At 43.1% G+C, this 288,358-nt stretch overlaps 1 protein-coding gene across 2 annotated transcripts; it reads left to right on the forward strand.

The window, feature by feature from the left end:
* The first annotated feature begins 15,113 nt into the window (after positions 1-15,113).
* hsd17b4 (hydroxysteroid (17-beta) dehydrogenase 4) lies at positions 15,114-235,181 on the forward strand. Of its 2 annotated transcripts, none has more exons than XM_068029896.1 (24): positions 15,114-15,219; positions 18,656-18,709; positions 20,775-20,882; positions 35,885-35,944; positions 48,076-48,097; positions 51,444-51,490; positions 54,848-54,932; positions 55,059-55,246; positions 65,383-65,474; positions 65,583-65,607; positions 81,761-81,889; positions 111,421-111,545; positions 113,344-113,577; positions 129,906-129,957; positions 134,753-134,824; positions 137,587-137,690; positions 140,459-140,524; positions 144,785-144,854; positions 157,335-157,441; positions 158,134-158,220; positions 176,077-176,166; positions 196,678-196,816; positions 225,732-225,859; positions 234,418-235,181. In XM_068029896.1, exons 1-24 carry the CDS (start codon positions 15,150-15,152, stop codon positions 234,505-234,507), a joined length of 2,244 nt encoding a protein of 747 aa, XP_067885997.1. In that variant the 5' UTR covers positions 15,114-15,149; the 3' UTR covers positions 234,508-235,181. The 2 variants fall into 2 exon arrangements, with proteins under 2 accessions (XP_067885997.1, XP_067885998.1); XM_068029897.1 differs by having other exon boundaries at positions 111,421-111,530.
* Positions 235,182-288,358: the final 53,177 nt, after the last annotated feature.

Consider the following 288,358-nt stretch of genomic DNA (forward strand, 5'->3'; position numbering starts at 1 on the left):
CTGCTTCTCTTTCCACAGATGCTGCCAGACCTGCTGAGTGAATCCAGCATTTCTTGTTTTTGCTTAATTAATTAATGTTTGTTCAAAACGAAACCCTTTATCTGCATCTGAATTAGCTTTGGGGCAAACATATTGAAATGGAAAAAAACCAGCCCAGTCGATGCTGACAACTCCTATCTGCAGGAATGGCGCGAACAAAGACTTTTGCAGACAGTAGAATCTGAAGTCTTGGCCAAAAAAATAGGTGTGAAATGACACCTATTTATCAAAATGGACCACATTCAGACATCATCATGTAACAATGGTTCCCATATCCTGGAACATTGTAAGAATCACTCTAGGGGGAGAGAGCCCTAAGTCACCTATTACGGTCAACTGAGGAGGGGTCAGAGTGCTTCCGTCTTTTCCCTCCTTGTTTGACCACAACAGGTTTAATTGTTTCTGAAAGTGGATTCAATTCAGTAAGTGTTTGATTACTTACTTGCTATGATCATAACAATAACCAATCGGACAGGTTTTCTTGAGTTAACAAAGAAAGAGATTAACTTATTGGACCTAAACCAAACCAATAAAAATAATAAACAACGCACCAACTTTCACTCACACACACACTGGAGGTTTACATACACACAAATAGGTTACAGAGTGGGGACGGGTAAAACCTTTGGTCGAGTTAGAGTCCATAGAAGAAAGGGATATACAGTCTGTGGCATTTGATGATTCAACTGGCTTATAGCTGAATTCGGTGGTCCTGAGGCTTTCAGTTTGAAGAGGTAGATGACTGGTTCGTTTGGGTCCTGGAAGTGGTGCAGATGATTTTCTCCAATGGGGTTTCTGATTGTAGCCAAAGTTTGCAAAGGTGGTCAGTCGACAAGCAGAATTTGAAAGCTTTCAAGCTGAAAAGAAAAGAGAGAGGGGGAGAGACCCCCCCCCCCCCCCCCCCCACAACTTGGGTCTGCATGTGGCAGAGTCCAGTTGCTTCTTTTCTGCTGCAGAGAAAACAGCAGCTTAAAACTGCAGATGGGGAGGAGCTTGTCACGTGACAGTCACTCAGTGATTCAAAGCCTAGCAACTAGCAGTATTTCTGTCTTGCAATCTCATGCATTGAGTATGTTTAAAGCAGAGATTGACAGATTTCTCAATACAAATGACATAAGGGGATATGAGGATAGTGTGGGAAAAAGGCATTGAAGTGGCTGATCAGCCATGATCATATTGAATGGCGGGCAGGCTTGATAGGCTGAATGGCCTACTCCTGCTCCTATGTTCCTATGACACCTGGGAATGTACTGGGATCTCCTCCTCAGGCCAGAAAGGGTGGAAGTGAGGTCCGAAAGCCTAAGTGTTTCCATTACCACAAGGTGAGACACCTTCATGCAGAAGGTAAACCCATGGAATTTATTGGGGTACACAAGGCCAATGCAAAGAAAGGGGCCCTGACCTAGATACAACAGACCAAGTTGCAGCTCTGACTGCAGCTGTAACGTCAAGTATAAAAACTGCTGTGAGTGCAGGGAAGGTGTACAAGATACCTGAGAGCTACAGGGAATTCTTGTCAAAAGGAAAAGTAACTCCTTATTCCTCAAGTGAGGCAGGTAAACCTGTAGTTATACTTATGGATACAGGAGCCACCCAAACTCTTTTGCTGGGGAAAGGAATGACTTTTCCACCAGAGAGCGCATTGAATGCCAAGGTCTTAGTGAACAGTATTGGCAGGGAGTATATACCCGTACCTTTGTATTGGGTGCACCTGGAGTGTGACCTAATGTCTGGAATGGTAATCGTAGGAGTTATCCATAGTTTGCCTATAGACTGAGTTGACCTACTCCTGGGGAATGATTTGGCCAGAGTGAAGGTAGTAGCTTCTCCAGTAGTGACAGAAAGATCAAGTGAAGTCAAGGAGACAGAGCAGTTTCAGGAAAAAGTTCCAGGATTTTTTCCTTCATGTGCAGTGACCTGAGCAATGGCTAAACAAGTTCCATCATTGGAGCTCAAATTGGCACCACAGACAGATATTTGGCTATCTGAAACGTTTTTGGGGGATTTGGATAATCCGAAGGAAATGTTCAGTAAGTCTTCTCTGATCGAGGCTCAGCAAGCCGATCCAGAGTTAAGTAAAGTGGCACTATCGGCTCAAACTGAATCTGAAGCAGAGGGAGCTCCAGAATACTACTATATCAAAATTGGGACTCTGATGAGAAAGTGAAGACCTCCTCACAGACCTGCAGACGTGGTTCACCAGATAGTGGTATTGCCAAGTATCGCCAGGAAATATTAAGGATAGCCCATGAAATTTCTATGGCAGGACATGTAGGGATCTGGAAGGCCCAAGCACATATAAGTCAACATTTTTACTGGCCAGGTCTTCACAAGGGTGTGGGCAGTTTTGTAAAATGTGTCATACGTGCCAGATTGTGGGAAAGCCGCAAACTGCAATAAAATCGGCACCTCTAATTCTCATACCAGTTTTTGGGGAACCATTTAGTAGGGTGTTGGTAGACTGTGTGAGACCTTTACCAAAAACAAAAGTGGGACATCAATATGTACTCACTCTTATGGATATGGCTACTCAGTTCCCAGAGGCCATTCCCTTGAGAACAATTTCTGCCAAGGTAGTGGTAGAGAAGTTAACCCAGTTCTTCACTTGATAAGGATTACCGTGTCACGGTCCTGTGTTTTTTTCTCTCTCCTGGGGAATATTGCGGTATGCCTTTAAGACTGTAAAAGATCAATGCGCCATTAAGAACTCTCATGAGGGTCAGTGAGCCAGAGTGCATTCTGGTTGCCAAGCAACAGCCACAGAGAGAGGGAACACGAGATTAAATGTTGCAGATTTGACTTTTAAAATTAGCTGAGCAGCAGTCAGCAGACAGAGCTTTGTGACAATTTAAACTGAAGAAAAAAAAAGCTGTGTTATTTCTCTCTCAAAATTCTACATAGCTTCAAGCCGAATTAATTCTATAATAAATAAGAAAAAGCTTTTTTCTTTCACAACAAATTATTGATATCTGCTATGTTCATTGCTGGGAAAAAAGAAGAGTTTAATACTACAACAACCGAACTGTTCAACCCCTATCTTTGGAAGGACCTTCTGTTTTCATCGGACCTTGGAAGACTGCAAGTGAACTTTGACTGTGTTGAATTGGAAGGTCATTCTTCAGAAATGTAATTAGCAAAGACTTTTTTTTCTATTTTTCGGTCAGCTAATTTAAAACCGAGTATATGTATGTGAATGCGGGAGATAGATTTTTAAATAAGAAGTTATAAGGCCTTTAGATATTGGTTTATCTTAGTAGTGTTTAAGATTTTAGTTTTTTTCAATAAATAGTTAATTTGTTGATTTCTAAAGATACCTGGCTAGGCTCGCTTCATTTGGGGGTTACTAGATTGTTCAATTTGGCTGCTCTTTTTCCAATTAGCAAAGCTTAAAGAAATATGCTGTAAATTGTGGAGCGATGGGACTGAATTAACAGTGTATTGCTACCACCGTGATCAGAATCATATATTTTTATTGGGGGCTTTGTCCTGAGCAGTTGTAACAACCGATGGAGATCCGGTCGGATCGAAGTTCCAATTTTCTGACTAAAATTTTTCAGGAAGTTATGAGTAATCTGGGGGTAACACAGTTCAAGTCCTCAGCATACCACCCACAGACAGAAGGGGCTTCAGAATGGTGCCATTAAACCCTCAAAACGATGATCAGGGCATACTGTCATGAATATCCCCATAATTGGGACAAAGGGCTGGAATTTCTTTAGTTTGCCACCCGGGATTCACCTAATAAGGCTACTGGTTTTAGTCCTTTTGAATTAGTTTATGGACATAAGAGTTGCTCTAAAACTAATCAAAGAAAATTTTTTAGGACAGAGGGATGAACCTTCCGTGTTATTTATGTATCCATGTTCCAGGACCGGATCACAAGAGCCTGCAAAATGGTTCAGGAACTCCTTAAAGCTTCACAAACAACCATGAAGAAGTGGGCACACAAGTATGCCAAGACCCAAACATTTCAACCAGGGGATGATGTGTTAGTATTCCTGCCTTTATAGGGTGAACCACTGAAAGTACAGTTCAGTGGTCCATAAAGAGTAGTAAAAGGATTGGTAAGGTAAATTATTTGATTGACACCCCAGATCGCCAGAAAAAAATCGGCTGTGTCACATCAGTATGTTGAAACACTACCACTGGGAGGAAGATAAACAAGCACAGGTATATCAGGTAGCAAGGACAATGAAGGACAAAAGGGATAGTGAGGATGAGGCAGAAGGAGGCCTGGTTTTTGCAGTTTTCCACAAAGTGGGTTATGATCAGTATATATCACTGTCTCTCTGTAGCCATGGTGGACATATACTTCAAAATACTTAAGAGCTAGTAGTAAGCCCAGGGTTTCTTTTTCCACTGTAGAGTATCTCTTTTGGTGTTGATTTAGCCTTTTAGAAAAGTATCCCACTGGCCTTTCTATGCCCGATTCATCTTAGAGTCATAGTCATAGAGTTATACAGCACAGAAACATACCCTTTGGCCCATTGTGTCTGTGCTGGCCATCAAGCACCTAACTATTCTAATCCCATTTTTCAGCACTTGGCCCATAGTCTTGTATGGCGTTTCAAGTGCTCATCTAAATACTTCTTAAATGTTGTGAGGGTTCCTGCCTCTACCACCCCTTCAGGCAGTGCGTTCCAGATTCCAACCATCCTCTGGGTGAAAAACATTTTTCTGCAAATCCCCTCTAAACCTCCTGCCCCTTACCTTAAATCTATGCCCCCTGGTTATTGACACCTCTGCTAAGGGAGAAGTTTCTTCCTATCTAAACTATCAATGCCCCTCATAATTTTGTATACCTCAGTCAGCACCCCCCCCCCCATCAGCATTCTCTGCTCTAAAGAAAACACCCTAACCTTTTCAGTCTCTCTTCATAGCTGAAATGCTTCAGCCCAGGCAACATCCTGGCGAATCTCCTCTGCACCCTCTCCAGTGCAATCACATCCTTCCTATAGTGTGGTGCCCAGAACTATACACAGTACTCTAGCTGTGGCCTAACTAGCGCTTTATACAGCTCCATCATAACATAAAAGCAAAATACTGCAGATGCTGGAAATCTGAAATAAAAACAAGAAATGCTGGAACCACTCAGCAGGTCTGGCAGCATCTGTGGAAAGAGAAGCAGAGTTAACATTTCGGGTCAGTGACCCTTCTTCGAAACTTTCCGAAGAAGGGTCACTGACCCGAAACGTTAACTCTACTTCTCTTTCCACAGATGCTGCCAGACCTGCTGAGTGGTTCCAGCATTTCTTGTTTTTATTCCATCATAACATCCCTGCTCTTATATTCTATGCATCTGCTAATAAAGGCAGGTATCCCATATGCCTTCCTAACCACCTTATCTATCTGTGCTGCTGCCTTCAGTGATCTATGGATAAGTACACCAAGGTCCCTCTGACCTTCTGTACTTCCTAGGGTCCTACCATCCATTGTATATTCCCTTGCCTTGTTAGTCCTCCCAAAATGCATCACCTCACACTTCTCAGGATTAAATTCCATTTGCCACTGCTCCACCCATCTTGCCAGCCCATCTTTATCGCCCTGTAATCTAAAGCTTTCCTCCTCACTATTTACGACACTTCATCTTGTAACAGGTGTGCGTACGTGTGCATGTGTGTGTGCGCATGTGCGTGAGTGCAGTTATTTAGAAGGGAATATATTTATACTTACATATTTCAACCTGTGTGTTAATAAGCTTTCCATCTTTATTGAATAAGTCTTGATTTCTAATAAATTAATAATTTTGTTGTTTATTAAAGAAACCTGGTTGGCAGATTTTTATTCTGAAATTAATATAAAGTATACAATTGGCCGTATCGGTAACTGAGTAAAACATTTAAATATATGTTTGACCGGTGGAGTAGTGGGACTAGAGGGAGACAGTGCACTCCTCCAACCTCGGGCATAACACTGTACAGCAAGTTGATAATGTTATCAGGGGTCGTGATATGAAGAGAAGGTTGCAAGCAGGGAATACAATAAACATTGAGGTTCTGCATGGCCTCTTCAACTGATTGCATGGCAGCCTGGAGAATGGAGCAACTGCAATAGCATCTGCGATCCTTCCTCTACTTTATAGGAGACCCAGGCAAATCAGTTCACTCAATGTGGTGGCACTGAATTAAAAAGCGCAGGTCCTGGGAAACAGTCCGGAAAGATCAATGTTGACTGGATTCAGATTGTACAGTGCAACATCTTGGAGAGAAAGAAAGATATTCAATTGACTGTTTGATGTTTAAGAGTCTATTTGGATCCATGAGATCCTTTTTCCTGCTAATCACTGGTAATGATTCCAAGCACCAATGTGCAGAATATGTGGTGTGCTCTCAATACAACACCACCCTTATAATCTGAATCAAAGAATCCCAAGTATGTAGTCAATGTTACAAAAATGATAGTTGTTACATAGAGCATTGAAAATCTTGTAATTAAAGCTGCATTTAGTCATTGTAAAATCAATAAATATTTTGTAAAATTATTACAAAATCACCATAGAAACTTTTGCTTAAAATATTGTACAAGAAAATGATATATTTCTAGATTTCAAGAACACAAAATTAATCCTGCTAATTTAAAAAAATACACATTCATCCCCTCAGATTAAAGGTTAAGGATGAAATACAATTTGCTGTAACAACCAAAGTCATTTTGAATTCTTATTCTGTTGTTACCTAATGTGGATTTTTTTTCATGTTTCTGTCTTGTTTTTACTTCAAACTCTCTTGTTTTCCATTGCTGTTGGTGGTTTCTGAGTTTCAGACAGATTCAGGGGCTGTGAAATGGCATTACTTTTATATTTTAGCCAAATGGTCTCTGAAGTCTGCAAATTTCACTTCTTACAAACAATAACTAAAACCGTTGGATCTCTTGTGATATTGCTGACAGTTAGTTGCAGGGTGCGCTATGTATTGTCAGTTCATGTGCTCTTTGTGTTGCGGTGATGTATCCGTTGCCTCTCCTTTTTATCCTGTTCCCTTATTTGTTTCTCCATGTTGTTCACCTCTTCTCCTATCCTGCAATTTTCCCCTCTTCCCTTCCCTTCCCTTCCCACTCCTTCTTGAGCCCCCTTTACACCCTTGCTCTTTCCCTCCCCATACATACTCCTCTTTTCCCATTTTGTTCCACTTCTCCCATTGTTACTTACTTTCCTACTTTCACCTTTTCCATATCACTAAACTGCCTTCCCAATCTCTCTGTTTTCACCTTCACCATCTCACTCGCCTTTCCAATTCCTCCTTTTCCTCTTCTCTTCCCTGTTGTGTTTATTCTCCATTTCAAGTTCTTGCCAAAATGCTCGAGACCAATTTGGCTCTGATTTGTACCAGAGGATGCTTATTTCCCAGGTGCAAAGCAGAGTAAAAAGGGCTAAATATTTTGCAAGATGCGGCAAGGTCTCTGCCCCTTTTGTGTTGCTAGCAGATTTCCTGGGGATAAATTATAGCATGAGCATTGAAATGCTATGCAAGTGAAGTATGAAGGCTATAATGGCACATATTGCTCATTTGCCTTTTTAATGCCAGACGATCATCCCATTGTAATTGCATCCAGGAGAATTAGCTCTTAGACATGTGCCCAAACATTGATGCAGCAGCCTCGGGGTGACAGGGAGCCCCACTGGCATTGAAATAGGTTGCAAGTAAAAAGATAAGTAAATTACTTGCAGACAACATAGTTCTGGAAGGAAAGATAAATAAAAAAATAAATAAAACTTTCTGTAACTTCTCTGCAAATCTACTCCTCTATATCTTTCCCACTGGTTGGTGACCTATAAAATACATCCAGTAGTGCAATGGCACCTCAATTGTTTCTGAACTCTAATCAAATAAATTGACCCCTGAAGGACATCCTCTCTTTCCAACACTATTTCTTCCCTTGGATAATTTATAAGCATGACCTCTGGTCCTCCCAACTTATCTAAATAAATTGAAATAAATTGTCAGCAAACACACAGTTTAATTCCTTCATTATTTTATAAACATTAATCAAATCGCCCCTGAAGTCGATGCCTCTCTAAAGTATGTCGACCCTGGTATTTACACCTATCTAGATAGCTAACATGTGTTATGGTCCTCCGCTGTTTTTTTAAAAACGATATGTTTTTACATTAGTTCAATACAGAACAAGGACAGAAAAATAAATAATGTAGGCAGAATTGGTTCAAACTATGTTCTCACAAACCTGGGCACTACTGCAAATCTCCCACTGCCAGCTGTTTAACCATGAGAACTTAATCATCCAAACAGATTGCATGGGCTGAATTTTGCCAGTCTGGCACAGTTAACAGTGGTGGCATTGGAAGCGGGTGCCGTTGCTGCATGTCACATGTGCAGCTGCTCAACCGCAATCATGCACCGGCCAGCCAATTACCATAACCGAGATGTGAGGCCCATCCTATTGCAGGATGGGGGCAGGCTACAAGGCGTTGATGGTGGCGTCAGCTGACGAAAACATAGGTGCTGTTGCCATCTTTGAAGCGCTGCCAGCCTTGCTTGTACTGCTGCCTTTCACTGATGCAGTGACTCTAGAGTGCTTCTGAAGCACCCCACTGCTACTGTTACTGCTGGATATCCCAACCCTGCTGCTGCAATGGGCTCTTAAGCAGAGCCACAATGGATTCTTTGTGTTGTCTTTTAAACAGATGACCATGGTTTCCAGGCCCACATGAATATTGCAGAAAGGGATCTAGCAGCAAGAGATAAGATCTTATCTGCAGACATCCAGGTGACGATTTAAACTAAAGGTTTTGCCTTTCAAAGAATTGGCTTTAATCTACTTAGGGTGATTCGTATCTTTTGGGATAAAGAGCTTGAGCAGGGTGATATTAATTACAAGAGTTCTGTCTTTAATCTAAAAATCACCGACCCTTGTTTCTGAGATTGGAATCGATCAAATTTTCTTTAAAAGGAACAAATGAAAAGCAGTCTAAATGGTTCCTAAGTATCAACGAATAAAGTTTCTTTTTGGAGATTGACAAAAACATTTGAATTTGGGGTAATTTTGAAATGATAAAATGCCAGGCAAAATATAAAAACTTATTGAACTGTAAAGTTTCTCCAGAGCCAACCAATGGGCTAGTAATAATCCCCACTCGAAAGGTTCTTTTCTTCTTTGGCCTCCTTATCTCGAGAGACAATGGATACGCGCCTGGAGGTGGTCAGTGGTTTGTGAAGCAGCGCCTGGAGTGGCTATAAAGGCCAATTCTAGAGTGACAGGCTCTTACACAGGTGCTGCAGAGAAATTTGTTTGTCGGGGCTGTTGCACAGTTGGCTCTCCCCTTCCGCCTCTGTCTTTTTTCCTGCCAACTACTAAGTCCCTTCGACTCGCCAAATTTTAGCCCCGTCTTTATGGCTGCCCGCCAGCTCCGGCGAACGCTGGCAACTGACTCCCATGACTTGTGATCAATGTCACAGGATTTCATGTCGCATTTGCAGACGTCTTTAAAGCGGAGACATGGACGGCCGGTGGGTTTGATACCAGTGGCGAGCTCGCTGTACAATGTGTCTTTGGGGATCCTGCCATCTTCCATGCGGCTCACATGGCCAAGCCATCTCAAGTGCCGCTGACTCAGTAGTGTGTACAAGCTGGGGATGTTGGCCGCCTCGAGGACTTCTGTGTTGGAGATACGGTCCTGCCACCTGATGCCAAGTATTCTCCGGAGGCAGCGAAGATGGAATGAATTGAGACGTCGCTCTTGGCTGACATACGTTGTCCAGGCCTCGCTGCCATAGAGCAAGGTACTGAGGACACAGGCCTGATGCACTCGGACTTTTTTGTTCCATATCAGTGCGCCATTTTCCCACACTCTCTTGGCCAGTCTGGACATAGCAGTGGAAGCTTTTCCCATGCGCTTGTTGATTTCTGCATCTAGAGACAGGTTACTGGTGATAGTTGAGCCTAGGTAGGTGAACTCTTGAACCAGTTCCAGAGCGTGGTCGCCAATATTGATGGATGGAGCATTTCTGACATCCTGCCCCATGATGTTCGTTTTCTTGAGGCTGATGGTTAGGCCAAATTCATTGCAGGCAGCCGCAAACCTGTCGATGAGACTCTGCAGGCACTCTTCTGTGTGAGATGTTAAAGCAGCATCGTCAGCAATGAGGACTTTCCGTACTTTGGACTTCGCTCTTAGATGGGCAAGGTTGAACAACCTGCCCCCTGATCTTGTGTGGAGGAAAATTCCTTCTTCAGAGGACTTGAACGCATGTGAAAGCAGCAAGGAGAAGAAAATCCCAAAAAGTGTGGGTGCGAGAACACAGCCCTGTTTCACACCACTCAGGATTGGAAAGGGCTCTGATGAGGAGCCACCATGTTGAATTGTGCCTTTCATATTGTCATGGAATGAGGTGATGATACTTAGTAGCTTTGGTGGGCATCCGATCTTTTCTAGTAGTCTGAAGAGACCACGTCTGCTGACGAAGTCAAAGGCTTTGGTGAGATCAATGAAAGCAATGTAGAGGGGCATCTGTTGTTCATGGCATTTCTCCTGTATCTGACGAAGGGAGAACAGCATGTCAACGGTCGATCTCTCTGCACGAAAGCCACACTGTGCCTCAGGGTAGACGCGCTCGGCCAGCTTCTGGAGCCTGTTCAGAGCGACTCGAGCAAAGACTTTCCCCACTATGCTGAGCAGGGAGATTCCACGGTAGTTGTTGCAGTCACCGCGGTCACCTTTGTTTTTATAGAGGGTGATGATATTGGCATCGCGCATGTCCTGGGGTACTGCTCCCTCGTCCCAGCACAGGCATAGCAGTTCATGTAGTGCTGAGAGTATAGCAGTCATGGCACTCTTGATTATTTCAGGGGTAATGCTGTCCTTCCCAGGGGCTTTTCCGCTGGCTAGAGAATCAATGGCATCACTGAGTTCCGATTTGGTTGGCTGTATGTCCAGCTCATCTATGACTGGTAGAGGCTGGGCTGCAGCCTATATCATGATATTCATCATAAAGTTACACTGGTAATTTGAAATTTAACAGGGTTAGAGATGCAGCAGTGGTGTAAACCTAAAACCCTGTAATTGTATGAAAGGTTGATGCGCAAATTGCCTCTGTGCTGCCACCTTTATATGGTTGGTGATCTGAAGGCCATGATCTCCATGCGCGATTAACTAAATTGGAAAGCCTCCTCCAATAAAATTGGTGTCAATTCAGATCAAATACATTCTAACTAGCTGTTTACCAATTCAAATCGCAGTCCTGCTGCATTACCTCCCACCTTGAAGCTTTCCCGCTGTTGACAAAATCTGGAACCGATGTCACAATGCTGGGTTTCCAGGCGAATGTGTCCAGCCCGATTTTATGGCTTCCCCACACCTCCAATCACGCTGCTGTTGGCCACATAAAATTCAACCCTATGGCACTCACTGACACACCTCCCTATCTCTTGCAGGAGAAGGTGGTGCACAACCAGAGGAAATAGGAACTAACCGGCAGGGGGCAGGCACACCTGCGTGTTCTAACCCCCATGGAGGAAACAGTGCTGGCCATTGTGGGAATCGATGGGGCTGATTTCACTGAAGATGATAGTATGTTAAGGCTTCTTCTCACATCCTACTTCTTCCTTACCCTTTACTCTCTTCTGACTTACAAGCTAAAGATTATGTAAGCATGCACCTGTGGCTTTCTACTCTCACCTCATCACAGCCTTACCATTCCCTTTGTAATTTCAGATAGACATGAACTGCAAATTGCCCAGGTGTGGTGGAAGAGCAGGAAGATTGTGAAGATGAAGATACTCTGTCACTTGATTTCACACCTGCAGTTACCACTGCAGATATTGACACTGCGTGTAATTTAAAGGATAGCATTAGGGTGGGATCGGCATGTGGTGAGACTCCAGCCACAAACGCAAAGCAGCAATGGTAGGGGAAAAGGAGAACACAGGTGCCAGTTCGCCGAAGGGTGATGTCACACACTAGTTCTGCTGCATAGGAATTTGATAGGCCAGGGTACAGAAGAGGCTGATGAGTGTGCACGAAGAAATGCTTAGCACAATTGGAAGCCTGCCAGAAAGATTTTGTTCAATGTCAAGGAACATGGAGAAGTTTGTCACCAACTTTGCACAGGGCTTTGCACAGAGCTTGGAGTCCATCCTTTTAAGCATGGTACAGGTAGTCACCTCTATCAACATACTTGTGGAACCAGCCATGATGGCCAATGTCTTGCGCTTCTCGATGTAGTCCTCCAAGGCCATCTGCAGTCTCCTTCACTGTAAGTCTTCAGCCCATGCTGAAGCCATTAGGATAGCACCTCAAAGGAGCACTAGGATAAGCAAAGGCACACAGAAGACAGGGACTAAAGGGATGCACAAAGTTCATTAGTTCATTTTTGTATGCAAAATGGCAAGACTTAATTTATAAATTTGCATTGGAATGTATATTTTGTGTTGGCTTTTATTTTTCCATTGTGGTCAAGTGGACAATGTGATAGTGACAGAGGCTCGATAAGGAGTGTTGCCTGTTGGTGAATGGGGAATTGAGGCTGAAGTTATGAGTATTGCTGTTGAATTAGCTGCTTATATGCAGCCCAGGCAGAAAGGGGCTGTCTTGGTACAGTCTCCCTTTCTCTTCCTCCACTTCTGCCTCCTCCTTGTTGTGCTCTTGCTCCTCAGCTTCTTGCCTGATAGGTGGTGGGAATGGCTGTTCCTTCATGGAGCCCTAGCAAAATTGAAATCAATGGGGATCGGGGGAAAACTCTCCGCTGGTTTGGTCATACCCAGCACAAAGCTTGTGGTTGTTGGAGGCCAATCATCTCAGCCTCAGGCTTTGGGTACTAACTCATTTGCATTTAGAATTGCTGTTTTAGTTTATTCATGGTCAGAGGAACTCTATTCTGATAACAGAGAAAAGGCTTCACGAGCCCTACCCACAAACCCGCCTTGTAAGAGGCCAAAATTCTTTCGGCCATTTTAGCCTGGTAGCTATTTTCTCAAAAGAGATAAAATATGACTCAACCTCCTCCTCATTACATTTTGGCACTAATCGTGAGTATCTCAATACATCAAAGTTTTTCTCTGCATTGGGAATAAGGTTGGTAGCATGCTCACCTTTATCTACCTCACAGAGGCTGAGCGCCAACTCTCAGACACTTCTTCACACCTCCCCCTGGACCATGACCCCACCACTGAACATCAAACTACTGTCCACAGGACTGTCACTGACATTATCTCCTTCAGCGATCTTCCCTCTACAGCTTCCAACCTCATAGTCCTGTATAGCCTGCTACTACCTCCTTCCTAAAATCCACAAACAGGACTGTCCCGGCAGACCCATTGTTTCAGCCTGTACCTGCTCCACTGAACTTATTTTTTCCAATCTTGACTCTATCTTTTCTCCCCTGGCCCTGTCTCTTCCCACCTACATCCGTGACTCTTCTGATTCCCTACGTCATTTTGACAATTTCCAGTTTCCTGACCCTAACTTCACTATTGATGTCCAATTTCTCTACACCTCCATCCCCCACCAGGACGGTTTGAGGGCTCTCCGCTTCTTCCATGAACAGAGGCCCAACCAGTCCCCATCCACCGCCATCCTCCTCTGCCTGGCTGAACTCGTTCACACATTGAACAACTTCTCCTTCAACCTCACTCACTTCCTTCAAGTAAAAGGTGTTGCTATGGGTACCCGCACGGGTCCTAGTTATGCCTGACTTTTTGTGGGATATGTCTAACATTCCTTGTTCCAGTCCTGCACAGGTCCCCTACCCCAACTCTTTTTCTGGTACATTGATGTCTGTATCGTTTCCTGCTCCCGTCCTGAACTGGAAAACGTTATCAACTTTTCTTCTGATTTCCACCCTTCTCTCACCTTTACATGGTCCATCTCTGACACTTCCCTTCCCTTCCTCGACTTCTCTGTCTCAATCTCTGGTGATAGGCTGTCTACTAATATTCATTATAAGCCCACCAACACCCACAGCTCCCTTGACCACACTTCTTCACACCCTGCCTCCTGTAAGGACTCCATTCCTTTCTCCCAGTTTCTCCATTTCCGACACATATGCTCCGACGATGTAAGCTTCCACAACCGAGCTTCTGATATGTCTTCCTTTTTCCTCAACTGAGGATTCCTCCCACTGTGGTTGACAGGGCCCTCAACCGTGTCTGGCTCATTTCCTGCACCTCTGCTCTCACCCCTCCCCCTTTCTCCCAGAACTGCGACAGGGTTCCCCTTGTCCTCACTTTCCACCCCACCAGCCTCTACATCCAAAGGATCTTCCTCCGCCATGTCCAGCATGATGTCACTACCAAAGGCATTTTCCCCTCCTGTCAGCATTCCGAAGGGATCATTCCCTCCGCGACACCCTGTTCCACTCCTCCATTACTCCCAACACCTCGTCCCCTTCCCACGGCACCTGGCACTTTCCCATGCAATCGCAGGAGGTGTAATACCTGCCCCTCTACCTTCTCTCTCCTCATTATCCAAGGCCCCAAACACTCCTTTCAGATGAAGCACCAATTTGCTTGTACTTCTTTCAATTTAGTATACTGTATTCGCTGCTCACAATGCGGTCTCCTATGCATTGGGGAGACCAAAATCAGAGTGGGTGACCGCTTTGTGGAACACCTTCACTCAGTCCGACGTTCCTCCCACCCCCACTCTCATGCCCCCATCTCTGTCCTGGGCTTGCTGCAGTGTTCCAGTGAACATCAATGCAAGCTCAAGGAACAGCATCCCATTTACCGATTCGGCACTCTACAGCTTTCTTTTATTTTACCCTGTGTGACATCTTGTCTTTTCCTTCAATCCACCCGCCCCCCCCCACCCCCCGTTCCCTGCCTCTGCACTTGTTTGAAACATTTCTAACTTTTCCCAGTTCTGATGAAACGTTAACTCTGCTTCTCTCTCCACAGATGTTGCCAGACCTGCTGAGTATTTCCAGCACAAAAGCAAAATACTGCAGATGCTGGAAATCTGAAATAAAAACAAAGAGATGCTGGAAATACTCAGCAGGTCTGGCAGCATCCGTGGAGAGAGAAGCAGAGTTAATGTTTCAGGTCAGTGACCCGAATTTCCAGCAGTTTCTGTTTCCATCGGGGACTACATTTCCCAGGGTGCAGTGAGGGCAGGGTCGCGCCTGCGCAGCCGTGTGCTTCTGGTCGACGGTGGAGACATGTTGGGTTCGGGACAGGTTCCTCTGCGCTTTGATGGGAAGGTGGCCCTAGTGACGGGGGCCGGAGGAGGTGGGTGATTGGTCCTGTGTTCCCCTTCGGTTAGGGTCTGTTGATCAGCAGTTCTGCGTTGAGACCGATGGCAGGCGTACGGGCTGAAATGAAAAGCCCCGAAGCAGCTGGCCCGGGGTTAAAAGTGGGCTGTTTTCGTGAGGAAGTGCTTTGCAAACTTGTCCGTATTACTCCGTTTATTATTATAAACCCTTTTGAAAGATAACATTACAGAAATGTTTGTAGTCGTGCGGAACTGTTTCACGTCTGCCATCTAATGTCACTCATTGTAGTTTAAAATGTGACCTTTTACTCTGAAATATAATGTTGACTCACTGAAAGTCAGAAATTAAATTTGGACTTTGATGTTTATTTTGAATACATCCAGAGTGCAAAAGCAGATGCATCAGAATGATCCTCTGGTGTTTTACTTAAATTACACACTGTATTTATAAATAATTCAGTAAGTTGGGATAACACGATTGTGCTCCAAGTAGACAGAATCACAGTGCAGAAGGAGGCCATTTGGTCCATCATGTCTGTTCTCTTTGGGCCTCCTTATCTCGAGAGACAATGGATATGCGCCTGGAGGTGGTCAGTGGTTTGTGAAGCAGCGCCTGGAGTGGCTATAAAGGCCAATTCTGGAGTGACAGGCTCTTCCACAGGTGCTGCAGAGAAATTTGTTTGTCGGGGCTGTTGCACTGTTGGCTCTCCCCTTGCGCCTCTGTCTTTTTTCCTGCTAACTACTAAGTCTCTTCGACTCGCCACAATTTAGCCCTGTCTTTATGGCTGCCCGCCAGCTCTGGCGAATGCTGGCAACTGACTCCCACGACTTGTGATCAATGTCACACGATTTCATGTCGCGTTTGCAGACGTCTTTATAGCGGAGACATGGACGGCCGGTGGGTCTGATACCAGTGGCGAGCTCGCTGTACAATGTGTCTTTGGGGATCCTGCCATCTTCCATGCGGCTCACATGGCCAAGCCATCTCAAGCGCCGCTGACTCAGTAGTGTGTATAAGCTGGGGGTGTTGGCCGCTTCAAGGACTTCTGTGTTGGAGATACGGTCCTGCCACCTGATGCCAAGTATTCTCTACTGGCTCTCTAAAAGAGTAACTCCCTCAGTTCCATTCCCCTGCCTTCTCCCTGTAACCTTGCACATTCTTCATTTTCATCTAACTTTCCTTTTTGAATGCTTCAATTGAACCTGCCTCCATCATGTTCCCAGACACCGCGTTCCAGACTTTAATCACTTGTGAACTGAATGGAGATGTTCCACAAAGCCATAATCTAATCTGTGTTTGGCCTCCCCATTGTACAGCAGACTGCATCGTAAGTAGCGAATGCAGTAGACTAAAATGAAAGAACTACACTTAAATTGCCGTTTAACTTGGAAAGAGTGTTTGGGGCCTTGGACGGTGAGGAATAAGGAGGCAAAAGGACAGGTGCTGCATCCCCTGTGCTTGCAAGCATGACCCCGAGCCTGTCATTTTAATTCTCCACCTTGCTCTCCTGCTGATCTCTCTGTCCTTGGCCTACTGCAGTGTTCCACTCAACCTCGAGGAACAGCACCTCATCTTTTGATTAGGCATTTTACGGCCTTCCGGACTCAACATTGAGTTTAACAATTTCAGGCTGTAATTTCTGCCCCCATTTTCTTACCTTTTCTTTGCATGTTTCAGTTTTTCTCTTGTCTTTGCTTTTGGACGGCAGTACACCTGCTGTCGGCTCATCTTTTGTCTTTGTTTTCTTGCTCCATCATCACTCCCTTTGGCCCTGCATGACTAACTCTTGTCATTCAATCTCTCCTGTCTTCCCTTTTGTTCTTTTTCCCACTCGGTCCCATTTTACCTGCTTAAAATCTATTACATTTCTAACTTTTCCCAGTTCTGATGAAAGATCATTGACCTGAAATGTTAACTCTGTTCCTCTCTCCACAGATGCTGCCAGAGCTGCTGAGTATTTCCAGCATTTTCTGTCTTTATTTTGGATTTCGAGCAGTATTTTGCTCTTGTATTTGGGAAATTTTGTTGGCTGCTTTCAACAAATTCCCTGTTAATACTTAGTTAACTTGAGAATTTCCAAAATGTAGGACTGTTTATTAGATTTACACACAGTGGGTATGTATAATTTTTCCCAAACTAGTATATCTTTACTGAACTGTTTCCTGAACATGTGACTGGCCCATAGTGATTTTGTGTGCATCGCATATGATCTTTGACTTTAACAGTGAATCAAAGGTACAGCTAGATTTCGGACCAGCAATGAGGTGAATGACAATTTAATCTGTTTTGGGTATTGTTGCCTGAGACTGGGATTTTAGCCAGGGGAGCGCTCTGCTCATTTTTGAATAGTATCGAGAGATCTTTAACAGTTACCTGAAACTACTGGAACAGGCACACTTTAATCAGAATTTTATGTTGGGCGGGAGGCCCCGCCCAGTGGCCAAGAAGTCGATGGCAAGCCTCCCTCCGCCAGGTCTGGAGAGCTATGCGAGAACTTTCTACCCTCAGGACCTTAATTGGCCTTGGGCAAGACTTGTGCCCCTCTGAGGTGGGAAGTCTCACCTCCAAGAACTGCCAGCCAATCAAGTGGGCTGGCAGCTCTCATTGTCACCGGGAGCGGTGGCCACTGCTGGAACTGCATCCAGCTTCAGCAGCAAGAGAGACGCCTGTCCCAGAAATATGGTAAGTGTCTGGGCCTCGCCAGGGACAATCAGTCAGGCCCTGGCGAGGCAGAGGGGGGGTCGATTGTGTGTGGGGGATAGTGTATGCTGTGAGGGCAGTTAGGCCATTGGGGGGGATCTCTGGGGGCACAGGGTGCTCAATTAGGAATGCCCCCCCCACTAGCCTGCAAGGAGGCCACCAGGTTTTACTTGGCGGCCTCCTCGGGGACCTCAGCTACCCGCCCTCCGCTGATAAAATAACAGCGGTGGCAGGAGGAGGCCCTTAAGTGGCATTTAATTGGCTACTTAAGGGGGCTTGATTGGCCTCGGGTGGGCGGGCCGTTTTTCACCACTGCAGCCCCTTGTAAAATTGCAGCATGGCTGGGAAGGCATTGGGAACGGCAACCCCCACCCCCCACCACCAGCCCACTCCTGTGGGGGTGTAAAATTATGGCCATAAGTTTTAGCATTTTATTTGAAGAATAATACCTGCAATACATTTCTTTGAATTGCCTCATTTACACACCATTGTGCTTGTGTAACTGCTTATTAGTCAGTTCCTTTTACATTTTTAAAATATATTACATACGTTATTAAAATGCAAGAATATAGCCAAAATTCAAAAAAATCCTGCATCCAAATAAATTCATGTAAACAATGCTGTTAGTATTGCATCATATTTATGTTAAATTTTATACAAGTGTATAAAGAAGGAAAATAATGCATCTTTTTAAATTATAATGCTCTGCATTTCTTGCTATTACTTTTTTCAAAGTACTTTTTTTTTTACAGGTTTGGGAAGAGCATATGCCTTGGTATTTGCAGAAAGAGGAGCCTCTGTGGTTGGTAAGTGCTGTTTGATTGTCAAACCTGTGTTAAGCCACAATGTATTTTTTCTTGAGCATTGTTTTGTATTTCCCCCTCATTTTCATCCCATGTCTTTTGACAATCTGACTTGCTATGCTGTGTTTCTATGGGTACTAGCAGCCACTGGCATCTCATCCAACTGACAATTTTTCATGTGTAATCCTCGATAGTCAGTGACGGTTGACTATTTGGCCATCTAGGTAATCAAAACTAAACCTAATCCTACTTTTCATCAGTCATTGGATAACGATCAGGAATGGGAAACGTGGCTGACTTTCTCCCCGTGGCCCAGGGCACTAAAGCCAACTGTAGGACTCAAACAGCTTGCCTGGCTGAGACCTTTTAACTCAGCACAGGTTAAGAATTGAATCTCAGACCTCTTAGTCTCTGCCTTTAGTCATACAACTGAGGCTGTACAAATCAGATTTCTATTTAACTGCGGTTTTGCAGTAAGTAGAATGCTGGTGAATTGGTGGATTACTTTACATTGAGTTTAGGGCATTCCACAAAGGGCTGTATTTTCTTCCATTCACTAATTTTAGTACAAAATTATAAAATGAGCAACTTTAGTATTACGTTAAATAGAATATTAGCAGATCATGCAGTAATGTAACTTTTATTACAAATAAGCAATGTGGTATTCTTGCAATACTGACTATCTAACAGAAGGGTCATACACAGTCATAGCTGGTATGTTTGCAAATACTCTAAGTTTTGTACTATTTCCAACTTTTAACTATTTTGAGGTGCTGTTGTGAAATACAAGTGCTTTAATCAGATATTATATTATGTTTTAACTCAAGGAGGGATGTTGGAATTCAAAAGTGAGGAAGTGATGCTTAGTTGTGCAGAGCCTGAGTCAAACTGCATTTGGATACAAACTGAGGAAGAGTAAATTGATCTTGGAGGAGGCACAATGCAGATTCACCAGAATGATATCGGAGCTTAAAGGGTTAAATTATAAAAGCAGGTTGCATAAACTTGATCTGCATTCCCTTGATTTTAGAAGATTGAGAGGTGATCAAATCAAGTTGTTTAAAATGAAGGAATTCAATAGCGTAGATACAGAGAAACTATCTCCTCTGAAGGGGGAATCCTGTACAAGGGAGAATGAAACACAAAGTTAGCATACTGTAACAGCAAGTAATTAGGAAGGCAAATTAAATATTGGCCTTTATTGCAAGGGGAAGGAGTATAATAGGACATCTTGCTATAACTGTACAGGGAGTTGGTAAAACCACATCTAGAGTACTGTGTACAGTTTTGGTCTCCTTATTTAAGGAGTGATATACTTGCATTAGAGGTAGTTCAGAGAAGGTTCATTTGGTTGATTCCTGGGATGAAGGGGTTGTCTAATGAGGAAAGGTTGGGCCTGTACTCATTGGAGTTTAGAAGAATGAGCAGTGATCTTATTGAAGTATATAAGATTTTGAGGGGGCTTGACGTGGTAGATGCTGAGAGGATGATTCCCCTCACGGGGGAATCTAGAACTGGAGGAATTGTTTCAGAATAAGGGGTCTCCCATTTAAGATGGAGATGAGGAACAATTTCTTCTGAGGGTCTATAGGGGAGTCGGGGGTTATGGGGAACAGGCGGAAAGTGGAGTTGAGGCCAAGATCAGATCAGCCATTGAATGGCAGAGCAGACTCGAGGGGCTGTATGGCCTACTCCTACTATTTCTTATGTTTTTATGTAATCTTAAATGTCTATTTAGAATTGAAATCAGAAAGCACTTTTTTCATGCAAAGCATAATGGAAATCTGGAATTCAATCCTTCAAGAGGCTGTGGGTGTTAGGCCAATTGAAATTTTCAATGCTGAAATGGATAGCTTTTTCGTGGTTGACGGTATCATGGGAAATGGAACAAAGGTGGGTAAATGGACTTGAGGTAGAGATCAGGCCTAATCTAATTGAATTGAGAGCAGAGTTGAAGGGCTGAAATAGCTACTTCTGCTTCTATGTCCCTATCCCAGCATTTCATGTGTTACAGACATAAAATATTACTATTTGACTACAACATTACATCTCTAATTTCTTGCTACAGTGAATGACCTTGGAGGTAACATCAAAGGAGAAGGCAAAAGCTCATCTGCTGCAGATAGAGTGGTGGAAGAGATAAGGGCAAAAGGAGGCAAAGCTGTGCCTAACTACGGTATTGTACTTAACTTCATACTCAGCTCGATTTCCTCTATGCCTTTTACTCTAGAAATATTACCTAGTTTATTTCCAGGCTTGTCTGTTCTCCCTTTCTGTTATCCTTTTCTGACTGTTTTAAAATATCCCAACAGCATTTTTATAGTTGAGCATTTTCTGTCTCAAAGAAGTGGTTTATCACCAAACAACAAATTGTCGAGCTTGTAAATATAGTGCAGTGATCACAGCATTTATGAAACTAGACTTGAAACCTTGGTTGAAAGATAATCTCATGCTGTTTTTAACAATACATTATTGTGGGCTGCACGGTCACAGTTGCAATTTTATAGTAATTAATCTATTCCATATCTTTCTGTGCTTTTAAAAAATGTTCCTTTTTGTTGCAGCTTGCTATTGGTGAAAAGTAAATCACAATTTAGCAGTCAAGTAAATTCAGGCAATCTTGCATGCAGAAATAGTGAAGCAGTCATATACAGTCCAAATGGTATCTATTTGTATAAGACAATGAAGGACAGTTTTTGCCTTTTTTAAAAGAAGAAAAAAAGTTCAGTTTTAGAAAAACTTAAAAAAAAAATTATTTCTACCCATAATCCCTCTGTCAAGTGCTGTAAAAACCCAGATTATGACATTGCTTATGATGGGGGAACTGTGCTCGCTAAATGCAGGTTACAAGCTTCCCATATACTAGCTTGCAAAGAAAATATTCCTATATAACTGGAGTTTTGCCCAGTACTTTTGGTTACAGTTTGTAAATTCTTCCAGGTCATTTTACTCATTCCCTTTGCTGTTCCTTAGCTTCTATCTTGAAGTACCTAATGATCTATTAGGAGCCCTCAATAATGAGATTAATTTATGAAGCAATGCTGTAATACTAAGCTTCGTAGTTGTAAAGCTGCATTTTCCTGGGCAGGTGCAGTCCATGTCGAATTAGTATGGTCGCACTGGAAATGCCCATTGCTGGGACGACACCTGATCTTTCCGTCAGGGCTAATTACCATTGAGTAGATGTTCACTGGCTACATGTCAGTACATACTGTTTGAGCAGGGAAGAGGAAGTATGATTACTGCCTGGGCCTTCAAAACTTGCAGCAACATTGATGGGTAAAATGGAAGCCCCGTGCAAGTGTCAGACTTTTATCAAAGGTCCTCAAAGGTAGTGATCTCAGGATTACTACCAGTGCCACGTGCTAGTCAGAGTAGAAATAGCAGGATATATCGGATGAATACGTGGCTGAAGAGATGGTGTGAGGGGGAGGGTTTTAGATTCCTGGGACATTGGGACTGGTTCTGGGGCAGGTGGGACGGGTTACACCTGGGCAGGACCGGCACTGATGCCCCAGGGGGAGTATTTGCGAGAGTGGTTGGGGAAGGTTTAAACTAAAATGGCAGGGGGGATGGGAACCTTTGTGAGGAGTCAGAGGAGGGGGGATCAAAGTCGAGAACAAAAGACAGTAAGGGGAATAAGAAAAGTGATAGGCAGAGAAATCAAGGGCCAGAATCAAACAGGGCCACAGTGAAAAATAGTGGGAAGGGGCCAAGTAATGTTAAAAAGACAAGTCTTTTAAGACTTTGTGCCTGAATGCACGGAGCATTCACAATAACGTGGATGAATTAATTGCACAAATTGATGTAAATGGGTATGATAGAGTTGGGATGATGGAGATATGGCTGCAAGGTGACCAGGGATGGGAAATGAACATCGAGGGGTATTTAGGAAGGACAGACAAAAAGCAAAAGGCGGTGGAGTTGCATTGCTGGTTAAAGAAGAAATTAACGCAATAGTGAGGAAAGATATTAGCTCTGACGAGGGGGAATCTGTATGGAGAGAGCTGAGAAACACTAAGGGGCAAAAAACATTAGTGGGGGTTGTATATAGACCCTCAAACTGTAGTGGTGATGTTGGGAATGGCATTAAACAGGAAATTAGAGACACATGCGATAAAGGAGCATCTGTAATTATGGATGACTTTAATCTGCATATAGATTGGGCAAATCAAATTAGTCACAATACAGAAGAGGAGGAATTCTTAGAGTGTATACAAGATGGTTTTCTAGACCAATACGTTGAGGAACCAACTAGAGAACAGGCCATCCTAGACTGGGTATTGTGTAATGAGAGAAATAATTGACAATCTAGTTGTGTGAGACCCCTTGGGGATGAGCAACCATAATGTAATAGAATTCTTTTTCAAGATGGAGAGTGACATAGTTGATTCTGAGACTAGGGTCCTGAATCTTAGTAAAGGAAACTACGAAGGTATGAGGTGCGATTTGGCAATGATGGATTGGAAAATGTTACTTAAAGGGATGATGGTGGTTAGGCAATGGCACACATTGAAAGTGCGAATGGATGAACTGCAACAATCGTTTATTCCTGTCTGGTGCAAAAGTAAAACGGGAAAGGTAGCCAAACCATGGCTTACAAGGGAAATTAGAGATCGCATTAGATCCAAGGAAGAGGCATATAAATTCGCCAGAAAAAACAGCAAACCTGAGGATTGGGAGCAGTTTAGAATTCAGCAAAGGAGGACCAAGGGATTGATTAAGAAGGGGAAAAGAGAGTACGAGAGCAAGCTTGCAGGAACATAAAAACTGACTGTGTAAAAATTTCTGTAGGTATATGAAGAGAAAAAGATTAGTGAAGACAAATGTAGGTCCCTTGCAGTCAGAAACAGGGAATTTATTATGGGGAACAAAGAAATGGCTGACCAACTAAATGCGTACATTGGTTCTGTCTTCACAAAGGAGGACACAAATATCATACCAGAAATGATGGGGAACACGGGGTTTAGTGAGAGAGAAGAACTGAAAGAAATCAGTATTAGTAGAGAAATGGTGTTGGGGAAATTGATGGGATTGAAGGCTGATGAATCCCCAGGGCCTGATGGTATGCATCCCTGAGTACTTAAGGAAGTGGCCCTAGAAATAGTGGATGCATTGGTGGTCATCTTCCAAGATTCTATAGACTCTGGAACAGTTCCTACAGATTGGAGGGTAGCTAATGTAACCCCACTATTTAAAAAGGGAGGTAGAGAGATAGCAGGGAATTATAGACCAGTCAGCCTGATGTCTGCAGCAGAGTGCTTGGAGAACAGTGGGAGAATCGGGCAGAGTCAGCATGGCTTTACATAAGTGAAATCATGCTTGACAAGTCTACTAGAATTCTTCAAGGATGTAACTAGTAGAGTTGATGAGGGAGAGCCAGTAGATGTGGTTTATTTGGACTTTCAGAAGGCTTTTGACAAAGTCCCACATAAGAGATTAGCGTGTAAAATTAAAGTGCATGGTATTGCGATGGATAGAAAATTGGTTGGCAGACAGGAAACAAAGAGTAGGGATAAATGTTTCTTTTTCCGAATGGCAGGTAGTGACTAGTGGGGTACCGCAGGGATCGCTGCTAGGACTCCAGCTATTCACAATATATATTAATGATTTAGATGGGGGAACTAAATGTAATATCTTCAAATTTGCAGATGACACAAAACTGGGTGGGAGGGTGAGTTGTGAGGAGGATGCAGAGGGACTTCAGGGTGATTTGGACAAGTTGAGTAAGTGGGCAAATACATGGCAGATGCAGTATAATGTGGATAAATGTGAGGTTATCCACTTTGGTAGCAAAAACAGGAAGGCAGATTGTTATCTGAATGGCTATAAACTCTGAGAGGGGGATATGCTGCGAAACCTGGGTGTTCTCACAACACCAGTTGATGAAGGTAAGCATGCAGGTCCAACAGGCGGTAAAAAGGCAAATGGTATGTTGGCCTTCATAGCGAGAGGATTCGAGTACAGGAGCAGGGATGTCTTGCTGCAGTTATACAGGGCCTTGGTGAGGCCACACCTGGAATATTGTGTGCAGTTTTGGTCTCCTTATCTGAGGAAGTATATTCTTGCTATAGAGGGAGCGTAGCAAAGGTTCACCAGACTGATTCCTGGGATGGCGGGACTGCCGTATGAGGAGAGATTGAGTCGGTTAGGATTATATTCACTGGAGTTTGGAAGAGTGAGGGGGGGATCTCATAGAAACCTATAAAATTCTAACGGGACTTGACAGGGTAGATGCAGGAAGGATGTTCCCGATGGTGGGGGAGTCCAGAACCAGGGGTCATAGTCTAAGGATATGGGGTAAACCATTCAGAACTGAGATGAGGAGAAATTTCTTCACCCAGAGTGGTGAGCCTGTGGAATTTGCTACTACAGAAAGCAGTTGAGGCCAAAACATTGTATGTTTTCAAGAAGGAGTTAGATATAGCTCTTGGGTTTAAAGGGATCAAAGGATATGGGGCGAAAGCGGAACAGATTACTGAGTTGGATGATCAGCCATGATCATATTGAATGGCCGAGCAGACTTGAAGGGCCGAATTGCCTACTCCTGCTCCTATTTTCTATGTTTCTATCAAAGAACAGTACAGCACAGGAACAGGCCATTCGGCGCTCCAAGCCTGCGCCGATCTTGATGCCTGCCTAAACTAAAACCTTCTGCACTTCCGGGGACCATATCCCTCTATTCCCATCCTATTCATGTATTTGTCAAGATGCCTCTTAAACGTCTCTATGGTACCTGCTTCCACCACCTCCCCCGGCAGCAAGTTCCAGGCACTCACCACCCACTGTGTAAAGACCTTGCCTCGCACGTCCCCTCTAAACTTTGCCCCTTTCACCTTAAACCTATGTCCCCTAGTAACTGATTCTTCCACCCTGGGAAAAAGCTTCTGACTATCCACTCTGCCCATGCCGCTTATAACTTTGTAAACCTCTGTCATGTCGCCCCTCCACCTCCGTCGTTCCAGTGAAAACAATCAGAGTTTATCCAACCTCTCCTCATAGCTAATGCCCTCCAGACCAGGCAGCATCCTGGTAAACCTCCTCTGTACCCTCTCCAAAGCATCCACGTCCTTCTGGTAGTGTGGCGACCAGAATTGCACGTAATATTCTAAGTGTGGCCTAACTAAGGTTCTGTACAGCTGCAGCATGACTTGCCAATTTCTATACTCTATGCCCCGACCGATGAAGGCAAGCATGCCGTATGCCTTTTTGACTATCTTTTCCACCTGCGTTGCCACTTTCAGTGACCTGTGGACCTGTACACCCAGATCTCTCTGCCTGTCAATACTCCTAAGGGTTCTGCCATTTACTGTATACTTCCCACCTGCATTAGACCTTCCAAAATGCATTACCTCACATTTGTCCGAATTAAACTCCATCTGCCATTTCTCCGCCCAAATCTCCAACCGATCTATATCCTGCTGTATTCTCTGACAATCCTCATCACTGTCCGCAACTCCACCAACCTTTGTGTCGTCCGCAAACTTACTAATCAGACCAGCTATATTTTCCTCCAAATCATTTATATATACTACAAACAGCAAAGGTCCCAGCACTGATCCCTGCGGAACGCCACTAGTCACATTCCTCCATTCAGAAAAGCACCCTTCCACTGCTACCCTCTGTCTTCTATGACCGAGCCAGTTCTGTATCCATCTTGCCAGCTCCCCTCTGATCCCATGTGACTTCACCTTTTGTATCAGTCTGCCATGTGGGACCTTGTCAAAGGCTTTACTGAAGTCCATATAGATAACATCCACTGCCCTTCCTTCATCAATCATCTTTGTCACTTACTCAAAAAACTCAATCAAATTAGTGAGACACTCCCTCCCCTTCACAAAACCATGCTGCCTCTCGCTAATAAGTCCATTTGTTTCCAAATGGGAGTAAATCCTGTCCCGAAGAATCCTCTCTAATAATTTCCCTACCACTGACGTAAGGCTCACCGGCCTATAATTTCCTGGATTATCCTTGCTACCCTTCTTAACCAAAGGAACAACATTGGCTATTCTCCAGTCCTCTGGGACCTCACCTGTAGCCCCAGCAATTTCTTCCCTTGTCTCCCTCAGTATTCTGGGGTCGATCCCATCAGGCCCTGGGGACTTATCTACCTTAATGCTTTGCAAGACACCCAACACCACCTCCTTTTTGATAATGAGATGACTGAGACTATCTACACTCCCTTCTCTAGGCTCATCATCCACCAATTCCTTCTCCTTGGTGAATACTGATGCAAAGTACTCATTTAGTATCTCGCCCATTTCCTCTGGCTCCACACGTAGATTCCCTTCTCTGTCCTTGAGTGGGCCAACCCTTTCCCTGGTTACCCTCTTGCTCTTGATATATGTATAAAAAGCCTTGAGATTTTCCTTAATCCTGTTTGCCAATGACTTCTCATAACCCTTTTTAGCCCTCCTGACTCCTTGCTTAAGTTCCTTCCTACTGTCTTTATATTCCTCAAGGGATTCGTCTGTTCCTAGCCTTCCAGCCCTTACGAATGCTTCCTTTTTCTTTTTGACGAGGCTCACAATATCCCACGTTATCCAAGGTTCCCGAAACTTGCCAAACTTATCCTTCTTCCTCACAGGAACATGCTGGTCCTGGATTCTAATCAACTGACGTTTGGAGGACTCCCACATGTCAGATGTTGATTTACCCTCAAACAGCCGTCCCCAATCTAAATTCTTCAGTACCTGCCTAATATTGTTATAATTAACCTTCCCCCAATTTAGCACCTTCACTCGAGGACTATTCTTATCCTTATCCACAAGTACCTTAAAACTTATGGAGTTATGGTCACTGTTCCCGAAATGCTCCCCTACTGAAACTTCGACCACTTGGCCGGTCTCATTCCCCAATACCAGGTCCATTACGGCCCCATCCCTAGTTGGACTATCTACATATTGTTTCAAGAAGCTCTCCTGGATGCTCCTTACAAATTCTGCCCCATCCAAGCCCCTAGCACTAAGTGAGTCCCAGTCAATATAGGGGAAGTTAAAATCACCACTACAACCCTGTTACCTTTACATCTTTCCAAAATCTGTCTACATATCTGCTCCCCTACCTCACGCTGGCTGTTGGGAGGTCTGTAGTAAACCTCCAACATCGTGACTGCACCCTTCCTATTCCTGCGCTCCACCCATATTGCGTCGCTGCATGACCCCTCCGAGGTGTCCTCCCGCAGTACAGCTGTGATATTCTCCTTAACCAGTAATGCAATTCCCCACCCCTTTTGCATCCCCCTCTATCCCGCCTGAAGCTTCTAAATCCTGGAACATTTAGCTGCCAATCTTGTCCTTCCCTCAACCAAGTCTCTGGAATAGCAACAACATCATAGTTCCAAGTACCAGTCCAAACTCTAAATTCATCTGCCTTACCTGTTCTACTTCTTGCATTGAAACAAATGCACTTCAGACCACCAGTCCCGCTGTTCTCTGCAACATCTCCCTGCCTGCTCTTCCTCTTAGTCTTACTGGCCTTATTTACTCGTTCTCCTTCATTTATTTCACTTGCTGTCCTACTGCTGTGGTTCCCACCCCCCTGCCACACTAGTTTAAAGCCTCCCGAGTGACGCTAGCAAACCTCGCAGCCAGGATATTTGTGCCCCTCCAGTTTAGATGCAACCCGTCCTTCTTGTACAGGTCCCACATGTCCCGGAAGAGATCCCAATGATCCAGATATCTGAAACGCTCCCTCCCACACCAGCTGTTCAGCCACGTGTTTAGCTGCACTATCTTCCTATTTCTAGCCTCACTGGTACGTGGCACAGGGAGTAATCCCGAGATTACAACCCTAGAGGTTCTGTCTTTTAACTTTCTACCTAACTCCCTAAACTCCCCCTGCAGGACCTCATCACTCTTCCTGCCTATGTCGTTGGTACCGATGTGTACCACAACCTCTGGCTGTTCACCCTCCCCCTTCAGAATGCCCCCTGTCCGTTCAAAGACATCCTTGACCCTGGCACCAGGGAGGCAACATACCATCCTGGAGTCTCTTTCACATCCACAGAAGCGCCTATCTGTGTCCCTGACTATAGAGTCCCCTATAACTATTGCTCTTCGCTTTGTCCCTCCTGAACAACAGTGCCAGCCGTGGTGCCACTACTCTGGCTGCTGCTGTTTTCCCCTGATAGGCCATTCCCCCCAACAGTATCCAAAACGATATACTTGTTAGAGAGGGGGATAGCCACGGGGGATTCCTGCACTGACTGCATGCCCCTTCTAGCGATCACCCATCTATCTGCCTGCACCTTGGGTGTAACCACGTCTCTAAAACTGCTGTCTATGACACTTTCTGCCACTTGCATGCTCCTAAGTGCATCCAGTTGCCGCTCCAACCGATTCATGCGGTCTGTGAGGAGCTGCAACTGGGTACACTTCCTGCAGATGTCGTCCTCTGGAACGCTGGAAGCGTCACGGACTTCCCACATCTCACAGGTGAAGCACTTCACCCCTCTAACTGTCATTTCTAGCACTAATTAATTAATTAATATAAAATAAATAAAAACTTATTAAATCCTTACTAAATTGTTATAATTAACTTTATGGTCCCTGGTGCTAGATTTCTACTATAAATATTAAATGCTAACTAAATACAGTAATCTCCTCCCTTTGGTTTAGTTGCTCTACTTATTAATTAGTTAATTAGTGTTTTAATCAATTTTTATCAGTTTTATTTTCAAATTCGGTACAGATTCCCTACCAGCCAATCAGGTCACAGCTTTCCTGTGACGTCACTTTTTCATTTTTTTTCCCCCACCCGAGGGAACTCCGCCCTCCGAGTCTGCTCCGAGAATCCCCGAGGTAAGTTTTTTATACTTACCGGTCTGGAACTCTGTCCTCCGAGTCTGCTCCGAGAATCCCCGAGGTAAGTTTTTTATACTTACCAGTCCGGAACTCCGCCCTCCGAGTCTGCTCCGAGAATCCCCGAGGTAAGTTTCATAACACAAAAGCAAAATACTACAGATGCTGGAAATCTGAAATAAAAACAGTAAATGCTGGAAATACACAGCAGGTCAGGCAGCATCTGTGGAGAGAGAAACAGTATTAACATATCAGGTTGATTTTTAAAATTTTTTTGAAGTTTGTCACCTGTGAATGTGTTTGTCCTGGCAAGCTTGGCTGGCAAGTGGACATATGCGATCTACCTGGGAGGGAGTTGGTAAGAGGGTGGAACTGTGGTGTCATCAAGTAGGAGGAAGAGCAGAGAGGACATGAGTATGAAGAATGATGTTGTGGGAAATAGGAGAGGGGTGCTGACATGAGACATTTTTTTTAAATTCCAGATATGATGGAATAGTTGTGTGGTCAGGTGGAGGAGTAATTTTTGCTCTGTGGTAGGGAAAGAGTTGTTAGCGACTTCAAGGGCCAGGTGATTTACATTAGCAGTTGTCAAGGAGGCTTGTGCTTGTTTTCCCTTCTGTGCCTCCAAGTAAGCTGTATCATAGAGAGAGAGTCATGGAGAGATGCAGCACTGAAACAGGCCCTTCGGCCCACTGAGTCTGTGCCGACCAACAACCACCCACTTATACTAATCCTACATTAATCCCATATTCCCTACCGCATCCCCACCATTCTCCTACCACCTACCTACACTACGGGCAATTTACAATGGGCAATTTACAATGATCAATTTACCTATCGACCTGCAAGTCTTTGGCTGTGGGAGGAAACAGGAGCACCCGGCGGAAACCCACACGGTCGTAGGGAGAACTTGCAAACTCCGCACAGGCAGTACCCTGAACCAAACCCGGGTCGCTGGAGCTGTGAGGCTGCAGTGCTAACCACTGCGCCACCCCTGTATCGTAAAAAGAGAATGACATGGCTCTAAATGGTGCGTACACCCAGTGATGTTATGGAAAATTTCTGTGCTGTGACATCTGAAATTCATTTGTATGTGAATTAGCACAGCTATTCCCCTTTGAATTGCAACCATTATACAGGACATTTGGGAGCAATATTATACAGTAGGGGAAGGATTGGTGTTCCATTTTCCTTTCTATAGCATGTTTGTCAGGCACTATTCAAGTGCTAAACTCATCCGACGACCAAGCAACACTTCCTCTCCCTTCCCAACCCAGCAGCCTTGTGAATCTTCCACCCCTGCTGCATATCAGACTTGATGCGTCTCTTTTCTGAGCAGCCTAATGGAGATTGGACCACCCCATTCTCAATTAGCAGCTTTCCGGCAAGTTGCTGCTTTGCCCTCCTCCACTCCTGCACGTACATAGCAACATCTTGGGTCGTGCATCGGGGTCAACTCGAGTGCAGAAGGGCACTTTTAAAGTGATAATGCCCCTAACTACTACTCCTTTGAACAAACTACTCAACCGCTTTACTCTCCCTTTTCCCTTGTTCAACTTTTTCCCCATCCTTGTTGATTTGTGACGATTTATAAATTTGTGGCTCTTCCTGTTAGGGAAAGGCCAATTTACTATGGTCAGTAAAAACAGCTGAAACAACTGGCTCAGCAGTAATTGACTGTGTAATGGCCACAGCTTAAAATGGTCTGTTCTTTTGCTGCAGCATCAGCTTCCTTCCTCTTTCTGGGTGCTCTGCTGCTTTTGGTCCTAGATTGCTCAGTGTGCCTCACTCCTTGCAATAAAAATAAATTCTTTGGGCCTTGCTTGTTGTCGACTTTGGAGAAGGAGAAAATATATGGGCGAGTGAGGGTCTGCTTCCCACTTACTGCTTCTCAATTAATTTACTTTTAAAACCAGCTCCTGTCTGCCCTGTTGCCTTCAGAGACTGTGGAATTACGGGGATGGGAAGAAGGAGGCATTGGTTTTTATTTTTAATGTGGGGCAGATTGAATGATAAACTCTTTTTAACTAATGAAGTTGGTAGCTAACAGTTTTTGGTATGTATATATGAAGTGTTACTCAAATTGTGACACAGGTTAAGGATAATGTATACAGGAAATGTATGACCTACATAGATTATTTTTAATGTAAATAGATATATGCATGTATTTGTGAAGAAAGGGGAAAAGTATTTATTCTTGTTCTAACATACGAACAAGGCGCAGGAGTCGGCCACTCGGCCCTTTTGAGCTTGCTTTGTCATTCAGTAAGTTCATGGCTGAACTGATTACTCCACTTTTCCACCTACCCCTGATAACCTTCCACCCCCTTGTTTATCAAGAATATATCTACCTCTGCTTTAAAAATATTTGAAGACTCTGCTTTCACTGCCTTTTGAGGAAGAGAATTCCAAAGACTCACGATCCTCTAAGAGAAAAAATTTCTTCTCTTCTCTGTCTTAAATGGGCAGCCCCTTATTTTTAAACAGTGACTCCTAGTTCTAGGTTCTCCTACAAGGGGAAACATCCTTTCCACATCCATCCTGTCAAGACCCCTCAGGATCTTATGTTTCAATCAAGTCGCCTCTTACTCTTCTAAATTCCAGCGGATGCAAACCTAGCCTGTCCAATCTTTCCTCATAAGATAGCCCGCCCATTCCAGGTTTTAGTCCAGTAAACCTTCTCTGTACTGCCTCCAGTGCATTTACATCCTTCCTTAAATAAGGAGACGAGTACTATGCATAGTACTCCAGTTGTGGTCTCAGCAATGTCCTGTATAGCTGAAGCATAACCTCTCTACTTTTGTATTCAATTCCCCTTGCGATAAACGATAACATTCTATTAGCTTTCCTAATTACGTGCTGTACCTGCATTCTAACCTTTTGTGATTCATGCACTAGGACACCCAGATCCCTCTGCATCTCAGAGCTCTGCAATCTCTCACCATTTAGATAATATGCTTTTTTATTCTTCCTGCCAAAGTGGACAATTTCCCACTTTCCCACATTATACTCCATTTGCCAGGTCTTTGCACACTCACTTAACCTATCTATATCTTTTTGTAGCCCCCTTATGTCCTCTTCACAAGTTACTTTCCTACCTATCTTTGTGTCATTAGCAAATTTAGCAACCATACCTTCGGTCCCTTCATCTAAGTCATTTATGTGAATTGTAAAAAGTTGAGGCCCCAGTACAGATCCCTGTGGCACACCATTCGTTACATCTTGCCAACCAGAAAATGACCCATTTATGCCTACTCTGTTTCCGGTTAACTAGTCAAACTTCTATCCATGCCAATATGTTACCCCCTACACCATGAGCTCTTATTTTCTGCAATAATCTTTTTCTGTGGCACCTTATTAAATGCCGCCTGGAAAATCTTTTTAATCCCAAGAAAGTAAATGCAAAGCTATGTATTATAAAAATTGAGTGAAATTTTGCACTTGCTTACAAAATTACAGATTACATGTATTCAGTCTGTTATGACCATTTGGCATTACAAAAAAAGGGTGACCTGGAGCAGCACAGGTCTAATGTTTCAAATTGAATTTCTTTGCAAATTTTTGTGTGTAGTATTTTGGGAGAAGATTGTGTTTCTAACTATATTATTGAAATACATTTTTGAGGTAGCTGAGTTGTGCTTTTGGGTGCCTGCAAAGATGATGAGAATGCTCGTCCATTGTCTTCAGCACTGAAAAGATGTGATTGGGCTGCCAATCCTTTGTGGCTGAAGCAGCATCACATGAGTACTTGATAAGGTCCTTCATGTGTACACCAGGAAGACAAGGGAGCTGCTGCAGCTGTCCTAAAACAGTATCAGTTTGAAAAGTTAAAGTAGAATACCAACAGTACAGCTGCTCTACTTCATGTGGAAATATTTAGCTTATTTGTTAAACTAGTCAATATTGACATACTATAGTCCAAGTCTGAAACAATTCTGGCTGTAACAAAATTAAGGTGGCAACTTTCATTTGAATGCAGAAATCTGTGCAACTCTCTTCATTATCCTTTTTCTGATTCTGCTTTATTCATCTGCTGTTCTCTGCAGATATATTTATTTCCCTTGATCCAACCATGACTTGCAGCTTATGTTGCAATTAAAAAAACTGTTAGATTTATATAATGGTATTTATATTAGTTGGTCTTCAGAGTAGAGACCAAGGGCAGGATTTTTATGCTGCCCTTGGAGGCAGGGTGCAAACAAAATGCCCCCTGCCTTTTTGTCTGGCTGGGAAGGCTAATTAATTTCGTTGAAGGCAGAGGGGTCCACTGCCATGGGGCGATGGCGCCAGGTAAAGCCTGGTGGCTAAATAGCAGGGTTGGGTGGGTCCCTCCTTTGGGGGCAACCCATTGCCCCCGGAGGGCCCTTCTTGGCAGTAATGGCCACCCTGCCGAGAAGATCCCCCCCCCTCACTAACACCCAGTGTCACTGGGGCCTGCCTGAATGGGCGCAGTGACCCTGAACCCATTTAGCTCTACTGGGGTCTTCTCCTCTGCAGTGCATCCTGCAGTACCAGCAGTGGCCACCGCTCCCGGTAGCGCTGCCGGCTTTCCGATTGCCTGGCAGCTTTAGAGGCGGGAGCTGATCCCTGAAAGGGACAGTGTTCATACGACAGGCAGTTAATTGCCTGCCCATCGTGAAATAGCAAAGGGGGTCCAATGGAGGACCGAGGCGGGGTCTCCTGCCAGAATAAAATACAGCCCCAAATGTAGTCATCAGGTGAAGCAGAGTTAGAGCCCAGGGAATAATCAGACTAGGGCATGCAGACATAATTCAGCCCACCATTGTAAAGTCATATATTCCTTCATTTTGTATTTCCACTATAAATTCTTATGTTCATTTTGATAACTGAGACTGCAAACATGCCACATCATAAATATATTCTCCTGCTAGTGGTGGCGCTGTAGTGATCCAAATGGGGTGGTGAAACGGTATAAAGTATTAAGTTTATGTAGACAGTTTCCGTTATAAATTTGGACTTATGAATTTATAATGGTAAAGCTGACAGGAAGTGCAGACAGAATACACAAGAGTGGTAGGTTTGGTGAATAGTGAGGATTGTAAAATACTTTAGCAAGGCACAGAGGTTTGTGGACGATGCATTTTATTGTAGGTAAGTGTGAAGTAATATGTTCTGGGAGAAAAAGCAGGGAATTGAAGCATTTATTTAACGGAAGGATGCTGAAGAGTATGCATGAATGACCTAGAGGCTCAAAAACAATTTCCTAAAATTGTGAATTCAAGCAGATAATTCTAATAGAATTTTTGGCTTTTGAATAAGAGCATAAGATACAAGAGGAAAGAAATAATAATGAATTTGTGCAAACGTTAGGGTATTGGTTAGAGTACTGTGTGTAGTTTTGGATGCTGCATTATAGCAAGGAAATAAAAGCCATAGTAAATGTCCAGCATATATTTACCATGATGCCATGGATATAATTATGAGGAGAGATTTGGGATGCTGGGACTATTTTCACTGGATTTGAGAAGACTGAGGACATATGAGGTTTTATAAAATTATGAAAACTTTTGATAGATGTAAGGGTAAAGAATGTTTCCTCTGGTTGAACTGTCAGTAACAAGGGGTAATTGATTTAAAATTATTACTATGAGTGAGGAGAGATCTTTGGAGAAATTGCTCCAGAGTGGTGTTGGGAGTATGGGATGCTTTGCTACAGCAAGTGGTTAGACAGAGACCATTGCTTCTTGTATGGAAAAGTTGATAAATATTTGAAGCAGAGGCAGATGCGGTGAAATGGGGTGGGAGCAAGCAGGTGGTGGGCATAGTTTAGGGTTGCTTGAGAAAAGAACCAACCAGATATGCTGACTGCTCAATGGTCTCCTCCTGAGTTGTAAACTTCTGTGGTAATGGATAAACCTGTCTTATAGTTTTTCACTGAGCTTCGCTCACCCCCAGATGTCAGTGCAGGACTGTAACTTCTGCTCCCTTCTGAGCTTTTGAGCATTAATAATTCAGCATAAACATTGTGTGCAAAGGTTTCTGTTCCTATTGTTTCTTGTACATTTAAAGGCATGTAGAGATGTAGAAAGTGCACTGAATGGGACCTGTAGGAAGTCCCTGGAATTGGTTTAAAAAAAAATGATTTTGTGCAGTTCAGTGTCGGGGAGTTCATCATTAAAAGATACATTTCTGCTGGTTTGATTAAATATTTTGATCAGTTAAACTCCAAATAAGAAAACTGTTAGCACATTTAATCAAAGATTGGTCAAATGAAGTTATTTGAATATTGAAATCATTTCAGCTCCAGTTTGTTTGAGTTAAGGATGCAATAGGAATTCTTTGAGTGTTATGAGTATCTCACATTGAGCAGTTTTTGATACTTAAAAATATATGTGGTTTTGCTGTGATTTTCCAGATTCTGTTGAAGAAGGGGAAAAGATTGTTCAGACTGCTTTGGATGCCTATGGAAGGATAGGTAAGTGGTGATATATTTAACACATACTAAAACATAATAGGGGACCTGTACAAATGGGCAGGCCTCACCTCAAAGTCTTGTGCCAATGTCCTTGGAGGGAGTTTACAGAGCGTTGTGGGGGCGTGTTTAAATTAATTTGGCATGGGGAGATGCACCAGGATGAAGCATTACAGAGGCGATAAAAGATGCACAGAGGAATGGGAGAGACACATAGCATTCAAGTAAAGTGTAGTTCAAAAATGGGAGGGATCAGACAGTGGGGAAATGTGAGGCAGACTGAGGTGGGGGGGGAATTAGAGTGCAAGCACACAGTGTGGTAATAAGGTGGTGAGCTGCAGATACAAAAGTACCATGTGGTATATTGTCAATAACGGAGACCGGACTGAAATAAGGGGAGGAATGGGCACTTAATAATCCTGACTACAATGTATTCGGGAAAGGTATAGAACTTTAGAGTATTGATAATAGGGGACTTTAGTTATCCTAATTCAGACTCAGAAAATAACTGTACAAAGGGCAAAGGAGGAGAGGAATTCCTGAAATGTGTGCAGGAGCACTTTCTTGATCAGTATGTTTCCAGCCCAATGAGTAAGGAAACCGTGCTGGATCTAGTTCTGGGGAATGAAGTGGGGGGAATGGAATATGTTTTAATGGGAGACCATTTGGAAAATAGTGATAATAGCATTACGTTTCGAGTAGTTATGGAAAAGGATAAGGAAAAAAGTGAAAATATTCAACTGGAGGAGGGATAACTTTGATGAGTTGAAGGGGGATCTGGCTGAGGTGCATTGTAATCAAAGATTGGCAGATAAAATAGTAATGGAAGGTTTTCAAAGAGGAGGATGGTACAGACTAGACAGATTGCTATGATGGGGAAAGGAAGGGTATCCAAAGCTAGAGCTTACTAGATGGTTAAAGATTTAGAGATTAATATGAGACAGAAACAAAAAGCTTATGTTAAATGTTAGGTTCATAATTCAGTAGAGAGCTCAGAAGATTATAGATGTTTGGGGGTACTGAGAAAGGAAATAAGAGTGACAAAGTGAATGTATGAGAATTGATTAGCGGGTGACAAGAGGGAATCCAAAAGTCTTTTATAAACAAATAGTAAAAGGGTAGTCAAAAGAAGGGTAGGGTTGATTAGGGACCAAAAGGACCATCGTTTAGGAACATGTGGAAGAAATATAATAGGCCGTTTGACCCAGCTCTACCATTTAATAAGATTGTGACTGATCATCTACCTCAACTCCACTTTCCTACCCTATCCCCCATATTCCTTAATTTCCTTAGTATCCAAACATCGATGACTGAGCATTCACAGTTCTCTGGTCTAGAGAATTCCAAAGATTCATAACCCTCTGAGTGAATAAGTTTCTCCTCATCTCAGTCCTAAATGGCCAACCTCTTATTCTGAGACACTGACCCCTAGTTCCAGACTTCCCAGCCAGGGGAATTATCCTCTCAGCATCAACTATGTCAGGCCCCTTAAGAATTTTCTGTGTTTCAATGAGATCACCTCATTCTTCTAAACTCTAGGGAATATAGGCCTGGTCTACTGAATTTCTCATAGGACAATCCCCTTCATCCCAGGAATCAGTCTCGTGAATCTTTGTACTCCCTTCCTTGGTCACAACAAGGCCGTATATAATTGCAATGAGACTTCATTACTATTGTACTCCAATCCCTTTGTAATAAAACCTAACGTGCCATTTGCTTTCCTAGTTGCTTGTTGTACCAGCATGTTAACTTTCTGTAACGTGCATACAAGGGCACACAGTTCCCTGGGAATACCAGAATTTCCCAGTCTTTCCCTTTTTAAAAACAAAATTGCTTTTCTGTTTCTGCTATCAAAGCAGATAACTTCACCTTTCTCCACATTATATTGCATCTGTTGAGTTCTTCTCCACTCTCAGAAACTGTCTATATCCCTTTGCAGCCTCCTTGTGTCTTCCTCACTGACAAAAGCTACGATTGAGGTGCTAAATAAATATTTTGCATTTGGCTTCACTGAAGAAGAGGGTACTGTCAATTCTCAGTAAAGGAGGAGGTAGTAGAGTAATTGGTTAGGCTAAAAATAGGTAAAGAGGAGGCAGTATTCAAAGTAGAAAATTCACTTGGTTCAGATGGATTGCATCTTCGGTTGCTGCAAGGGTGGAGCCTCTGGCACAATCTTTGAATTCTCCTTGCAGGTGGGAGTGGTGATAGAAGATGGAGAATTACAAATTTTACACTCTATTCAAGAAAGCAGAGAAGGCTAAATAAGCAATTACAGGCCAATCAGCCTAACATCAATGGTGGGGAAACTTTTAAAAATTAGTCTGGGACAAAATTAATTGGCACTTGGAAAAATATGTGTTAATATTTGAACGCCACCATGGATTTAGAGTCATAGTTTTACAGCACAGAAACAGGCCCTTCGGCCCAACATGCTTGCGCCGCCATCAAGCACCTGTCTTAACTAATCCTATTTCCCTGCGCTTGGCTCGTAGCCTTGTATGTTATGGCATTTCAATACTCATTTAAATACTTCTTGAAAGTCGTGAGTGTTTCTGCCTCTACCATCCCTTCAGGCAGTGTGTTCCAGATTCCAACCACCCTCTGGGTGAAAACATTCTTCCTCAGCTCCCCTCTAAACCTCCTGCCCCTTACCTTAAATCTATGCCCCCTAGTTATTGACCCCTTCGCTAAGGGAAAAAGTTTCTTCCTATCTATCCTATCAATGCCCCTCATAATTTTGTATACCTCAATCAGGTCCCCCCTCAGCCTTCTCTGCTCCAAGGAAAATAACCCAGTCTGTCTTCATAACTGAAATGCTCCAGCCCAGGCAACATCCTGGTGAACCTCCTCTGCATCCTCTTCAGTGCAATCACATCCTTCCTATAGTGTGGTGCCCAGAACTGTACACAGTACTCTAGCTGTGGTCTAACCAGCGTTTTATACAACTCCATCATAACCTCCCTGCTCTTATATTCTATGTCTCTGCTAATAAAGGCAGTATCCCGTATGCCTTCCTAACCGCCTTATCTACCTGTGCTGCTGCCTTCAGTGATCTATGGACAAGCACCCCAAGGTCCCTCTGACCCTCTGTACTCCCTAGGGTCTGACCATCCATTGTATATTCCATTGCCTTGTTAGACCTCTCAAAGTGCATCACCTTACACTTCTCAGGATTAAACTCCATTTGCCACTGTTCCGCCCATCTTACCAGCCCATCTATATCGTCTTGTAGTCTAAGGCTTTTCTCCTCACTATTTACTACACCACCGATTTTCGTGTCATCTGTGAACTTACTGATCATGCCTCCTATTTTCACGTCTAAATTATTAATGTACACTACAAACAGTAAGGGTCCCAGCGGTATCCTACTGGTCATAGGCCTCCATTCACAAAAACAACGCTCTACCATCACCCTCTGCCTGCTTCCACTGAACCAATTTTGAATCCAATTTGCCAAATTACCCTGGATCCTATGGGCTTTTACTTTCTGAATCAATCTCCCATGCGGGACCTTATCAAAAGCCTTACTGAAGTCCATGTAGACTACATCAACTGCTTTACCCTCATCTACACCTCTAGTCACCTCCTCGAAAAATTCAATCAAATTTGTTAGACACGATCTCCCCCTGTGCTGGGGTGGCGCAGTGGTTAGCACTGCAGCCTCACAGCTCCAGCGACCCGGGTTCAATTCTGGGTACTGCCTGTGTGGAGTTTGTAAGTTCTCCCTGTGTCTGCGTGGGTTTCCTCCGGTCCTCCGGTTTCCTCCCACATGCCAAAGACTTGCAGGTTGATAGGTAAATTGGCCATTATAAATTGCCCCTAGTATAGGTAGGTGGTAGGGAAATATAGGGACAGGTGCAGATGTGGTAGGAATATGGAATTAGTGTAGGATTAGTATAAATGGGTGGTTGATGGTCAGCACAGACTCGGTGGGCCGAAGGACCTGTTTCAGTGCTGTATCTCTAAATAAATAAATAAATAAGCCGTGCTGACTATCCCTAATTTAATCCCTGCCTCTCCAAGTGGAGATTAATCCTGTCCCTCAGAATTTTTTCCAATAATTTTCCTACCACTGATGTTAGACTCACCGGCCTGTAATTACCTGGTTTATCCCTGCTACCCTTCTTGAATAATGGTACCACATTTGCTGTCCTCCAATCCTCTGGTACCTCTCCTGTGGCCCGAGAGGATCTGAAAATTTGTGAAAGGCAAATAGTGTTTGACTAATTTGAGTGAATTTTTCGACGTAATGGTGAGGTTTGGTGAAGGTTTTGTGGTTGATATGTATATGGACTTTCAAAAGGTGTTTGATGAAGTATCACCTATTGGACTTGTTAGCAAAATTGAAGTCCATGGGAATAAAGGAACTGTGGCAGTGTGGTAGGAAATTGACTGAGACAGAAAACAGAGTCATACTGAAGTTATTTTTCAGAATGGAGGGAAGTGTGCAGCAATATCCCCCATGGTTCGGTGTTGGGACCACTGCTGCTTTTGATATATAAAGATCTTGACTTGGGTATGCAGGCATATTTCAAAGTTTGCAGCTGAGACAAAACACTGAAGGGGTTAGTCACAGTCTTTACGAAGAAGTATGCAGAAAAATGACAGATGAAATTTAATGTAGAGAAGTGCGAAGTGATTCATTTTGGTAGTAAGAATACAGAGTGACAATATAAACTACGTGGTACAATTTTAAAGGGGATGCAGGACCAGAGAGAGCTAGGGGTGTATGTGCACAAGTATTTGAAGGTGGCAGAACAAGTTGAAAAGCCTGTTTTAAATCGGTGTCAATGGGATTCCTGGCTTTATGAATAGAGTATAAAAGCAAAGAAGTTATGCTAAACCTTTATATAATACTGGTTAGGTCCCAGGTGGAGTATTGTGGCTAATTCTGGACTCACATTCTAGGAAGGGTATCAAGGGTACAGAGAAGATTTACCAGAATGGTACTGGGGATAAAAGATGCGAGTTACTTAGAGTGACTTCGAGAAACTGGATTGATCATCTTAGAACAGAGAATATCAAGGAGAGATTTGATAGAGGTATTCAAAATCATGAAGGGTTTTGATAGAGTAAATAAGGAAAAAGGAAAAATTTGCTGTCTTGTGGGGAAAGAGTAGGAGAGTGAGACTATTGGGATGGCTCTTTCAAAGAGCTGGCATAGGGAGAATGGGCCCAATTGTCACCACCTGTACTGTACGATTCTATGAAAGGAACAGTTTTATTGACCATTTGAATTTATTGGTCACAAATGTCTTCTCAGGACAGAAGTATTTTAGAAAACCTTTTTGTTCAAATTTGCTGTCTTTAAGTACAGTGATGAAAACCACACCTGCCAAGAATGAGGCATATTAATTTTGTCATATGGAACATTAATTTTCAAACTCTTACTAGACTGAAGTATGGCTGTACCTGCATTTTAAAAGGACAATGGCTGGAAGCATATGCATTTTAAGAGACGTTCCTGGAGAAGGCAATGGAACTGCTCCCTGATTCAATTAACACAAATGGATTTTGATCACCAGACATTGAATGTGTAAAAAGCCAGCGTTTCATTCTCTTTCCCTCCCCCTACCCTCCCACTGAGGGTGTCTGCTAAGATGGACAATCCACAAACTGCAGGAGCGGTTGTCCCAAATAAAGGGTTAGTCACATGTCTAACCTGCTGGCCAACTTGGGGTTTTAAATTGTGCTCACAGAACAGTTTGAGTCAGATTGCAATTTGAAGACAAAAGAGAAGGAAGGCCTCTCTCTCTCTCTCTCTCTCTCCCTCTCACGCAAAGACAGGGACCTATGGAAGGAACTAAGAAGACAGAAAAGTATCAAAACAAGTTTGAAAGAGTGCACTGGGCCCCAATGAGACGGCAAGATTTAACTGCAACTAAAGACTTTACATTGAACTCAAAAGATAGTAAATGAACTCCAGCTATTTCTTCAGGCCTTTTCCCTCAATTCTTTCTCCTTTTCTGTCTCCATATGCATGTGTGTTTATCGCGTATGTATGCTAGCATGGTTGCGTTGCGTATTTTCAGTAGTTTTAACCAAATTAGAGTTTTAAGATTAATAAACTTACACCTTTCTTGTTTAAATCTACGAAAGCCTGTCTGGTTGATTTCTTTGCCGTTATAATTGGAGAGCAGTGAACAAGGATCCACTGAGGGGAAGCTAGAAACATGGTGTTTTAAAAAAAAAAATTAAACCCTGTTGCAGTCAAACCAGAAAATGGCTGAGAGGGAACCCCTAGACCACTTTCTCACCTGGTCGTAGCAATACTTAAATAAGGAATACCTTTTTAATTTGTGATTAAAATTATTAGATTATATTGCATTCAGATAGGTGTGCTGTATTGCACTGTACCACATTTTGACAGCTGTGGATGTAATTTTTATGAACATTCAAATTTTCTTGGGTGAAAAATAACTTCTGTTGTGTAAAGAATGTTTTTGAATATATTTTTGTATAAAGTTGGTATTTTTTTTAAGTGCTAAGACAAGATTTTTTAAATTCATTCATGGGATGTGAGCGTTGCTGGCAAGGCCATCATTTATTGGCCATCCATAATTATCCTTGAGAAGTTGGTGGCGAGCTGCCTTAAACTGCTGCAGTTCTTGTAATGTCGACACACCCACAGTGCTGTTCGGGAGGGAGTTCCAGGATTTTGACCCAGCGACAATGAAGGAATGGCAATATATTTCCAAGTTGATCGCAACGTTGGTGGCAATAGTCCTTTATACTGAAAGATTGTTTTTTTCGGGAAAGTATCAATCTTGATGAATGTGCTGCTGGCTATTGAGGCCAATCCTAGAGATGAAAGCATTGCTACACACTTCATTGATCAATCATTCAGAAGTTCAAAGGCTTCTACTTTTCATGTTTCTGCTATTGTCTCAGGATAATACTCTGTTCATACTGCCTGATATTATTGTGAATCGCAGTTTACCCGCTCTTGATCAGCCGTGGAATTTTTTTTTCAGCTGTTGTCATTCATTTTGCATAACCTGTGGTTGTGCTTGGGCAAGTTCTTTTTCATTTATCATCCTGTTTCTGTATGCCTGTTGTTACGACCGAGGCGGGAGGAGTGCACTGTTAATTCAATCCCACTTCTCCACAGGTCCCAACATGTTTTTAAATTTTTCCCACTTACTGAAACAGTCAATCATGAACACTATTTTCCCTGAAATAGAACACTCTAACCAGGTTTCTTTACTGAACAACAAAATTAATAGTTTACTGTAAAACAAGTCTTAAATAGTAATGAAGTAAAACAATATCACACAGATCAAATTTAAAAAAAATCCAACATTAAATTTTAAAAGTCCCCTTTCTACCGTAACCAAATTTTAAAGTCCCTTTTTACCTTGGTCCCTTCACACTCATTCACACGCACGCGCGCACACATATATTGGTTAACTGAAAAAAGATTAAAATGGATTTTTAGATCAGAGCTCTGTTACAGACGAAAAGCTTTTGGGTTAACTACTTGCTTGTTTTTGAAGGGAACAGTAGATGAGATATGTTGTTCCAAACTGGCATATAGTCTAACCTCTGAGCACATGGAGACAGGTGACTGAAATCTTTAGAACAGTTCTTTTCAGGCGGCATTGAGAATTTTTAGCAGGCTTTCTTGAAATACAGGAAACAAGACGAATCGACACAGTGGACATCGTAGGGTCTTTTCTTGGGAGTTTCTAGAAAGCGAGCTTTATCTCCTTCCAGAAGGTAAAACACTGACTGACAACCAAAGAGCTTGTCAGTTTTTCTGCCCTTCCAGGTGCTCTCTGTTGCTACTGGGCTTGTCCAATCAAAGGAGCGTTTGTTACTTTACTGTTCCTGTTACCAGGGTTTCCGCTCCATCTCCAACCCGAGCCATGTGACAACCAGCAACACTGTTGCCAATCCGGCTCCCTCCGTGCCCTCTTGATGGCTTCCTTTTTTTTAAAAAAACTGGTCCACTATTTATTCAACTTGAGCATAAATTCCTTTAAAAAAAATATTTTTTAACGAAAAACAGAATCGCTTTCATAACACTGTTCCAATTCCTTGTACAATAGGCTTTTTGATATCCTGATATATTGCATATAAACAAATGAGACTTGATTTGCCTCTATTTTTATAAGTATGGCCTTCATCTGATTGTCTTGGTGTGCTTGAGAATTTCACAACTGGTAATTTTGTTCTGAGCATGATGGACTCTGATGTTAGAGGTGGAACTTGTTGAACCGCTAGGTGGTCACATGTCTGGGCTAGCATGTATTTAAAAGTGTGGTAATGATACCTGGCTCTCTGCTGTCTGTGGGCTTGATAATGCTGGTCTCAGACCTGCTTTTTCAGGCCTCTGATCTCTTTTCTGATAGAATAATTCAGAATTTATTATTGTCATTTGATAACACATAGATAAATGAACCACTTGAAAGTTTAGTTGCGTTTTTACTTAATGGCAAGGGACAAGGAATTGAAGAAGCAAATTGATTTGGGTATTCAAGTACACATCACTTAAAGCTAATGTACAGGTACAAAAAGTAATCAAGAAGGTTAATGGGATTTTGGTCTTTTTTTCAAGGGGTTTGGAAAACAAAGGGGTGCAAGTAATTAGTTCCTATGTACAGAGCCCTGGTCAGACCCCAACTGGAGTTCTATCAGTTTTGGGCACCACTTGTCTGGATGGATATATTGGCCTTGGAGAGTATGGGACAGATTCACCAGAACACATTAAATTATTTGGGCAGGTTGCATAAACTTAGTTTGTATTCCTGAGTTTAGAAGGTTGAACAATAATTGAGGCGTTTAAATTGATAAAACAATTTGATAGAGTTGACACACAGAAACTATTTCCTGGTGAGGAAAATCCAGAACTGGGGGCATAATCTTAAAAGGCCATTTAAGAGTGAAAATCACGAAACAAAGGTGAGTGGAAATACAGAATTATGTGCTCAAAAGGTTGTGGATGCTGTTTGTTGAAATTTTCAAGACTGAGATTGACAGAATTTTATTAGATATATGGATCAAAGTTAAATGTTGAGGTACAGATCAGACGTGATCTAATTGAATCGCAGAACAGACAGAAGAGGTTGAATGAGCTGATCCTGTTATGTATTTCAGTATTGTCAGTGGTAGTGGTTGATTTGTAGCTCTTTCCTGAGGCTTTCTTGTGCCTGATCTCATGCATACACATATCACCTAACTCTACCTTTCCATCACTTCTCTTGACCCCATGATTTCCTCCATACTGTCAGCCTGCCTTTTTGACATCAAGTCATAGATGAGCCACAGTTTCTTCCAACTTGAAGGGCAAAGTCATCGTTTTTGGTTCCTACCAAAAGGTCGTGTCCCTTTCCGCTCATTCCATCTCCCTTCCTTGCCCCCTTTTGCAGATTGTGAAACTTTGGTGTCTTTTTGACCCTGAGCTAAGATGTAAACCCCACATTATTTTTTATTTGTAAAGGGGATGTGGGCATTGCTGGCAAGGCCAGCATTTATTGTCTTGGAGTAGGTGGTGGTGAGCTGCCTGCCACCTTGAACTGTTGCAGTCCATGTGGTGTAGGTACACCCACATTGCTATTGGTGAGGGAGTTCCAGGATTTTAACCGAGAAACAATGAAGGAAAAGCAATCTATTTCCAAGTTAGGATGGTGTGTGACTTGGAGGGTAACTTGCAGGTGCTGGTGGTCCTGTGTATCTGCTGCCCTTGTTCTTCTAGGTGGTAGAGGTCGAGGTGTGGAAGGTGCTTTCGAAGGGGTCTTGGTGAGTTGCTGCAGTTCATCTTGGTGATAGCAGTGTCTAGCATCTACATGTGCTGGTGGTGGAGGGAGTGAATGCTTAAGGTAGTGGATTCAGGTACCAATCAAGCGGGCTGCTTTTTCCTGGATGGTGTCGAGCTTGTTAAGTGTTGTTGGAGCTGCACTCATTCAGCTAAATGGGGAGTTTTCAATCACACTCCTGACTTGTGCCTTGTAGTTGGACAGGCTTTGGGGTATTGAAGTGCGTTATTTGCTGCAGAATTCCCAGCCTTTGACCTGCTTTTGTAGACACAGTATTTATATGGTTGGTCCTGTTAAGTTTCTGGTCAGTGGTGAGCCCTAGGATGTTGATGGTGGTGGAATTCAGCAATGCCATTGAATGCCAAGGGGAGATGGTTAGATTCTCTCCTGTTGGAGATGGTCATTGCTTGGCACTTGTGTGGTGCAAATGGTTGTCCAGGTCTTGCATGCGAGCACAGATTACTTCAGTATCTGAGGCGTTGTGAATGAAACTAAGCACTTCAGTCAAAGCGGACATCCCCACCTCTGACCTTTACTAGATGCAGGAAGGATGTTCCCGATGGTGGGGGAGTCCAGGACCAGGGGTCACAGTCTAGGAAAGAGGTAAGCCATTTAGGACTGAGATGAGGCGAGATTTCTTCACCCAGAGAGTGATGAACCTGTGGAATTCTCTACCACGGAAAGCAGTTGAGGTCAAATCATTAAATATATTCAAGAAAGAGTTGCATATAGTTCTTGGGGCTAATTGGATCAAGGGATACTGGGAGAAAGTGGGAACAGGCTACTGAGTTTAGATGATCAGCCATGATTGTATTGAAAGGCAGAGCAGGCTTCAAGGGCCGAATGGCCTACTCCTATTTTTCTATGTTTCTATGTTGGAGGGAAGGTCATGGATGAAGCAGCTGAACATGGTTGGGCCTTGGACACTGCTCTAAGGAGCTTTTGCATCGATGTCCTGGGGCTGAGATGATTGGCCTCCAACAACTGCACCCATCTTCCTTTGTGCTAGGTATTACTCTAGCCAGTGGGGAGTTTTCCTCGATTCTCATTTTGCTAGGGCTCCTTGATGTCGCACTAAGTCAAATACTGCCTTGATGTCAAGGGCAGTCACGCTCTCCTCACCTCTGGAAATCAGCCCTTCTATTCACATTTCGATCAAGGTTGTAATGAAGTCTGGAGCCGAGTGGCACTGTTGGAACTCAAACTGAGCATCGGGGAGCAGATTATTGCTGTGTAAGTGCTGCTCGATAGCACTATCAATGATGCCTTCCATCACTTTTCTGTTGATTGAGAGTATATTGGGCAGTAATTGGCCAGATTTGGTTTATCCTGCCTTTTGTGGACAGGACATACCTGGGCAGTTTTGCACATTGTCATCAAGACTGCCTGTTTCTAATTGCGCATTTATTGTCTTTGCCCTACCTCAGCCAATCCATCATTGAAACTCTTATCCAAGCTTTTATCACCTCTAGTCTTGTTTCGGCCAATGCACTAATTTCTGACCACCTGTACACTACTATCCACAATCTTCAACGTGCCCAAAATGAAAATGCCTTTAACCTGTTTTACATTAAGTGCTGCTCACCTGTCACCCGCTTTGTATTAAATTTAATCCTTCTCAAATCCTCCATGACCTTGTTCCATGCTATCTGTGCAATCATCTTCTGCCTTATAACTTTCCTCTTCACACTGCCTCTTTTTCTTCCCTAAATTTCAGCAGTAGATAATTAATATGTAAACATTAACTGGATTTCTTTTCTCTGCATTCTGTATTTTGGCATTATCTGGAAGAAGTAAATCAAATGGCATTTCACTTGCAGTAAACAGATCCTACTGGTACACAGTGAAAAACTGTGAGCAACTGCCTGTTTGGAGTGTGGCATCTCCTTGAAGTTGAGTGAAAGCTTTGTCAAAATGTTAACATCAAACCCAGGCTTTTGAGAGATGCTTGTGACCTTCATGTAAAAGCAATAGTGAACTGCTAAAACCCACAAAAGTTTAATCATGTTAATGTGAGATATGTAGTTTTTCATATGTCTTGAGTTTAAAACCTTATTTTGGACATTAGAAATTCCAGTTGCTGAGGGAAAATGGTGGAAAAAAGGATCTAGAATTTTTTTGTTGATTTTTGGACGCTCTAAAAGGTAGCCAAGCAGTCCAATCAAATTGCACAATTTTCCAAATCTGCATGTCGTGGGATATTATTGAGACAAGGATTTAGGGCTGTGTCCTTGTTACTTCATTTTGAAATAATTTTATAAAAAATTCAGAAGTATTAATATAAAGTTCAGGTATTGATTATTATTTACTTTTACAAATAGCCTCCCACGTTATTGTGGTCAACCGTTTTAAACCAGACTGTTTTCTTTCTTTCAGATATTGTTGTTAACAATGCTGGGTGAGTACAATATTTATTCAATCTCCTTTAAAAGATATTTAATACCTTTTAAATATTTAATACCTCATTCTTTAAGAGACTATAGGGGTTATTTTGGGGAAAGGATGAAAACAGGCATTAAGTGGCCGTTGTGCTAATAAGACACGCCTTTTTGAAAGTCTGCTTTTAGCAGACAATTTTGGTTCTAATTGCTGATTGCCATATTTTGAACTGATCTGGAGGTGCTAATGCAGACACTGACAGGTTTGGCACTTGAGTGCTGATTGGACATGTCTTTTGTGAAGCATATATGGGGTGTACACACCCACTTCCATTGAAGGTATGGAGTGCGCTGCCTGACACATACTGGCACGTTTCAGAATAACTCAAAAGATTGGTTGAGAATGCGTACGAGTTCTTAGTTGTGGCACTGGAGGTCCTAATGAAGCAGGTACAGCTGATGAGAGATATCCTGTACATACCGACCTATACCCCTTTCTTGCAGCAGCTGGCGCACTCTACCTGACCTCATGTCCTCTTCCCATTCCTTCTGCTGACCAAGAGGGACCGCTAGCAAAATGAAGGCCAAGCACTCCATTTCTCCTGGTGACTCCTATAGAGTAGCACAGTCTTTACTCTTTTTAGGTGAAGTTCTCAGAGAACTTAGAACTATACAACTATAGAACCATAGAAAAATTATGGCACTGAAGGAGGCCGTTCAGCCCATTGTGTCTGTGCCGGCCGAAAAAACTAGTCGTCCAATCTAATCCCACCTTCCAGCACCTAGTCCATAGCCTTGAAGGTTACAGCACTTCAGGTGCATGTCCAGGTACCTTTTAAAAGAGTTGAGGGTTTCTGCCTCCACCACCATTCCTGGCAGTGAACTTCAGATACCGACCACCCTCTGGGTGAAAAAGTTTTTCCTCATGTTCCCTCTAATCCTTCTACCAATCACCTTAAATCTGTGCCCTCTGGTAATTGACCTCTCTGCTAGGGGCAACAGGCCCTTCCTGTCTACTCTGTCAAGGCCCTCATAATTTTGTACACCTCTGTTAAGTCACCCTCAGCCTCTTCTGTTCTAAAGGAAACAACCTTAGCCGATCCAATCTTTCCTCATAGCTACAACTTTCAAGCCCTGGCAACATTCTTGTAAATCTCCCCTGTACTCTCTCCAGAGTAATTATGTTCTTCCTGTAATGTGGTGACCAGAACTGTATGCAGTACTCCAGCTGTGGCTGGAATATTGATATCATTCTGGAATCTATGGCTATCCTCCTCACTATCAGCTACTAGCGGCCAATTTTTGTGTCATCAGCAAATTTCCCGATCATGCCTCCCACATTTAAGTCCAAATCATTAATATATACCACAAACAGCAAGGGACCCAACACTGAGCCCTGTGGAACACCATTGGAAACCACTTTCCATTCGCAAAAACATCTGTCGGCTCCATCCCTTTGTTTCCTGTCACTGAGCCAATTTTGGATCCAACCTGCCACATTCCCCTTTATCCCATGGACTTTAATTTATGTAACCAGTCTGCCATGCGGGACCTTGTCAAATGCCTTACTAAAATCCAAGTAGACCATATCCACTGCACTACCCTCATCAATCCTCCTTGTTAATTTCTCAAAAAATTCAAACATGTTAGTAAGACATGACCTTCCCTTAATAAATCCATGCTGACTATCCCTGATTAATCCATGCCTTTCTAAGTGACTGTTTATCCTTTCTCTCAGAATTAATTCTAATAATTTACCCACCACCAAGGTCAGACTGACTGGCCTATAATTATTTGGCCTATCCCTTGCGCCCTTTTTAAACAATGGAACAACACTCTCAGACCTCCAATCCTCTGGCACCTCACCCGTTTCCAGTGAGGATTTGAAGGTGATCCTCAGCGCATCCGCTACTTCCTCCCTGGTTTCCTTTAACAAAGTGGGATGCAATCCATTTGGCCCTGGCGATTTATCCACTTTCAAGGATGTCAGACCCTCTAGTACTTCCTCTCTCATTATGCTTATCGTATCTAATATTACACACTTCTCTTTTACTACAGTGTGTGCATGATCCCTCTCCTTTGTGAAGACGGAGACAAAAAACTCATTCAGAACCCTGCACATCTTCTGCATCCATGCATAAGTTCCCTTGTACATCTCTGATAGGCCCTACCCTTTCCTTAGTTATCCTCTTGCTCTTAATGTACTGATAAACATCTTTGGGTTTTCCTTGACTTTACCTGCCAATAATTTTTCATTTCCTCTCTTTGCTTTTCTAATTTCCTTTTTTACTTCACCCCTGCACTTGCTATACTTGTCTAGACTTTGTAAAGTATTTTTGTGATCGTCGTAAGCTTTCTTTTTCTGCTTTAACTTACCCTGTAATCTTCTAGATAACGAGGGGGCTCTAGATTTGACCATACCACCCTTTATCTTTGCGGGGACATGCCTGCACTGCCTGTGGAATCTCGCTTTTGAATGCCTCCCACTGATTTGCCACTGATTTTCCTTCAAGTAGCTGTATCCAGTTCACCTCTCAGTTTTGTAAAATTTGCCTTTTCCCAATTTAAAACTTCTACTCCTATTTTGTCTGTCCTTTTCCATGATTATGCTGGAACTAACTGTATTATGGTCACTAGCTCCAAAATGTTCACCCACTGCTACTTCACCCCACCTTCATGACCGAAGACTAAATCTAAAATTGTGCCCCCTCTCATTGGGCTTGTTACGTGCTGACTACAAAAGTTATCTTGAATGCAGTTCAAGATTTTATGCCCTCTGTGCCCTTCGCACTGTTTAAATAATGTAATAAATGTTGCTGGAATGTTGATAATGTCTTGTCAAGTGTTCGAGAGGTGTCTCGATGTGTTTCAGACGTCCTCTTCAACTCCAACAGTAAGTGAATAATAGAAGGTGATATACCTTTCAGTAGCATTTGAAAACTAGTCATTGCAATCAGTTGTTGTTGGGGAGGGAGCATTAGGTTAAGAGCTAGCCACCAAAATGTTGTGCAGTCTCCTTTAATGAGCATTAGCAGGCAGTTTAAGTGGCACTCAGCTGCTCAGTAATCCACTGTACGGTTGTTCTGAGCGCAAGCTTCAACTTCTTTACCAAGATTGCGTCTTGCGCTAAATGCTGGTGCATCCTGGTTACCTCGGAGACTCTTTAGTGCCTGAAGCATCTGGGGTGGGGGGGGGGGGGTGTGGTAAATCGCCCCTACTTCGTTTTCTTCAGCATCTTTAATATGTCAGTAAATTGTATCAAGTTAATATTTTTGCAGATAGTTGGTGACTGCTTTGCAATATTTGCCATCATTCACATATGAGCGTGTATCATAGCTTTTAGTACAATTATCTTGATCTTTTCAGGATTTTAAGAGATCGATCCTTTGCAAGAACAAGTGATTTGGATTGGGGTGAGCACCTGCAGAGCTGAGAGCTGCATTTTGAGTTAAATGTTTAATTACATATGCTCTGTATCAGCACAATTATTCAGTTAGATTGATTGAGAATGTAGCTTGTTACATAGCCTTGCTATTATTATGTGGATCATTTGATATTGTGGGTTCTCTATATGAATGATTCACCTCTCACTACATGTTAAATAGATCATACTTTATTAGAGATTTATATGAAATTGAAATAATTATTGTAATTTAAGCATATGTGATGTGTATTGTTATACTAATGTCAGACCCACCTCCTGCTCCCTCGATCCTATTCCTGCTGACAACCCAACGTCCCCTCCTGGTCCCTACGTCAGTTGATATTGTAAACTGTTGCCTTTTCAGGTGTTGTCGCTCTCTCCTTTTAAATCTACCGTCGTCACCCTACTCCTCAAAAAAAAAAACCCTTGACTGCCCTTTTTTCCAACCTTTGTTTCCTCTCCACAGTCCTTGAACATGTCGTCGCCTCCCACATCCGTTCCCATCTTTGCTGGAACTCCATGTTTGAATCACTCTAATCGGGTTTCCGCCCCGCCGCAGTATCGAAACAGCTCTTATCAAAGTCACAAATGGCATCACGTGACTGACAAAAGTAAACATTCCCTCTTCATACTGCTCGACCTGTCTGCAGCCTTCGACATGGTTGACCACGCCGTCCTCCTCCAATGCCTCTCCAATGTCGTCCAGCTGGGTGAGACTGCTCTCGCCTAGTTCCATTCCTACCTAATTGTAACCAGAGAATCTCTCGATGGTGTTTCTTCCTGTTCCTGCACTGTTACTTTTGGTGTTCCCTAATGATCTATCCTTGCTTCCCTCCTATTTCTCCTTGGTGACATCATCCGAAAGCATAGCATTAGTCTTCACAGGTATGCTAACACCCAGCTCTGCCTACCACTGCCTTGCTCGACGACTCCACTGTTGCCAAGTTATCAGACTGCTTATCCGACATCCAGTACTGGATGTATAGAAGTTTCGTCTATTAAATATTGGGAAGACTGAAGCCATTGTTTTCAATCCCTGCTCCAAAATCTGTTCTCTAGTATCCCTCTCCCTAGCAGATTAAACCAGTCTGTTCGCGCCCTTGGTGTTACCATTTGATCCTGCGATGAGCTTCCGACCTCATTTTCATGCCATCACTAATTCCACCTCCATAACTTGCCCAACTTCACCCCATCTCAGCTCATCTGCTGCTGAAATCTTCATTCATGCCTTTGTTACCTCTAGACTTGACTATTCCAATGCACTCCTGGCTTGCCTCCGACATTCTACCTTCCCTAAACTTGAGGTCATCCAAAACTCTGCTGCCTGTGTTTTAACTTGCACGAAGTCCTGTTCCCTTATCACCCCTGTGCTCGCTGACCTACATTGGCTCCCAGTTGAGTACGTCTTGATTTTAAAATTCTCATCCTTGTTTTCAAATCCCTCCATGGCTTCGCCCCTCCTTAGCTCTGTAATCTCTCCAGCCACAACCCTCCGAGATATCTGTGCTGCTCTAATACTGGCCTCTTGTGCATCCTCAATTTTAATCACTGCACTATTGATGGCTGCATCTTCAGTTCCCTTGGCCCTACGCTCTGAAATACCCTCCCTACATCCCTTTCCGCCTCTCCATCGCGCTTTCCTCCTATAAGGCACTCCTTAAAACCTACCTCTTTGACCTCTTTTATAGTGCTACTGTGCAGTGCCTTGTGACATTAAAAGTGCTGTTTTTATGACTGAGGCAGGAGGAGTGCACTGTTGAGTCAGTCCCACTTCTCCACAAGTCACAACATATCAAATTTTCTCACTTACCGAAACAGCCAATTAGCTACTCTATTTGTCCCCAGAATAAATCTCACCAACCAGTTTTGTTTAATAAACAGTTATCTGTTTTTTATAAACCAAGTTTTAACCAATAATGAAGTAAATATATATGAAAATTGAAATATGAAAGCCCCGTATTATTATCCTAGCCCTCATGCACAAGCACATCCAAAAACTGGTTAACTGGGGGGGGGGGGGGGAGGGATTTTTGTTTACAGCTGTAACAAAGAAATAGAAGGAATCAAAACAACTTATACAGAATATGGAAGTCCTTGGTTTTGGTGAAGTGTCCCAAAGTCAAATAGTTGGCTACCACTAGGAATTTTTTCCAGGCAAGGTTGATGAATAGTGTGTTTGGGTAGATGTTCAAAGACATTCAACTGCAGAAGGCTTCATATGGGTCTTCCATCAGGTGTGCAGCAACAAAGGTGTCAGTCCTCACACATTCGATGCAAAGTCCTTTTTTTGAAAGATGTAGGGTTTCTGCAAGCATTCAGGATATGTTCAAAAATACAGGAGGCAACAGTACAACTTCACAGAAGCACTTGCTTTTCAAGAGCAGTGATTCTTCAAAGAGAGGTAACAGTTTTTTTCTGAACTCCTGGCAGGCTCATATCAAATTACAACTGCCTGCTTTTAGTCCAAAAACCAGCATCTTTTAACAGTTCAAAGTGAAACCAAACTTTTTTCCAGGCAAGTCTCATGCTAATCATAAATTCTCTCGTCACAACAAAAATAGCTCTTAAGTCAAACCCCCTGTGGCGTTTACTTGAAATCACAGGTTTTCCAGTACTTGTTTACTGGTCAATCTTTTTATAAACAAAAAAACCCAAAGATCAGTCTCTTCAGTTTAAAAATATAGATTCTAAGTTTTAACAAAAATATGTGGAAATTTTGTAACGCTATATAAATAAGTTGTTGATTATATAGAATTGTTTAGAAATAAAAGCTCTTATTTATTGGCTTAGAATTTTGGCTTTAATTTTTAATTTTGTTCAAGGCGTACTTTAAAAAGGCGCAAATAAAGTTCATTCAGCATATGTTAATTCATCTATCCATAAAGGCCCTAGAGCCCCTCCCTGCCTTTTTGTTGCTTCGACTTTTTTTTTTACATAGTTTACGAATCTTAACATCCAGTACTCTATTTTAGAGTCCAGTCCAATTGTCCAACCACTCTCTGCATTAAGAACTTTGCGTTATTAATTCCAAAATTAACTTTTACTGATTTGAACCTATGTTCCCTTGACCTACTCCCACAATTGAATGTAAAGTAATATTCTTGATTTACCTTCTCTGTTCCCATAACTATCTTGCAAACATTTATCTCTCAGCTGCCAAGCTACCAAGAATTCCAGTCTTAGACTCCTGATACAAAGGATCAACTTCATAACTCTTCTCTGACCAGAGCCTCATACAATTTGATTGTGATGCCTTTGACTTGAGCGCCACTACTTTGGTGACATGTTTTCTTTATTGAATGTTCTTTTTTACTGAGTTGGCCATTTAAAAAGTATTTTTCTTAAGATTTAATTCAGAGAGTTCATTTGAGGGGTTCGTTCAAAGTCACAAGAGCAGCATGGAACCACATGAGGAATCAAAAGTATGGCAGGTAAAAAAAATCTTGGTCCTTAGACTTGTTGGTTGCTCTTATATTTTGATGAACTACACATTGTTCATTCCTTACCATAAAACTTCACAATTTGAAGCAATAAAATAAATTAATTTATTTTTTCAGAATTATTATGACTGCATCATCTTCTGGAATATATGGTAATTTTGGGCAAGCAAATTACAGTGCTGCAAAACTTGGACTACTGGGTCTTTCGAATACACTAGCGATTGAGGGTCAAAAGTATAATATCCAATGCAACACTATTGCACCAACAGCTGGTTCCAGAATGACCCAAACTATTCTGCCTCAAGGTAAGTAACATAAGTATATAGTAATGCCCTCATAGTTTATCATTTGTAAGGACTGTTTCATTAATACTATCCTTAGAATATTATTCTAGTGGCTTGTTAAGTATTCTGTTTTCACTCATCACTTTTACAGTAATGTTTCCTTTTGTTGGGAAATATTGTGATTGTATTTTTCTAATAAGCCAGTTTTTTGAATTTAATGAGCACTTTTGACCATTGATTACATACCTCTGGTGATGTGTGGCAGTTCGAATTTATTAATGATTTTGGAATCAACATTCAGAATGCAATTTCTAAGAAAATAAGTATGTTCCCGCTCCTAGTAGTTTGCATTGCTATCATGTGTTCCCAGGTTGGTTCGGCGGAGGTTTGATGCTGAGTAAAATTCCCTTTACTCTGCTGTAACAGTGTGCCTCAATCCTAGTTTCAGAAAGAGCATCCTAACAGATATTTTCATTTCCCATGTCAAACACTTCTACATCTTCGCTGAGTGAAGTTTTCAAATTCTGTGCAACTTTGCACGGTTCCTACTAAGGAAAGGCAAATTTTACGAAACTGAGAGGTGACCTGGCAAAAGCGGACTGGATGCAGCTACTTGAAGACCACAGAGAGAGAGGATCACGGCGGGAACGGCAGGGAAAAATCGAAGAGTGATGTCACAATCAACAGAGAGAGCATGGAAATGAGGAGCCGCCAGGGTGAGTATACAGGTAAGCTTTTAATTTTAATTTAATTTAATTTAAATCAAACCTAGCATCACACATCATGGGCAAGCAGGTGAGTGATTAGTTTGGGAAGAAGCTACCTGTTTGGTGAGTATCTGATAAGTGATTAAGGACTATTCTAATCCTAACGTTTAAAATAGTAAAGGAACTAGTTCTGCATAGTTAGTATGAGGAACTTGATACCTTTGAACTTCTGCTTCTTAATTTGGTAATAATCTCTGGAGTAACGTGCAAATTGGCATAGGGCAAATAAGATTAGAGAAATTAATGCATGGCTCAAAGTCTGGTGTGGTAGAAGTGGGTTCCGGTTCGTGGGGCACTGGCACCAATACTGGGGAAAGTGGTGGCTGTACTTTTGGGACGGTCTGCACCTGAACCGTGCTGGGGCCGGTGTTCTAGCAAGCCGCATAACTAGGGAAGTAGGGAGGGTTTTAAGCTGAATGGTGGGAGCAAGGGATCAAATTTGGGAAGATATGGTAAATCAAGGAATAGAGACAGGGCATGAGAGAAAGGTATTAATATGGGAAATGATAAAACAGGCTGTGACAGGAAGGGACAAATCTAAGAGTAAATCAACAGATAAGGCTAGAGGTTACAAAAATAATGAAATGACACTACTTAACTTAAAGGCTTTGTATCTCAAATGCACGTGGAATTTGAAATAAAACAGATGAGCTGAGAGTGCAAATGGAAATAAATAAGTACGATCTGATAGACATTACAGAAACATGGCTGCAGGACGACAGAGATTGGGACCTGAATATTGAAGGGTACATGGCATTTAGGAAGGATAGGAAGATAGGAAAAGGAGGAGGAGTAGCTCTGTTAATTAATCATGGTATTAGCGCAATAGAGAGGGATGACCTAAGTTCCAGAGACCAGGATGGAGAAGCAGTTTGGGTAGAGATAAGAAATAAAAGTAAGAAGTCACTTGTGGGAGTGGTGTACAGGCTGCCTAACATTAACCACACTTTAGGACGTGATATAAAGGAAGAAATAATGGCAGCTTGTCAGAAAGGTACAGCGATAATTATAGGGGATTTTAACCTACATATAGACTGGAAAAATTAGATGGGCAAGGGTAGCCTAGATGAGGAGTACATGGAATGTTTTCGGAATAATTTCTTGGAATAATACATTCTGGAGCCAACCAGAGAGCTGGCTATGCTAGACCCGGTATTGTGCAATGAGATAGGATTAATTAATGGCCTCATAGTTAAGGTGTCCCGAGGTAGCAGCAATCAGTTTGAGGGAGAGAAGAGTGGGTCCAAGATCATTATTTTAAACTTAAATAAGGGCAATTATGAGGGCATGAAAGCAGAGCTAGCTAAGGTGAACTGGCAAATCAGGTTAAGGGATAGGTCAATAGAGGTGCAGTGGGATATTTCAGAATACACAAAATAGATACATTTCAACGAGAAAGAAAAATTTCAAGGGTGGGACCCGCCATCCGTGGTTAACTAAAACAGTTAAAGATAGTATCAAACTTAATGAAAAAGCCGATAATTGTGCAAAGTTGGGAGGCAGGTCAGAAGATTGGACCGAATGAAAAAAACAGCAAAGTATGACTAAAAGATTGATAAGGAAGGTAAAATTAGAGTAGGAGAGAAAGCTAGCTAGAAATCAAGACAGATAGTAAGAGTTTCTATAAGATATTTAAATATTTAAGCAAGAAAAGTGCTAACAAAGTGAGTGTTGGTCCGATAGAAAGAATTAATAATGGATAATAAGGAGATGGCAGATGAATTGAACAAATATTTTGCGTCGGTCTTCACTATTGAGGATACAAGTAACATCCCAGTATTAGCTGTAAGTCAGGAAATGGAAGGGAGGGTGGAACCCAAGAAAGTTACAATCACCAGGGAAATGGTACTGAACAAATCGCTGGAGCTGCAGGCTGACAAGTCCCCGGGTCCTGATGGACTTCATCCTAGGGTGTTAAAAGAAGATGTGGCTAGTGAGATAGTCGATGCGTTAGTCTTAATTTTCCTAAATTCCTTAGATTCGGGGAAGGTTCTGTTAGATTGGAAAGTACCGAATGTAACTCCTTTATTCAAAAAGGGAGAAAGCAGGAAACTACAGACCAGTGAGCTTAACATCTGTCTTAGGGAAAATGTTAGCTATTATTAAAGACGTTATAACAGGGCATTTAGAAAAATTCAAGGTAATCAGATAGAGTCAACATGGTTTTGTGAAAGGGAAATCATGTTTAACCAATTTATTGGAGTCCTTTGAGGGAGTTACATGTGCTGTGGATAAAGGGGAACTGATGGATGTACTGTACTTAAATTTCCAGAAGGCATTTGATAAAATGCCATATCAAAGGTTATTGCAGAAAATAAAGGCTCATGGTGTAGGGGATAACATATTGGCTTGGATAGAAGATTGGTCAGTTAACAGGAAACAGAGAGTAGGCATAAATGGGTAATTTTCTGGTTGGCGAGGTGCAACGAGTGGCATGCCCCAGGGATCTGTGCTGGGTCCTCAACTTTTTACAATTTATATAAATCACTTAGATGAAGGGACTGAAGGTATGGTTGTTACATTTGCTAATGGCACAAAGATAGGTAGGAAAGTAACTTGTGAAGAGGACATAAGGGGGCTACAAAGGCATAGAGGTAGGTTAAGTGAGTGAGCAAAGACCTGCAAATGGAGTATAATGTGGGAAAGTGTGAAATTGACCACTTTGGCAGTAAGAATAAAAAAGCATATTATCTAAATGGTGAGAGATTGCAGAGCTCTGAGATGCAGAGGGATCTGGGTGTCCTAGTGCATGAATCGCAAACGTTTAGTATGCAGGTACAGCACGTAATTAGGAAAGCAAATAGAATATTCTTGTTTATTGTGAGGGGAATTGAATACCAAAGTAGGGACGTTATGCTTCAGCTATACAGGGCATTGGTGAGACCACACCTGGAGTACTGTGTACAGTACTCGTCTCCTTATTTAAGGAAGGATGTAAATGCGTTGGAGGCAGTACAGAGAAGGTTTACTAGACTAATACCTGGAATGGGCGGGCTGTCTTACGAGGAAAGATTGGACAGGCTAGGCTTGTATCCACTGGAATTTAGAAGAGTAAGAGGTGACTTGCTGAAACATACAAGATCCTGAGGGGTCTTGACAGGGTGGATGTGGAAAGGATGTTTCCCCTTGTCGGAGAATCTAGCACTCTGAGGCACTTTTAAAAAAAAATAATGTGTCGCCCATTTCAGACAGATGAGGAGAAAAATTTTCTGAGGGTCGAGAGTGAAAGCAGAGTCTTTGATCATAAGATCATAAGAACTAGGAGCAGGAGTAGGGCGTCCGGCCCCTCGAGCCTGCTCCGCCATTCAATAAGATCATGGCTGATCTTTTCGTGGACTCAGATCCACTTACCTACGCTCCCACCGTATCCCTTAATTCCTTTATTGTTCAAAAAGATATCTACCTTAGCTTTAAAGACGTTTACTGAAGAAGCGTCAACTACTTCACTGGGCAAGGAATTCCATAGATTAACAACCCTCTGGGTGAAGAAGTTCCTTCTTAATTCAGTCCTATATCTGCTCCCTCTAATCTTGAGGCTATGCCCTCTTGTCCTAGCTTCACCTGCCAGTGGAAACATCCTCTCTACTTGTATCTTATCTATTCCCTTCATGATTTTATATGTTTCTATAAGATCCCCCCTCATTCTTCTGAACGCCAATGAATATAATCCCAATCTACTCAGTCTCTCCTCATAAGCCAACCCCCTCAACTCCGGAATCAACTTAGTGAACCTCCTCTGCACCCTCTCCAGTGCCAGTATATCCTTTCTCAAGAAAGGAGACCAAAACTGCACACAGTACTCCAGGTGTAGCCTCACCAGTACCTTATACAGCTGCAACATAACCTCTCTGCTTTTAAACTCAATCCCTTTAGCAATGAAGGACAAAATTCCATTTGCCTTCCTAATTACTTGCTGTACCTGCAGACCAACCTTCTGCGATTCATGCACAAGGACACCCAGGTCCCTCTGCATAGCAGCATGCTGCAACTTTTTACCATTCAAGTAATAATCCTTTTTACTGTTAATCCTACCGAAATGAATGACTTCACATTTATTAACATAGTATTCCATCTGCCAGACCTTTGCCCACTCACTCAATGTATCTATGTTCCTCTGCAAAGTTTCACAGTCATCTGCACACTTTGCTGTGCCACTCATCTTAGTGTCATCTGCAAACTTTGACACCCTACACGTGGTCCCCAACTCCAAATCATCTATATAAATTGTAAATTTTTAAAGTGGAGGTAGATAGATTCTTGATAAGCAAGGGGGTGAAAGGTTATCGGAAGTAGATGGAATTGTGGAGTAATCAGTTCAGCCATAAACTTATTGAATGGCGGAGCAGGCTCGAAGGGCCGAGTGACCTACTCCTCCTAATTCGTATGTTGAAGGAAAATCAGTGGCAAACCAGCGGGAAACCTTGAAATGCAAGATACTACAGGCATAATTTCGGCATGTCCCCGCAAAGATTAAAGGGGGTACGTGCCAATTCTAGAGCCTCCTGGTTATCTAGAAGCTTATAGGGTAAGTTTAAAGCAGAAAAAGAAAGCTTCTGATGATCACAAAAATCTTAATACTTTAGAAAGCCTAGAAGTGGATAGAAAGTGCAGGGGTGAAATAAAAAAGGAAATTAGAAAAGCAAAGAGAGGACATGAAAAATTATTAGCAGGTAAATTCAAGGAAAATCTGAAGATGTTTTATCAGTACATTAAGAGCAAGAGGATAACTAAGGAAAGGGTAGGGCCTATCAGGTGTACAAGGCAACCTATGCGTGGATGCAGAAGATGTGTCAGGGTTCTTGAGTGTTTTGTCTGTCTTCACAAAGGAGGGTTGTTGATGCAGACATTGTAGTAAAAGAAGAGTGTGAAATATTAGATACGATAAATATAATTAGAGGGGAAGTACTAGAGGGTCTGACATCCTTGAAAGTGGATAAATCGCCACGGCTGGATGGATTGCATCCCACTTTGTTAAAGGAAACCAGGGAGAAAATAGCGGGGGTGCTGAGGATCATCTTCAAATTCTCACTAGATGCAGGCAAGGTATCAGAGGATTGGAGGTCTGTGAACGTTGTACCATTGTTTAGAAAGGATGCAAGGGATAGGCCAAATCATTATAGGCCAGTCAATCTGACCTTGGCGGTGGGTAAATGGTTAGAATCAATTCTGAGGGCCAGGATAAACTGCCACTTCGAAAGGCATGGATTAATCAGGGATAGTCAGCATGGATTTGTTCGGGGAAGGTTGTGTCTTGCAAACTTAATTAAGTTTTTTGAGGAAGTAACAAGGAGGATTGATGAGGGTAGTGCAGTGGATATGGTCTACATGGATTTTAGTAAGGCATTTGACGAGGTCCCGCATGGCAGATTGGTTAGATAAATGAAAGCCCATGGGATAAAGGGGAATGTGGCAGGTTGGATCCAAAATTGGCTCAGTGACAGGAAACAAAGGGATGGAGTCGACGGATGCTTTTGTGAATGGAAAGCGGTTTCCAGTGGTGTTCCACAGGGCTCAGTGTTGGGTCCCTTGCTGTTTGTTGTATATATTATTGATTTGGACTTAAATGTGGGAGGCATGATCGGGAAGTTTGCTGATGACACAAAAATTGTCCATGTGGTTAATAGTGAAGAGGATAGCCGTAAACTCCAGAATGATTTCAATACTTCAGCCACAGCTGCATACAGTTCTGGTCACCACATTACAGGACGGATATAATTGCTCTGGAAAGAGTACAGAGGAGGTTTACAAGAATGTTGCGAGGGCTTGAAAGTTGCAGCTATGAGGAATGATTGGATTAGCTAGGTATTAGATAGGTATATGGATAAAGGAGAATGATGGGGTATAGATTAAATTGTCCTTGACAGAGGACAAAGGATCGGCACAACATCGTGGGCCGAAGGGCCTGTTCTGTGCTGTATTTTTCTATGTTCTATGTTCTATGTTCTAGGGTTGTTTCCTTCAGAACAGAAGAGGCTGAGGGTGACTTAATTGAGGTGTACAAAATTATGAGGGGCCTAGATAGAGTAGACAGGAAGAACCTGTTTCCCCCAGCAGAGAGGTCAATTACCAGGGGGCACAGATTTAAGGTGATTGGTAGAAGGATTAGAGGGGACATGAGGAAAAACCTTTTCACCCAGATGGTGGCGGGTGTCTGGAATTCACTGCCAGGAACAGTGGTGAACGGGCTGAATGGCCTCCTGTGCTGTAATTTTTCTATGGTTCTAAGGACTTGGTTGAAAATGCCGAAACTCATTTTGTGTATAACCCTTATGGCCGGAGAAAGAGCAGGACACAAAAAGAATGGAATTTTATCAGTCTGGTCTGGATTTTAGCCCCTGTCTCAGAGGCAAAATATACTCTAATTACTGTCTACTTGGGGAAAAAAAAAATCAGTGAGTTGACCTTGTTGCATTTAACCTAATTGGCTTTCAATTGACAAGGCAACAAAATAATTCATATTGCAATCATTCATATTAAATTCACATTGACATCAAACAATTCAATCCAGTTATCTTAAATTGACAGTCCAGGTAATGTCAGCCTTATCTCAGTGATAGCACTTGCCTTTGAATCAGAAGGTTGTGGGTTCAAGTCCCACTCCAGAGTCTTGAGCGCAAAATACAAGCTGACACTCCAGTGCAGTACTGTCGAAAGTGCTGTCTTTCAGATGAGATGTTAAACAGAGGTTTCGTTTGCCCTGTTGGATGTACATAAAAGATCAGTAGAGTTCTCACCAGTGTATCGGCCAGTCTTTATTCTTCAACTCACAGCACTAAAAAAACAAATAATCTGGCCATTGTGACATTGTGAGAGTTTGTTGTGTGCAAATTGGCTGTGGTGTTTTGCATGTTATAGCAGTGACTACATTGCAAAAATACTTTATTGGCTGTAAAAAGCTTTGGGACATCCTGGGGTTGTGAATGGTGCTATGTAAATGCAAGTCTTCTTTGCACTGTCTTCTATAGAAAGTTCAGTTCAGAAAGTAAATCCTTTTATTACCTCTTCTGATTCTGTTAAAATCTTCAAGTAAACCATTGTCAGCATGCTTTCATACTCCACACCTTTATGTGTTGTTTATCTTTGCTGTTGAAGAATTAAAAAAGGCCCCATGTCTTCCATTTGGTGGCAATTAAATGCAAAGTGCTAAGTACGATTGAAACAAAATGTAATAATGTTCCGTTTTGAGGAGTGAAGTGGTCTGCACTGGGATCTGGGTGGGATATAACCCACATCTCCATGTCCTTTCAAATTAGGTTGCCTGGAGCACAAAATTACAAGTTCAATTCACATTACCACATGAGTAGGTTGAGCATGACCTGCAGGTCTGAAATGATTGGGGCAAGAGCAAGGATACCAGCCACAATTACCTTGCAAAGTGCATTTTAGAAACGTGACATGGTGCATGCAGTATGTTAGTTCTTTGTATTGTCTTTTATCCTGTGATCCGTGCTACTGTATATTGATTAGATGAGAGTGTCCTCTACCTTTCAGATGTAGGGGATTTGTGCAAAATGAACTTTGATAGCCTCATAATTCAATTTTTAGCTGTTGAGAATCCCTCGGATAAAATTGACTATAACTTGCCATCCTTCACACTAAAGAGACCGCATCACTCAAGGAGTTATGCAGATGTATGGTATGGAAGTGGTAGACGTGTTTTCTGACATTGAGAAAAGCATCCTTAAAAAGAATAAGGATGCTTTACTCTGCATCAAGCTTGCAACCTGGGAATGCTTGACATTTTCAATGATAACCTAAAGTATTAGAGTTCTATTATAAAAGCAAAATACTGCAGATGCTAGAAATCTGAAATAAAAACAAAGTGCTAGAAATACTCAGCAGGGCAGACAGCATCTGTGGAGAGAGAAGCAGAGTTAACGTTTCAGGTCTGTGACCTTTCATCAGAACTCTTTCATCAGAGTTCTTCTGTTCCTTAACACTGAGATTCCACACCAAGATAAACACACAATTTCATTCCAAAAAAGAAATGATGTTTAAATTTTTTTTCATGTATTCATGTTTACGTACATGAACATACATATGTATCTACAGATATCGCTATCTCGATTGATCTAAATCTTTTGCTGGTTCTGCTGTTTATGTGCACCACTCTGTATCACCACATCTAATATCCATATATCCATTTGTAGTTCCATTTAAATACCTAAATTACTAAGAATTTAAACAAAATGCAATTAGAACTTAAATAGGAGCAGGAGTCAGCCATTTTGTCCTTCGAGCCATTCAGTGCCATCATGACTGATCTACCTCAACTCCACCTTCGTGCAGTATTGCCAATCCTTGATTCCCTGACCTCCATCTTGAATATACTCAACGACTGGGCACCCATAGCACTCTGGTAGAGAATTTCAAAGATTCGCATTCTTTGGGTGAAGAAATTCCTTTTCATCTCGGTGCTGAATGGCTAATCCCTTATCATGAGAGACTGATTCCTAGTTCCACATTCCTGAGCCAGGGAAAACATCCTCTCAGCATCAACCCTGCCCAGCCACTTAAGAATTGTATGTTTCAATGAGATCACCTCTCATTCTGCTACATTTGAAGAAATATAAGCCTAGTCTACCAATCTATCCTCCTAGGAAAATACTGTCATTCCAAGAATCTGTCCAATGAACCATTGTTGCACTCCCTCCAAGGCAAGTATATCCTTCCTTAGACGAGGAGACCAAAACTGTACACTGTAATGTCCTGTTTAGAGAGGGTATGAAGTAGTATGGGCTTAGGTATAGGTTGGATACAAACCCATATTTCTCCACTCCCTTTGGATGACTATCCATCCAAAAATATTCAGGTAATTGAGCCCATACCAGGGCGCGAGAGGGGCAATTCAGGGGAGGTAGTAGTTTGGTGTTGGACCCAGTCGTGTCTAATAGTGTTGCTGAGCTACCCTTACAACCTGGGAATTCTTTCCAGTGTGCCAATAACAATTATGCCACAGGTGTAAATTCCATATTAGGTGATTAGAAGGCCCTGTGACTGCTGGTTTTCAAAAAAAAAAGTAAGGATTGATTTCCTTTCAAATACTGCCCTTGGTTCCTTAACAGAAATATAAGGTGCCATTCTGATTTCTACCACCTCACCTGAGGCAGGTGCCTCAAATGTGCTTCTGGGTCCTAATATTTACATGGTAAGGTTCCTATCATTTAGATTTGGTCAACTGCAGGGAACAGTAGTGGCGAAAAGCCACAGCCCCCCTTGTGCTTCTGACCAGTGGAGTGGGGCTCTGAGAATCTTGGGACCATTGAATGAAAATTCTTTATATTGGAGACATTTCAAAATGATTGGTATTAATCTTGTATCCTGAGGTTTAACAATTTATTCAGTTGCATGTGTAAGTCAATTTGATATGTAATCTCTTCTTCAATCTAGAATTATTGGATATTTTGAAACCTGAGTTTGTGGCTCCCTTGGTGATTTGGTTGTGTCATGAAAGTTGCCAAGAGAATGGCAGCTTGTTTGAGGTAGGACATTCATCTCAATTTACATATTTTAGTTTTTCTGTGTTTTTTTTACCCTGGAATGTGTAGGGGAATTGCTGAATTTTGTATTTGTTTCTTCCTTTCATTCAGGTCGGGGCTGGCTGGATTGGCAAGTGTAAGTGCTGCCTTATTCTAAATGGTTTTGTAATATTCCTCCTGCTGTAACTAGGTGGTATGCAGTTCATTCATTTATGTAAAGTGCAAAACTAGTTTCTTATGGGAATTAAGAGTGAAAGATGATTTACAAACTAAGATCAAAAAGAATCAAAAGGGCCTGGGGTACTGTGCTCTTCAGGTTTTGACTTTTTTCATGATTTCAATTTAAACTATTGCATTTCTAATAGTTATAGCAGCAGATTTAAATTTTTTTCAAATGTGTTCGTTTTTAGTGTGTTTTAATTAAGACAGATCGTCCTTATGTCGCACTTTTCTCTTTATAAGTTGTTGGTGCACATTAGATGTTTGCTTTCTGTTAAAGATTTATTCTCTATTATTAATTGTGACTGATAAGTGTTAAATTTGACTTGGTGATTAGCAACATTATTCCCTGTTTCTGGAGTCCTTTACATGTTTTGTGTGAAGCTTTTTAACAAAGATCATCAGAAATAGGAGCAGGTGTAGGCTATTTGGCCCCTCTAGCCTGCTCCACCATTCAATAAGATCATGGTTGATTTGATTGTGGCCTTAACTCCACTTTCCTGCCTGCCACCCATAGCCCTCGACTCCCTTGTAGATCAAAAATCTAACTTGGCCTTGAATATATTCAATGACCCAGCTTCCACTGCTCTCTGGTGAAGAGATTTCCAAAGATTAATACCCTTTGAGGAAAAAAGTTCCTCCTCATCCCCATCTTAAAAGGGAGACCCCCTTATTTTGAAACGGTGTCCCCAGTTCTAGATTCCCCCAACGAGGGGAAACATCCTCTCTGCATCTACCCTTTTAAGCCCCCTCAGAATCTTATACGTTTCAATAAAATCACTTCTCATTCTTCTAAACTCCAATGAGGTATAGCCCAACCTGCTCAACGTTTCCTCATAAGATAACCCCTTCATCCCAGAAGTCAGCCTAGTGAACCTTCTTTGACCACCTTCCAATGCAAGTATATCCTTCCTTAAATAATGAGACCAAAATGGTACACAATATTCTTGGTGTTGTCTTGCCAATGTCCTGTACAGTTGCAGCAATGCATCCCTACTTTTTACTGCATCCCTCTTACAATAAATGCCAACATTCCATTTGCTTTCCTAATTACTTCCTGTACCTGCATGCTAACTTTTTGTGATTCATGTACAAGGACACCCAGATCCGTCTGTACTGCAGCATTCTGCAGTTTCTCTCCAAGTAAATAATCTGCTTTTCTATTCTTCCTGCCAAAGAGGACGACCTGGTATTTTCCCACATTTTACTCCACCTGCCAAATTTTTGCCCAATCACTTAACCTATCCCACTGTGTCCTCCTCACAACTTGCTTTCCTACCTATTTTTGTATTGTCTGCAAATTTGGCTGGAATACAATCGGTCCCTTCATCCAAATCATTAATATAGATGGTAAGTAGTTGAGGCCCCAGCACTGATCCCTGTGGCACTCCACTAGTTACAGTTTGCCAACCTGAAAATGCCCTATTTATCCCGACTCTCTGTTTCCTGTTTATTAGCCAATCCTCTAGCCATGCTAGTATATTACCCCCAACACCATGAGCTCTTGTCTTTTTTTAGTAACTTTTTATATGGCACCTTATCGAATGCCTTTTGGAAATGCAAATTCACTACATCTACTGGTTCTTCTTTATCCACTCTGCTTGTTAAATCTTCAAGAACTCTAATAAATTCATCAAACACGATGTCCCTTTCATAAAACTATGTTGACTCTGCGTGATTGCATTATGATTTTCTAAATGTACTGCCTAGCTTTATTCCAGTGGCAAATGTTAGGCTAACTGTCCTGTAGTTTCCTGCTTTCTGTCGCCTCCCTTTTTGAATGGAGGTGTTACATTTGCAGTTTATTATTATTCCCTAGATTCTGGAATTTTAGATTACAACCAATGCATCCACTGTCTCTGCAGCCACTTCTTTTAAGACTCTAGGATACAGGCTATCAGGTTAAGGGGACTTGTCAGTCTTTAGTCATAGAGTCGTAGAATTATTTATGGCACAGAAGGGAGGCCTTTTGGCCCATCGAATCCAGTCAGTCCTGCGCCCCTGCTCAATCCCCATAGCCCTGCAACTTTATTTCCTTCAAGTGACCATCCAATTTGCTTTTGAAATCATTGTCTCTGCTTCCACCACCCTTGTGGGCAGTGAGTTCCAAGTAAAAAAAAAAAGTACAAAAAAAGTAATTCCCCACTGTTACGGCCAGGTGAGGAAGGGGTCACAGGCTCCCCTCTTGCCCTTATTCTTATTTGACAGCAACAGGGTTTATTCCTTTTGTTTATACACTGGTTGTACTGAGTGTTTTACGTTTTATCTTTTACTGTGATTGCGAATTGGGTAGGTTTTCCTGAATTTAAACAAGGAAGAGGTGAGTTTATTATACTTGATCTAAAGCCATTCTTAAAAAAAAAACGAAAACAAAAGCTACATATTCATGCACACATTCGCACACACAAATAGATTGCAGAGTGAAAAGTAGATTTTGTGGTTGGATTAGAGTCCAGACTAAATGGAAATAAAAACACATTCTGTGAGATTGGATGATTTGGTGGTCTTCCAGTTAAAGTTGTATTCTTGAAGTCTTTGGCTGGTCAAAATGCACTTTGTGGCTGTCCCGCTTGGCTCAGGGCTTCCTTGAAGGCAGGCTTAGAGTCATAGTCATTTACGGCATAGAAGGAGGCATTCAGCCCATCAAGTCCATGCCAGCTTGCCATGGAGCAATCCAGTCAGTCCAACCTCTTTGCTCAATCCCTGTAGCCCTGCAAGTTTACTTCCCTCAAGTGCCCATACAATTTCCTTTTGAAATCATTATCTCTGTTTCCACTACCTTCGTGGGCAGCGAGCTCGACCATTCGCTGCATAAAAAAAGCTCTTCCTCACGTTCCCCCTGCATCTCTTGCCCAAAACCTTCAATCTGTATCAAATCTCCCCTTCTCTTTTTCTCCATGGCAAACAATCCCAGCTTTTCCAACCTAACCTTGTAATTAAAAGCCCCCATCTTTGGAACCATTCTGGTAAATCTCCTCTGCACCCTCTCAAGGATAGTCACATCCTTCCTGAAGTGTGATGACCAGAACTGGATGCAGTGCTCTAATTGGGGCCTAACCAGAGCTTTATAAAGGTTCAGCATAACTTGCCTGCTTTTGAACTCCATGCCTCTATTTATGAAGCCCAAGATCCCATATGCTTTGCGAACCACTCTCAATACATTCTGCCACCTTCAAAGATCGATGCACATGCACCCCCAGGTTCCTCTGTTCCTGCACGCTTTTTAGAATTGCACCAATAAGTCTGTATTGCCTCACCTTATCCCTTTTGCCAAAATGCATCACCTCACACTTGTCTGTATTTATTTCCATATGCCACCTGTTTTGTAGGTGGCTCTCTTCCCCGGTCTCTCTCTCTAGCAGTCTTTAGGCTTGGAGGGTCCACAGTCGCAGATGGTTTTCAGACTTGTTGTGTTATCTGGAGAGGGGAGGGGGGTGGCACACAGGTTTTCTGCTGCTGCACAGTCTGAGTTACTGGTTTGACTCTCTTTGTTCAAGGAAACTGCCAGCATGTTGGGCATACGCTGCCCTCTGCAATCCACGCAATCAACTAACATTTACTGCACTCTCTGGGAGAAAGGTCATGCCTTTTCCCAGCAGAAGGGATTTGGTGGCCCCTGTATCCCTAAGTATTATTATGGGCTTGCTTGACTCATTTGAGGGGTATGGGGTCACTTTTCCTTGGGATACAAAATCCTGGTAACTTTCAGGGATTTTGTTAAAGTTTCCCGTACTCTCAGCGTAGGTTTACAGGGTCTTACTGCTGCAGTTAAAGCCACAGCCTGGTCTGTTGTGCTTTCCATCAGGGCCCATTCTACTGCAGTGGTCTGGTGTGCTGTGATTAATCCTACAAGTTTTCCCTGTGATTTCCAGCAGTCAGCTCAAAGGTGACCTGCCTTGTTAAAGTGAAAACGCACAAGTCTTTGATTGTCGCTCCTGCTCTCAGCACTCTTGTTTTTGGTCTGAAGAGGGCCCTCTATGTCCAGCTTTCCCTTCATGCCCAGGGCTGTTCAAGCTCCTGTCACCCTTCCGCCCTTTCAGGTTTGTGGGGTGACTAGGGAAGGGTTTTCCTTTGGGTAAGGGCTTGTGTACAAAGGTAAATTCAGCAGCCAGAATTGAGGCCTGCCTCGCTCTTTGAGTCTTTTGTTCCTATATGTGGTTTTTAATAGAAAGGGAAAGTGAGTTTTTAAACAGTTAGGTTTTCTATTGTGGGCTGTATCTTAAGTTCCCGTATCGCTAGTTGAAAGTAAGGTGCTGCTTAACTCTTTGAAACTTGAGGTCAGGCTGTTTCTGGAGGGTTTGGAATTACTGGTGATATGCTTCTGGTACTAGCTCATCTGTCCCGAGGATAGCATTTTTAGCCATCTCATAATCTGCTGAACTTTCATCTGGCATCGGTGAATAAACCTCCACGGGCTTTTCCTGTTGAATTGCTTTGTAACAATAGCGTCCAGCTCTCGGCCGGCCATTTCAGCTGTTTTGCAAGCTTTCCAAAAGTGACGGAAAATGCTTCCACGTCCGCGTCATTGAACTTTGGAATCAACTGGGAGAACTTTAAGAGCTCAGCACACGGTCCTGAGCTAGGGGTAGCTTCCTCACTAACTCTGCCTTCACTGGGTGTACTGGGTCTTCCCCTAGTTAATTCAAGCTGCCTTAACTCCCTTTCCTCCTCCTGCTTCTGGACAGCTCTCTTTCTTTTTCCCTTTCTTGATACTCTCTCCTCTTTCTGTCTCTGGAAAGTTCTCTCTTTCTTGAATTCTAATTCTAGTCTCCTCTGTTCTAATTGTATTTTGGCTAACACTACCCTGTCTGTTTCTGACTCTAACCCTAATCCTGTTTCTGAATCTTCAGGTTCAAGTGAAAAATGGTTGGCCCCGAGTCTTAGAAAGTAGTCCCTAACTGCCCAGCTACATTCCTCAACTTTTCAATAGATGGGGCCTTTAACCTGTCCGAAGTTACTTCACTCTGGCTTAGGAAGGTACTGGCCTTGAATGTGGATATGTTAGTACTTTAGCAGTGAAAACCACAAGAAAACCTGCATTGAAGTTTTTACATTTTTTACTAGGGATCAATTTGGTTTCCCACTTCTAATTTCTTGCTTGTCGTTGGGTTACGATCTTGGATGAGCCCCCAAATTTCTGTTAAGGCCGGGGAGGAGGGGTCACAGGCTCCCCTCTTGCCCTTCTTACTTGACCACAACAGGGTTTGTTCCTTTTTTATACAGTGGTTGTGCTTACCACCTCAGTGAGTGCTTTACCTTTAGCCTTTGCTGTCATCATGAAAGAACCAATCAAACAGGTTTTCCTGAGTTTAAACAAGAAAGAGGTGAGTTTATTATACTTAACAATCTAAACCTGATCCAAAAAAAAATATACATTCGCAGACACATCCACACGAGAATCACACGCGCACACACACAAATAGATTACAAAGTGAAAGTAGATTTTGTGGTTGGATTTGAGTCTAGAATAAATGGAAATTAAATACACAGTCTGTGGGATTGGATGATTTGGTGGCCTTCCGGATGAAGTTGTATTCTTGAAGTCTTTGGCTGGTCAAAGTGCACTTTGTGGCTGGCCCTTTTGGCTCAGGGCTTCCTTGGAGGCAGACTTGTAGGTGGCTCTCTTCTCCTGCTCCCTATCAGTAGCAATCTGGTGGCTTGGCGGGTCCATAGTCTCAGATGGTTTTCAAACTTGTGGTGTTATCTGGAGAGAGAGAGAGAGAGAGGCACACAGCCTTTCTGCTGCTGCACAATTATTGGCTTGACTCTGTTTGTTCAAGGATACTCCCAGCTTTCACAGAGATGGATACATGGTCATATAACGGCCTCAGTGTATTCTCTGGAACCTTCTAATGAGATTTAGTGTTTGGAATTGGCTCCCCAGGCTCCAGGATGCCAATATTTACCCTTGGAGGGGTTGCTCTGTCAGTCAAGTTGTTAGGATTGCCTTGAATTCCATGCTAATGAAGCAATGTTAGGTAATTCAATCACTTAGAGCAAGCCATTATTCTGGGTCCGTGCTCCTCAGACCTCTGTCTCCGGTTGGATGCCTTGGACTGTGAAAAGGTGTTTCAGATGCAAATTGCGGTGGCCATCTTGGCAGCCAGTTTTTAAAAAGTTAACCAAGATTTTTCCCATTATAAGCATCATGTAAGTTGCCAGCTGATGAATTAATAGTCCTTATTTGGCATATCGTTTTTCTTGACGATCACATCCCCCCTTCATCTCTTGCCCAAGACTTTCAATCTGTGTCCCCTGGTACTTGTACCATCTACCACGGGAGCAGTTTTGCTTGTGTTATGACCGACCGCTCCATTCTAAGCCCCCAATCAAAATATATGATTCTGATTGTGGTGGGAGAAACGCAATGTTAATTTAATCCCGTCCCTCCACTGATTGCCTAACGTATCATTTTAAACTTTCCAAATTAAAGAAAGACCCAGCCAAATTATACCATCTATTAACCCCCAAATGAGCCTAACCAAACCAGGTGTCTTTGGATCAACAAATTAACTGTTTAATTGGAAAAACTTTAATTCTTAAACACTATGAAGATATAAACAACATTTAAAATAGAAAAAATTAGAATGCTTGCAGATTTACAGTCCGATGTTGCTTGAAGTCCTCACAGCCGTCTGATGGGGAAAATTCGCCAGTCTCATCCTCTAAGGGACCAATGCTTACTTTAGCTACTCTCTTCCTTTTTATAGATTTGTAGAAGCTTTTACTGTCTGTTTTTATATTTCTTGCTAGTTTATTCTCATACTCTAATTTCTCCCTCCGTTTTTTTAGTGATCCTCTGCTGGATTCTGAAATATTCCCAATCTTCTGGCCTACTTTGCAATACAATGCTTTGCAGCATTGCATGCCTTTTCTTTCAATTTGATACCATCCTTAACTTCCTTGGTTAGCCACGGATGGTGCATCCTTCTCATAGTCTTTCTTTCTCAATGGAGTATATCTTTGAGAGTTATGAAATGTTTCCTGAAATGTCTGCCACTGCTTCTTTACCGTCTTACCTTTTAACGTATTTTCCTGGTCCACTTTAGCCAACTCTGTCTTCATACCCTTGTAAATGTCTTTATTTAAGTTTAAGACACTAACTTCAGACCTAGATTTCTCAACCTCAAACTGAATGTGAAATTCCATCATGTTATGATCACTCTTGCCTAGAGGATCCTTCACTGGGGTCATTTATTAATCCTTTTTCATCACACATTACCAAGTCTGAAATTGACGACCCCCGGGTTGGTTCCAGCACATACAGTTCCAAGGCACTGCCTCTAATACACTCTATGAATTCATCCTCCAGGCTATCTTTGCCAATTTGGTTAGTCCAATCTATATGAAGATTAAAATTGCCCACGAATATTGTAGTTCCTTTCGTACAAGCCTCTATTATTTTCTGATTTATACTCTGTACTGCTGTGTAGCTACTGTTAGGGGGCCGAAAGACGACTCCCACAAATTACGTCTTTGCTGTTTCTTATCTCCACCCAAACAGATGCTGCATGTTGGTCTTCCGAGCCAAGATCCTTTCTCACTACTGCACTGATCTCGTTCTTCATTAATATAGCTGCCACACCTCCTTTTCCTTTCTCCCTATCCTTCCAAAATGTCAAATAGCCTTGTATTTTTATTTCCTAGCCTTGGTCACCTTTCAACCATGTTTTTTTTTTTAATGGTTATATCATATACCCATTTATTGCTGTTTGTGCTATCCTTCATCAATCTTGTTACGAATGCTGCGTGCATTCAGATAAACAGCCTTTAATTCTGCTTTTTTTGTACCACTTTCTCCCACTCTGATCTTAATAAAGCAAGATCTTCAAAATATAGTGTGCAAAATATGGATATACAATAGAATTGTAAACAAACCGCTAAAGTTTTTTTATTTTTAAATTTTGGTCTAATTTCTTAAAATTCCAATTCTGTAACTAACATCCTGGTTGAATGGTACATTGCTTTATTGTTGTTAATGGTCTTGTATATATTACAAAGATATTACAGGACAGAAACAGGCCATTCGACCCAACTGGTCTATGCACTTTTTATTCTCCAAATGAGCCTCTTCCCACCCTAAGTCATCTAACCCTATTATATATGTGCTGTTTTCCTTTGCTATTGCTTGCAAACAGAAGTGTAATTGAAATTTGTGTCTCTTTCCATGGAAATGTATTTGTTTGACTCCTACTCTTAATCTTTTTCTACCTGTGTCTTCCACTTTTTCTGTATTCCTTCTTTGTCTGTCTCTCTGTTTCTAAGACCTGTTCTCTTGTTTATACTCCTGCCTGAATTATATCTCAAAAATGGGGATGGTAGTATAGTGGTTATGTTACTGGACAAGTAATCCAGAGGCCTAGACTAATGCGGAGGCATGGGCCTGAATTTTATGAGCGCGTCCCAAATCGTGGCAGTGCCCTTTGAAGTTGCTCCACCCACACGGATTGTCCGTCGCTGAGCCCCTGCTGTATTATGTGCGGGGGCTCATTTAAAGGGAGGGGGCTGATGACTTAGAGGGGGTGTCCACTCCGTGTCCGGCAATGGCATCCGGCACCACCGCGCAAGTGCCGTTGCCATTTTTAAAGGGTTTCAAACACTGACAAATGATTAAAATTTTTAAAGAGACCTTCACCTTTCATTTAAATAAAAACAGCGAATTAAACATCAAAGCCACTTTTTCACTCCCCAATGAGCAAACTATATATTTATTCCCTCTGCCAACCCCAAAATACCATTTTTGCAGGTCCTGACCTTTCACCCCCAAACTTTATAATCTTTGCCCTTCAGCCCCTTCCCACCATCGCCTCAGCCAATTCAAACAGTTTTCACTGCTTCCCTCCTGTCCCTGCCCGGAGAATTTCACTCCTACCCGCTTCCCACCAGTGTCACGCTTCGGATGTCTGTGCGCAGATCCGAAGGCGTGGGAGTTCTTGCCAGCGGCCGGAATATCAGTGTGGGACGACTGTCGGGGCCAGGTAAGTTTATTTAAATTTATTTACATTCATTTCCATATTGAGATTTCCATATTGTTATGGCTCCACTGCCAAGCAGTGGGGTGGGGGGGCCACACCAGGCCTTGCTGCCGCTGGTAAAATGTAGCGGGGCCTTCCCAGCGTTGGGGATCGTGACGGGCCTCTTCTGAAAGAATTTTCCAGACCCTGCCACCCCCCACCATGACCCCCGACGTCTGAGGGCTGGTAAAATTGAGCCCATGAGGTTGAGCAAGCCAGGTCTTTGGTGTTTGTTTGTGCTTGAGAAGGAAGGGAGATTGGGTCCAGCAGAGCAAATATCTAAATAATACTTAATAATTTCACACCAACATATTCCAATTATTCAGAGTTCAGCACTAATAGAGACATTTGGAGTTTTCATTTTTTCTTCTCATTTTGCGCTGATTTTATTAAGAAAGGTTGTGAATCATGACCTAGCTGCATGGGAGAATTGAAAATAATTCTAAAAACCAGATATAAATATTCAGTGATGGAGTTTAAATTTAAGTGGACACAGGTTTAAAAATGTTGAAGTTAGGAGTAAGAATGAATATGTTCCAGCCAAAGGGTGGTGGAATAAATTGCTAGTATAAATAGCATATCAGCATGCCAGAAGACCGTACAAATAAAAAAAACCTAATGAGTTGAATTTATATAGTGCTTTTCATGACAGAGTTGAGGCCTCTGGGTTACTAGTCCAGTAACATAACCTGGATTGCAGGAGATCGTAACTAGGTGGGGTTGATCGTTGGATGGGCTTGTTTGGCCTTAATTTTTTTTTTGTTCCGACGCTTACTCTTGTGCCTAAATATATAAGTAAATGGCCATTTAGTTTCTGCTGTTAAACTCTGTTGAGCTTAATTTTTTTATTCGTTTGTGTGATGTGGGCATCACTGGCTAGGCCAGCATTTATTGCCCATCCCTAATTGCCCTTGATTGGCTTGCTAGGCCATTTCAGAGGGCATTTGAGAGTCAACCACATGGCAGTGGGTCTGGAGTCACATGTCAGCCAGACCAGATCAGGACAGCAGATTTCCTTCCCTCAAGGACATTAGTGAATCAGATGTGTTTTTACAACAATCGACAATGATTTCATGGTTACCATTAGACTAGCTTTAGATTCCAGATTCATCAATTGAATTCACATTTCACCATCTGCCGTGGTGGGACTTGAATCCATGTCCCCAGAGTATTCACCTGGTCTCTGGATTACTAGTTCAGTGACTGTACCACTACGTCACCGCCTCCCTGCAATTTAAACTGCAGGGCTTTTGTTAGACATCTATACAAAATATTTTCATGACACCGAGCAACTGAACAGCTGTTGCCATGTAAAAGATTGCAAAAAAATAAAGTTCAAAATTGCAGCTCCTTTTTAAATTATGATGGGAAATCTTGCTCCTGCATTTCAGCATATGAGGCAAGTTTCGAATGCAGCATTTTTATTGTGTTAATTGCAGTTTTGAAGGAGATAACAGGCTCATGCTTCTTTGCAGCATTTTCTTCAAGCTGTGAAGCTTCCCTTTGTTTCTCCATTTATTACATCTGTGCTATAGTGTTATCCTTTCCCTCCTTCTCAAAAAAGTCTTTGGCATTTTCTCCAATGTAATTATGTTTTCTTCTAAGATTGACAACCCTGCTGAGGTGGGACTAACTTCCCATGGTGCTTTCCTTAGTTTAAATTCATTGCAGTCACCATCCGTTGTTCAATTTTTATTTGTTTGCACATCTAAACCTTCACAGTTCTAAATGCTGTCACTAGGAAAGGAGAATACAGAAAAGTAACAGCTTGAATATAGCTCTCTTAGCACTGATCTCTGAATAATTGCAATCTTCTGTTTTTTTTTCTGAAATTATTGAACATTAAGACATCAGCATCTGTGCAAAAATTTTCAAAGTCTGTGAAGTTTTCTTTTCTTGAGGGTAGTGATATTAATCTCGTGAGGATATGTTACTCTACAATTAAGGGCATATTCTCGTCCTATTTTTCTTTAAGTGCTCCACTGGGCCATGTGCCTGTACAGTTGCTGATGTAGCTGGGCATCTGGCTACCAATAATGTACTTCATTGGCCTGTAGGAGGTGGGTAGCATCTGTTCAATTGAGATATATATCTATATGTAATGTGTGTGTATATTTTTTATATCTATAATATATAGATTACTATATATACTCATATGCATACCTGCACAGGTGGTTTGTGCGTGTGTATGTAGGCAAATTTGCAATTGGCTTGAATTTACCTCTTGGTAAAGGCCTGCTACCCGACCTGAACCTGACGGGGCCTGACGTGGTGTCGGGGCCGGGCCGGGTCCAGGTCAGACACACACAGGAAGTCTTTCATTTTGCTCTGCTGGAGTGGAGAGTGTAAAAGTTGAAGAACTTACCTGAGCTGGAGTCCGGGACATCAGGGAGGGAAACTCTGAGTCTGCACAGTGAGCGAGTGAGCATCTCCATGACGTCATCACGCTTGTGCTGCAGCTTCTTTAATCCAAAAGTGGTACAGTGAGTGAGTGCACTATGGAATCAAGGTAGGTAACCATTCCAGTGGTCGGGTTCGGGTTCGGGTCGGGTTTTTACTTCCTGACCTGAACAGGCCTTTACCTCTTGGTACTGTAGGTCAAGAATTTTGCCATATGAGCACCTTACAGCATCAATTTTAAATGCTAGATGGCAGTTGTCATTTGATTTATCTAGAATTGTAGGTGAGGCATGAGAATAAATGCAACTGTATTTTAAGACTATTTAAATCAGCATTAAAAGCCAGAGTGTTCTAATATGTGATATATTTTCTGATAAAGTGCCTTGACAGGGTGAACATTTTAAAAGGATGTGAAAGAAGAGTAAACTTATTCTCGATTGTAAATTTCTGTTTAGTGCTCACACCTTCCAGCAAGTGATTAATGACCTTGCAAATAGTAATTTACTAAGACCAGGATAGCATCTGCTTCACCAAGGATTTTTAGTTGGAGAGCATAGTTTGGAATTGGAAGCTGAAGGCAGAAAATGTGTGCATTAAATTTTTGTAGAGTGCAAGATATGTCATTATTTGTTATAAAAGAAACAACATAATCTAAGACTGTTAATCCAGCTATTTTTTTGATAAACCCATATCTATTTGCAGAGTAGGGTTGATGTATTATCATTTCTCCCCCCATGTGGTATGTTTGCAGTACATAGGAATGTTTTGTCTAGTATTGGGACAATCCAAATCTACAGGAAGGGATAAGACATTTTTGAAAAAAATTGCACCCCAACAAGTGTAAAGACCATTAAAGATTGGCTACAGTTTGTATCACTTAAACAGTAGTTATTTGAGGTCCAGACCCTGTCTGAGCAATTTGTTAGTTTTTAACTTGCAGTAGCTGCTTAAAAAAGAGAGTTTATGTGCGTCATTTTTCCTTGATACCAGGAACTTTATTTTTTAAAATAAGGATCTTAAAATAAAATATTTTATTGCTTTTTTTATTATGGCATTATTGGAGTCTATATATTTATTTTAAGAAGTATATCATTTTGCAAAGAAATCTTGCCAGAAAATGAAGTTGGGAATTTGTTAAATAAAAGAGATGCAATATCCGTAGCTTTCAAGATCTTGCATTCAGAATTGAAAAAGTTAATATATCTGACAGCATTATATTGTCACTGAATAAGGATAGTCTTTCTTGTCTCCTCAACACACTTTACATACTGCAATATTGCACTGTACAATTTTTAAAAATCCATTTTTCAATTTTCTTGGCCATAGCTGTTCAGAGATTAGAAAAGTATACATTTTAGGGTTCAAAATGGCTTGATCACAAGATTTGGGCAGTTAAACATCGGATAAGTAGTGACACTGAATTCAAGTTAACAAACACAAACCACTTTCTGTAGAGTTTACTGCAGTATTTGCCTTTTTTATTCAAATAGTGACTGGCCTCAGGTACTGATGTGTTCGCTTGGAGGGGTGGGAAGGAAGTGACTAAAGTCCAGAAATCCTGAAAAGAAGTGTATTACATGGTAATGTTTAGTAACTGTAGATATTTAACTATTCATCAGGATAATCCTAATTTGGATTTTTCCTTTGAAGTGATACCAACTTTCTTTTGAGGTTTATGTAGAACGCTATCCTTTTTTGTTCATTCAGTGTGCTGTTCATAAAAGAATGTTGAATAGACAAGCCTAATCTGGTTCTGAATGCCTTTCAGTCTCAAATATCCATAGAACCCATATGTCTGTACTGTTTCAGAGCAACTTCGGTCCACCTGAGCTTCGATCATTGTCAGGACTGTAAAACCTATAACTACTGCCTAACACAGGCAGTCTGCCAACCATGTCATTTTATCACAAGCAGCTTGTAAACCAGCAGGCTTCTTGCAAGCTTTTTGCATACTCCTTGCCCATAAGCAGTCCAACATTTTGCCAGCCATAAGAAAGTTGTCTATCAGTAATATGTAGGCATTTTGATAACCAGTTTTCTTGGATATTATGCTTAATGCTCATTTATCTTTAAAAGATACACCAAAAAATGTTCACTCTCAAAAATAAGTCAATGATAGGTGTGAGTTTTCTTGGTGAACCACAGTTTGTGATACATTGACAATTATGACACGAGCCACAAAAATGGGTGAAAAAATGCTAGATTATCAGTGGAGTAATGTTTGTGGTTGACCAGATGCATTAATGGATTTGGCTGCCTAATATATAACATAGACTTGAGGGCCTAAATGGCACACTCCTTTTCCTGTGTTCCAGTATTCCTATGGCAGTCTTTAAGGTTTGAAATTTTATTTGTTCTGAATTTTGATGTTCACTATCAGCCCTCTTTGTCCTAGTTCCTATTTCACCTGTGATTTCATACCACTGTTATATCTATTGTTGAAAATTCCATCTTCATTATTTGTAGTAGATTCTAGCTGTATTTATGGTTATATTAATCCCATGAGTTTTGAAATTCTGCTTTCATGCTTTTTGGTCAATGGTTTTTAAGGTGTACAGATGTTACCTTCATATGACTCTGGAGGCATTAAATGTGTTTTTTAACAATAAAGAAAGGAAAGTAACCCTTAGCATTTCTCTGTCTTTGTGTAAAAGTGTGCTTTTTTAATTATTTGTGGTTTCTTCTTGAACTGCTGCAATCCACATCAACAGTGCTCTTAGGGAGTTCCAGGATTTTGACCCAGTGACAGTGAAGAAATGGCGATATAGTTCCAAGTCAGGATGGTGTGTAGCTCGGAGGGGAACTTGCAGGTGGTGGTGTTCCCATGCATCTGCTGCCCTCGTCCTTCTATGTGGTAGAGGTCATGGGTTTGGAAGGTGCTGTCGAAGAAGCCTTGGTGAGTTGCTGCAGTGCATCTTGTAGATGGTACACACTGCTGCCACTGTGCATTGGTGGAGGGAGTGAATGTTTAAGGTGGTAAATGGAGTGCCAGTCAAGCTTGCTGCTTTTTCCTGGGTGGTGTCAAGCTTCTTGAGTGTTGTTGGAGCAGCACTCATCCAGGCAAGTGGAGAGTATTCCATCACAGTCCTGACTTGTGCCTTGTAGTGAGCGGGCAGGCATTGCGGAGACAGGAGGTGAGTTACTTGCCGCAGAATTCCCAGCCTCTGACCTGCTCTTGTAGTCACAGTAGTTATGTGGCTGTTCAGTTTCTGGTCAACGGTAACCCCCAGGATGTTGATAGTGGGGGATTCAGCGATGGTAATGCCACTGAATGTCAAGGGGATATGGTTAGATTTTCTCTTGTTGGAGATGGTCATTGCCTGGTACTTGTGTGGCATGACTGTTACTTGCCACTTATTGGGCCAAGCCTGGATGTTGTCCAGGTCTTGCTGCATCTGGACACTGACTACTTCAGTATCTGAGGAGTTGCTAATGGTGCTGAACATTGCACCATCATCAGCAAACATTGCCACTTCTGACCTTATGATGGAGGGAAGGTCGTTGATGAAGCATCTGAAGGTTGTTGAGCCTAGGATACTACCCTGAGGAACTCCTGCAGTGATGTCCTGGGACTGAGATGAGTGTCTTGGAGACTGAGAGACTCTCCACTGATTATAACAAGCAGAGTTGTGAGGTGTATGGAAGCTTTAGACAGGGTGCTCAGTCTTCATGTCCCAGTTTCCATTGGTCTGGAAAATTATGCAATTTTCAGCTGTGATGAGCTCCGAAAGAAGTGTACATGTCAGAAAAAAAAAATTCAGTCAGCAAGAAAGCAAAAACTTGCATTTAGATCATGTCTCTAGGACATCCCAAAGCATTTTGTATTCAGTGAATTATTTCTGAAGTCTAGTCACTGTTTTGGAAGCAAATGTGATATGCAATTTTTATTCGGCATTATCCATAAACAGCAAATGAGATGACTGATCACATTGCTGCTGCTGGTGAGGTAAAATGTTGGCAAAGATACCCAGACTTCCTGCTGCTCTGAATACTGTCCTGGGTTCCTTTGGGTCCACCTGAACAGGCAGATGGGACCTTGATTTTACGTCGACTCTGATAATGCAATACTCTTTCAATACTACATTGAAATGTCAGCATAGATTATGTGCTGAAGTCTTGGAGTGGGGCTTGAAGCTGCAGTCTGTTGATTCTGAGGCAAGAGTGCTACCAATTGAGCCGTTGACCCTATAATTAAAGGGAGGGGGAGTGGAAGCAGTGATTCTTTTTTTAAGGAATAATTTATGTCGACTTACCATGAACCAAATCCCTTTAATTTTCAAGATTGATGTTTTCTAAGAAATGTATTTATTTCTTCACAAAACTCCATTAAAGTACATTGATATGAGGTGTTCAATATAAAACATGAAGCATATTTGAATCCTCAAATCAGCAGTACACTTGAAGGTTCAGCTTATTTCGAATTTCAATTTAATCATTTTATATTTGGATGCTTTTTTAAGTAGCACAAATGCTTGTTCAAATACAGGTACTGAGAAATGTCTAAAAATGGAAACTTCAGTAAATTTTCAAAAAGCTGATCAGAAGTTCAAATAAATTTTTTTGCTTCTGTATATACGTTAGTCTTGGAAACAATTTTCATGATACTTGTTTTGAATCAGTAATTGTGTAACTGTCCTTTATTTTCTCTGTCATTAGTGCGTTGGGAGCGAACATTGGGTGCTATTGTAAGGCAAAAGGATCAACAAATGACACCTGAGGCAGTGCGTGACAACTGGGAGCGAATTTGTGACTTTGAGAATGCTACTAAACCCAAAAGCAACAGAGGTAATTTTTGTTGGAGATTCTGCCAAGGTTAGGAGTTTGTGAATTATGAAAGTGTCCAGAATCTGCCTAGGGCACAGTTCTAAAATGAGCCACTGTCAATGATCTGGCTAACATAAGCAGTAATGTTCCTCGATGCTGTTAAAAGTGAAAGGACTAGTCCTTAACATTGTGTTTTAACCAATTGTCAATTTTAAAGGATGGTCACAAAGTTGTCATAAACAGTGTGCCAGTAATGTTGTGGGCAGCGAGACTGTCCGGAACAAACACATCTACAGTAGATGTATCTGTCTTGGATCTCATTGGCTCAGTGTCTCTGAGCTGGAGTGCAAGTTAGAGACACACTGACACATGAGAGGGCGAGAAGTATCTGGACAGTTTGCTTCAGACCTCAGTCACACCTCATAGAGAGGTATACGATCAGAATGTACTTAATGTGACTGATAGTTTACAGAATAAGGGGAACCCAGGTAAGATGGAGAACAAGGATCCGTAGAAACTGATCCTATCCAACAGGAACGGTGTTCTTGATACGAACGAGGATAAAGGCTGTTGGAAGGACAGCTGAAATGCTGATCTGGCATCTTGGAACAGCAGGCTGTTCAAATTGAGGAGGAGGGGGAACATAATGCAGTAGTTGTAGGGGATTCTGTAATTAGGGTGACAGATAGCATCCTTTGTCAGCAGGATCAAGGGTTCCACGGGGTTGTTGCCAACCTGGTGCCAGAGTGGGAGGCTTGAAAGGATGTTGGAAATGGGAGGATCCAGACATTGAGATCTCATGTTGGAAACAACAACATGAGAGGTTCTGTTTGGATGGTACCAGGAACTCAGAACTAAACTAAAGAACCGGACGTCAAGGGTTGTAATCAGTGTTCCCTCTAAATCATATGGTTGTGCAGCAACCCAAAAATTGCATGCAGGCAGTGCACAAGTTGGCTCCTTTGAGTTACCACACGCGCATGGTGGCACAAATAGAAATTAAAAGGGCTGTGCACTTAAATCACCTGCACATTGCAAGAAAAAAATTAGAGGGTGTGTTGGTTGTAATCTCTATCACCCAAGCCGCATGCTAATTAGTATTGGAATAAGCAAGATAATTGAAGTGAATACATGGCTAAAGGAGTGGTGTTGGAAAGAAGGGTTCCTTTTTATGAACACTGGTACTAATATTGGGACAGTAAATTACTCCACTTGAACCAGGCTGGAACTGGGGTCCTAGTGAAAAGAATAAGTAGGCTGCTTGCGAGGACTTTAAACTAGAAAATGTGGCGGTGGGTTGGTGTTGGTCGAGGCTGGTGGTTGGAGGGCTCAGATGGAGAAGATAGTATAAATAATCATTTGAAAACAAACACGAGACTAGAGTAACAGTCAGAAATTATTTTAGGAGCTACAGGTAGAGGGAAAGCGAAAAGATGTAAGGCAATTAAACTAGGAGAGGGAAGTAAGAAACATGCAAATAAAATATTAGAGCAAGTTAGGTTATGTGGCCCAAATAAACATTTTTTATCCAAATGCACAGAGCCTAAGGAACAAATTGAATTAATTGCAGGCGCAGTACGACGTGGTAGCCATTACTGAGAGATGGCTGCAAGATGATCAGGATTGGGAACTAAATCTACCAGATTATATGGTCTACAAGAAAGATAGGAAAAATGGTAGGCGGGGGTGGGGGGCAGGGCCTTGGTGATTAAGGATAGAATTACTTCAGTGATCACTGAGGATCTAATGAGTCGTATGCAGGCAGTGAAAACTTTATGGGTATAATTAAGAAATAGAAAAGGATTTAAGCCTAGTGGGAGTTGTATATTGGCCTCTTGGTAGCAGCTGTGAACTGGTTAATTGCAGAAATAAAGAGATTAAACAAGTAAGTAGCAAAGGCAGAGTGATTTTAATGGAGAAGTTTAATCAGCAGACCGATGCATGTCAAAGTTCAGTGTGTTCAGGATAGTTTTCTGCAACAGAACCAAGAAGGGGACGCACCATATTAGCCTTAGTAATGTGCCAAATTTTGTTAACAGCCTAACGGTGTGTGAACATTTATGTAATAGCGATCATAATATGATTGAGTTAAATGCAGCATTTGAAAGAGTGTAATCTGAAATAGCTACTAAGATTCTAGATTTAGATAGGGCTGATTTTAATGCAATAAGTCAGAGACTGTCCATAATAAACTGGACAAATCTGTTAATGGCTAATGAGTTAGAAGATTAGTGGGAGGTATTCATATAAAGACTTCAATGTGTTGCAGGACCAGTTTATACCCTAAGAGACAAGAGCACTACTTGCCAAAAAAAATGCAGCCGTGGCCAGCTAGATAAGACAACATAAAACTAAAAGATAAAGGATGCCTGCTCCCCAGAGGGTGAAGTCTCACACGAGTTCTGCTGCAGATGACTTGAATGAGGACTTTGGTGTTGTGTGAAGAAAATAAACTGAACATTTAAGGTGAAATGCTTTGTGCATTGGCAGGCCTGTCAGAAAGTCTGTGGTCACTGTCAAGGAACATGGAGGAGTCTAGCACAAACTTGGCACAGCGTTTTATGCACAGCTTGGAGTCCATTCTTTCTACTGTGGAAGTGGTGGCCAATTCCATAGGAACACTTACAGACTCAACCATAATGCAGTGTTTGATGGATGATGTGCCAGCTTCCATTGCAGCACAAGCAGATGCCACCTGACATCTGAGTGCTACAGTAGAAGCTCAGACTGAAGTCATGCAATCTCAGCTTGTTGCCATACCAGCATTGCTTGCTACTATGCAGACTCAGACTGCTGCCAAAATGGCTGTGGATACCAGTGTCAAAAGGGGCTTGTAGGGTGTCACAATGATCCGTTCTGAAACAGATTACTAGGCTTGCTGAGGCACCAACCCAGGGAGAGTGGCAGCGGCTCTGTGGAGCAGAAACCTGATCTCTTCTCCCACCCCTGCCACTCTGCCAGTGCCCTTGCTGTTATCTGTCAGGCAACCAGTCCCGACTGCTGCTGCACATGCTGAAGTGGTGCAGTCTGATGTCTGGCCTTCTGGGGTCAGACCTGCTCAAGGGCATCCTAGTAGGCCATCTGCAGACTCTTGCACTGAAAGGCTGCTGCCACAGGTGTAATATTGCATAGGAGCATGAGGCCAGGCAAAGGTACCCGCAAGATAGCACTAAGGAAATGCACAAGGGTGATTAGTTGACTTTTTGTGGAATGTTTAGTTTAGTTTAGTTTAGAGATACAGCACTGAAACAGGCCCTTCGGCCCACCGAGTCTGTGCCGACCATCAACCACCCATTTACACTAATCCTACACTAATTCCATATTCCTACCACATCCCCACCTGTCCCTATATTTGCCTCCCACCTACCTATACTAGGGGCAATTTATAATGGCCAATTTACCTATCAACCTGCAAGTCTTTTGGCATGTGGGAGGAAACCGGAGCACCCAGAGGAAACCCACGCAGACACAGGGAGAACTTGCAAACTCCACACAGGCAGTACCCAGAATTGAACCCGGGTCGCTGGAGCTGTGAGGCTGCGGTGCTAACCACTGCGCCACTGTGCCGCCCTTGGATGATTTGTTTGATAAAGTTGGTTTAGAGTGGATGTTATGTGATAGCTTTTATTTCAGCATTGTGACCAAGAGGATGCTGTAACAGTCTGTGACAGAGGAAAGGAAAGATGTACTACTATTCTGGAATGGGGAAATGCAGTTGTGTTCATTGCTACTTTAGTTGGATGAGATGATCCTGGATAGCCAGGCTGGAAAGGGGATGTGTTTGTGTCTTCATCGTCATCCTCCCTGTGATGTAAAATGAATGCTTATGAATGTGAATAATCCTGACAATCATTTTGGTTGGATGTTGTGTCAAAATCTTTTTTAAGCATGGCATGTTTCAAAATATTCCCCAACAACAGTCCTTGCATCTAAGGGAATCTGGAGGAGAGGAACTGAGGGAAGGGATGATAATGCTGGTCATCATTATTATTTTTGTTCCCTCAGTTAAAACAAAAATTGTACAGACCACTAAGAATTTTGATCCTCTTTGGCCTGTTGTCCATCCATTTATTTCTGATTCCACCTCTGAAGCAACTTGGGACTTTTTTTCTACATTAAAAGTGCTATATAAATGCAGAAATAAAGACAAAATGTGTTGGAAATATTCAGCAGGTCTGGCAGCATCTGTGGAGAGAGAAGCAGAGTTAACGTTCCAGGTCAGTGACCTTTCATCAGAACTGGCAAAGGTTAGAAATGTAACAGGTTTTAAGCAAGTGAAGCGGGGGTGGTGCAAGAGATAACAGAAGGGAAGGTGTTGATAGGACAGAGGGTCACAGAGAATAACTGACCAGAAGGTCATGGAGCAAAGGCAAAGGGTGTGTTAATGGTGTGGTGAAAGATAAAGTGTTAGTGCAGAAAGGGTGTTCAATGACAGAATAATGAACAGCCCTGGCCAAAAGCACAAACGTGAAGCAAAACAGTGGGCAGGCACACTTAAAAAAAAATGAATTATGAAACCAACTAAAATAACAAAAAAAGAGAAAAAAGAAAACTCAAAATAAAAAAGAGGGCCTAGTCATGCTCTGAAATTATTGATCTCAATGTTCAGTCTAGTAAACTGCAGCGTGCCTAATTGGTAAAAGAGGTGCTGTTGCTCAACCTTATGTTGATGTTCACTGGAACACTGCAGCAAGCCCAGAACAGAGATGTGGGCATGAGAGTGGGGGTTGTGTTGAAATGGCAAGCGACAGGAAACTTGGGGTCATGTTTTTGGACTGAACGAAGGTGTTCCGCAAAGCGGTCACCCAATCTGTGTTTGGTCTCCCCATTGTAGAGGAGACTGCATGGTGAGCAGCGAATACAGTATGCTAAATTGAAAGAAGTACAAATAAATTGCTGCTTCACCTGAAAGGAGTGTTTGGGGCTTTGGATAGTGAGGAGAGAGGAGGTAAAGGGACAGGTATTACACCTCCTGTGATTGCATGGGAAGGTGCCTCAGGGAGGGGACGAGGTGTTGTGGATCATGGAGGAGTGGACCAGGGTGTCGCGGAAGGAACAATCCCTTTGCAATGTTGATGGGAAGGGAGGGGAAGATGCGTTTGGTCGTGGCATCATGCTGGATGTAGCGGAAATAAGGAGGATGATGCTTTGGAAATGGAGGCTGCTGAGGTGGAAAGCGAGGACAAGGGGTTGCGGTTCTGGGAGGGAGGGGAAGGGGTGAGAGCAGAGGAGTGGGAAATGGGCTGGAAAAGGTTGAGGGCCCTGTCAACCAGAGTTGGGGGGAACCCTTGGTTGAGGAAAAAGAAATACATATCCGAAGCGCTGTTGTGGAAGGTCGCATCATCAGAGCAGATGCGTCGGAGACGGAGAAACTGGGAGAATGGAATGACATCCTTATAGGAGGCAGGGTGTGGAAGTGCAGTGGAGGTAGCTGTGGGAGTTGGTGGGCTTATAATGAATATTAGTAGACAGCCTATCCCCAGAGATGGAGACAGAAGTTGAGGAAGGGAAGGGAAGTGTCGGAGATGGACCATGTAAAGGTGAGAGAAGGGTGGAAATTGGAAGCAAAGTCGATAAGGTTTTCCGGTTCGGGGTGGGACCAGGAAACTGCACCAATACAGTCATCAATGTACCGGAAAAAGAGTTGGGGAAGGGGGCTTGAGTAGGACAGGAACAAGGAATGTTCCATATATCCCACAAAGACGGGCATAACTAGGACCCATGTGGGTACCTCACTTCTTTCAAGTAAAAGGTGTTGCTATGGGTCCCAACTGAGTCTACCCTCAGGTCCCCCATCCCCCAGCCAGACTAGTTTAAACCTTCCCCAACAGCACTAACAAAACATCCCGCAAGGAACTCAGTCCCGGCTCTGTTCAGGTGCAACATGTCCGGCCTGTACGGGTCCCATCTCCCCAGAGCCGGTCCCAATGTCCCTGGAATCTAAAGCCCTCCCTCCTGCACCATCTTTCCATCCACGAATTCATCTGTCTTTATCCTTCTATTTCTATACTCCCTTGCATGTGGCACTGGGATTAATCCAGAGATTACTACTTTTGAGGCCCTGCTTGCTAATTTCTTACCCAGCTCCCTAAATTCTGACTGCAGGACCAATTCCCTCTTTCTGCCTATGTCGTCTGTTCTGATGTGGACCACGACTGCTGGCTGTTCACCGTCCGCCTTCAGGATGCTCAGCAGCTGCTCAGTGACATCCTTGACCCTGGCACCAGGGAGTCAACACACCATCCTGGATTTGCGTCTGTGTCCACAGAAACGCCTGGCTGTTCCCCTGACTATTGAATCACCTGTCACTATGATATGAAAAAGCAGAAGAATTCTGTTTTCTTCACCTTAAGAACACAAAGCACAGGACAAGCAAAGGGCATTTGATCCATTAAATATGCACTTCCATGTATGTATATATATATATTATCCTGTCATGGAATCTGCCTATGCATTTAGTCTAATGTGATGTTCATCTTAAATAGTGAAAACTCCAAAGGTTACGTAGTAAAACTGTAGAATGTTCACCCTTCCTACTAAATCCATAGAAAACAGTTTCCCATGTTAGAAATGCAGGAGCCTTATTTCATGCTTTATTTAATTTCAATGGCTATCTCGTGTTCTTTCTTGTAAAGTTTAAGGCACAATGAGGGTGTATTCATCCTACAATTATGTATCTGGAGCCTAAATCTGGAGTTGGGCCTGACCTGACTCTGGTGTGAAATAGAGTAAGACTCCCAACATGGGAGAGTCTTTGTGATTTTCTCCACAGTTGAATTCCGCCTACATCCCTATTTTCTAACCTCCTCCAGCCTTAAACCCTCCGAGATTTCTATGCTCCTACAATTCTGGCCTCTTGCACGTCATGGATTTTCATTGCTGTGCTATTAGCGGCTGTACCTGTAGCGACCTAGGCCCTATTGCCACCCAAAGCCTTTCTGTCTCTCTACCTCTTTTTCCATTAAGATGTTTCTTAAAACCTACCTCTTTGACTAAACTTTTTATCATCTATCCTACTATCTCCTTATGTGGCTCAGTGTTGTTTACATGCTGGGTGGAAGGTTTTTGGGTTACCTCTTTATGCTGACTGCCATTCTATTCTCATATTCACTCTTTTCCTCTTCATTTCACCTCTCAACTTATTCTAATTGGCCTGGTTCCCGCTTGAAGAGTTCACCTGAGATGCTTCATGCACCCTTTTTTTTTGTTTGATATTCGCTGTCCCCATAGTTATCCAAGATGCCCTGGCTTTTGGTTTCCCTGCCTTTCCCTCTTGCTGGGATATACCTAGCCTGTACCTGGAACATCTCTTCTTTAAAGATCACCCTTTATTCTGTTACAGTTCTTCCTGCTAAATTTTGGTTCTGTTTTTGCCCTGGCTCGATCCCCTCTCATCCTATTGAAGTTGGCCCTCTTCCAATTTAGAAGTTCTACTTTAGATTGTTCCTTATCTTCTCCATTACAAAACTAAACCTTTATGATATGATTACTTTTACCCAAGTCTTTCCCCATAGACACTTGGCCCACCTCATACCCCAGCATCAGATCCAGCAACACCTCCTTCCTAGGTGGGCTGAGAATGTACTGGCCAAAGAAGTTCCAAACGCATTTCAGTAATTCCTCCCCCTTCTTTCCCTTTAAACCCCATCCCCCAATAGCATGAACAGCATGAACATACTCTTTTGCTTCTCAGCTCTAACCAAATCGATTCTGTCCTTGTCCTCTGAAGGATGCCCTCTCTTTGCAACACTAATAATGTCCTCCCGAAATGGTACTGCTACCCCACCTCCCTTTTTTCTTTCCCTTGCTTTTCTGAACACTTCTGTATCCTTTTACTATTAAGCATCCACACTCTCAATTTTTAAGCCATGTTTGTTATTGCACTATGTCATATTCCCACATGGCTATTAGTGTTTGAAGCTCACCAACCTTATTTACCACACTTTATGCATTTACGTGCATGCATTCTAAACCTTTCTATGTAATCTTCATCGTACTTCTTAGTTTGTTCCTATCTAATATGGTAATTCTTCCTTCTCTAGTACTATTCCAACACACTCTTTATGCACCTTGTTCCTTTTTTCCACTTCTATATGCTGGGGGCCACGGCCATGTCCTCCTCCCCCCCCCCCCCCCCCCACCCCGCCAATGTAGTTTAAACCTCCCCGTTAGGACGTTGATCCGTCCCTTTTGAATAGGTGCCTCCCTGCCCCAAAACTGTCCCCAGTGCTCCAAGAATCTGAAGCCTCCCCCTACCCCCCCTTGCATCTTGTCTCAAGGCCATCAATCCTCCCTGTCTTCCTATTTCTACTCTTGCTGGCACATGGCACTGGAAGTAATTTGGAGATTGCTGCCTTTTGAGGTTCTACTTTTTAACTCTCCCTAACTCCTGAAAGTCTGACCATAGGACCTCAATACCTGTCCTCTCTTATCTCATTGCTCGTGATGTATGCCAGAACTTCTGGCTCACTCCCTTCCCCGTATAGAATATTCTACACCTCTCAGTGATGTCTTTTACCCTGACACTAGGGAGGCAACACGTCACCATGTGGGTCTCAGTGATGGTTGCAGAAATGCCTGTCTTCCACCTAACTGAGGAATCTCCTATACCAACTATATTTCTACGGTTTGCTGTTTCCTGCCCACTGCCTGCCCCCCCCCCCCCCCCCCCCAAATGTGCAGTTGCTTGCCCATTGGTGCCATGGTTTGGACTGCGCTGCTTCAAGGTGTCGTCACTCACAGCAGTCTCCAGTGAGAGTGGCACATACCCTGAAGACTTCTGCACTCCTGCCTCTTCCTATTCTTCTGGATGGTCACCCATTTACTATCCTGAACACACTCAGAAATTGCTCCCCCTCTTGTATTTTTTATTCATTCATGGTATGTGGGCTTCGCTGTCTCGGCCAGCATTTTATTGCCCATCCCTAATTGCCCTTGCGAAGGTGCTGGTCAGTCGCCACCTTGAACCGCTGCAGTCCATGTGAGGTGCTGTTAGGAAGGGAGTTCCAGGATTTTGACCCAGCAACACTGAAAGGATGGCAATACAGTTCCAAGTCAGGGTGGTGTGTGGATTGGGGGGGAGCTTGCAAGTGGTGGTGTTCCCATGCATCTGCTGCCCTTGTCCTTCTAGGTGGTAGAGGTTGCGGGTTTGGAAAGTACTGTCTAAGGAGCCTTGGTGTGTTGCTGCAGTGCATCTTGTAGATGGTATACACTGCTGCCTCTGTGTGTCAGTGGTGGAGGGAGTGAATGTTTGTGGATGGGGTGCCAAACAAGCGGACTTTTGTTTTTCCTGGATGATGTTGGGTTTCTTGAGTGTTGTTGGAGGTGCACCCATCCAGGCAAGTGGAGAGTATTCCATCACATTCCTGACTTGTGCCTTGTGGACAAGCTTTTGGGAGCCAGGTGGTGAGTTACTTGCCACAGGATTCCTAGCCTCTGACCTGCTCTTGCAGCCATGCCACTTATGTGGCTACTCCAGTTTCTGGTCAATGGTAATCCCCAGGACGTTCATAGTGGGAGATTCAGCGATTATAATGTCATTGAATGTCAAGGGGAGATGGTTAGCTACTCTCTTGTTGGAGATGGTCATTGCCTGGCACTTGTGTGGTACGAATATTACTTGCTGTTCATCAGCCCAAGCCTGGATATTGTCCAGGTCTTGCTGCATTTCTACACAGACTGCTTCAGTACCTGAGGGGTCACGAATGGTGCTGAGCATTGTGCAATCACCAGTGAACATCCTCACTTCTGACCTTATGATTGAAGGAAGGTCATTCACGAAGCAGCTGAAGATGGTTGGGACTACACACTACCCTGAGGAACTCCTGCGGTGATGTCCTGGAGCTCAGATGATTGACCTCCAACAACCACAACCATCTTCCTTTGCACTAGGTATGACTCCAACCAGCGGAGGGTTTTCCCCCTGATTCCATTGACTCCAGTTTTGCTAGGGGTCCTTGATGCCATACTTGGTCAAATGCTGCCTTGATGTCAAGGATAGTCACTCTCACCTTGCCTCTTGAGTTCAGCTCTTTTGTCCATGTTTGAACCAAGGCTGTAATGAGGTCAGGTGCTGAGTGGCCTGGCGGAACCCAAAATGTTACAGTAACATTATCTCAAATGATATTTGGGTAACTAAAGTCCCCCAATATAACCACCCCATAGTTCTTGTGCAAGGGAGTAAACCCTAACAGAAAATACGGAGCGGAACCCCGAAGGAGGTCATGTGTCACCTTTGGCATGTTTCCGGCCGTTCCGGCAGCCATACTGGTGCCAAACATCGTGCTCTGCACTCCTTTGGACCCCACCTGGAAGGCCGAGAGGGTTTTGACGCTTGGGCAACTCACAACCTCCATACATCCGCCCAGGCATGCGCCATGGAGAGATCACTCAGTAGTCGCCTCACAGCGACCAAATCAACACGGAAGGCAGCAATTACGGGTTATAAGTCCAGCTCAATTGGCGTAGAGGTTGGGCGCCACGGGTTGCCTTTGTCAGTGGGAGAGGTCATCGCATCTCACTGGACAGCTACCGCCCGCCTCAAACCGGACAGCCCCCGGTCAGTAAGGTTCTGTCCCGCCACAGTCCACCTGTTTCAATGGGCGCTTGGAGCTCAGGGTCATTGCCCGACAAGTGGACTGTAACACCGCACCAAACAGCACGACCAAAAAAGGGAAAGAAGGTACCAGCCCTTCGTTTTGCAAGCTGGAACGTCAGAACTATGTGTCCTGGCCTGTCGGAAGACTTTACACAAATCAACGATTCTCGGAAGACCGTCATCATCAACAACGAGCTCAGTAGATTCAATGTGGACATTGCAGCACTTCAGGAGAGACACCTCCCTGCGAGCGAATCTCGAAGAGAGCAAGACTACACCACCTTCTGGCAGGGTAGGGATCCTGAAGAACCAAGACAGCACGGAGTGGGCTTCGCCATCAGAAACTCTTTGCTCAGCATGATAGAGCCACCCTCAAATGGCTCGGAACGCATACTGTCCATCCGACTGTTCACCGCCTCTGGTCTAGTACAGCTACTCAGCATCTAGGCTCCAACACTCTGCTCCTCACCTGAAGCTAAAGACCAGTTCTATGAGGAACTCCATAATATCATTAGTAGCATCCCCAACACCGAACACCTATTCCTGCTTGGGGACTTTAATGCCAGGGTTGGGGCCGACCATGACTCATGGCCCTCCTGCCTTGGGCGCTATGGCATTGGAAGGATGAATGAGAATGGACAGAGACTGCTTGAGTTGTGTACCTATCATAACCTCTGCATCACCAACTCATTCTTTCACACTAAACCCTGTCACCAGGTTTCTTGGAGGCACCCAAGATCACGTCGTTGGCACCAGCTGGACCTCATCGTCACAAGTCGAGCCTCTTTAAACAGCGTTCAAATCACACGCAGCTTCCACAGTGCGGACTGCGACACCGATCACTCCCTGGTGTGCAGCAAGGTTAGCCTCAAAGCAAAGAAGCTGCATCACTCCAAGCAGAAGGGCCGCCCGCGCATCAACACTAGCAGAATTTCTCATCCACAGCTGTTACGCAAGTTTCTAAATTCACTTGAAAAAGCCCTCCAAAACACTCCCACAGGGGATGCAGGGACCAAGTGGGCCCACATCAGAGACGCCATCTATGACTCAGCAATGACCACCTATGGCAATTGTGTGAAGTGGAATGCAGACTGGTTTCAATCTCACTTTGAAGAGCTGGAACCTGTCATAGCAGCTAAGCGCATTGCACGGCTGAACTACAAGAAAGCCCCCAGCGAGTTAACATCCGTAGCACTTAAAGCTGCCAGAAGTGCTGCACAAAACAGCCAGGCGCTGCGCAAATGACTACTGGCAACACCTATGCAGTCATATTCAGCTGGCCTCAGACACAGGAAATATCAGAGGGATGTATGATGGCATTAAGAGAGCTTTTGGGCCAACCGTCAAGAAGATTGCCCCCCTCAAATCTAAATCAGGGGACACAATCACTGACCAACGCAAGCAAATGGACCGCTGGGTGGAACACTACCTAGAACTGTACTCCAGGGAAAATGTTGTCACTGAGACCGCCCTCAATGCAACCCTGTCTCTGCCAGTCATGAATGAGCTGGACATACAACCAACAAAATCGGATCTCTGTGATGCTATTGATTCTCTAGCCAGCGGAAAATCCCCTGGGAAGGATGGCATTGCCCCTGAAATCATTAAGAGTGCCAAGCCTGCTATACTTTCAGCTCTGCACGAACTGCTTTGCCTGTGCTGGGATGAGGGAGCAGTACCACAGGACATGCGCGATGCCAATATCATCACCCTCTATAAGAACAAGGGTGACCGTGGTGACTGCAACAACTACCGTGGAATCTCCCTGCTCAGCATAGTGGGGAAAGTCTTCGCTCGTGTCGCTTTAAGCAGGCTCCAGAAGCTGGCTGAGCGTGTCTATCCTGAGGCACAGTGTGGCTTTCGAGCAGAGATCCACCATTGACATGCTGTTCTCCCTTCGCCAGCTACAGGAGAAATACCGTGAACAACAGATGCCCCTCTACGTTGCTTTCATTGATCTCACCAAAGCCTTTGACCTCGTCAGCAGAAGTGGTCTCTTCAGACTACTAGAAAAGATTGGATGCCCACCAAAGCTACTAAGTATCATCACCTCATTCCATGACAATATGAAAGGCACAATTCAGCATAGCGGCGCCTCATCAGACCCCTTTCCTACCCTGAGTGGTGTGAAACAGGGCTGTGTTCTCGCACCTACACTGTTTGGGATCATCTTCTCCCTGCTGCTCTAACATGCATTCAAGTCCTCTGAAGAAGGAATTTTCCTCCACACAAGATCAGGGGGCAGGTTGTTCAACCTTGCCCGTCAAAGAGCGAAGACCAAAGTATGGAAAGTCCTCATCAGGGAACTCCTCTTTGCTGACTATGCTGCATTAACATCTCACACTGAAGAGTGTCTGCAGAGACTCATCGACAGGTTTGCGGCTGCCTGCAATGAATTTGGCCTAACCATCAGCCTCAAGAAAACGAACATCATGGGGCAGGACGTCAGAAATGCCCCATCTATCAATATCAGCGACCACACTCTGGAAGTGGTTCATGAGTTCACCTACCTAGGCTCAACTATCACCAGTAACCTGTCTCTCGATGCAGAATTAAACAAGTGCATGGGAAAGGCTTCCTCTGCTATGTCCAGACTGGCCAACAGAGTGTGGGAAAATGGCGCACTGACACAGAACACACAAGTCCGAGTGTATCAAGCCTGTGTCCTCAGTACCTTGCTCTACGGCAGCGAGGCCTGGACAACGTATGTCAGCCAAGAGCGACGTCTCAATTCATGCCATCTTCGCTGCCTCCGGAGAATCCTTGGCATCAGGTGGCAGGACCATATCTCCAACGCAGAAGTCCTCGAGGCGGCCAACATCCCCAGCATATACACCCTACTAAGCCAGCGGCGCTTGAGATGGCTTGTGAGCCGCATGGAAGATGGCAGGGTCCCCAAGGACACATTGTACAGCGAGCTCGTCACTGGTATCAGACCCACCGGCCGTCCTTGTCTCCGCTTTAAAGACGTCTGCAAACGCAACATGAAGTCCTGTGACATTGATCACAAGTCGTGGGAGTCAGTTGCCAGCGATCGCCAGAGCTGGCGGGCAACCATAAAGGCAGGGCTAAAACGTGGCGGTTCGCAGAGACTTAGCAGTTGGCAGGAAAAAAGACAGAAGTGCAAGGGGAGAGCCAACTGTGTAACAGCCCCGACAACCAGTTTTATCTGCAGCACCTGTGGAAGAGTCTGTCACTCTAGAATTGGCCTTTATAGCCACTCCAGGCGCTGCTGCACAGACCACCTCCAGGCACTTGCCCATTGTCTCTCGAGACAAGGAGGCCAAAGAAGAAGAGAAGTTCTTGTGCATCGCTGTGATTTTTCCTGCAGATTTGCTCCTCTATCTCTCACTGTGATCATGCCCTTTTTGTTTCTCAACTCTAACCAAATTTATTCTGTCCTGTGGGGTGGCCACCTCCTGGAACATATGGTCCGGGCAATCCTAAAGCGAGGAAACCCTGAGCTTGAGCTCAAAAGCTCGAGACACTTCTTATATAAGTGGCCCCACAACACACATGAAGTGTCTTTAAATTCCTATGTGGCACATGGATCACAAGCAACAGGTCTCAGTTGCCCATCCATGAGAAAAATTGGGCTGATTCTGGAAAGCTTTGCACTGATCAATAGGAGTACAGTTCTGGTGCTATTTGGCACTAAATCCACCATAGAAGCCAATATTTCTGAACCTAAATTCCAAGGATATACTTGAATTTTTCCACCTAATTTCCTTGTATTATTAGCTCTCCAACTTCTTCCACTCTTAAATAATGACTGACCATTTTGTTTCTAGTTTATGATTGTTAAGAACATAGAAGCTACCTGTAAGGTATACGATTCCACTCATAACGAACTTGTTGCATTATATTTCAAAGGACTGACCTGATTTACCAGAATAATTTGAGTACTCCCGCAGTGTGTCATCTATGATGTCCTGTGGGACTGATTAGGAAATATATAATTAGTGGCACAGTTCTAAAGTGTGTCATGCTAGGCCTGCCAAGAATGAGGCATGTTAATTTTGTCATGAACATTGATTTTAAACTGTTACTAGAGTGAAGAAAGGACTTGTTAAACAGATCAGCCGTGGCTGGAAAAGACATCTGCATATTAACAGATGTTGATTGACAGATGGTGGCCATTCCCTGACGCATCCAACCCACAATGGACCTTGATCACCAGGTATTGTGTGTAAGAGGAGCATTCCAGAGACTGCTAAGGTGAGACAGTCCAAGACGTGGTCAGACCAGTTAGTCACATGACTAACCTGCTTGGCAACCTGGGGTTTTCTGAATTGTACAAATAGTTTGAATTTAGTTGTCTGTTTGCTCCTGGACTGTGAAGATCTCTCCTGTCTGATCCCATCTCTTTCTCACAAGCCTCTGAATCCACTGAAGACACATGAACCCCAAGAGAGAAAAGTCTCCGACAGCGAACAAGGTTTAAGAAGAATACTGGGCCCCAACGAAAAGTAAGATCTACCTACAATCAAGGACTCTACAGTGAGCTTGAAGAACTGAAACAAAAACTCTTCAGATATTGTTTCAAACTTTTCCACTTCATTTTTCTTTTCTTTTCTGTCTCTATTTGCATGTGTGTATTGCATATGCGTGCTATCGTGGGTGTGTCGTGTATCTGTAGGCGTCAACCGAATTAGAGTTTAAGTTCGAGTTTAATAAATTTCAACTTTTCTTCTTTAAACCTAAGAAAGCCTGTTTGTGTTAGTTTCTTTGCCTTATAATTGGAAAGCAGTGAACAAGGATTCACCAAGGGGGAGCTAAAGAGTGTTTTTAAAATTAAACCCTGTTATGGTAAGACCAGGTGAAGGCTGAAAGGGAACCCTCGACAGCTTTCTCACCTGGTCGTAACAAGAGTGTGGGGGAACAGAGGAACATGGGCCTTTATATGTGTCAACCTTTGAACGTGGCAGGACAAATTGAGGGTGTGGTTAGCAAAGCATATGGGATCTTGTGCTTCATAAATAGAAGCATTGAGTACAAAAGCAGGGAAGGTATGTTCATGCTTTATAAAGCTTTGGTAGGGCCCAAACTCGAGTATTGTATCCAGTTCTGGTCACAGCACTTTAGGAAGGATGTATGGGTCCTTGAGAGGGTGCAGAGGCGATTTACCAGAATGATTCCAGGGATATGGGGGATTTTAGTTCAAAGGTTAGGTTGGAAAAATTGTGTTTGAGATTGAGGGGAGATTTAATAGAAGTGCACAAGATTATGACAGGCATAGATAAGTTAGACAAGGAAAAACTGTTCCCATGAACTAATGGTACAAGGACTAGGGGAAACAGATTGCAGGTTTTGGGCAAGAGATGCAGGGGGAATCTGAGGAAGACTTTTTTTAATGCAATGGGTGGTAATGACCTGAAACTCGCTGCCCACAAGGGTGGTGGAATGGGAAACAATCAATAATTTCAGGAGGAAATTGGATGGGTACTTGAAGGATATAAACTTGCAGGGGTACGGGGATCGAGTGGGGGCATGGGACTGACTGGATAGCTCCATGGAGAACTGTCATGGACTCGATGGGCTGAATAACAGCCTCCTGTGCTGTAAATGACTCTAAGACTTTAGTTGTTCTTTTGTGTTCATCAACAAATGCTAAATCAGTATTTCTTTGAGTAGAGGTGTATAAGACGTTAATGGGTTTAGGTGGTGGCTAAACTTTTTTAATCCTACTATTCACTGCACATACTAATTGTACTTCTGCTAGCCCGAGTGTGAAACATGCCAGGTAGAACTTGGCTTATCAGTTGTTTGGTCATCAATTGAAGATAAAAGACAATTGAGAGAAAGCATTGCAGTGAGATTAATTCTAGATTGCTCTAGCATAGCGTCAGCATAGCACAATGGACTGAAGTGCCTTTTTTGTGATGTAAGTCTTTACCGTTCCCTATGTTTTTCTTACACTAGGACTACACTTCAAAATTACTTAGTGAGCTGTAAAGCACTTAGGGACATAGTGGGTCATGAATGGCCCTGAAAACTGTATAGTGTCACGGTATTCTTGTCTGTGGCCTCGCCAATGTCTTGTACAAACTCATCATTACTTCTTAACTAGTGTAAACTATAATCCCATGTATTAAACTGAAAATACTGTTGGCATTTTTTATGGCTTTTCCTACTGACACTTGCACTTTCAAGGAATTATGTATTTGAACCTCTAGGTCTCTGTTTATCGACAGCATGTCTCCATTAAGCATATATTCCTATTCCTTGTTTGTTCTTCTAAAATATCTCATATGAATTCAGAAATTGTATGTTGCCTGTCTATCCATTTTGCTAACCTGTCTGTCTTCCTGAAGTCTTTTGTGGTCCTCACTTCTGCCTAGCCAGCAAATTGAAATTATATTCCCTATACTGAAGTTCAATTGTCTATATGTACATATATATTAGAACAGATATGAACCAGTACTAACCTGAGTACATCATTTTGAACCCTTCTCTGGTCTGAGAAGCATATACTGTTTCCTGCCTGTCAGTCAACTTTTATCAGTGCTGCTACATTATTATTCTTGTACTGGGTGCCTAGATTTTTCTAACCAGCCTCGAGACATCCTATCAAATGCCTTCTGAAAATCCATACACACTACGTCTACTGCATTGCTTTTGTTCCATTCAATTAGTCGCATCTTCAGAAACTCTTGAACTTGTCAAGCTTGACTTGTCTTTAATTGGCTACCTTGATTTACCCATGCATTTCTAAATGCCCCCTACATTTATCTTGAATTATGGATTTTCAGAATTTTCCCAGATTGGTCTAATTATCTGGGTTGTCCTTCCTTCTCCATGAAAGTGCTGTTAAATCAACTATTCTCCAGTCTCTCAGCACAGTTTGGCTGAATTGTAAGAACTGGGGACTTAGGCAACAGAACACTTAGCTGGGAAACTCTGATCTGAACATGCATAAAGATCTGCCTAGCATCAGGACTGATTTGAAATGCTTGATAATGGCAGTTTCTTTGCAGGCAAAAGTCATGTCTCTGGTAGTTGTCATGATCATTGGTGACTGAAGAGGCCAATACTTGATCGGCAGGCTGTTGAGCAGTTGGGGTACAAGACCTCCTGGTTTGGAGGGGCTCTGGTATAAACAGACACCTTCCGTTGTCTGCGCTTTTCTTCAGCAGCCTCGCTTTTGTTTGCTTTCCTGGTTGTTGTGTGCTGGCTGTCTATCGGCAGCCTCCTGCTCCCACACCCGTTGGTCAATATCAGCGAGAGAGGGAGAGCTGTCTTTTCAGCTGGTCTTTGAAGCGTTTGCGAGGTGCACCTCAATCTCGCTTACTGGAGCATAGTTCACCATATAGTTTAAACTATAAGTTGAAATTTATGAGGTCAAATTTTGTTAACCTGAAAGATGAATTCATATTTGTAGTATGTCTGAATTTAACTACTTTAACTTTTGTTGAATAAAAGACTACGATTGTAACCACACAAAACGCACTGTTTGTAGAGAGCAATCAATTACATAGCCTGTCATCGATATAACAGTTGTTCAAGTTAGTATGTAATTGTTGGGTATAAGTATTTTAAATTTTCATTTAAAACCATTAAGCAGAAAAATGCTCCCTTTTAGTTTCTCAGATGGCTTTTAAAAATAGTATTGTTTTACTGGTTTCAGTTCAGCTGGGATAAAAATGATTTAGGATTTACTGTTGTCTTGGATGAAATATTTAGGTTAGGTTTGGAAAGGTGTTGACATTTTTTAGATTTTTTTAATATAATGGTTTGGCCTTTGCAGTAATTACTTTTTCTGCTACTAAAAATGGGGTACAAATGAAACTGCAGAAAATCATCCTCAATAAGACCGTTTTGAGTATTGCAAGAGAAAGCCAGAGAAGAATACCATTCTAAATATTCTACTTAATCTCAGCCATCAAAATCAACAGACTAGGAAAAGTTCAAAATGCTATCTGCATTAAAATATGAAAAATGATGAAATATTGAAACAAAAATATTTATATCGTACCTTTACTGTAGTAAGGTGCTTCACAGGAGTGTTATCAAACAAAATTTGACACTGAGCTGTATAGGGCTGATGACCAAAAGTTTGATCGAAGAGGTAGGCTTTAAGGAATGTCTTAAAGGAGGAAGAAAGGCAGGGAGGTTGATGGAAGGAATTGCAGAGCTTTAGGGCCTTGGAAGTTGAAGACAAGGCTGCTAGTGGTGGAGTGTTTTAAAATCGGGGATACTCAAGAAGTCTGAATTAGATGAGTGCTGATATCTTGGAGGGTTGCGGGGCTGGAAGAGATTGAAGAGATTGGGGTGGAGGGCAAAGCCAGGGAGAGACTTGAAAACCCAGGATGAGAATTTAAAAATCGAGGCATTGCTTAAACGGGAGCTGATGTAGGTCAGAGAGCATATTGGTGATGGGTGAATGTGTCTTGGTGTGAATTAGGACACGTGCAACGGATTTTTGGATGACCTCAGGTTTACGGGGTAGAATGTGGGATACCAGCCAGGAGTGCATTGGAATAACCAAGTCTCACGGTAACAAAAGCATAGTGAGGGTTTCAGCAACAGATGAACTGAGGCCATGTGGAGTTGGACCATGTTACAGAGGTGGAAATAGGCAATTTTAGTGATGCTGTGACTATTCTCATTTGGGGGTTAAATGTGAACCAAGGTTGATAACAGTCTGATTCAGCCTCAAGCAGGTTCCAGGGAGAGGGGTGGAGTCAGTAGCTAGGGAACAGAGTTTGTGGCGGGGACCTAAGATGGCAGCTTCAGACTTCCAAATGTTTATTTGGGAGTAATTTCTACTTATCCAGTCCTAGATGTCGGGCAAGCAGTCCAACAATTTAGAGATAGTGGAGGAGTTGGGAGAGATGGCCATGAGTTGCAGCTGGGTTTTGTCTGCAATCATGTGGAAACTGACAGTCTGCTGTTGGTTGGTGTCACCAAGGGGCATCATGGAGATGAATAATAGGAGGAGGTCAAGAATAGATCCTTGGGGGCCACTAGCAGTAGTGGTGCAGTCGTAGGAAGAGAAGTTATTGAAGGCTATTCTCTGGCTAAACTGGATAGATAAGAATAGAACCAGGTGAGTGCAGTCACACCCAACTGGACAAATGGAGAGACATTGGAGGAGGATGGTGTGGTCAACCATGCCAAAGGCTGCAGATGGGTTGAGAAGAATGAAGAAGGATAGTTTACCTTTGTCATGGTAATGTAGGATGTCATTTGTGACATTGATTTGAACCATGCCAGTCCTGTGGCAGGGATGGAAACCTGATTGGAGAAATTCAAACATGGAGTGCTGAGAAAGATGGGCATGGATTTGGGAGATGACAACATGTTCAAGGACTTTGAAGGTGAAAGGGAGTTTGGGAGGATGGATGGGTCAAGAGAGGAAGATTGGCTGGGTGGGCTAGGGGAAGGAAAAGGAGCAGCAGAGATGGCTGAATGATCTCAATCTTAGTGACAAAGAAGCTCATAACCTCCAACATAAATACTGTGGCTACAAGAGCAGGTCAGAAACTGGGAATTCTGTGGTGAGTAACCCACCTCCTGGACCCCCAAAGCCTGTGCATCTACAAAGCACAAATCAGGAGTTTGATGGAATACTCTCTGCTTGCCTGGATGCATGCATCTCCAACAGTACTCAGGAAGCTCAACACCATCCAGGCCAAAGCAGCCCACTTGATCGGCAGCCCATCCACTGCCTTAAACATTCAGTCCCTCCACTGCTGACACACAGTGACAGCAATGTGTAGCATCTAAAAGATGCACTGCAGCAACTCACCACACCACCTTCGACAGCAACTTCCAAACCTGCGACCTCTACCACCTAGAATGACGAGGACAGCAGGTGTATGGAAACACCACCATCTGCAAGATCCCCTGAAGCTGCACGGCATCCTGACTTGGAACTATATCGCCGTTCTTTTGCTGTCACTGGATCAAAATCCTGGAACTCTCCAGATGGATGGCAGTTCACCACCACCTTCTGAAGGACAGTCAGGAATGAGCAACAAATGCTGGCCTAGTCAGCGATGCCCACATCCCATGAAAGAAAAGCAAACTTGTTGGAGGTGAGGGTATAGAGGTTACATGGGAGAGGAGTTTATGAAGATGGTTTGCAGTACAGAAGGGAAACTGGCAGCTATCTTTGCATTTCAGAGTGATATTGGAAAAGTGAAGAGTTTTGGCAGGCAAGCAGGACCCGAAAGTAGAGGGATCCAAATAGGGTGAAGGGAACAGAAGTAAAAGAAAAAGTAGAAAAAATGTGGAAGTGGAAGTGATGGGTTTGGGTCTGGAGCGATAGCCAAAACATGAACTTGAATGGGCACAGAAAACTCAAGTTACGTAGGCCTGATTACGTACCAGTTATTAGGATACATATAGGCTGTCTACTAATATTCATTATAAGCCCACCGACTCCCACAGCTACCTCAACTACACTTCTTCACACCCTGCCTCCTGTAAGCATTCCATTCTCCCAGTTTCTCTGTCTCCGACGCATCTGCTCTGATGATACCTTCCATGACAGTGCTTCTGATATGTCTTCCTTCTTCCTCAGCCAAGGATTCCCCCCCACAGGGCTCTCAACCGTGTCCGGCCCATTTCCCGCACTTCAACCTTCATCCCTTCCCCTCCCTCCCAGAACCACGACAGGGTTCCCCTTCTCACTTTCCACCCCACCAGCCTCCACATCCAAAGGATTATCCTCCACCATTTCCGCCACATCCTGCGTGATGCCACTACCAAACACATCTTCCCCCTCCCCTCCCCTGTCAGCATTCCGCAGGGATCATTCCCTCCACGACATCCTTGTCCACTCCTCCAATACCCCCACCACCTCGTTCCCTTCCCACAGCACCTTCCCCTGCAATCACAGGAGGTGTAATACCTGCCCATTTACCTCCTGTCTCTTCACTATCCAAGGTCCCAAACACTCCTTTCAAGTGAAGCAGCGATTTACTTGTACTTGTTTCAATGTAGTATACTGTATTAGCTGCTTGCAATGTGGTCTCCTCTACACTGGGGAGACCAAACGCAGATTGGGTGACCGCTTGGCGGAATACCTCTGCTCCGTCTGTAAGCATGACCCCCGAGCTTCCGGTTGCTGGCCATTTCAACAGCACCCACCCCCCGCCCCCTTGCTCTCATACTCACATCTCTGTCCTGGGATTGCTGCAATGTTCCACTGAACATCAACGCAAGCTTGAGGAACAGCATCTCATTTACAGATTAGGCATGCTATAGCCTGCCAGACTAAACATTGAGTTCAATAATTTTAGAGCATGATGGGCCCCCTTTTTTATTTTTATATTTTTTTTTCTTTTTTATTTGGTTGTTTTATTTTAGTTTGTTTAGTTTGGTTCAACTGTGCCTACCCACTTTTTTTTTAATGTTTGTGCTTGGAGCCAGGGCTTTTCAATTTACAGTCAATTCACACCCTCGCTGCACTAACGATTTGTCTTTCAGCACGCCATTAACATACCGTTTGCCTTTGTTCCATGACCTTCTGGTCAGTTATTCTCTGTGACCTCGTCCTATCAACACCCTTTGTTATCTCTTGCCCCACCCCCAATTTACTTGCTTAAAAGCTTTTATATTTCTAATATTTGTCAGTTCTGAAGAAGGGTCACTGACCTGAAACATTAACTCTGCTTCTCTCTCCACAGATGCTACCAGACCTGCTGAGTATTTCCAGTATTTCTTGTTTTTATTTCAGATTTCCAGGATCTGCAGTATTTTGCTTTTATATTGGTATACATATATCCTGGTAGTAAATGAGAAATAGAGAGAAGACTATTTAAAGAGTTAAGGTCTGAGGTCTTGTGGGATAAAGTTGATGTTGCTAGGGTGGAGTCGTCATGGAGCATCTGTTGTCTAAGTTCGGAGACAGGCGTGAAGTCCAGAAGCTATTTAAAGGGTATCCGAGGACGTGCTGATGGGGCTGTTTCCGTGGGAATGAAGATCAATTAAATAACTCAACTAAAGTTGGATTTTTATTCTCAACCCCAGTGTTGACATTTGTCAGTCGATGGATTGGCTGAGGAACTTGTTTAGAATAAAGCTGGAGCGCATAAGACTAAATTCATCTCTAGTCCTTTCTCCAATATGGTATATCCAAAACAAAACGATTATTCAGAAGTAGTACAAATCATCATACGAACATACGCATTAGGAGCAGGAGTAGGCCACTCGGCCCTTCGAGCCTGCTCCACCATTTAATACGTTCATGGCTGAACTGATTACTCCACATTTCCACCTACCCCTGATAACCTTCCACCCCCTTGCTTATCAAGAATCTAGCAACCTCTGCCTTAAAAATATTCAAAGACTCTGCTTCCACTGCCTTTTGTTTAGTTTAGATTTAGTTTAGAGATACAGCACTGAAACAGGCCCTTCAGCCCACCGAGTCTGTGCCGACCATCAACCACCCATTTATACTAATCCTACACTAATTCCATATTCCTACCACATTCCCACCTGTCCCTATATTTTCCCTACCACCTACCTATACTCGGGGCAATTGCTAATGGCCAATTTACCTATCAACCTGCAAGTCTTTTGGCAGTGGGAGGAAACTGGAGCACCCGGAGGAAACCCACGCAGACACAGGGAGTACCCTGAATTGAACCCGGGTCGCTGGAGCTGTGAGGCTGTGGTGCTAACCACTGCGCCACTGTGCCGCAGAGAATTCCAAAGATTCACGACCCTCTGAGAAAAAATGTCTCCTCATCTCTGTCTTAAATGGGCGAGCCCTTATTTTTAAATAGTGACCCCTAGTTCTAGATTCTCCCACAAGGGGAAACATCCTTTTCACATCCACCCGTTCAAGACCCCTCAGGATATTGTAAAGTTTCAATCAAGTCGCCTCTTACTCTTCTAAATTCCAGCGGATACAAGCCTACCCTGTCCAATCTTTCCTCATAAGATAGCCTGCCCATTCCAGGTTTTAGTCTAGTAAACCTTCTCTGTACTGCTTCCAATGCATTCCTTCCATAAATAAGGAGACCAGTACTGTACTCCGCAATATCCTATATAGCTGAGGCATAACCTCCCTACTTTCGTATTCAATTCCCCTCACAATAAACAAGAACATTCCATTAGCTTTCCTAATTACGTGCTGTACCTGCATACTAATTTTTTGCTATTCATGCACTAGGGCACCCAGATCCCTCTGCATCTCAGCTCTGCAATCTCTCACCATTTAGATAATATGCTTCTATTTTATTTTTCCTGCCAAAGTGGACAATTTTACACTTTCCCACATTATACTCCATTTGCCAGGTCTTTGCCCACTCACTTAACCTATCTATATCCCTTTGTAGCCTCCCTTATATACTCTTCACAAGTTACTTTCCTACCTATCTTTGTGTCTTCAGCAAATTTAGGAACCATGCCTTTGGTCTCTTCATCTAAGTCATTTATTAAAAATTGTAAAAAGTTGAGGCCCCAGCACAGATCCCTGTGGCACACTACTTGTTACATCTTGCCAACTAGAAAATGCCCCATTTATGCCTACTCTGTTTCCTGTTCGCTAACCAATCTCCTATCAATGCTACCTCTACACCATGAGCTTTTATTTTCTGCAATAACCTTTGATGTGGCACTTTATCAAATGCCTTCTGGAAATATAAGTGCAATACATCCACCGGTTCCCCTTTCTCCACAGCACATGTAACTCCCTCAAAGGACTGCAATCAATTGGTTGAACATGATTTTCCTTTCACAAAACCATGTTGACTCTCCCTGATTACATTGAATTTTGCTAAATGCCCTGCTGTAACGTCTTTAATAATAGCTACTAACCTTTTCCCTAAGACAGATATTAAGCTAAATGGCCTGTAGTTTCCTGCTTTCTGTCTCCCTTCCTTTTTGAATAAAGGAGTGACATTCGCTATTTTCGAATCTAGCGGTACCTTCCCCGAATCTAAGGAATTTTGGAAAATTAAGACTAACGCATCGATTATCTCACTAGCCACTTCTTTTAACACCCTTGGATGAAGTCCATCAGGACCCGGGGACTTGTCAGCTCACAGCTCCAACAATTTATTCAGTACCACTTCCCTGGTGATTGTAATTTTCTTGAGTTCCTCCCTCCCTTCCATTTCCTGACTTACAGCCAATACTGGGATGTTACTTGTATCCTCAATAGTGAAGACTGATGCAAAATATTTGTTCATTCATCTGCCATCTCCTTATTATCCATTATTAATTCCCCAGCCTCACTTTTTTTTTTAATAGGACCAACGCTCACTTTTGTTAACTTTTTTTAAAAATATCTATAGAAACTCTTACTATCTGTCTTTATATTTCTAGCTGGCTTTCTCTCATACTCTAATTTTACCTTCCTTATCAATCTTTTAGTCATTCTTTGCTGTTTTTTATATTCAGTCCAATCTTACGACCTGCCTCCCATATTTGAGCAATTATAGGCTTTTTCTTTAAGTTCTATACTTCTATACTATCTTTAACTATTTTAGTTAACCATGGATAGCGGGTCCCACGCTTGGAATTTTTCTTTCTCGTTGAAATGTGTCTATTCTATGTATTCTGAAATATTCCTTTAAATGTCTGCCACTGCATCTCTATTGACCTATCCCTTAACTTGATTTGCCAGTTCACTTTAGCTCGCTCTGCTTTCATGCCCTCATAATTGCCCTTATTTAAGTTTAAAATACTGATCTTGGACCCACTCTTCTCTCCCTCAAACTGAATGTAAAATTCAATCATAATATGATTGCTGCTACCTCGGGGCACCTTAACTATGAGGTCATTAATTAATCCTATCTCATTGCACAATACCAAGTCTAGTATAACCAGCTCTCTGGTTGGCTCCAGAACGTATTGTTCCAAGAAATTATCCGGAAAACATTCTATGTATTCCTCATCTAGGCTACCTCTGCCCATCTGATTTTTCCAGTCTATATGTAGGTTAAAATCCCCCATAATTATCGTATCTTTCTGATAAACTGCCATTATTTCTTCTTTTATACCCCATCCTACAGTGTGGTTAATGAATTATGATCATGGGTATAGAGCAGTTAATATAAGGGTGTAAAACTAAGGATGCATTCATTCAAAATTGGTATTAATGCTGTTACGGCCAAGTGAGAAGTAGTCGATGGCCTCCCCTCTTTCTGCTTCTCAGTTGACCGCAGCAGGTATTTTTTAAAAGAATTTGCATGTTAGTTTAGTGAGTCTCTAACTGTTTAAGTGCTGTGATTGGAGAAGACATACAAACAGGTTTTCTTGTAATGTTTTAATATTTGAAAAATAAAAAATACTCCAACACTCACTGACACGCAAACAAGATACTCACACACGGACACAGAAGTAAGTAACAAGGAGGGAGGGTAGGTTAATTTGTTTGAGTGTCCAAAAGAAAGTCAATCATATATGAATCCTGTGGGTTGATGCGTTGGATGGTTTCAGGCTGTGTTCGTTGATTTTTTTTTTCCTGGATTCTGCACAGAGACAGTTTACAGTCTCGACGGATGCTCTACCTTTCCTGTGAAGTCTGCAGCTGTTTGGTTTACGTTGAAGACGCTGCCTGCGGTCTTTGGCTGGTCATATACACCAGGGCTCACGCTTGCAGAATGGCTGGGGAGAGAGGGGGACCACGAGTTCTGTTTTCGCTGTTACCCACTCATGGTTAGTCTGCGATTCTGACTCACTGTGGAGAAGAAGCCTCTTTCCAGCACAAAGGGTTAGCTTGCTAGTACATGACCTCTATTCACAATCTAACCAGTTACCAAAATGGCTACAGCAAGCTGGGAAACCCTAATTCCAGGTCCCTGATCTAAAGTGATGAGTTTAAGTAATTGGTTTGCACCCACCTGAAAAAGTAGATTATGTCTGAATATCTGTGAGTAGTTTAGGTAATGGGCCATTCACACTTGTCTAAGCTGATTTTTCTGGTGGTTCACTTCCGGACAGCACATCTGCTTTCTGATAGCTTTGTAATTTGCAAGGTGAAGTCGTGTAAGTGTTCGGCCATTTTACAAGCTGCTCTTTAGGCCAGTTAAAAATACCGTTTTGTCAGTCTTTTTAAAACATATCCTGTGGTTCGATTCCACTTAATAAAGAAAGTCATTTTTGATGAAACACGGTTTTACAACAATACTGTTACGACCAGGTGAGAAATGTGCCTCGGGGTCTGTTACTATCTTCACCTGGTTATTGTAACAGGGTTTAATTCTAAACAGTGTTTTGAGCTCTCCCTTTGTGAATCCTTGTTTGCAACTTTCCAATTATAAGGCAAATAAATGAGTACAAACAGGCTTTCTGTGCTTTAAAGAAGAAAGATGAAATTTATTAAACCTTAAACGCTATATGGTTAATGCCTACGGATATACAACGTGCCCATGCTAGCATGCACACGCCATATACCCATGCAAATAGGGACAGAAAAGAGCAGACGAAAAGATAAGTATAACAGTTTGAGGCAATATCTAGTTACTGTTTCTCAAGCTTGCTGTAGTCCTTGATTAAAGATATGGTCTTGCGTTTTGTTGGGGCCCAGTATTCTTTGTAAACCTTGTTCACGTAGGAGATTTTTTCTCTGAGTTTACGTGTCTTCACAAGATTCAGTTCCATGGGAAAGAGATGGAGACAGGCAGACAGGAGAGGGTTCTGCTTCAGTTCCAGGAGCACAGCCTTCTGAGTTCAAATTCTATTTTTCCTATTTGAAACTACCCTAATTGGCCAGCAGGTGATCACGTGACCAACTGGTTTGATCAGATCTCTTCTGTGTATTGGCAAGACTGGTTTCCTTTGTTTCACCACTGTCTAGTAGAATGCAAATGTCTTTCCAGTCAGGAGACTTGCAATTTTTAAGTTTTAATGTTCACGTGGCAAAATTATGTGTGCCTCAGACTTGACAGGTGGGGTGTTTGCCTGATAATACCAATTAATAACTTGGCTGTTACTGAGTTGTGTCTGGAGCATTGTAAGAAAGGAAATGTGTTTGCAGTTAAATCTCAATATGGGCTCAATCATTTGGTCTGTGCATTCATGGCAAACCAGAAAATGTATCAAATCATTTTGAGACCTATGCTGACCTAGTGAAATAAATAGGGACAGTTTCTTGTGACGTTGTCAACGCAGTTGAATATTGTTGATTTAAGTAATGACACAAGTTCTCTCTTGGTGACTGGAAGGAGTCAGTAGGTAAGTATAAAAACGCGGTAGCAATAGTTACCTTGACTGTTAATGAATAGTGCTGTAGTAATTGGGTGTAGTGTATCTTGAGTTTGTGTCAGCATCAGACAGCTGTTAGAATACAATAGCTGGTGAGAGAGAAATGCTACTCGGAAAGAGATAACTCCTTTAATTTTTGTGTGATGCCAAACAATCAGCATGTAGTGACCATTTTGCCCATTAAACTTCTTTGAACTTTAAAAAAAAAAATTCTTCTCTGGATGTGTGGCAACACAGGGAAGTTGAATTTATTGCTCATCCCTAGCCAACTTTGAAACTGTGCTTCAAAATATTATTTATATTCTACTTAATTTATATTTTTAAGATGCATTAAGATGGCGAAAAATTTATCCTTGACAGTTCCAGTCTTCCACTTTGGCCTATATTAATTTTAATTCTTTTAAGACATAAGCAACCTGCAGCTCCTATTTGGTTGCAAATTTGGATTCCTTTTTTTATTCTTTCATGGGATGTGGGTACCGCTGGCAAAGCCAGCATTTGTCGCCTGTCCCTAATTGGCCAACTGAGTGGCTTGCTAGGCCATTTCAGAGGACATTTAAGAGTCAACCACATTGCTGCAAGTCTGGAGTCACATGTAGGCCAGACCAATGGAACTCTGAAAAACAAATAAAGTACATTGTAGACTTCATGACTCCTTATTACTTATGGATTTTGCTTTTCTCCTGACAGACTCAAGTTAAAATAAGTGGGTTGTGGAGAAAATCTAACCACCCTCGAGTCCATGGGAGTAAAGCAAATAAAGACTTATTTCAAGGATATGCAAGGGAGAAGCTTCTGGTAACCCAAAGGACGTCTTAGTGATAGAGTTTACAGCACACATTCATAGGCTACAATAGTCATTACTCATTGATCACACTACCCCCGACACATACCAGGTTTATGACTTGATCAATGAACTAGATTGCATTGCCCCACAGATGTCTTCCTGTTATCTCTTCCTCAAACCTTGAAGCTGTTAGTTAGTTCCCATGATTTATTGTTGCCTGTCTCGTTTCCAGTCTTGCCCTGGTCTCTTTGATTAGTGAAGCAAGGACAGCATGTTTACACAGGCTGTAGTTGCAATTAGGTATTGAGTTGTACAATCCCAGCATAATGGTCAAGTATCCCATCATTCAACAGGTCCCTCACAACAACAGTGTTTCTTCTAAGCTTATTAATGCATTCTAATGCTAAATCTACTAATGTTGCCCCTTTGGACTCACTTTAAGTGTGTAATCAATGTTCTCAACATGCCGTGTTCTGTTAAAAGATGTGCGTTTGCATTTAAGAGCAGAAATGTTGTGTTACTTTACTCTGGTAACCTTATGCATTCAATAATAAATGAACTGAGAAGCTACCCAACAAAAAAATCTAGAAAAAGACATATACTAATGTTAGAAATAGCCTAACGCTAACTGTACTGTCTTATCAAAATATTTGATAGAACTTACAGCACAGAATCAGGTGCTTCCACCCAACTGGTCTATGCTGGCATTTATGTTCCACAAGAGCTTCCTCCCACACCTCTTCATCTAACCCTATCATCATATCCTTGTATTCCTTTCTCTCACATGTCTTTGGGTAACGAAGTTTCACCCAAGTTCCCTGTTGGATTTATTGGTGACTGTCTTATATTTATGGGCCCCAATTTTGGTTTCCCCGCAAGTAGAAACACAAATAGTTCCAATAGGTTTTAGAACTTATAAGTATGGTTATATATTGTTAATGGTGAATTTTAATGGACTGGTTACCGTGAATTCAAGACTGCCCTCTTTTACTTTTATTACAGAATCCGTTAGCAGTCTTTATGAGGTACTGAACAAACTCGATGCTGAACGAGGAGTCTCAGCAAACCCTACCAGTGGCACAACACGAGCTAGCACTTCAGGCATCAATCCAGTAGGTGTCAATCTGGTAATACAATGCACCAATATAATTAGTACCATATAAAGTAGCTTTTTCAGTTATTTATTGTTTTGATATTCTAAAGGAAGAATGCACTTTGCATATTGTATACTTATCCTCAAATATGATCTCTGCATTTTTTGTGCAAATTTGTCCCCAAGCACTTTTCTGAGGATTGATATATAATCCATTTGGTTTATCTAGTTGTACCTTTTGACTGCTGTTGAGGGAATATGTTTTCTTTTCATGCATAATGATTCCAGCACCAGTATCTCATTTTAGTTGCTGCTCCAGACATGAGCTCATTCTTTTCATCTCTATTTTTCTCCCCACTCCTCTCAGGCCCTTCTCTCCTCTCTGTTCTCGGTAGCCCAGCATCTCAAAATTTGGAAACTTTCATCCTTTCTGTTTAAATACCTCCCTAGCATCCAAGTGTACCAGAATTCAACTCTACAACCCTTCCTTCCCAGTTACCATTCTTGTGTACCTCTTGTGCATACCATTCCCTTTGACCATCTACGTCCCATGCTCTCGAATTCCTCAATCATAAGGTCAGAGGTGGGGATATACGCTCGTGATTGCATGGTGTTCAGTTCCATTCGCAATTCCTCAGATATGAAGCAGTCTGCGCCCGCATGCAGCAAGACCTGACCAACGTCCGGGCTTACGGTAAGTGCTGCACAACTGACGGGCAATGACCATCTCCAATAAGAGGGAGTCCAACCACCTCCCCATGACATTCATTGGCATTATCATTTTTAAATATCCACCATCAACATTCTGGGGCTTCACCATTTACCAAAACTTAACTGGGCCAACCACATAAATATTGCAAGAGCAGGTCAGAAGCTGAGTAATCTTCAATGAGTGACTCACCTGACTCCTCAAAGCCTTTTCCACCACCTACAGGGGACTAATCAGCTGTGTGATGGAATATTCTCCACGTGCCTAGATGAATACAGTTCCAATAACAGTTAAGAAGCTTGACATCATTCAGGATAAAGCAGCCTACTTGATTGACAACCCATCCACTATCTTAAACATTCACTTTCTGCACCAAAAGCACAACGTGGCAGCAGTGTCTAGCATCTACAAGGTTCACTGCAGCAACTTGCCAAGGGTTGTACAATAGCTTCTGCCAAACTGGCAACCTCTACCACCTAGAAGGACAAGGGCAGCAGGTGCATGGAAACACCGCTATCTCCAAGTTCCTCTACCAGTCTCACGCCATTCCTTCATTGATGCTGGGTCAAAATCCTGGGACTCCCTCCCTAACAGCGTTGCGGGAGTACCTGCATACATGAACTCCAGTATTTCAAGAACGCGGTTCAGCATCACCTTCTTGAGGGCAATTAGGGATGGGCAATAAATGCTTGCCTTGTCAGTGATGCCCATACCTTGGGAGTGAATAAATTAAAAAAAAAAAGTGTTAAAAATTTCCATTCTGAGGCCCCATCTCCCTTCTTATTTCAATGACCCACCTGTGACCAACAGGTCACCCCTGCAAGTATCTCTTCCTTTCATTTGGCGTCCCATTTATTCCCTTGCATTTCTGAAGCATTAACATTTTCTGTGCTCAAGGCATGGCATAAATAGTTTTTTGTACCACATGAGCAGGTATTAATCTGATCTGGATACTCATTAATGAGCTGCTCTTGGATTTAACTTAGAGAATAAAAACTCAATTAACTATTTTGTAAGGGACTGCTTTGAGACTGCATCTGTCCTCACTTCCAGAATGACTTAAAATTCATCTTTTTAAAAAAAAAAGTGATCATCTTTGGTTTCATCTGTTTTTTGATTACAGGCTGAAGCTGTGGGTAAAAAAATGCCTGTGACTGAATATACGTACACCAATCTGCAGCCCATTCTCTATGCTCTTGGAATTGGCATGACAACAAAGGATCCAAATCACTTGAAATTTCTTTTTGAGAGAAATGAAGAATTTTCCTGTTTGCCTACTTTTGGGGTAATTCCTGCCCAAGCTTCTATGAATGGCACTCTTGCATTGGTCCCTGGACTGAACATTGACTTCACAAAGGCAAGTATATAGCTTATGTTTTCAACAATTTGTCACCTATTCTCTTTGGGAAGTTTACATGCAATTACAAAGTTAGATTCTTGTAAGATCCTGTCATCAACTGGAGTAGTTCAGTTTAAGATTTTGCATCATTAACTAACAGTTCCTCCTCAGCATCCAGCATATTTTCATATTTATACCACATGTAAAGTCTTCGTTATGTAGTTTTGATTGAAAGTTTCCAAATTCATCAAGTTCTTTTTGTGTTCTCAAAAGAATAATTTATATGAATTTGCACAAAGTTTACCACTAACATCCCCGGTGTCTGATACCTTCTCATGGACCTCAATTTGGAAATCTTAATTCTGAACTAATCTCTTTTTCACCCAATTTTCCTTTATTCCCCTCCCCTCTAGTCCTGAAACCACAGAATTCCTGCTGGATTACAACTCCATGGTAATATGATTGGATTGCAGGTTCCCAACTGACCCAGAATCTAACTGAAAAAGAGATCAGTGTATGTCCTGAGCAGGGACACAGTTTGTTCAATCAATAGTTCTTCCAGCAGCAAATGGTGCATCTAATCTTGTTGCGATGGGTTCATCCACAAGAAGTATTTTTTGGCTCAGGTCACAGATGCAAATAAGGTTTTGTTTGAGGGACTAGTTAGGTGCCCAATCTCTAATATTGTGAAGCCCATTTTTCTTCCTTGCTTCTTGATGACCATTCCTCAGATTCTGGGAAGACCAATTAGTTTTGTGTCTTATAGGGGCAATGCATATCTTGCAGATGTTGGGATGGGGGTACCCAGTGCTAGCAAGGGTGCACTTGATAGGTCTAATATCGAATAGCTAAGGTTGAGGAACAAAGTTGTCAAATAATTAATAACATTTAGGAAGTGTGCTACACAAGCTATGTGCTGAATTTTCTTAAGTTGAGAAGTTCCACCGCTGGGTCCAAATGCAGGACCCGGGGACGGCATCTTACCAGCGACAGCCAATTCAGAGACCGCCACCGGGACTGCCGGACAACAGAGGATGGTGGCCCGTTTCCCAGAGCTGCCGGCCCAATCAGAGGACCGCCAGCTCAGCAGCCTTGGCAGTGCCACAGTTGCAGTTGGCTACTGCTGAGGCTGCACCATGACGAAAGAGTGCCTCAATGCCAAGGTGCCCTTGAAGACGGGTAAGTTTTGTTGAGCAAAGGCCCCAGGAATCATGTGGGAAGGAGTGACATATTCCAGTGGCAGTGCCTTAACTGTGGGGGTGGCTATTTCCCCCAGGGAGACTGGCCATGGAGCACGATGAAGGAGGCCCCACCCTGGAAACCTGCTGGAAGGCCTCCAGAATTTACTTGGTGGTCTCTTCACACAGTCAGGAATGTTAGTGGGGGCAGGAAGTGTCCCTTAATTGGGCACTTAAGTAGCTTGATTGGCCACCTGGTGGGCAGCTGGTGAGGTTCCTGCCATTGGTAATGTGTTATGGCGTTGGGAAGCTGTTGGTTGCCCTCTCAACACCTTCCCCCACCATGTTACCAGGCCGTTGCCATAGGGCTGGTAAAATTTTCAGCCCCATGTAATGGTAAATGAAAATTCGATGTATGGTACAAGAATTTAACAACTTCTGCTTTCATCATTGGGTTAGTACAACTACACCAACTACTAACAAGAGCATTACAGATTGATTCTGCACTAGATATTCCTTAAGGTTCAGCATCACTGGATCTCTTCTGTAAGCATATCTTATATTCCTCACAATCAGGAGTTTATTTTTACTGCTTAATATCTAGTCATTGCATAGTGTAACTGAAAAGTCGTAACAAAAAAAGCCCCTTATGAACTGGATACCGTAATCTTGCCAGTACCTTCATGTGTGCTTCTTCAGCTTTTGAAAGGCAGGCTAATGAACATTTTAATGAGACAAGGTCAAATATAGGTTGTCGAGCTGCTTTATTTTACCAAAAATAAGTGAATCACGTTAACGATTATAGCAAATTATGACTTATAAATGTACAACAAAAGAAAATAAACAGCTGACTCATCAAGCTTACCACATCCTGACATGGTGCCAGCTATTCCCACTATCGATCACCAGCCCTCTTAATCATGTAATTTGCTGGGAGAGACAGAAACCTGCAGAAAAAAAAACCTTGGCCTGTTTAGGAAAAATCTCTTGTAAGTTTCTTTCCAATCTCTGAAGAAAGCCAGTAAAGCTGCAGGTGACTAAAGTAGATGATATCACTAGCCCCCATTAAGCCAAGTAACCTCTAACTCTGCCTTCTACTTGCAGGATCTCAGCTAGCTCTCCCTTGAAGTCTTACAGCAAATCCATACTCACTACATGTCTAGCAATTTAGTCCAGATGCAGATGATTCTGTGAAAAGTACTTCATTGCATAATCTCAGTTTGTTCTTTCCTAATATACTGAGGCTTTCAAATCCTCCCTGCCTTTTGAACACAAATAAACTAGTCATGTGGACAGGGTCTAAACACTTCATTATTTTAAAGGCCTCAGTCGTGTTCCATGAAATCAATGCTTTTCCAATGCAAAAGCTGCGATTTTCTGAGCCCTTGTTTGTGTAATCTCTCCTCATGATTCAACTCTTAGACTTCAGATATCATTCCAGTGAATCTAAGTTGCACTCTCTCCAAGGCCAATATATTTTTCCTAACGTGTGGTGCCCAGAATGGGACGTAGTACTCCTGGTGTGATCTAACGAGGGCTTTGTATAGCTGTAGCATGACTTCTGCACCCTTGTTTTCTAAGCCTCTAGATATGAAAGTCTGCATTCCATTAGCCTTTTTGAGTAATGATCCGTATATAAATAGCAGCTAAGCAATGTTCCCTTTAGAATTCAGTTGTTTTACACACCCATTTTGTTTCAGTTTATGGTTCCTTTATATTTATTTGCACAGCCGCATGCACACATTATTTCTGAGTGATTCCTGTGCAATACCTCCCTTTCGGCTACTACATGGCTTAGCGGGAGCATTGCCCCGAAGTCTGTTTGAACTTCCACTGCTTCTAGCTTTTCACTATTGAGAAAGTTCTTTGGGCCTCCTTATCTCGAGAGACAATGGATACGCGCCTGGAGGTGGTCAGTGGTTTGTGAAGCAGCGCCTGGAGTGGCTATAAAGGCCAATTCTGGAGTGACAGGCTCTTCCACAGGTGCTGCAGAGAAATTTGTTTGTTGGGGCTGTTGCACAGTTGGCTCTCCCCTTGCGCCTCTGTCTTTTTTCCTGCCAACTACTAAGTCTCTTCGACTCGCCACAATTTAGCCCTGTCTTTATGGCTGCCCGCCAGCTCTGGCGAATGCTGGCAACTGACTCCCACGACTTGTGATCAATGTCACACGATTTCATGTCGCGTTTGCAGACGTCTTTATAACGGAGACATGGACGGCCGGTGGGTCTGATACCAGTGGCGAGCTCGCTGTACAATGTGTCTTTGGGGATCCTGCCATCTTCCATGCGGCTCACATGGCCAAGCCATCTCAAGCGCCGCTGACTCAGTAGTGTGTATAAGCTGGGGATGTTGGCCGCTTCAAGGACTTCTGTGTTGGAGATATAGTCCTGCCACCTGATGCCAAGTATTCTCCGAAGGCAGCGAAGATGGAATGAATTGAGACGTCGCTCTTGGCTGGCATACGTTGTCCAGGCCTCGCTGCCGTAGAGCAAGGTACTGAGGACACAGGCCTGATACACTCGGACTTTTGTGTTCCGTGTCAGTGCGCCATTTTCCCACACTCTCTTGGCCAGTCTGAACATAGCAGTGGAAGCCTTACCCATGCGCTTGTTGATTTCTGCATCTAGAGACAGGTTACTGGTGATAGTTGAGCCTAGGTAGGTGAACTCTTGAACCACTTCCAGAGCGTGGTCGCCAATATTGATGGATGGAGCATTTCTGACATCCTGCCCCATGATGTTCATTATTGAGAAAGTACTCTGATCTATTCTCTTCTGTTCAACATGGATGACCTCACACTTGTCTAAAGACAGGGCTAAATTGTGGCGAGTCGAAGAGACTTAGTAGTTGGCAGGAAAAAAGACAGAGGCGCAAGGGGAGAGCCAACTGTGCAACAGCCCCAACAAACAAATTTCTCTGCAGCACCTGTGGAAGAGCCTGTCACTCCAGAATTGGCCTTTATAGCCACTCCAGGCGCTGCTTCACAAACCACTGACCACCTCCAGGCGTGTATCCATTGTCTCTCGAGATAAGGAGGCCCAAAAGAAGAAAGAAGACTCTGATCTATTCTCTTCTGTTCAACATGGATGACCTCACACTTGTCTACATTGAATTCCATTTGCCACAGTCTTGCCCATTCACTTAATTTATTAATATCTCTGTCATTTCATGCTTCTATCTACGCGGCTTACCATGCCACCTATCTTATGTCATCAGCAATTTTGAGCTCTATCCCATCATCTAATTTGTTAATAAATATGGTGAATAGTTGAGATGCCAACACAGATCCCTGTGAGACACCACTTGTCACATCCTCCCAATTAAATTACCTGCCCATTATCCCTACTCTTTATTCCCTGCTGCCTAGCCAATTTCCTGACAGATCAATAATTTGTCTTCAATTCCATGAGCTTCAGCTTTACCTGACAGTCTCTTGTGAGTAGGGCCCGATCAAATTCACAGCTGTGAAAAATGCGCCACAGACCGTGAAATCTCGGGTCCTCCGTCAAATCAGCCATTTTGTGAACTTTGTACGTTTTATTCATTGACACAAGGCTCACCTCACTGCTGGGAATGTTGCAAACATCTCTCAATTTAGTGATTGGCACAAGGCACGACTTGCTTATTGGTAGGTGAGGGAGGGCTTCCGGTGCACTGCTGGAAAATGAACATGCAAAACAACAAGCAACAATTGCATCTTTTTTAAAAATTCGGCAGCGAGCTCAGGAAGTCATCAGTTCGATACAATGGAACTTGTGGATGCTTTTGCAAGCTGCAACATATCTTTGGGAAAAACTTGATTACCCAAAGCTGTGGGTATTCATTCAACGTAATGGGCAAAATGGTGGTTGATTGCTCCATGCAAATAAACTACGACAGGACTACTGAAGGTTTATGCTACACATTACAAGTAGATGAAGTCTGAGATTAATGCATGTGAGTCTTGTGCCATTATGTGTGATGAATCTACTGATGAGCAAGGCAACAATGTGCTGCATGTTTTCTTTGAATTTATGCCTGGTAACGCCAAAGATGTACAGTCAGGAAAGCTAACAACAATGTTCGCGACTGCATCCACTTAGAAGCTGTTAATTATACCACAGTTTCCCAAGCAATAATCAAAGCCATTTCAAAATATGGTGCAGATTTCAACAGTGTCTGTTTTCATTAGTGACAATGCAACATGATAAAATCGTTCAAATTTGTGCTCCAAGATGTAATGCCTAATGCTGTCCATATTACATGTGATGCACATGTTATTTCTCTTGTCAGTGAACTGTGGAAAAGCGTGTTTGGTACAGTCAGCAAACTGGTCAGCTATATTGAAAAGAGCTTCAAACACTGCCTTCGTAGCCGCAAGCTTTGATACAGGCAACATGTTGCAAATATGGCTGAAATAGGGGAACAACACATTGCCCTTCCTCCAGAGCCTGTAATTACACATTGGAATTCTCAGACATTGCTTCATAAGAGCTCACACTGACGCCGAAAACATAGGTTATAACAGACATTGTAACCATTCTAAACAATACTTAGCTTAATGAGGAGGTTCAGTTTGTTGCCAAGAATGCTACATGACTGATTTAATCACAGGTGTTTTCTTGCTTGGCAAAGAAGCTCAAACAATATTACTGCTATGGGGGAAGAGTCAAGCGGTGAAGAAAAAGCAGTGCAGAGATTTCAACAACCTTCTGTGGCATTCCTGAAAGCTGTGCATATCTTTGACCCCGCAGAAACGTGCCTGTTGGTGGTGGATTTAAACCTGCTTGATGTGATTTCTGGCTTTGACAAGAACTGTAGGCTGAAGATTCCTGTTTATAAAAGCATTGCAAAAGAAGCAGATTGTACTTTGCCTGTGCTGCAGTTTTGGAACACTCTGGAATGCAGAATTCCCCACCTGGCAAGGCTAGCAGGGCGCTGTCTTTCAATTCCAGCAAACTCTGGACGCAGAGAGAGCTGTATTTAAACACAGGCAAGTGTTCACAGTGCAAAGACAGGGAATGCAGAGAGAGACCGTTGCAGAGTGCCCCATAATCACATTCAACCACTGAATTCAGTGAGGCAAGAATGTGACCTGTTTATCGTCAGCTTTTTAAAATAGTTTTTGAGTATACAATAAATAACATTTGAAACCAGAAACCTCCCTTGTCTTTTTTCTTGTTTTAAATAGATCATTTTCATGGTTTGTTGCAACACGATTTAAATATGTGAAATTGTGAAATTCACAATGCTTAAAATGTTACTGTGAAATTTGTAAAATTTGACCGTGTATTTAGTAGGGCTCTACTTATTTTTTTTTTTAAAGAGATACAGCACTGAAACGGGCCCTTCGGCCCACCGAGTCTGTGCCGACCATCAACCACCCATTTATACTAATCCTATACTAATTCCATATTCCTACCACATCCCCACCTGTCCCTATATTTCCCTGCCACATACCTATACTAGGGGCAATTTATAACATCCAATTAACCTATCAACCTGCAAGTCTTTGGCATGTGGGAGGAAACCGGAGCACCCGGAGGAAACCGACGCAGACACAGGGAGAACTTGCAAACTCCACACAGGCAGTACCCAGAATTGAAACCGGGTCGCTGGAGCTGTGAGGCTGCGGTGCTAACCACTGCGCCACTGTGAGGGACTTTATTGAATGCCTTCTGGAAGTCCAAATAAATAACACCCATAGACGTTCCCCTGTTCACTATTTTAATCACCTCTTCAAAAAAAATTCAATCTACCAGGCGAGACCTACCTTTTACAACTCCATGCTGGCACTCTCATCAGCTGAAAATTTTCAGTCACTCTATCCTTGACTCTAGTAATTTCCCGACAACAGATGTTAGGCTAATGTTTATAATTTCCTGGTTTCCCTTGCTAACTTTCTTAAATAGCAGAGTAACGTGCACAATTTTCCACTCTAAAGGAACGGTTCCTAAATTGAAAGAACTTTGGAATATTATAATTAGGGCATCTGCAGTGTTCTCACCTCTTTCCTTTAAAACCCTTGAGTGGAAACCATCTGGTCTTAGCAGTATGTCGTGCTGTCGTGCCTTTTTTAAATTATGAATTTGCCTATGTTAATTATGGTGAGTCCCCATTCCTGATTCAGTTAGGTGTCTAGCATAATATATTTTCCACTGCTGTAATTATTGACATAAAGTAATTAATTTGTCTACCATTTCCTCAATTTCATTGACAGTATCAACATTACCAGTTTTTAAGGGGCCCAGAATACCTTTGACCACCCTATTTTCTTAATATACTTACTAAAAAGGTTTTGTTGATTTTGATATCCCTTGCAAGTTTCTTTTTATATTGTCTTTTGTAGCTCTTAATACCTGTTTTGTCACCCCTTGTTGTTCTTTGTACCTCTCCCGTTTGGTGGTATCTGTGTTTTTGCATTTTTGTTTCTCTTGTAGTGATATGCCATCTCTTACTCTTGCCATTTGTGGACGTTTTTATTGACATCAGAGCTCTTGCCCATACGGGGTATAAATTAGCTCTATATTTAGTTGAATTCTTTTTTTGAACGCCAGCTACTGATCATCTGTCATTTTATCCATTAAGAAGTTTGCCCATTTTACTGTGGACAATCATTATCTCTTTGCATTGAAGACAGTCTTACCTAATCTAGAATCTTAACTGTTTTGGGTTTCTCCCTTTCATACACAACTTTAAAAGCAATTGTATTATGGCCACTATTGGATAAGTATTGATGTACCATTAGATTGTTAACTAAATGTAAGAGGATTAGAGATGGTCAGAGCAGTCAATCCAGACTCATCTGCCATTCTTTTGTGTATTGTCCACCGAGATACATCGATGCTTGGCTCACCACTTAGTATAGGTAGAGTTTTCTCTGCCTCTCTCACATGCTGGCAGCATGCTGCCTCATTCCCAATGCACTAATTGAGGATATGCACTTACAGGAGTTGTTAAGGTGGAACAGGAAGAAGGGAGGGTTCCCCTCCTTGAGATCTTGTTTAAGTGTGGGCAAGGCTCACTTCTGCCTGGAGATTGACCAAACACTGGAACTCCCAGATCAAGTAGTTAGAGAAGGAGGTGTTTGAACTGAAGCACCCCGTAGGGCGGCACAGTGGCGCAGTGGTTAGCACCGCAGCCTCACAGCTCCAGGGACCCGGGTTCGATTCCGGGTACTGCCTGTGTGGAGTTTGCAAGTTCTCCCTGTGTCTGCGTGGGTTTTCTCCGGGTGCTCCGGTTTCCTCCCACAAGCCAAAAGACTTGCAGGTTGATAGGTAAATTGGCCATTATAAATTGTCACCAGTATAGGCAGGTGGTAGGGAAATATAGGGACAGGGTAGGGATGTTTGTTGGGAATATGGGATTAGTATAAATGGGTGGTTGATGTTCGGCACAGACTCGGTGGGCCGAAGGGCCTGTTTCAGTGCTGTATCACTAATCTAAACCAAAGGGATGTCAACGGTACATGTTTTCCAGTTATGTACAAATAGGAATAGGCTAGATGTTGGCTGGTTCTTCTTTCCCAGGGAGGGAAGATTGGAGCGGCGGTAGCTGGTTGACCTGGGTGGAAGCTGATCCGGAGCGGGAGCTGTAAAAGAGAGCGCTGGGCTCGAGGCCCTCAGTTACCTGAAGACAGCAGTGGCGGCGGCTGGTGGACCTGCTCTCTCGGCGCACGCTGAGACTCGGGGGGGGGTGGGGGGGTGGGGGGGGGGGGGGGGTGGTGAAGAAACTTAGTGACCTCGCAGGAAATCTGCAAGGTGATTGGTTGGGTGATTAGCAGCTGTTAGTGCATTTAAATAGCTTAAAAAAAGGGGGAAGTTATTTTGTAGGAAAAATATCCTCGAGTGATCATCTGAGTACTACCAAAGTTTTTTTTAATTCTGTGTAACTTATTAAGGATTTTAGATTGCAGTGGGTAGAACAAGGCCCCTAGTGTCATGAGTATTTTTTAATTATGGGAGTAAATTAATCGAAGGGTAAGTCATGGCAGGAGAGCTCAGCCCCGTGATATGCTCCTCCTGCGCTATGTGGGAAATCAGGGATGTTTCCAGTGTCCCTGACGACCATGTGTGCAGGAAGTGTATCCATCTGCAGCTACTGGCTACCCGCATTACGGAGCTGGAGCTGCGGGTGGATTCACTGTGGAGCGTCCGTGATGCTGACAACATCATGGATAGCACATTTAGCAAGATGGTCACACCGCAGGTAATGGCTGCACAGGCAGAAAAGGGATGGGTGACCACCAGGCAGAGTAGTAGGTGCAGGCAGGTAATACAGGTGTCTCCTGTGGCCATCCCCCCCTCAAACAGATATACCGCTTTGGATACTGTTGGGGAATGACTTCCCAGGGGAAAGCAGCAACAGCCAAGTTCGTGACATCACGAAGGGCTCTGCTGCACAGCAGGGGAGGAAAAGGGGTGGAAGAGCTATAGTGATAGGGGATTCTATCGTAAGGGGTACAGATAGGCGTTTCTGTGGCCGCAAACGAGACTCCAGGATGGTATGTTGCCTCCGTGGGTGCTAGGGTCAAGGATGTCACGGAGCGGCGGCAGGACATTCTGAAGGGGGGGGGGGGTGGGGTTGTTGAGCAGTCAGAGGTCGTGATACACATTGGTACCAATGACATAGGTAGAAAGAGGGATGAGGTCCTGCAACAAGAATTTAGGGAGCTAGGGAGCAGATTAAAAAGCAGGACCTCTAAGGTTGTAATCTCTGGATTACACTCTGTGCCATGTGCTAGCGAGTATAGGAATAGGGGGATAGAGCAGATGAATGCGTGGCTGAGGAGATGGTGCAGGAGGGAAGGCTTTAGGTTCCTGGATCACTGGGTCTGTTTCTGGCAAAGGTGGGACCTGAACAAGTTGGATGGATTGCACCTGAACTGGAACAGGACCAACTTCCTTGCTGGGAGGTTTGCTGGTGCTGTTATGGGGGGGGGGGGTTTAACTAATTTGGCAGGGGGATACAGAGTGGAGGTACAGTAGGTGGTGAGCCACAGCCAAATATAGAAGAGAAATTGAGTCAGTCTGGAAGGCAGAGCAAATATAGACCTGCTAAGGTACAAGTGAAAAATGTAAGATTGGATTGCATTTACTTTAATCCAAGGAGTCTTACTAATAAGGCAGATGAATTGAGGGCATTGATTAGTACATGGGATTATGATATTGCTATCAGGCGTAATGGGGAGGGGATAAGAGAGGAGGTGGCATTGCACTGTTGATCAAGAAGCCAATTACTGCAGTAAGGAGGGATGATATCTTAGAAGTTTCCTCAAATTAGGCCAGATGGGAAGAACTTGAGAACAAAAAGGGGGCAGTCACTTGGCTGGGCATGTACTACAGGCCTCCAAACAGTCAGGGAGAGATAGAGGAACAGATATGTAGGCAAATCTCAGAGGTGTAAAAATAATAGGGTAATAATAGTAGAGGATTTCAACTTCCCCAATATCAACTGGGATAGTCTTAGTGCAAAAGGCTTAAAGGGGGAGAAATTAAAATGCATACAGGAGAGCTTTTTGAGCCAGTACGTAGAAAGTCCTACAAGAGAAGGAAGGGGCAGTACTGAACCTAAACCTAGGGAATGAAGCTGGATAAATGGTAGAAGTATCAGTGGGGGAGCATTTCGGGGATAATGACCATAACTCTAAGATTTAAGGTAGTTATGGAAAAGGACAAAGACGGGCCAGAAATAAAGGTACTGAATTGGGGAAGGCGGATTTCAGTTTGATAAAGCAGGATCTGGTCAAAGTGGACTGGGAGTAGCTACTTGTAGAAAAGTCTACATGAGGCCAGTGGGAGTCATTCAAAGAGAAAATAGTGAGAGTTCAGAGCCAACATGTACCCGTTAAGGTGAAGGGTAAGACCATCGAGTCCCGGGAACCCTGGATGTCAAGGGATATGGAGGATTGGATCAGGAAAAAAAAGGAGCCTTATGGCAGATTCGGAGCGCTGAAAACAGCGGAGTGTAAACCGTGGCGCGGAGTCAACTCCCCCTTGTCCCCTTTATTCCTTATACCCACTTGATCCTGGCCGTCACGTGGGACTGAAGTCCTCTTAATTCAGGCTTAGTGTTTGGGATATCGGATTTCAAGAGAGCCACCCTCCGGCTTAATCCACAGCTACAGTTACTGGCTTAGTACAAAGAGGAGGAAACTCAGTCCTTTCTTTAACTATCAATTTACTTTATTCACCTTGTTGTACAATGTGAGAATAAGGCTTATACACTTAGTTAGACAAAAGCATACAACTCCAGCTGAGTTATACAGTTAATAACAAAACTAGCTAGAATTCATAAGCACACCCACTAGGTTCCTCTGGCCTTTCCCTGACATAGTCACAGAATACAAAGGATATTACCCAAAAAAGGGAGAGTTAACGCTGGCCAGGCGTTCCGTTCTCTCTCTCTCTCTCTCTCTCTCTCTCCTACGTCGTCGCCGTGTCGCTCACGCAGGGCCTTCCGCTTCCACGATGGTTGATCTCTGGAGTCTTCGCTGACTCTATGCCCAAAAAGCTCTATTCTTATCCTCACTCTTATCTCTCCAAATCTGAGCTGTCTCTTTCTGGTTGGTTTAAGCTTCCTCACCTCGTTCACATCTTCTTTTAATTGGCCCAGGCCCAAAGACCCCGGTATCACACCGTGTCCAAATAAGGCCCTGTTCCTGTGATCGATCCTTTGTCTTGTCTCATAAAGTAACTAGTTTAAACTGGTTTTTACCAGCACAGGCCAGTGTCCGAGCTCCAGGTTACTACAGGTCAAACAATCCCAGCAGTTTGTAACTGATTCTGTGTTTCTTACAGCCCCTGGCCAACAGGAGGCATTAGAGGAGTGTAGAAAGTGTAGGGGAGTACTTTAAAAGAAGTAATTAGGAGAGCAAAGAGGGGACATGAAAAAACATTGGCGGGCAAGATAAAGGAAAATCGTAAAGTGTTTTATAAGTATATTAAGGGCAAGAGGATAACCAGGGAAAAGGTAGGGCCCATTAAGGACCAAAGTGACAGTCTGTGTGTGGAGCCGGAGGACATAGGTGAGGTTATAAATGATTACTTTTCATCTGTTTTCACTGTGGAGAACGATGATGTAGGTGTCGAGATCAGGGAGGGGGATTGCGATATATTTGAACACATTAGCATTGAAAGGGAGGAAATATTAGATGCTTTAGTGGGCTTAAAAGTGGATAAATTCCCAGGCCCAGATGAGGTGTATCCCAGGCTGTTATGTGAGGCAAGGGAGGTGATGGCAGGGGCTCTGACACAAATTTTCAGATCCTGTCTAGCCATGGGAGAGGTGCCAGAGGACAGGAGGACAGCGAATGTGGTACCATTATTCAAGAAGGGTAGCAGGGATAGACCGGGTAATTACAGGCCGGTGAGTCTAACATCAGTGGTTGGGAAACTATTGAAAAAAATTCTGAGGGACAGGATTAATCTCCACTTGGAGAGGCAGGGATTAATCAGGGATAGTCAGCATGGCTTTGTCAGGGGGAGATCGTGTCTGTCTAACTTGATTGAATTTTTTGAGGAGGTGACTAGATGTGTAAATGAGGGTAAAGCAGTGATGTAGTCTACATGGATTTCAGTAAGGCTTTTGATAAGGTCCCGCATGGCAGATTGGTCAAGAAGATAAAAGCCCATGGGATCCAGGGCAATTTGTCAAATTGGATCCAAAATTGGCTTCGTGGCAGGAAACGGAGGGTAATGGTCAAGGGTTGTTTTTGCGAGTGGAAGCCTGTGACCAGTGGTGTACCACAGGGATCGGTGCTGGGCTCCTTGCTGTTTGTATTGTACATTCATGATTTAGATGTAAATATAGGAGGTATGATCAGTAAATTTGCAGATGACATGAAAATTGGTGGTGTCGTAAATAATGAGGAGGAAAGCCTTAGATTACAGGACAATATAGATGGGCTGGTACGATGGTTGGAGCTGTGGAAAATGGAATTTAATCCTCAGAAGTGTGAGGTGATGCATTCTGGGAGGACTAACAAGGCAAAGGAATATACAATGGGTGGTAGGACTCTAGGAAGTACAGAAGGTCAGAGGGACCTTGGTGTACTTGTTCATAGATCACTGAAGGCAGCAGCACAGGTAGATAAGGTGGCTAGGAAGGCATATGGGATACTTGCCGTTATTAGCCGTGACATAGAATATAAAAGCCGGGAGGTTATGATGGAGCTGTACAAAATGCTAGTTAGGCCACAGCTGGAGTACTGTGTACAGTTCTGGGCACCACACTATAGGAAGGACGTGATTGCACTGAAGAGGATGCAGAGGAGATTCACCAGGATGTTTCCTGGGCTGGAGCATTTCAGCTATGAAGAGAGACTGGATAGGCCAGGGTTGTTTTCCTTAGAGCAGAGAACGCTGAGGGGGGACATGATTGAGGTATACAAAATTATGAGGGACATTGATAGGTTAGACGGGAAGAAACTTTTTTCCTTAGTGGAGGGGTCAATAACAGGGGGCATAGATTTAAGGTAATGGGCCGGAGGTTTAGAGGGGATTTGAGGAAAAAATTTTTCACCCAAAGGGTGGTTAGAATCTGGAATACACTGCCTCAAGTGGTGGTAAAGGCAGGAACCCTCACAACATTTAAGAAGTATTTGGATGAGCACTTGAAATGCCATAGCATACAAGGCTACGGGGCAAGTGCTGGAAAATGGGACTAGAATATTTAGGTGCTTGATGGCCGCCACAGACATGATGGGCCAAAGGGCCTGTTTCTGTGCTTTATAACTCTGGAAATTTGCTGTCAGCTTTTGCAGTGTGTCCTGGTTCTTGACTCTGGCAGAGATTGCATCATGTAGATACAGCATTAGCAGTTAACTTGTGCATTGTCAATGCGATCTCTTGGACTGGTTTCAATTGCCTGAGGAGATTGGAGATTAATTTTTCAGAGCTTTTTCCCCTCTTAGTGGCTCTTTTTTTTTTACGTGACTGCGACAGAGGGCGGAAGTGGTAGACGGTAGGGGCTGGCTTGATTGACCAGCTGGTCTTTTCGTGCTCCTCATTTTCATATGTTAAGTCTTGTCTGCCCCTTGTCAGTGGAGACTTGGCCCCAAGGTGAGCATCGGGATGTTCAGAGGGACCTGGATGTCCACATCAATAAGTCACTGAAAGCTAACATGCAGGTGCAGCAGGCAAATGGTATGTTGGCTTTTATCGCATGAGGATTTGAGTACAGGAGTAGCAAAGTCTTACTTTAATGGTATGGAACCTTGGTTTGACCACACCTGGAGTACAATTTAGTCTGCAGTTTTGATCCCCTTAGGAAGGATATTATTGCCATGGAGGGAGTGCAACAAAGGTTCATCAGACTTGTTCCTGGGATGGCTGTCCTATGAAGTGAGATTGGGGAAACTGGGCCTGTATTCTTCTCTAGAGGTTCAAAGAATGAGAGGTGATCTCATTGAAAACTGCAAAATACTTAAAGGGGTAGACAGGGTAGATGCAGCTGAGATGTTTCCCCTGGTTGGTGATTCTAGAACCAGGGGACACAATTTGAAAATAAGGGGGAAGCCACTTAGGACTGAGATGAGGAGAAGTTTCTTTACTCAGAGGGTTGTGAATCTTTGGAATTCTGTACCCCAGAGGGCTGTGGACTCTGTCATTGCGTATGTTTAAAGTAGCGATTGAAAGATTTCCAAATACCAATGACAGATAGGGCTATGGGGATAGTGTGGAAAAAAGGCATTGAAGAGGATGATCAGCCATGATCGGATTGAATGGTGGAGCAGGCTGGATGAGCTGATTGGCCTATTCCTGCTTCTGTGTTCCTATATGAACTGTAGGAGGACACACGGTACGACAGGTGTGCTGTTGGGGAGCAAGGAACGTACATCAGGTCTTCCAAGACCTGCATCACAGCTCGTCTTTGTACTTGCTGGAGAAAAGGCAGGCTATCATAAACAACTCACCAGATTGCTTGCTGATGACCAACAGATCCCTTGTCATGGATTTGAAGGGAATCTACATCAGGGCTTGTGCCTTATTACATGTCCCTTTGTTTGTAATTCGACTGGTGAGGATATCTGCAGAGTTTTGTGCGGGTTCTGCCTAAGTTCAGCGCGGGAATTTTTTTTATTTGTTCGGGGGATATGGGCATTGCTGGCTAAGCCAGCATTTATTGCCCATCCCTAGTTGCCCTTGAGAAGATGGTGGTGAGCTGACTTCTTGAACTGCTATAATCTTTACAAATACAAACTGTGCTGTTGGGAAGGAAGTTCCAGGATCTTGACCCAGCGACAGTGAAGGAATGGCGATATAGTTCCAAGTCAGGATGGTGCGTGCTTGGAGGGGAATTTGCCGGTGGTGGTGTTCCCATGTTTGCTTACTGCCTGTTATGTTGGAAGCACAAGCTGTTTAGTGCCCACAGTGGCTCAGTGGTGATCACTGCAGCCTCACAGCTCCAGGGACCCGGGTTCAATTCTGGGTACTGCCTGTGCGGAGTTTGCAAGTTCTCCCTGTGACCGCGTGGGTTTTCGCCGGGTGCTCCGGTTTCCTCCCACAGCCAAAGACTTGCAGGTTGATGGGTAAATTGGCCATTGTAAATTGCCGCTAGTGTAGGTAGGTGGTAGGAGAATGGTGGGGAAGTGGTAGGGAATATGGGATTAATGTAGGATAGTATAAATGGGTGGTTGATGGTCGGCACAGACCCGGTGGGCCGAAGGGCCTGTTTCAGTGCTGTATCTCTAAATAAATAAATAAAGGGGTGCTGTGGGGTTGAATTCCGAAGACACTATAGACTTAACTACTTTACATGCAGTGAATGTGTGAAGATGAAGGCAAATTTGAGAGAATTAGTTAGCTTTGTGGAAAAGAAAGTGATTTGATATTTATTGAAAGTATATAGTATCTTTTTAAACTTTGGTAGCTGCCAAATTAATATTTTCTAGCCCTGCATATTCCTATGTTCATACTTTTTTAAAAAAATGACCATTTTACAACAGAATATGTGATTAAGTTTTGTTGCTTGTACAAATTATTTTAGTGAGATATCTGTAGATAAATTGAAATTTGCTTATCTAATTTTCGATAGTTTTATTTTTTAAAAGGCATGCTAAGTTTTAAAATCTTGTATAAGCAGGACAATGACAAAGTTTTTTGCAATTATGTGAAAATGAAAATGGTTCCTTTCTGGCTTTACCAAGGGATTCACAAATGTGTGATGGGTTTTCTGTACATTTTGCAGGTGTTACACGGTGAACAATATTTGGAGTTGTACAAACTACTACCAACTTCAGGTAATCTCAATTTTAGAAAAATCACCTTCCCTTCTGAATTCTAAACCAACGACTGCCCTACTTCAGTGTTTATTCTTGTGCTGTATACCCCTCAAAACCTTTCAATAAAGGGCAAGAGGTTGTACAAGGGTTTTGATGAGAGCAGATAGGAAGAAACTGTATCTCTGGCAGAAGGATTAGTAACCAGAGGAAATGGATATAAGATAATTAGCGAAAGAACCAGAGGTGCGATAAGATTTTCTTTTTACACAGCAAGTTGTTAAAGATCAGGAATGCACTGCCTAAAAGGGGATGGAAGCAGATTCAATAGCAATTTTCAAAAGGAAGTTGGACATACTTTAAAATGAAAAAAAAATGTGTAGGGCTGTGGGGAAAGAGCATGGGAGTGGGATGAATTGGATAGCTCCATCAAAGAGCTGGAACAGGCATGATCGGTGCAAGACCTCTTTGTGCTGTATCATTTTATGAAGTCAATTTTTCCTACACTGATTCCTTTGAGTATATAGTATGAACATCCTGAAAACGAATTTCTATGGAATGCACTGAAAAGCCCTTAGAGGTTAGTTTTACCTTGAGGATACTATTGCAGCAAATGGTAACTGACTTATAACCTACAGGTTGTGAACTTGAAATCATAGAAAGTTGTGAAATGGATTCAGTAAATCATTTATTTTGGTACCCAGCAACAAGGAAAATAGCTATGGAAACGACTGGTTTGTTGTAAAAACTTTCAAGAAAGGGAGGCTCCCACCCCCCTAGCCACCCCGAAGTTAACTTTGCCTTGTTAGGACGCCAAAAGCCTATCTTTTGAACCCCCTAGTGACCAACAAGCTGTGACTAGGGCTGGTATCTACAGCTTGTCAGCACTATACTAAAGAGACTGGCAGACCAGTTTGCCATAATCTTGCCATCGGCCTCATTAGGTGTACGTAGCATCAGCTGTAACGCTTGCATTTCAATTTGTGCAGAATCTAATTTCTAGGCTACTGTCTTCTCATATCCCAAGAAAAATATAAAATAATTTTTTTGAGTGAAATGGCAAATGTCATTGAAATGAAGGATTATTTTAAAGTATCAAAGCACCTTACATCATTGCAATCGTTTAGACGGTTTTAATGAAAACAAAAACGTTCTTGGGTAATTTGTAACTTGCCCTTTATCTTCAGTCCTCCTGTTCTTGACCCCTTTGATGCCAAGAGTGTGGGTGCTTGCCATGGTCTTGGAGCACTGTCTGCTTTCTATAGTAATTGGCCATCAAGAAGTGTTGGGGATTGATGATGCATAATTTTCCTGATTTTTCTTTCCTCCCCCAACCCCACCCCTGTCCATTGCAAGGTACTGTTTCTAACCACTTTCCCACTTTGTAATAAAAGCAAAATACTGCGGATGCTGGAAATCTGAAACAAAAACAAGAAATGCTGGATTCACTCAGCAGGTCTGGCAGCATCTGTGGAAAGAGAAGCAGAGTTAAAGTTTCGGGTCAGTGTTCCGAAGAAGGGTCACTGACCCGAAACGTTAACTCTGCTTCTCTTTCCACAGATGCTGCCAGACCTGCTGAGTGAATCCAGCATTTCTTGTTTTTGTTCCCACTTTGTAAGTTTACATTAGCAACTAAGCAAAGTGGAAATTGAACTTGCATTCATGCCTATTCTGATCAACAAGTCCATGCCAACATCATTGTAGCATATAGTGGCAAAAATCTTTGAAAATATACATCCTGTAATAGATGTAGTTTTTGGAATTGTTTGTCATTAAGTAAGAAGAAAAGAAGCTTGCATTTATATAGCACCTTTCATGACCTCCGGATATCCCGAAGTATTTTAAAATCAATAGAGTACTTTTGAAGTGTAGTCACTGTCGTAATGTCGGAAGAGCGGCAGTCAATTTACGCACAGCAGGATCCCACAAATAGCAATCTGGTAATCATCTGACCATCTGTTTCAGTGATGTTTGAAGGCTATTCAAACAATGCCATGGATATTTTTCATCCACCTGAGAGGACCTCAGATTAATGTCTCATCTGAAGGACTTCACCTCAGACAATGCAGAACTTCCTCAGTACTGTACTAGAGTGTCAGCCTGGATTACATGCTCAAGTCTAGAGAGCGGGACTTAAATCCACAACCTTCTGACTCAGTGGCGGGAGTGCTACCACTGAGCCACAGCTAACTGATAGTGATCACTAATAGCAGTGTTTGTCTGTAAATTGATGAGATTTAAATATGTATTAATTATTGATATCATACTCTTCAGAAATCACAAAGAAATGACAAACTAAAATACAAAATCCCCAAGCATTTAAGATTTTGCATTTATCTGGCAAGAAGCTTAAGAAAAAAAAATAATGATTTGCACTGAGTTTTTTGAAAGCTGACAGGCATGTAAATGTGTTGAAGTAGAAATGTGGCTGAATAGATGTATCCAGATAAAATGAAAAGACGCGGATCACTTTAATCAACGTGGATTATTCAGACCCAGTTGAACTCTGAAAGTTAGACTATTAAATAGATAAAAAGGTATAACTAAGGATTCATACCAGCACCTTTTCAGCAATTCATCCTTGTTTATGTTTTAATTTATTGTATTATTTCTTTGTTTATATTCAGATCTTTTACCTGCTTCACATACAAATATCTAGTGCAGTTGTTTATATATTCTGCTCCAGGACATTTTTAATACTTCGTTTATATTGCCGAAGTACTTCAGTACGATCACTGATTGCTGAAACAGCCTCACTGGCAAGTGGCATTGCCAACAATGGCTAACTGCCGCGTAACGGAGATTCGCACATGAGCAGTTGCAAATGTGACTTTAGAGCAACTGTTTGGGGGCATTTGCACCTTCGCTGCTTGGGCTGTAATCTGGCGGAACTGAGCGCCTGCCCAAACTTCATCCCATTCATTCGTGTTTCTGACTCTGAAACAGAGTTGTGTTTCTGATCCTGATTTTCTCCTATGTTGGTAGAAGATCTATGCAGGACAACAATGATGAAATTGCAGATGCAAAAATGCAAGATCTACGACCAGTGGCTGTTTTTATTTTGTATGTTGCACAGAATTGTCAGACACCACCAAAACCTTTTCAAGGGGGGCATTACTAGCTCAGATGGCAGTGGCTTTACTTTCTTCACAAGATTATTTGTAATGGAGACAACCCTGTTAAGTAATTTGATTGAGTCTTTTCTGGTTGTCTATGTATGAATTGAACATAATATACCTTGTTAAAAGCAGATTTCTTATGCCCTTATTTGAGATGCATCACACAAACAGATCCATTATTGTTGTCTGAATCAGTAACCATCTCTTGTATTATAAATAAAATTTAAAGCATAGCAAATCACTGTTCTTTGAAAATAATTCAGTCAAAACAGATGGCTTTAGATAATTACCAGCTCAATTGAGATCATGCTGCAGACTGGCTTCAAACTATGTGCTTACAAGCAATAGTAGTTTTAAACCACAACATTTATCCCTATTATATGCGTATTGGTACTTCAGTGATATTGTTGCTGATGCTGGCACGAGTGGGGTTGGGCAGGGTGGGGGGGAGAAAAATTTGTGTAGGTTAAGGTAATAATGAAAATGAAACAAATTATACATCTTTTAGAAATTAAGCTTTTTAAAATTTGGTTCATATGAAGGCCTACTTCACTACCTCCTCAGCTTATTGTCAGCAAAGCCAAAGTAGTCTGCAAACATCTACATGCCTCCATCTCCCTCCTAGAACCTAAGCCTGGAAGAGTGGAATCCTGGGGTACTCCTAAGTGTAGCCTTCTCACCGGCAACAAACCCATCATCAAGACCGCTTTCTTTTACATTTACAACATCACTTCCCTCCACCCATTTTTTTTTTCTCTACAGTTGAAAAGCTAATCCATGCTTTTCTCATCTAACAGCAGGACTTCCCCGAAGCTCACCTTATCAACCTTCCTACTTGCACCATCCATAAACTACAAGTTATCCAGAATGCCTCACCTCATGTCATCACTGATGCCAAGTTCTGCATACTCGTCATTGCTGTCCTTATCAAGCTCCGTTGGTTTGTTGTGTCCCCAAAAACTAAATGCATGAATCTCATCCTTGCCTTCAGCTTCTTCCGTTGCTCACCACCTCCACCTCCTCAACATCATTCATTATTTCCTTCAGTCTTAAATCTCTTGTGCATCCGCTTGTCTTCCAGCACCAGTATACTTCTTATTTCCAGTCCTTCTGTTTCATCATTGGTGTCATTCTTTCAGCTATCTTTCCTCTCTCCTCTGGAATTCTCTACATCGGCATCTTTGCCTTGTCGCTTCCCTTCCTGTTTTTCTGAAACCCCTCTAATGTATTCATGTTTGACTGTTTTGCCCCCTCCTGTCCTTCCATTGCCTCCCCCCCCCCGTGGTTTGCTGTCCATTTCGCTATCTACAGCCCTGCCCCATAAATCACTGATATGTAAATTTGTACATCATAAGTACCATAGTAATCTAAGTTATTGCTGCTTTATGTCAATATTTTGAAAACCTAAACCAAATCTGTTACTGACAGGTGATTAAAACCAATAGGCATTTTTCATATGTTGCTTGGTTTAAACTAGATAGCGCAGGAAAATATATTGTTAATCATAATACAGAAACATAATTATGGAAATATCTGTTAAATATTGGTTAGAAGTGTTTAGATTGTAAAGTTATGCAACTTCTTAAGTCGACTTTATTAATCCGGTGTAAAGTCACATTTTCCAAAAACATGATGATTAGTTAGGGAGAAACAAAAAACAATCTTTTATGGGTAATGATGTTTGCTGTATTTGTTAGGAACACTGAAGTCAGAAGGAACTATTGCTGATATTCTTGATAAAGGATCTGGTGCTGTTATACTTCTAGATGGTAAGTTACATGTCAAGAAAACATTTTCACCTTGGGTTTCATAGTGAATTTTTGATGATAACCAGAAACGGTCTTGTGCTCCTTCTTAATCTTCGACTCTTATTTTCTTTTCTTATTTTCTTTTCTTATTTTCTTTTCTTATTTTCTTTTCTTATTTTCTTTTCTTATTTTCTTTTCTTATTTGCTTGTCATTGCTCTAATTCTCATGTTGTCACTTTGCAGTGTGCCCAAGGTTGAGTATGAGTAAAACAACTTTTGCTCGATTGAGAAGGGCTCAGTTTAAACAATTGACACCCCATTTGTCTCATTGCTTCCTGTGCTTCAAAATGTACAAATGTGAAGTCAATTTATAGTAAGGAGGATATTGGATGAAAATGGTAATGCTGTTAAATGCTTCCTAAATAAACACCCAATCAATTTGCTCGGAAAATATACATGTAAAATATCTGCTTAATTCTACAATTTGAAAGCAGAATCAGAGTTATGGCAGAAGGCTGCAGATTTTTAGCTTCGTACACTTGAGACATGGAGGTAGGGATCAGCAAAATAATTTTGAGGTCCATGGTAATTTTAAATGCCTTGCTCCAAGCCTTTAAACTTGTGTTTTAAAATAAGCTAGCGGCTAAGTAATTTTAAAACTGGGTTATCCAACATATGGCCTGCCACCTAGGATCCGGTCTGCCAAAGGTTTCCATCCAGTCTGCCAGTCCTTTGTGACTGACAATGGGCTGCCCGTGGCTTGGCTTTGATTTACAGCTCTCATATTAAAATGTACATCAGGTGGAAGGGTTAGGCGGGACCTGTGTCTGACGGACGACAACCGCAAGTCTGTGACTGACAACGGGTTGCCCGGGCATGGTGAACGCTGGCAGTTTGCGGCACAGGCGTGCTAGGATCAGCTGCTCCTGCTGTTTTTGCGTGGTTCAGGGAGCGAGCAGGAATGGCTGCTGTAGGGGAGAGCGAGAGAGAGGCCGAGGGGAGAGCAGGAAGCGGGCCAGCACACAGCCAGAGGCGCAGTGGGGTGCTGAGGGAGCATGCTGAGAGTCAGGCAGCCCTGAGAGGGGCAGTGTGTGGTGGGGGGGGAAAAAGAGGGGCAGAGTGTGGTGGGGGGGAAAAAGAGGGGCAGAGTGTGGTGGGGGGGAAAAGAGGGGCAGAGTATGGTGGGGGGGGAAGAGGGACAGAGAGTGGTGGGGGGGGGAGAAAGAGGGACAGAGTGTGGTTGTGGGGGGGGGAAAGAGGGGCAGAGTGTGGTTGTGGGGGGGGGGAAAGAGGGACAGAGTGTGGTTGTGGGGGGGGGAAAGAGGGGCAGAGTGTGGTTGGGGGAGGAAGAGGGGCAGAGTGTGGTGGGGGGGGGAAAAAGACGGGCGGAGAGTGGTGGGGGGGGGGAAAAAGACGGGCAGAGAGTGGTGGGGGGGGAAAAAGACGGGCAGAGTGTGGTGGGGGGGAAAAAGAGGGGCAGAGTGTGGTGGGGGGGAAAAAGAGGGGCAGAGTGTGGTGGGGGGGAAAAAGAGGGGCAGAGTGTGGTGGGGGGGAAAAAGAGGGGCAGAGTGTGGTGGGGGGGGATAAAGACGGGCAGAGTGTGGTGGGGGGGAAAAAGAGGGGCAGAGTGTGGTGGGGGGGAAAAAGAGGGGCAGAGTGTGGTGGGGGGGAAAAAGAGGGGCAGAGTGTGGTGGGGGGGAAAAAGAGGGGCAGAGTGTGGTGGGGGGGAAAAAGAGGGGCAGAGTGTGGTGGGGGGGAAAAAGAGGGGCAGAGTGTGGTGGGGGGGAAAAAGAGGGGCAGAGTGTGGTGGGGGGGAAAAAGAGGGGCAGAGTGTGGTGGGGGGGAAAAAGAGGGGCAGAGTGTGGTGGGGGGGAAAAAGAGGGGCAGAGTGTGGTGGGGGGGAAAAAGAGGGGCAGAGTGTGGTGGGGGGAAAAGAGGGGCAGAGTGTGGTGGGGGGGAAAAAGAGGGGCAGAGTGTGGTGGGGGGGAAAAAGAGGGGCAGAGTGTGGTGGGGGGGAAAAGAGGGGCAGAGTGTGGTGGGGGGGAAAAAGAGGGGCAGAGTGTGGTGGGGGGGAAAAGAGGGGCAGAGTGTGGTGGGGGGGGAGAAAGAGGGACAGAGTGTGGTGGGGGGGAAAAAGAGGGGCAGAGTGTGGTGGGGGGGGAGAAAGAGGGACAGAGTGTGGTGGGGGGGAAAAAGAGGGGCAGAGTGTGGTGGGGGAGGGAGAAAGAGGGACAGAGTGTGGTGTGGGGGGGGAAAGAGGGACAGAGTGTGGTTGGGGGAGGAAGAGGGGCAGAGCGTGCGAGGGGGGGAAAGAGGGGCAGAGTGTGGGGAGAGAGGGATCAAGATCACTCCTGACAGATGGACATCTGTCTTAATTTTCCGTATTACTACATCGTGTGCGGGCAGACATTGACTACTGTGCAAGCAAAAACAATGTCCGGTAGCTCACTAAATAGGGAGAAATGTGTTTTAAATCGGACTGTATTTTGATGGCATTAGGTTGACTATACATTTTATGTATAGATTAATTGTTACCATGTTTGTGGTTGAGTCAATAAGTTTGCCAAATGTCCATGGTGCAACATGTTGGTGCCTATCCCTACTTGGTGGAACTTTGGGTGATATTCAAGGACTATCCAGTTAATTGACCAAATACTAATTTTCTGAATGCCTGGGTCATGCTGTCATCTATTAAAGTTGAGGTTTTTTTAAAGAACTTTACAGATAAACTTCACCTGCACTGAATATATCTGGAACTAACTGTAGATCTACTTCCCTTTCAGTTCATACCTACAATGAGAGAGATTTAGTCTGCTATAACCAGTTCTCTATCTTTGTTGTGGGGGCTGGAGGCTTTGGTGGAAAAAGGACATCTGATAAAGTTAAGGTAAATGTCAACATATATATGCCTGAGGTTTTTTTTCCAGGTTATTTATGTTATGTTCAATTTAAGTCACAGCATTGTATATGTTAGTAGGGCACAAATAATTCCTCTCTAAGCAAGATGATAATGTTTAGTTCAAAACTGGCAGTTCTCTCAGAATATAGCATATTTATACCACAAATTAATAAACTGAACAGTTTTCATATTTGTAATGGTTATTAAACTGATACATTTTACTTACTGAATTTCTGGTAATATTCTACAGTATTGCGGTGAAATCCCTGCAGATATGGGTGGCGCAGTGGTTAGCACAGCAGCCTCACAGCTCCAGCGACCTGGGTTCAGTTCTGGGTACTGCCTGTGCGGAGTTTGCAAGTTCTCCCTGTGACTGCGTGGGTTTCTGCCGGGTGCTCCGGTTTCCTCCCACAGCCAAAGACTTGCAGGTTGATAGGTAAATTGGCCATTGTAAATTGCCCCTAGTGTAGGTCGGAGAATGGTGGGGATGTGGTAGGAAACATGGGATTAATGTAGGATTAGTATAAATGGGTGGTTCTTGGTCGGCACAGACTTGGTGGCCGAAGGGCCTGTTTCAGTGCTGTATCTCTAAATAAATAAATAGAGATGAGAGAAGTATTAAAGCATTTTTCTTACTTTTACAGCATATCAATGTGAAATAGAATTTCTGTCCCATCTTCTGTGATTGTATCTTATACCACACACTTACTTTGTAATGTCAAGCTTCACATGTACACTGACAACATCCAGCTCTACCTCATTACTAACTCTCTCGACTCCTCCACAGTCAGACTGCTTGTCCCACATTTGGTCCCGGGTGAGCACAATTTCCTCCAATTAAACATTGGGAAGATCAAAGCCATTGTTCTTTGGAGCAACAAACTCCATTCCCTGGTCACCAATTTCATCCCTTACTTGGCCACTGCCTCAGGCTGAACCAGAGTGTTCACAACTTTGGCACTCTATTTCTCCCTGAGCTGAATTTCTGACTCCATGCCTTGTCGAAATATCTCCGCCCCTGTCTCATCTGCTGAAAACCCTATCTGTGCTTTTGTTACCTCTAGACTTGACTGTTCTAATGCTCTGCTGGCGACCTCCCTCGCGTCTTCTACTCGCCAAAAACTTAAGATCATCCAGAGCTCTGCTGCCTATATACTAACTCACATCTAGTCCTGTTCATCCATCACCCCTGTGTTTCAGTCCATCATACCTCAAATTCCTCCTTGGCCTTGTCCCTCCCTGTTGCTGTAACCTCCTCCACCCTTACAACAATCTGAAAACTTTGACCTCTTTGGAGGATGGTAGACAATGGTGTTCCCCAAGGATCAGGGCTAGGACCACTTATTTTTTTTTTTGCAACATATCCAAGACTTGGATCTTGGAATTCGAGTAGAACCTCAAAATTTGCTGATGACACCAAACTTGGAGGAGTGGCAAACAATGAGGATGATATGAGCAGCCTACAACAGTACATAGATAGGCTAGCAGAATGGGCAGACAAGTGGCAGATGGATTTTACTATAGACAAGTGTAAGGTGATGCATTTTGGCAGAAGGCAATATAGACTTAATGGTGCAGTTCTAAAGAGTGTGCAGGAACAGAGAGGGACGTGGGGTACATATGCATCGATCTTTGAAGGCGGCAGGACATATTGAGTGATTGGCAAAGCATGTGGGATCTTGGGCTTCATATATAGAGGCATAGAGTACAAAAGCAGGGAAGTAATGCTGAACCTTTATAAAGCTCTGATTAGGCCCCAACTAGAGTATTGCGCCCAGTTCTGGTCACCACACTGTAGGAAAGATCTGAGGGCCCTTGCGAGGGTGCAGAGTAGAGTTAGTAAAATGGTTCCAGGGATGAGGGATTTTAGTTACAAAGTTAGGTTGGAAAAGGTGGGGTTGTTCTCGCTGGAACAAAGGAGATTGAGGAGAGATTGGATAGAGGTGTACAAGTTTAGGACCGCTTAGATAAGTTCGACAAGGAAAAACTTCTCATTAACTGATAGTACAAGGACTAGGGGACACAGATTGAAGATTTTGAACAAGAGATGCAGGGGGGATGTGAAGAACTTTTTTACGCAGCGAGTGGTAATGACCTGGAACCCACTGCTCACAAGAGTGGTGGAAGTGGAGACAATCAATGATTTCAAAAGGAAATTGGATGGGCACTTGAAGGAAATAAATTTGCATGGCTTTGGGAATCAAACAGGATGACTGGATGCTCTGCGGAGAGCCAGCATGGACTTGATGGGCTGAATATCCTCTTTATGCCGCAAAAATAATTCTGACTCTTGCGCATCTCCCACTTACTTCACCCTACCATTGGGGCCATACCTTTATCTAACTAGGCTCCAAGCTCTAAAATTCCCTCCTTGAACCACTCAACCTTTGTGTTGCTCTCAAGACGTTCATAAAATCATCTTTGACCAAGCTTTTGGTCTCCTTCTTTGGCCCTGTGTCAGTTTTTGTCTGATCACGTTCCTGTGTAACACCTTGGGATGTTTTACTATGTTAAAGGTGCTTTATAAATGCATGCTGTTGCTGTAAGCAGAATATTCAGTGAAAGCATGTTGTATGTGGAATTTATCCCACTCATGAGTAAGATCTATATAACACTCTCCCTCCACATGCTTGTGAAATTATTCATTCCTCCTTTGTGTGTTAATCATAGTTCATTATTGAGATTCTCTATTTATGTATATTTATATACTCCTGCCTATTTTTTGTGAACATTAAGGTAATTTTTGTTTTATCCAGGTAATGATGAATCCTCCCAACAGACCCCCAGATGCCATGATGAGTGATGTAACAAGTGTAGATCAGGTATGCAGTACGTCATGAGCTCGGTTATTAAATTCTTACATCAGTTTGTGTGAGCTTTCTTTCAACAGAAAATTAACTTCTTGTAAACCTAAATAGGATGCTATTTTTATGATGAATGCGAATATGCATTCCGGCTCAAATATAAATTAAGTTTTTGAAATTAAAGTGCGGATGACTGACCTACCATATTGTAGGGAAAGGAGATCTCTGGTGTTGGGAACTGTTTACAAATATGAGTCAACTAATGCAATTTAATACAGTACTCCTTAAGAATTCTGTTATTATCATGCTGCAAAATGTAGGCTAAGTGTTTGCAATGGATGAGAGTTAAAATAAGTTTCTGTAAAAGATGGGCCAAGACATTTGGGGCGGCGCAGTGGTTAGCACCGTGGCCTCACAGCTCCAGGGACCCGGGTTCTATTCTGCGTTCTGCCTGTGCGGAGTTTGCAAGTTCTCCCTGTGACCGTATGGGTTTTTGCCGGGTGCTCCCGTTTCCTCCCACCGCCAAAGACTTGCAGGTGATCGGTAAATTGGCCATTGTAAATTGCCCCTAGTTTAGGTAGGTGGTAGGGAATATGGGATTACTGTAGGGTTAGTATATGGGTGGTTCTTGGTCGGCACGGACACGGTGGGCCGAAGGGCCTGTTTCAGTGCTGTATCTATAAATAAAAAAAATAAAAAATTACAAGTCATTTCTGTAACCTGGATATCATTAGACTTCCTCTGATAAGCAAATGAGGCATTAAAAAAAGTAACCTCAGAATTAATTGGCCTGAAATGAAATTCTGCCTGGCTAACAGGAGCAGTGCATATTAAAACTGCCATTGGCTCTTCAATTGACGAGGGTCTACTGGAAAACAATTGGCTTTCAAATGAAAGCAGAATACTGCAGATGCTGGAAATTTATAATAAAAACAAAATGCTGGAATTTTTCAGGAGGTCTGGCAGCATCTGTGGAGAGAGAAACAGACTTAACATTTCAGGTCGATGACCCTCTGATAAAGGGTCATGACCTGAAGTGTTTCTCTCGCCACAGATGCTGCCAGACCTGCTGAGTACTTCTGGCTTTTAAATGACTTCAATAAGACACAGACAGCCCTTGCACTTTGCGGCCCCAAAGGGACATACCAATTACACACAGTTCCACTTAAACTGCAGATTATAATACATTATGTATGTAATAATGAACCTGTTTTTAACATGGTGTGTCATTTGTTTTATCATAGCGCCACAGGAAACGTCTATCAGTAATATTTTATTTGTACAGCAGCAAATTCTGTTAGATTGTTCTTTCTATTTTAATAGACTATAGCAGTGGAAGGGAGTTTATCAAAAAGGAGACGTGTAACCAGTGGTGTTCCACAGGGATCCGTGCTGGGACCACTGTTGTTTGTGATATACATAAATGATTTGGAGGAAAGTATAGGTGGTCTGATTAGCAAGTTTGCAGACGACACTAAGATTGGTGGAGTAGCAGATAGTGAAGGGGACTGTCAGAGAATACAGCAGAATATAGATAGATTGGAGAGTTGGGCAGAGAAATGGCAGATGGAGTTCAATCAGGGCAAATGCGAGGTGATGCATTTTGGAAGATCCAATTCAAGAGTGAACTATACAGTAAATGGAAAAGTCCTGGGGAAAATTGATGTACAGAGAGATTTGGGTGTTCAGGTCCATTGTTCCCTGAAGGTGGCAACGCAGGTCAATAGAGTGGTCAAGAAGGCATACGGCATGCTTTTCTTCATCAGACGGGGTATTGAGTACAAGGGTTGGCAGGTCATGTTACAGTTGTATAGGACTTTGGTTCGGCCACATTTGGAATACTGCGTGCAGTTCTGGTCGCCACATTACCAAAAGGATGTGGATGCTTTGGAGAGGGTGCAGAGGAGGTTCACCAGGATGTTGCCTGGTATGGAGGGCGCTAGCTATGAAGAGAGGTTGAGTAGATTAGGATTATTTTCATTAGAAAGACGGAGGTTGAGGGGGACCTGATTGAGGTGTACAAAATCATGAGAGGTATAGACAGGTTGGATAGCAAGAAGCTTTTTCCCAGAGTGGGGTATTCAATTACTAGGGGACACGAGTTCAAAGTGAAAGGGGAAAAGTTTAGGGGGGATATGCGTGGAAAGTTCTTTACGCAGAGGGTGGTGGGTGCCTGGAACGCGTTGCCAGCGGAGGTGGTAGACGCGGGCACGATAGCGTCTTTTAAGATGTATCTAGACAGATACATGAATGGGCAGGAAGTAAAGAGATACAGACTCTTAGAAAATAGGCGACAGGTTTAGATAGAGGATCTGGATCGGCGTAGGCTTGGAGGGCCGAAGGGCCTGTTCCTGTGCTGTAATTTTCTTTGTTCTTTGTTCATAAACATTACACACAATAGAGAAAATTAGTTTATTCAGTTTTTTTTATTAAATTCAACATAGTGTACTAGATAGTTTTACTGTTCTTAAATTCCATTACTATGAGCACTGAATGTTCTTAATTTTCAAAATGCATATTGTTTACAGCATAACATTTATGAAAAAAAATCCATCTGTACTCCTCAAATTTTCATATCCATCAAACTTTGCATTTCATGTACATCAAACATTAAATAACATCATACAAAATACTGCAGATGCTGGAAATCTGAAATAAAAACAGAATATGCTGGAAATACTCAGCATTTTTGGAAAGAGAACCCGAATAGATAGTTCTGGTCAATGGCTCATCAGAAAAGGTAATTGATCTGAAACATTGGGTTTGATTTTTAGCCCCCACCAGGGCTGGGATTGGAGGTGGGTGGGAGCTAAAAATAGCTCCGCTGGCCTGCGTGCTGGTTCCCCTGCTCCATCCCACCCCTGGGCTACTTTGGCGGAATCAGGATGGGGGGATGTGGCTGTCTAAGGATCACTTAAGGCCAGTTAAAGGCCGTCGACTGGGATGTTCCAGTTGGCGTCCAGATTCCTGGAGGCGGCCTCTCAGCAGCAGACCGGGGGCCAGCGCTCCATGCAGGCCAAGAGGCCCTCCCTGCCTGCCAAGGTGCTGCAGCAGTCACAGGCCGTCCTGTAGAGGGGTTCCCTCACAACCCTCCTGCCCAACCACAGTGGTGGCCTGGCTGCTAAACCCATTTTTTAATTTAAATTTGAAAAATGTTGGAGAGAGGGCACCTCCATTTTGAAGCACCCTCTCTTTCACTTAACTGCCATCACAGCCTGTTGCTGCTGTCAAACTAGAAGGCCTCTGATTGGACCTCCAGCTTTGACAGCCCACCCTCTGGCCTTTAATTGGCTACCCAGGGAAAATTACAATGGGTGATTGTTTCCCACACAGTGCAGGCTTCCGACCCACTTTTGAGCCTGATGGTGGGTTCAGACAAAATCCTGCCCATTAGCTCTGTTTCTCTTTCCATAGATGCTGCCAGACCTGCTGAGGATTTACAGCATTTTCTGTTTAATCTATTTGTTTTTATTTTGATTCAAAAATCCTGCTACAGTTCTCAGAAGGTTGCTACACAAGAGGGTTGCTTCAGCATGCCCAGCAGGAAATAATTTGCAGGAAATGGTGGGTGCACATCCTAGGGTTTTCTTCCCATTAATATTAATAATGGGAAAATCATGGATTTTGGGCCAGTGAGTTCCCAGGATGTACTTATACCCTGCATTCACAGATCTCCTTAGGGTATGTGGAATCACAATCCTTCAAAAACCTCAATGGTAATGTTCAATATTTAAATAATTAATAATCTATGCTACCTTTAATAATCTCCAGTTTTATATACTGGACTAGTAGTAGATTTTTTTTTTACAGCAGCAATTTGTAACATTTAATTGTTAATTTTAACAGTTAATTAAAAGACATTTATTTCATAAACATGAATGTTATCTTCACTGTTTATTGATCAATAAGTTGTATTTATAATGTAGGAAAAGTTGATGAAGTTCTGATAAAGGAATGAGAAATAAGGAAGGAAACAGTTTGAAAAGTTAACTGACATGGTAGACAAATTTAACTCCTCCATATCAAGCTGTCAGTAGATTTCTCTAATTTTGATATCTAATTTAAAAAAATGTGCTCAAACTAAAGATAGAATTCTGGCAGTGGTCAGCACTTTATTTTGTTGGTTGCATAGTTTAAAACATAAATATTACAGGCTAATGGTTTAAACAGAGTTGCAAATGTTACTGTGTAGGCATATATGATCTACATTGTGATTATCATCAAAATGTATATTGTATTCTGTTAACTTATAGTAAGGCCATGTTTCCCCTTGTACAGGCTGCTCTGTATCGACTGAATGGAGACTGGAACCCCTTGCATATTGATCCAAATTTTGCAGCTTTCGGAGGTAATAGATTGGTGAATTAAAATGAGAAATATTTTTTATCAAGAGATGTTTTGCTTACTGATTTTCTTCTGTGTTGGGAAGTAGAGAATTATGATGAAACTAAGGTCATTCATTAATAAGGGTTCTCATACTCATGCTCTTATTTGACCTAAATAATCTTATTCTTTATCTACCCAGTCGTAGTCAAAGAATCACCTGCAATGATTTCTCTTCCTCCTCCTGGTGTCCTCCAAGGATCTGTTCCTTGCCCCCCTCCTGTTCCTCATTTGCATAATGCACCTGGCTACATAATCCAAAAACACAACAGCACACTGTACACTGATAGCACCTAGCTCTACCTCAACATCACCTTCACTGTTGCTAATTTTTTTTATTCTTTCATGGGATGTGGGCTACGCTGGCAAGGCCAGAATTTGTTGCTCATCCCTAATTGCCCTGGAACTAAGTGGCTTGCTAGGCCATTTCAGAAGGCAGTTAAGAGTCAGCCACATTGCTGTAGGTCAGGAGTCACATGTAGGCCAGACCAGGTAAAGATGGCCGTTTTCATTCCCTAAAGGACATTAATGAACAAGATGGATTTTTTTTATGACAATCGATGACCGTTTCATGGCACCATTACTGAGACTAACTTTCAAATCTCGGTTTCTATTAATTAATTGAAGTTTTATTATTTAATTGAATTGAAATTCTGCCAGCTGCCATGTGGGATTCAAACCTGTGTCCCCAGGACATTCGCCCAGGCCTCTGGATTACTAGTCTGTACAGTGGGCACCCCCAGGCATGCGGAAAGGCCGGCAGCTATTGACACGTCCCCAGCATGTCCGCTTGCCACGGGTAAAATATTCATGGAGGTGGGCGAATGCCGTTAAGTGGCCACTTAAGGGCCTCTTGGCCTGGGGCGGGCATTTCCCCCGCCTCCTCCCCACCCCCCCCTGCCCCCCATCGACTGCTGTAAAGTTGGCCTGCTGGGGCAGCGTAAAATTCAGCCCAATGTTTCAGGTCTGTCACATAAATACAGTAAATACTACGTGGTACATCTGTGTGAGGGAGGAATAGATATAGAGTCCAGTTTTGCAGGCACTGATTCAAACAAATTGCTCTGTCCTGGGTAGTATCAAGTTCAGTTTTTTCATTTGTGGGATGTGGGTGTCGCTGACGAGGCTATTACCCATCCCTAATTGCACTTGAGAAGATGGTGCTGAGCTGAATTTTTGAACCACTGCAATCCTTGGGGTGTAGATAATCATTTGTCCTTAAAAGCCTAACATCAGGAGTTGGGAAAAAGCTGCAATCTATTATTAAGGAAGTCTTAATGCACTTAGAAAAGCACAGTATGATTAAAACAAGTCAACATGGTTTTACGAAAGGGAAATCCTGTTTGACAAATTTGAGAGTTTTTTGAGCACGTAACTAGTAGGGTAGATAAAGGGGACCCAGTAGATGTTGTATACCTGGATTTCCAAAAGGAGTTCGACAAGGTGCCACACAAAAGTTTAATTGGCAAGAGAAGGGCTCATGGAGTTGTGGGTAATATGTTAGCATGGTTAGGTGATTGGTTAATGGATAGGAAGCAACGAGTGGACATAAACGGGGCATTTTCAAATTGGCAGGCAGTAAATAGTAGAGTGTTGTAAGGATCAGTGCTGGGGCCTCAGCTATTTACAATCTATATTAATGATTTAGATGAAAACACAAAAATATAAATAAGTTTGCTGATGATACAAGATAGGTACAAAGATAAGCTGTGGGGAAGACATAGGCTGCAAAGAGATATAGACAGGTTAAGTGAATGGGCAACAAGGTGGCACATGGAGTATAATGTAGGGAAGTGTGAAATTATGCACTTTGGTCGTCAGAATAGAAAAGCAGAATATTTTTTAAAAGGTGTGAAACTTGTAAGTGTCGATGTTCGAGACTTGGGTGTGCTTGTGCAAGGAACGCAGAAAGTTAATATGCCGATCCAGCAAGCAATTAGGAAGGCAAATGGCATGTTGGCCTTTTATTGCAAGGGGATTGGAGTAAAGGAATAAGGAAGTTTTGTACAGGGTTTTGGTGAGACCTCATTTGGAATATTGTGTGTAGTTTTGGTCTCCACGTTTCCGAAAGGATATACTTGCACTGGAGGCAGTGCAATAAAGACTCACTAGATTGGTCCCTGGGATGAGGAGTTGTCCTATGATGAGAGACTACATAAATTGGGCCTGTATTCTCGAGTTCAGAGAATGAGAGGTAATCTCATTGAAACATATAAGATTCTGAAGAGCCTGGATAGGGTAGACCCTAAGAGATTATTTCCGCTGGTCAGGGAATCAAAAACACGGGGGCACAGTCTCAGGATAAGGGGCTGATTATTTAGGACTGAGATGAGAAATTAATTCATTCAAAGGGTTGTGAATCTTTGGAATTCTCTACCCAAGAGGGTTGTGGATGCTGCATCATTGAATACATTTGAGGCTAGGATAGACAGATATTTGGTGTCTCAGGGAATCGAGGGATATGGTGAGCGGGCGGGAAAGTGGAGTTGAATAATAAGATCAGCCATGATTGTTTTGAATGGCGGAGCAGGCTCAATGTGCCATTTGGTCTACACCTGCTCCTATTTCTTGTGTTCTTGTGTGTACACCCACAGTTAGGCAGGGAGTTCCAGGATTTTGACCCAGCGACAGTGAAGGAACGGTGATATAGTTCCAAATTAGGATGGTGTGTGGCTTGGAGGAGAACTTGGTGGTGGTGTTCCCATGCATCTGCTGCCCTTGTCCTTCTAGGTTATAGAGGTTGCAGGTTTGGAGGGTGCTGTCAAAGGAGCCTTGGTGAGTTGCTGCAGTGCATCATGTATATGGTATACCCTGCTGCCACTGAGCGTTGGTGAAGGGAGTGAATGTTGAAGGTGGTGGATGGGGTGCCAATCAAGCGGCTGCTTTGTCCTGGATGATATAGAGCTTCTTGAGTGTTGTTGGAGCTGCACCCATCAAGGAAAGTAGAGAGTATTCCATCACACTCCTGACTTGTGCCTTGTAGATGGTGGACGGGCATTGGGGAGATAGGAGGTGAGTTACTTGCTGCAGAATTCCCAGCCTCTGACCTGCTCTTGTAGCCACAGTATGTATATGGATGTCCCAGTTCAGTTTCTGGTCAATAGTAACTCCCAGGATGTTGATAGTGGGGGATTCAGTCATGATAATGCCATTGAATGTCATGGGGAGATGACTAGATTCTGTCTCTTTGAGATGGTCATTGCCTGGCACTTGTGTGGCACAAATGTTATTTGCCATTTATCAGCCCAAACCTGGATGTTGTCCAGGTCTTGCTGCATCTGGACAGGGAATGCCTCAGTATCTGAGGAATTGCGAATGGTGCTGAACATTGTACAATCATCAGTGAACATCCCTACTTCTGATGTTATGATGGAGGAAAGGTCATTGATGAAGAGCTGAAGATGGTTAGGCCGAGAACACTTGCCTGGGGAACTTCACAAGTGTTGTTGCAGATGCGTCCATCCAGGCAAGTAATGATCCCTGAAGGTACCAGGACATTGGTAGGGTGGTTAAGAAGGCATACAGAATCTTTTCCTTTATTAGTCGAGGTATAGAATATAAGAGCAGGGAGGTTATGCTGGAACAGTATAACTCATTGGTTAGGCCACAACTTGAGTGCTGTGTGCAGTTCTGGTCACCTCATTACAGAAAGGATGTAATTGCACTGGCAAGGGAACAGAGGAGATTTACAAGGATGTTGCCAGGACTGGAAAAATGCAGCTATGAGGAGAGATTGGGTAAGCTGGGGTTGTTCTCATTGGAACAGAGAAGGCTGAGGAGAGATCTGATTGAAATGTCCAAAATTTGAGGGGCCTGGAAAGAGTGGAGGTGAAAAGGGTTTATTCACCTGAGCAGAGGGGCCAGTGACTAGGGGGCATAGATTTAGTGAGTGGTAGAAACATGAGAGGGGAGTTGAGGAAAAGGTTTTTCACCCAGAGGGTGGTGGGGGTCTGGAACGCACTGCCTGAAAGGGTAATTGAGGCAGAAACCCTCAACTCATTCAAAAGGAGTTTGGATACGCACCTCAAGTGCCGTAATCTGCAGGGCTATGGACCAAATGCTGGAAGGTGGGGTTAGAATAAGTGGATTGTAGTTCGGCCGGCACAGACACGATGGGCTTAAAGTTTCTATGATTCTATGAGTTGAACTTTGTAGGTAGTGGAGAGACTTTGATAGGTCAGAAGGTAAGCTACTAGTCACAGAATACACATCCGTTGCCCTGCTCTTGTAGCGCCTGTGTTGAAATGGCTGATCCAGTCAGATTCTGGTCACTGGTGAGCCCAAGATGTTGGTAGGAAACTCGAGGATGAGGATGCTTTTGAAGGTTAATAGCAAATACATTTGCTTTCACTTATTCAGTCGTTGCTTAGCAGTTATGCAGCACACCTGTTACCTGTCGCTTGTCAGTGTGTTATCCTGCTGCAGACTAGGAATGGAAAATGCTGCAGATACTTGGTATTTAAGGCGGCATCCATTAAAAAAAAAAGGGACAATTGAGGTTTCAGATACATAGGAACATAGGAGCTAGAGTAGGCCATTCAGCCCTTTGAGCCTGCTCCGCCATTCTAGATCATGGCTCATCATCTACCTCATTGCCGTATTCCCATATTATCCCCATATCCCTTGATGTCATTAACAACTAGAAATTTAGCGATCTCTGTCTTGAACTTACTCAGTGACTGAGCTTCCACCATGCAGAGTATTGCAAACAAAACATTTCCTTAAACTCCTTCCTGCTGAAGGTTAACATAGACTGCTTCATTAGCAGAGGAGTTGTTAATGGAGCTGAACGCTAGAATCGTCAGTAAACAGCTGCATTCCTGACCTTATGATGAAGTGGAAGCTATTGAATCAGCTGAAATGATTCAACTAAAGATGCTTCCATGTGGATCTCTTGCAGCAGTTTCCTGAAACTCTGGTGGCTGGTGTCCAGCAACCATAACCATCACACTCTGCCTCCTATAAGGACTCCATTCCATTCTCCCAGTTTCTCCGTCTCCATCACATCTGCTCTGATGATGCTACCTTCCACGACAGTGCTTCTGATATGTCTTCCTTTTTCCTTAACCGAGGATTCCCCCCACCCACCACCCCCCCCCCCCCCCCACTGTGGTTGACAGGGATCTCAACCGTGTCCGTCCCATTTCCCGCACCTCTACCCTCACCCCTTCCCCTCCCTCCCAGGACCGTGACCGGGTTCCCCTTCTCACTTTCCACCCCAGCAGCCTCCACATCCAAAGTATCATCCTCCGCCACTTCCGCCACATCCAGTGTGATGCCACTACCAAACGCATCTTCCCCTCCCTTCCCCTGTCAGCATTCCGAAGGGATCGTTCCCTCTGCGACACCCTGGTCCACTCCTCCATTACCCCCACCACCTCGTCCCCTTCCCATGGCACCTTCCCCTGCAATCGTCATACCTACCCATTTACCTCCTCTCTCCTCACTATCCAAGGCCCCAAACACTCCTTTCAGGTGAAGCAGAAATTTACTTGTACTGCTTTCAATGTAGTATACTGTATTCGCTGCTCACAATGTGGTCTCCTCTACATTGGGGAGACCAAACACGGACTGGGTGACCGCTTTGCGGAACACCTCCGCTCAGTCTGTAAACATGACCCCAAGCTTCCGGTTGCTGGGCATTTCAACAGCCCCCCCCCCCCCCCCCCCCCGGCTTTCATGCTCACATTTCTGTCCTGGGATTGTTGCAGTGTTCCAACGAACATCAACACAAGCTCGAGGAACAGCATCTCATTTACCATTTAGGCATGCTACAGCCTGCCGGACTGAACATTGAATTCAATAATTTCAGAGCATGACGATGCCACCCCTTTTTATGTTTTGTTATTTTTTTCTTTTTTATTTGGTTATTTTATTTTAGGTTTTTTAGTGTGTTTAGTTTGTTTCTACTGTGCCTCCCCACTGTTTCTGTTTTTTTAAAAATGTTTTAATGTTGTGCTTGGAGTGCTTTGTGCTTTACTGTCTATTCACACCCTCTCTGTACTAACGCTTTGTCTTTCAGCACACCATTAACATACCGTTTGCCTTTGTTCCATGACCTTCTGGTCAGTTATTCTCTGTGAGCTTGTCCTATCAACACCTCTTTTGTTATCTCTTGCCCCAACCCCTGCTTTACTTGTTTAAAATATTTTACATTTCTAATATTTGTCAGTTCTGAAGAAGGGTCACTAACCTGAAACGTTAACTCTGCTTCTCTCTCCACAAATGCTGCCAGACCTGCTGAGTATTTCCAGCATTTCTTGTTTTTATTTCAGATTTCCAGCTTCTGCAGTATTTTGCTTTTATTTATAACCATAACCATCTTGCTATGTGTCTGGTATGTTCCAGCCTCTACAGCGTTTTTCCTTTTGGATTTCAATTTTACTGGGGCTTCTTAGCGTCATGCTTGGGTGAATACTCCATGACGTTAAGGGCAGCTGTTCTCACCTCTCCTCTGACATTTGGCTGTCACATTCTGCTGTGACTTTGCAAAACAAAAACTTTGATAAAATTAGAAGAATAAAAATGAATATTATATGTTTTGGTTAAAATTAGGGTGCAATTTTAGCATTTTTTCTGTCTTTCTTGCTGTTAAATAGTTACTGTGTGTTTTATTTGAAACAAGAGGTACAAAGAAAAGTCTGAAAACTAATCACTGAGCTAAATATTTTACTTGTGTCAAATTTTTAAAATTTGTTCTTGGGGTGTGAGCACTGCTGGCAAGGCCAGCATTTATTGCCCTTACCTAACTGCCCTTGAGAAGGTGGTGGTGAGCCACCTTGAACTGCTGCAGTCCATGTGGTGTAAGTACACCCACTATTTGTTTTAATTTTATGTTGAAAAATTCCGTTAACAGTCAGAATAGGGAAAAAGACATTTGGGCAGACAGGTATTTCCATTCGACAAAAAATAAATATGGTGGCTGATCATCCTATAAGGCAGCAGGGAGATGTAAATAATGATTATTGTAATTAGAACCTGAGTAACTTGTCTTTTTTTTGGTGTGTGGAAGATGAGATACAATAAATGGTACAGACTGCACTAGATTTATCATCTTGTGTCGAAAGAGGTATGCAGAATCAAATCTCATAATGTTTGCAAAAACTGAAATTTCAGGCTGTGAGTCCCAACATGATTGCTCTGTACCAGACTGTACATTTATTGCTAAAAGCTTGGATTCCTTTTCTTGAGTAGGAGAAAATGTCAGTTTTTTTTTTGTGTATTTATAGGAGCAGTAGTTAGTATTGAAAGCACTTTCCCTTCAACTTTGTAAGAACTATGGGGTAAATTTTCAGTTCTCCCGCCCAGTGAAAGTTAGATGTTGATTGGTGGACAATGGCCTACCCGTCGTTGCTGCTGTCACTGTGGTCAGTGATGTTTCCCCCCCGCCCCCCTAGACTTACCACTGGTCAGCTGGGGTGACCTAAGTCGGGCAGTAGACCCATTTAAAATTCAAATCAGAGTCCTGTGGCGTACTATGGTGAATTAGTTCAACTTATTCAGTCTTAACTAGATAGGTTAATCATATTAAGTTTCTGCTAGCATAGTTAGTTAGAGAAAATCAGAGTTATTGTAGCAATCTGTATAATAAAAAGGAAGGTGGACAGCTTACTCGTGTTATAAATTGAGAGACTTGAGTATGAGAAGGTCACAAAACAGTTGTTTTTCCGTCAACTTGGCTCAGTTGGTGCCAGTCTTGGTAGGAGTGAATATTGCACAGTCCTTGTGGAGACTAAATCTGGTCTTCACACTTAAGACATCTTCCATCATGTCATGTCATACCACCACCATGCTAAGTGATGTCGATTGAGAACTGATCTAACAGCTTAAACTGGATATCCATGAGGTGCTGTGGGCCATAATCAACAGTGGAACAGTATACCACCACAACCTGTAAAATCATGACCAGGTTTATCCCTCACTCCTGCATCAAACCAATTCAACCCTAGTTGTAGAGCAGCATGCTGGGAGCAGGCCATACTCATGAAACTACAGCACCAGACTACATGCATGCTGAATAACAAAAGTAGCATGCTACAAACAGCTAAGCAGTCCAACAACTAATGGATCAGGTCAAAGCTGTGCAGTACAGCCACATCTAGTCACAAATGGTAGTGGACAATTAAATGACTAATGGGAGGAGGAGGCTCCGAGAATATCCCCATCCTCAATGATGGTGGGACCCAGAGTGTCAGAGGCTGAAATATTTGCGATTGTCTTCACAGGAATTTTGAATGTATGATCTTTCTCTGCCTTCTCCTGAGGTCCACTCGATCACAGATGCCACTCTTCAGTCTCCTCAGTTCACTTCATTTGAAATACACTGCCTGAGATTGTGGTGGAGGAGGGTTCAATGGAAGCATTAAAAAGGGAATTATTGTTATATGAAAAGGAAGCATGTGCAGAGTTATGGGGAGAAGGCGGGGGAATGGAACTGAGTGAATTGCTCTTTCAGAGAGCCGGTGCAGATGTGGTGGGCTGAATGGCCTCCTTCTGCACTGTAACGATTCTGTGAAGAAACAGCTGGGTGCACTAGACACAGCTGTTGTACTGAAGACCTATGCTCCAGAACTAACAGCACCCTAGCTAGGCTGTTCCCATACAATTTGGATGATTGTGCAGCCACAAAAAGCAGGATGAATCCAATCTGGTTGGAATACAACCCTATCGACCTACTCCCAATCATCAGCAGAGTGATAGATGGAGTTGTCAACAGTGCTATTAAGCGGCAGTTACTCACCAGTAATCTCTCTGTTGCTCAGTTTGGGATTCGTCAGAACCACTCTGCTCCAGACATTGACAGCCTTGATCCAAACATGGTAATAACAGCTGAATTTGAGTTGAAGCGAAAGAGGTTGCTCTTGGTATCAAGGCAGCATTCACCTCTCAAGCAACAGCATAAAATTCAAATCGTCTATTCACTTGCTGTTTGTAGGGCCTGCTGTGAGCAAATTGGCTTCTGAATGTGCCTATGTAATAACAGTGATTCTGTGTCAGAAATAATCCATTGGTTATATGAGGATGTGATGAGAGAATTTCAGAGCATGGGAGCTAGACAGCTGAAGGAACATGTGCCAATGATGAGGCAAAGGATGCATAAAAGAATGGAGTTGGAGTAATTTATGTTCTGAAGATTGTAGAGCTGGAGAAGTTGGAGTTAAGGAGGTGAGGCCATGCACATGAGGATGAGAATTTTAGATTTGAGGCATTGATGGACTGGGCGCAGATGTAGGTTCGCAAGCACAAGGTGATGGGTGAGTGGGACTTTGTGTAAGATGGAGGAAGCAATTTGGAGAAAGCAGAGTTTTGGATGAGCTGAAGTTCATGGAGGATGGGAGATCAGCCAGGACAACATTGCAATAGTTGGGCTGGATTTACTGGAGGTCCCCACCCCGAGACGGGCTAGGTGGTGGTGGGGCCCATAAAATTGCGACGGGGTGCAGAGGGCCCGTCACCTTCCTGTCACAATATGATGAAATCGGGGGTGGGAAAGGCCAGAAATGGCCTTCCTGCCCAGAGGCCAATTAAGGCCCTTAAATGGTCAATCACTTAGCAACGTGAGGGCCTCTTCCCGCAGCCACTGGAATTAAGCCAATGGTCAGTGGGGGGAGGGCCTTTTCCATGGGGAGGTCGCCCAGTGACAGGAGGCGACCTCCCTGTGGGCTTGAGGGTTGTGGGGGGTGGGGCTTCCGCCATGGGCCATCTATGGCACACGGTGGGCCCCTGCCGACAAATCCCACCCATAACAGGCCGCCCCCGCCATCCAATTGCCCACACTCCGACCCCCATCGCTGGGGCCTGCCGGATTGGCCCCGGGGACCCCATCTCACTTATTTCTCTGAGTCCCCAGTGCCAGGTCTGCTCCCAGGCCTCCTGTAGTACCTGCGGAGGTCACTGTTCCCAGTGGTACTGCCGATACTACTGAGCTGCCGGCCCTCAGGCTGGCAGCTCTTGGAGGTGGGATTCCTGTCCTTAAAGGATGGGAATCCTGGCGCCGGGCACTTATGTAGCTAAGCGCCATAGAAGCGGGTTGGGGGGATCCCAAAAGACCGAGGTGGGGTTTCCCTCGCCTTTTCAGCTCGATGCCGGAGGCCCTGCTGACATGACTAAATTGAGTCTGCTGTGTGTGGAGGAGACAAAGACATGGATGAGATTTTCTATGGCAGATAAGCTGAGGGTGGTGAAAGTTGTTACTTCAGTGGGAATTGACTATCTTTGTGATGGTGAGTATATGGAACTACTAAAGCAATTGTAGCTTATGGCATCTTCTGTGAACAATATACAGAATATGTTTTATTCAAATTAAGTTGATTCAGTTTCATATTCTGCCTGTTATTGATAAAATATTAACTTTGAAGATTTGTAATGGGTTTTAGGAGGCATGTAAATTCAGGATGTGCAATGGCTGTTTGGTATAACAGACTAAAATAGCATCTAATATAGGTACATGTAATCTTATCCTGTTTGCTTTCCACTGTTTAAACTATTGAGCAACAAAATATGCAATACAAATGTTGAATTTCCTTCATACAGCGCAAGATTAATGTTTCTGTGCCGTTTCCGCCACTTCCAGCATAACACCTATGTATATAGAGAGTGATAAACCTCTTGATTTTGCATAGGGTTAGAACAGTAATTTGGTTGGAAATGAAATGACATTTGATCATTTGCACTGTATTTGAATCATTTGGTGCACTTGACATTTTGGTAATGAGTGAGTACTGAAAAAGAGTGAATTATATATACCAACACTTAATAAATAAGAATTTGAAAATGTTTGATCCGTCACATTGCTAGCATTTTCTTAAATGTACCATGCATTTAAGCAAGTAAGCTTTGCTTGGTAAAGAAAATTAAAGCTGATTGTTGGATTGAGTTCATCAGCTACTTGTGATTTGGACCAGTGCTTAGCCTCAGGATTGCATTTTTGCAATAACTGATTTGATCTATACAAATATTGATAGTTAATTTCTAACCAGAGGTTTAGCTGTCCAACAGTACTACTTGGTGAACTGTTGTATAGGCTTTCAAAACCTAACAACTTGTACATGAAATGGAAATTACTTACTGAAAAGCAATGATTTATTGAAATGGAAATGAATCATCATATTTTGAAAGAAAATTGAAGTGATTGGTGAATCACTTGGTCAGTAGCTCTTATTTGGTATACTGCTGTACAGTAAATACTTCTGATGTGGTTCACATTCATGATGACACAGAATGGAAGTTGATGCACGTCAGTTGCAAAATGTGATCTGATCAACAACAGTAACAACTTGCATTTATATGGTGACTTAAATATAGTAAAACATCCCAAGGTACTTCACAGGAGTGTAATCAGGGCAAAAATAGATTGACACCAAGCCAAAGAAGGAGATACTAGGGCAGTTGACAAAAAATTGGTCAAGCAGGCAGGTTTTAAGGATGGAGAGAGGTGGAGAAGTTTGGGAGGGAGTGTCAGAGCTTGAAACTTTGACAGCCATGCCTTTAGCTGTCTATGGTGGGATGAAGGAAGTCGGGGATGTGGAAGAATCCATAATTTGAGAGACGCAGGGACCTTGGTTGTAGGATTGGAGGAGGAGGCTGGGCAGGGCTATGGTCATAGGCCTTTATTCAGAGCTGTTTTTCAGCTTTTTTTTGGTAAATTATATGCTTGCTTTTCTGAGACTTGGAGGTAGGCCTCTATGTACTAGTAATCCTTTACTCCAAACTTTATTTTAAAATGTAAAATAAAAGCACAACAATTCTGGAAATGCTCAGAAGGTCAGACAGCATCTGTGGAAGAAGGAAGAAAAGTTAATTCAGGCATGGTCAGAATATTTTAAAAATGTGTTTTACCAGTATTTATATCCACTTAGTCATATTGTATTTCTTAATGATCACTAAGCACTTTCTGCAACTAATTTTCTACACCATTGGAATCATATAGCTATTGATTTAAATTATGACAAAGGATTTAGAATCTGATAAGTGATCATTGAGATGCACTGTTTTAACTTTTTTTTACAATAATTGCTTTGAGTTCCTGATTGGTGTCAATCTAAGGATGAAATACTGTCGTGTTTCATAGAATTCTTTTCTTAACCTTATTTGTTTCAGCTTGGACAGAAACCCATTTTAAAGAATTATCATACATGTAAAATTTGGGAGTTTAAAAATACATCTCCAGCTCCCACATAAGATTCCATATAATTGTGGAAATTGTATGCATATGTAACTTAAGGAAGGCCAAAAATAACCTGGCAAAACACTTTAGCAAAAGGCCTCCTTGAAGCTGATATTTACCAGAATGGAAAACAGTAACCAGCCAAAAATTAAGGTGAAGAATCTGAAGCTGGCTCTATACCTGGGGCACTAGCTAACAGTTAGATAATATATGTTAGATTTTTGAAATACTTACAGAATGATTAAAAAATAATTTAAAGTAACTTTTTCTTCTTTAAAGGGTTCAAAAAGCCTATTCTGCATGGGTTGTGTTCCATGGGGTTTGCTGCACGGCATGTCTTGAAGCAGTATGCAAATAACGATGTGACAAAATTCAAAGCTATCAAGGTACAAATATATTAAATTTTATATTCAGTTATCCACAGAGCACTGGATTAGTTGTGCATTTAGATCATGGGTGTAATTTTTATTCATTATGTTTATTAAATATTATGAGGGACTGTGGGATTAGAGCACTTTTCATTTGTGGGTTAACATCCAGGCCAGTGTGATGGGACCTAAAAGCACCTTATGCTGCAGGGCAGAACGTTTTGCCACCTATCTCAACCGTTGGTTCCACGATTGCCACCTTGAGTTAAAAACGGGGCTTATGTTTAGTATGTTAGTGGTTGTTAATGCTGAATAATTTGCATTCAGTTTGCATGTTTACAATAAAAACATTGCTTGTATGAAATTGTACTTAATTACTAAAACTTGTAGGGTATGCTAAATAAGCTGTGTATCACCATTGTGTATAAAGATGATAAAGAAAGTTGCTGTTCCTTTTACATCAACTTAATAGTGTATCAACATAGTTTGCTGTGTCATCAATAATTTAGAACTAAATCTTTGTATATATCTTCCCTTTTGAGCATTTTTGTGATGAGTTATACATATGCATGGAAGTTGATCGTTATTGGAGAATTTGTTGCACTTAATTGAAATCACTTGGTCATAAGTTTTTTTCATGATCTATGGGATATGAGGTAGTGACAATGATGGATCTGTTGCATTTATAAAGTAATATTATTTTAATACAGGTTCGTTTTGCAAAGCCAGTTATTCCAGGACAAACAATAGAAACTGAAATGTGGAAAGATGGAAACCTCATCCATCTTCAGGCAAAGGTCAGGACTTAATTCTGCATTACTGAAATGATTATTACAATACTTTCATATTATAGACAATATAAGGAATAATCAAGTTTCCTATGTGGCATTTTCCTGGATTTGGTTATGGTAGCCTAGTGATGTGGCACTGGACTAGAAGACTACTTATTCAAAAAGCAAGCCAGGACTTACTCTTCTGTTAAGCCCTCTACCCCAGAGACATAATCATGGAAAATACCTGAGCACCAACTGCAGTAAAAACTAGGATTACGGGTTTCTGTGTGATAACATGAAAATAAAACATGAACTTCTGGTACCTTTGGTAGGAAAAAGGATGTAACTCACTGTATTCAGAGGGTTGCTGTGCCAGTGGTTCTCAAACATGTTTGGTTGAAGGACCCCTTTTGAAATGCATTAGTAATCACAGACGCCGCCCCCCCCCCCCCCCCCATTGAAATTATAATGCACGCAGCACAAATGTTTGTTATCACATCAATGAAAATAAATTGATAGGCACAGTAATTAGTAAATTTAACCTATACTGTACGCACTGACACTTTAGCCACTTCAGTGAATTCTGTTTTTATTCGTTCATGGGATGTGGGCATCGCAGGCAGCCATCATTTATAGCCCGTTCCAGTTTTCAACACACAGTCAGGAGACAACCAGATAGTTATTCATGTTGTAAATCTCCCTGGCTCTCGGTGCTCTCCCACATATGACGTCCTAACTCCGCTTGTGCCTCGCACCAAGCATGCCTCCAGTTGCTGCTCATCCGCTTACTCTGGAACACTTTTTCATGTAATTGATTGAAGGACTATAGATAAAAGCAGCTAAGCTGAAGATCCCTGGAAAGTCTTTGCAAACCCCAGGGGTCCATGGACCCCAGTTTGTGAACCACAGGTTTATGCAACGACAGCATGTTGTATGAGCGAATTAATTATATAACTTGGGCACTATTTATCCACTCAGCTTATTTTTTAAAAAATCCATAAACAATGCTTTTCAACATCTATATGTGTGCGCTTGTATACAAGTCTAGTCTGTAGCGTGTGCTGTAACTCTCCAGGAACCAATCAAAAAAACTTTTTTCCAAGTTCTTGCAAGTCTGTACATCCCCCTGCATCAGCACTGTGTAATCCCAGAGTCACCATGGGTAGTGCCATGGGAAATTTGTAGGTATTTATCTCCCGCGTATGCTAAAATAGTTGTGCGTTTACAGCTCCCTTTAAATGGACAGTAATGAAAATCTTTACGAATATTTAGTCTTGAAGAAAAATTTTCACATTGTTTTATACTTAAAAGTAGGTAAGCTAAGATGGACTAAATGTCTGTGGCTAGGTACTTTGAAAGTCAGTCAGTACTGTAGATGACGGCACAGACTCGGTGGGCCGAAGGGCCTGTTTCAGTGCTGTATCTCTAAATAAAATTACAGGAAGACATTAATAAACATACAGAATGGGCATATAATTGACAAATGAATTTCAACATGCATAACTGTATTTTAGTAAGAAAAATGTGTTCACACATGACTTTGAAAATAAGAAACTAAATGGAGTAGAGGAGCAAGGGGATCTGGCAGTATAAATATACAAATATACATGAAAAGCAGCCATGCAGATTAGTAAGGCCATAAGAAAAGCAAACCAAATATTAGGGTTTATTTCTAGAGGGATAGAATTGAAAAGTAGGGAAGTTATGCTAAAGCTGTATTGAACCTTGGTTAGATCACACTTAGAATACTGTATACAATTCTGATCGCCATATTATTTTAAAAAAATAGAGGCACTGTCGAGATGCAAAAATTATTTTTAAGGATGATGCCAGAACTGCGAGGTTATACCCATCAGGAAAGGTTGAACAGGCTGGTGTCTTTTTTTCCCCCTCAAAGAGAAGGCTGGGGGATAGCCTAATAGAGGTCTTTAAAATTATGAGAGGTTGTGTAAAGTAGATGCAGAGGGGGGAATTTTCCCAGGTGGGTGTGCGTGCATGTGGGAAATGCAGTCCCCAGAAATGATGTCGGGCCTGGATCCTTACATCTCACCCTCTTCTGGATTTCACCTGGGCAAGATTGAAGGTGAATGGGGAACCCCTGTGCAGCTATCTGGTAAGGCATTTAAAAGTTATACTGGATCATTAAGTACTGTTTTAACCTTTTAATTCTAGCTTTAACAGTCAGGGCACCTGTTTCCCGATCGGTCAGCAGCTTCCAGGGTGAATGTGGCGCGTGCACAGCAGTGATTGCTTCTTCAGTGAAACTGCCAAGCTAGTAAGGCTTTGGTCAGTGAAACTGAAGAGCTCTATCCATGCCCAGATGAGAGGCTGCTGCTCATAGCACTTCTTTGTAGAGTGTGCTTTCGCTGCTTGACAGGTGATTCTTGGAAGGCATTTTACTTATCTTGCACTTCACTGACCTCTAGCTGCACTTCCCTGCTTTCAGCCTTTACCATGCATGGGGGCAGCTTATACAGTTGTACCTTACACGTCTGCTGAGGGGCAAGACGAGAAGCAACACCAATACCACCACCAACAGCAGCTCCCTTCTCCTCAGCCCTTCTCATGCAGCTCCACATGGCAGAAGGAATGGACACAGAGATCAAACTGGAAGGTGGCCAGGACCACTAACACAGGGTCTAGAGGCAGAGGATCAGCTCACTCGATATGTGAGCATCAGTGTCACAGGAGGCTCAGACTTTCATGGCAGGTTGTTGCTGACATCTGCAGCCTCTTGGAATAAGACCTCCTTTCCCATTGACCAGGTAGGCATGCGTTGCCACTGGCCACCAAGGTGCCGATCACTGGAGGGCCACCCGCACTGCAACCCTGCACCCCCCCCCCCACCACCTGCGCCACAGGTGTCTGCCTCTTCCTGAGGTTGTGTACTCTCTTCTGCTGCAAGGAGAGAAAGCAGAGAGTTATGAGTATTAGAAATGGCTTGTGTGGAGAGGAGGGAAGGTCAACATTTCTGTAGAGTGACTTTGAGGCATGAGTTGAAAAGGACAATAGGATGAGGGTGAGTGTATGTGTGTTGGCTGCTGAGATGGGGATCTGAGGAGATGTCTAACGAGAGAAGAATGAGTGCAGCTGCAAGACATGTTGTTCTGAGGTATGCTGTGCAGAAGAATGCTTGGAGAGCCGGTGTATGGAGCTTAGCACCTAAAAGCATTATGCAACTCACCTTTTCCACCCTCCTGAGGTCCTGGATCCTCTTGGTGCACTGTATCCAGGTTGTACGGACCACATTTCCGCTGCTGACTTCCTCAGCTACTTCCATGGGTGCCTGCTTATTTGGAGAGGCTGTCCTCTTCCTCCTGTCCTTGGAAAAGAGCACCTTACTGCAGCCCCTGATATTCTGCAGCAGGACCTCCAGATAAGAGTGAGAGACAGGGGTGGGCTTGGTGGGCAGCCTTACCAGGTCTCATCTCCATTCCTGTGGTTGCTGCATCCTCAAAAATCCATGTCCATTTGAAATGTTGTAAACCATGCCATGGCCCCTTTAATTAGAAATCCTTCCTTTGACAGATCCAGAACGTCATCATGCTTGCCCTCCCTGATTGATTGGGGATTCAGAAGGTGGGGTGCTCATGTTTGTGGCTCAGTTAAAGAGTCTCAGCAAAGCATGCAACTTAATCAAATGGGTTCCCAGCTGCTATTGGTCCCACCACTTTGGCAGGGGAGAAGCTTAGAAAATTCGAAAACCCAGAGGAAGTGTTTCCACTTATAGGAAAGAGCAGAACTGGACATCATCAATATGATAGTTAACAAGAAATCGAATGGGAAATTGAGAAGAAATTTCTTTACCTAGAGAGTGGTGAGAATGTGGTTCCCATGACCACAGGTAGTAGTTGCAGTGAAATAGTATGGATACATTTAAGGGGAGGCAAGACAAGATTGAGGGAGAAGGGAAAAGAGGGCCATATGCTGATAGATAGATGGGGGAAGGGTGTGAGTGGACTGTAAATGCTAGCATAGATTGCTTGGGCCAAAAGGCCTGTTTTTGTGCTGTATATTCTATGTGATTCTATGTAATATGACATTTTTGGGCTTGCTGTTCATGATTTCCTGTCCACTGGATGGAAAATAGCAAACAGCAGGTTCTTGATGTTTGTGGGCTCCAGAGATTTACTGTATGCCATCTTTTTGATGAAGATTACAAATGCAAATTCTGGAATCTCTCGTAGTACAAATGTTAAGTTAGGTTTTTCAGGATGAAGTTAGCTTCATTTTTTTTAACCAGACATGGATATATATTATTCCTCACTCAATAAGCCAGATCTGTAGAACTACCCAAACTAAAGAAACCAAATAAAATTAAATAATTTTTCCTTAATAAGTTGTTGCTTTTGAATGGTAGTAATCTATTTGTTTCAAATAGCTGTCCACTTTTTCCTTAATGTTGTTGACTATTTGGCATGTCAGGCCCATACTGGGTTTCTGTGAGAGCAATTTAGCTAGTTCCACTGCCCCGCCCTTCTCCTGTAGCCCTACAATTTTTTCTTTGCATGTGCTATCCAATCCCCTTTTGAAAACCACAATTGAATTTACCTCTGGCACTTGTTCAGGCAGTGCATTCCAGATCCTAACCATCCACTGTTTTATTAAAAAAAAAAAGTTTTCCTCATATCACCTTTGGTCCTTTTGCCAAACACATTAAATTGGTGTCCTCTGATTCTTGAACCTTCTCCAATGGGAACATTTTCACTCTTATCTACTCTGTCTAGACCAGTACTGATTTTAAGCACCTCTATCAAATCTCCTTTCCTCCTCTTTTCTAAGGAGAAATGCCCCATCTTCTTTCAGAATTTTAGAATACAGCAAAGGAGGACGAAGAAACTGATAAAGAAAGGGAGAATAGAATATGAATGTAAGTTAGCAAAAAATATAAAAAGGGATGTAAAAGTTTCTATAGGTATGTAAAAGGAAACATTTGGCTAAGACAAATGTGGATCCATTCCAGGCAGAGTCAGGAGAATTTATAATGGGGAATAGAGAAATGGCCGAGAAGCTAAATGATTACTTTGTGTCTCTCTTCACTGAGGAAGATACAAGAAATCTCCCAGAATTAGAGATCCAAGGGATCGGGGGAATGAGGAATTGAAGGAAATTAGTATTAGTAAGAAGGTTGTATTGGAGAAATTAATGGGGCTGAAAGTTGTTTAGTCCCCAAGAGCTGATATTCTACATCCCAGAGTGTTGAAAGAGGTAGCTATGGAGATAATGGATGCGTTGGTGATCATCTTCCAAAATTCTATAGATTCTGGAGCAGTTCCTGCAGATTGGAAAGTCACAAATGTCACCCCACTATTTAGAAGGGAGGGAGAGAGAAAACAGGGGATTACAGACCTGTTAGCCTTACAACAGTCATTGGGAAAATGCAAGAATCTATTCTAAAGGATGTGATAAATGGACACTTGTATAATAAAGATCTGATTGGGCAGAATCAACATGGATTTATGAATGGGAAATCATGTTTGATGGACATGTTGGAGTTTCTTGAGGATGTTACTAACAGAATTGATAAAGCGGAGTTGATGGACGTGGTATACTTGGATTTTCAAAAGGCCTTTGATAATGTCCCCCACAAGAGGTTGGTTAGCAAAATTAAAGCACATGGGATAGGAGGTAATGTACTGGCATGGATTAAGGATTGGTTAACAGGCAGAAAACAGAGAGTAGGAATAAATGGGTCATTCTCGCCTTGACAGGTTGTGACTAGTGGGGTACCGCAGGGATCGGTGCTTGGGCCCCAACTGTTCACAATATATATCATTGATTTGGATGTGGAGACCAAATGTTGTTATTTCCAAGTTCATGGAAGACACAAAACTAGGTGGGAATGTCTGTTGTGAGGAAGATGCAAAGTGGCTTCAAAGGGATTTGGAAAGACTTCGTGAGTGGGCAAGCATGTGGCAGAAGGAATATAATGTGGAAAAATGTGAGGTTATCCACTGTAGTAGGAGGAACAGATGTGCGGAGTATTTCTTGAATAGTAAAAGATTAGAAAGTGTAGATGTACAAAGGGACCTTGGTGTCCTTGTCAATAAGTCACTGAAAGCTAACATGCAGGTGCAGCAAGCAATTCAGAAGGCTAATGGTAAGTTAGCCTTTATCGCAAAAGGATTTGAATACAGGAGTAGGAGTCTTGCTTCAATTGGTTCGACCCCACCTGGAGTACTGTGTGCAGTTTTGGCCCCCTTACCTTAGGAAGGATATTGTTGCCATCGTCGGAGTGCAATGAAAGTTCACCAGACTTGTTCCCGGGATGGCGGGACTGTCCTATGAAGAGAGATTGGGGAAACTGGGCCTGTATTCACGAGACTTTCAAAGACCGAGAGGTGATCTCATTGAAAACGGCAAAATACTTAAAGGATAGACAGGGTAGATGCAGGTAAGATGTTTCCCCTGGTTGGAGAGTCTAGAACCAGGGGAGACAATTTCAAAATAAGGGGGAAGCCACTTAGGATAGAGATGAGGAGAAATTTCTTTACTCAGACGATTGTGAATCTTTGGAATTCTCTATCCCGGAGGGCTGTGGAAGCTCAGCCATTGAGTATGTTTAAAGCAGAAATTGACAGATTTCTAAATACTAATGACATAAAGGGCTATGGGGATAGTGTGGGAAAAAGACATTGAAGTGGATGATCAGCCATGATTGTATTGAATGGCGGAGCAGGCTGAATGGCCTACTCCTGCTTCTATGTTCCTATGTTCTTCAATCTATCTTCGTAACTAACCTCTTTCACCCTTGGAACCCCACACGTAAATCTTTTCTGCACCCTTTCTAAAGCCTTCGTATTATGGGTATGGTAATGTTACTGGACTAGTAATCCAGAGGCCCAGATTAATGCTCTAAAGACATGAATTCAAACCCACCATGGCAGCTAAGGAATTTAAATTCAATTAATAAATCTGTGATAAAAAGCTGGTCTCATAAATAATCATGAAAGTACCAAATAGTTATAAACAAAACCCCCCATAAACCCAGCTGGTTCACTAATGTCCTTTGGGGAGGTAATTTGCCATTCTTACCTGGTCTGGCCTACATGTGACTCCAGATTCAGCAATGTAGTTGACTCTTAACTGTCCTCTGAAGTAGCCACAAAGTTGTATGAAACCACTACTGAGAAAAGCATTGTGGGTGTTCCTACACCACACGGACTGCAGCGCTTCAAGAAGGAGGCTCACCATCACCTTCTCAAGGGCAATCAGAAATGGACAATAAATGCTCGCCTTGCTTGCAACACTCACATCCCAAGAACTAATTCAGAAAATCTTGCCTAAAATGGGGTGCCCAGAATTGGACACATTACTCCAGTTGAGGCCGAACCAGTATGTTGTAAAGGTTCATCATAACTTGCATTCTTTTGTATCTTTTATGCCTTTTTCACCACTTTCACAACCTGTCCTTCCAACTTCAACGATTTGTGCACATGTAACCCCAGACCTCTCTGTTCCTGTACCCCCTTTGGAATTGTACCCTTTATTTTATATTGCCTTTCCTCATTCTTCCTACCAAAATGTACTGCTTCACACTTCTCTGCATTAAATTTCATTTGCCACGTGTCTGCCTGTTCCACCAGCATGTCTGTGTACTTTTCCTTCTCACAGTTCACAATACTTGCAAGTTTTGTGTCATCTGCAAATTTTGAGATTGTGCCCTGTACACCCAAGTCTAAGTCTTTAATATTTATCAAGAAAAGCTGTGGTCCAAGCACTGACCTCTGGGGAACCCCACTGTACACCTTTTTCCAGACCGAGAAACAATCGTTCACCTCTACACTTGCTTCCTGACACTTGGCCAACTTCATATCCATGCTGCCACTGTCCCTTTTATTCCATGTACTTCAATTTTGCTGGTAAGCTTATGATATGTCACTCTGTCAAATGCCGTTTGGAAGATTGTATACACCACATCAATAGGATTACCGTAGTCAACGCTCTCTGTTTATTTAGCAAAAAACTCAATCAATTTAGTTAAACAACAAATCCTTGTTGGCTTTCCTTAATGAACCCACAACTGTTAATGTCCTGGATTATTGTTTCTAAAAGCTTTCCCACTACCAAGATTAAACAGACTAGCCTATTTTTGATGGATTTGTCCTTGCACCCTATTTTGAACAAGGGTGTAACATTTGCAATTCTCCAACCCTGTGACGCACACCACCCCGGTGTCGAAGAAGGATTGGAAAATTATGGCCAAAATCTCCACACTTTCTACCCTTACTTCCCTCAGCATCCTCTGATGCATCCTATCCAGTCTTGGTGACTTATCAACTTTTAAGTACGGCCAGCCTTTCTAATACCCCTTTATCAATTTTTAGCCCAACAGTATTTCAATTACCTCCTCTTTCGCTATGACTTTGGCAGCAACCTCTTCCTTGATAAAGACAGATGCAAAGTACTCATTTAGTGCCTTTGTCTCCACATGTAGATCTCCTGTTTGGTCTCTAATCAGCCCCACCCCTCCTCTTCGTACCTTTTTACTATTTATATGCCTATCGAAGATTTTTAATTAACTTTTTTATGTCAGCTACCAGTCTCTTCTCATACTCTCTCTTTGCTTCTCTTATTTTCTTCTTCACTTCCCCTCTGAACCTTCTACAATCTGCCTGGTTCTCACTTGTGTGACACCTGCTAGTGCTGCCTTGCCAGTATTATCCAAATTCCAAGAACAAATTAAAAACAATCTACATTGTACATGCTCTAATGCTCCAAGTTGCACACAGTACTCTAGCTGCCGGCTAACCAATGTTTTGCAAATTCATCATTACTACTTTATGCTTCTATTCTTCATCCCTATTTATAAAACATAAAATACTGTTGATCTTTTTAATTGCTATATCTACCAGCACTTGTACTTTTAGGAATTTATGTATTTGAACCCCTAGATCGTTATATACATTCACATCCTTCAGTATCTTTCCATTGGGTGCATACTTACATTTGTTGCTTTTACTCCAAAAATGTATGATCTCTGTTACCAATTCAGATTTGCTATAGATACCTTCTTCGGTTTAGTGGTGTCAGCCGTTTCCATAATTGGTTTGAAGGTCTTGCTCTCATCAGAGTGACTAAGACTGCCTGAGATCTCTTTGCACAATTGTATAGCCAGGGAGTGTAACAGCAGTATTCCCTTGTCAACTGAACTGGATAGTTGTGTCTTTCACACGTGTTGTTTGTCTCACTGAAGTCATTCTGAGCAAATACTTGGTGAAACGAAGCCTGATATGAATCAATAAGCTTCTTTATTTCATAGTGAATACGCTTACAGAGCAGTGATTATGATCAGATGACTTGATTCAATCAGTGCAACTTGCCTTTAGCAATAACAGAAAACTAATGTACATACTACACCTCATATCAGTGGTTTATTTTTAAACCAGTTTCATAACTACCCCCTCCATTGTGCTCACTTGGAGCCTTTTATTGAGCTTCACAGCTTTTCAGCTTTCTCTTCAAAACCCTGACTCCCTGCACATATCTGTTTCAAAAACCTCTGTGAATGCTGGTGCCTGATCCACTGCTTTTTATTTTTATCTCTTGCTGATCACATCTAGAAAAGGAAGGCCTGCCAGATTCCCTGTCGAATTCACTGTGGATGTGAGGTGTTGGTTGATTATGGAAGCAAACTAATAAGTTGCTTATTATCTACGGCCCATGATAGAACAACATCAAAGCTAGGACAATTTGCATCTGAGCTGCCTTTTGTCTCAGGGCCCTTTTAAGTTGTCTGAATACAGTATGCTTTTAAAAAGACAACATTAAAAGTAGCCCCTTTTCCAAATCCTTTGTTTTTTTCAAGAAAAGTCAAAATTAGCACTTCCATTTATCCATGTTAAATCACATCTGCCTTTTTTCCAATTCCACTAACATGTGGCTTCCTGCAATCATTTACTGTCTGCTGTTTGCCAAATTCTCTACTTTTGTATCGTTGGTACATTTTGAGCCCAAGGTACAACACTTTCAACGTTTCCCTCAAGCTGCACAACACCCATTTATTTAACTGTTTTGTGTTCTTCAACCAACTCTATCTGTGCAATTATATTTTCTTATACTATATGCCTGAATGTTTCTAAGATGCTGCTTGTGAGACCTTATTGATTGTAACCTTAAAATCTATATAGGCTACATCTACTGAATTCCCTTTATCTATTTCAATCAGTCACTTCTTGAATGAACTGTTAAGTCTGTCTGAATATGCTATACTTCTGGAAACTCAACAAATCTATGCTGTCTGTTATTAACTCATGTATTTATAAATGCTCAAAACTTTTATCTCAAGTTAAGAATTCTAAAAATTTGCCCACAATTGACTTTAACTTAACCAATCTTCTGTTTCAGTACCTTGCCCAGAAAACTGTTCCAAATATCGACCACTCTATGTGACGAAAGCACTTCTGACATCTGTCCTAAATTTTCCTTTCACCATTTTTAGCATGTACGCATTGTTCTATTATCCACACATACTTTGAAGTAACATTTTGGATTAACCTTAAACATTAACTGTGCCATTTAGTATCTTAATTATGTTATCTCCTTTCATGGGACATTGATTCAGCCAAATAGTGTAGATGGAGTCACATGTAGGCCAGACAAGGGTATGCCTGACAAGTTCCCTTCTCTGATGCTTATTAGTGGGCCAGTGGGTTTTTAATTACAATTCAGTAGATTTTACAAACATATGAATTAGGAGCAGAAGTAGGCCACCCGGCCCCTCGAGCCTGCTCCGCCATTCAATAAGTTCATGGCTGAACTAATTACTCCACATTTTCACCTACCCCGATTAGCCTTTTACCCCCTTGCTTATCAAAGATCTATGTACCTGTCCCTTAAAAATATTCAAAGATCCTGCTTCCACTGCCTTTCGAGGAAGAGAATTCCAAAGGTTCGCAACCCTCTGAGAAAATTCTTTTCCTCATCTTTGTCTTAAATGGGTGACCCCTTATTTTTAAACAGTGACCCTTAGACCTAGATTCTCCCACAAGCTGAAACATCCTTTCCACATCCACCCTGTCAAGACCCTTCAGGATCTTATATGTTTCAATCAAGTCACCTCTTACTCTTCTAAATTACAGCGGATACAAGCCTAGCCTGTCCTTCCTTTCCTCATAAGACAGCCCACCAATTCCAGGCATTAGTCCAGTAAACCGTCTCTGTCCTGCCTCAAACGCATTTACGTCCTTCCTTATATAAGGAGAGCAGTACTGTACACAGTACTCCAGATGTGGTTTCACCAATGCCCTGTATAGCTGAAGCATAACCTCCCTACTTTTGTATTCAATTCCCCTCGTGATAAACGATAACATTCTATTAGCTTTCCTAATTACGTGCTATACCTGCAGACTAACCTTTTGTGATTCCTGCACTAGGACACCCAGCTCCCTCTGTATCTCGGAGCTCTACAATCTCTCACCATTTAGATAATATGCTTTTTTATTCTTCCTGCTAAAGTGAACAATTTCACACTTTCCGACATTATACTCCATTTGCTGGGTCTTTGCCCACTCGCGTAACCTATCTATATCCCTTTTTAGCCCCCTTGTGTCCTCTTCACAAGTTACTTTCCTACCTGTCTTTGTGTCATCAGCAAATTTAGCAACCATACCTTCAGTCCCTTCATCTAAGTTATTTATATAAATTGTAAAAAGTTGAGGTCCCAGCACAGATCCCTGTGGCACACCACTCATTACATCCTGCCAACCAGAAAATGACCCATTTATGCCTACTCTCTGTTTCCTGTTAGCCAGCCAATCTTCTATTCATGCCAGTATGTTATCCCCTACATCATGAGCTTTCATTTTCTGAAATAACCTTTGATGTGGCACCTTATCAAATGTTTTCTGGAAATCTAAGTACAATGCATCCACTGGTTCCCCTTTATCCACAGCATATGTAACTCCCTCAAAGAACTCCAATAAATTGGTTAAGCATGATTTCCCTTTCGCAAAACCATGTTGACTCTGCCTCATTACCTGCATTTTTTTTGAAATGCTGTGCTATAATGTCTTTAATAATAGCTTCTAACATTTTCCCTGAGACAGATGTTAAGCTAACTGGCCTGTAGTTTCCTGCTTTCCATCTCCCCTTTTGAATAAAGGTGTTACTTTTGCTATTTTCCAATCTAACTGAACCTTCCCTGAATCTAGGGAATTTTGGAAAATTAAAACTAACACATCAACTATCTCACTAACCACGTCTTTTCACAACCTAGGACGAAGTCCATCAGGACTTTTATAGTTAGTTTCCCCCTAGTGCTAGCCCAAATTTATAACTGAATTCAGTAACTTTTCAATAATAGGTGAAATCTGAGTTTGACTTCTGGACTCTTAGTGCAGTGGTTATCTACTGGGTTGTTATACTAATGAAACTGACAATGTATAATTTTATAGTATGTGTTACAGTTGATGTCCTTTTACTTGTGAGCAAGGCCCTTGCTATCTATGAACTTATTGTGAATGATTGCATCATCATCATGGCCTTAACGGAAAGCTGGCTGAGGGTTGATGACACCTTGCCACTTAATGAAGCTTGCCCCCGGCTACATCTTCCAACATTTGTCCAGTCAAGACCATCGTGATAGCGGTGTGCACTTATCACCAGATCACACCTTGACTGACCCCCAGCTCCTCTGGCACTTTCTCCCACTTTGAGCATCTCAACTTGCTCCATCCCTCTCATCTCTCTTTCAAAATCATTGTTCTCTACCACCCTCCCAAGTATGATAACTTTCTCACCGAGATATCTTCACTGCTTTCCTCCCTCAGCCTCTACACCAAACGACTTCTCATCCTCGGTGGTTTCAACCTCCATCTCAGCTCATCATGTTTTCTCTCCTGTGAGTTCGCTGCCTCCTTATCCTCCATAAATCTCTCCTTCCATGTGAAGTCCCCAACCCATATTCACTGCCACCCCCTTGATCTTGCCATCTCATGTGGTCTTGTATTAATTATAGATAGGGCCATCACCGATCACTTCATTGGTTATCACTCATCACCCATATCCCCCTTCCATGTCCAACTCTACCACCTCCTGTATCCGTCCCTGGGAAAAATTATACCCCAATTCAGTTATAACTGCACTTTCAAAATCCCAACTTTCTAGCCTTTGGCCCTCCGTTTGCCACAATATTTATGTAGCTACTGATTTGCTGAACTGCACCTGCACCTCCACTTCTGATGTCCTAGTCCCTGATAAAAACCATTACTCTCTCGCCCTGGCCATTCCCTTGGTACGGCACTCATCTTCGCTTCCTTAAGTCCAAGGGATGCAAACTTGAAAGGAGATGGTAGGCAGCTGGTTTAGCCATCCATTGCCAGATCAGGCTGGACCACTTAAAACACTGTCAGATCCTGCTCTCATCTAAAACTGCTCACTACTCCAGGATCATTCTGGAATGCAAAGATAACCCCCCGGCTTCTTTTCTCTGCTGCAAACTGTCATCTTAAATTCCCCTCGCCTGTCCCCTCCACCCTCAACTCCCACAATAAATGCAAAGAGCTCATGGACTTCTTTGTCACTAGTTTCGAGACCATCCGATCAGCTGCCTCTGCTGTGTCCCTCCCTTGCACTAGCCATTTTGCCAAACTTCCTATAAAGCTCCCCTTGCCCTAGTCCTGAACTCAAATTTTTCTCTAGTTTCTGCCCTATCTCCCCTCATGCTCATTCTGAGATCATTTTTTTAGTCTTTCATGGGTTGTGAGTGTCACTGGCAATGCCAGCATTTGTTGCTCATCCCCATTTGCCCTTGAGAAGGTGATGGTGGTGAGCTGCCTTCTTTAACCGCTGCAGCCCATCTGGTACAGGTACACCCACATTGCTGTTCGGAAGGGAGCTCCAGGTTTTTGACCCAGCAATGGTTCCAAGTCCGGATGGTGTGTGGCTTGGAGGGGAACTTGCACGTGATGCATCTGCTGCCCTTGTCCTTCTAAATGGTAGAGGTCATGGGTTTGGAAGGTGCTGTCGAAGGAGGTTTGGTGAGTTGCTGCAGTGCATCTTGTATCTAGTATACACTGCTGCTACTCTGTGCCAGTGGTGGTTGAGGTGCCAATCAAGCAGGCTTTTTTATTCATTCATGGGATGTCGGTGTTGCTGGCTAGGCCAGCATTTATTGCCCATCTCTAATTGCCCTTGAGAGGGTGGTGGTCTTCTTGAACTGCTGCAATCCTTGGGGTGCAGGTACATACGTAATGCTGTTAGCAAGGGAGTTCCAGGATTTTGACCCAGCGACCGTGAAGGATTGGCGATATAATTCCAAGTCAGGATTGTGTGTGGCTTGGAGTGGAACTTGCAGGTGGTGGTATTCCCATGACTTTGCTGCCCTTGTTCTTCTAGGTTGGTAGAGGTTGCAGGTTTAGAAGGTGCTGTCTAAGGAGCCTTGGTGAGTTGCTGCAGTGCATCTTGTAGATGGTACACACTGCTACTACTTTGCATCGGTGGTGAAGGGAGTGAATGTTGAAGTTGCTGGATGGGGTGCCAATCATGCGGGCTGCTTTATCCTGGATGGTGTGGAGCTTCTTGAGTGTTGGAGCTGCACTCATCTAGGCAAGTGGAGAGTATTCCATCACACTCCTGACTTGTGCCTCGTACCCTCCGTAAACCTGAGGTCATCCAAACCTCTGCTGCCTGTGTCTTCACTCGCACCAAGTCCCTTTTCCCTATTACCCCTGTGCTCGCTAACCTACATTGGCTCCTGGTCAAACAAAGTCTTAAATTTAAAATTCTCATCCTTGTTTTCAAATCCCTCCATGGCCTCACCCCACCCTAACTCTATAATGTGCTCCAGCCCCACAGACCTCTGAGATAGAACAAAGAACAGTACAGCACAGGAGAAGGCCATTCGGCCCTCCAAGCCTGCGCCGATATTGATATCGGCGCTCCCCTAATTCTGTCCTCTTTGCATCCCTGATTTTAATCGCTCCACCATTGGTGGCCTTGCATTCAGTTGCCTCGGCCCTAAGCTCTGGAATACCCTCTGAACACCTAACTGCCTTTATATCTCGCCACCTCTCTACCTCGCTTTTCTCCTTTAAGATACGGCTTAAAACTACCTCTTCAACCAAGCTTTTGGTCATCTGACCTACTATAGCTTGGTGTCATACTTAGTTTTATAATGCTCCTGTGAAATGCCTTTGGACGCTTTATTACATTAAATATGCTATATAAATACAATGAAAAGTGCAGGAGGGCATGCTGGGAGCAGCACCAGGCATACCTAAAAATGAGGTGTCAGCCTGGTGAAACTACAACACAGAATTATTTGCATGCCAAACAGCAGAAGCAGCATGCAGTAGACAGGGCGAAGCGAACCCACAACCAATGGATCAGATCAAAGCTCTATAGTCCTGTCACACCCAGTTGTGAATGGTGGTGGACAATTAAACAACTGACAGGAGGAAGAGACTCCACAAATATCCCCATCCTCAACGATGGGGTAGCCCAGCACATTAGCACCAAAGATAAGGCTGAAGCATTTGCATCCATCTTCAGCCAGAAGTGCCGAGTAATGATTCATCTCAGCCTCCTTCTGAGGTCCCCAGCATCACAGATGCCAATCTTCGGCCAATCCATTTCACTTCACCTGATATCAAGAAACGGCTGAAGGCACTGGGTACTGCAAAGGCTATGGGCCCTGACAACATTCCGGCAATAGTAGTGAAGACTTGTGCTCCAGAAGTAGCCACCCCCCTAACCAGGCTGTTCCTGTATAGCTACAACACTGGCATCTACCCAGCAATGTGGAAAATTGCCCAAGTATGTCCTGTGCACAAAAGGCAGGACAAATCTGATGCCAATTACCGCCATGTCAGTCTACCCCCCCGTCATTAGCAAAGTGATGGAAGGGGTCGTCGACAGTGCTATCAAGCGGCATTTGCTGAGCAATAACCTGCTCACTGACATCAAGGCAGTATGGCATCAAGGAGTCATTGGGAATCAGGGGGAAAACTCTCCGCTGGTTGGAGTTACACCTAGAGCAAAGGAAGATGGTTGTGGTTGTTGGAGGTTAATCATCTCTGTCCTAAGACATTACTGCAGGACTTTCCCAGGGTAGTGTCCTAGGCCCAACCATGTTCAGCTTCCCTTTATCATAAGGTCAGAAGTGGGGTGATCACTGATGATTGCACAATGTTCAGCACCATTCACGACTCCTCAGATACTGAAGCAGCCCATGTCCATATGCAGCAAGACCTGGACAACATCCGGGCTTGGCTGATAAGTGGCAAGTAACATTCATGCCACACAAGTACCAGGCAATTACCATCTCAAACAAAAGGGAATCTAGCCATGTTCTCTCAGTGTTCAATGGCATTACGATCACTGAATCCCCCACTATCAACATCCTCGGGGTCACCATTGACCAGAAACTGAACTGGACCAGCCACATAAATACTGTGGCAACAAGAGCAGGTCAGAGGCTGGGAATGTTGCGATGGGCAACTCACCTCTTGACTCCCCAATGCTTGTCTACCATCAACAAGGCTCAAGTCAGGAGTGTGATGGAACACACTCCACTTGCCTGTCTGGGTGCAGCTCCAATAACACTCAACCATCCAGGACAAAACAGCCTGCTTGATTGGCTGCCCATCCACATTCACTCCCTCCACCAGCGACGCATAGTGGCAGCAGCAAGTACCATATACAAGATGCACTGCAGCAACTCACGAAGATTGCTTCAACAGCACCTTCCAAACCAACAACCACTACCACCTAGAAGGACAAGGGCAGCAGAAGCATATCAACACCACCACCTGCATGTCCCCCTCCAAGCAACACTCCATCCTGACTTGGAACTCTGTTGCCGTTCCTTCACTGTCGCTGGGTCAAAATCTAGAAATTCCCTTCCTAATAGCACAGTTGGCGAACCTACACCCCAAGGGCTGCAGCAGTTCAAGAAGGCAGCTCATTACCACCTTCTCAAGGGCATATAGGGTTAGGCAATAAATGCTGGCATAACCAGTGACGCCCACATCCTCAAACGAATAAAAAACAACAGGTTGTTGTCATCTGTTCTAATTTACTTCTGGAATTTAGCTGTTGGGCCATAACCTATCTTTATGAACTTCTTGCTGGAAATACATGAAGGAATTTTAAAATCTTTGACTTACTTTATATATAATGGACACATATGATCTGTGTGGAGATAGGTGAATTTCAGTGAGAGTTCTCCAACTGCAACATTTCTTATGCCCTCTTTTGGGATTTCCACATGCGCTCATTGACGTTATGGCAGGTAATTGGAAGAACTCCTCTGGAAATTCACCCCCAGTGTTTCATTATGTTTAATATTTAAATTAATTGATATTCTTTGAAATGGTTGAGCTATATTATCAAAATAATTGTCATTTAAACGGTCTTTAGGCTATGTGCTGGTGTAAGTTTTTTTTTCTAAATTAAGTAGAACCACAGATTTAGTTTAGAGATACAGCACTGAAACAGGCCCTTCGGCCCACCGAGTCTGTGCCGACCATCAACCACCCATTTATACTAAACCTACACTAATCCCATATTCTTACCACATCCCCACCTGTCCCTATATTTCCCTACCACCTACCTATACTAGGGGTAATTTATAATGGCCAATTTACCTACCAACCTGCAAGTCTTTTGGCTTGTGGGAGGAAACCGGAGCAACCGGAGAAAACCCATGCAGACACAGGGAGAACTTGCAAACTCCACACAGGCAGTACCCAGAATTGAACCCGGGTTGCTGGAGCTGTGAGGCTGCGGTGCTAACCACTGCGCCACTGTGCCGCCCCATCTATGTGCTCGAGATGTACTATTTAACACTTCATTTTATGAATTCCATTTTCTAAACAAGCAGTGACCTTTTGAAATTTTGAAGTCTTTAATACTGTCTTTTTCTCCCCTATTCCTTAGGTAAAGGAAAGTAATGAAGTTGTGCTTGCAGGGGCATATGTCGTTCTGGAGGAGCCTGTATATAAACCCAAAACTAATGGCACTAGCATGGTAAGCTGGACTATTTGGCAAAAAAAAGTCACTACTTTTAAAAATGTTCTTTCTTAACAATCGAAATGTGGAGCTTATTCAAGGAGCAGCTACTGCGTGTCCTTGATAAGTATGTACCTGTGAGGCAGGGAGGAAGTTGTCGTGCGAGGGAGCCGTGGTTTACTAAAGAAGTTGAAGCGCTTGTCAAGAGGAAGAAGAAGGCTTATGTTAGGATGAGACGTGAAGGCTCAGTTAGGGCGCTTGAGAGCTACAAGCTAGCCAGGAAGGATCTAAAGGGAGAGCTAAGAAGAGCAAGGAGAGGACACGAGAAGTCATTGGTGGATCGGATCGGGGAAAACCCTAAGGCTTTCTATAGGTATATCAGGAATAAAAGAATGACTAGAGTTAGATTAGGGCCAATCAAGGATAGTAGTGGGAAGTTGTGTGTGGAATCAGAGGAGATAGGGGAAGTGTTAAATGAATATTTTGCGTCAGTATTTACAGTAGAGAAAGAAAATGTTGTTGAGAATACTGAGATTCAGGCTACGAGGCTAGATGGGATTGAGGTTCACAAGGAGGAGGTGTTAGCAATTTTGGAAAGTGTGAAAATAGATAAGTCCCCTGGGCCAGATGGGATTTATCCTAGGATTCTCTGGGAAGCTAGGAAGGAGATTGCAGAGCCTTTGTCCTTGATCTTTATGTCGTCATTGTCGACAGGAATAGTGCCGGAAGACTGGAGGATTGCAAATGTTGTCCCCTTGTTCAAGAAGGGGAGTAGAGACAGCCCTGGTAATTATAGACCTGTGAGCCTTACTTTGGTTGTGGGTAAAATGTTGGAAAAGGTTATAAGAGACAGGATTTATAATCATCTTGAAAAGAATAAGTTCATTAGAGATAGTCAGCACGGTTTTGTGACGGGTAGGTCGTGCCTCACAAACCTTATTGAGTTTTTCGAGAAGGTGACCAAACAGGTGGATGAGGGTAAAGCAGTGGATGTGGTGTATATGGATTTCAGTAAGGCGTTTGATAAGGTTCCCCACGGTAGGCTATTGCAGAAAATACGGAAGTATGGGGTTGAAGGTGATTTAGAGCTTTGGATCAGAAATTGGCTAGCTGAAAGAAGACAGAGGGTGGTGGTTGATGGCAAATGTTCATCCTGGAGTTTAGTTACTAGTGGTGTACCGCAAGGATCTGTTTTGGGGCCATTGCTGTTTGTCATTTTTATAAATGACCTGGAAGAGGGTGTAGAAGGGTGGGTTAGTAAATTTGCAGATGACACTAAGGTCGGTGGAGTTGTGGATAGTGCCGAAGGATGTTGTAGGGTACAGAGAGACATAGATAGGCTGCAGAGCTGGGCTGAGAGATGGCAAATGGAGTTTAATGCGGAAAAGTGTGAGGTGATTCACTTTGGAAGGAGTAACAGGAATGCAGAGTACTGGGCTAATGGGAAGATTCTTGTTAGTGTAGATGAGCAGAGAGATCTTGGTGTCCAGGTGCATAAATCCCTGAAGGTTGCTAACCAGGTTAATAGGGCTGTCAAGAAGGCATATGGTGTGTTAGCTTTTATTAGTAGGGGGGTCGAGTTTCGGAGCCACGAGGTCATGCTGCAGCTGTACAAGACTCTGGTGAGACCGCACCTGGAGTATTGCGTGCAGTTCTGGTCACCGCATTATAGAAAGGATGTGGAAGCTATGGAAAGGGTGCAGAGGAGATTTACTAGGATGTTGCCTGGTATGGAGGGAAGGTCTTACGAGGAAAGGCTGAAGGACTTGAGGTTGTTTTCGTTGGAGAGAAGGAGGAGGAGAGGTGACTTAATAGAGACATATAAGATAATCAGAGGGTTAGATAGGGTGGATAGTGAGCGTCTTTTTCTTCGGATGGTGATGGCAAACACGAGGGGACATAGCTTCAAGTTGAGGGGTGATAGATATAGGACAGATGTGAGAGGTAGTTTCTTTACTCAGAGAGTAGTAAGGGCGTGGAATGCCCTGCCTGCAGCAGTAGTACATTCGCCAACTTTAAGGGCATTTAAGTGGACATTGGATAGACACATGGATGAAAATGGAATAATGTAGGTCAGATGGTTTCACAGCTCGGCGCAACATCGAGGGCCGAAGGGCCTGTACTGCGCTGTAATATTCTAATTCTAATTAACCATTGACTTTGTGAACTATGGTCACAAATATATTGCATAGTTTGAGATGTGTGAATGCCCAAAGTCAAAGGACATATACAGTATATTATTTAACTGGAAAGATCACATTTGGAAAAAAAATTGCGTTACTTTGGTTAGAGTCAATTATTAGCCTAGTGAGTGTGTTATTTCAGATTGGTAGAAAGAAAAGTTGAATAATTGACTTTTTTGTTCAATATATATTCTATATTCATATATTCTATATATATTGCCTATATTCTATATTCAAGTGGTAATGAAAACAATGAATCATATGACTGCAATACTTTTTGGAATTAAATTTCATATTCTATATGAAGGATGCAAAAAAGGGGAAAGTACTCTATAATGAAAAAGATACAGTTCTTTTAATTGGCTTCAATTCTTCGCTTGTTTCAGACAACTTGCTTGCAGATTTATACTGGCACTGTTACAAGTTTCTAATGCTAGTTCTTGCTCCCACCCACAAGCCATGAGTGGTATAAGTCAGGATATGGCCATTTCTGTTATTTAAATGGTTCCTGAGCTGCTCTAGGATAAAACAGCAGTAGTTTTGTGAGACATTTTGCTGGTTTTTTGTTGTTACTTGCATTTCAAAATACCTGTAGCTTATGTTAAAAATTCTGAACTATTATGGGGTTTCTGGAATTGTACTTATTACTCCATAGAGGTTCTTGTGGACATTCCACTCTGGCAAGAGGAGAAGGAAGGGCAGCAGCAGGAAGGTGCAAAAAAGGTTCAGCTGGAAGTCTGAAATAAACAGAAGTGTGCTCTTTCCCCTAATATACCTATTAGGCCTAGGATATCCTAGCTGCACAAGGAAGTTGCTGTTCCCCAGGGAGGTTGTAACAGTTTTGTCACCTTCTGCAAAAAGATGTGTGACCACAGCCTGTTGCAGTCAAGTTCAATGCAGTCCTGAATCTCTTTGCCTATGGCGTCTTTCAGGCTGCCATAGGGGATATCAGTAACCTCAATCAGTTTGTAGTCCATGCTTGAGGAAGAAAGTAGCTAAAATAAACATTGGTCCCTTAGAAGATGAGACTTGGGAATCAATGGGAAACAAGGAAATGGCAGAGACTTTGAACAAGTATTTTCTATCTGTCTTCACAGTAGAAGACATGAGAGGCATCCCAATAATATTAGAAAATCAAGGGGCAAAAGGGAGGGAGGAACTTTTTTTTATTTATTCGTTTCATGGGATTTGGGCGTCACTAGCCAGGCCAGCATTTATTGCCCATCCCTAATTGCCCTTGAAAAGGTGGTGATGAGCTGCCTTCTTGAACCACTGCAGTCCATGTGGGGTGGGTACACCCACAGTGCTATTAGGAAAGGAGTTCCAAGATTTTGACCCAGCGACAGTGAAGGAATGGCAAAGTAGTTCCAAGTCAGGATGGTGGGGGACTTGGAGGTGGTGTTCCCACGCATCTGCTGCCCTTGTCCTTCATGGGTTTGGAAGGTGCTGCCTGAGTAACCTCGGTGTGTTGCTGCAGTGCATCTTGTAGATGGTACACACTGCTACCACTGTGCGTTGGTAGTGGAGGGAGTGAATGCTTGTGGACGGGATGCCAATCAAGCGGGCTGCTTTGTTCTGGATGGTGTCGAGCTTCTTGAGTGTTGTTGGAGCTGCACCCATCCAGGCAAGTGGAGAGTATTCCATCACACCCCTGACTTGTGCCTTGTAGATGGTGGACAGGCTTTGGGGAGTCAGGAGGTGAGTTACCTCCGCAGGATTCCTAGCCTCTGACCTGCTCTTGTTGACATGTATTTATATGGCTACTCCTGTTCAGTTTCTGGTCAATGGTAACCCCCAGGAAATTGATTGGGGATTCAGTGATTGTAATGCCGTTGAATGTCAAAGGGAGATGGTTAGATTCTCTCTTGTTAGAAATGGTCATTGCTTGGCACTTGTGTGGCGCGCATGTTACTTGCCACTGATCAGCCCAAGCCTGGATATTGTCCAGATCTAGCTGCATCTCGACACGGACTGCTTCACTATCTGAGGAATCATGAATGGTGCTGAACATTGTGCGATCATCTGCGACCATCCCCACTTCTGACCTTATGATTGGAGGAAGGTCATTGATGAAGCAGCTGAAGATGGTTGCGCCTGGGGCACTACTCTGAAGAGCTCCTGCAATGATGTCCTGGAGCTCAGATGATGGACCTCCAACAACCACAACCATCTTCCTTTGTGCTAGGTATGATTCCAACCAGTGGAGAGTTTTTCTCCTGATTACCATTGACTATAGTTTTGCTGGGGCTCCTTGGTGCCATACTCTGTCAAATGCTGCCTTGATGTCAAGGGCAGTCACTTTCACCTCGCCTCTTGAGTTCAGCTCCTTTGTCCACGTTTGAACCAAGGCTGTAATGAGGTCAGGCACTGAGTGGCCCTGGCAGAACTCAAATTGAGCGTCACTGAGCAGGTTATTGCTAAGCAAGTGCCGCTTGATAGCACTTTCAGTGACTCCTTCCAACACTTTACTGATGATTGGGAGTAGACTGATGGGGTGGGAATTGGCCGGATTGGATTTGTCCTGCTTTTTGTGTACAGGACATAGCTGGGAAATTTTCCACATTGCTGGGTAGATGCCAGTGTTGTCGCTGTGCTGGAATAGCTTGGCTAGGGTTGCGGCAAGGTCTGGAGCACAATTCATCAGTACTATTGCAGTATCTGGTTCCTTCAGTCGTTTCTTGATATCTTGCGGAATGAATCAAATTGGTTGAAGACTGGCGTCTGTGTTGCTGGGGACTTCAGGAGGAAGCTGAGATGGATCATCCACTTGGCACTTCTGGCTGAAAATTGTTGCAAATGCTTCAGCCTTATCTTTTGCACTAATATGCTGGCCTCCCCCATCATTGAGGATGGGGATATTTATGAGCCAACATCTCCTGTCATGCCTGAATGTGGCAGGATGCAGAACTTCGATCTAATCTGTTGGTTGTGGGATCGCTTAGCTCTATCGCATGCTGCTTACGCTGTAGTCCTGTATTGTAGCTTCACCAGGTTGACACCTTATTTTAAGGTATTAGATTAGATTAGAAATACAGCACTGAAACAGGCCCTTCGGCCCACCGAGTCTGTGCCGAACATCAACCACCCATTTATACTAATCCTACACTAATCCCATATTCATATTCCTACCAAACATCCCCACCTGTTCCTATATTTCCCTGCCACCTACCTATACTAGTGACAATTTATAATGGCCAATTTACCTATCAACCTGCAAGTCTTTTGGCTTGTGGGAGGAAACCGGAGCACCCGGAGAAAACCCACGCAGACACAGGGAGAACTTGCAAACTCCACACAGGCAGTACCCGGAATCGAACCCGGGTCCCTGGAGCTGTGAGGCTGCGGTGCTAACCACTGCGCCACTGTGCCAGGATGCTGTTTCTGGCATGCCCTCCTGAACCAGGGTTGATCCCCCGGCTTGATGGTAATGGTAGAGTGGGGGATATGCCGGGCCATGAGTTTACAGATTGTGATTGAGTACAATTCTGCTGCTGCTGATGGCCCACAGCGCTTCATGGATTTGCATTGCTAGATCTGTTTGCAATCTATCTCATTTAGCATGGTGGTAGTGGCACACAACACTGTGGAGGGTATCCTCACTGTGAAGATTCCTATTAATACTGTCATGGATAGATGCATCTGTGGCAGGCAGATTGGTGAGGATGAGATCAAGTATGTTTTTCCCTCTTGTTGGTTCCCTCACCACCTGCCGCAGACCCAGTCAAGCAGCTGTGTCCTTTCGGACTCAGCCAGTTCAGACAGTAGTGGTGTTACCAATCCACTCATGATGATGGACATTGAAATCCCCGACCCAGAGTACATTCTGCGCCCTTGCCACTCTCATTGCTTCCTCCAAGTGGTGTTCAATGTGGAGGAATACTAATTCATCAGCTGAGGGGTGGGGGGGTGGTGGCAGGGGGCGGTAGGTAGTAATCAGCAGGAGGTTTCCTTGCCCATATTTGACCTGATGCCATGAGACTTCATGGGGTCTGGAGTCAATGTTGAGAACTCCCAGGGCAAATCCCTCCTGACTGTATACCACTGTGCCGCCACCTCTGCTGGGTCTGTCTCCTGCCGGTGGGACAGGACATACCCAGGGATGGTGATGGTCATGTCTGCGACATTGTCTGTAAGATATGATTTGGCCAGTATGACCATGTCAGGCTGTTGCTTGACTAGTCTATGGGACAGCTCTCTGTTTTGGCACGAGCCCCCAGATGTGCGGAGGAGGACTTTGCAGGGTCGACAGGGCTGGGTTTGCCGTTGTCGTTTCTGGTGCCTAGGTCGATGCCTGGTGGTCCATCCGGTTTCATTCCTTATTGACTTTTTAGCGGTTAGGTACAACTGAGTGGCTTGCTAGGCTGTTTCAGAGGGCATGTCAGAGTCAACCCTGTTGTGAGTCTGGAGTCGCATGTAGGCCCGACCAGGTAAGGACAGCAGATTTTCTTCCCTAAAGGACATTAATGAACCAACTGGGTTTTTACAACAATTGACAATGGTTTCATGGCCATCATTAGATTAGCTTTTTAATTCCAGATTTTCTTTTTCATTAATTGAATTCAAATTCCATCTTCTGCTATGGTGGCATTCAAACCCATGTTCCCAGAGGAATATCCTGGGTCTCTGGGTTACTAGTCCAGTGACAATACCACGATGCCACTGCAGTCACTATCACTAGAGAAAAATAACTAGGAAAACTTATGGGGCTAAAGACTGACAATCCCCCAGATCTGATGGCCTGCATCCTAGGGTCTTAAAAGAATTGACTGCAGAGATAGTGTCTACAGTGGTTGTCATCTTCCAAAATTCCCCAGATTCTGGAAAAGCCCCAGTGGATTGGAAAACTTCAAGTCCAACACCACTATTCAAGAAAGGAGGGAGGCAGAAAGCAGGAAACTATAGGCCAGTTAGCCTAACATCTGCCACTGGGAAAATGCTGGAATCCATCTTTAAGGAGGTAGTCGCAGGACATTTAGAAAATCATAATATAATCAAGCAAAGACAACATGGTTTTATGAAAGGGAAATGGTGTTTGACCTATTTATTAGAGTCCTTTGAGGATGTAACAAACAGGGTGGATAAAGGGGAGCCAGTAGATGTTGGATTTCCAAAAGGCATTCAATAAAGTCCCACATAAAAGGTTATTGCATAAGATAAGAGCTCATGGTGTTGAAGGTAATATATTAGCATGGACAAAGGATAGGCTAACTAACAGGAAACAGAGTCAGGATAAATGGCTCCTTTTCTAGTTGGCAAACTGTAATTAGTGTGGTGCCACAGGGATCAGTGTTGGGGCCTCAACTATTTTACAATCTATATTAATGACTTGGTGAAGGACCGAGTGTATTGCAACCAAATTTGCGGATGATACAAAGATTGGTGAGTAAGCAAGTTTGGAGGAGGACACAGAGAGCCTGGAAAGGGATATAGATAAGTTAAGTGAGTGGGAAAAAATTTGGAATATCATGTGGGGAAAATGTGAGGTTATCCACTTTGGTTGTAAGAATAGAAAAGCAAAATATTATTTAAATGGAGGGAGACTTCAAATGCTGCAGTTGAGAGGGATCTGAGTGTCCCTGTACATGAATCTCAAAGTTAATATGGTGCAGAAATTAATTATGAAGGCAAATGTAATGTTGGCCTTTATTGAAAGCAGGATGGAGTGTAAAAGTAGGGAAGCCTTGCTACAACTGCACAGGGTGTTGGTGAAGCCACATCTAGTATACTGCGTACACTTTTGGCCTCCTTACTTAAGGAGGAATATACTTGCATGTTAGACAGTACAGAGAAGGTTCACTACGCTGATTCCTGGGATGAAGGGGTTGTCTTATGAGGAAAGGTTTAGCAGTTTGGGCCTATACTCATCGGAGTTTAGAAGACTGAGCAGTGAACTTACTTGTAGGAAAGTCTACATTAAACCAGTGGGAGTCATTCAAAAAGGAAATAGAGAGTTCAGGGCCAACATCTTCCCGTAAAGGTGAAGGATAGGACCAAGACGTCCAGGGAACCCTGGATGTCAAGGGATATAGAGAATTGGATAAGGAAAAAAAAGGAGGCTTATGGCAGATTCAGAGGGCTGAAAACAGCAGACACCCCAGAGGAGTATATAAAGTGTAGGGGGGGTACTTAAAAATAAATAAATAATAATAATTAGGAGAGCGAAGATGGGGCATGAAAAAACACTGGCGGGCAAGATAAAGGAAAATCCCAAGGCATTTTATAAGTATATTAAGGGCGAGGATATCCGGGGAATGAGTAGGGCCCATTAAGGACCAAAGTAGCAATCTGTGTGTGGAGTCGGAGGATGTAGGTGAGGTTTTAAATTATTATTTTTCATCGGTGTTCACTATGGAGAAAGACGATGGAGATGTAGAGATCAGGGAGGGGGAGAGTGATATACTCGAACAAATTAGCATTGAAAGGGAGGAGGTATTAATGGTTTTAGTGGGCTTAAAAGTGGATAAATCCTCAGGCCCAGATGAGATGTATCCAGGCTGCTATGTGAGGCAAGGGAGGAGATTGTAGGGGCTCTGTCACACATTTTCAAATCCTCTCTGACCACAGGTGAAGTGCCAGAGACTGGAGGACAGCGAATGTGGTACCATTATTCAAGAAGGGTAGTAGGGATAAACCAGGTAATTACAGGCTAGTGAGTCTAACATCAGTGGTCGGGAAACTATTGGAAAAAATTCTGAGGGACAGGATTAATCTCCATTTGGCGAGGCAGGGATTAATCAAGGATAGTCAGCATGGCTTTGTCTGGGGGACATCATGTCTAACTAACTTGATTGAATTTTTCGAGAAGGTGTCTGGATGTGTCGATAAGGGTAAAGCAATAGATGTAGTATATGTGGATTTCAGTAAGGCTTTTGATAAGGTCCCACATGGGAGATTGCTTAAGAAGGTAAGAGCCCACGGGATCCAGGGCAATTTGGCAAATTGGATCCAAAATTGGCTTAGTGGCAGGAGGCAGAGGATTATGGTCAAGGGTTGTTTTTGTGGTTGGAAGCCTGTGACCAGTGGTGTACCACAGGGATCGGTGCTGGGACCCTTGCTGTTTGTAGTGTACATTAATGATTTAGACATGAATATAGGAGGTATGATCAGTAAGTTCGCAGATGACATGAAAATTGGTGCTGTCGTAAATATGAGGAGGAAAGCCTTAGATTACAGGACGATGTAGATGGGCTGGTAAGATGGGCAGAGCAGTGGCAAATGGAATTTAATTCTGAGAAGTGTGAGGTGATGCACTTTGGGAGGACTAACAAGGCAAGGGAATAAACAATGGATGGTAGGACCCTAGGAAGTACAGAGGGTCAGAGGGACCTTGGTGTACTTGCCCACAGATCATTGAAGGCAGCAGCACAGGTAGCTAAGGTGGTTAGGAAGGTATCTGGGATACTTGCCTTTATTAACCGAGGTATAGAGTATAAGAGCAGGGAGGTTATGATGGAGCTGTATAAAAGGCTGAGGGGGCACCTGATTGAGGTATATAAAATTATGTGGGGCATTGATAGGGTAGATAGGGAGAAACTTTTTCCCTTAGCAGAGGTGTCAGTGATGAGGGGGCATAGATTTAAGGTAAGGGGCAGGAGGTTTAGAGGGGATTTGAGGAAAAAAGTTTTCACCCGGAGGGTGGATGGAATCTGGAACGCACTGCCTGAAGGGGTGGTAGAGACAGGAACCATCACGGCATTTAAGAAGTATTTAGATGAGTATTTGAAACGCCATAGCATACAAGGCTACGGGCCATGTGCTGGAAAATGGGATTAGAATAGATAGGCTTGATGACCAACGTGGACACGGGCTGAAGGGCCTGTTTCTGTGCTGTATAACACTATGACTCTGATTCTATGAAACATGTAAGATTCTGAGGGGGCTTGACAGGGTATATGCTGAGAAGATATTTCTTGGATCAGTGTAGTTGTGGGGGGAGGGGTGGGGTGCTGCCGGTACAGGGTTCAACACTCTAGTCTCTGAGCAGGGCTGGCAACCCTTTAAAAATGGTGCTAGTGCCTGCGCAGTATCAGTTGAAGCTGTTGAGGACGTCATTGAAGCTACTCCGCCACGTGATTTGGGTTGGGGTGGGGGGGGGGGGGGTGGTGGGAGGCGGGGTAGCAGTGGCCACCCTGCATATTTAATTGAGCCGTCGTGCTCAAGATTGCGGAGGCGTGGCGGCACACAGCACCAGAATGCCAGCTGTCATTTTTTTTTTTGCTCGCTGCCAGGAGTGGCGGTGAGAAAACAAAATTTAGCCCACTAGACTTTTATTTATAGGCCTACCTGAAAATTGCATCAGATGGGCCTTGGGTTCTAGCAAGCTCCGAACCCACTTAATGCCAAAACATAACCTAAGAAATAGGAGCAGGATAGACCATTCAGCCCCTCAAGCCTACTCTGTCAATCAATGAGATCATGGCTGATCTGATGGTGGCCTGAACTCCACTTTGTGCCCGACCCCCATAACCCTCGACTCCCTTGTACATCAAAAATATGTCCAACTCAGCCTTATAATCAATGAGCCAGCCTCCACTGCTCTCTGGAGTAGAGAATTCCAAAGATTAACAATCCTCAGAAGAAATTCCTCCTCATTTCCGTCTTAAAAGGGTGACCCCTTATTCTAAAACTGATGAAGGGATAGAGTGCATTGCAGCTGAATTTGCTGATACAACGATTGGTGAGAAAGCAAGTTGGGAGAAGGACACAAAGAGCCTGGAAAGGGATATAAATAAGTTTAGCGAGTGGGCAGAAATTTGGCAGATGAAGTATCATATGAGAATCGGGCCCAGCAATCCCGGCGTCGGGCTCTGTGGCGGGCCACTGCCGCTCCGATCTTCTGGCTCCCGCTTGCCACCGAGTCTGACGTCAGGAGCTGAACAAAATTCAGCCCAGCATGTGTGTCGGACACAGACTGGAGGCTGCTTATATATGCAATTGTCGAATCCATTTGCAATTCTTAGGTACTAGTGAATGCTGCATGCAGCCCATTCATTTCCATCAGGTGGAGAAGTCCAGGAAAAGAAGGGAGGAATCACAAATGGAGTAGGTAAATAATGGAGGAAGTGTGGGCAGGATTGGGACAGAGTTTTTTTTAAATTCTTTCATGGGATGTGGGCGTCGCAGGCATTCCAGCATTTGTTGCCCATCCCTAATTGCCCTTGAAAACTGAGTGGCTTGCGAGGCCATTTCAGAGGGCAGTTCAGAGTTAGCCACATTGCTGTGGGTCTGGAGTCGCACGTAGGCCAGACCAGATAAGGACGACAGATTTCCTTCCCGAAAGGACATTAGTGAACCAGATGGGTTTTTACGACAATTGAGGATAGTGCTGTGAAACTGTTATTGAGTCTAGTTTTCAATTCCAGATTTTTTTTTGTTAATTAATGGAATTTAAATCCCAGCCCATGGGGTCCAATTTGGCAGCTATATCCTAAAGTTATCAGTCATTCTTGCTGCAGAGCAACTTTTGGTAGTGGACATTGAAGTTTCTCCCACTCAAAGTACACTTGTATCCTCTTTGTTTCTCTCGGTGCTTCCTGCAAGTGAAGTTCTGTAGGGTGGATTACTGATTCTTCAGTTGATGGCATGGTTGGTGGAGGGGTGTAGTAGCCAACGATCAGCATGTATTTTCCTTGATGCTGTTTGACCACCTGCCAAGAATAAGGCACACATTATTTCACCACATGAAGATTGAAACTTAAAATTGCTGCTGGGAAGAAAAGAGGGCCTATCACAAGGAATTGCCAGGCCACTTGCTGGAAAGACCTTTTCTGCATACTAGCAGACAGTGTGGAAGCAAAGGAACAAGTCCCAGCTTCCCCAGTACACAGAAGACCCGGTCAGACCAGTTTGGTCACATGACTAACTGGCAGAGGTTTTTGAATTTGAACTCAAAGCTCTTTTCTCCTGGACTGAGAACACCCCTCTCCTGTCAGCTCCCATATTTTTCTCACGGAACTGAAGACCCATTGAAGACACATGAACCGCAAGAATGAAAAGTCTCCTACAGTGAACAAGGTTTAAGAAGAGTATTGGGCCCCAATGAAAAGCAAGACTACCAACAAAAGATTCAGTGAGCTCGAAGCACAGTAACAAGAAACTCTTCTGATATTGCCTCAAACCTCTCTTTTTTTCTTGTGTGTATCGTGTATGCAGGCTAGCGTGGGGCGTGGCATGTATCTGTAGGCGTTAACCGAATTTTAATAAATTTCACTTTTCTTTAAACCTAAGAGAGCTTGTTTATGCTAATTTCTTTGCCTTATAATTGGAAAGTGGTGAACAAGGATTCACCAAGGGGGAGCTCAAAACAGTGTGTTTAAAATTAAATCCTGTTACAATAAGACCAGTTGAAGGCTAACAGAGACCTCTAGACACCTTTCTCATCTGGTCGTAACAGAAACTTAGGTGCCAGTGTCTGGAATTTTACCCACAGACAAACGAGAGAAATTGGAAGTGGGAAGCCAAATTGTTCCCAATCAAAAAAGAGCAAGATTAATGCAGGTTTTCTTGTGGTTGTGTGTGATTGAATACTAACATGTCTGCAACTGAAGCAAGTAGCTCTGCAAGCCAGGGTGAAGTAACTTGGGATAAGTTAAAAGCACTGTCTATGGAGGAGTTGAGAAAAATGGTTGAGCAATGTGGGATCACTGTACGTGGCAAGGCTAGAAAGTCTGAGCTCCTAAGGCCAGTGGCCCACCATTTTTCCCTTGAATCTGAAAACGCAGAAGCATGTTAGAAGTAGACCCAGACAGGGTATTGTTAGCAAAGTTAAGATTGGAACAAAGGAAACTTGAATCAGAGGGAAAAAAGAGAGGCAGGAGAGAGAGAGCGCCTTCTAGAAGGAATGTGAAGAAAATGAAAGGCAAGACAGAGAGAAAGAACGAGAGAGGCAGGAAAGAGAAAGAAAGAATATTCCAGAAAGAATGCGAAGAAAGAGAGTTGAAGCGGCTTGAATTAACCAGGGGGCGACAGAGTAACCCCAATGAAAGCATGGCCAATGTGGAGGAGCGTAATTCAGGGCTGGGTACAAAATTGTTAAAACTTGCTCAATTAATTACAAAATTTAGTGAGGAAGATGTGGAAGCGTTTTTTGTCTTTTGAGAAACTGGCAAGGCAGCTAAACTGGCCAGCTGAGACCTGGTTCCTTTTAATACAAAGCAAGCTAACTGGAAAAGACTATGAGGTTTATTCTTTGTTGCCAGATGAGAATTCATCAAATTATGTACTGACCAAAAATGCTATCCTCGGGGCATATGAATTAGTACCTGAAGCCTACCACCAAAAGTTTAGAACACTCAAAAAGCAAGTTAATCAAACTTATCTGGAGTTTGAAAGAAGGGCGGCACAGTGGTGCAGTGGTTAGCACCGCAGCCTCACAGCTCCAGTGGCCCGGGTTCGGTTCTGGGTACTGTCTGTGCGGAGTTTGCACATTCTCCCTGTGACCGTGTGGGTTTCCGCTGGGTGCTCCGGTTTCCTCCCATAACCAAAGACTTGCAGGTTGATGGGTAAATTGGCCATTGTAAATTACCCATAGTGTAGGTAGGTGATAGGAGAATTGAGGGAAGGTGGGGATGTGGTAGGGAATATGGGATTAATGTAGGATTAGTATAAATGGGTGGTTGATGGTCAGCACAGCCTCGGTGGGCCATAGGGCCTGTTTCAGTGCTGTATCTCTCTATGACTCTTAAGTAAGCAGCTGGCTTTTGACCAGTGGCTGAGGGCTCTTAAAATGCAGCTCAGCTATGAGACTCTCGGAGAAGTAATTCTGTTAGAGGAATTTAAACGCGCTCTCCCATTCTCAGTAAAGACCCATGTAGAGGAACAGCAGGTTCAGGGAGCCCGGCAAGTGGCCGTTCTGGCCGATGAATTTGCTTTCATTTACAAGTCGGTTTGCCAAGAGAGAATCTTTCCTAATCACCCCCACAAATCCGAAAAGGACAAAGTGTGGGAAGGTGATATCCGCCCATGCAGTCCTGGAAGAGAAAGGAAAGCAAGAGACACGGGACCCTCTTCCAGCCAAAAAGAGGTGCTGTGAGCAAGAGCGAGACCCAGAGACCTGTGTGCTGCCATTGTAATAAAGTAGGGCATTTAAAAGCTGACTGCTGGAAACTAAAGGGAAAACCAGTAGGTTAATCAGGCTCACGCACTCAGCGAAGACAGGATCCTGATGGAAAGCACAGCAGAACAAGCTGGTGGCTTTAACTGCAGTAAAAGTGCAACCCAGGAAGCTTACTACGGCCAGTGCAGGAAAAGTTAATAGGATTCCTGAAGATTATCAGGGTTTCGTCTCTGAATGGAAAGTAATCCCAAACCCCTCAAGTGGGGCAAGTTGGCCCATAAATATTCTCAGGGACACAGGTCCCTTTTACTGGGAAAAGGCCTGACCTTTCCCCCAGACAGTGCCGCGAACACCAGAATGGAATTGGAGGGCAGTGTATGCCTGTACCTGTACACCGGGTGCATCTGGAGTGCGACCTAGTTTCGGGACTGGTGACCGTAGGGATTGTCCCTAGTTTGCCTGTGGGCGGGGTTGACCTGCTCCTAGGTAATGATCTGGCAGGGGTGAAGGTGGTAGGCCCCCCCCCCACCCCCCCCAAGTAGTGAAAGAAAGACCGCCGGAGGTCAGAGAGACAGGTCAGTGGCAGGTGATGGTCCCCTGCAGTTTCCCTGAATATGTAGCGGATCAGGCCATGATCAAACCAGCTCCCCCAGAGGAGACTGAATTGGCACTGCAGGCAGATGACCAGGTCTGTCTGTCTGAGACTTTCTTTGGAAAGTTAGGAGACCCAGGGAATGAACTAGCTGAGGCTCAGTGAGCCAACCCAGTATTGCGACAGTTAGTGCAGGCTACCCAGTCTGGAAGTTAAGCAGAGGGAGTCCCTGATTGCTACTATTTAAAGAATGAGGTACTGATGAGGAAATGGACTTCTCCTCACAGACCTGAGAGCAAGGAGTGGGCAGTAGTTCACCAGTTAGTGGTGCCACAGAGGTACCGGAGAGAAATATTAAGAAGGACCCACGAGACTACAGTGGCTGTACATGCCCGTATATGAAAGATCAAAGCCCGCGTAAGACAGCAGTTTGACTGGCCAAAACTCCACTAAGATGTTGCCACATGTGCCAGGTTGAGGGGAAACCCCAACCTGCAGTGAAACCTGCACCCCTAAGTCCTGTACCGGCATTTGGAGGACCCTCCAGCAGAGGGCTGGTGAACTGTAAGGGACCCCGCCGAGAACAAAAGGGGACAGGCAGGCACACGGCTGGCAAAAGTTTAGAAAGAGACAGGGGAAAAAGTGACCAAGAGGGCATGTTCAAGGAAGTCCGGGGGGAATCCCGAATGTAAACCCCTATTGTCCGGTTAGCCAACCCCGAAAAATGTGATTAGACCCCAAGTCCTCTCGCTTAAATGCAGACTCTAGAAGCACCCCACCGGAGTTGCTTACAGCATTTACAGGAGCCTGCGGAGACAAAGAGAGACCTTTGGGGGCACAGAAACCATGAGAGTGATGCCACACCTAGTCGAAGTGCCACAGGAGTGTGCAGTCAAGTCTGCACAAATACCAACAGGTAGGAATGTCTTTGAGAACAAAGGGGAGATTAACAAAGAATCCTCGCCCACAGTCAGAGGGTAAGGGAACCACCCATCCACTGAAGGCAAATGTCTTTGCATGACTCAGCAAAACACTGGAAGAGTTCAGGATAGACTCGCCCACTACCATCTCTCCTGAAAATTAACCTTGCCTCAACAGGAACAAAACACTAGGCAGTCATGGCAATGGGCAAACTGAAGAAAAACTTCCCCAGAGAACCACATGGTTACTGTGATGCCAGAAAGGGGAAATTAAAGCAGCACTGGCACCCAGAAAAGACAATTTTAATAGGCTTTAAGATTGATGAATGAATGGGAGAAATGCATGTTTTTGTTTCTGTATCTGATGTTTCTCTCAAACTTTGTAATGAAATGCACCTTTTTTTGTGCTAATCGCATTTCATTCCCCTGGGTGTGGAGGTGTCATGCAGGCCCCCACCTGCCAAGTATGAGGCGCACGTTATTTCACCACATGAACATTAAAACTTAAAATTGCTGTTGGGAAGAAAAGAGGGCCTAACACAAGGAATTGTCAGGCCCCTCACCGGAAAGACCTTTTTTGCATACGAGCAGACAGTGTTGGAACAAAGGAACCACTCCTTGCTTCCCCAGTACACACAAGATCCGGTCACATGACTGACTGGTGGTTGGAGTTTTTTGAATTTGAACTTGTCACAGAGAATCTGAACTCAGAAATCTTTTTTTTTCCTGAACTGCGAACACCTCTCTCCCGTCTGCTCCCATCTGTTTCTCACGGAACTGAAGACACGTGAACCCCAAGAGAGAAAAGTCTCCTACAGTGAACAAGGTTGAAGAAGAATGCTGGGCCCCAACAAAAAGCAAGACTACCTACGGTGAGCTCGAAGTACAGTGGCAAGAAACTCTTCTGATATTGCCTCAAACCTCTCTATTTTCTCTTTTCTCTTTTGTCTCTGTTTGCATGTGCATATCGCGTATGCATGCTAGCCTGGGGTGCAGCGTGTACCCCTGGGCGTTAACCGAATTAAAGTTTAAGATTAAGTTTTAATAAATTTCACACTTCTTTAAACCTGACAAAACCTGTTTGTGCTCATTTCTTTGCCTTATAATTGGAAAGTGGTGAACAAGGATTCACCAAGGGGGAGCTCAGAACAGTGTGTTTAAAATCATAAACTCTGTTACTGTAAGACCAGGTGAAGCTGAAAGGTTGTAACAATATCATACCATTTATTCTGTATTCCCTTGCCTTGTTAACCTTCCCCAAATGTGTTACCTCACACTTCTACAGATGGAACTCCATATGCCGCTGTATTGCCCACCTGACTGGTCCATTGATATTTTCCTGCAGTCTTCATTATCAACTACACAACCAATTTTTGTATCATCTGCAAACTTCTTAATCATAACCCCGATATTCAAGTCCAAATCATGGCATGGACGCAATTGGCTGAATGGCCTCCTTCTGTGCCGTAAATGTGTCTCTGACCAAAATTAAATGCGCACCCCCCCCCCCCCCCCAAAGAGTGGGACAATGACGGGAGGGGCGCGTAAAATGGAGCCGGAGGCTCGGAGGGTGCTCTTCCTGAGCTGCTCCCGCCTCCATCGCCACTTTACACATGGCGGTGGCGGCAAATAACGGCCAGACCGCCGCAGGCCAATCAAGGCCCTTAAGCGCCTGCGCCCGCCACTACAGGGATTTTTACCCGAGGCTGATCAAGCAGCCCAGGCTCGAGAGAAGCTGCCTGACAAAAGCAGGCGGCTCTCTGAAGGCCTGGGTGGGTGGGGGGGGGGGAGATGCCCTCGTGATCAGGCACTCTGTTGATTGTATCTAATATGTCACACTCCTCCTCACTGATTACAGTGTCTGTATCGATCCTGTCTTTTATGAAAACAGGGGCGGCGCAGTGGTTAGCACCGCAGCCTCACAGCTCCAGCGACCCGGGTTCAATTCTGGGTACTGCCTGTGTGGAGTTTGCAAGTTCTCCCTGTGTCTGCGTGGGTTTCCTCCGGGTGCTCCGGTTTCCTCCCACAAGCCAAAGACTTGCAGGTTGATAGATAAATTGGCCATTAGCAATTGCCCCTAGTATAGTTAGGTGGTAGGGAAATATAGGGACAGGTGAGGATGTGGTAGGAATATGGGATTAGTGTAGGATTAGTATAAATGGGTGGTTGATAGTCGGCACAGACTCGGTGGGCCGAAGGGCCTGTTTCAGTGCTGTATTTCTAAACTAAACTAAACTAAAGATGCAAAGCATTACTTAAGAACCATACCCAGGTCTGTCACCTCTGCAAACATGTTACCCTTATGGTCTCTAATGGGCCCTACTCTTTCTTTAGTTATCCTATTGCTCTTTATGCATCTGTTATGACCAGCTGAGAAAGGGGTCTAGGGATCTTTCTCAGCCTACACCTGGTCTTGTAACAGGGTTTAATTTTTAAACACACCGTGTTTTGAGCTCCCCCTTGGTGAATTCTTGTTCACCACTTTACAAATATAAGGCAAAGAAATGAGCATTAGCATGCTTTCTTGGGTTTAAAGAAGAAAAGTGAAATTTATTAAACCTTAATTTTAAACTCTAATTTGGCTAACGCCTACGGATACACGCTGCGCCCCACGCTAGCATGCATGCACAATACGCACATGCAAATAGAGACAGAAAAGAGCAGAAGAAAAGTAGTGGAGAAGTTTGAGGCAATCTCTGAAGAAGGGTTTTTGTTACTGTGCTTGAAGCTCGCTGTTGTCCTTGCTTGTAGGCAAATCTTGCTTTTTGTTGGGGCCCAGTATTCTTAAATGCTGTTCATTGTAGGAGACTTTTCTTTGTCGGGGTTTATATGTCTTCATTGGATTCTGAAGCTGGTGAGCTCGAGATGAGAGCAGACGGGAGAGGTGTCTTTGCCAGTCCAGGAGCAAGCAGCTTTCCTGAGTTCAAATTCAACAAACTCCAACAGCCAGTTAGTCATGTGACTAAACTGGTCTGACTACGTCTGTTTGTGTATTCGGCCATCTGAGCACTTAACCTGGAATGCTAAGTTCTCCACCTTCAACGTCTGGTAATCTGGTAATCGTGGAGTAAATTGGAGCAGAGAGTGGCCGCTTTATTCTTTCCAAGTACTGTCTGTTTCAATGCAAATGTCTTTCCAGTCAAGGGTCTGGTGATTTTTTTTAAAAAACAAGTTCTTTACTCCATTCCTTTTTCCTTTTTTGCCGCCTTGTCTCGAAAGTCAACGGGTAAGCGTCTAGAGGTGGTCAGTGGTTTGTGGAACAGCACCTGGAGTGGCTATAAAGGCCAATTCTAGAGTGACAGGCTCTTCCACAGGTGCTGCAGGTGGGGGTGGTTGTCGGGGCTGTTACACAGTTGGCTCTCTCCTTACATTTCTGTCTCTTTTCCTGTCAACTGTGAGTCTCTTCGACGCGCCTCTCTTCAGCCCCACCTTAATAGCTGTCCGCCAGCTCTTGCGATCGCTGGCAACTGGCTCCCACCACTTGTGGACAGTGTCGCAGGACTTCATGTCGCGTTTACAAACATCTTTAAAGCGGAGACATGGACGGCCGGTGGGTCTTATGCCAGTGACGATCTTGCTGTACAATACGTCATTGGGGATCCTACCATCTTCCATGTGGCTCACATGGCCAAGCCATCTCAAGCGCCTCTGGCTCAGTAGGGCGTACATGCTGGGGATGTTGGCCGCCTTGAGGACTTCTGCTTTGGAGGTACGGCCCTGCCATCTGATGCCAAGGATTCTCCGGAGACAGCGAAGATGGAATGCGTTGAGACGTCGTTCTTGGCTGACATACATTGTCCAGGCCTCGCTGCCATAGAGCAAGGTACTGAGGACACAGGCTTGAAACATTTGGACTTTTGTGTTCCATGTCAGTGTTTACTCCAGTAACAGTTTAAAAATCAGTGTTCATATGGTGAAATATGAGTGCCTCATGCTTGGCAGGTGGGGGCCTGTATGACAACATCTATATAAAAAAAAACTTCATGGTTTCCTTGGCTTTACTTGCCAATATTTTTTCATGCCTTCTCGCTGCTTTCCTAATTCCCTTTTTGATTTAGTCTCTCCACTTTTTAAACTCCTGTAGGTTTACTGCAGTCTAGAGAGGAGTGTGAAATCATTCAACCACCAATTCTATTTTGCATAAAAAGTGCTTTAAATGCACATGTTGAGGAACTGATCTGATACTGTAAAACAGTGAGACTGGTTTTACTACTTGTTCCAGCTATTACTTATGCTTTGTGAAAAGATGTACCACATAACATGAATTCTGCAAATGCTGGAATTTCAATTGAATGATCACAAAGACTTAGCTGTCAAACCTGGTAGCTGTGGCACCCTTATTAGAAGGGAACCTTACCCATTTTAATGCTGAATTAACCTAGAAAAGAAGCTTAAAATAATTTATGATTCTGCCTAAATTTTCTCTAAACAAATTTTAAACAAGTTTGTTATGTACTTTTATTTTCAAAATTGCTAACAGTACACCATATGTTAATCCAAGGTTGTACAGTCTTAACCTGGCCGTGTTTCCCTGTTCCTTGAATTTACAATATTCAGCATTAGGTAAAATTTTTTTTTTTGAAAATGGTATATGATGAATTTGAATATTGTGAAGTGTAAATAATAGCACTGCACACTGCATTAAAATTTTCCTGTACAGATGTCCTTTCTTTTCTTGGCCAATATAGTGGAATAGTGCTTACAGGAAATAGTTACTTTTTTTGCAAATTCATAAACCTTGAATGCAGCATGACTATATTTAGTGTTTTTTTTTTCCAGAGAGGAGAGCTCCAAAGTGACCTTGTGTTTGCAGAAATCAGTCGGCGCATTAAAGACGTTGGCAAGGAGATGGTGAAAAAGGTGAATGCAATCTTCCAGTGGGATATCACTAAAGATGGGAAGACTGCAGCACAGTGGAGTAAGTTCTGTAGTTTCACAAAATGATTTGCATTTTCATTGTGACAGAAGTTTCCCAATTTGACATTCCAGACCAAGAGGATTGCAGAGTGTGTAACAGGTATGGAGTTGAGGAAGGAATGAATACTGTCTGTATGGACAATCAGAGATGTAACAGAGTGTTGACCAGGATAATGAAGTAGATGTACTATATCTGGATTTCTAAAAGGCCTTCAATAAGATACCACAAAGAAGAGCATTTGGAGTGAGGGGACAAGTAACAATAGATAGATAACTGGCTGCAAGACAGAAAGCACAGTGTAGGGGTAAAGGATAGCTGTTCAGAATAGCAGAAGTTGGGAACTGGGGTTCAACAAAGATCAGTACCCGGGCCATTATTGTTCACAATTTATATTAACAATTTAGACTTTGAAATCAAAAACGCCATTTCTAAATTTGAGGATAAAAGCTAATTTAGTGAAGAGGGTGATGGTGGCGGGAGATGCAGAATAGTCAAGACTGAGGAGTACTCCAACAACTTACAGGAAGACCTTAATAAACTTACAAAATGGGCATATAATTGGAAAATGAATTTCAACATAGATAAGTGTCAGGTGTTACATTTTGATAAAAATAAGAACGTCACATATGACTTGGAAAATAGAATTTAAATGGGGTAGAGAAGCAAAAGGATCTGGCACTACAAATACACAATTGACTAAAAATTAGTGACGCAGGTTAATTGGACTGTAAGAAAAGCAAACCAAGCGCAAGGGTTTATTTCTAGAGAGAATTGAAAAATAGAAAAGTTATGCTTAACATCTTTCAAACCTTGGTTTGATGACACTTGAGTACTGTGTACAATTAGAATTAGAATTAGATTCTGGCTGTCATTGTCAGAAAGATGTAGAGGCACTGGAAAGGGTGCAAAAAACATTTACAGGAATAATACCAGAACTGTGACATTATACCTAGCAAGAAGGTTGAACAGGCTGGGTCTCTTGTTTTTCCCTTGAAAAGAGAAGGCTGAGGGGTGGCCTAGTAGAGGTCTTTAAAATTATGGAAGGTTTTGATAAAGTCGATAGTGTTTCCACTTGTGGGGAAGAGGAAAACTAGAGGCCATCAAGATGGTCACCAAGGAATCAAATAGGGAATTCAAAAGAAACTTCTTTATCCATAGCATGGTGAGAATGTGGAGCTCACTACCATAGACAAATAGTATAGAGGCATTTAGGGAGAGGCTAGCTTAGCATATGAGTAGAACCCTACCAAATTCACGGTCAAATTTTACAAATTTCATAATTGCAGCATTTTAAGAATCGTGAATTCTAAAATTTCACATATTTAAATCATAAATTTTAGGGTGTTGCAGCAACCATGAAAGTGATCTATTTATAACAAAAAAAAAATTTCATATGGCATTTATTGTATACTCAAAAGCTATTGTAAAAAGCTGACTATAAACAGGTCACATTCTTAACTCACTGACTTCCAAATTCTTTCGCGTGATCTGCTGCAGTAATGGTTGTGTCCGTTTTTGATTTTCTCATTCTGGCATTCTCACTTGTCTGCTAACATGTGAGACTGCTACTCTTAAAACTGTACCAGGAGCCCTCCCTCATCTACCAATCAGCGAGTTAAGCCTTGTGTCACTCAGTGAAATGGGCAGCGTTCGCAACATGCCCCAGCAATCAGCGAGGTGAACCTTGTGTCAGTCACTAAAACATGCAAAGTTTGCAAAATGGTTGATTTCACAGAGGACTTAAGATTTCATGGTCCGTGGTTCATTTTTTATGGCCGTGAATTTGATAGGACCCTACATATGAGGGAGAAGGGAGTAGAGGGTTATGCTGTTGGTTAGACAAGGAAGGATGGGAGGAATCTCGAGTGGAGCATAAACGCCAGCATGGCTGGGCATCATGGCCTGTTTCTCTGCTGTTTATTCAATGGCCATGTGAGCCGCATGGAAGATGGCAGGATCCCCAAGGACACATTGTACAGCGAGCTCGTCACTGGTACCAGACCCACCGGCCGTCCATGGCTCCGCTTTAAAGATGTCTGCAAACACGACGTGAAGTCCTGTGACATTGATCACAAGTCGTGGGAGTCAGTTGCCAGCGATTGCCAGAGCTGGCGGGCAGCCATAAAGGCGGGGCTAAAGCATGGAGAGTCGAAGAGACTTAGCAGTTGGCAGGAAAAAAGACAGAAGCACAAGGAGAGAGCCAACTGTGTAACAGCCCCGACAACCAATTTTATCTGCAGCACCTGTGGAAGAGTCTGTCACTCTAGAATTGGCCTTTATAGCCACTCCAGGCGCTGCTGCACAAACCACTGACCACCTCCAGGCGCTTACCCATTGTCTCTCGAGACAAGGAGGCCAAAGAAGAAGTTCTATGCTCCACAATGCAGTCACATCTGCATTGGGAAGGGGGGATTTTACAAGGCCTGCAAGTGGTTTTCATGACAGGTGGGGTGAGTTAATTAGGTGTGAGCTGTTATTTCGATTTCCTGAGGGCAGATTTTTGTTTTGTAATTGAGTCAGCAGCATGTTTGTGGTGGTATAGCATTCACCCTGTACTGTGGCGGATTGCAGCTTTCCATACATTTGCATAGCATGAATACTCCTTACCCTACAAGTATCTCAAATTAAGTCCTGTCTGCCAGATTAAGTCAGCAGTGAACAGGAATCTCGTGGTACCGGGTTCACATTCGTTTAAAGCTGGTGTGCACCTGTTGGCTTTGTGCTGTTGTGTCTGTGATTAGTGGTTTTTGTTCTTGAACTCTTCGGCACAAGGAAGGCCAACATTGGAATGGATGTTTGGCACCAAGTTTTGGATCAGCAAGGGTGATTCATTTGCGGGGATAGCGGGGAAGGCATTGCGGTGAGGGCACAAGGTGGGATCCTGGGTGCCAGGGGTAGTAGGGGAGGCAATGTTTTTGCATCCAGGATGTGTACGAGGAATTGTTGATGCTGCAGTTGGTTGGGGGTGGGGCGCTTGTTTTGCAAAGAAGATTAGAGTGATGGGCATGACAGGCCTAAAGTTAGGGGTGAGTGATGTCCACATCATGGTGTGAGGTGAACTCAGGGTACTGGCTGGCGGAGGGTGCAGTCACAGCCACGGGCAGTTGGATTCAGTAAGGGGAAAGGTCAAGACTAAGGGTTGGGTATTTGATATCATAGGGAGTGGAATGGGGTTCTAGTTTGATTTTTGGAGGATCAAGGGTTAGAGTAAGCATTTTGGTGGTCACGCGTGTAGGAACAGGCAGGAGGGATGAGATGTATAAATTTATAGCTTTGCGGTCCAAGGTAATCGGGAGGTTCAGAGGTCACAGAGGAAGGTGTAAAGTAACGTCTAGTGGGTCAAGGATGATGGGTGCAGGTTGGAAGGTGGGGAAACTTGCCTCGGTTGTCTCATGCACAATTTTGCCAAATGATACTGGAAACCAGGTGGCCATTCAAGAATTTCAAATTGATTGTGAGGAGACCAATGATGGGTGGGTGGGTTTCAGGCTATGCGCAGTGTGAGTTGCCTACAAGCTATCTGCTCATTATTTCAAAGATAGAACTCCACAGCAAAATGCAGGTGAATTTTAACGCTGGTCTCATTTTAACAGTTGCAAAGCTGTAAAGACATGGGTCTCATACAGCTAGTGGCAGCTCAGAATGAGGCCATCCAGGGAAGGCATTATAGAAGGCTGATGCATCAGCACATCCTCAGGACAAGAACACACTACCTTCAGATGTCCAAGGGTCAATGCCAGAGACGCCTGAGGCTGTCATGGAGTTGGTCATTGAAATTTGTGCGATCATTCTGCATGACCTGCAACCGCGTGGTTCTGGTTTGATTCCCATGCCAGTTGCCCTCAAGATTACTACTGCACTCAATTTCTTTGCGGGCAGTGCTTTCCAGGGCTCAGCAGCTGACATATGTGGTATCTCTCAGGCTGCTACTCGTAGGTGCATCAAAGAAGTTACCAATGCCGTATTCTGTCATGCCAATGATTTAATCTATTTCCCAGTTGATGAGAACAGCCAGGCAGCAAGGCCATCGCTTATTTCCCTAGAGTGGAAGAGATGATTGCTTGCACTCATGTGGCCATTACAGTTCCCTGGCACCAGCCAGTTGCATTTGTGCATCGCAAAGGCTTTCACTCTTTGAGCATTCGACTGGTTTGCAACCACATGTGAAAAACCATGCAGGTCTGTGCTCGCTTCCCAGGGGGCTATCACGACTCATACATTTTGAGCGACTCGCGGCTACTCGGGATTTTTAAAGCACCAGCCCAGGTTGATTGCTGGATCCTCGGTGATGAGGGGTACTCCCTTTGGACATGATTAATGACACTAGTGCGCCATCCCCAAAACGCAGCTGAAGAGCAATACAGTGCTGATCACTCATCTGCCAGAGCCGTCATCAACCACACCATTGGATTGCTGAAAATGCACTTCCACTGCCTTGACACTCTATAGAGGGTCTCAGGAATAATCATTGTCTGTTGTGCACAACACAACCTGGCAATGCAACGTGGGTGTATTTTGCATGCGGAGGAGCAGGAGTCCTCCTCAGCTGAGAATGAATATGAGGAGGCTGAAGAGGAGGACAATAACGTGATAGAGAATTTTATGGATGTTAAGGCCATGGAGAGAGGTGCAAGGGACATCAGAGAGAATCTTATCTTTGGATGTTTCCGCAAAGAGTGGTGCACTTACCTAATTAAAGCTCAAATGCATGAAAATTCAACCATGTAGAATGTTCAAATACCCCTGCCACCTGTTTCATTGCTGTAAAGTAGAAGCACGCCTCGTGCAACATCAATAGTTACACCTGCAGTGGAGATGAGCTTGTTATGAACTTCTTCATAAACTACCTGAGTCTCCATGTTAGCAGTGTCTGGCATCCATGCATTTCCCCTGGATCATAAGATGTTGCACCATTACAGCGCTTTGATTAGACCGGCACATCAATACCGATCTGATTTGTAATGGAGCTGCAGCAGCTTTTATACAGGGCTTCTAAGAGAGGGCCTACAGAACTTGCATTGGAAGGAATACTGTGAAAAGTCTCCATGAAACAAGCAGCTGTCATTGGACACTGAAGGCACAAACATCAACTACAGCAACACAATGGCGATTCTCTAAAATCCTTTGAAAGCATAAATGCATGCCAGCCATAAGGCGACAATAATCATTATCTCTTCAGATCGTTAACTTAAAATGATCAACAAAAATGTCTGATAAAATAAATCAAATAAAATGCTTTTACACTATCATAATTCCTTTATTTTCCTTTTTCTGCCACTATGAGCAGCTGAGGCGGGGGCATTCTGCTCATTGTGCTGCCTGGTTGCTCAGAATGACTGACTGGCAGTGTCCTTTGGAAGTATGGGGCCTTGAGGGCTCCATCCTACTGGGGCTCTCCGGCACTGGTACTTGAGCATCCACCTTGGACTTGCCTGCTGGAGGTAGGGGGGTTAATGTCAGGGGGGCAGGGAAGAGGAGACGCTGCTTACTTTGGGGCTGTCCTGTGAGGAATGCCATGGGGCAGCTGGCACGTGCTGCTCCTCCATCTGGGTGCACCATGACACCTGCCTGTCTCCATGAGGGGAAGGAGCATCTGGAGGGAAGGACCTTGTCTCCCTCTCACTTAGCCACTGCTGCATAGAGCCCATGGCCACAGCGATCGAGTGCTATATGGGTTGAGTCCTCAACCAGGCTTGCCATGGAGCTTGCCAAAATCTCCACTAAGGAACCATTACACTCATATGCTTGGGACATAGCAGACGTCATGGCTTGCATGGACTCCTCCATGGCACGCGCAAAGCCACACAAGATCTCTGGCATCGCTGGCATATTTTCCCCATGATTTCTGTGCTCTTTCAGCAGACTTGTAGTCTCAAACAGAGGATCATCATCTGCGTGAGGCTGAGCAGGGGCCTGGTTCCCAGCAGTCCTCCGATTGTCAGGGGACCTGACTGTAACATGCTCCCTCAGCTGTTGAGACATGTCTGTGTCATGCCCACCAGATTGTGACCTTGTTCTAATGTGAAACTCCTCCCCCGCGGACTGTGTGGACGTATCTGTGCTGGTGGAGGTGGAAGAAGAAGCAGGTGATAGTGCACCCTCTGGGATATTGGCAGCATCGTCCCAGAGGTGGTGGCTTGTTCCTTGTGGCTTTCAGCTGGTCAAGTGCAGGCACCTACAGTGGCAAAACAAACAGACGCATTAAGCATTATTACATCATGAAGTCAGCACTTTAACACTCATTCCTCCTGTGTTCACATATGACTATAACAGTAAATTTAACATTTCATCCTTACGCCTTGATGATCCTGCTTCGCAGTTAGCAATTGCTGTACCTCCTTCCTCTCCAGCCAATTCTGCTGTCTGCTCCTCTGCTGGTGTCATTATTCTTGAGTTGGACTCTCCTCCACCCGTTTTGGTCCACTCATGCTGAGTGTGGGACTGTTTATATTGCAGGAGAGGGTGCTGATTTAATGAGATGTCAAATGATGCCTCAGAAGCATTGTCCACATGCATCGACATCACTCATTCTGGGCTGTCATTTGCATGCTGCATCCAAGTGCAAACATACCACACATTTGCACATTCTGCACAATCGTGGTATTTGGCACCAAGGCTGATCATACATTTGAATGCATGCCATGACTGCCCACTGTCATAAAAACACTATCACAGAGTCAAGGTGCAAAGCATTTGTACAACTCGGCAACATCACTTACCCTCGTAGATCTGAGCAACTCAGTGACACGTTTCCGACACTGTATTCAGGTTCTATGTGTGACCCCACGGTTTGAGACCTCCTCTGCCACTTCCATCCAGACCGCCTTGGTCAGGCGGGGGAGGATCTTTTGAGTCCGTCCCTTGAGAAGACCTCCCGCCTTTCCCTGATGGCCTGGAGATGATTCTGCAGGGAGACCTGTGAGTTGGGCGCTGCCATGATGGTGTTACTGTGGGTGGTGATTGTGAGAGGAGTCAAATATAAAGGGGAGTTGGTGCTGGGAGAAATTATAAGAGACGAAGGAGTGAAAAAAAAAACTTGATTTAATCAAGATGAGAAAAGATGCCCTAAGTGTGTTGAAAGACTGCACAGGCTGCTGAACGCCCAGGCTTGCAATATGGAATGATTTATAGCTGTGGCATTAACGATGCTTTGCAGATTGATGGCGGGTTCCACCAATGAAAATCCGTCACCGCACATGATCGCACGTGTCTCCCATGCCCGCCTCCGGCACTTTAAATACATGATCGCATAAGAACCAGCAAAAAGAGCGTAAGTGCCTCTGTGGGATGCATAAAATACTGCCCCATGGAGTGTAAGCAACAAACAAAAAATAATAATTTTGTCAGAATATATTTTAATACAGGAACTTTTAAATTAGATGGATTTTAAGTTCTTATTTTGCAGATACCTCATTATTTTATTGGCATTCCTTAGTGCAATAATATAACGGAATTCACAGTGCTTTAAATCTGCTTTTAGATTCAGTCTAAAATGGATGTATAAAATGATGTCTAGAATAATTTTTCTAATTTCAGGTGTCAAAATAGAGGCACCAGTTCTCATTCACTGTTTTAAACATCACATTGTTTACGGAGTGCAAGTTGTACTGAATCACCTTGAGGGTGAAATTCTTCAGTGGGGAAACAAAATGAGCGTTAACGAATTGCCTGTCCTTGTACACCCTGCACGATTTTCCTTTTCATAGACTGGAATGAGCGAGTTTCTGATCCACAGCTGCTCATTCTGCACCCTGCCAAAGTTGAATTTCAACCACTTTATCTCGGAGGTATGCTGGTAGCCTTTTGGTAGTGTAAATGCCTGTTTGTTTAAAAGTAGTGAATGAGAAATGGTGCCTTTTTTGATGTTTTCTTCTACTTTCCCCATTATGTAAGTAGCCTGATCTATACTCATAATCCAACATGTGTGTAAATGCACAAAGTGTAGTGCATAAGGTTGGTGAGCCAGAAGCACAAATAGCAGCATGGGAATGTAGTGGCAGTAACAGGTGTGCCTTAAAAATGGCGAGGATTGGGAGCTTAATATACAAGAATATAAAGTGTTCAGAAAAAATAGAGAAGGAAAAAAGGGAGGTGGGGTAGCAGTCCTGATTAGGGAAGACATTGCAGTGCTGGAAAGTAAGCATGTCCTTGAAGGGGCAAGGACAGAATCCATTTGGTTAGAGTTGAGGAGCACAAGGGGTATGATCACGCTACGAGGGGTGTTCTATAGGCCTCCAAATAGTGCGAGAGAGAGTTAGGGTAGCAAATCTGCAGGGAAATCACAGATGTTCAAGAACTATGGAGTGGTATTATTGGGGGACTGTAATTACTCAAATATTATTTGGGATAATTTTAGAGTAAATGGTATGGAAGGGGAGGAATTCCTCAGATGTGTTCAAGAGAACTTCCTTGATCAGTATGTTCTCAGCCCAACTAGAGAAGAGGCATTTCCGGATCTGGTGCTGGGAAAGCTTCTTTAGGTATGTGAAAAAGAAAAGATTAGCTAGGACAAATGTGGACCCATTACAGGTGGAGACAGGAGAATTTATAGTGGAGAACCTAAACAATTACTTCGTATCTGTCTTCATGGAAGAAGATACAAAAAATCTCCCAGAAATACTTGGCAACCAAGGGACTTGTGAAACTGAGGAACTGAAAGAAATTTGTATTTGTTTTGTACTTGAAAAGTTAATTGGATTGAAGGTTGATAAATCCCCTGGACTTGATGAGCTGTATCCCAGAGCATTGAAGGATGTGGCTATGGAGATAGTGGATGCATTGCTGGTTATCTTTGAAAATTCTCTATATTCTGGAAAGGTTCCTGCAGACTGGAAAGTAGCAAATATAATGTCACTATTTAAGAAAGGAGGCAGAATGGAGAGCTACAGACCTGTTAATTTGATGTTAGAATCTATTATAAAACATGTGATAAATGGACACTTGGAAAATAATGGTAAAATTGGGCCGAATCAACATGGATTTATGAAAGGGATATCATGTTTGACAAACCTGTTGGAGTTTTTTTAGGATGTTACTTGTAGCATAGATAAAGGAGAACCAGTGGATGTAGTGTATTTGGATTTTCCGAAGGTCCCACACAGGAGGTTAGTAAATAAAATTAGAGCGCATGGGATTGGGGGTAATATACTATACAGAAAGCAGAGAATAGGAATAAACGGGTCATTCTCAGAATGGCAGGCTGTAACTAGTGGGCTACCCGCAAGGATCAGTGCTAGGGCAACAGCTGTTCGCAATTTATATAAATGATTTGGATGTGGGGACCATGTGTAATATTTCCAAATTTGCTGATGACGCAAAACTAGGTGGGAATGTGAGGAAAATGCAAGGAGGCTTCAGGCAGCCTTGTTCAGGCCAAGTGAATGGGCAAGAACATGGCAGACGGAATATAATGTGAATAAGTGTGAAGATATCCACTTTGGTAGGAAAAAAGAATATTTCTTAAATGGTGAGAGGTTGGGAAGTGTTGATGTCCAAAGGGACCTGAGTGTCCTTGTTTGAGTCACTGAAAGCAAGCATGCAGGTATAGTAAGCAATTAGGAAGACACGTGATATGTTGGCCTTCATCGCAGGGGGATTTGCGTATAGGACTAAAGTCGTCTTGAGCAGTTGTATAGAGGCTTGGGGAGACCACATCTGGGGTATTGTGTACAGTTTTGGTCTCCTTTATCTAAGGAAGGATATACTTGCCAGAGATGGCATGCAACAGAGGTTCACCAGACTGATCCCTGGGATGGTGGGATTGTCTTATGAGGAGAGATTGCAGAAACTAGGCCTGTATGCTCTAGAGTTTCGAAGAATGAGAGGTGATCTCATTGAAATTTACAGAATTCTTACAGGGCATGACAGGGTGGATGTGGATAGGATGTTTCCCCTGGCTGGTGAACCTAGATCCAGGGACATAATCTCAGAATAAGTGCTAGGCCATTTAGGACTGAGATGAGGAGGAATTTCTTCACTCAGAGGTTGGCAAATTTTTGGAATTCTCCAGCCCAGAGGGTTGTGGAAGTTCAATCATTGAGCATGTTTAAGACAGAAATCGACAGATTTCTAGAGGCAGCTGACATCAAAGGATATAGAGATAGTGCAGGAAAGTGGCATCGAGATGGATGATCAGCTGTGATCTAATTGAATGGCAAAGCAGGCTCGATGGGCTGAATGACCTACTCCTGTTCCCATGGAAATGAGGTGGGTCAAGTGGGCCAAGTGTTTGTGGGGGAGCACTTGGGTAAGAGTGATCATCATATCATAAAGTTTAGACTGGTAATGCAGAAAAACAAGGAACAAAATAATGTAGAATGTCTAGATTGGAAGAAGGTTAATTTCAACCTGATGAGAGGAGATCCAGCCAGGGTAGAATAGAACCAAACCTGGCAGGAAGAGCTGTATCAGAACAGTGGGTTATCTTTAAAAAAGAGATACTTCAGGTACAGGTTAGGAACATTCCAACACGGCTGAAAGCTAGGGAACCAAGAACAGGGCTGCTTGATTAACAAAGGAGTTAGAGATAATGAGGAAACCAAAAGAGGGTGTATGATGCATGTCAGTTGAACTCATCAAGTGAGAACCAGGCCATATACAATAAGTTAAGAGGGGAGGTGAAGTGGAAAATAAGACTGGCAAAGAGAGAATACAGAAATAGTGGCAGTCAATATAAAAGGGAATCCAAAGATCATCTACCGACATGTAAATAGTAAGCGAGTAGTAAGAGGTGGAGTGGGGTCTTTTAAGGACAGAGAGGGTAATATATGCTGAGAGGTGCAGGGCAAGGCGAATATACTTAATGGCTACTTTGTATCAGTGTTCACTAAGGAAATGGAGGTTGACAAAATGTCAGTAGAAGCAGAGAGAGCAGACGCAATGGATAGGATAAAAATTGAGAGCAGAGAGGTACTAAAAAGGTTGGCTGTGCTTAGGGTTGATAAGTCACCTGGTCTGGCTGGCTTGCATCCCAGTTTGCTATAGGAAGTGGGGATGCAGAAAGCAGAAGGGCTTGCCATAATCATCTCATCTTCCCTGGATATGGGGGAGGTGCCAGAGGATTGGAGACTGATAAATGTGACATCCTAATTCAAAAGGAGTGTAAGGAAAGTCTTAGCAATTACAGGATACAGAGTAGTTAGTTTAACATCAGTGGTGGGTAAGATTTTGGAAACGGTAATCGGGGAGAATATCAACGGATACTTAAAGGGGTTCAAGTTAATTAAGGAGAGCCAGCAGATCATGCTTGACTAATCTAATTGAATTCTTTGATGAAGTAACAGAGAAGATTGATGAAGGGAATGCGGTGGATGTTGTTTATATGGATTTTGGGAAAGCATTCGATAAGGTGCCACATTAAAAGCTGGTTAACAAAATTGAGGCTCATGAATAGGAGGGTCAGTGCCCTTTTGGGAAAAAAAATTGGCTTATGGACAGATATCACCAAGTCGTAGTAAATGGTTGCTTTTCAGACTGGAGGATGGTGGACAGTGGTGTTCCCCAAGGGTCAGTGCTGGGACCTCTACTTTGTTTGCTGTATATAAATGACATAGATCTTGGAATACAGAGTAGAATCTCAAAAACACCAAACTTGGAGGTGAGGCAAACAGTGAGGAGGAGGTGAGGCAAACAGTGAGGATGATGTGAACCGCCTGCAACAGGACATAGATAGGCTAACAGAATGGGCAGAGAAGTGGAAGATGGAATTTAATACTGACAAGTGTGAGGTGCATTTTTGCAGAAGGAATAGGGAGAGGCAATATATAATTAATGGCATAGTTCTAAAGAGTGTGCAGGAACAGAGGGACCTGGTTGTGCATGTGCATCGATCTTTGAAGGTGGTGGGACATATTGAGAAAGTGGTTCGTTAAGCATATGGGATGTTGGACTTTATAAATAGAGGCATTGAATACAAAAGTAGGGGAGTTATGCTGAACCTTTATAAAGCTCTGGTTAGGCCCAACTCGAGTATTGCATCCAGTTCTGATCACCACACTTTAGGAAGGATATGAGGGCCTTTGAGAGGGTACAGAGGAGATTTATTAGAATGGTTCCTGGGATGGGGGATTTTAGTTACAAGGTTAGGTTGGAAAAGCTGGGTTTGTTCTCCTTATAACAAAGGAGATTGGAAGGAGATTTAATAGAAGTGTACAAGATGATGCCAGGCTTAAATAAGTTAGGCAAGGAAAAACTGTGTCCATTAACAAATAGTTCAAGGACTAGGGGACACAGATTGAAAGTTTTGGACAAAAGATGCAGAAGGAATATCAGAAAGCACTTTACGCAGTGGGTGGTAATGACCTGGATCTCGGTGCCCACAAGGGTGGTGGAAGCAAAGACTGTCAATATTTTGAAGAGGAAGTTGGATGGCCACCTGAGAGAAATAGACTTGCAGGGCTGTGGGGATTGAGCTGGGGTGTGGGACTGACAGTATAGCTGCATGAAGTGCTGGCATGGACTCGATGGGCCGAATGTCCACCTTCTGTGCCGTAAATGACACTAAGACATAACATTTGGCATATAAATATGAGAATAGCTTGTTGCTGCACCTGATTTCTTAGCCAACAATTTGTGGAACCGTTGATGCTAGTCAAGGCCTCCAAGTTCCATCTTTTTTAAATGGCTGATCACAGAAGAATTGACGTGAAAGACTAAGTAGGATTTATAAATTACTACAGTGGGATTTACTTTTGCGTTAAAATATGGATGCTGACTGCTCTTGGTAACTGAAACAAAGAATGGATTACTAAATTTTTACCTTAATGCTCAATATGGCAAAAAGAGAGGCTTTTTTGTGTTGGAGATGCATTGCAGTCTATTTTATTCCTAAAGATGAAAGATTATAAAGTTGTTATAAGGAAGACCTACAGGCATATTGTGAAATTTCTGGCGAATATAATATTAAGAACACTAATGTTCTTGCATATTTAAACCACCGAGGTAATAAAATAGGTTGTAATGACTTGGCTATTATTTTCCTAATTGAAGAATTTCCAACTTGTTGCTTACAACAGAATCCTAGCAAAGGTTTAATTAAAGTTGGCAGCATTAAACTCTGAGTATATGCATGTTAAAGAAAAATAATCTTGTGGGACAGGCTTTTTTTAAATTCTTTCATGGGATGTGGACATCACTGTCAAGACATTTGTTGTCCATCCTGAATTGCCCTTGACAATTGACTGGCTTGCTAGGCCATCTCGGAGGCCAGTTAAGAGTCAACCAAATTGCAATGGGTCTGGAGTAACATGTAGGCCAAACCAGGTAAGGATGGCAAATTTCCTTCCCTAAAGGACATTAGTGAATCACTATCAACATCCTAGGGGCTACCATTGACCAGAAACAACTGGAGTAGCCATATAAATACCGTAGCTACAAGAGCAGGTCAGAGGCTGGGAATCTTGCGGCGAGTAACTCACCTCCTGACTCCCCAAAGCCTGTCCACAAGGCACAAGTCAGGAGTGTGATGGAATTCTCTACACTTGCCTGGAAGGGTGCAGCTCCAACAACACTCAAGAAGCTGAACACCATCAGGACAAAGCAGCCCGCTTGATTGGCACCCCATCCACAAACATTCGCTCCCTCCACCACCAATGCACAGTGGCAGCAATGTGTACCATCCACAAGATGCACTGCAGCAACGCGCCAAGGCTCCTTGGACAGCACCTTCCAAACCAGTGACCTCTACCACCTAGAAGGACAAGGGCAGAAAATGCATGGGAACACCACCAAGTTCCCCTCCAAGTCACACACCATTCTGACTTGGAACTATATCGCCATTCCTTCACTGTCGCTGGGTCAAAATCCTGGAAGTCCCTTCCTAACAACACTGTGGGTGTACTTACTTCACATGGACTGCAGCAGTTCAAGAAGGCAGTTCACCACCACCTTCTCAAGGGCAATTGGGAATGGGCAATAAATGCTGGCCCAGCCAGCGACGCCTACATGCCATGAATGAATTAAAAAAAAAATCAGATGGGTTTTTATGGCAATCAACAATTACTGAGACTAGCTTTCAATTCCAGATTTTTATTAATTTAATTTCCACTAGCTGCCATGTTGGGATTTGAACCAGTGTCCCCAGGGCATTAACCTGGACCTTCGGATTACTAGTTCAGTAACATTACCACTGGGAATAGCTATCTTAGTAAAATATGAAATGGAGCCAAATAAAGTCTTCTGCTTTGACTTAAACCATTTTTTTGTTTTAATAGTCACTTTATTTGTTCAAGCAACTCAATTACTGATGTGCAATAGAGACAAATATAAAACTGTCTACTTCAGATTCAACACACCTTTTGGCATTTTAAAAACTTTTAGTTAACAGTAGTGCAACTATGCTTCTAACTGTTTTGGTATGTTTTCCTTAATGCCCTGCAGCATATGCTACAATTTTATTGATTCTTGGGTTTGGCAAAGTGTTGGGTTATTCTCATCATTATTTCCTGGCAGTGTTCCATCTGATGCTAAATATGCTGTTCAACTGTACTGTTGTACTTGTAACCCGAGATTTTTTGCCTCTTTCCTGCACTGTGGCACCAGTGAGCTGTAGAAATGACAGGTATAGAAATAATTTGAGCCTTTTTACCTCATTACTTATATGTCTTGTATGACAAGTATAGCCCTAGCATCTTCAGCCAATGGCCCTGAGCCTGGGGAAGGTGAAAATGGCAGGTTCAGGATGATTTAAATTTTCATTTAGACAGAGTAGAAAGAACACATTAAATTCAAGCTTACATAATCTGCTTTGGTATGCATAGCTATGGATTAGAGAGTTTGGAACACTAAAATATCCTTTTAGGTCTAAAATTTGTACTTTTACTAGAGCCTTTCTAAATGTGAAATTGTCTAAACTAAAAAAAAATTCTGGCCGGGTTCTTTTTCTTCCCCGTATCTTGCCTTTCCCCACCAGCAGGCACACAAGTTTTAATCTTACATAGCTGATCGCATTAGGCATATGTTTCTTATAAAAATGCACAGTGCTTTACTGGTATCTTGTGTATCTTGATGGAGCAGAATAGCCTCTTAGCAATGGTTACCAGTGTGGTTTATGTCTAGAGTGGGCCTATCTAATGACTTTAATTTATATAATCTTTTCTAAACTAAAAGAAGTGATAGAAGAACATGTAGAGGCAGAAAATATATTAGAAAATAGTCATCATGGATTCCGTAAAGCTAAGTCAAGCTTAACTAACTGTAATGGAATTCTTTAAAGAGCTAACGGAAAGAGTAGACATGGATAACACAGTAGATGTCATATACTTGGATTTTGAAAAGACTTTGATAAACCTACCATGAGGTAGGCTCATGACAGATTTTGAGGCATGTGGAGTTGGGACAAATAGCTGAATGGATAGTACATTGATTAAAGATGACCAAGTGTAATATGCCTAATAGTTATTCAGTTGGAGGAAGATGAAAATGTTCCACAAGGATTAGGGCTGGGACCACTGTTATCTATAAATTGCATTCATAATTTGGATTTAGGAAGAAGCAGCTCGCAATCAAAATTTGCAGATACCAAACTAGGGGTATAGCTAACGCTGAGGTTAAATGCAACTTAATATAAGATATTAGAAATCTTGCAGACTGTATTGTGAGGTGGCAAATACATTTTAATATAGAGAAATGTGAGATAGTGCAGTTTGATGGACTCCATTACAGCCTTTGTCCAAACATGGATGAAAGAGTTGAACTCCTGAGGTGAGGTGAGGTGAGAGTGAGTGCCCTTGGCATCAAGGCATCATTTGATCGAGTATGGCATCAAGGAGCCCCAGTAAAACTGGAGTCAACCATGACAGATAGTGAAATTTGAATTCAATTAAGAAATTAAATTAAATGGAATTTTAAAAAAGCTAGTCTAATGGTGACCATGAAACCATTGTCGATTGTTGTAGAAACCCATCTGGTTCATTAATGTCCTTTAGGGAAGGAAATCTGCTGTCGTTACCTGGTCTGGCCTACATGTGACTCCAGACCCACACCAGTATTGTTGACTCTAAAATGCCCGCTGAAATGGCCTAGCAAGCCATTCAGTTCAAGGGCAATTAGGGATCGGCAATTGGGAATGGGCAATAAATGCTGGCCCTGCCAGCGACGCCCACATCCCACAAATGAATGGGAAAAAATGGGAATTGGGGAAAACTGTTCGCTGGTTGGAGTCAAACCTAGCACAAAGAAAGATGATTGTGGTTGTTGGAGGTCAATTATCTCAGTCCTAGGACGTCACTGCAAGGTAGTGTCCTAGGCCTAAGCATTTTCAGCTGCTTCATCAATAAACATTTCCTCCATCATAAAGTCAGAAGTGGGGATGTTTACTGCTGATTGCGCAATGTTCAACACCATTTGCGACGACTCAGATACTGAAGCAGCCCGTGTCCAGATGCAACAAGACCTGGACAACATTCAATCTTGGCCTGATGTGTGGCACCAATGTTACTTGCCACTTAAGTTCCAGGCCATGACCATCTCAAACAAGAAAGAATCTAAGCATCTCCCCTTGAAGTTCAATGGCATTATCATCACTGAATCCCTCACTATCAACATCCTGGGGGTAACCATTGACCAGAAACTGAACTGGACCGGCCACATAAATACTGTGGCTACAAGAGTAGGTAAGAGGCTGGAAATTCTGCGGCGAGTAACTCGCCTCCTGGCTCCCCAATGCCTGTCCACCATCTACAAGGGACAAGTCAGGAGTGTAATGGAATACTCTCCACTTGCCTGTATGGGTGCAGCTGCAACAACACTCAAAACTCAACACCATCCAGGACAAAGCAGCCCGCTTGATTGGCACCCCATTCACCACCTTCAACATTCACTCCCTCCACCACCAATGCACAGTGTGTGCCATCTACAAGATGCAGTGCAGCAACTCACCAAGCCTCCATCAACAGCACCTTCCAAATCCACGACCCCTACCACCTAGAAGGACAAGGGCAGCAGATGCATGGGAACGCCACCACCTACAAGTTCTCCTCCAAGCCACATGCCATCCTGACTTGGAACTATATTGCCATTCCTTCACTGTCACTGGGTCAAAATCCTGGAGCTCCCTTCCTAACAGCCCTGTGCTTGTACCTACACCCTAAGGACTGCAGCGGTTCAAGAAGTCAGCTCACCACCACTTTCTCATGGGCAATTAGGGATGGGCAATAAATGCTGGCCTAATCAGCAATGCCCACATCCCATGAATGAATAAAAAAAATCACCTTAGAAAATAAGAAACTGAATGAGGTAGAAGAGCAAAGGGATCTAGCGATACAGATGAACATAGCATTAAATGCAACATTGCAGGTCAACGAAACAAAAATACTAACAAAGCACTGAAGTTTATTTTAGCGGTATAGAATTTAAAAGTCGTAAAGTTATGTTGAGCTTGTATAGAAGCTGGGTCAGGCTGCACTTAGAGTACTGTGCACAGGTCTGCATGCTATAAAAAAGACATAGAAGCTTGGGAGAAAGTGAAAAAGGGATACACAAGGACCAGAAGTGAGAGAATACAGCTATCGGAGTGATACCTAGAGGTGACCTGATAGAGGTCTGTAAAATTTTGAATGTGTTGGACAGGGTAGATGTGGAAAGAATGTTTCCATTTATGTACGAATCCAAAATTAGGAGCCATAAATACAAAATACTCACCAATAAATCCAATAGGGAAATGAGAAATTCTCTGCATAGACACTAGTTAAAATGTGGAATTCACTACCACAGGAAGTTGTTGAGAAAAGTAGCTTGGATGCTTTCAAAAGGAAACATGTCGAGTACATGAGAGAAGAGGTAATATGCTGGGATGGGGCAAATGGAATGGGAGGAGACTTGTGTAAAGTATAAACACTAGCACATTAGTTGGGATGTGGAAGCAGGTACGATAGCAACGTTTAAGAGGCATCTTGACAAATGCATGAATAGGATGGGGATAGAGGGACACGGTTCCCGGAAGTGCAGAAGGTTTTAGTTTAGGCAGGCATCAAGATCGGCGCAGGCTTGGAGGGCCGAATGGCCTGTTCCTGTGCTGTACTGTTCTTTGTTTCTGTGCTGTTACTCTATGCAATTCTTTTCACAAAATTCCACTTAAAAAAAAATGTTCAGTGGATGCTTTTCATCTTCACCATCCAAAACAAGTGCCGATATCAGCATCATTTTATCAATGCTGTAGCACTATGTAGTGTTCCTGAACCTTAGATCTTCACCTAAACCTGCATTGTTTATATCAATGCCAGAAATAAAAGCAGAAAACATTAAATGGCTGGTGGGTCAACCTGCATCTGAAAACAGAAAGGATAAACCAATATTTTTGGTTAACTGACAAAGGGAGGGAGAGTTTTGAGGGCTATCATCCGACACAAGCTCAGTGGTAGCACCTTGAAAATAATGGTGCGTAATTTAACCCCCTCGTTCCCTCTGGTGTGGTCAACATTGTGTTCCTAAGGGTTTATTGCTGTGTGGCGAGAGCACCTGCCTGGGTTGGGCAGTAAGCCCCTTTAAGATGCAAATTGGGGCACTCTGATCTACATAGGATCCCAATTGCTATTTCAACCCTCAACTGGAAGGAGCAGATGCACAATTTCATTTGACAACCCCAGGCAAAGAGGAGCCCAGAAGGTAAAAATTTTTACTTGTTGGGCCAGGAGGGGCTGAAATGCTGTTGACGCAGTGGTCAATGATTCCCTCCCTTCCTCCTCTTCCCTCACCCATGAGAACAAACTCACTCTCTCTGGTCTGGAGGCAGGCCTGGATCGTCAGGCTGCCTTGGGTGCTCACTTTCAGCATATAGCCTGCAGTTGTATGTTAAGGTGGTCCTGGGGCTCCCTTGGCACCATTAGGTAGCCAGTTGGCTATCAACCTGTCATTTGTCTTTTCTGATGCTAATCATTCCACTGTGCATTTCTAACCTTTTATTTCAGATGATCAGATTTTAGTTTCTTTTTATCTGCACATCAAAAGTAGCCTTGGCTATTGTTGTTCAACAGATAACTTGGTCCTTTTTCTCTTCCCTGCCCCCTTGCACATATCTTTGAAGCTACTTCTTTAATATCAGAGAATGTAATCTTCTAGCATATGTGTGCTGCCAGGCCACACTGACAACTCATTTGGGGCATTTTAACCTGAAAAAGTGAGCAGACAGCTGTTTGAAAGGGCTGAAATTGCTGCTGCATCAGGAACCTGCCAACTTCCACCTTTAACAGCAGCACATCCAGCTGCACAAGGGAAACCACCTCGGGAGAGGCTGGTTGACAATTATAATATGCAAAAAGGCAGCTAGCGGCTGGTTTAACTTGGTTTTCTAAATTTAACTGTGTGTGCTGGTTTCATGGGCTTCCTGGAACTTGTCTGTGAAAGCGAAGCAAGAGGATTGCAGAAATTGAGGGAGCTAAACAAATGGCAACCACCTGGAAGAAGACGGCCTGCCAAGTGGACCAGGTGGGCAGACTTTGCTAGTGACTGTAAAAGTTACCACTGCCTTTGATTCTTCGCCTCTGGCTCCTTAAGGGGATCTGCAGGAGATATTTGCAGCATTTCACAAATACAGCTCACAGGTGATCCATCTCATGTTTACCAGGATTAGGAATTATATGCAGTTTGCAACTGATGAGGCCAATCAGAATGAGGGGGTTCTTGGCTTTGCGGCTCTGTCTGGCTTCCCACAGGTCCAGGGAGTCATCGATTGCACACATGGTAATCACCCTGGAGTCGTCAACCACAAGTGCTTCCATTCATTCCATCAGTGCGTAGCTTATGTGCAACCACAAAAAGATCATCATGTATGTTTGTGCAAGATTCTCAGGGAGCTGCCAAGTTGCTTTCATTTTGTGCCAGACAGGCCCCCTTTGAGCTCTTCATACCTTGAAGCAGAGATAGCTGTTGACTTGCTGCGCCTTGCACGACCTAGTGCAGCAGTGAGGACAGGAGCTGCAGGTGGAAGAAGGTGTTGAGTGTACTGCCTCTTCGGTGGAGGAGGAGGGTGTCTTGATGTGGCGACGGCAGAGGCTGCAGCAGTGGTGCACATAGCTTCCTGGGATGGACTAATTCTGGCACATTTCAGTTGGACTGAAGCAGTGAACTCATCTGGCATTCAAATTCTGAGCCTACATGCCCCCACCCCAACACAAATCAATCCTACAATCAACAAAGCATCCCTGTTCCAGACATCGATTGCTCACCTTTAACTCTTGTCTTGCCATTCATCACAAGCGAGAAGGCCATTTGCCAGATAACGGGCAAAAATTGGCAATACCAGAAGATAGTTAATTTTACTGAAAAATTGAGCAGAAACTTTTGTTAAGCACCCATGTGCATACTGGTTTGCAACTACAATTCTTTCCTCTTTTTTTCTACTACCCCTATGTGGTACAACCCCTTTGGCTTCTTTGAAGATAGAGGCAGGCTACTTATGTCCCTGCTCTGACTCTTCAGATGCTCTTGGTTGACCCCTTCTGGAGCCCGTGAGGGCCATGCTAAAGTCTGTCCCGCCTGTAGCTGTGCAGGGCAGACTTGACCATCGGGACAGGAAGCAGCATGTGAGGCACTGACTGAAGGATGGGGGCAAGGGCGGCAACGGGTGAGAAGTGGAAGCACTTTGAGCAGATCCCTCACCTCCATGTTCTCTTTCTCCATCTTTCCTCTCATGGCTTATCTGCACTTCCCTGCTAGCAATGAACTGGAGAGCACTTTGGTATATATGTGAGGTACTGAATGGCCAAGGCTAGGTTTTTATTAATGCTGTTTAAAGGTGGAATTCTAAATGTACAAACCATTGGTGAATGCCTGCATGCACATGTGTGATTGCTGCCTTTGATACTTCATGCACATGGCCACTCTTCCCATGGACATAAACATCATGGCGCCCATGAGACAGACTCCTCATGCTTGTCTCCAAGTATGTGCAGTGTGGCTGGAAAGACTGACAGCACCTCACAGATTTTCTGTTGCTGCTCTAGAATTACCCTCTTTGTCGACTGTCCCCGAGACGACTCATCTTCATGCAGCTGAGCAGAGCTTGGAGGGTCTGGCAACTTCCAACAGGAATTCTCCACTGCTGTCCCTGTCTCCACTGCCAGCTTTTGCTCACTTGTGATGTGTGAGATGCTATGTAAGAATCCAACTACCTTTCTTGTCGATCCCACTGAGTGTGTATCTGAGCTGTTGGACAGTCTACATGAGTCCAGTGATGTTGCATCCTCGGAGTGAGGAATTCCTCTGAGGAATCGTCGTTGTCCACCTGCACCACCACCTGCGGGATGCTTGATAGGCCTGTGGGAGGTAAATTACATGATTTAGAACTGTTGTGGTAAGAAGGTGTTAAGTCATCATTATGCACTTGATCATATGTTGACTTGATGTCAGCAGCCAATAAAATGAGTGTGTCTTGTATGCCGTGTGGCTGAGAGCTATTTAATTATGTCACCAGGTAGCTGGGAGACCCCCATCTCTCCATTACTGGCCTGGCATGTCAAGACTTGGCTTATTTCCAGTGTCTCCACCACAGCAGTATGGAGACAGCTGGAGGGCCGCCACCAATTCTTTATCTCGCCCCAGTATTCTGTGTTCTCTTTTCCTGTAAGGAGTGAGAGAAGAGACCTGTGAGTGAAAGTAATGAGATATGTTGACTGGATGAATGGTTAACATTTATGGAGGGTCACTCTGAAGTATCAGTGGTGGATGATCAGATGGGGATGTGCAGGAGTAAGCTTGGGAAGGCTATGTGAAGGTGGGGTTGGAGTTAGATCCACATCAGGATATACTTGAATGTGCCAAGCCAATCGCCTTTGCTGACCTAATGAGACCATTCAACCTCTTCCAGTGCTGTATCCAGGAGCATGAAAACACATTCCTGCTGTTAACCACCTGTGCACTTTCCAGTCACACTTTGTTCTCTGAGACAGGCTTCATCCTCCACTTGGCAAGGAGGAGAACCTCCCTGTAGGTCTCTACAGTCCACAGCAACAGCTCTAGGGAGGCATCAGTGAAGCGAGGTGCTGCCTTGCAACATTGTGGGTTCATTACTGCAGTTTCTGGCTCTGTTGAAACACCTGGACAATCCTTCAACTTTCATCCTAGTGGGGTCCTTTTAAATAATTCAGCTGAAATAGACTTATGCAGGTTGTCATCATGCCTGCCTCTGCTAATTGATCGGGTAACCCGGATGTCAGATGCTAATGCAGTGGCTGGGTTACAAAGCCACTGGCAAACACACTGCTGAAATTTCCAGGTTCCACAAGTGCTACTTGGCTCCCTCGCTGCCAGTGTGTTGAACAGTTAAAATCCAGCCCAATATCTCAATGCCATGTCACTCCATTACACAGCAGTCTGTTATATGACTGCCTGCTAACTTGCAAAGTTCTAAGCAAGAAAAAATGAAGCAAAGTCCATGACTTTTAACAATTGACAGAAAGTGGATGCACAATGAAGAGCAAATTTACTATCCTTTCAAGCTTGGGAACAAATCTTACATGTAGGTCCATGCTACTTATTCCTACAAGGCTGAAATTTGTAGGAATTTTGATCAGTGCCATCGTGATAACAAAAATCCCCTGTGTACTGAAAAATAAAAAACAATTCAACTTCTAATGCTGTAGAGGCTAAATTGGTCCAGTTTTTTGGCTTCGCTTTGATCATTTTTTTGCACCTGAAGTCTTTTTGTGGCGTAAAACTGACTGCTAGTGTTTATGTCCATAGTTTTGATTTTTACCAAGGATTTCATAGAATGGTTACAGCACAGAAGGAAGCCATCCGGCCCTCCATGTCTATGCCAGCTCTCTCAAGGAGCAAATCAGTCCCACTCCCCAGCCCTTTCCCTTCAGCTCTGTAATTTTTTTCTCATGTGCTTATCTACTTCCCTATTGAAAGTCACGATTGAATTTACCTCCACCACATTCTCGGGCAGAGTATTCCAGATCTTAACCACTTGTTGCGTAGGAAAGTTTTTCCTTGTATTGCTGTTTGTTCTTTTGCCATTCACCTTATATCGGTGTCCTCTGGTTTTCAACTCTTCCACCAGGGAACAAGTTCTCCCTATCTACTCTTTCTAGACCCCTCGTGATTTTGAACGCCTCTAACAAATCTCCTCTCAACATTGAGAGAGATCAACTCCAACTTCTCCATTCTATCCACATAACTGAAGTCCCTCATCCCTGGAACCATTCTTGTAAATTTTTTCTTCACCCTCTCTAAAGTCTTCACATCCTTCCTAAAGTGTGGTGCCCAGAGTTGGACACAATGGGCTGCATTTTAAGAGTCTGCCACCGACGTAGGCAGCAGATGTAAAAGAAAATGCAGCCCGCCCGCACGGGCACGGTGTCACAGAGCTGCTGCGATCTCAAACGCGGCGCCTCATTTGCATGGCCACTCCCTCCCCCCAGTGCACAGGCACCATTTTTAAAGGGCTTACAGCCCTCAATGGACATCTAAAATTTAGGGGGCCAGGTAAGTTAAATTTTCTCAAAACATATTTAAATGATCTTTACATGCATTTCTCTCCCCCCACCCATGGCATTTCCAAACATTCCTGCCCGGAATTGGAATCTGGAGAATTTGACCGTTCCCCAACCCCCAAGGTTTGGCAGCTTTGCCCTTTATCCCTTACCATCAGCCCCCCACTACGAATCCGCATCGTTATTACTCCACTTCCCACACCCCATCCCTGGCACAGAGACTAAATCCTCCTCCAACCCCCTCCCCTGCCTTCCCACAGGTGTTGCGCCACATTTCCCCGAACTGGGATTTGAAGGCGCGGCATTGTTGGCCTGAATGAAGATCGATGCGGCGATTAAAGAGGCAATGGGACCCTCAAAGATTTGGTATATAAATTACTTTAGATATTGAAGTGAGGGTCCCATTGCCTAGTGGCGGGGCAGTCGCCACGAGGCCTCACTGCCGCTGCCAAGTTCAGCCTGTTCACAATCTTCATGTCATATTTGACCCACTTGACCTTCCAACAATATATTTGCACCATCACTGAGACCACCTATTTCCACCTTTTTAACATTGCCCGAATTCACCCCTGTCTCAGGTCATCTGCTGCTGAAATCCTCATTCATGCCTTTACTACCTCTGGACTTCACTATTTCAAAGCACTCTGCCATTCTTTCCACATCCTACGTTCCATGAACTTGAGGGCATCCAAAACTCTGCTGCCCATGTCTTAACTCGCACCAGGTCCCGTTCCCCTATCACCCCTGTGCTCCTGGCCAAACAACGTTTTAGTTTTAAAATTCTTATCCTTGTTTTCAAATCCTTCCATGGCTTCGCCCCTCTCTATCTCTATAATTTCTTCCAGCCGCACAACCTCAGATATCTGCACTCCCCTATTTCTAGCCTTTTGAGCATCCCTGATTTTAATCACTCCACCATTGTTGGCCATGCCTTCAGTTGCCTAGGCCCTAAGCTCTGGAGTTTCCTCCTTACATCTTTCCACCTCACTTTCCTCCTTTAAGACGCTCCTTAAAACCTATCTCGTTGACCAAGCTTTTGGTCATCTGACCTAATATCTCTCTTTTTATGTGGTTTTGTGTCCTATTTTATAATGTTCATGTGAAGTGCCTTAAGATGTTCTATTACATTAAAGATGCTGTATAAATATAAGTTGTTGTAAAGGTTCATCATAACTTCCTTGCTATTTTACTCTCTCCATTTATAAAACCGAGTATCTCTATGCCTTTTAACTGCTTTCTCAACCTGTCCTGCGCCCTTCAACGATTTATGCATGTGTACCCCCAGGTCTCTGTTTCTGTACCCACTTTAGAATTGCACCCTTTAATTTATATCACCTCTCCTCATTCTTTCTACCAAAATGTATCACTTCACACTTCTCTTCTTTAAATTTCATCTGCCATGTGTCTACCCATTCCACCAGCCTGTCTGTGTCCTCTTGGGAGTCTATCACTATCCTCTGCTAAAGAAACTTCCAAGCCTGTTTGTGAAGAAGATACTGAGACTTGGATACTTTGGTGGAGATTGTTTATTGCTTGCCACAGAGCTTACTTCTGCTCTCCAAACAACACCCACAGCCAGTGCTGCCTGGCTCTTTATATAATAAACACTTGAATACAGTTAGCTAATTGACACCCAACACCTGCTTCCAAGTTTGGTAGCATCTCAACAGGATCTAATGCACTGATCATTTGAGGCTTCCAAATAAAACCAATTTCCTGCCTGGAGCCTACATTTGCAATCATTAAAGTTTGTCATGTCCACTTGAGCGAGCAATGATGCAACAGGGTTTTGACGTGGAAGACACCATACTTGCATAAATTCCATGGAACGCATTTGTGAGATCTGAATTTACTCAATTGTAAAGAATAAAAAATAGAAAATGCTGGAAATACATAGCACATCTCATAGTCATAGAGTTATACAGCACAGAAACAGGCCCTTTGGCCCATTGTGTCTGTGCCGGCCATCCAGCACTCAACTACTCTAATCCCATAGTCCTGCACTTGGCCCGTAGCCTTGTATGCTATGGCGTTTCAAGTGCTCATCTGAATACTTCTTAAATGCTGTGAGGGTTCCTGTCTCCTCCACCTCTTCAGGCAGTGCGTTACAGATTCCAGCCACCCTCTGGGTGATAATTTGTTTCCTCAAATCCCCCCCCTAAACCTCCTGCCTCTTACCTTAAATCTATGCCCCCTGGTTCTTGACCCCTCCACTAAGGGAAAAAGTTTCTTCCTAAGTAACCAACAATGCCCCTCAATCTTGTACACCTCAATCATGTCCCCCCCTCAGCCTTCTCTGCTTCAAGGAAAACAACCCTAGCCTTTTCAGCCTTTCTTCATAGCTGAAATGCTCCAGCCCAGGCAACATCCTAATGAATCTCCTCTGCACCCTCTCCAGTGCAATCACATCCTTCCTATAGTGTGGTGCCCAGAACTGTACATAGTACTCCAGCTGTGGCCTAACTAGCGTTTTATATAGCTCCATCATAACCTCCCTGCTCTTATATTCTATGCCTCGGCTAATAAAGGCAAGTATCCCATATGCCTTCCTTATCTACTTGTGCTGCTGCCTTCAGTGATCTGTGAACAAGTACACCAAGGTCCTTCTGACCTTCTGTGCTTCCTAGGGTCCTACCATCCATTGTATATTCCCTTGCCTTGTTAGTCCTCCCAAAATGCTTTACCTCACTGTTGGAATTTGAAAGAAAACATAAGTAAATATTTGCTGTGCATTCCCAACATTTTGTGTTTTATTCCATCTTTCAAGCATTTGAAGCATTTTTTCTTTACTGGAGAATAAAACACTCCAACCTGAATCAAACAACATCTTTTCCCTAATGCCTAATACAGTGTATAAAATCCCTTTCTTCACCAAGTGCAGGGCTGTTTGTTTTTGGAACATCGGAGCAGGAGTAGGCCATTAGGCAGTCAAGCTGATTATCTGCCTCAATGCCACTTTCCCTTGCTATCCCCATATCCCTTGATGTCATTAGTATCCAGAAATCTATCGATTTCTGTCTTGAGCATGCTCAGTGAGCTTCCACAGCCCTCTGAGGTAGAGAATTCCAAAGATTCACCACCCTCTGAGTGAAGAAATTTCTCCTCATCTCAGTCTTAAAGGATCTACCCTTTATTCTGAGACTATGTTCCTTGGATTTAGACTCACCAGCCAGGGAAACATCCGATCTACATCCATCCTGTCACCCCCTGTAAGAATTTTATATACGAACATACAAATTAGGAGTGTGCCACTCGGCCCTTCGAGCCTGCTCCCCCATTCAATAAATTCATGGCTGAACTGATTACTCCACATTTCCACCTACCCCGATAACCTTTAACCTTCCACCCCTCTGCTTACCAAGAATCTTATCTACCTCTGCCTTAATAATATTCAAAGACTCTCTTTCTCAAAAGGTGGTGGAAGCAGAATTCCAAAGACTCATGACCCTCAGAGAAAAAATTTCTCCTCATTTCTGTCTTAAATGGGCGACCCCTTATTTTTAAACAATGACCCCTAATTCTGGATTCGCCCACAAGGGGTAACATCTTTTCCACCTCCACCCTGTCCAGATCTCTCTGAAACATATGAAGATCATATGAAGAAACATATGAAGGGTGGCACAGTGGCACAGTGGTTAGCACCGCAGCCTCACAGCTCCAGCGACCTGGGTTCAATTCCGGGTACTGCCTGTGTGGAGTTTGCAAGTTCTCCCTGTGTCTGCGTGGGTTTTCTCCGGGTGCTCCGGTTTCCTCCCACAAGCCAAAAGACTTGCAGGTTGATAGGTAAATTGGCCATTATAAATTGTCACTAGTATAGGTAGGTGGTAGGGGAATATAGGGACAGGTGGGGATGTTTGGTAGAAATATGGGATTAGTGTAGGATTAGTATAAATGGGTGGTTGATGTTCGGCACAGACTCGGTGGGCCGAAGGGCCTGTTTCAGTGCTGTATCTCTAATCTAATCTAATCCTATCAAGTTGTCTCTTACTTTTCTAAATTCCAGTGGATATAAGCCGAACCTGTCCAATCCTTCCTCATAAGACAGCCCACCCATTCCAGATATCAGTCTAGTAAATCTTCTCTGTACTGCATTTACATCCCTCCTTAAATAAAGAGACCAATACTGTACATAGTACTCCAGATGTGGTCTCACCAATGCCCTGTATAGCTGAAGCATAACCTCCCGACATTTGTATTCAGTTCCCCTCGTGATAAACGATAACATTCTATTAGCGTTCCTAATTACGTGCTGTACCTCCATACTAACCTTTTACGATTCATGCACCAGGACACCAAGATCCCTCTGCTTCTCAGAGCTCTGCAATCTCCCACCATTTAGGTAATATGCTTCTTTTTAATTCTTCCTGCCAAAGTGGACAATTTCACACTTTCCCACATTTTACTCCATTTGCCAGGTCTTTGCCCATTCACTTAACCTATCTCTATCCCTTTGTAGCCTCCTTATGCCCTCTTCACAACTTACTTTCCTACCTATTTTTGTGTCATCAGCAAATTTAGCAACCATACGTTCGGTCACTTCATCTAAGTCATTTATATAAATTGTAAAACGTTGGGGCCCCAGTAAAAATCCCTGTGGCACACCACTTGTTAGATCTTGCCAACCAGAAAATGACCCATTTATGCCGACTCTCTTTTCCCTGTTAGCTAACCAATCTTCTATCCGTGCCAACATGTTATCCCCTTCACCATGAGCTTTTATTTTCTGCAATAACCTTTGATGTGGCACCTTAGAATGAAGGGTAGGTAGGTAGTCTGATCTTAGAGTAGGTTAAAGGTTCGGCACAACATCGTGGGCCGAAGGGCCTGTGCTGTACTGTTCTATGTTCTAAAATTGGATGAGCTCCATTATCGGCATGCAGTTATTCTGGCTGATTTTCCTCTATGCTCTGCGCCTAGGAATAGGAACATCTATCTCCATATATTAACTGAGCACACATGGCACAAATTTCTTCAAGGATAATGTTCCTATTTAGTGGTTTCTAATTTTTAAATAAACCAGTTTATTATCCTGAAAAATGTTTGCTTGCATTTCTAATTTCGGTTATACAATATCATCCTTAGCTATGTGCAGAATTGCTTATTTTTACATTGATCAAATAAAACCTTCCATGAGGTGATGACTGTATCCTAATTGTATGTGGAGTTTAAACATTTTTTCCTTGGAAAATAGAGGTAATATCTGCAATAGATAATCGAACATTTTATAAAATGATCTGAAGAATATTCTCCCCTACGTTTTAGAGAAATTAAAACAGACATCAAGGTGTGATTTATGCAGCTTTTATTATATCTCTTGCTGTGGCATAACTGAGTACCATTTATAACAAGTTGCTTGTAATTGTGTAGATTTAATTTGCACATTCTATTCTCTTATAAAATGAACAATAGAACATGAATGCAGATTTCTCAATGTTAAACAAGTTGTGTTTCAAAGTTTGTTCTAATAGTTTTTGGGTGTCCTTTAGCTATTGACCTGAAGAATGGTTCTGGAGAACTGTACAAGGGCGCAGCACGGCATCGGGCTGACACTGTTTTTGCACTGTCTGATGAAGATTTCATGCAATTGTTATCAGGAAAACTTGATCCCCAAAAGGTAAATACATCTTCTAAATATGAATTCTAATAAAATGTAGGAAGCTTTTTGAGATACAGGATAGCTTGAACCTATTTCAACCGATAGGACCAGGTGAGAAAGGTGTCTAGGGTGCCCTCTTAGCCTTCACCTGGGTCTTACCGGAACAGGGTTTAATTTTTAAAACACTGTTTTTAGCTCCCCCTTGCTGAATCCTTGTTCACTGCTTTCTAATTATTAGGCAAAAAAAACAGCACAGGTTTTCTTAGATTTAAAGAAGAAAGGTTGAAATTTATTAAACTTAAACTGTAATTCAGTTAACGCCTACGGATACACAACGCGCCCATGCTAATTTGCATACGCGATACACACATGCAGATTGAGACAGAAAAGAGCAGAAGAAAAATAAAGTGGAAAAGTTTGAGACAATCTCTGAAGAGGGTTTTTGTTACGGTTCTTTGAGCTCACTGTCGAGTCCTTGATTGTAGATAGATCTTGCTTTTCATTGGGGCCCAGTATTCTTCTTAAATCTTGTTTGCTGTTGGAGACTTTTTTCTCTTGGGGTTCATGTGTTTTCAGTGGATTTGGAGTTCCGTGAGAAAGAGATGGACCCCAGCCAGGAGAGATCTCTTTCAGTCCCGAAGCATTCTGCAGTCTCTGAGTTCAAACAATTTGTACAATTCACAAAAACCAGGCTGCCAAACGGGCTAGTCACATGACCAGCTGGTCTGACCATGTCTGTTTGTGGATTCTCTGGTCTTAGCCAACCCTGGAATGTCTCCTCTTACACACAATACCTGGTGCTCAAAGTCCATTGTGGGTTAAGTTGGATAAGGGAAGTAACCCCTTTGTCTCCACAAGCACTGTCTGTTAATATGCAAATGTATTTCCAACCAAGGGCCTGGTGATTTTTAAACAAGTCCTTTCTTCACTTCAACAGTTTTCAAATCAATGTTCATATGACAAAATTAATATGCCTCATTCTTGGCAGGTGAGGCTCTAGCATGACACCTCCCCACCCAGCAGAATGAAATGCGATTTGAGAAAAGCGCATTTCATTAAAACGATAGAGAGAAAATATAAGGTACAGGGAAAAAAAACATGCATTTCTCTCATTCATTTGTAAATCTTAAAATTTATTAGGACCTATCTTTTCTTGGTGGCACTGCTGCTTTAATTATCCCCTTTTGGCATCCCAATAAACGTGGTTTTTTGGGGAAGTTTTTCTTCACTTTGCCCATTTCCATGGCTGCCTGGGGTCTTTGAGATGGTTATGTTTAAAGCTTGGCTTGAGTATAAAATTAGCACCCGACCCGGGCCTGAGTCCTTTAATTTCTTTTCATGCCTGACCTGACCCGAAAATATCAGACATATTATTGAAACAGAAAAAAATTGTAGATGAAAAAGAAAACAATACCACCAGCTTATGGGAACGGCAAATAGTAGTGCAATTGGGAAATCTACATCAGTAGAACTGTGCCAGAGCGTTCCCAGACTCTGCTAGGGTGCCTAAGGTAGACAGGATAAGTCAACAAGTGTGAGGATGAGCCATCCACATTGCTCTTGCAATAGCAGACATTTCAGGAACCCAGACATGGTGCTGTCAGAGAGCATAACCAACTTTTCTCTGTTTTAGATCCTCTGTTGCTACTTCGTCTACAATATTGAGGAAGGAGGCACTTGCAGCATTTGTTGCATTCAGGTCCCTGTACAATTTGAGTACACATGGAGGGAAATTTCTAGCTTACAAACTTATGGAAATGATGCAGGAAGACTAGCTGGCCCATCAAGACTGCCCCACACCAAGATGGCTGGACCATCATGGCTAAACACTTCTTCCCTCTCCCTGACTCGCATCTAAATCTACTAGGAATGGCAAAAAACATAAAAACTCTAGGCCAATGTGGGAGAAAAAACACGGTAAATTTCCTCTCCAATGCCCTGCTGCTCAGGCAGTCGAAAACCTGTCCAGGAGATTAAAGAAACTTACCTTCTATATGACACAATCTTTCTCACAGTCAGGAACTGATTGAGCTCCCTCTTTAAAGCCGCTTAGAAAGTCAGCACCCACCACACCAGCTGACAATGTATTCCAGAGGCTCTACATTCTCTGAAAAGAACCACCTAACATCCTGTCAATTCCTATGCGTACGTGGTTTGATGTACATTTTTTTTTTAGTTAAGCTCACAGATGGTTTTCTCTCTGCAATGTTAATTCTCTGCTACTGTAAAACATTCAGTTGGCAAGTAATGGGGCAAAGGCTTGCTTTTAAAAATCAATCAACATTACTTCTACAGCCATTATAGCTTGTTTGAAATTATCTACATTTGATGGGAAAATATTGCATTAATAATGCTACACTGTTTAATGTCTTCAAAATGGTTTTGACATGAACCGAAGTTTCTAGAGATAGTCAACTCTCTATTCACTCCCATGGAACAGAACACCAGCCCTTTGGGATCAGAGGAATACTTCATTCAAGGAACACAAGCTATGAGCTTGACTAATTTAGACTATAAAAGCAGATTAACATGTCAGGGTGTTTTAATTCATTACTGTGGAAAATTTAGAATTTTTACTTGGATGGCCAGTGGTGATTATTCAACCACCCCACCCCAGCCCGTATATACGAAAAAAAAGTGCACAATGCCAATTAGCGCCTAGATGAGGTACATAAATATTGGTTCTATGCATTTTCATTTTTAATATTTTCATTTGAAACACTGGATTATCAAAACTAAGATAACTTGAGTATAATTTAGTCTCTCATCCACTCAGTAATGAGAATTAAGTAAATTGGATCCTGTGTTTTGGCTTATCTCATAATTCCTAGTGGATTTTGCCCACAAGATCCATTGATGTGGTCAATGGCACTTGCTTTCAATCATTATGTGGCAGCTTCCCAGATGTACATCACACAACAGCTACAAAATGACTTTCTACATCAACAGTCCTATCGTGGAATTCCGTGGTAGACTTAATTTTTTTTGTCCTCTTTCAATAACCGGGTAATTCTAATTTTTGAAAGTTTTTTTTTAAGTTAAGATAAATCATCAACACGCTTACAACCAGGGTGGTCTGGGCAGGGCACTGCAGCTATTTTTCCAAGTCTGTACTTGCAATGTTAAAACAAACAATTTCATAAATTATATTTTAAGCATGTGTTACGTATAAAATGAGATATTAGTATTCCTTTAGAGGCTAATTTTTACTCACATGACTGTTACTCAAATTATTCACTAAACATCATACCATTTTGGCAGCCACTATAACTGAAATATGAATGGACCGTACAATCTACTCCTGGGTTTCCTTTGGGCAGAGAAGGCAGCCTCTAATTTGTATTATTGAATTTCATGCTCTAAAGTCATTTTCAATACATTTGCCTTAGAAATGCAATTCACAAAAATTTCCAGACTTAAAACCAGTCTGGAAAAATAAAACGTGTTCCCACATTTTAACAGTGAAAAGTTTGGTTTAAAAATGTCGCACTTGGGGTATACAAAATTATGAGGGGCGTTGATAGGATAGATCGGAAGAAACTTTTTCCCTTAGTGAAGGGATCAGTAACCAGGGGGCATAGATTTAAGGTAAAGGGCAGGAGGTTTAGAGGGGATTTGAGGAAAAAAACTTTCACCCAGAGGGTCGTTGGAATCTGGAACACACTACCTGAAGGGGTGGTAGAGGCAGGAACCCTCACAACATTTAAGAAGTATTTAGATGAGCACTTGAAACGCCATAGCATACAAGGCTATGTGCCAAGTTCTGGAAAATGGGCTTAGAATAGATAGGTGCTTGATGGCCAGCACAGACTCAATAGGCTGAAGGGCCTGTTTCTGTGCTGTGTGACTCTATGACTTGAGTTTTAATACATAATTTGTATTTATATTGGGGTTTTCACATAAGAGGACATGACAAGTGGCGCCAAGACTGCCAAAGCTAAACAGTACAGTACAGTCCAGCCCGACGTGACCCAACCCGAGCCCGAATGCTGGACACAGAATATAGACCCGACCCGAACCCGACATATGTAGTCTTGTTTGGTCGGGGTCGGGTAGCCAGGCTTTAGTTAAGTTTCATTAGCCCTGAGTTGGAATTTTTTTTTCAGGAGAGTCAGTAGTGGGCAGGTCTATTCTGAACTCCCCTTCAGTGCTTTGTTGAGTCTTGCAAAGGCTTTTGACTTCAGGGGATGCGTCGTTCTCTTTTTTTTCTGACTGTGGGAGAGGATTCTTTGCTAATCTCCCCTTTGTCCTCTGGGATACTCCTGCCTGCAGTTATTTGTGTAGGCTGTACTGCACTCTCCTGTGACACTTCGACTAGGTGAGGCATCACCCTCAGTTTCTCTGGCCCCTAGAGGTCTTTCTTTGTCTCTGCAGGTTCCTGTAAATGCTGTTAGCAACTCTGGTGGGGTGTTTCTAGTATCTGCGTTTACGTAGGAGGACCTGGGGATCTAACTTTTAACATTTTACGGGGTTGGCTGACTGGACAGTAGGGGTTTTCATCCAGGATTCTCCCGGACTTCCTTTAACCTGCCCTCTTGGTCACTTTTTCCCTTTCTCTATCTAACCTTTTGCCAGCCTTGTGCCTGCCTGTCCCTTTTTGTTCTTGGCAAGGGTCCCTTACAGTTCACCAGCCCTCTGCTGGAGTGTCCTCCTAACTCTGGTACAGGACTTGGGGGTGCAGGTATCACTGCAGGTTGGGGTTTCCCATCAACCTGGCACGTGTGGCAACTCCTGTTGTACTCCAACACATCTTAGTGAGTCTTGGCCAGTCAAACTGCTGTCTTATGCTGGCTTTGGTCTTTCATATACCGGCATGTACAGCCACTGTAGTCTTGTGGGCCCTTCTTAATATTTCCCTCCGGTACCTCTCCGGCACTAACTGGTGAACTACTGTCCACTTCTTGCTCTCAGGTTTGTGAGGAAAAGTCCATTTCCTCATCAGTACCTCATTCTTTGAATAGTAGCAATCAGGGTCTCCCTCTGCTTCACTTCAGACTGGGCAGCCTGCGCTAACTGTTTCAATACTGGGTTGGCTCACTGAGCCTCACCCAGGGAAAATCGCTTTAATTCATTCCCTGGGTCTCCTAACTTTCCAAAGAAAGTCTCAGACAGACCTGGTCATCTGCCTGCAGTGCCAATTCAGTCTCCTCTGGGGGTGCTGGTTTGATCATGGTCTGATCCACTACACATTCAGGTAAACTGCAGGGGTCCGTCTCCTGCCATGGCCAAGTCTCTCTGACCACCTGCGGTCTTTCTTTCACTACTGGGGTAGCAACCACCTTCACTTCTGCCATATCGCTACCTAGCAGTAGGTCAATCCCGTCCACAGGCAAACTAGGGACAATTCCGACGGTCAGCGGTCCTGAAACTAGGTCACACTCCAGGTGCACCCGGTGTACAAGTACAGGCATACACTGCCCTCCAATACATTCTGGTGTTCACTGAACTCTCTGGGGGAAAGGTTAGGCCTTTTCCCAGTAAAAGGGATCTAGTGGCCCCTATGCTCCTGAGAATTACTATGGGTTTGCTTGCCCCATGCGTGGGGTATGGGGTTACTTTCCCTTCAGACACAAAACCTTGATCACCCTCAAGAATCCTATTGAATTTTCCTGCACTTGCAGCCGTAAGCTTCCTGGGTTTGACTCTTGCTGTAGTTAAAGCCACAGCTTTGTTCTGCTGTGCTTTCCATCAGGTTCGCGTCTTCACTGAGTGGGTGTGCCCTGAATAACCCTATGGGGTTTCCCTTTAGTTTCCAGCAGTTAGCTTTTAAATGCCTTGCTTTATTACAATGGAAGCACACAGGTCTTCGGGTCTCGCTCCTGCTCATAGCACCTTCCTTTTTGGCTAGAGGAGGACCCCCTCTGTCTCTTGCTTTTCTTTCACTCTCAGGACTGTTTGGGCTACTATCATCTTCCCACCCTTTGTCCTTTTTCGAATTTGTGTGGGTGACTAGGAAAGGTTCTGCCCTGGGAAACCGACTTCTAAATTAAAGCAAGCTCATCGTTCAGAGCGGCTGCCTGCTGGGCTCTCTCAACCTGCTGCTCCTCTACATGGGTCTTTATGGAAAGTGGGAGAGTTTTTAATTTCCTCTAACAGAATTACTTCCCCAAGATTCTCATAGTTGAGCTGTACTTTAAGAGCCCTCAGACACTGGTCAAAAGCCAGCTGCTTACTTCTTTCAAACTCCAGACAAGTTTGATTAGCTTGCTTCTTGAGGGTTCTAAACTTTTGGAGGTAGGCTTCAGGTACAATTTCATATGCCCCGAGGATAGCATTTTTTGTCAGTTCATAATTTGATGAACTCTCATCTGGTAATAGGGAATAAACCTCATGGGCTTTTCCGGTTAGCTTGCTTTGCAATAAAAGAGGCCAGGTCTCAGCTGGCCATTTTAGCTGCCTTGCCAGTTTTTCAAAGGACACAAAAAATGCTCTACATCTTCCTCATTGAATTTTGGGATTAGTTGAGCTAGTTTTAACAATTTGTACCCAGCCCTGAATTATGCTCCTCCATATTGGCCATACTTTCACTAGGGTTACTCTTTCACCCCCTAGTTAACTCGAGCCGCTTCAGCTCTCTCTCTTTGCATTCTTTCTTTCTCCTCTTTCTCTTGTTCCTTCTCCTGTCTTTTTCTCTCTCTCTCTCTCTGTCCCCTCTTTCTTCATCTTCCTTCTAGAAGTCTCTTTCTCTTCACGTTCCTTCTGGAAGGCTTTTTCTTTTTCTCTCTCCTTGCTCTCTCTTTCCTCCGTTCCAATTGTATCTTTGCCAGCAATACCCTGTCTGGGTCTACTTCTAACACAGATTCAAGGGAAAAATGGTTAGCCACTGTCCTTGCCACATACAGTGATCCCACACTGCTCAGCCATTTTCCTCAACACCTCCATAGACAGTGCTTTTAACTTATCCCAAGTTACTTCACCCTGACTTGGGAAGCCACTAGCATCAGTTGCAGACATGTTAGTATTCAAGCACACACAACCACAAGAAAACCTGTATTGAAATCTTGCTCTTTTTTGATTGGGAACAATTTGGCTTCCCACTTCCAATTTCTCTTGTTTGTCTGTAGGTAAAATCCAGGATGGTAGCCCCCAAATTTCTGTTATGACCAGGTGAGAAAGGTGTCTAGGGTTGCCTCTCAGCCTTCACCTGGTCTAACCGTAACAGTGTTTAATTTTTAAAACACCATGTTTTTTAGCTCCCCCTTGCTGAATGCTTGTTCACCGCTTTCTAATTATAAGGCAAAAAAAAACAGCACAAACAGGTTTTCCTAGGTTTAAAGAAGAAAGGTTGAAATTTATTAAACTTAAACTCTAATTCGGTTAATGCCTACGGGTACCCGACACGCCCACACTAGCATGCATGCGTGATGCACACATGCAGATGGAGACAGAAAAGAGCAGTGGAAAAGTTTGAGGTAATCTCTAAAGAGGATTTTTGTTCAACCTAAAATTATCTCAAAGTAATCACCTACACCTCTCAGTAAGGTATCCCATTGTATTCACCAATGATGATAAGAGGTGATTTTCCGATTATAATGAAGAGTTTGGGGAATTAGCCATAGATGCTGTTTTCTCAGTGACATTTGATAAAAGCTGGCAAGCGATGCAGTTTAAAAGTAAGGTTCAGAAGAATTATCCAATTGGATGATACAATTCTGAATACTGGAAACCGGAAATTTAGTGTTCAGCCTATAAATCATTTGTAAAGGATAAAGCTATCACTCATTTCACTAAACTGTTTAATTTTTTTAACCAACTGGAGTCATCTACTACAAAAGTTAATTAGCCTGAAACTATAGAAAGTGGCATATATTCTTATAACTGCTTTCACTGTATGTTTGTGGGCTGATTCATTTCTCTACCCACCCCCTCCCCCACCCCGTGCCCCACCTGTCAAGCAGAGTGTATCTGAAGTATGTTTCACCTGAAGGGACCTGAATCTGTCATGTTTGTGGGTTCAGGTCATTACTGTAGTTTGGCATTGCCCTTGATCAAGAACCCTTCACCCCAAACACATGGTGAAAAATGTGCCAATGCACAGTAGCCTGCAACGCCAGTAATAGTTGCTGGCTTTGTGTTGTTTTCACTGGTGTCTTAAACCAACAGCCACAAGGTCTCGAGCTGGATCTAAGAAAAAGTGCTTGCCTATTTAGAAGTTTGACAAATCCTTCTCAGATCCTCCAAACTGCTGGAGCCGATGCAACCTCCAGTAAATAGGTGAGACCGGCAGAGACCTCAGGAAATGAGATGGAAGACATATTGATATAACTTCTGTCATTCTGTCAAATGCTTTTGCCTGTTCCAGGCAACAAAGCTTCTCTGCCCAATTCTGCCGCGCGACCCCCCCCCCCCCCCCCCCCCCCCCCCCCCAGGCAAATACTGGAACTGCTAGTGTAGTACAGAAGGGGTACAATGGATCCCCATTCTCTTTTATTCCGTTTACATCGGAGAAATTGGCAAAATTAGGGTGCAAAACAAGAAAATCAGCCTGTGTTACTTTCTGGTATCAGAACAAAAATATTCATTTTCTGTTATTTTGTGTGATGCTTCCTTAAATTATCATTAATTTTTTGTTACAGGCTTTCTTTGGAGGCAAGATGAAAGTTATGGGGAACATCATGCTCAGCCAGAAACTTGAAATGATCCTCAAGGATTATGCAAAACTATGAGAGAATAAGTTAATCATGACTTCAGTACATGAAGCCTACTGATAAAATCACTCAAAAAGCTTTGAAAAAAACATTAAAATTGCTACTCTTTAGGAATAGTAATATTATGATTTAAATGTTATTCAATGTATGGCTAACGGTAAAATAATCTTAATGGCAAACTACATTTTTGTTTCTAATAATTTGAGCAAGTTACTCAGTATAAATCTCCAGTCTTCATCTTCGTACCTCTTGGAAAAATTCAGATTATAGCATTGCAGTGTTTATTTTTAAATCACAAGGTGATGAGCTGTCTACTCTTTCTGTAATGTTTATGACTGTAATTGCCATGTGTTTTTTTAATGGTTGTCTTATCCACTGTGTTCAGAACAAAGACTAGTCAGTTCTCTATATTGCAACCATTTGGATCGACATTCCCTTGGAAAATATTGCCACTTTTGAGGAATGGAAATTGGAAGAAGGATACCCATTTATGTTCGAACTTGAGGCAGATGCTGGATTTGAATACTCAGAGGGAGCATTTACTGTTTGTTGAACTACTCTTCTACTCTGGGCAGTTTCTTAAATTGGAGAGAAAATTTGCTGCTGCCAGTATGTCTGTCTCCCATCCTTCCAATTAACAGTTTTAATTATGATGATCTTTCTCTTTACATATTAAAATTCATGAAAAAATAGTGGATGTTGTAGATATGCATTTTTAACAAAAGCTCAATTTTTGCCCAAGTAGTCTTGACATTCGAGACGGCAGATTTAAGGTACGATCAGTGGGAGGTTGGGTGTTTTGCCAACGTGAATGTGTTAATTGAAGTCGGCCTGTACTAACTTATGGATACTTGCATGGGTCCTAGTTATGCCTGTCTTTTTGTGGGATATGTCGAACATTCCTTGTTCCAGTCCTACTTGGGCCCCCTTCCCCAACTTTCTGGTACATTGATGACTGTATCGGTGTTGTTTCCTGCTCTTGGCCCAAACTGGAAAACTTCATTAACTTTGCTTCCAATTTCCACCCTTCTCTCACCTTCATATGGTCCATCTCATACTCTTCCTTTCCCTTTCTCAACTTCTCTGTCTCCATCTCTGGGGATCAGCTGTCCACTATTATTCATTATAAGCCCACTGACTCTCACAGCTACCTTGACTACACTTTCTCACACCCTGCCTCCTGTAAGGATTCCATTCTCCCTGTTTCTCCGTCTCCGTGCATCTGTTCTGATGATGCAATCTTCTAAAACAGCATTTCTGATATGTCTTCCTTTTTCCTCAACGAGGATTCCACCCCCTCCCCACTCTGGTTGACAGGATCCTCGACCATGTCGGACTCATTTCCCTCACTTATGCCCTCACCCCTTGCCCTCCGTCTCAGAACTGCGACAGGGTTCCCCTTGTCCTCACTTTCCATTGCCAGCCTCCACATTCAAAGGATCATCCTCTGCCATTTTCGCCACCTGCAGCGTGATACCGCCATCAAACATATCTTCTCCTGTCAGTATTCTGAAGGGACTGCTTCCTTTGCGACACCCTGGTCTACTCCTCCATCACCCTGACACCTTGTCCTCTTCCCACGGCACCTTCCCATGCAATCGCAGGAGATGTAATATCTGCCCTTTTATCTCCTCTCTCCTCACCATCCAAGGTCCCAAACACTCCTCCTAGGTGAAGCAGCGATTTACTAGTACCTCTTTCAATTTAGTATACTGTATTCACTGCTCACAATGTGGTCTCCTCGACATTGGGAGACCAACTGCAGATTGGGTGACCGCTTTGCAGAAGATCGCCACTCGTTCGAAAGGGGGTGCAGGAGCAGAGAGACCTGGGTGTATATGTGCATATGTCATTGAAGGTGGCAGGGCAGGTTGAGAGAACGGTTAATAAAGCATACAGTATCTTGGGCTTTATTAATTGGGGCATAGAGTACAAGAGCAAGGAAGTTATGTCGAACTTGTATAAGACACTAGATTGGTCTCACTTGGGGTATTGCGTCTAGTTCTGGGCACTGAACTTTAGGAAAGATGTGAGGGGACTGGGGAGAGTACAGAAAAGATTCACGAGAATGGTTCCAAGGATGAGGAGCTTATTTAGTTATTTAGCTTATTTAGGAGCTCTCAGTTATGAAGATAAATTGGAGAAGTTAGGATTGCTTTCCTTGGAGAAGAGAAGGCTGAGAGGTGATTTGATAGAGGTATTTAAAATCATGCGGGGTCTGGACAGAGTAGATAGAGAGAAACTGTTCTCCCATTCTTGAAAGGATCGAGAACGAGAAGGCACAGATTTAAAGTATTTGGTAAGAGAAGCAAAAGCGACATGAAAAACTTTTATCATGTAGGAGTGGTTAAGGTCTGGAATACGCTGCCTTAGAGTAGTGGAGGCAGGTACAATTGAAGTATTCAAAAGGGAATTAGACTGTTGCATGAAAAGGAAGAATGTGCAGGGTTATGGGGAGAAGGTGGGGAATGGAACTGAATAAATTGCTCTTTCGGAGAGTTGGTGCGGACTCAATGAGCCGAATAGCCTCCCTCTGCACTAACAATTTGGTGATTCTGTGAACTTCCAGTTGTTTGCTATTTTAATTCACCATCTGTTCTCATGCCCACATCTCTGTCTTCAGCCTGCTGCAGTGTTCCGCTGAAGCTCAACACAAGCTCGAGGAACAGCACCTCATCACAGAATCATTAGGGTGCAGAAGGAGACTATTCAGCCCATTGTGTCTGCACTGGATCTCTGAAAGAGCAATTCCCTCAGTTGCATTCTGATTAGACACTCTACACCCTTTTGGACTCGATATTGAGTTCAATAATTTCAGACCATGAGACCCATTATTTTTGTATTTATCATCCTTATTTATTGTATATATTTTATTTTTTAAACCATGTGTTAGTCTTAAACTTATTTCTTATGCTTGTGCTTTCGTACAGAGCTGTTTGCTATTCTGCCATTAGTACTCTGTCTGGACTGATGCTTTGTCTTTCATTACAATTATTGAGCACTCCATTTGCATTCTTTCCATGATATCTGTCGTTTAATTGCTCACCCCTCCGTCCTATCACAGACCTTCCCTTTCTGACTCCTCTTCCCCCCTTTCACTTGCTCAAAGAATGTTACATTTCTAACATTTGCCAATTCTGGTGAAAGGTCACAAACCTGAAATGTTAACTCTGCTTCTCTCTACACAGATGCTGCCAGACCTGCTGAGTATTTCCAGCACTTTCTGTTCTTATTCCTGCTTATCCCATTTGAAAGAGATGAAATATTCCAAACAGTCTAAATAAAGGACAAAGGTAAATCGGAGATTGTACTTGTTTAATAGAAAGACCGATGTGGAAACATCCTTCCAACTTCATGACTGCATTAGGGTCCAGTGATTGCACCTTACAAATGCTACACACTGCTGCCACTGTGGGCCGGTGGTGGAGGGAGTGAATGCTTAGGGTGGGGAATGGAGCGTTAATCAAGCAGGCTGCTTTGTCTTGGATGGTGTTGAACTTCTTGTGTTGGAGCTGCCCTCATCCAGGCAAGTGGAGAGCATTCCATTCCACTCCTGATTCTGCCTTGTTGATGGACAGGCTTTGGGGAGTCAGGAGTTGAGTTACCTGCTCTTGTAGCCACAGTATCACCAACATGTCTCAGTTCGCTGTCCATTGCTGCATGGGGGAGGTCACCGAAGCCCTGCATGCCAGGGGAGAATTTTTCATTGCTGTCTTTCTGAGCTGAGAGCAGTAGGAGGAGCGGGTATGTGGCTTTGCCAGGATAGCAGATTTCCCTCTGGTGCAGGGAGCCATCAACTGCACGCACCCGGCTTTGAGGACGCTGCCTTTCAATGGGGACATGTTCTGCAACCCCAAAGGGTTCCACTCCCTGAAAGTGCAGTTGGTGTGAGGCCAGACCAGAGCATCATGGTGGTGAATTCCTACTATCCTTGCAGCAGTTACAATGCCTTCATCGTCTGTCAGTCATTCCAACTATGTTCAAACTACCCCGTCGAGTGTGGCTGCTTGCTGACCAGGGCTGTTCACTGTACACAGATTACTGGTCTACTGTGAGAGCCTGCAAGCCCCTTTGAGCACTGGTATTTTGAGGCATGGTATCAACAGCCTGTGTTTGCATATAAACAAGCATGGATCTCATGAGCTCAGTCTGAGCTTTCAATGCAGCATCCAGATGTTGGGTGGCTTCTGCCTATGCTGCAATGAAAGCTAAGACATTGGCCATCAGATGCTGTACCATGGCTGGGTGTGTAAGTGGCCTCAATGGAGTTGGCCACTGCTTGCATAATGGAAGGGGTGGGCTTCAAGCTCTGTATGAAGCACTGTGCCAAATTGCAGCTGGTCATCTCTGTGCTGCTTGACAATGATAACAGGCTCTCTAACGGGCATGCCAATGCATCAAGCATCTCAGTGTGCATGCCCATCAGGCTTTTCCTGTACACTGCCCCATTGAAGTTCTCATCCGAGTCTTCCACAGCAGAACTCATCTGCGACCTCGCTCTCCAAGGAGCTGGCACCTACACTATCCCTTACACTGGCCTTGCTGCAGCCCACCCATGCCCAGTGACCTGCAGATCCAACCTCTATACATACCCCTAACATAGGTAAGTGCCATTATCTGAGCTGGTGGCTGCAAGTGTCAGATCAAGTGATCATGACCCTTTCTCAGATGTCTGCTCTTCCTTTGGACCTTTTTCCTCAAACACCACTGACTGGACAGATGGCAGTTCTTGGGTATCTGAAAGCATAAATGTACAAGGGGAGGGTTGGAGTGAGGGAATGGTAAGGTGGGTGGAAAGCACAACATGCATGGTTATATCATCTGCAGCTTGTACATCATACAAGATTGTGAGATGAGGGTGAAATGGAATTTCATGAGGTGCACAAGGCAGGAACACATTGTTTTCCTGAATGACTTCTGCGATGCCTGTTTCCACGACCTCATTGTTGGCTGTGGCAATAATGCTGGAGATGTGGTGCATTGAGCAGTGTGTGAGATTAGTGGTATGGTTGATAGGCAATGGCATTTGAAGATGCATTTACTGACCTTGATCACTTCTGTGTGGTCCTATCCAGGTCCTTGTGGCCAGACTCCTGGCATTGACCTCTTTGGCTATCTGCTCCCTCCACTTGGGGTGGCCTCCAGGCCCCCTGCAGGGAGATGACCTCTCTCTTCCTTTCCACCTCTTGCACTAAGGCCTCCAGTACTGCATTTGAGAACCTAGGATCCCTCTCTGGCCTGGTGCTCAAATACTTCAGTTCCTTCCTATTGCAGCCAGAATGCACCTTTCCTTTGAGAGGTGCAGTTTGGCTTTAATTGGTTCCAGCCTCACATGAATCTGAGCCTCCTGCTGAGCATGCAGCCATTCAGCATCACTTTTAGCACTGGGCTGCACGCCACAATCATGGGAGATGAACATGCAGCACAAAATTTGCATGCTGCCTGCATTATTTCCATCGAGTGCAGTGTAATCGTGCATTGCGATCCGCTTGCCCGTTAACAAGCCTGAACAATTTTTAACCCTGTGTGTTTTTGAGGTGAATTTTTTTTTATTGCTCTGCATTAGCACAGGCCGGGGGACTGGCATTATCTACTCAAGAATAGAATGACTCACAGAAGCAAAAAGATAGATAAAATACCATATACAGCTCAATCAGTGCTATGTACTACGCAATCATGTTGATCTTCAATCCATAAAACCATAGCAGTGTGCAGCACAGAAGGAGGCCATCAGACTATTGTCTCTGTGCTGGCTGTTGCTGAAGCTAATCCTGCTGCATTGCTTTCTTTATATAGTCCTGATTTTTTGCATCAAATATTTATCCACTTTTTTTTTATAAGATGCAGTGGTTTCAGTCTTAACCACTCAAAGTGGAAAAGTATCTCATGCTCCAACAACCTTCCTTACAAATAAATTTCTCTTAACCTCTCTCCTTACTCTGTCATCTCCTCATCACTGACAGTGACCGAAAGTTTTGTCCCAATCTGCGGTGTGCACCCCACCTAACGCCATTGAATTTCTGGACCATAAAGTTTTTTAAATTTAAGCGAACAATGGGGTAATGAGCTTCATTTCCTCACATGACCGCATACTTACTGTAACACCTGCCAATTAATTGGAAAAACATTTTCATATGAACAATCACATTGGGGGATGCAAGTAACAGACCGCATTAAGTTAATGTTCTCCAATTTTGAGTGAGCTTAAGTGCTTCAAAGCATTTATTCCAGTTTTTAGTTAACTGTTTTGAGACTACTTTAGAACGGGGTTACCACCAGTTAACAGGTTGGTTGGCATAATTCCATCTATGAAAGATGATGGACATGCAGCAAACAATCCATTACGTGGGGTGTCTTCTCAGTGCACATTTGTTAATGGCCGTGAAGGCCAATTCTTGAGAGGCAGGTTCTGCCACAAGTGTAGCTGCCAAATGATGATCTGAGTTGTTGTTTTTGACATTGCCGCCTGTTGCCAAGTTGCTGTAGCAACTGGTCATCATGGTTGTGCACACCAGTCCACAGGATGTCTTGCCATTCCCTCTTTCACCAGCTAGTGACTCCCACGTGCGTTAGTTGACATTTAGGGTCTTCATGTCATGCTTGCAAGCATCCTTGAAGCAGAGCTTTGGGCACCCTACAGGTCATTTGGCCCCAGCTACCTCACCATACAGAAGGTCTTTGGGTATGTGACCATCTTCCATCCTGCGGACGTGTCCGATCTACCGAAGCTGCCTCTGTTTGATTAGTGCCAACACACTTGAGAGCTCTGCCTTTGAGAGGACTGCTGCATTTGGGATTTTGTCCTGCCAGGATATACCCATAATGCACCGCAGACAGCGAAGATGGAAATTACGGAACGTCTTTTCCTGGTAGCTGCAAGTCACCCATGTTTCACAGTAATACAGCAAGGTGCTGAGAACACAGGCCTTAAAAACCATCAGCTTGGTCCTAAGGGTCAGCTTGGTGTCATCCCATGCACGTTTCGCGAGCCAGCCAAAAGTGGTAGTTGTTTTCCCTATGCGTGTTTCAAGCGTTGCAGCAAGGGACAGATTGTTTGTAACCGGGGAGCCAAGGTAGCAGACCCTTCCAGTGGGGTGTTATTTAGTGTGATCAGGGGCACAGATGCAACACCTTGTCCCATGACCATGGTTTTCTTGATGCTTATAGTCAAGGGGAACAAGTTACAGACACGGGAGAGACAGTCCATGAGTCTTTGCAGCGCAGATTCTGTGTAAGGGAGGAGTGCAGCATCATCAGCATAAATGAGTTCTCTGATCAGGATGCAATGATAACAGGACAAAAATCTTATTTACACTGCATTCTTTTATTCTGTTCCAAAGAATTGAAATAATTCTGTAAAAGGTATTTACAAAGATTTACTTTGATTTATAGTTACAATTAGAAACTAAATAGTTATTACGAGCCCTGCTCAAAATGTTCTTCTCAATTTGACTTCAAATGAAGTGTAAAAAAAATTTGGCTCCATAGAATAAACTGGAAAATTACAAAGCTAGATGTAGCCAAGACAAAGTAGTAATACTGAAGATCAAAGTTAAGAAAATGGTGTTGGCTGGTAACCAGTTGAAATGTAAACAGAACAAAGATCTAAATTCCAGTTCTGTTAAATACCTCCAGGCTTTGGGAGTCTCAACAACAATAAAAATCATTAAAGCTTCTGAGTGGAGATTTTGTCATCAGACATGTTGGCCAGTTTCAGAGCTTGCCATGTGTGCTAATTTGAACTAACAGTCTCTGCACTACATGTTCAGTACCATTGTTACCACACGTGGTGAATACAACTCCACTTTGCATTGACAGTGAGATTCAAGCCCAATCTTTTCATGTAACTTAAGCAAAGAAGCAACATATTGTGATATCCATTTAATAGGGTTCAACTTACTAACCATTAATTTTACAGTGATGAGCCATCTGATATTGCAGGCTGTGCTATAATGATTTGTAGAAATAATACTTCTGTAAGACAACACCTTTGACACTGCAGCAATCTGTCATCTCACGCCCCAACATATTCCTCATTCTACAATTACCATCAAGAGAGGGGACCAACCCGAATTCAATGAGATGTATAGTACAGCATGTCAGGAGCAGCACCAGGCATACCTAAAAATGAGATGCCAACCTGGTGAAGCGACAACACAGGACTTCCATACGTGCTAAACAGTGGAAACATTGTGCTATCAACAGAGCAAAGTGATCCCACAACCAATGATTCAGATCAAAGCTTGGCAGTTGTGCCACATCCAGTTGAATGGTTGTGGGCAATTAATTAACAAAGGGGAGGCTGCATTAACCTCCCATCCTTGATGGGGGAGCCCAGCATAACAATGCAACAGGCAAGGCTAAAGCATTTGCAAATATCTTCAACCAGAAGTGCTGAGTTGATGATCCATCTTGGCCTCATCCTGAGTTCTACACCATCACAGAAACCAGTCCTCAGCCAATGCAATTCACCCATATGATATCAAGGAATGGCTGAAGGCACTGCATACAGCAAAGGTTACGAGCCCTGACAACAGTCCAGCTGTAGGACTGAAGATGTGCTCCAGAACTAGCCGCACTCCGAGCCAAGCTGTTTCAGTACAGCTACAACACTGGCATCTACCCGACATTGTAAAAAATTACTGGAAATATTCAGGTCTGGCAGCTTCTGTGAAGAGAGAAGCTGAGTTAATGTATCAGGTCTGAAACGTTAATTCTTCTTCGCTCTCCACATATGCTGCCAGACCTGCTGAGTATTTCCAGCATTTTTTGTTTTTATTTCAGATTTCCAGCATCTGCAGTATTTTGCTTTTATATTATTATGTAAAAATTACCCCCAGGTATGTACAGTCCATAAAAAGCAGGATAGCTCCAATCTGGCCAATGACTGCCCCACAGTCTCCTCTCAATAATCAGCAAGGTGAACAGTGTCAACAATGCTTTCAAGCGGCATTCAGCAATAACTTGCTCATCAATGCTCAGTTTGGGTTGCCCAGGGCCACTTGGCTCAAGACCTTATTACAGCCTTGGTCCAAACATGGATGAAAGAGCTGAGTTCTAGAGGTGAGGTAAGAGTGACTTCCCTTGATATCAAGGGAGCTTTTCACGGAGTGTGGCATCAAGGAGCCCTAGCAAAATTAAAGCCAATGAGAATTGGAGGAAAACTCTCCGCACGCTAGAGTCATAACTAGCACAAAGTAAGATGATTGTGCTTGTCGGAGGCCAACCTGCTCTGCCTCAGGACATCACTGCAGGTGTTCTTCAGGGTAGAGTGCTAGGCCCAACCATCTTCAGCTGCTTCATCAATGACCTTCCCTCCAACATAACGTCAAAAATGGGGATGTTCGCTGATGATAGCACAGTGTTCAGCACCATTCACAACTCCTCCGATACTGAAGAAGTCTGTGCATGCATGCAACAAGACCTGAACAACATTCAGACTTGGGCTGATAAATGGCAAGTAACATTCACAGCACACAAGTGCCATGCAATAACCATCTCTAACAAAAGACCATCTAATTATCAGCCTCGACATTTAACAGCATTACCATTGCTGAATCCCCCACTATCAACATCTTGGGTGTTAACATTGACCAGAAGCTAAATTGGACCAGCCATATAAATATGGTGGCTCCAAGAGCAGGTTAGAGGCTGGGAATTCTGTGAAGATGACTCACCTCCTGACTCTCCAAAGCCTCCCTTCCATCTATAAGGTTCAAGTTAGGAGTGTGATGCCTGGATGGGTGCAGCTCCAACAACACTCTAGAAGCTCAACACCATCCAGGACAAAGCAGCCCGCTTGATTGGCACCCCATCCACCACTTTCAACATCCACACCCTCCATCACCGATGCACTGTGGCAGAAATGAGTACCATCTACAAGATGCACTGCAGCAACTCACCAAGGCTCCTTCGATAGTACCTTCTAAACCCACAATTTCTACCACCGAGAAGAACCAGGAAAACAGACATTTGGGGATACCTGCAAATTACGCGCCATCCTGACTTGGAACTATATTGCCGTTCCTTCACTGTCGCTGGGTCAAAATCCTTCAATCCCTCCCAACAACATTGTGGGTGTACCGACACTGCATGAACTGCAGCAGTTCAAGAAGGTAGTACACCACCATCTTCTCAAGGGCAATTAGGGATGGGTGCTAAATGCTGGCCTTGCCAGTGATGCACACATCCCATGGATGAATTTTTAAAAAAATCCCTCAGTACTGCACTGAAGTGTTGGGTTGGCTTAGAGCAGTTGTTTAAATCTGATACAACCACAGAAAAGTTACAGCACAGAAAGAGGCCATTCAACCCATCATGTCTGTGCCAGATGAAAAAAAACTAGCCGCCCATTCTAATCCTACCTTCTAGCACCTGTTCTGTAGCCTTGCAGGTTACAGCATTTTAGGTGCAGGCCCAGGTACCTTTTAAATGAGTTGGGGGTTTCTGCTTCCACCACCAATCCAGACAGCGAATTCCAGACACCCACCACCCACTGGATGGAAAAATCATTTCTCATGTCGCCTCTAATCCTTCGACCAATCACCTTAAATCTGTGCCCCCTGGTAATTGATCTCTCCACTAGGGGAACCAGGTCCTTCCTGTCTACTCTATCTAGGCCCCTCATACTTTTGTACAATAAAAACAGCAAGAGCTGGAAATACACAGCAGGTCAGGTCGCATCTGTGGAGCGAGAAGCAAAGTTAACGTTTCAGGTCTGTGACCTCAGAACTCTGATGAAAGGTCACAGACCTGAAATGTTAACTCTGCTTCTCTCTCCACAGATGCTGCCTGACCTGCTGATTATTTCTAGCACTTTCTGTTTTTATTTCAGATTTCCAGCATCTGCAGTATTTTGCTTTTATAATTTTGCACACCTCAATTAAGTCACTCCTCAGCCTCCTCTGTTCTAGGGAAAACAACCCTAGCCTATCCAATCTGTCCTCATAGCTGCAACTTTCAAGCCCTGGCAACATTTTTGTAAATCTCCTCTCCTCTCTCCAGAGCAATTATGTCCTTCCTGTAAAGAGGTGACCAGAACTGTATGCAATACTCCAGCTGTGGCCTAACCAGCATTTTATACAGTTCCAGCATTACGTCCCTGCTTTTGTATTCTATACCTCGGCCAATAAAAGAAAGCATTCCATATTGTTATGACCAAGGTGGGAGGAGTGCACTGTCTTTTCTCATCCCACTTCTCCACAGGTCACAACATATATTCAAATGTTTACCCAGTTACCGATGTGATCAATCATATACTCTACTCTTCATCCCAAAATAAAATACACCAACATTCTTTAATAAACAGCAAAATTATCAGTTTATTATCAAACAAGACTTATCTGGTACCAAAGCATAGCAATAACACACAGATTGAAATATGAATGTTCCCATTTTAAATTCCACACACACTGACTCACAAACACACTGGAAGAAATACAGAAATTCTCTCTGCAGAGGTCTGTTACAAAAAAAAACAACAAAAAAATACTTTGGCCAAACACCTGCTAACTCTTGAAGAAAAAAGGGAAGATATGGAAGGGAAAGTTGTCCCTTTTGGTCTGGCATCTGGGTATATGGGGACCAGTCACTGGGAACTTTTATGAAGCAGTTGTTTTCAGGCGGCATTGAGAATTAATCTGGCAGGTTTTTCCAGCTTCTCAGGAGAGGGCAGCACCAGGGATTTTAGCTCTCCCACACTGGCTCTTTGCAGGGTTTCTTCAAACAGGTAGAGAAAAAGGTGAGCAGGGTGGTTTCTTTTCCCTTGGCAGGCAAAACACCAACTGTCTTCAAAACAGTTCACACCCCAACTGAACCAAAACAATATCTCAGAAGTGAAACCACAAACACAACATCCTGACCTCCATAAACCTTGACAAGTGGCTTTTCTGTAAACATCTTCCCCAGGTCACCAAGGTTTCTGTTGTTTACTGAGCCAAAAACACATGATTTCCAGCAAAGGTTGTTTTCAAACAACATCTCAAGCATCCTTTCAGTGAACTGTCAACAACAAAATGAAGTCCAGCATTTATGAAATCTTCAGTCTTCTAATGAATCCATCTCCACAATTTAAATAAAATTAAAAAATACTTAAAAAATAAAGAAGCATCTTCATAACACTATGCCCTCTTCACCACTTTATCTATCTGTCCTGCTACCTTCAGGGACCAGTGGACATGCACACCAAGGTCTCTCAATTCCTCTACCCCTCTCAATATCATCCCGTTTATTGTGTATTCCCTCGCTTTGTTTGCCCTCCCCAAATGCATTACCTCATGCTTCTCCAGATTGAATTCCATTTGCCACTTTTCTGTCCACTCAACCAAACCATTGATATTATTCTGACGTCTACGGCTATCCTCTTCACAATCAACTACCCAGCTAATTTTTGTGTCATCTGCAAATTTCCCAATCATGCCTCCCACATTTAAGTCCAAATCATTAATACATACTACAAACAGCAAGGGACCCAACACTGAGCCCTGTGGAATGCCACTGGAAACCGCTTTCCATTTGCAAAAACATCCGTAGGCCATTACCTTTTGTTTCCCGTCATTGAGCCAATTTTGGATCCAACTCACCACATTCCCCTGTATCCCATGGGCTTTTACTTTTCTGACCAGTCTGCCATGTTGGACCTTGTCACATGCCTTTCTAAAATCCATGTAGACAATATCCATTGCACTACTCTCATCAATCCTCCTTGCTGCTTCCTCAAAAAATACAATTAATAGTAAGTCACAACCTTCCCTTAAATCCATGATGACTATCCCGGATTAGTCTGTGCCTTTCCAAGTGACAGTTTATCCTGTCTCTCAGAATTGATGCTAATAGTTTACCCACCACTGAGGTCAGACTGACTGGCCTATAATTATTTGGCCTATCCCTCGCACCCATTTTAAATAATGGTACAACATTCGCAGACCTCTAATCCAATGATACTTCGCCTGTATCTAGTGAGGAATTGAAAATGATCCTCCGAGCATCCGCTATTTCCCCTCTGGCCTCCTTTAGCAGCCTGGGATACAATCCGTCCCTGGCGATTTATCCATTTTCAAGGACCCTCTAGTACTTCCTCTCTCATTAAGCTTATCATAGCTAATATTTCGTACTCATCCCCGTTAACTACAATGGCTGTCAATATTTTTTCATGTCCTCTCTTTGCTTTCCTAATTTCCTTTTTTACTTCACCTCTGTACTTTCTATACTCCTCTAGGCTTTCTGAAGTATTAAGCTTTTTGTGACTGTCATGAACTTTCTTTTTCTGCTTTATCTTACCCTGTATGCTTCGAGATAACCAGGGGGCTCCACATTTGGCAGTAGCACTCTTTTTCTTTGTGGAGACATGTCTATACTGTGCCATAGAATCGCACTTTTGAATGCCTTCCACTGGTTTGCCACTGATTTTCCATCAAGTAGCCATATCCAGTCCACTTTCATCAGATCACTTCTCAGCTTCGTAAAATTTGCCTTGCCCCAATTTAGAACTTTACTCCTGTTTTATTTTTTTGTCTTTTTCCATACATAATAATGCTAAATCTATCTCTATTATGGTCACTATCTCAAAATCTCAGGATTGGGACTTAAACCTTCTGAATTAGAGGTGAGAAAACCTTAGAACGGCTGGAGTCATACCTGACAGAAAAGGAAATGTTCATGCTTGTTGGAGTCCAGTCATCACAGTCCCAGCATGTCTGCAGAAGGACTTCAGGAAAGCATCCTTGGCCCACACTGCTTTTGTGACAATCTTCTCTCCTCACCAGGGCCGGGTGGATTGTATCCCAAGCCATTAAAGGAAGCCAGGGAGGAAATGGCAGATGCTGTGAGGATCATCTTCAAAACCTCACTAGATACAGGTGAGGTACCAGACAATTGGAGGTCTGCAAACATTGTGCTATTATTTAAAAAGGGTGCAAGGGTTATGCCAAATAATTATAGGCTGGTCAGTCTGACCTCAGTGGTGGGTAAATTATTAGAATCAATTCTGAGAGATAGGATAAACTGTCACTTGGAAAGGCATGGATTATCAGCATGGATTTGTTCAGGGAAGGTCATATCTTACTAACTTAATTGAAATTTTTAAGGAAGTAACAAGAAGGATTGATGAGGGTAGTGCAGTGGATGTTGTCTACATGGATTTTCGTAAAGCATTTGACAAGATCCCACATGGCAGACTGGTCTGAAAAGTAAAAGGGATACAGTGGAATGTGGTGAGTTGGATCCAAAATTGGCTCAGTGACAGGAAACAAAGGGTAATGGTCGACGGATGCTTTTACAAATAGAAGGTGGTTTCCAGTGGCATTCTATAGGGCTGAGTATTGGGTCCCTTGCTGTTTGTGGTATATATTAATGATTTGGACTTAAATGTGGGAGGCATGATTGGGAAATTGCAAATGACACAAAAATTAGCCGTGTATTTAATAGTGAAGAGGATAGCTGTAGACTCCAGAATGATATCAATGGTTTGGTTGAGTGGACAGAAAAGTGGCAAATGGAATTCAAACGGACAAGTGTGAGGTAATGCATTTGGGGAGGGCAAACAAAGCAAGGGAATACACAATAAACAGAAGGATATTGAGAGGGGTAGAGGAAATGAAAGACCTTGGTATGCATGTCAACAGGTCCCTGAAGGTAGCAGGACAGGTAGTTAGAGTGGTGAAGAAGCATATGGAATGCTTTCCTTTATTGGCCGAGGTATAAGTACAAAAGCAGGGATGTAATACTGGAACTATATAAAATTCTGGTTAGGCCACAGCTGGAGTATTTCGTACAGTTCTGGTCACCACATTACAGGAAGGACATAATTGCTTTGGAGAGAGTACAGAGGAGAGTTACAAGAATGTTGCCATGGCTTGAAAATTGCAGCTATGAGGAAAGGTTGGATAGGCTAGGGTTGTTTTCCTTAGAACAGAGGAGGCTGAGGGGTGACTTAATTGAGGTGTACCAAATTATGAGGGGCCTAGATAGAGTAGACAGGAAGGACCTGTTTCCCCTAGCGGAGAGGTCAATTACCAGAGGGCACAGATTTAAGGTGATTGGTAGAAGGATTAGAGGGGACATGACGAAAACCTTTTCCACACAGAAGGTGGTGGGTGTCTGGAATTCGCTGCCCGATCGACGATGGAGGCAAAAACCCTCAATTCATTTAAAAGGTAGGGACCTGCACCTGAAGTGCTGTAACTTGCAAGGCTACGGACCAGGTACTGGAAGGTGAGATGAGATTGGGCGGCTAGTTTTTTCAGCCGACGCAGGCATAATGGGCTGAATGGCCTCTTTCTGTGCTGTAACCTTTCTATGGTTCTAAAGTCAGGTGGTGGGAGGTGGAACATTGTTTTTTGCTGACAATTCCAGTGTTCAACTCCATTCACAGCTCTTCTACTAATGAAGCAACTTATGCCATCTACAGCAGGACCTGGATAATACTCGAATAATTTCCAGATTATGATCATCTCAAGCAAGAGAAAGTCCAGCCATTCTGTGAATGGTAAGTGAAGGAATAAAGCAATCTTGAGAAGAGTTTCTATCCTGTCAATCATTTTGAATAATCTGTTGTTAACTGGGTAAATTAATAATGCTAGCAGCAGTTCCGAGAAAAGACAACCTTCCAATATTAATTTATGGATTCTTTAATAAATCATAACTAAAAATACTTATGAGTGGGCCATGTGAAGCATTTAATTAATGAGTTCACTGGTCTTCAAGCATGATGGTGGAGAATAGAAAAAGGTTGGTTGTGGACTGTTGTTTGACAATATAATGGGGGTAAAATTAGCCTTGGGCGATAAAACAAAATAGGAGATAGCAAATCAACAGCCCAGTTTCCATTGACTTCAAACAAGTTTAGTGATGGGGCACTAGTTGGAGGGTGCTCATGGGATGATAACAGCCATTTTGAAAGTGAGAGCGATGATTCTGAGTAAAGGGAGAGGATGAAAATGGAGCAGCTGTTTTCAGCAGCATGATTTTTTAGTAGCACCCACACTGGTAAGGAGACGAAATAATGGAAGCCTTTAAGGCTAAAAACACAATAGAAAATACAAAAAAAAGTGTCAGACTTATTTCTGGCTTTACAAAAGAAAACTACTGCTAGAAATCTGAAATAAAACAGAAAATTCTGTAAAAACTCTGCAGGTCTGGCAGCATCCGTGGAGAGAGAAACGTGGTTAACAGGCTGAATTTTCATTCAGTTTTCGAGATGGGCCAGCCGGCAATTTCCTGTTACCAGCCAGCGTGCTAGTTTGCCAGCATGTTCCCGTCTCCGTGCCACTTTGGAACTGGCTGCTTTGGTGCGGTTGTTGACAGCTACCCTCCCTCACATGATGGGCAGCCATTTAAGCCAATTAAAGGGCCTAATAAGACCACTCTCCAGATGCTGACAGGAATTTTCCAGTTGGCATGCAGGCCCCTTGCTGAGGCCGTAACCCTGCCGAAGAATGGAGGCAGCCTCCTGGTGGCAGACCAGGGGAGCCAGTGATCTATTGTTAAAGGTAAGCCCTCCCCATAGTCATGATAATTATAGGGCTGCGGCTGCCCCTCCCCCATGATGCTTGGGCCACCTTTTATTTTAACTTTTTGAAGATTCGTCAGAAGGTGCCTCCATCTTCAAGTTGCCCTCTCGTTCTCCTAGCTACATTGGCATTTCCCATCTTTGACGGTGAGGCTGCCGATCTCTCAGTGCTGGAGATCCACTTATGTCCTCCAACCTCTGGAGACCGCCCTCCGTCCTTAAATGGACGGAGCTGTCAGAGGCGGTATCTTAATTGGCCGTTTCCTTGAAAATCGCCCTCTGCGTACTCACGGCAACATTTGTGGCTTCCCAACCCACACGTCCTCCTGACGGTGGGATTGGGACCCGAGAATGAAAATTCAGCTCATTGTTTCAGGTTGATGTTATCAACCAGAAATTTTAACTTTATTTCTCTTTCTACAGATGCTGCAAGAACTGCTGAATATTTCCAGATTTACCTGGCCTAAAAATGGGATCCCTTTAAATCCCCTGAAAATGGCTGCCTCCTGACTGGTTTGTGGGTGGGTTGTGGAATCAGTTTGTCAGCATCTAGGGAGAAGAGAGGTGACTTGATGTTACAGACATAGACGGTTGTCAAAAGATAGCTCTAGCAGGGAAAGATAAAGGTCTGTCCGTAGGATATTGGCTTTTTCCTCCTCTTTTTGGGACTTGCAGTCTGACTGTGCATTTTCAGCATCTTTATTTCCAACCTCCTGTACCTGCAGCGTTTTTTCTTCTTGTATTCAATTCTGTCCGTTTTCCATTTAATATGGGTGAGCCTTTTCATTGTCTCAGTCATTTATGTGCTTTATGCTGATGTATTTTCATTGTATTATTGAAATGATCTTTCATATCATCAGTTTCCTGCTTTTCTTGTAAGTAGTTTGCAGGTGGTTCCAATCTTCAAGTTCTTCTCTTGATATGGCTGTTGTTCCCCCTCCCCCCTTTTCCAATACTACTAGAATGCTTATCTTTCAGGTTTCTGTATATCTGGATAGTTAATCTGACTTTCTCATATACAGATGCCTGACAGATCTGTTTTTCTGGCATTTTGGCTGGAATTTCATGCCCCTAAAAGATTGGGCTGATGGCACTGCGGGGTGGGGGGCGTAAAATGGAGTGGGAGGCGCTGGGGGCCCTTCCTGACCTTCTCCCGCCTCCGCTGCAAATTTACGTGGGGTGACGGCAGCAAGAAATGGCCTGCCTGCCCCAGGCCAATCAAGGCCTTAAATGGCCAATTTACTGCCAATTAAAAGAAGAGATAGTTTGGGCACAAAGTATTGTTATGGTCAGGTGAGGAAGGGTCGCAAGACTCCCCTCTTGTCTTTCCTTTGATTTGACTGCAACAGGATTTATTCCTTTTTAATCAGTGAATGTTTTACCTTTTACCTTTGTTGTGATCGTAAAATAACCAATCGGACAGGTTTTCCTGAGTTTAACCAAGAAAGAGGTGAGTTTATTATACTTAACAAGCTAAACCTGATTTTAAAAAAATAAAAATTATGCTACACATTCACGCGAGAAGCACACACACAAATAGATTACAGAGTGATGATGGATAGATTTGTCGTTGGATTAGAGTCCAGAACAAATAAAAATTAATACATAGTCTGTGGGGTTGGATGATTCCGTTGTCTTGCAGCAGAAGTTGTGTTCTTGAAGCCATTGGCTGGTAAATGTGCAGTTTGTTGCTGGCTCATCTGGTTCAGGCTTTTCTTGTAGGTAGAAATTGTAGGTGGCTTTCTTCCCCTGGTGTCTTTGTCTTGGATCCAGCAACCAGCAACTAGGCTACGCATGCCTCACCAGGCCTTCTGGAGAGAGAGGGAGAGAGAGACATCTTCTGGCTTCTGCCCAGAATAAGTCACTGGCTTGTCTGCTTTGTCCAAGGGAAAACTCTCAGCTTTCACAGAGATGGACAGATGGTCACATGGCTACCTCAGTGTTTTGTCTGGAATCTTCTAATGAGATTCAAGTTTAGGAATTTCAGTTCCTTAGGCCTCCGGATGTTAAGTTTATACCTGGAAGGGCTGACCCTTTCAAGGTTTATGTGCTATGATGACTTTGAATGTCCTGCCAATGAACACAATTTTCTGTGGTTCACTCAATAGAGCAAGCCATTGTCATGGGTACAGGCTCATCAGACACGTGTCTCCTGTTTGAGGCCTTGGAATGTGTAAAGTGTCCAAATGCAAATTGTGGTCACCATCTTTGCTAGAAAGAAAAGTTAACTGTAGAATTCCAGCTCTTTCTGTTTCATTAAAGATTTAATATAGCTTTCCAATTGATTAATTATAAAGTCCCCCTTTGGTATAGCCAGTTTTCATGACAGTATATTCCCTCGAAGGCGAAAGGTAGGGCAAACAAATCCACATCTCCCTGGATGACAAAGAGATAGAGAATAAGATGAAGAAGAGAAAGTTTGCTTTTGACAGATGTCAGGTACATAATAGAATGGAGAACCAGGCTGAATATAAAAGGTTCAGAGGTGAAGAGATGAGGCACATAAGAGAAGCAAAGAGGGAGTATGAAAAGAGGCTGGCGGTTAACATCAAATGGAATCCCAAAGTCTTCTATAGGCATATAAATAGTAAAAAGGTGGTATAAGGAGGAGTAGGGCTGATTAGGGACCAAAAAGGGGATTTACACATGGAGGCAAGGGGAATAGCTGAGGTGCTAAATGAATACTTTGCATCTGTATTTACGAAGGAAGAAAATGCTACTCAGGCCACGATGAAAAAGGAGGTAATTAAAATGCTAGACGGATTTAAAATTGATTAGGAGGAGGCATTAGATCGGCTGTCCATACCTAAAGTTGATAAAACACCAGGACTGGATGAGATGCATCCAAGGATACTGAGGGAAGTGAGGGTGAAAACTGCTGAAGCATTGGCAATAATTTTCCAGACTTTCTTAGACTCAGGGGTGGTGCCAGAAGACTGGTGAATTGCAAGTATTTTACCCTAGTTCAAAAAAGGATGTAAAGATAAGCCCAGCAACCACAGGCCAGTTAGTTTAACTTCGGTGTTGGGGAAACTTCTAGAAACAATAATTTGGGACAAAATTAAGAGTCACATGGACAAATATGGGTTAATTACGAAAAGCCATCACAGATTTTTCAAGGGAAAATGGTGTTTCTGGAGTTTTTAAAAAATTCATTTCATGGGATATGGACATCGCTGGCAAGGCCGGCATTTGTTCCCCATCCCTAATTGCCCTTGAACTGAGTGGCTTGCTAGGTCATTTCAGTGGGCAGTTAAGAGTCAACCACATTGCTGTGGTTCTGGAGTACATGTAGGCCAGACCAGGTAAGGATGGCAGATTTCCTCCCCTAAAGGACATTAGTGAACCAGATAGGTTTTTACGACAATCGATGATTGTTTTATGGCAATGTTACTGAAACAAGCTTTCAATTCCAGATTTTTACTAATTAATTGGATTTAAGTTCCATTAGCTGCCGTGATGGAATTTGAACCCATGTCCCCAGGGATTAGCCTGGGACTCTGAATTACTAGCTCAGTGACATTACCATTACACCACCATCTCCCCCTGAGAAGAGCTAACAGAGAGGGTTGATGAGGGCAGTGCTGTTGATGTGGTTTACATGGACTTCCAGAAGGCATTTGATACAGTGCTGCACAACTGACTTGTGAGCAAAGTTATAGCTCATGAATAAAAGGGACAGTAGCAACATGGATATGAAATTGGCTATGTGACAGGACACAGTAGTGATTAATGGATGTGTTTTGGGCTGGAGGAAGGTTTGCTGTGGAGCTCCCCATCAGTCAGTGCTGGCAACCTTGCTGTTCCTGATATATATTAATGAACTAGACCTTGGAGTACAGGGCACAATTTCAAAATTTGCAGATACTACAAAACTTGAAAGCATTGTGAACTGTGAAGAGGACATAGACAAGTTGGTGGAATGGACAGACAGGTGGCAGATGAAATTTACTTCAGTGAAGTGTGAAGTGATTCATTTTGGTAGGAAGAGGATGGAGAGACAATGTACGATAAAGGGTACAACTCTGAAGAAGGTGAAGGAGCAAAGGTATCTGGGTATATATGTGCATATGTCATTGGAGGTGGCAGAACAGGTTGAGAGAGCAGTTAATAAAGTATCCAGTATCTTGGGCTTTATTAATAGGGGCATAGAGTACAAGAACAAGGAGATTATGTTGAACTTGTATAAGACACTAGTGCAGCCTCAGCTGGAATATTACATCCAGTTCTGGGTGACGCACTTTAGGAAGGATATGAAAGCATTGGAGAGAGTACAGAAAAGATTCATAAGAATGGTTCCAGGGATGAGGAACTTCAGTTATAAAGATAGATTGGAGAAGTTAGGACTGTTTTCCTTGAAGAAAAGAAGGCTGAGAGAAGATTTGATAGTGATATTCAAAATCATGAGGGGTCTGGACAGAATAGATGAGGAGAAACTATTCCGACTCATGAAAGGATTGAGAACGAGAGGGCACAGATTTAAAGCATTTGGTAAGGAAGCAAAAGTGACATGAGGAAAAACTTTTTCACGCAGCAAGTGGTTAAGGTCTGGAATGCACTGCCTGAGAGTGTGATGCAGGCAGATTCAATCGAGGCGTTCAAAAGGGAATTAGACCATTATTTGAAAAGGAAGAATGTGCAGAGTTATGGGAAGAAGGTGGGGGAATGACACTAGGTGAATTGCTCATTCGGACAGCCAGTGCAGACACAATAGGCCGAATGGCCTCCTTCTGTGCTGTAATAATTCTGTGATTCAGTGTTTTGAATTTTTTCTTTTTATTTGTACTTTGTATGTCATCTGGTTTCATAAATTTTGCCTAAAAGCTACTGTTTACAAATTTTGCAAAGTTAAATCTAAAACCCACATGGCTTATATTGTTTAGAGATACAGCACTAAAACAGGCCCTTCGGCCCACCGAGTCTGTGCCGACCATCAACCACCCATTTATACTAATCCTACATTAATTCCATATTCCTACCACATCCCCACCTGTCCCTATATGACCCTACCACCTACCTATACTAGGGGCAATTTATAATGGCCAATTAACCTATCAACCTGTAAGTCTTTGGCATGTGGGAGGAAACTGGAGCACCCGGAGGAAACCCACGCAGACACAGGGAGAACTTGCAAACTCCACACAGGCAGTACCCAGAATTGAACCCGGGTCGCTGGAGCTGTGAGGCTGCGGTGCTAACCATTGCGCCACTGTGCCACCCATTAAATATAGTGAATGATTCCATTGTAGTCAATTATCAATCAGATTAGATAACTTGTTCCACCTTTTGACCTTGAAGACTATGAGACGTAATGCTATTTATAAATTCTAAATCATTGGTTTATTTTATTCTAGATTTGAACCATCTGCTCATGATACATCCACTCTTCTGCGTCAAAGATAAAATGAGCAGTTGAAAAATGATATCCTTCATTCTTCTTTGTGTGGCTCTAGGTGCATTAATGGCTATGATTTAGCTAAGTGTGTAGGTTCAGTATTAAGAGGTTTTTTACCAGGCACATTAAGATAAAATTGCCAATATGGAAATTTATACATTCATTTGGTTGAACCAGTGGAGCTCAAGTATTTAAAAACTGGCCTTCTGCACTGTTAATTATGGCACCATTTGTCAAAGTGTCATAATTTCTGCTCAAGAATCGTTTTGCAAGTTGGAAGAAGATAAACGTACTGCTTTCTTATTCCCTTTCATTTTGTCTACCTTACAGATAATAGTGTTCAAATTCAATCATTTAAAATTAGGTTTGTTGTACTGAAAATTATAGACTAAATTGTGATGAATGGAGTACTCAGATTGTAATTATATTAACAGATCATGAATCCCTTAAGCATCATAAAAATATATTAATATTTCTTTTTCAACATTTGTCCTGGAGTAACAGAACAATGTTAGATATAATAATAACTGTATATTCAACATTTATATTGAAAATTCAAATAATTTAAAGGTTCAGTTAATTCATGATTGAAACAGATTAATTTGAAAAAGGATTTTCTACATTAACAGTGTAGGTAATTATTTTCACAGAGCAATCTTATTAAAATATCAGACTGCAAAAGTTAAATTTGCAACTATGGGAGTTCAGGTACTACTGATACTATTAACATGATAGAAAAGAATGGCCTCAACATTTATAAATGCTGCGTATAAATATGAGTTTTTAATTAGCAGCTACAAATAAGCTGATTTAATTTCATACGTGGATGTTCTGTCTGATTATAAGGTCTAAAATGATCACTAGCAATTAGTATATTGTATACACGTGAAAAATCCTAATTTAAGCTCTGAAGGACCTAAGGAATTAAAACAGATTGATGGAAAAGGAAAATTACCTCCTGGTAAATTACTTTCCACATATGGGGGTGCTCTTATATCCTGTTAGCCCTCTGGGAGCTGCATTCATGCATAAAATCATGCAGAAGGTGAATAGCTTGAATGCATTTAGTATTTGCATTATCATCAAAGTACACTGTGAGTATAATGCAAATACTAATGCTGCCCTAGTATCCATTGAGTACACTATGGAATTGTAATATTCAAGATGTTTTATTTGACATAACAAACAATCTGGCAATTATGCTACAACTCATTACTATTGTTCAATGATGCAACTTAACAAATCAATATAATATGAAAACTTCCGCATATGGGCTAAAAATTTGATGAGGCCTGTCAGCAAGCATGGGGATTGCAATGCACGATTACCCTGCACCCGATAGAAGTGATGGAAACTTCATGCTGCCTGCTCATCATAATTGTGGCGTGCAGCCCAGCATTAAATGCAGTGCTGAGTGGCTACACACACAGCAGGGGGCCTAGATTTGTGCGCAGCTAGCACCAATTAAAGCTAGTCTGCACTTCTTAAAGCCAGTGCTGAAAGGCACTGTTTAAAGGGGAGATGAATTCTGGTTGCAGCGCATGCTGCAAGTGGCTGGGAAAGACTTTCTGAACAGACAGACACTGGAGCAATGGGGCAGTAAGCCAGTGAAAGGGCTCCAAGGTCCTTAGGTGCAGCAGTGGAGGTCTTAGAGCAGGAGGAGAGGTTGAAGTGATTTATGACTTTAACCCCTTATAGGGATGAAACCAAATCAAGCGTACATCTCTATGAATCCCTTTTAATTAAGTTCAAACTAGACCAATTCCTATAGACACTTATTTGGGTCTAAAGAACTGAACTAGTCTTCCCTTAAAGAAAGAAAACTAACAGAGAATGTTACGACCTTTCGGAGACCCCTTTTAAAAAAAATAGTTACGGCTAAATCATAAATATCCCAGATATTATAAGGGTCTGGGAAACTCTCTTCAATACGTATCTCCCCACTTAAAGAGACAGAGAGAGGGGGTTCTTGTAGTTGTATACAGAATGCTACATCAGACGGTTTGTGAAATTTTATATATTTATTAAAGAATTGAACATGCAATACAATTTAAGTGGCTAAGTATACCACAATATCAAAGATTACTAAAAAATATAACACATAATGTTATTTCTAAAATAGAATCCAAAAGTTCAACCTTGATATTGTTACATATCTGAGAATATACATCAAAATTTAAAGTAAACTTTTACCTTAAATTCGCCAAGTAAGCCATAGGTTGAGAAGCATTGATGAGGAATTCAACACTTCTAGATTCTTGTTTCAAAAACTCTTATGTTTATACTGTTTCTAAGCTATCATCTGACCTTTTAGCATATAGGTGTTACCTTTCTGTGTGTTTTTTTCCTGTTGTTGAGATCCATACATGGTAATATCATTAGCTACTATCCCCACTTAACTTATTTGCTGGAAATCCCCTGTTGAAGTTGTGAGCTTTTATCTGGTTAAAATGTTTATAATTGGGTTTCCTTGGCATCTGTTTCTGTAAGTACCAGTTCATTTTATTATTTTATTATCTATAATTGTCTTTTTATGGTACTTTGAACCCTTCTTTTAAGTCAGTCTGTATTTTTACTAACCCTATCAACTAATTAAGTTTATAGCTACCTCTTACTGACATCACACAGAATTTTTAAAAAATTCATTCATGGGGTGTGGGCGTCGGTGGCAAGGCCACCATTTATTGCCCATCCCTAATTGCCCTTGAGAAGATGGTGGTGAGGATGTTTCAATGTGTGTTTATCCTCAAATTCCCTGGCAACAGAGACGCAGAAAAGGTTTTCCCCACTTAAAAGGTGTTTCTGGTTCACATTCTATTGTAATAGGGACCTTGGAAGACCATGAAATTTTTAACTCTCCCTTCATAAAGGGGAATTTCAGTGAATCTTGAAAACTGACCATTTATTCAATCTTTAATTCTAAAAGGTATAACATATTAACTATATCTAGATTCTACCTAATTAATCCTATTATACCTATGTTTCATCACAAGGTCACCTTTCCCCAAGGGGCCAGGAGGGCCTCCCAACATACACTGCAAAGGCAGTGGGAGCAGGTAGGCATGGAGGTCAATGCCAGGAGTCTGAGCCTGAGGATCTGGACACAAAACAGGAAAAAGTTCAACAATCGCACACGAGTGATCAAGGTCAGTGAATGCATCTTCAAATGCCATCTCCTGCCAACCACACCACGAACCTTTCATAGTGCTCAATGCATCACAACCTCATCACTCACCATCAATAATCTCTAACAATCATGGAATCATGCCCAACACTCATACTCCACCTCACCCTCACACACTAATAACTGCTGCAAGCCTCGCACCACATCTTGCAGCTTTCACATTATTCCAGCTATTCAGCTGTGAGAGAACCATCACCCAAACACATTGCAACATACTCTCTAAAACTCTCCCCTGTCTCTGGCAGGACAAGGTGACCCATAACAAGAGGCAGCAGTAATGAACTGGCAGGGGACAGGCCTGGCTGCACGTCCTCAACCCTTGCAGGATATGGCGTTCAGCATTATAGGCATGGCTGTCACTGAGTCTATGGCATCCGACATCACTGAAGCCATCCAGGATGATAGTATGTTTTACCTTATGCACCTTCTTAAATCCTACTTTGTCCTTATGTCTGCAATCTGGTACGATGTACAAGCTTTTGCTTTCCACCCACCCCACCTTTCCTCACCCCAAAGCTCCCCTTGAGCATTTATGCTTTCAGATATCAAGCCGTGTTGCCTGGCTAGCCAGTCGTGCCTGAGGCTGAAGGCCCACATCTGAGGAAGAAGTACTATCACTCAATATGACATTTGCAGCCACCAGCTCAGATAATGGCACTGTGTGGACTTTAGAGGATAGTATAGAGTCAGGATCAGCACATGGTGAATCACAGGGCATGAGTCGGCTGCAGCAGAACAGGGAGAAAGGATTGCACAAGTGCCAGCTTCCTGGAGAGTGAGATCACAATGAGTTATACTCTGGAGGACCCGGATGAGGACTTCACTGGGGCGGTGTACAGGAAAAGGCAGATGGGCATGCACACCAAAATGTTTGGTGCATTGGCAAACCTGCTAGAGAGCTTATTGTCACTGTCAAGGAGCATGGAGGAGTCAGGCTCCAACTTTGCACAAGGCTTTGCACAGAGCTTGAAGCCTATCCTTTCCAATGTGGAAATGATGGCCAACTCCATGAGAACACTTACGGACCCATCCATGATGCAGCATCTGATGGCTGTTGTCTCAGCTTCCTTTGCAGCACAGGCAGAAGCCACTCAATGAATGAGTGCTGAATTGGAAGCTCAGACTGAGGTCATGAGATTTCTGCTTATTGCCATGCAACCCCAGCTTGATGCCATGCTAGCTCAGACTGCTGCCATCATGGCTATGGATACTAGTCCTCAAAGGGATTTGCATGGTCTCTGAGCAGTCCAGTAATCTGTGCTTCAGCAGATTAACAGAATTACTGAGCCATCGCCCCGGGAGAGTGGCAGTAACTACGTAGTGCACGAACCTGCTGTCCTCTTAGGATGACAGCATTTGTACTCCCACCATTGTCACTCTGTCAGTGCCTCTGTTGTTGCTTGTCAGCCAGTCAGTTCAGACTGCTGCCAAGGTGGTGCAGTCTGAAGCTGGGCCTTCAAGGCCTGTGTTGCTCGAAGTTGTCCTGCAAGGCTATCTGCAATCTCCCCCATTCAAAGACAACAGCCTTCTGCCATTCATGCTGCAGCCACTGTAATAGTACTATGTAGGAGTGCTAGACCAAGCAAAGGCAATCACAATACAGGCACAAAGGAAAAGCAAAGGGTGATTAGTTGAGTATTGTTTATATTATTGGAAATGTTTTTGGATAAAGTTGTTATGGAATGTTTGTTTAGTGGTGCCTTTTATTTCAGGAATTTGGCAAAGAGGACACTGTGATGGTTCGTAACAGAGGGATGGAAAGGTGAGGAAATGTGGAGCATGGGTGATCTGGGGATTTTTTCAGGGAACCTGTGTCTCATGAGATGCTCATGGATGGCCCATTTGGAGCAGTGATATGTGGGATGCTTCCTCCCTTCCTCCTCCTCTTCCTCCACCATCTCATCCTCCTCCTCCTGAAGTGGTCACTGAAGCCCCAGTGACAAAGGTTGCACCCTCGCGATGACCAGATTGTGCAGGGCGAAGAGACCACCAGAAATCAGAAGACACAATGGCCGGTAAATAGTGAAAGACTAACTCCAAGTGGGTCAGGCAGTGAAACTGTTGCTTCAGAATGCTGATGGTTTGCCTAGTTGCAGTGTGGCTTTCATTGTATTCGCGCAGTCCATAGTTGGATGGCAGAGGACAATCATTAACCATGTGTAGAACGGGCAGCCCTTGTTGCCGAGCAGCCACACTCTGATTCGACATGGTGGCTCAAAAATGGCTGCAACAGCTGATAGTCACAGGATGAAATGCACCAACATGATGCTCTGGGTGTGGTCGCATACTAACTGCACTTTCAGGGAGTGGAAACCTTCACATTTCTGTACATCTCCCCATTGACATGTGGGCCCCACTGTGCCACATCCATGCAGTCGATGGCTCCCTGCACCATTGGGAGGCCCACTATCCTGACAAAGCCATGTACCTGCTACTTCTGCTTCTCTCTGCTTAGAGAGGACATTGAGGTCCTCTCTTCCAGTGTACAGGGTTCGGTGTCCTCCTGGGTGCAGTGATGGACAGTGGACTGAGATATGGCTGAGGTCCTAAATGAATATTTCACATCTGTCTTTACCAAAGAAGAAGATGCTTCCAAAGTCATAGTGAAAGATGAAGTAGTTGAAACACTAGATGGGCTAAAAATTGATAGAGTGGAGGTATTAGAAAAGCTGGCTGTACTTCAAGCTGATAAGTCACCAGGACCAGATCAAATGCACCTGAGGATACTGAGGGAAGTAAGGGTGTAAATTGCAGAGGCACTGGCCATAACCTTCCAATTCTCCTTAGATACATGGGTAGTGTCAGAGGACTGGAGAATTGCAAATGTTAGACCCTTGTTCAAAAAGGATATAAGGATAAGCCCAGCAACTACAGGCCAGTCAGTTAACCCGGCCGTGAGAAAGCTTTAAGAACGATAATCCAAGACAAAATTAATAGCCACTTGTGACAAATGTAATTAAGGAAAGCCACCATGGATTTTTTAATGCTGAATCATGGTTAACTAATTTGATTGAGTTTTTGATGAAGAATTAGAGAGGTTTGATGAGAGTAACACATTTGATGTGGTGAAGATGGACTTCCAAAAGGCATTTGATAAAGTGCTGCATAACAGGCTTGTCAGCAAAGGTAAAGCCCATTGAATAAAAGGAACAGTGGCAGCATGGATACGAAATTGGCTGAGTGACTGGAAACAGAGTAGCAGTGACTGGTTGTTTTTCGGACAGGAGGAAGGTATATGGTGGGGTTTCCCAGAGGTCGATATTAGGACCACTGCTTTTCTTGATGTATTTTAATGACCTAGACTTAGGTGTGCAGAGCACAATTTCAGAATATGTAGATGACACAAATCTTGGAAGTATTGTGAACTGTGAAGGAGGATAGTAATAGATAGGCTGGTGGAATGGGCAGATGAAATTTAATGCAGAGAAGTGTGAAGTGATACATTTTGGTAGGAAGAATAAGGAAAGGGAATATAAAATAAAGGATGCAATTCTAAAGGAAGTGCAGGAGCAGAGGAACCTGGTGGTATATGTTATGACCAAGTGAGAAAAGTGTCTAGGGGTCTTTTCCTGTCTTCAACTGGTCTTATTTTTTAAACACACTGTGTTTTGAGCTCTCCCTTGGTGAATCCTTGTTCACCACTTTCCAATTATAAGGCAAAGAAATGAGCATAACAGGCTTTTTTAGGTTTAAAGAAGAAAAGTGAAATTTAGTAAACCTTAAACTTAAACTCTAATTCGGTTAATGCCTACGGATACACGCTGCGCCCTTTGCTATCATGCATACGCGATACGCACTGCAAATGGAGACAGAAAAGAGCAGAAGAAAAATAAAGTAAAGAAGTTTGAGGCAATCTCTGAAGAAGGTTTTTTTTTACTGTGCTTCGAGCTCGCTGTAGTCCTTGATTGTAAGTAGTCTTGCTTTTCGTTGGGGTCCAGTATTCTTCTTAAATCTTGTTCACTGTAGGAGCCTTTACTCTCTTAGGGTTCATGTGTCTTCAATGGGTCTTCAGTTCTGTGAGAAAGAGATGGGAGCAGACGGGAGAGAGATCTTTTCAGTCCAGGAGCAAACCGTTTCTGAGTTTCTTTCTCTCAGCAAGTTCAAATTTTCCATAGGGTGACAATCTGAATTGGGACTGGACTGGGTCCACATCAATTTGAGGATCATCCTTCAGTTGATTCAAGGAAGTTTTGAATGGTGCTATCCCATAATTTCAAGGAAGAGGCTGCCAGTTTAATACTCATGTGGTGAGTGGAATGATCAGTTTGTTTGGTCGATTGAGTCATGCTTACTGTGAACTCAAGCTCTCACAAATTGCGTAGTGGCATGTACATTTTTCTTTGGCTGCTACAGTGGGCAGATGGTCACTTTCAGCATGCCCCAGGAGTGATTGGAGTGAAGAAGAAAAAAAAAGCTAAAAATAAAAAGAGGGGTAACTGGAAATGCTAGAATGAAAAGGAGATAAAAATAGTCCCAGATCAGAAAAGATTATAGTAAGTTATAAAATACCTATTTAAAAAATAAAGCAGGAACAATTAAAAATAATAACAAATTAAATTGCAAGTATAACAATGTGCAAAGCATCAACAACTTAATGTGTGATAAACCAAAAAGTGTGAAAACCATCAGGGTACGTGGGCAGGGTGGGGACAGTTACCCAAAGGAGCTTTATGTACACAAATACATATAGCATAAGAAATAAAGCAAATGAGATTGAAGTACACATTCATCTTAAAGGATTTGATGTAGTAGCCAATACAGAGACCTAGCTATAGGCTGAGCATGATTTGGGAGATAAATATTCCAGGCTATAGAATCTTCAGAACAAACAGGGAAATTGGGAAGGGAGGAGCAATAGAAATATTGATGAAAGACAAAATCATAGTGACAGTAAAGGATATCAGTAAGGGTGAATAGGCCGTGGAAACAGTATTAAGGAACAGCAAAAGATACAAGTTTCCCTGGCCATGTCTGAGACCATATGCAACCTTAGCACCCTATTTGACCCTGAGTGAAGCTTCCAAGCCCATAATCCTCTCCATCACCAAGGCCACTTTCTTCCACTTCTGCAACATAGCCAATGTCCAACATTGCCTCAGCTGATCTGCTGCTGAAACCTTCATTCAGGCCTTTGTTACCTCTCAACTTGATTATTCCAACGCTCTACTGGCCAGCCTCCCACCTTGCGCTCACTATAAACTTTAATTCATCCTAAACTCTGCTGCCCATATCCTAACAATAAATCCTGTTCACCTATCACTCTTGTGCTCACTAACCTACAATGACTCCTGATCTGGTAATATCTCAATTTTAACATTCTCATCCTTGATTTCAAATCCCTTCATAGCTCGACCCTCCCTATCTCTGTAACCTTCTCCAGCCCTACAACCCTCCTAGATCTCAGAGTTCCTCTAATTCTGACCTCTTATGCATCCTTGATTTTCATCGTTCCACCACTGGCAGCGGCCTTGCCTTTAGCTGCCTAGGCCCTAAGCTCTAGTATTCCCTCCCTAAACCTCTCCGCCTCTCTACCTCTTCTCCTTTACAATGCTCCTTAAAACCTAGCTCTTTGACCAAGATTTTGGTCACCTTGTCCTAATATCTCCTTATGTAGCTCACCAAATTTTGTTTGATTACTCTCCGAGAAAGCACCTTGGGATGTTTTACTACATCAAACGTGTTATATTTTTATTTATTCATGCGATGTGGGCATCACTGGTAAGGCCAGCATGTAATGCTCATCCCTAATTGCCCTTGAGAAGATGGTGGTGAGCCGCCTTCTTGAACCGCTGCAGTCCGTGTGATGAAGGTACTCCCACAGTACTGTTAAGTGGGGAGTTCCAGGATTTTGACTAAGCAACAATGAAGGAACAGTGATATATTTCTAAGTCAGGATGTTGTGTGACTTGGAGGGGAACTTGCAAGAATTGATCTTATGCACCTGCTGCCTTTTCCTATGAGGTGTACAGGTCACAGGTTTGGGAGGTCCTTTTGAAGAAGCCTTGGCTAGTTGCTGCAGTGTATCTTGTAATTGATACTGCAATCACGGTGCACCGGTAATAGATAGAGTGAATGTTTACAGTGATGCATGGAGTGCCAATAAAACAGGCTGTTTTGTCCAGGATAGTGTCAAGCTTCATGAGTGTTGTTGCACGAATCGAGGCAGGTGGGGAGTATTCCATCACACTCCTCAATTGTGCCTTATAGATGGTGGAAAGGCTTTGGGGCAATGCTCCCTCTAAGCAGCAAAGGTGCACAGCCACCTAGCAATCAGGAATATAACATGCACGTGACAAACAGGCAACACACAAACAACGGTCCTTTTAAGGTGTGCTCCAGTGCAGCGACATGGCAATCTTAAAGGGACTGCACAATGCATCAAACGGGCTGCACACATCAAAGGGAAATTAGAGGGAACATTGCTCTGGAGAGTCAGGAGAAGATTCACTCACCACAAAATTCTAAGCCTCTGATCTTCTCTTGTAGCCACATAATTTATATGGCCGGTCCAGTTAAGTTTTTGGTCAATGGTGACCCCAGGTTGTTGATAATGGTGTATTCGTCAATGGCTATGCTGCTGAATGTCAAGGGGGAGTGGTTAAATTCTCTCTTGTTGGAAATGGTCATTGCCTGGCACATGTGTAGTGCAAATGTTACTTGCCATTTATCAGCCTAAGCCTGAATGTTGTCCAGGCATGGACACGGACTATTTCATTATCTGAGAAATTGTGAATGGAACTGAACAATGGAACAATCATGAGCTAACAACTCCACTGCTGATCTTATGATGGAGGGAATGTCATTGATGAAGCAGCTGAAGAGGGTTGGGCCTAGGACACTACCCTGAGGAACTCCTGCAGTGATGTCCTGGAGCTGAGATGATTGGCCGCCAACAACCACAACCATCTTCCTTTGTGCGAGGTATGATTCCAGCCAGTGGAGAGTTTTCCCCCTAATTCCCAATACATCAATTTTGCTAGAGTTCCTTGATGCCACACTCAGTCAAATGCTGCCTTGATGTCAAAGGCAGTCACTCTCACCTCACATCTGAAATTCAGCTCCTTTGCCCATGTTTGGACCTAGGCTGTAATGAGATCAGACCTCCAGACACTGGTGAATAGTGGTAGAACGTATAAATATGGAGATTAGGGAAGCATGTGGCAGAAACAATGACCCGGATTTTGTGGTCAGCAGTGAAGTGATGGCACTTGCCACAGACCTCAAAACCAGCTGCTCACTTGATCTAACATTCTCTGTGGTGTGGCTTTCCCCTTTCCCAACATTAGTTTGAATTTGACACCAAGCCAAGGGGATCTCAAGACGTCCAGCAACAGTAATGTAATCAAGCATGGTAGCCACCAATCACATTGAAGTATTCTCACAGACAGCAAACCAGGAAGTAAAATGCTTTGGTCATCCTTCACTTTTTAATATTTTACAGAGAGTGAAATAAATGATTGGAACATGCACGTGGGATTAAGGTAGAAGCTGAAATATCAAACTTTAAAAATTATTTAAAAATATGTGGAATTTATCATGATGGAGAAATTTGAAAGTCCAGAAATATAAAATTAGTTTTTGAGGGCCAGAGAGGTTGTTCATCAGTGATTATGAGCTGAATGCACCATTAAAAAACCCAGCTACACCTCATTCAACAAGGTATAACTTTTCAAGGGTTTTTACAGTGGCACTAATATCATAAAAGGCCAGTTCTAGTCAGTTCCGTGATTTCTAATTGATTGCAGTCTGTCGGGACTTCAACAAGGCACTCCTATTGATAAGCATAGAGGAACTTTTGGATTTCTATGTTTAACTGTGCATGTGTTGACTTCAGAAGTTGCTGTCAATTTCATAAGGGTAATGACGTCAAACACTGACAGTTTTCCCTTCATTACTACTGCAAAATCCAAGCCATTGTTGTTATAATGAGAAATTGTAATTTCCACCTGGACTGAGAGCTCAAGTAGGTAAAAGCAATCAATTTCTAGAATATATTTGGAACAGTTTTCTGAAACTGGGGAAGGAATTCATTTGTGTAGTGCAGCTTTTTGCAGCGCTATATAGATTTAAATTGATTGACCGGGGCAGGCAACACTATGGGCTTCTACCTGCTTGGCAGGCACGGCATTTTTCAATAATATCAGTGTGTTGCCTTCCCTGGGGAATCACTGTAAGTCTATGTAGCGCCACCAAAAGTGGCACTATGCAAACCAATTTCTCCCCAAGTATGTTTTAGAACTGACAAGGGATAAGTTGGCATGCTTCCATCATGAAAAATGATGGACATGCAGCAAACAATCCATTTTGGTGGGGTGTCTTCTCTTGGTGCACCTTTGCTGATGGTTGTGAGGCCCAATCCTTGAGAGGCAGGTTCTGCTACAAGTGCCGCTCGTGAAGCTGTCAAGTGACGCTGTGAGTTGCCATTTTTGGCATTGGCACCTGTTGTCAAGCTGCTGTAGCCACTGGTCATCGTGGTAGTGCACACCAGTCCACCGCATGAGTCACCATTTCCCTCTTTCGCCAGCTAGTGACTCCCAGGCGCGGTAGTCAACATGTAGGGCCTTCATGTCACATTTGCAAGCATCCTTGAAGTGGAGCCCTGGGCGCTCCACTGGTTGTCTGGCACTGGTTACCCCACCATACAGAAGGTTCTTGGGTCCGTCTTCCATCCTGCAGACGTGTCTGATCCACCAAAGCCACCTCTGTTTGATTAGTGCCAACATGCTTGGGAGCTCTACCTTTGAGAAAACTGCCGCATTTGTGATTTTGTCCTACCAGGATATACCAATAATGCGCCGCAAACAGTGAAGATGGAAATTATTGAGCTTCTTTTCCTGGGAGCTGTTGGCCAAAAGTGGTAGCTGCTTTCCCTATGCGTGTATTGAGCTGTGGATCAAGGAGCAGATTGTCTCTCACCGTGGATCCAAGGTAGCAGAATTTATGAACCACTTCCAGTGAGATTTTATTTAGTGTGATCAGGGGCAGAGATGCAACACCTTGTCCCATGTCCATGGTTTTTTTGATGCTTATGGTCAAAGAAAACAAGTTACGGGAATGGCAGAGATAGTCCATGAGTCTTTGCAGCTGAGTTTCCGTGTGATCGACAAGGGATAAGGTCATTCTAGATTTAGTGATAAACAACAAACCAGAATTAGTTAATAATCTGAATGCAATTAGTGACCATAATATGGCTGAGTTTGATATTTCAGCTTGTGAAGGAACAGCAAGTGTCAAACACAATGTTTTAAAGTTAAAGATGAACTTCAAAGGGATCAGAAATAAGTTGACCACAGTTAACTTGTGGAAAGAATTCAAAGAAATATTTGGTACAATACAAAACCACTTCATACCCATAAAATGCCAAAGTTCCACTTGTGAATTTAAGTAACTGTGGGCAACAAACAACGAGATAGTGTCAAGTGAAAAGAAAAGCTGAAACAAATGCAAAAAAAATATGGAAATTGTAAGACTCTTAAACAGGGGCTCTCACTTCCCTCTAAGGGCTGGACCCCATACTATCAATGGCACGCAACAATCTCTGGATACAATTTTCATTTTATGTGGAAAACCTTTATTAGGTTTCAGTCTTGCGTTTGGCGGCTGGTGAAGCTTCATCTGATTAATGTGGAACCACTTGACCCACTTGGGCAGCTGGACTACATACGCCATAGGGCTGGCTTTGTCCATTATAGAGTAGGGGCCCTTGTAGAGTGGTTCAAACACTCCCACTCTAACGTAATTTCGGACCATGACCTGACCTCACTCCTGAGGTTTCAGTGACTCCAAGTTCAAGCGGTTACGCTGGTGACTGTGACCTATAGTTGTTGCATTGTTGAGATATAGGGAACGCAATGTCTGCAACAACTCAGTCGTATATTTGTCCTTTGTCACTTCCCTGACCTGTGTCTTGGTTAGGGAGGGCACCAGTAGATGCATTGGTGTTCTCATCTGATGCCCAGTGACCAGTTCATGAGACGAATACTCCGTCCCTTTGGATTTTGTACCTCGGATACCCATGAGGATCAGTGAGAGGACCTCATCCCACTTATGATCTTTATGCATAGCATTTTTGAGGGTATGGTTCATGCATTCCACGATAACTGAAGACTGGAGTTGTCCGCAATGTGCCATTCAATCCCTAATGGCTTTAAAGTAGCCTGCATTACTCTGAAGTGGCTGCCTTGATCTGACTTCAGCATCTGTGGTAGCTCCCCATCGAGAAAACACTTCCTTAACTAGGGTCTTGGCAGTCCACAATGCCGGGGCCTGCTTTACAGGGAAAAGCTCCCACCACTTATTACCTTTTTTTGTGGTAGGTAGGGGACCAATAAAATTGATCTGATCATACTGCTGGGGTCCTGCTATGCGCCTAGTATGACCCATGAAAACCTTGCGATGGTGAGAATCAGGATTGTTCGCCGCACAGACCAAACAGATTTTACAGTGACTGTCAACATCATGATGGATGCCGGACTATAAAGCCACAGGCCTGGTCCATTCCCAAGTAGTCTCGGCTCTGGGGTGACCTGCTCCTGGATCCCACATACTAGACTAATAATCTCTTTAAGATATGTCTCAGGGACAACCCACCTATCATCTTTAAACAACATTCTATCCCTTAACTGGATGTCCGGAGCGCCAGAGGGTTCTTCAACTGGGGAATTGTCTAGTTTGGCCCAAATGACTGTCCTCAGAACTATATCCTTCATTTGTACCTCTTTCATGTTGGGTGGGAGCTGGATCTCAGCAGGTGTTCTGGGAGTAAGTGCCATTACTACTCCTGACTGATAGGGGTCCCAGGACAGAGGGTAGCAGTGGAAGGGTGCTTTTCTGAATGGAGGGCTGTGACTAGTGGTGTTCTGCAGGGATCAGTGCTGGGACCTTTGCTGTTTGTAGTATATATAAATGATTTGGAGGAAAATATAGCTGGTCTGATTAGTAAGTTTGCGGACAACACAAAGGTTGGTGGAGTTGTGGATAGTGAAGAGGATTGTCAGAGGATACAGCAGGATATAGATTGGTTGGAGCCTTGGGTGGAGAAATGGCAGATGGAGTTTAATCCGGACAAATGTGAGGTAATGCATGTTGGAAGATGTAATACAGGTGGGAAATATACAGTAAATGGCAGAACCCTTAGGAGTATTGACAGGCAGAGAGATCTGGGCGTACAGGTCCACAGGTCACTGAAAGTGGCAACGCAGGTGGATAAGGTGTCAAGAAGGCATACGGCATGCTTGCCTTCATCGGTCGGGGCACAGAGTATAAAAATTGGCAAGTCATGCTGCATTTGTACAGAACCTTAGTTAGGCCACACTTGGAATATTGCGTGCAATTCTGGTCGCCACACTACCAGAAGGACGTGGAGGCTTTGGAGAGGGTACAGAAGAGGTTTACCAGGATATTGTCTGGTCTGGAGGGCATTAACTATGAGGAGAGGTTGGATAAACTCAGATTGTTTTCACTGGAACGACGGAGGTGGAGGGGTGACATGATAGAGGTTTACAAAGTTATGAGCGGCATGGACAGAGTGGATAGTCAGAAGCTTTTTCCCAGGGTGGAAGAGTCAGTTACTAGGGGACATAGGTTTAAGGTGCAAGGGGCAAAGGTTAGAGGGGATGTGCTGAGGCAAGTTCTTTACACAGAGGGTGGTGAGTACCTGGAACTTGCTGCCGGGGAAGGTGGTGGAAGCAGGTACAATAGCAACGTTTAAGAGGCATCTTGACAAATACATGAATAGGATGGGAATAGAGGGATACGGTCCCCGGAAGTGCAGAAGGTTTTAGTTTAGACGGGCATCAAGATCGGCGCAGGCTTGGAGGGCCGAATGGCCTGTCCCTGTGCTGTACTGTTCTTTGTTCTTTGAAAGCCAATCTTTCCTCCTTCTCCTTTCTCAGTTTAATCAATTCTGCCTCCATGTCATGGCATTTCTTTGATATGCCAGCAATCAGATGCCTTTACTAGCAGTTGTTTATGTGTGGATCCCTGTGTCCACTGATTAGCTTCAACTCGGGGAATCATCTGCTTTCATGATCACCCTAACCCACCCCTCCTTCAGGGGCAGTCACCCCGCCACGTATTTTGTGACTAACTCATCAATAGCTGATTTTGTCATTTCTGTATCTTTCAGGGTCCCTGTTTGTGGTCTCCAGAATCTGTAAGACTACTAAACAGGGGGGTCTCATTTCCCTTTAAGGTCTGGACTCTGTATTAAGTATCAATAACATGAAAAAAACTTTGGATACAATTTCCATTTTATGTGGAAAACCTTTATTAACCCACTAAGCAATAGAATATACTTACAACACCAGTTGCTTAGTTAGAACCACGTACAGGAACTCATTCCCAGGTGGTTGGTCCACTGAGCAAATTCTTCCACATGACTTCCTGTGACTGTCCAAGTCACACTTCCATGGCTGCAGCAGCAATGTCCTTGTGGGCTGTGGCTTTATATCCCTTTCTGACCCTGGTTCCTTGACATATAAGGTAATGTCTCAAATTGGAGTGTGTGTGTGTGTGTGTCCCTATTCAGTTAAAACTGTCTTTATTTTTAAAACATCTAATATGAGCCCCAGCCATGATGACTTTGATCAGAATTCTTCTCCCTTTATCCAAATGTCTTCTGCAATCCATGTTCCTACCACGCGGTGAGCTCTACGTGCTAGTCCATACCACCACTGGTTTCATTTTACTTATAAACAGAAATGCAAGAGCTTTTAAAATACCTTACAAAATCCGGCAGACTGAGATAACTAAAAAAGGGGATAGAAAGAATGAGTACAATAAAGCGGTATAAATAAAAACTTGCAGGAGAACTATCAGTAAAAGTTTTTATAAACATCCGAAGAGAAAGATAATGGTATGGGGGTTATGTGGGCCCATTAAATACAAATGCAGGTTAGATTAAAGGATAATAGCAGACAGGTTAAATGATAAATTTCTTGGTATGAGGAAGAGGACAACATTTCAGCAATTAAAGCAAACCTAAAAATAAGTCAAGGGGAGGTACTTAGTGTATTTAATATATGTAAATAAAGGTATTGGAGCAAATAATGGGACTTAAGGTAGTCAAATCCCCAGGACCTAGTGGTTTGCACCTCAGGGTATGAAAAGAAATAGGTGAGGAAATTGCAGATTCATTTGTAATAATTTTCCAAAGCTCTCGAAATTTGGGAATTGTGCCCTGGATTGGAAAATTCAAGTATTAGAACATAGAACATAGAACAGTACAGCACAGTACAGGCCCTTCGGCCCACGAAGTTGTGCCGAACCTTTAACCTACTCTAAGATCAAACTAATTACCTACCCTTCATTCTACTATCATCCATGTACCTATCCAAGAGTCGCTTAAATACCCCTAATGTATCTGCTTCTACTACCACCGCTGGCAGCGCATTCCATGCACCCACCACTCTCTGTGTAAAGAACCTACCTCTGACATCTCCCCGAAACCTTCCTCCAATCACCTTAAAATTATGCCCCCTGGTGATAGCCCTTTCCACCCTGGGAAAAAGTCTCTGACTATCCACTCTATCTATGCCTCTCATCATCTTGTACCCCTCTATCAAGTCACCTCTCATCCTTCTTCGCTCCAATGAGAAAAGCCCTAGCTCCCTCAATCTTTCTTCGTAGGACATGCCCTCCAGTCCAGGCAGCATCTTGGTAAATCTCCTCTGCACCCTCTCTAAAGCTTCCACATCCTTCCTATAATGAGGCGACCAGAACTGAACACAATATTCCAAGTGTGGTCGAACCAGGGCCTTATAGAGCTGCAGCATAACGTCGCGGCTCTTAAACTCAATCCCCCTGTTAATGAAAGCCAACACACCATACGCCTTCTTAACAACCCTATCAACTTGGGTGGCAACTTTGAGTGATCTATGGACATGGACCCCAAGATCTCTCTGTTCCTCCACACTGCCAAGAATCCTGTCTTTAAGCCTGTATTCTGCATTCAAATTCGACCTTCCAAAATGAATCACTTCACACTTTTCCAGGTTGAACTCCATCTGCCACTTCTCAGCCCAGCTCTGCATCCTGTCAATGTCTCGTTGCAACCTACAACAGCCTTCCACACTATCCACAACTCCAGCAATCTTCGTGTCATCGGCAAACTTGCTAACTCAGCCTTCCACTTCCTCATCCAAGTCATTTATAAAAATCACAAAGAGCAGAGGTCCCAGAACAGATCCCTGCAGAACACCACTGGTCACTGAGCTCCATGCTGAATACTTTCCATCTACTACCACCCTCTGACTTCTATGGGCCAGCCAATTTTGTATCCAGACAGCCAACTTCCCCTGTATCCCATGCCTCCTTACTTTCTGAATGAGCCTACCATGGGGAACCTTATCAAACGCCTTGCTAAAATCCATATACACCACATCCACTGCTCTTCCTTCATCAATGTGTTTTGTCACATCTTCAAAGAATTCAATAAGGCTTGTGAGGCATGACCTGCCCCTCACAAAGCTATGCTGACTGTCTCTAATCAAACCATGCTTTTCCAAATAATCATAAATCCTGTCTCTCAGAATCCTCTCCAATAATTTGCCCACTACCGACGTAAGACTTACTGGTCTATAATTCCCAGGGTTATCCCTATTCCCTTTCTTGAACAAGGGAACAACATTTGCCACCCTCCAATCATCCGGTACTATTCCAGTGGACAGTGAAGACGCAAACATCATTGCCAAAGGCGCAGCAATCTCTTCCCTCGCTTCCCGTAATATCCTTGGGTATATCCCGTCTGGCCCCGGGGATTTATCTGTCCTCATATCATTCAATGGTATCATTTGCTTAAATGGTTCAGGAGCATAGTAACTGACTTCAGGTGGAGACAGACTGGTGAAATGGGCAGACACATAGCAGATGAAATTTAATGCAGAGAAATATGAAGTGATACATTTGGTAGGATGAACGAGAAGAGATAATATAAACTAAATGGTATAATTTTAAAGGGGCTGCAGGAAAAGAGAGACCTGGCAGTGTCCTTCCATAAATCTTTAAAGGTGAAAGGACAAGTTGATAAGGCTATTAAAAAGGCATATGCTACCTTGGTTTTATAAATAGAGGCATCGAATACAAAAGAAAGGAAGTTATGCTAAAAAGACTGGTTAGACCCCAGCTGCAGTCTTGTGGTCAATTTCTGGATAGCAGAGGGATGCTGAGAAAATTTCCTAGAATGGTAAAAGAGACTTCAGTTAGCTGGAAAAATTAAAGGAGATGGAATCATTCTCCTTAGAGCCAAAAAGGTGAAGGGGAAATTTGATAGATGTTTTCAAAATTATGATGGGTTTTGATAGAGTAAATAAGGAGAAACTGTTTCTTGTAGCAGAGGGGTCAGTAATCAGAGGATGCAGATTTAAGGTAATTGACAAAAGAACCTGATGCGTCATGAGGAAAAACAATAGTTGTTATAGTCTGAAATGCACTGTCAGAAAGGGTTCTGTGAGCAAATTCAGTCGTAACTTTGAAAAGGGAATTGTACAAATACTTGAGGAGGGAAATGTTACAGGCCTATGGGCAAAGAGCAGGGGAGTGGAAGTAATTGGATAGTTCGTTCAAAGAGGCACAGTTATCTGAATGTGCTATATCATTCTGATTTCCATGAATAAATTTGTATTTTTATAATGTCAGCTAGCATTTAACTGTAACTTTCTGCCGGCAACATAAATAAAACTAGGGGAAATGAAAATGGGCACTACTGGCAAAATTGTCTGAAGTGCCCTAATGACTATAAGTTCAAAAGAATCCCTTTTAGTGAGAATTGTGAAACTTGCATTTCTGCACACTTCCATCTCAAGTACTTTTCTAGTAAGGGAAAACATTATCCCGACAAAACAAACACTCAAGAAATGCTAATGAGCATTTTAACTAGTTTTCACTCAGTAATTTCAAATCATTTAGTTATATTATTTTTTATTATTCAATTGCAGTGCCATGTGTGATAACCCTAAAATTATGCTGTTGTGCCATTAGAGGGTTCAAAGCAATCAGTGAAATGGACATGTACTCTGAAAGTTTTATGTATTTTGCTGAGCACAAAATATAAATTTCAAGCAAATTTATCTGTCATCCACAAGGTCATTTGAGCTAACTTTTTGTAATGTAAACTTTCCACTAGCATTCACAAAAGAAGTACTGAAAAGATAATAAAAAATCGACATGAAGTTCCCAGGAAGTCAGCATGTTACATAGAACATAGAACAGTACAGCACAGTACAGGCCCTTCGGCCCACGATGTTGTGCCGAACCTTTAACCTACTCTAAGATCAAACTAACTACCTACCCTTCATTCTACTATCATCCATGTACCTATCCAAGAGTCGCTTAAATGTCCCTAATGTATCTGCTTCTACTACCACCGCTGGCAGTGCATTCCACGCACCCACCACTCTCTGTGTAAAGAACCTACCTCTGACATCTTCCCGAAACCTTCCTCCAATCACCTTAAAATTATGCCCCCTGGTGATAGCCCTTTCCACCCTGGGAAAAAGTCTCTGGCTATCCACTCTATCTATGCCTCTCATCATCTTGTACCCCTCTATCAAGTCACCTCTCATCCTTCTTCGCTCCAATGAGAAAAGCCCTAGCTCCCTCAATCTTTCTTCGTAAGACATGCCCTCCAGTCCAGGCAGCATCCTGGTAAATCTCCTCTGCACCCTCTCTAAAGCTTCCACATCCTTCCTATAATGAGGCGACCAGAACTGAACACAATATTCCAAGTGTGGTCGAACCAGGGCCTTATAGAGTTGCAGCATAACCTCGCGGCTCTTAAACTCAATCCCCCTGTTAATGAAAGCCAACACACCATATGCCTTCTTAACAACCCTATCAACTTGGGTGGCAACTTTGAGCGATCTATGGACATGGAACCCAAGATCCCTCTGTTCCTCCACACTACCAAGAATCCTGTCTTTAAGCTTGTATTCAGCATTCAAATTCGACCTTCCAAAATGAATCACTTCACATTTTTCCAGGTTGAACTCCATCTGCCACTTCTCAGCCCAGCTCTGCATCCTGTCAATGTCCCATTGCAACCTACAACAGCCTTCCACACTATCCACAACTCCAGCAACCTTCGTGTCATCAGCAAACTTGCTAACCCAGCCTTCCACTTCCTCATCCAAGTCATTTATAAAAAATCACAAAGAGCAGAGGTCAGCGAACAGATCCCTGCGGAACACCACTGGTCACCGAGCTCCATACTGAATACTTTCCATCTACTACCACCCTCTGTCTTCTATGGGCCAGCCAATTTTGTATCCAGACAGCCAACTTCCCCTGTATCCCATGCCTCCTCACTTTCTGAATGAGCCTACCATGCGGAACCTTCTCAAATGCCTTGCTAAAATCCATATACACCACATCCACTGCTCTTCCTTCATCAATGTGTTTTGTCACATCTTCAAAGAATTTTGAAGTTAGAAGTTAATTAACAGTTAATTTCACCATTAATAACAAATGTCCTGTCCACTTTTTGCTGCATTTGGTTCAGAAAACAGATATTAGGCCCCTAATTCGCATACTAAGGGGGCTGAACTTTTGGGCTGCCCCAAAGGCAGGAATGCAGGTGGGGGTTGGGGGGTGGGGGGTTGTGGGAACTCATGGGGGTGCTGGAAATACCGGCACTGGTTGGTGTGTCAGTTACAGGATGCTGTTCCTGGTGCTGGCAATGTTAACCAGGATGGGAGAAGGGTGGGACACTCCACGCCCTATTGAGGCTAATTCAGTTAGTTAAAAAGCTCATTAAGAGCTTGTTGGAGGGTAAGAGTGAAATATTTAAAGGGGTGCATAGGTTTCAGGAGCTGTCACTTTCCAATCAGCTGAAGGCAGGCAGGTACAGAGTGGGGAGCCAGTCAAGACTGCCCAGGGTATCATTCCAGCCCAATAAGAGGTTCAGCGGGGCAAAGGGGACCTGGACTTTGTGAAAGAGATGCCCTTAGCTCTGCACAGGTGGTGGGGAGAGTGGACATTCAGCGCTTGGGCATTGAATGGGTTCGGCACCCCCTGGCATCGCAGGGGGAGAAGAGCAGGGGGGTGGCTGCCAAGGACATTTGGGCAGCCACCTGTCCAAAATGAAGGCTACATTGGGCAGTGGGGCATGGCTGTCAGACTTTGGATCCAGTGGCAATAATGAGCATCATTCTTTGCAGGAAGAGCTGAATCCAGGGCATCAGGAGGGCATGGGAGAGGAAGAGGAGCAGAAAGGCAATGGAGGCCATACGTTCAACACAGATCTCCCACCAAAGATGGAGCTACCTGGAGATGACGGAGATACAGTGCCGCAGAAGACTGTGACTCTCCAGGCGGATGGTCACAGACATTTGTGTTCTCCTTGCCGAAGACTTCGCACCTCGAAGCACTGGTCGCCATCCCCTGCCAGTTGCTGTCATTGTCACTGTGTTCTTGGTTCCTCGCTTCTGATTCCTTCCAAGGATCAGCTGTGGACCTTAGTGGCATCTTGAAAATGGTTGCACATCACTGCATCTTGCTGGTCACTGATGTCCTCTTTGCCAAACCTGTACATTGGGTGTACCTAATGGACTGCAGCGGTTCAAGAAGGTGGCTCACCACCACCTTCTCAAGGGCAATTAGGGATGAACAATAAATGCTGTCCTAACATCCCGTGAATTCATTAAAAAAAAGGACAGCACATTCATTTAACGACAGACATGACCTCGCAGGGCAGAGGGCATTGGGCTTTGTCTCCATTGCTGGATTCCCCCAGGTGCAAGGCATTATCGATTGTACCCATGTAGCCATCAAGGTGCTCTGTGACCGGCCAGTGCGATCCATCACCAGGAAGGGCTTCCATTCCTTCAACATCTAACTGGTCTGAGACCACAACAAAAGCTTCCTCCATATATGTGCTTGCTTTTATGGCCACTACCATGACTCCTTCATCCTCTGCCAGTCCAGGCTGCCTCAGATCTTCACTCCAACACACAAAGTGTATGAATGGATCCTCGGGGACAAGAGACATCCCTTGAAGTGATGGCTACTGACCCCTCTAGGTAGAGGTGATACCCCCAATGCCACCTGCTCAGAAGTTACAACCATGGGGCTTCTGAAGATGCAATTCTGGTGCCTGGACTGGTCGAGTGGTGCCCTCCAATACCCTCCTACAAGGGTCTCAGTCATTGTGGTGGTCTGCTGTGCACTCCATTATATGGCCTTCCGGAGCGGTATGAATCTTGAGGATGATGAGGCTCTGGAAGGAGATAGTTCATCAGGGCAGGAGCAGGAGATGAGAAGGAGGAAGAGGACGTGGAGGCAACTGAGGCTGAACAGAGAGGTGCCCCTGCTGCATGATGAGGTACCCTCCTCTTGCCACCCTCCAGTAAGAGGACATCCCTCCTCTCTCTCCCGACCATCAACATTAGATCCAGGTCGACATCAAAGAAGCAAGGGGCAGCCCTACCCTCAGTACAAGGCCTTCGGCTCTCCTGTGATGTCATGCTTCTCTCTGCTGCTGTGCAAGGCTTTGGCACAATCAGTAGATTTCTACCTTAGGACAGCCTCCGCGATGGCTGCCATGTGAGTCTAAATCAATCCCGTGCTTCATCTGGCAGTGTTCCTTCCCGCCCCCACTGGCTCTAATTGGACAGGATACCTGTCTCCATATCAATTACGGGCTTCTGTACATAAAAATCTTAACTTTAATCTGTTTCCCACTGGAGGCAGATTTCTGACCCGAAAACAAACCCAGCTCCAGTTTCCCGCCTCCCGGGCAAAAATCAGCCTCTTAACGTCTTTTTTAGCTGTGTGTCCGAGACAATTGGATGCTTCTGCCTGCCAATTTGGCAGCTGGTGCACTTCTGAGACGAATTGAGCATGGAAGATCGCAATTGGAAATGATCCCCCAACCCTTATTTTTTGCCCAGGAATTGGGCATGATGGGGATCTATTTTCCCTGCATCATTTTTCACTGGCGCAATAATCTCTGAGTTCTCAATTATACTGGATCAAGTTGCATTGTTATTCATTATTTGAAACTGTTCTAACCTGGAGAACTTACTCACAATACCTTTTCCAAGTTATTAAAAATGTTGTTTCTGTTGTAAGAAATGTCATGAAGATGTGATATGCTGAATGAGGATTTTTAATTCATCAGTTGGAAACCTATATTAAACCTAAAAAAGGAAATCTGGACTATTACATTCCACTTTTACAAAGATTTTGCAACAGCTAAAAATGGCCACCACCATTTGCATTTGAAAACCTTTCACATTCCAAGGCATCAAAGTGGAGACACAGGTCTCATTAGCCTTTACCCACAACAATGGCTTGCCTATTGATTGAACTACTTGAAATTGCGTTCATTAACAAGACATTAAAAGCCATCCTGGGACATTAACATTGAAAGGTAGAACCTCTCCAGGGGTAAACATTGATCCCATGAGGCCTGAGAGAGATAGTGATTCCTAAACTTGAATCTCATTAGAAGGCACCAGAGAATATACTGAGACAACCATGTGACCATCTGTCCATCTCTGTGAAAGCTGGGAGTTTCCCTTGGACAAGACAGACAAGTTCTAGGGAGACTCAATCTGTGCAGAAGCCAGAAGGGCTGTCTCTCTCTCTTGCTGTCTCTCTGTCTTTCCAGAAGACCTTGTGCGCGGTATGAGAAGCCTGGCTGCCGGCTGCAAGATCATGACAAGGACCCCAGGAAGGTAACCCTCTGCTCAACTGTCTCCAAGAACAACTATCAACCTGGAACTTCAGGACCACAAATCCAACCAGAAGACCACTAGAAACCACAGACTATTTATTCCTTTTTATTGATCAAAACTCTATCCCAACTACTATTTTTCTCCATTCTGTAATCTATTGGTGTGGTGATTCTCGGGTGAGTGAGTGAGTAAAATTCTAGTGTAATTTTATTATTTTATTTAGATTGGGTTTTTGGTTAAGTATAATAAACTCACCTCTTGTTAAACTCAAGAAAACCTGTACGATTGGTTCTTTTACAATCACAACAAAGGTAAAAGGTAAAACGCTCACTGATATGGTAAGCGCATCTACTGTTTAAAGAAGAATAAAACCTGTTGCAGTCAAACAAGAGGAAGGACAAGAGGGGAGCCTTGCAACTCCTCCTTACCTGATCGTAACAGGAGAAACTTTCAGTCATTTGAAAACCTAACTGGCAGAATGCATGCTGATTGGTTCAAGTGTTGCATTCACTATAAATCAGCAAATTAAAATAAACCACTCTATAAAATATCACAGTGCCCCCTTAAGTCATATCCTTGGATCATGCACCTCTATTCCAAAGAGAATAGAAGTAGTAGAATAACAGAACGATACAGCAACAAATGGAGATTTTGGCACAATGTTTGTAAAAACAAGGGTAGGTCTTGCATGTCACATGAAATAAGGGATCTGGTTTCAATATGAGCCATAATCCATGGAGCAGAGTGAAAGTTAAAAAGAATCTATGAGAGATATTGATGACACATCTACAATAATGTATTGAACTGAAATGTTAGTAACAGAAATGCTTCAGTCATGCTGCTTCAATATTCTGTGATACACTAAATAAGATAAACAGAACCCTTTCTTCAGATAGCCCAACACATGTAGAGTTTTCCATCACTCTGTTTTGTTCTTGATATGAGTCACTTTTGTATAGAATTTGATATAATTTAAAACATGGCAAAATTTTGATAGTCACTTTACTTAAAGTGTGTTTATCGCCAAGCAATTGGCTAATAGAGTTTGAATCATCACTATATTGTTGCAGCAGATAGTCACAGCGTGTGGACAGGCTTTCTGCAACACAAGTTGCACAATGTTCACTCTTCAATAAGCAAAAGCTTCAGTTCCCACAAAAGTTTGGAAATGTTGGATGAATTTCCCTGTTATCTACAACTTAAAACTATGTAACTTAGAGCATACATTGTCATAGTCATAAAGTCATAGAGTTATACAGCACAGAAATAGGCCCTTCGGCCCATCGTGTCTGTGCCGGCCATCAAGCACCTATCTATTCTGATCCCATTTTCCAGCACTTGGTCTGTAGCCTTGTATACTATGGCGTTTCAAGTGCTTATCTAAATACTTCTTAAATGTTGTGAGGGTTCCTACCTCTACCACCCCTTCAGGAAGTGTATTCCAGATTCCAAACATCCTCTGTGTGATTTTTTTTTTCCCCTCAAATCCCCTCTATGCCTCCTGCCCCTTACCTTAAATCTATGCCCTCCGGTTATTGACACCTCCGCTAAGGGAAAATGTTTCTTCCTATCTACCCTATCTATGCCCTTCAAAATTTTGTATACCTCAATCATGTCCCCCCTCAGCCTTCTCTGCTCTAAGGAAAACAACCCTAGCCTATCCAGTCTCTCTTCATAGCTGAAATGCTCCAGCGCAGGCAACATCCTGGTGAATCTCCTCTGCACCCTCTCCAGTGCAATCACATACTTCCTATAGTGTGGTGACCAGAACTGTACACAGTATTCCAGCTGTGGCCTAACTAGCGTTTTATACAGCTCCCATAACCTCCCTGCTCTTATATCCTATGCCTCGGCTAATAAAGGCAAGTATCCCATATGCCTTCCTAACCACCTTATCTACCTGTGCTGCTGCCTTCAGTGATCTATGGACAAGTACACCAAGGTCCCTCTGACCTTCTGTACTTCCTAGGGTCCTACCATCCATTGTATATTCCCTTACCTTGTTAGTCCTCCCAAAATGCATCACCTCACACTTTTCAGGATTAAATTCCATTTGCCACTGCTCTGCCCATCTTACCAGCCTATCTATATCATCCTGTAATCTAAGGCTTTCCTCTTCATAATCTACAACACCACCAATTTTCATGTCATCTGTGAACTTGATTGCATATGTTCCACAATTTTCTTCCCGATCCCCTCGCCCCTGAAGAAGCTGCTCTGCTACAGTTCCATAAGTGCAGGCCACCCACTGGGATCTCATTTTTCATGTGAACCTATGATAGTGGAAGTCATCAAGTTATTTCATCATGGGAAGCATCACGCCGAAGCCCAAATCTATTCTCTCACCAAATGTGCACTTGCCAGAGAAGATCATTGAATAGCAATAATGAGTGAAGCCGTGAATAATGTTTCCCTGAGGGGCTATTACTGCCCCACCTGAGATCAGGTAAATCAGGACAGGGAGGGAATGAAACCTGGACTTCCTTGATTTGCACAGCTTAGTGCCACAATGGACAGTCATTGATTTGCTCGGCTTTCAGGAAACATATACTTCACATTCTGAGCTCCTTTACCACAAAATATAGAATCCTGTGGTGTTTAGAACATTTTGCAGCAATTTGTTTTAAATTTTACAAAATCCATTTGTTCACAAGATTGATTTTTCAAAACATGCACTTTATTTCTATCATACACTATATGCCAAAGAATATCAATACCTCATAAGAGTCATCTTGTCGGAAGGAATACTGGTTAAAACATAATGTATTTCTTGGTCTACAATATTTAAAAACTAAAATAGATAATCTCGGATGTTTTAACTATGGTGCTGAATTGTTACTGTATTCTTCAAAAAGTCAATTACAATGGCTGCATTTACATTGGGTAAGAACAGTTGATTGTAGTTGCCATCTGTTGTGGGACAATCAGCACACGAGGAGACTCAGGTACAGGTTCAATCGATTTACTCAAGCGTACGCAGGGAGAGACACCACCTCGGGTATTCCGAGGTAATACTCTAACTTTAAATTCAGGAGCACAGACATATATACTGTTCTTATCATACAGTGTGTTCGACCAGGGATGATTGATATGATTGATCATAGACATTAATTAAAACGATGGTGATTGATCATGCATTCCGATGAGCACACTTCCTCAGCCTTATCAATACACGTACCAGATGGTTCCAAACTGTTGTCAACTGTTTGTCTTTTATCTCTCTGTTTTCCCCTTATACCAACATTCCACAGACACGGTTGATTACAGGGCCTCGAGGCCCCCCACTCCATCCTTTGCTCCCTTATCCTAACCTCCGTCCTAGCAGCTTGTTTGTTCTATTCTATTCTAAACCTGATCATTAAATTCAGCTGAGATGTATTTCTAATTCTCAGTTTGCTTCTACTTATGAATACACTGTTATTAGTCTTTATCAGCGCCCACCCCAGATGTCTCTAGCCTGGGTTTATTATTCTTTGTTTCACATTAGTCCAAACATTCCATAGTTTAATTTGCTTTATTGTAAAGTCTCTACAGATCCCGGCTATAAACCTTTACTCCCTCATCCTGTAATAGCTTGTCTGTCTTTCTCCCATCCTGACTTATTCTGCTGGTCTGCCTTTCTAACTCACATTTCTTAATTTTGCATACATTGCTTAATTCTGCTTAACCCCTTCACCATCTAGTGTGCACAGCACAAAATTATGAATATATTCTTGAATATTTCTGCATATTATCTACTTTTGGGTAGCTCTATATTCTATATACACTTAGCTAGTTTTGTGTTTCTATATCATTCCTCTATAGACCATATTTAAAATTCTTGAATAAAAGCAAAATGCTGCAGGTGCTGGAAATCTGAAATAAAAACAAAGTGCTGGAAATACTCAGCAGGTCAGGCAGCATCTGTGGAGAGAGAAGCAGATTTCACTTTTCAGGTCTATGACCTTTCATCTGAACTGTTCTGATCAGAATGAAAGTTGTTAAGCAGGCAATTAAGAGGGATTTTGTGTATAGGTTCCCTCTTTCCCAACAGGGGACGATGCTGTGTCTCTAAACCAACAGGTTGGAGAAGGTGGGAGCACAGTGGGAGGGACTTCTTCAGTGAAACTGATGAGCCATGAAGGTTTTGATCAGTTAGACTGAAGGGCTGCAGACGTGGCCAGGTGAGAGGCTGCTTTGCAAAGTAATCTTTCTGTCAGAGAGTGTAATCATGACAGGTGATTGCCAGCTCCTTGAAAGGCACTTCACCTGACCAGCACCTCATCCACCTCCAAATGCGCTTCCCTGCTGCCATGGTGGCATGGGAGCAGCTTATGCAGCTCCATTATCCACCTCTACTAAGAGTCTAGGGCAGGGGGCTCTTTGAACCAAAGAAGAAAGAACAAAAAACAGTACAGCACAGGAAGAAGGGTCACTGACCCGAAACATTAACTCTGCTTCTCTTTCCACAGATGCTGCCAGACCTGCTGAGTGGTTCCAGCATTTCTTGTTTTTATTTCAGATTTCCAGCATCTGCAGTATTTTGCTTTTATTTTAGTCTGTCCAGTGTTCACTTTGTTTGATTGCTTAAGCCTATAGGTGGAGCTTAAGAGTTTGAAACTGAAACTAAAAGAGCAGGACTAGAATGTTCTGCAGGAAGCACAGACTGTTCTGAGAAGACATTATACTGAGATATTGTAAGTGCTGAGATATTTTAAAGTTCTGAAAATATAACAGTTGGTGATTTAATACAAGCGTGATATCTGCATTACTCTGAGATGAATCAGATTATATATGATATCCAGCAACCCAGCAAAAAACTTTACTAAAATAAGAGCCCATTGTATAGGGGGTAACATATTAGCATGGCTAGAGGATTGGTTAGCTAACAGGCAACAGAGAATAGGCATAAATGGGTCATTTTCAGGGTGGCAAGCTGTAACTTGTGGAGTGTCACAGGATCAGTGCTGTGGACTCAACTATTTACAATCTATATCGATAACTTGGATGAAGGAACAGAATGTATAGTTGATAAATTTGCTGATGACACAAAGATAGAAAGGAGAGTAAGTTATGAAGAGGACATAAGGAGTCTGCAAAGGGATATAGACAGGTTAAGTGAGTGGGCAAAGATTTGGCAGATGGAGTATAATGTGGGAATGTGTGAACCTATCTATTTTAGCAAGAAGAATAGAAAAGCAACATATTATTTAAGTGGCGAGTGGTTGCAAAACTCTGACATGCAGAAGGATCTGGATATCCTAGCACATGAAACATAAAAAGTTAGTATGCAGGTTTAGCAAGTGATTAAGAAGGCAAATGTAATGTTGTCATTTATTGCAAGGGGAATGGAATATAAAAGTAGAGATGTTCTGCTACACTTGTACAGGGCATTAGTGAAACCATATCTGGAGTATTGTGTACAGTTTTGGTCTCCTTACTTAAGAAAGGATATAATTATATTGGAAACAGTTCAGAGAAGGTTCACTTGACTGATTCCTGGGATGAGAGGGTTATCTTATGAGAAAAGGTTGGACAGGTTGGGTTTGTAATTATTGGAGTTTAGAAGGATGAGAGGTGATCTTATTCAATCTTATTTCAAAATAAGGGGGAAGCCACTTAGGACAGAGATGAGGAGAAACTTGTGAATTTTTCGAATTCTCTACCCCAGAAGGCTATGTTTAAAGCAGAGATTGACCGATTTCTAAATACAAATGGCATAAGAGAATTATAAGGATAGTGTGGGAAGAAGGCATTGAAGTGGAAGATCAGCCATGATCATATTGAATGGCAGGGTAGGCTCAGTGGGCTGAATGGCCTACTCTTGCTCCTCTGTCCATATGAAACATATAAGATCCTGAGGGGACTTGACGGAGTGGATGTTGAAAGGATGTTTCCCCTTGTGGGAGAGACTAAAACTCGGGGACACAGTTTAAATATAAGGGGTGTCCCATTTAAGACAGAGATAAGGAGAATTTTTTTCTCAGAGGGTCATGAGTCTGTGGAACTCTCTTCCCCAGAGAGCAATGGAGGCAGGGTCACTGAATGTTTTTAAGGCAGAGGGAGACAGATTCTTGACAAACAAGGCAATCAAAGGTATTGGGGGTAGGCAGGAAAATGGAGCTGAGTCCACAAACAAATCAGCCACGATTTTATAGATTGGCAGGGCAGGCTCGAGGGGCTGAATAGCCTACTCCTGCTCCTAGTTTGTAAGTTCATACGTAATTCCATAGAGCTTTCCGTAGTCTGTTTGTAATCCACTTCCTCAAAGAAGTCAGCAGATTGGTCAGGCAGGATCCTCCTCTTCTGAATCCATGTTGACTGATGTTTATTACTGTACAGATAATTAATTTTCCTCCTGATAATTAGTTCAATTATTTTACATGGAATTGAAGTAAAACCAACACACCAATGGTTGCCTGATTCTTTTCTTTCATCCTTTTCGAATATGGGCACCACATTAGCGTTTTTCCAATCTATTGGTACCTCCTCAGTGTCCAATAATTTCCCTCATTATGACAGCATCGTAAATCTCACGTAGTTTCTCTCAGCACTCTGGGAATAAGTACCAACAATCCCTGTGCATTTGTTACTTTTAAACCTTTTTAGTCTGTCTAGAATGTCTGTGGATGCCATTCACTTTGCTTGTTATATTCATTTTGGAGAGGATATGTTGCACATGGATTTCCTTGTGATTATTTGGAGTTCCCTAACTATTGCAACACTGAAATAAATGTCTTACTGTTGTATTTTGCTGTTGCAGCCATGCCTTTTTTAGATCTGATCACCCTTTTAGATGCGATGTCAAGCCAAGATGAGCTATCTCCTCTCTCATATGGAGTTAAAGGATTGCATGGCAATATTCAAAGACCAGCCACCAAAAACAGATTATCTGATCATTATTTCATTGTTTGTGGAGCCCTGCCGTGTGCAGATACACTATTGTGATTTTCTACATTACAACAGTGACTACACTTCAAAAGTAGTTAATTGACCATGAGTTGCTTTGGAATATCCTGAAGACTTGAAAGGTGGCTTATAAATGTAAAGTCTTTCCTTCTGTTCTTTTAATGTTTTATCTGCATGTTCCTATATTAATCTGTGAGCTTCCTTCTCCTTTTTCCTTTCAGGATTTGTAGATTTATTTTTCCTTTTTTATTTCACATTTGATTTATTTCTTAATTCTTGTTGGATAACATTTATTTATTCTAAGCCTGCTGATTCCAGGTATATATTTATCCTACATGTTCAACATTATGCCTTCAAAGGTTTTCCTTTGCCCTCTGCTGAAGCAATGTTGAAGAAATTCCCCCAGTCCATTTGTTTCAATTGTTCAGTCCATCTTTTTAAAAAATGCAGTTCTTTTAAGGTTACGTGACCCACTCCTGCATTGCAACATTGCACATCAAAAATACTTAATTAGTTTTGAAGTGCTTTGGGATATCCTGAGGTCATGAAAGGCACAATGTAAATGCAAATTGTTCTTTGCTTTCTCCTGGTCTTTAGTATTTCTGAATCCCAAGTTGTATTAACCCTGATCATACTGTGGTTGCTGTCCCCCTCCCCGCCCCCTAAGGGTGTCATGAATTCCATTTTCTGTACACTGTCTGGATCATTATGAATACCAAGTCAAGATAAGCGCTGCCTCTCACATTGGGTAATAAAATATTCTATTTTATATTAATCAACTCATGATTGTAAGTCACTTGGGTTTTCCATAAAGCCCTTCTTCAATAATTAATATCTGGAATAGTCTTCCAGCAGGCAACATTTCTAGACATTCAAGAGGTAGTTTGTTGCTGTGATTAGTGACATGGCAGGTTCTATTGCAAGGATGAGCTAGATGGGCCAAATGGTCCAACCAGGAAGCCTGTATGGCCCATCTCATCCGCCATTATCTTCGTCATTTTTGATCACAATGTTATAATATTGAAGCTCCTCCTAATAAATATTTTTATGTATTTAAAATAATCACTTAAAAACAATTAAAAGTCACCTTCTGCTGTGTTCAATTTTTCCTCAATTTTTTGTCAGTAGATTGTTATTTAGATTTCCTTTTACATTATATCTGTCTATTATAACCTAATCTGTCTGTTTTATAACATTTCTAAAAACAAAACCAGTCTTAA

This window comes from Heterodontus francisci, chromosome 4 (genome assembly GCF_036365525.1).
Source record: "Heterodontus francisci isolate sHetFra1 chromosome 4, sHetFra1.hap1, whole genome shotgun sequence".
Classification (NCBI taxonomy): Eukaryota; Metazoa; Chordata; class Chondrichthyes; order Heterodontiformes; family Heterodontidae; genus Heterodontus; species Heterodontus francisci.

Coding starts and splice junctions, on each gene's coding strand:
- hsd17b4 (XM_068029896.1), top strand. CDS start 15,150: ATGTTGGGTTCGGGACAGGTTCCTCTGCGCTTTGATGGGAAGGTGGCC. Junction 18,710..20,774: donor AAGAGGAGCCTCTGTGGTTG/GTAAGTGCTGTT, acceptor TTCTTGCTACAG/TGAATGACCTTGGAGGTAAC. Junction 140,525..144,784: donor ATGTAACAAGTGTAGATCAG/GTATGCAGTACG, acceptor CCCCTTGTACAG/GCTGCTCTGTATCGACTGAA.